At 49.0% G+C, this 281487-nt stretch overlaps 8 protein-coding genes and 2 non-coding genes across 25 annotated transcripts; 8 read left to right on the forward strand and 2 right to left on the reverse strand.

Annotated features, from left to right (window-relative positions):
- Window positions 1–255: 255 nt before the first annotated feature.
- On the forward strand, window positions 256–34593 carry DNMT3B (DNA methyltransferase 3 beta). Of its 9 annotated transcripts, none has more exons than XM_019972248.2 (22): window positions 256–572; window positions 12389–12569; window positions 13300–13361; window positions 14810–14917; window positions 15806–15931; window positions 16583–16792; window positions 17797–17955; window positions 19667–19774; window positions 20568–20712; window positions 22329–22454; window positions 22586–22630; window positions 23761–23840; window positions 24136–24248; window positions 24636–24819; window positions 25260–25344; window positions 26243–26388; window positions 26714–26804; window positions 27122–27270; window positions 28285–28370; window positions 30819–30888; window positions 31579–31697; window positions 33022–34593. In XM_019972248.2, exons 2-22 carry the CDS (start codon window positions 12395–12397, stop codon window positions 33161–33163), a joined length of 2529 nt encoding a protein of 842 aa, XP_019827807.2. In that variant the 5' UTR covers window positions 256–572; window positions 12389–12394; the 3' UTR covers window positions 33164–34593. The 9 variants fall into 9 exon arrangements, 8 of the variants coding, with proteins under 8 accessions (XP_019827807.2, XP_019827808.2, XP_019827809.2 ...); XM_019972249.2 differs by having other exon boundaries at window positions 12389–12560; XM_019972250.2 differs by having other exon boundaries at window positions 12389–12551.
- Window positions 34594–40168: 5575 nt separating this feature from the next.
- On the forward strand, window positions 40169–68338 carry MAPRE1 (microtubule associated protein RP/EB family member 1). 2 transcript variants are annotated; one of them, XM_070801501.1, is made up of 7 exons: window positions 40169–40252; window positions 44917–45040; window positions 55016–55161; window positions 56831–57038; window positions 59573–59694; window positions 64486–64638; window positions 66636–68338. In XM_070801501.1, the coding sequence occupies exons 2-7, from the start codon at window positions 44920–44922 to the stop codon at window positions 66690–66692; spliced, it is 807 nt and encodes a 268-aa protein (XP_070657602.1). In that variant the 5' UTR covers window positions 40169–40252; window positions 44917–44919; the 3' UTR covers window positions 66693–68338. The 2 variants fall into 2 exon arrangements, with proteins under 2 accessions (XP_070657602.1, XP_070657601.1); XM_070801500.1 differs by having other exon boundaries at window positions 40178–40286.
- A 149-nt stretch (window positions 68339–68487) lies between these two features.
- EFCAB8 (EF-hand calcium binding domain 8) lies at window positions 68488–126615 on the forward strand. Of its 2 annotated transcripts, XM_070801499.1 has the most exons (28): window positions 68488–69119; window positions 69592–75115; window positions 78989–79040; window positions 81582–81750; window positions 86954–87072; window positions 88605–88708; window positions 89179–89314; window positions 92575–92680; window positions 92912–92996; window positions 93557–93681; window positions 95619–95692; window positions 97783–97913; window positions 102080–102147; window positions 102469–102620; window positions 104497–104634; window positions 105988–106101; window positions 107246–107473; window positions 108679–108749; window positions 109786–109990; window positions 110828–111040; window positions 112003–112137; window positions 115278–115499; window positions 116043–116180; window positions 118588–118756; window positions 122631–122763; window positions 124328–124532; window positions 124616–124714; window positions 125940–126615. In XM_070801499.1, exons 2-28 carry the CDS (start codon window positions 75027–75029, stop codon window positions 126234–126236), a joined length of 3777 nt encoding a protein of 1258 aa, XP_070657600.1. In that variant the 5' UTR covers window positions 68488–69119; window positions 69592–75026; the 3' UTR covers window positions 126237–126615. The 2 variants fall into 2 exon arrangements, with proteins under 2 accessions (XP_070657600.1, XP_070657599.1); XM_070801498.1 differs by having other exon boundaries at window positions 68488–75115.
- Window positions 126616–134336: 7721 nt separating this feature from the next.
- On the reverse strand, window positions 134337–155460 carry SUN5 (Sad1 and UNC84 domain containing 5). Its single transcript, XM_019972839.2, has 13 exons — window positions 155266–155460; window positions 153439–153497; window positions 153176–153244; window positions 152140–152206; window positions 149936–149997; window positions 148458–148507; window positions 147169–147203; window positions 146256–146364; window positions 138315–138393; window positions 137280–137395; window positions 136604–136771; window positions 136013–136099; window positions 134337–134963 (listed from the first exon to the last, which is right to left on the reverse strand). The coding sequence occupies exons 1-13, from the start codon at window positions 155349–155351 to the stop codon at window positions 134832–134834; spliced, it is 1119 nt and encodes a 372-aa protein (XP_019828398.2). The 5' UTR covers window positions 155352–155460; the 3' UTR covers window positions 134337–134831.
- A 5148-nt stretch (window positions 155461–160608) lies between these two features.
- On the forward strand, window positions 160609–160715 carry LOC139186691 (U6 spliceosomal RNA). Its single transcript, XR_011570363.1, has one exon. It is a non-coding gene; the product is annotated as a U6 spliceosomal RNA (small nuclear RNA).
- Window positions 160716–162002: 1287 nt separating this feature from the next.
- On the forward strand, window positions 162003–181539 carry BPIFB2 (BPI fold containing family B member 2). The gene is made up of 16 exons (XM_070801502.1): window positions 162003–162143; window positions 162914–163060; window positions 166309–166402; window positions 168581–168685; window positions 169980–170126; window positions 171538–171598; window positions 173275–173335; window positions 176176–176267; window positions 176537–176722; window positions 176978–177031; window positions 177583–177753; window positions 178239–178306; window positions 178469–178514; window positions 178806–178869; window positions 179233–179309; window positions 181243–181539. The coding sequence occupies exons 2-16, from the start codon at window positions 162949–162951 to the stop codon at window positions 181282–181284; spliced, it is 1380 nt and encodes a 459-aa protein (XP_070657603.1). The 5' UTR covers window positions 162003–162143; window positions 162914–162948; the 3' UTR covers window positions 181285–181539.
- A 6820-nt stretch (window positions 181540–188359) lies between these two features.
- BPIFB6 (BPI fold containing family B member 6) lies at window positions 188360–205427 on the forward strand. 6 transcript variants are annotated; one of them, XM_070801504.1, is made up of 16 exons: window positions 188360–188994; window positions 189697–189804; window positions 192133–192232; window positions 193269–193373; window positions 193821–193970; window positions 194118–194181; window positions 194584–194644; window positions 195442–195533; window positions 196455–196628; window positions 197752–197805; window positions 198162–198335; window positions 199074–199141; window positions 202771–202816; window positions 203408–203471; window positions 203866–203942; window positions 205221–205427. In XM_070801504.1, the coding sequence occupies exons 2-16, from the start codon at window positions 189705–189707 to the stop codon at window positions 205251–205253; spliced, it is 1362 nt and encodes a 453-aa protein (XP_070657605.1). In that variant the 5' UTR covers window positions 188360–188994; window positions 189697–189704; the 3' UTR covers window positions 205254–205427. The 6 variants fall into 6 exon arrangements, 4 of the variants coding, with proteins under 4 accessions (XP_070657605.1, XP_070657604.1, XP_070657606.1 ...); XM_070801503.1 differs by lacking the exon at window positions 188360–188994 and having other exon boundaries at window positions 189239–189804; XR_011570187.1 differs by lacking the exons at window positions 188360–188994; window positions 199074–199141 and having other exon boundaries at window positions 189239–189804.
- Window positions 205428–214217: 8790 nt separating this feature from the next.
- On the forward strand, window positions 214218–230563 carry BPIFB3 (BPI fold containing family B member 3). The gene is made up of 15 exons (XM_019972840.2): window positions 214218–214329; window positions 215063–215219; window positions 215659–215763; window positions 216211–216351; window positions 217770–217833; window positions 219852–219912; window positions 220667–220758; window positions 220894–221073; window positions 222405–222458; window positions 224051–224221; window positions 225072–225139; window positions 226779–226821; window positions 227608–227671; window positions 228276–228352; window positions 230310–230563. Exons 1-15 carry the CDS (start codon window positions 214218–214220, stop codon window positions 230337–230339), a joined length of 1419 nt encoding a protein of 472 aa, XP_019828399.2. The 3' UTR covers window positions 230340–230563.
- A 5991-nt stretch (window positions 230564–236554) lies between these two features.
- Window positions 236555–236627, reverse strand: TRNAG-CCC (transfer RNA glycine (anticodon CCC)). The gene has a single exon. It is a non-coding gene; the product is annotated as a tRNA-Gly (tRNA).
- Window positions 236628–239711: 3084 nt separating this feature from the next.
- BPIFB4 (BPI fold containing family B member 4) lies at window positions 239712–266622 on the forward strand. The gene is made up of 16 exons (XM_019972814.2): window positions 239712–239830; window positions 240804–240866; window positions 241275–241794; window positions 242759–242863; window positions 243611–243754; window positions 244958–245021; window positions 245485–245545; window positions 246559–246650; window positions 248444–248647; window positions 249939–249992; window positions 252586–252756; window positions 255047–255114; window positions 257134–257176; window positions 259858–259921; window positions 262322–262398; window positions 266292–266622. The coding sequence occupies exons 1-16, from the start codon at window positions 239725–239727 to the stop codon at window positions 266313–266315; spliced, it is 1860 nt and encodes a 619-aa protein (XP_019828373.2). The 5' UTR covers window positions 239712–239724; the 3' UTR covers window positions 266316–266622.
- The last annotated feature ends 14865 nt before the right edge of the window (window positions 266623–281487 follow it).

Consider the following 281487-nt stretch of genomic DNA (forward strand, 5'->3'; position numbering starts at 1 on the left):
CCGGGTGGAGATTTAACCGACCAGTGTGTGTGTGGGGGTGGGGGGGCGAGAGGCGGCGCCTGTGGAGGAGGGGCGGAGGGGAGGCTCCGGAGCGATTTCAAATTTCCCTCGTCCCCGCCCCCCGCCCCTCGCGCTCGAGGCCCTGCTCTGAGTGGCTGCGGCAGGGGCGCCCCCGGGCGGGGGCGGGGCGAGTGCCGGGCCGGGGTTACAAGGGGACTCGGCACCGCCCCCTCCCCACCCACTCCAGCTGCCAGGTCCTGCCCGCGCCGCTTCCTCGCAGCAGCCGCACCCCCTCCCTAGCCCGGCTGCCGCAGCCTGCGTGGACGCCCCGAGCGCCCCCCGACGGACGCCACCGGCTCACTGGCAGGCAGGCAGGCAGGCAGGCAGGCGAGCGGGCGGCCGCGCCCGGCCGGCAGCGCGGGGGTTAAGTGACCCAAGTAAACGTAGCTCGGCGATCGGCGCCGGAGATTCGCGAGCCGAGCGCCCCGCGCGGCCGCCCGCCGGCCTCCCGCCCGCCTGTCCGAACCCGCGGCTCGACCCGCGGAGCCGCGCCCGAGCCAGGCTCTCGGCAGGTGAGCGCCCCGTGGCCCCCGGGGAGGCTTGCCAGCCCGAGGGCTCCGTGGGCTGGTGGGGGAAGGGACCGTGGAGGGGTCCAGCCACCGCAGGGAGGGAATCCCGTTCCGGGACGTCCTGGGGAGGCGGCTCCCGTACGGCTGGAGACCGGGCATGGTTGGGGAGGAGAAGTCCCTGATCTTACTGCGGGGAAATGGGCAATGAGGATAAAATTGGCGACGGGGAAGGCATGTGTATTACAGGGATACGAGTGAAAGGGATACTTGAGGTGTTCAGGAGACCCAGAGGAGGAGAGAGGATCGTCCCCAGGGAGGGTGCTGGACGGCCTTACTGGGGTCTAGAGCCGAGGGGAGGAGGTCTCCTACTGGAGAGAACTGGAGTTAGTGAAGCAGGGGTATTTTTACCTGGCCTCGGCTAGAGAGAGAGAGTCTACTTGGGAAGGGGAACGGTACAGAAGAGAGTTCTGTCGAGGAGACGAGCGTCCGTCCTTTACGACTTGGACCCTGGGGGTTCAGCCGAGGGACTTTTTTTTTTTTTTTTTCTTCTCTCCCAGGGACGGGGGAGAGGTAGTGGATGGGCGCGGGAGAACAGGTGGACCGGTATGTGAGCGCTTCCCAGGGGCGTGTGCCAGAGGGGCGGGCTCGCGGGGTCCTCCCTAGGGGACCTACGGAGACCGAGGTGCGGCGGGGTTGCGGGGATGCCCTAAGGAGAGGCTGCCTTCACGCTTGTGCACACCTGGCCGGGGAGGAGCCGGCCCGGTGCGGCGCCTCCCTGCCCAGCCACGCTGCCTGCCCTGGGGCCTCACTTTCCATTTTTCCCCCTCTTCCAAGGGTCAGGCTGGTCCCACTTCGCAAACTTGCAAACTGAGGCCTGAAAACCTCCAGCACTACCTCGGTGCCCAGTGGGATTGTTTGCCGCGGGTGGGTGGGTTTTGAGTCCCACTTTCAAGAAGAGAAAGTGGAAGTTAGGGAAGAGCCGGCAGAGGTAGCAAGTTAGCAACAGAGTTGCTCTTCGGCTGGGGTTTTCCTGCTGGAGTCACTCACCTGTGGCAGGGAAGGGCTGCAGGAGTTCTGGGCTCAGAACTCAGGTTGTCCACGCTGCCTCCTTCACTTACCTCCCGGGCGGAAAGAGGCTGACTGGGCCCTAATGCTTCCCCACTCCAAGTTGAGAGGCGTATGAATTAAAGAGAATTAAGGACAAGGTTATGATGTGTGACTTTCTACCTCCTGATTTCTGCATGCTGTGAGTTTTGGCGAACTGGTGGCAGTTGTTTTAGGGAGCCAGATCCCTGCTGGCGCCCACATTTCCAGGATCCAGGACACTGACCTGCCTCTGTTCTCCACCAGGACTGCTGTGACTTCTTGCACCCCAGCCACTGGAATCCCCAGGTGCAGACTTGGTTTTTCCAGCTTTGAGATGATGCTACCTATTTTATAGGGCTGGCATACAGTAATCTCCCAATAAAGTCTTGCCACTCCTTATCTATCATGTGGGATAAGTAGGCTGCTTCCTTTAAGGGGGATGCATAGATCTTTGGCGTGTGTTTAAGTCTATCCATGTTAATCTGTGGCCCTCTGTGCCTTATTACATGTGTGAAATAGGAACCGTCATACTAATAACTCCAAGTTGGGTAAGAAGGAAACCAGTTTTACACAATTTAAACTCTAACCCTCTGTGTTCCTCAGATGATGCGATAATTCCTATCACATTAGGCTTGGGTTAGGAGTCAATACGTTAGTGCTTGGTATAGCAGGTAGTGAATGGTATTGTATTAACCATTAGCCCCTCTTTTTAGGGTGGCCATTAATGAGAATTGGGGAGGATGCAGGCCAACTCTGCCATCCCCTCCTTTCCTCCCACCAAGGTACTCCTCTCAACTATGGAAGGTTTTCCAAATCATTGTCCTCGATTTGGGAGTTGGCAGGAAAGTGTGCCTTTGTTCCTTTTTGAAAGGAGCAGGTTTTTGTTTTATGGATTGTGGTCATTTTTACACCCCCACCCAAGTTTGGGACCTGCCTTGAGGGTGCAGAACTAAGGGAGAGCCTTTACTTTTCTCTGTTAGGGTGGAGAAGGCTGAGACAAAGGGGCTGGGGTTAGGGCTGGCTCCATCCTGCTCCTTAAAGCCATAAGCATTACCTCCAACCCCTGCAGTTTGCAGGGAGGGTAGGAGGGTATTTGGGAGCTGCAGGGGGTGAAGGGGAGGAGCCAGGGAGGTGGGGCTGCCAGAGGTTGCTTCCTCTCCTTCCTTTCCTCCTGCCACGTGGGGCCTGCAACCCAGAGGGGCCTGTCTCCCTTTCTCATACTACAGCCCCAAGCTCCTTGATGGAGGGTTTGGGTAAGTTCTTCCCAGAAAAACTTCCCCGGAACTAACTCCTTTGTCTCAGACCAGCTCTCCTGCCTGCTGTCCCTCCAGGCTCAGATACTTTTCCATTTCACCCAAGATGATCCACGCTAAATCTGAAAGGCCGCTTGGTCTGACACCATGGCAAGTGCTTCTACCCCAACCCTCCAGAAAAGTACAGGTGCACTCTTGGTGTTGAGTTTTAAAATCATGAATTTAGGGTGTTTTTAGTTTAGTTTTTTTTTTTTTTTTCAGTTTCATGGCAGATCAGGGCTGCAGGAGTACAGAATTCCTCATGTCAGCACCCTCTTTGTAAAACGATGGGCTCATGTTCTCACAGGGTCAAAAATTTGCCGCTGATGGAACTCGGAGAGATGCAGGTACTTCGGTAGCCTGATGATTAGTGCTTTACAGAACTTTCACATCTGCCGCTAAAAGGGAAAAAGCCGAGTCCAGGTGTTCAGATGTATCTGGCTGTGGATGGAGGGAAGTGGCCTGGTAAATGCAGAGGGAGCCTGCCCGTGGAGCCCCTGTGCTGATTAATACCTGTATGTAAAGTGAGTGAAGATGTACATACCCCAGTAGAGTTGGTAGGAGGATGAAATGGAATCCTTTTAGGACTTAGGCATTTTCAAAATAAGTTAGGTGGGGGCCCTGAGATATTGTAAAAAGTCTGGTATGTTGTAGGTCATGTTAGTCACTGGAATCAACATACTCATGCAGCCTGGGCTGCCAAATCAAATCAGGATTTATATCCAACTCACTACATTTATAAGCTAGTGACCTGAGCCTCAGTTGCTCCATCTGTAAAATGGGGATGCGTTGTTGGCCAGTTAAGGGAATGTTGAAGTCAGTTGAGATCCTATTAAAAAGTGCACATAATGAGGATTTAATAAATGTCACATTGTGTAGTCAATATTGAGATGATGGCTAATGGTCATTATTTACTTGCTGAGAGAAACAGTTGGCATTCCTGAGGAAATAAGCAAAAAGTGAGGAGGATCTGTTTTGTGTAGGGAATTAGAATATTTTATCAAAAGGATTTCCATTGTGTTTGATACAAATGAAAATCAAATTTGCCATGTTCAGATGCAAAGAAAAAACAGATCACGGCCTGTAATCTCACAGGCCCAAGGTAATCAATGTTTTACTTTCATTTGGGGGCCCTTTCAGTTTCTTCTAGAAGTGGAGAAAGCGTAGAGAGGAGCAGCAGTCCATCCTAAGCAAAAAGACAAGAAGCCAGGGCAAGTGCAGTGTGGTAAGGAAAGGCCCTCCGTTGGCGAGGTTTCCCAGTGCACTGGTCATCTGGGGCCAGCTCCCCACGTGGATGGGAGGACCTTTTACAGAACCATTGGCCTCTGCTCATTGCCCAGCTCAGCCTGACCACGTTTTTCTAAATAACTTCACCTGCAGAGGTTTTTCTCTTTTCAGAGTAATTTTTTCTCCTTCATAAATATATATATATAAATTTTATTTTTGGTTCTGGGTCCTTGCTGTGTGGGCTTTTCTCTATTGTGGCAAGCAGGCAGTCTTCTCTAGTTGGTGGTGTGTGGGTTTCTCATTTCAGTGGCTCTAGAGAGAGTACGGACTTTAGTAGTAGCAGTAGGGCTTCTGTCTCAATGGCCTTTGATAGTCTATGAAATTTGTGGGTAGAGCATTAGTCATTGAGAAATTATGAGCAGGAAATTAGAAATGCCTTGTTAAGAATTGATGGGTGGGAGAGGTCGTGGGGAAATGTTCTTAACCAATTAATTTCCTCTCGGGGACAGATGATGCTGACCAGGTGTGTATGAGGAGCTGGTACTGGAGGAGAAGGGCTCAGTGTCACTGAGGGTTCCTACCCTAAAGTTGAGGAAATAAATTTCCTTGAGCTATTACACCCCTTGTTTTTTGTACTCTGTACAACTCATCAGATGCGGCACCTCCTGGCCTGGTCAATTTGTCCTTAGTTCTGCTTTCTGGTGTCCTCAGCTTTTATGCTTTGAAGGGTTCCTGTCTTAAGAATTTCACTTGTAATGGTGTCTTCATCTTGTTTTTGGACACATCCTTTATCCTCTTGTTTTAATTTTAGTGTGTAGAGCTCCATCCAATATTTCTAAGTGTCTTTTTTTTTTTTTTTACTGTTTTTGTTTTTCATATTTTAGTTTTGAACTGTACCTCTGTATTCAGAAGGATTTAAAACTGGAGGCTTACTGTGTGGGACATGGACTGGAACTTGTCTCTGGGTCTCCCAAAATCTGAAGGTAGCTCTCTGATATTGGTATGTCTTATTCCCCATTCCCTGGAGCAGAGGGATCGTCCAATGCCCTGCCCAGTGGTACAGGTCTGGCAGCTAGAAAAGGGACTGGGGAGTTTATCAGTCTGGCATTAATTTTTCCCCTGAGTCAGGTCTCTTGTGTTGCAGCCTGGGTGGAGAAGTCATTACCTACCTATTTCTTTATCCTTTCCTGTACTTCCACCTTCTGAGGTTAATGGGGCTTCCTAAGCAGCATTTATTTCCAGTTGCAAATGGGCCTGCTGGGGCCAGAGCCAGGGCCTTCCACTGCCCTTCAGCTCCTGGAGAAGGGATGGTGCCTTCCTGGTGGATGTTCCCAGCGGCCAGCATGGTGCTGGGGTGTGTGAATGTGTGCTGGGTGACACCAAAGCAGGCCTTGGACAAACCTGGGTGTCCTGTGGCTGAAGCACTGGAAGCGGAGGAGATACTGCAGGTGAGTGGAAGGAAGCCTCACCTGGGACACAGATGTGCAGTATTAGGCGGGATGCCTGGATGGGCAGGTGCTGTCCTCAGGGATTTTCTAGGTTACCAGGGAGGCAGCAATAGGATATGGACAGTTCTGAGCAAATGTGCATACAGGTACGGGTGAAATCGAGAAAATCAATGAAACTTTAAGGTTGGCAGGCGTGTCCAAGGAGATATGAGCATTTATTGTTAATGTATCATGATTAAAAGAGGTGTCAAGGGCTAAATACGAAAAAGAGAAGTGAAACCAGAAACATCCCATGTATATAGGGGACATATATAGAAGAGGTAGAGTTGGGTCATACTAGTCATTGTATGTCTGACTTTCCTTATGGAGAAAATTGAGCGTTCTACCTTATACCATTCAAAAAACTTCAGATTGACTAAACTTAAATGATCATTTTCAAAAGTGACATTTTAAAGTTGACTTTTTGATTGTAAAAGTCACATGGGGATAGATATGGTTGTCTATTCTTCCACAAGCTACCTTGCTGAGAAGTTAAAAAATGCTGGAGGAACATGGCTTAATATACACAGTAACCTATTAAACGCGATTGTATTGTTAGGTGGACTTTTTCACTTTACATGGTTTCATCTAGAACCAGCTGCCCTATTCTTTGCCTCTCAGTGGTCTCCCCAGTGTGGCTGCATGTAATTTAGACAGTCTCCCATTGATCATTTGTTGGTAGCTTTTACTTTGACAATGAAGGCAGTGCCAGTCTTGCCCACAGGTTTTGGGAAGAACTTTGCACTGAGTGGATTCCTAGCAGTAGAATTCCTGTATAACAGGATATGGACACTTGGCACTTGAGGTCATACTGTCAGATTGCCATCTTCAATACTGAATCAGTATCCCCACAGCATTGGTATATAGATGGGCTGAGGTTTTAGGCAATGGCAGTAGCAACAGGTGCAGGCTGCTGCGAGGGGCAGAGCTGAGGGAGTGACTTTGAGAATAGCGGTCTCCTTTCTCCATTCCCGCTGGGAAGAGGGCAGAGGACACTTTGGCTGGATTTTGCCTAGGGGAACAAGGCCGCAGGAGTGGGTATAGCAGCTCCCAAATCCTCAGCCTTAGGATGCCCCACATGGCATTCTGGGTGACCCATGGGTTCCCTGTCTTAATCTGCATGACCTTCCTAGGGCTTCTCAAATAACTTTTAGGCAGAAGGGACTAGTTGCTTGCAACTTGTTTCCATAGGGTAAAAAGTTTGACTCCAAACTCCAGTTGAAGCTCTCATTTCAGATCTTTCTGTAAGTTCCTAGGTTTTCCTGTAAATTATCTAGAAGGTAATGGTATATAATTTTATTGCAGTCTATTGACAAATATCCAGATGTACCAATGTTTCTCTATAATTTTGCTATTAATGAGCAATGTTGCAAGGAACATCTTCATAGCCAGCTTCTCTCATACTTGCCCAGACTGACTACTGGAACATCTTCATAGCCAGCTTTTCTCATACTTGCCCAGACTGACTACTGGAGTCAGTCCTTACTAAGATTCTGATAAATGTGCCCAGGACGAACTATTATCGCACAATGACAGTGGTGCATGTAGCCATGACCCAGAGGCACTGAAAAATTCTCCAAACTTGAGTCATCATGGACGAAGGGATGCATCCCTTTGTGAGCCTAAGCTGGGAAATCTGGCACGACAGCACACAAGACTGTGTAATCTCCAGGTTTTAAGGTTTTGCCATCTGCTTTGGGATCTGTAGCACCAACCACCTAGGGAATTAGATGAGGTCACTTATTGCCTAGGCTGTATGACTGAGGCTTGAGAAGGACAAGGAGGACATTTTCTTCCCGTTTCCCTGTGAACCTGATCTTTTTTATGGAATTCACTGGAGATTCCTGATCAGGCATAGGGAACTGGGACCCTGTGCTCTGTCCCCAGCCAGGGGGACAGCTGTTTCGTCCTCCTTGACTTTGTCTGTACTGTGTCCACTGCCTCCCTTCTCTTCACTCACCCGGGTGAGCTGTCCCTCCCCGGCCGTAAACTTTTTAAACCGTTTAAACTTAAAAACTGTGCTTACTGCATTGTTTTATGATGTCTTTAAGATCTGCCCCCTGGACTAAGGCCTCAGTCTCCATCACTCAGTCACTCTGGGAACCTCATCAAGGAAACTGCTTATCTGTTTCCTCTGAGCTTGTTTCCCCATCTACAGAATGGGGATCATAAGAGTGACTAACTCTTCTGTGGTACATGCTGAGTGCTCTAGCTCAGCCATTTTGGGAAACAGCTAAGAATACTTGAGCAGTTCAAGGGGAGGAGTCAGGAGTCGATTCCCCTCCCACAGGCCAAGGAGGAACTTTTTAAATAGGGGAGGTGGGAATGTCTTTCACCCTCTCCCTCTTTTGCTTTACAAATCTCTAAACCCTGGGTGGACAGAGTCGGTCAGGGATGCCCAAGGTCCTCCCCTGCTAACCTTGCCATCAGGCCCACCATCACCCCCTTCCTGCACTGGAAGTTTAATTAATGCAATTAACATTTACAGGGTGCCAGGAAATAGTTCTGCTGCTGGTACCAGCCTGGAGGAAATGAATGACGTTACTTCTCAGGTTTATAGCTGGGTTGCGGGGAGTCCCTGGGCCGCCTCCTCCCTGAGTCTAATTGGGGGTGCCACCCACCCTTCTGTCTGCCACATTGCATTTGGACACGTCTGACCTGGTTCAGTCAGGACACAAGCATCCTGCACTAATGAGGCAGGGTCTTGCAGGGGGAACCTTGCCTGTGAGCCCACCCAGCACCGCTGACCATCCCGAAGTCACGTGCTGGACCCCAGCCTCTGGGAAAGGGTCAGAGTTCACCTGCATCTCGAGGTTGGACCACCACCTCCTGTGAAGGTTAACAGCTGGTGTAAGTCCCTCAGCCATACAGCTCCCGAAGCTCCTGGAACGAATGGTGCATTGTTCATAACTCATCTCAGGCACAACAGTTCCAGGCACGTGCCCTGGATTGCCTGGGCATGAGTTTGGCACTGCCACTTTGCTGGGTGACTTAATTCATTTGAGCCTGTTGAGAGCAGGTTGATGAGAGGACTTGCCTCGGGTTGGGGTGGGGGTTAAGAGGTGTCAGTTCTGGCTTTAGCAGACAGGAGGGGCCTGGGACATGCTAACAGCCAAGTGGCAAGTGTTCTGGAGCTGGTATGTCAGCCCCTCTGGGAAAATCCCTGGGGAAGATGCCACTGCTCAGGATTGGGATCGCTCTAGATAAAGGAGCTGGCTTGTGCTGGGGGCCACATTATCTGGGAAATGCCAATTTTGACTCATTAGAAACCAAACAACTTAATGAGGGAGATGTATTATCTACCATTACAAACCAATCCCTAGTGCTAAGATCTTCCTGTTGCCAAAAGCAGGTAGTTAAAATTCACGCCTTCTTGTTTAAGTTCCCTGGGAGCATTCTTTTAAGTGAGTACAAACTATGTTGCCTAACCTCAGTTTGCTCATCTGTTATACAGGGATAACATTAATGGTATGTAAGGATTAAGTGAATTCATACAGGTAAAGCACAAGGGTGCCTGGCATATGGTAGTAAATACTGAGAAAAGTGATCAAGATGTGTGGATCTTCATGAGGAAGCCTTTGAGAGAAGCCCTCCTTGTTTTGACCTGTGGTTTCTGAAATCTGAATACGTGATAGGGCTTCTAAGTTGAGGGCCTAACAGTAGCACATGCCTGCAGCTGTTTGGGTCATGTGTATAATGTGGAGGAAATATAATGTGTGTAAAATGTCGAGGAACCGAGCTGGGCATCTTTAAATCTTGCCAGTTCTGGACTCTGGTGTGTGTGTGTTGTAACTAGTGAAGTGAAAGTGAAAGTTGCACAGCCGTATCTGACTCTTTGTGACCCCATGGATTATACAGTCCATGGAATTCTCAGTCAGAATACTGGCGTGGGTAGTTGGCTCCCTATTCCAGGAGATCTTCCCAACCCAGGGATTGAACCCAGGTCTCCCGCATTGCAGGTGGATTCTTTAGCAGCTGAGCCACCAGGGAAGCCCAAGAATACTGGAGTGGGCAGCCTAGCCCTTCTCCAGCTGATCTTCCCAACCCAGGAATCTGTCATTGCAAATTCTGGGTGGTGAAAACTACAGGGAAGGAACTTGTAATGAAATCACATTGAATGATGCCACTGGAAGTAAGACTATTTTACCTACCTAGCTCACCCCAGGGCACCCAGGTAGTTGGTCATACAGCAGGTTGGTTTCCTTCCCTGAAATCTTCCTCCAGTCCCTGTGGGCAGAATTTTTCTAGGGGCAGAATTTTTCCTGACTGTTGAGATCTGGCTTTGGGAAGGAGCTCTGCTCACATCCCTCTAGCAGGCTGGCAGACAAGTTGGCACTGCTGAGGCCCCAGGGAAGCCTGAGGTGGTTAGTCATAGTTAATCATTGTCTGCTTTGGGCTGCAGGCTCCAAATGGGTCTGTCTAGGAGAGAGATTCCTTTTGACCCAGGTGGGGACTGTCTGAGGGAACTCTGAGCCCCGCATAAGAGGGAAGGAAGCCTTGTCCCTTGATTTCAGCCTCTGACCTGCTACCCCCTCCTGACTGTCTTCAGTCTACCCCTCTCCCCTCCCCAGAGCTCCCGTGGAACCTCCTGGTGTCATGTACCCCATGGCCAAGTCTCCCACCCTCTGCCAGGCCATCCAGGTTACCTAGTTCACTAGTCTGGCCTGAGGCAAAACACTGGAAATTAATGATTACTCTGAACCACACTCCAGCAGTTTTCCTGAGATACTGGCCACTTGGACTCACAGGAACTGGCCGTGGGGTCAGATAACCTGTTCTTCCGGGTCAGGGCTTGAGAGTAAAAGGGCTAGAGAAGCCGCTAATTAGGCTGGGTTAGGCATTCCTTCTTTTCCTTGGGGCTGGTGAGATTCCTTAATACGTATTGAGAGAAAATACACTGGGAGCTGTGAACCTGCACACTCTGGACCACGTGGCTTAGTTAAATGCTCTGTATCAGTGTATGCATTTGTGACCCAGGCAGTATTTTTTTTTTTTTCCTCCTTTTCATCGAACTGCTCAGAATCCAGCTTGCAGAATCTTGGTCAAACCCTGGGCTCCACAGTGAAATAACTAACCACTGGACTGCCAGGGAATTCCAAGGCAGTGTTTCTTTAACTTGCATATTGATTACCCAGGGATCCTGTGCAAATGTTGATCCTGATTTAGTAAGTGCCTGAGAATTCTGCAGCATGATTCCATGGTCCCTCTGCCTTGTGGGGAGCATCAGAGGTCTACTTATCACACACCCACACCTGGGGGATGGACTGATGCCCAGGGTGGAATTAAGAATCCATAGGACATTGCATACCTGCCGGGATTGGGGGTTTGGGGGGGTGGGGGGGGTGCGATGAGAAGTTAATCACTGAACCCCACAGCGCCCCCTGGTGGGTGTGCTGGCAGCATCCCCACTGCAGCTCACAGCCCTGTAACCTAGATGACGCTTCTAGAAGGTACCCTGGGAGGCTTGCTTGGGTCATTGGGTACTATGTGGTGAGTCCGTCTCCCATGATAGGGAACACGGACCAGGAGTGCTCAGCGCCCATAGGCAGCTTCTAGAAGGTACCCTGGGAGGCTTGCTTGGGTCATTGGGTACTATGTGGTGAGTCTGTCTCCCATGATAGGGAACACGGACCAGGAGTGCTCAGCGCCCATAGGCAGCTGTTTGCTGGGGAAACTTCACAAGCAGGGTTCCTGTGGCACCAAATACTTAACCTCCATTTGGGGCTTCACCCTTCCTCTTACATGTGAGGTTTTTATTTTTGATGTTGAAGATTGACCAGGTCTGTGGGTTAGTTTTCCTGTTCTATAAAATGGGCCCACATCACATTAAGAGGAATAAATGAGAGTAAGGTACATGTTCTTGAGGCCAATGTTGCAGGCAGTAGGGCCATGTCAAAGGTCACACAGCCCTCCAATGCATGCCTGAAGACCCTGGCTGGAGCTGGTCTTAGCTTAATAGCCTAGTGATGATGCAGTTACCAGGGTGGGCAGGGATGGGGAGGCAAAGGCCCAGAGGTGGGGTGGGGTTGGAGCAGATGAGGAACATGTCCCTGGTTAACCCGTCCCAGTCCTTCCCCCTGTGTCTCCTCCATTCGTTCCCTTCTTGGGAACTTGGGACTCTGAGCCCCAGCTGGTAAGGGAGGAGGAGAGTGAGCGACAGGCCTGCAGACCAATGGGCCCCCGAGGTTGTGATGGGGCGGGGCTTGTGCTGCCATGGAGAAGAGAGAAGCTGTTCTGTGGGGGAGGAGGGGACGGTGGGAAGAGGACCTGGAGATTGAGGGGAAGGGAGAGAGCAAACAAAGGGGTCAGGAGGGAAAATAATGCACTGACTTCCCGAGGCCCTGCAGAGACTGGGCAGGGAGAGCGCGCCAGGGGCAGAGGGGACCAAGGCTGGCGGCAGGCAGGCCGGCCTTAGATGGCATTGTTTGAAGTGGCCGGCTAATTGCACAGAGCAGCCTGAGCCTCAGACCACGGCCCAGCCCCCTCCTCTGTCCTGGGTGCTGGCTTCTGAGCCTTCGGGTCGAGTGGCCACATGGAACCAAGTCCTGAGCCTCCGAGTTTGGTGAGGGGGGCAGGCTATGGGGGGCGGCCTGGGTGGGGTCCTGAGAACCACTCCCAGGCCCTCTCTTGGCCTGAGGACTTGGTGACATTGGCAGAGGTTTGGGGGCACACTCCCCCCAGCCACCCTTGCATCTCTGCTACCCTCCTCACTCTGGCCTTCCTACAGGAAACAATGAAGGGAGACACCAGGCAACTCAATGGAGAGGAGGACGCCAGCAGGAGGGAAGACTCCGTCCTCACCAACGGGGGCTGCAGCGACCAGTCTTCTGACTCCAAGGACGCACCCTCACCCCCGATCCTGGAGGCTATCAGCACCCCTGAGATCCGAGGTGGCAGAGGTGGCAGAGGTGGCGTGGCCCGTGGGGAGGAGGGGTGAGGAGGGTGGTCACGGTGGACCACAGCTGGGACACAGGCCCCTGAGCAGGCTCAAGGCAGCTGTGGGAGTCTGGGCTCTGACGACCCCTGCCCCAGCCTCAGGGAAGGGAAGAGCTGCTCCCTTTATCCTGGCACCTCCGCTGGGACAGAGTAGGTGACCCCAAGCCAATGAGCCCTTCTGTTCCAGACAAGGGGGTGGGCACAGCATAGGTACACTTCTGAGGGGACACCCTCTCCCCTTGCAGCTGGGCCTGTCATTTTTCTGGGAAGAAATAGAGGCAGTGAGTATATCAGGCTTGCTGCCAGTCCCACCCTCTCTCTTCCCCTCTCCTCTGCTGCTCACATCACCTGGGACCCTCCCTGCTGAGATTTTCTGGCCCAGCTGGTTTGGAAACCCCTGTATTGTCTCATCCTGCTGTCAAGAGAACTCTTCAAGTTACACCTTCCCATAGAACTTTCTAGAGGCTGAAAGTGTTCTCTTTCTGCATTGTTCACATGACCGTGAGGAGCCACACATGAGTACTTAATGTGGCTGCGATGGCAGGCACTGGGTTGCTCCTTTAGTGGAGTTAGTGGCCACTGATTTGGGCAGCATAGGAAGGAACTGTTCAAGGGCTAGGATTTAACCCCTGAGGATGTCAGTGGGTTTAGGGAGACCAGGAGAGCCCCTTCTTCGCAACAGACTCCGGTTCCTCCTTCCAGGCCGCAGATCAAGCTCACGACTGTCCAAGAGGGAGGTCTCCAGCCTGCTAAGTTATACTCAGGTACTGGTTCTGTGGTCACATTTCTGGGATTCAGGGGAACTCTATGGTTTGCATATTAAGTAGGGGACCTGAGGCCCACTTAAACTGATGGCCAGCAAATACTTGCTGAATGAGGAATTTGAACACTGCTAGGTACACAGAAGACTTAGAACAACCTCACTTAGAATGGCATTTGCTGCTCTCACATGCTGAGTTTTTGAAATGAATGTTTTTCTCAATCTGGATGATCAATTGAACTGATAAATTTCTACTGTAACAAGATTTTTTTTTTTGTCCCTGAAAGGAATCCAGCTTGCTCATGGTATGTTTTGAATTGGATCTATTTTAGAATTTAACATCTATTCATGAGGAAAATAAATGTATGATTTTATTGCTTGTAATATACCTGTGTCTGGTTTGATAGTAAGACTGTGTGGCCCTGTGGCCTCAAGGATTTTTTTTTTCCTTTTGGAAAGAACTTGCCTGCCTTATTAGGGGATTTTTAACAATCATTGAAGTATCTTTTACCAGTGTTGCAATGTCAGGGTTTCTACTTGATTAGTTTTTTTCCAACTTGTAGCTTTTCCGTGTTTTTTTTACTCATGACGCTATTTATGTCTTCTGTTTTCCTATGAATCATATTAGAGTTTTGTTAATTCAGGTCATTATCAGGCACTGGGGACAAAGTCACGGTTGAAAGTTGTAGACAATGAAAACTCCCCCTCATACGGCTTGTCTTGTCCTTATGGAGGACCACAGGTGCGCACCCAGATAATAAGGATCAGGAGCTGAGGGGACCGGGTAGGGACAGCACTGGAACAGGCTCAGAACAGCTGTTCTGATCTCTTGGAACCTCCTCTGTGCCTTGCGTTGGCAAGCATGCATTACTTGATTCTTACTATAACTCTGTTGTGCTATAAGGGAAGAACCATTGTGCCAGTTTTAAAGAGAGGAATGGACCCACTCAAGACCTTAGTTGGCAAGGGAAAAGTCAGGTTCTTAACACGCTGGCCAGACATCGGACCACTCCCCACCTCTCTGGCTCTCGTGCTGAGTTTTGTTGAGTTCAGTGTGCAGCATGGGATGTGTATTCGACACAGGACTCGTGCCATTTCTTCTGGGTCACTGTATCAGGAAGCATCTTCCTCAAGCCTGTTTCCCCCAGATGCTGTTAATTGTGGAAATTGACCAGGTCTCCCTGCTGGGCATGGCAAGTTAGTCTAACCATGAAATCATGATTTTGAATGCAGGAGAAACCCCAGTGGAATTAGAAAACCAAAGAAAAGGTGTCAATGCAAAGGGCATCTGAAGCCTTTTGTGCTCATACCTGTAAAATCTTTTGAACAATATGAGGTTGCAGATCTTTTAAAGTCACTCAGACCAATATTGTTTTCAATATGACTGACTCTTCATTTTTAAACTATCTTGGTTATATGACATCTAAAATTAATAATTTTTCATTTATAAAGGACCTGACGGGTGATGGAGATGGCGAGGGAGAAGACGGGGATGGCTCCGACACTCCAGTGATGCCAAAGCTCTTCCGAGAAACCAGGACTCGGTCTGAAAGCCCAGCTGTAAGTGTCTACCCCTGAGCTGAGGCACTTCAAGCACACCACGTGCCTGCATTAAAAGCCTTGTCTAGGATCTCCCTGGAGGAACTTTGAACAAATGTCCTGAAATTGGAAAATGACAGCAAACCTCATTAATTATGATTGAGATGGTTTTCACGTGGCAGTTCTCTACTTTTCTGGGGAGCATTCTAAGAAGTGCCCAGGGGTACAGTTTACAGGTGGCTGACTCCAGGCCAGCCAGTTACCTTTGGGACCAAGTTGCTTCTGTAGGTGGATTCTATGACTAAAATGTCTGGAAATGAGAAGGCAGTTATTGCTCACGGTCACCCAGCCTGCTGTTAGGAAGCAGACTGACACTTGGTGACCGTGGCATATGCCACTGATAATCCTATCCAGCACATGATGTCTATCATCCTGTTTTCACAGATGACAGAAAATGCCAGTAGTTTACCCATGGTTAAGCATTAACTTCTTGCGTGCAGGATTTGAACACGGTCTGCAACACTCAAGTTCATGCCATTTTGAGAAGAAAGCCTAAGGGAGTTCTCATCTATCTTGAAGAATGCAACAATTGTAATAATGCTTGCAGGAAAGAAGTCTTTGGGAATAAATGTGGATTTTGTCAGTTCAGTTTGCAGGTGCCAGTTTCAGCTGTACCAGGCCAAGTAGGACCTGCTGTGGATTGTCAGGCAGCCCTGCCAGCCACACTGCCCCCTTATTCCACTCGCACTAGGGAATTCAGGGGTGGGAAGTTAGACCAGAGTGACTCAACCACCGCCTTCACTCCTGTTGGCCTGAGGCGGCCTCTCAAGCGTTGATCTCTGGGCCCTCGGGCTGAGCCTCCAGCCTCCATTCACCAAAGGCCTTGTGCTTGTCCTCTCCTGCTTCCAGGTCCGAACCCGAAATAACAGCAGTACCTCCACCCGGGAGAGGCACAGGCCCTCCCTACGTTCCACCCGAGGCCGGCAGGGCCGCAACCACGTGGATGAATCCCCCGTGGCGTTCTCAACTACCAGGGTTGGTTCCCCGGATGCTCAGATCCCTACCCCCCGCCCAGTCTCTTAACTGGAAGCTCTGCCCCTCTCACCACACCAAGTGGCTGCTCTTTATATAACCTGCTTCCTTTCTTCACCCTCCTCTCCCTTTCAGGTTCCTGCCTTTCCTTTCTCTCCTGGGAGCTAGCTAAGCTCTTCCTAAGCCTGATGACTTCTCTCCTGGCCTAAACCCTAGACGGAACCCTGGTGGGAAGTGCAAGAATTCCCTGTGGACTGGGTCCTTACACTTCCTCAGAATAAGCTCAAACCACTGATTTCAGAACTGTCTTGTCTCCTTAGTATCTTCAGTGACTCTTCTAGAGCCAACCCCATGGGTTACAGCAACTCTCAACTCCTACGGCAAGGCTAGGCACCAGGAAGCCCTCTCTGCGCATCACTTGTTATCCTGTCTTGGTCCTTAATTCTGTCCTTGTTCTTCCGGAAGTTGTTTCTTTCCCCACTTAAGGGACACTCACTTGTTCCTGGAAAACTATCCCTGTTGGTCTCTCTTCCATTACCTTATGTCTCTGCTTCACTTCTGCTTGACTGAGAAGCAGTGGGTGCCCCTCTGCCTCTGGTCGCCGCCCCCCGCCCCGGTCTGCTGTGGCCCATGCTATGCGTCCTGTGTTCACAGTCCCTGAGGCGAAGGACGGGATCCTCTGCAGGCACGCCATGGCCGTCCCCCGCCAGCCCCTACCTCACCATCGACCTCACAGACGAGGATGTGGTGCCGCAGAGCAGCAGCACGCCCTACGCCCGCCTGGGCCAGGACAGCCAGCAGGAGAGCATGGAGTCCTCGCAGCTGGACGCAGACGGCAGAGATGCAGACAGCACTGAGTATCAGGTACCGCTGGGAAGGGCTGAATACAGCGAAAAGTTACCCAGAGGTGACTTAAGACTTTTGGTCACTTACATCACAATAATTGATTCATTCTCCAAGTGCGTTTTCCATTTGTCAAGTGTCCCTTCCTGTATCCTTATCTCAACATTGACTCAGGCACCAGATTAGTTTCCCTCCTAAGTTTTTCTGAACATTTTGTACTTAGAAATGTATATACATAGATAATCCATAATTCTATTCATCATGTGTGTATATACACGCAGTTTTTGATAATTCTATTCATCATCTGTATATACACGCAGTTTTTGATTGGCTTCTTTAACTGAGGAACTGAAGTTGCCCCACTTTCGTGTCTACCCCATCAGGTTTTGTTCATCACCAACCAGTTGAGCTTGTTGGCTTCACTCAGGCTTTGCTACATATGTATTGCTCTATGTACACATACCGTGTAGAAATCTGTTTTCCGAGTACATGACTTCAGAGTAAATCTTATGCATTTTAATAGCTTGCATGATTCCCTTTTACAGCAAGCTTTTTACGTGCAAATGGCCAAATTTTTTTTTTTTTTACATTCTAACGACTTGTACTATCCCATTTGATGGCCTGTGGGAATATCCAGGATTTTTACTCGATTCTTCCCATGAGTTTTCAGTTTTTTGTTTTTGTTTTTTTTTGACTTGGCAGCTTAACATGTTTCCCAGATACTTGGTCAGATATTACAGGTGACATACTGTAGATCCAACCTATAAAAGCTCATGTTCTTATCATGCAACCAAACCTGCCTATCCTCTGCTCCTTATTTCAAGCAATTCTCCTGAGTTTTCAACCAGGAAGTGTGTTGGCGGGGGTAGGGAATTTCCTGAGGAACTCTGCCTGCACTTGCAGGAAGCCCTGTGCTGGACTCTTAAGGCAATGGCCATCAGGGTTGGTGGGACAGGGAAGGTTTTTCCTCCGTCCAACCAGTCTGTCTCATTGCGATTTTGTTCATGTGGTTTTTCTTCTTGCAGGATGGGAAGGAGTTTGGAATAGGAGATCTTGTGTGGGGAAAGATCAAGGGTTTCTCCTGGTGGCCTGCCATGGTGGTGTCCTGGAAGGCCACCTCCAAGCGGCAGGCAATGTCTGGCATGCGGTGGGTCCAGTGGTTTGGTGATGGCAAGTTCTCCGAGGTGAGTCCAGGATGAGATGGGCCTTACTTAATGGGCTTATGGACAGAGCCAGGGTTTCCTTCCCTTACTTTTACAGTTGCCCTTTAACATAACAGCCTGCTCTCTGCGATGGATGTGGCTCAGTGACTCCGTGTGTCCAGGGGCTCATACCGGCCCAGAGCTCTGATCCATGGTGACTTGGCCTCCAGTTTATTTCTCTGTGGCAGAGTCACCAGTATAGGTTCTGAGGGGTAAGAGTGGCCACCTGGGAAAATACTCTCAAAGTATTCCATTTGAGAAGCCTGAAAGAAGAAGAGAGGGGTCTCTGACTTATCATTTAGCCCTGGGGGCCAGGACATCCCTGGCTGGGCTTAGAGATGAATCCAGGGTTGCTTGGTGACAGTTATGAAAGTTCTTTGGAGATTTCAGCATTTCTTGATTTTGATATTAGCCATTTAAAGCTCATCTTTCTTATTGAGAATCTGTGTTGGGGGTGAATCAGGTTGATTTGATTCTTCCACCTTTGAAGACATCTTCTTAGACTCCAGGTTTTGATTAGAATGCAAGGAACAATACTTTTCCTGTGATGTTGTATTTAGCTCATCCAGAGCTAAAGTGTGTCCAGAGGTTAGGTGAGGAACATCCAGTGTGTTCAGAGGTTAGGTGAGGAACAAGTTGGCAGGTTGGCAGGGATGGAGGCAGGTTTGAGAATGAAGAACCAGCTAGTAAGTTGAGACTCTGATTTTCTCATTGGATCTTTCCCATTAGCAACAATGTTCTCAAAGGGTAACAATAGTATATGACCTGGAGTCTCCGGGATAGGGAGAGTTCACATGTAGAGGTCCTCCCTGGCCAGCAGGGGGCGCCAAAGGACAAATATCTGGGGCCTGTGCGCCCCCAGAAGCATCTAATTATAAGAAAGTGGGCAATGACTTGTGTGAAATGAAATGAAAAGAAACATGGAGGGTTTGTAATTTCTTTGGCGAGTGACATAAAATGTGCTTAGCATAACCGTATCTGATTCTAGTAAGATGCTGTTGTCTTAGCATTACAGGGTGTGATTGCAATATGGGGCCTGGTGCTTAGGCTGTAGGCTGTATTGAAACAGTTTGGCCTTGCGATGGCACCTGCATTTCCATGTACAACTGTTGAACCGCAGTTTCTTTTCATCAGTGGGGATGACACCCTTATGGGTGATCAGGCTTAGAAATGTAAATAGAGGTGATCATGAGTGCCATCACTGGGGAGAATGAGACATTACATGTCACTTGAGCTCTGAAACCTGAATGCCCAGTTTCATCTCATTGGCGGCCTGAATGGTTCATGCATGACCTGGGGACGTGGGAATGAGACTTTTACATCGTTAGCCCCAGTGTAATTCATGTATCAACAAATCATAATTACTAAAAAGAGCTTAACTCTGTGCCATGTACTATTCTCTAATCCCATCCCTTAGCTTACTTAATAAATGGCTGAAATAAATAGTAAATAGTAGTCATAGCTATTTGTTATGCTTAGGAAGGAGGTAAGAACATGTACCAAACCCTTTGAAAGTTGGAGCATCCATGGAAAATTGTAAAACTGAGCTGCAAGGGGGCCACACCAGGGACTATTTAGGTCATTTGCTCTTAAAATATCTGTGAACTTGATCCTCAGAGATAAACTCATTAGAAACCCAGGGTACCCCGGATACAGGCTGTGGGTGGAGGTTGATGATAACTTTCTCTTCTAGATTCCAGCAGATAAGTTGGTGGCATTGGGATTGTTCAGCCAGCACTTTAACTTGGCGACCTTCAATAAGCTGGTCTCTTACAGGAAGGCCATGTACCATGCTCTGGAGGTAACTTGGCAGTGGGTGGCTGAAGGAACATACAGAAAGCCAATTCAATCCACAGTGTGGCCAAGAATGACTCAGAGGGGACCTGGGCAACCAGAGGGAGGAGGTTAAAAGATAGCGGTCTAATAGGCTATGCTGAGAAGGGAAGGAAGGGGTTTGAGACTGTCCATAATTTCCCAGTGCCCCGCTGATGTCTGTCTGAATTGCCCTCTGAATGAGGAAGGAGGACCCCTGGGAAGTAGGAGGCAGTATCAGCATTAGTGAGCAGCGATATTAGCATTAGTGAGCAAGCTTTTGCAGAGCTTGTGGTTCAAAAGGCCAAGACTATGCAGCTGCTGAGGTCAGCTGCTTCCTCCCCTTGTCCACGGGACCCGTCAGGCTCTGTCCGTCCTCTACCTTCAGTTGGGTTTGCAGTGATTAGTGTCATCTGTCCAGCATGTGTGAGACCAAGCACTAGGCTTAGTTAGACATTAAGCCTTCACCGCCACACCTTCATTAATAACTTGGAGCTTTGTCAGAGCCCATGAGACAATGCTGACTGATCTGACCTGACCACTCCAGTTCTCTACAGGGAAGAGATCACATTTGGTGCCTCTGTGGGGAGACTGAACGCTCCTTCGTGGCCTGTCCCTGCTCCTCCCTCCCTGTCACATACCACAGCTCAGGACAGCTGTCTGGCTATGAAAGGGCCCAGTGCGAAGGGCAATGAGGCCCCAGCAAGGGGAGTCCCTGGGTGGGGCAAGCCAGGCAAATACCCATCCCGCCTATTTATCAGATTCTATCTCTGTCTCGGCAGAAAGCCAGGATCCGGGCTGGCAAGATGTTCCCCAGCAGCCCTGGAGACTCACTGGAGGATCAGCTGAAGCCCATGTTGGAGTGGGCCCATGGAGGCTTTAAGCCCACTGGGGTCGAGGGTCTCAAACCTAACAACAAGCAACCAGGTATGAATGATGCCCTGTGGCACACCCATGCCACACTGCTGGTGAGAGCACCCTTGGGTGGTGCAGCCATGCCTGCTGCCTCTCACCTCACCCCGGCTTTCCAGCAGTCAGTTTTCCCTGGCTGACTAGTTAGTTTTTTCCCAAAAAACAGCCCAAACATTTCTAGTTTCACTGGCCGCTTTTCCTGCTAAACGGTCAAGTACAGATAATTGAGATTGAATCTGTTTCAGAACAGATCAGTAAACAGTCAAGGCGGAATGTACACTAGCACCTTATTTATTTATTTTTTTTAAGGGGAAGAAATTAAGCCCTTAATATTGGAGAAAACTAGGAAAGTGTTAAAAAAAATCCCTCAAAACAACCAAAATCTAGGTCACCTCCATTTAGAAAGGGGCACCATTCATCCTCAAGTTGACCAATATTGCAGTTCCTCCGTGTTTAGACAGCTGCTTTTCTGTTTCTCTCCAGAAATCCAGAATGTCTTCTCATCCTTCCATTTAACGCAGTGTTTTCTGTTCTGTTTTGTCCCTCCCCCGCAAAAAGTGGTTAATAAATCGAAGGTTCGTCGTACAGGCAGTAGGAACTTAGAAGCCAGGAAACACGGTATTCATTCACCATCTTTTGACTATGCCCTCTTTTCTCTGCACTTTCTTTCAATCTGTTGCACATAAAGTACCCCGAAAAGAATCAAATCTGTTGAAAAGTCACCCTGAACTCTCACCTTCCCCTTCCCTCCAGCCCTCACGACTGCCTTCCAGGTGACTGGGGTTGGGTGTGCACATCCTTCCAGCTCTTCCTGTACACTGGTTGGATTTCTACTTTCCCTTCATTTCTCAATATTTATGGTATAAGCACTGTAAAATGTCATTTTTTCACTAAAGTGTCCTTATTAATGGCTGTGTAATTTTCTCTCCCAGGGACAGAGTCAAATTAAACCATGTCCCTTAATAGATTATTCTGTGTAGATTGAATAAAAATAGAATTTATAGAAATAAAAACAGTAGCCACCTAACATAATTCAGTATTTATTGGCAGCCACATCAAAAAGCTTAAATTAATATTGATCATACACTTAATCTGTTCCCAGCATTTAGTACAAAAAATGATAGTCCTCTTTTCAATATCTTGCTTTAAGTGTCTTAGAACATCTCAATTGGGACACTAAGTGTTCATTACAAACAGTTGATTGGTGTTTTCACCAATGTCCAGCTTGTTCCCAATGGATTAGTTAATGGGATCTATCAAAAGTTTTAAAATGTGCATCGGAATTAAATTAAAACACAGTCCCTCAGTCACAATGGTGAGAGATTGCTGTTCTCAGTAGCTTCCTGTGGCTTTCAGCTTATCAGAGATCTCAGGCAGAGTTGGTGGCATCTGTAGACTGAGCTGGATCTGGTGGATGCATTTTGCATCTATAGCTGTTTAAGGCCCTGTACGTGGGTCAGGCACGTGAGTTTCAGATAACGTCGTCCTCATCCAAGTTGTCCAAAGAGGGGCCATGTGACACCCAGCGGGTCACAGCCAGATGCAGCTGGCACCCAGGCCTAGCACACAGGGTCCTGTGCTCCCAGCACCCTCCTCCCACCCAGCCGCGGCTGCCTTCTCACCTTTCACAGAGAATAAGACGCGGAGACGCACAGCTGACGACTCAGCCACCTCTGACTACTGCCCCCCACCCAAGCGCCTCAAGACAAATTGTTACAACAACGGCAAGGACCGAGGAGAGGAGGACCAGAGTCGAGGTGACTGTGGGGTGGGGAGGGGAGGCTAGGGACCCATGCATCCTCAGTTGGCTGTGGGCAGGTAGGGAGGAACACCCAGCACAAGGCTCTCTGACCTTATCTTTTCTCATCACCTTGTCTTTTCTTAACAGAACAAATGGCTTCGGATGTTGCCAGCAACAAAGGCAATCTGGAAGGTAACGCCCTCTCCCTTGCTGGCTTCCCTTCCTCAGTAGTGCTCCCAGCTAGTGCTCCAGTGCTGCTGGTCTGCCCTGCCCTGCAGAGGTTAACCCCGAACTCTGCCTTGACCTCAGGGTGAGGTGTGGACACCTACCTTACTCAGGTGCTACTTAGAATGAGTCACCTGATTTTCACTGAGGGTGATTCCTAAGGTCAGTGGGCACGAAGGATGCTTGGGGACAGGAAGGAAATGACACTTGGGCCAGGAGAGTCACAAACCTGAAACCACGATCTGTGGCCTCTTTAGCCCCCTGAACAAGCACTGCAACTGGCTCAGAGGTGGAAGACTGTCATTCTCAAACCAGCTCTGGTTCCTTTGCCCTGGCTGGGAACCCAGTACACTTCTAATGGATCTCGGGATGTGTGATGAAGGCTGTCTGTTGCATCCTCAGCCCCATGTCTTTAGTCAAAATATGAAGTGGTTAGTCACTTCAGGGTCGGAAAATGGCACAGCTGCTGACCCAGGGAGCCCACGTTTGGAGCAGACCCTGACAATCCTCAGGACATGGACCCATGATCTTCCCCAGCCCTCAAGACTCCTTCAGCCATCTGTCTGCTTCCTGGATGGGCGTGGGGTGAGGGTCCTTGGTATTCGATAGGCCCGGCCCACTTGGTCAGATCTGTAAGACCCGCTGATGGGACGTGAGGCTGGATAGCCTAATAGGAAAAGGACCCCGGCTCTTGAAATCACAGATTATAGTCTGTGTGTAGGATTGGTCACAGTCAAGTCCTATCCTAGGACGACGGGCAAGTTGGCATGACCACAACCCTCAGAAGTGCCAGTCTGTGTAGAGTCTTGAAAGATTTTCATACCAGACTCTCCAAGCATATGCCTCTGCTGGTGCAGCTACTTGTTGCCCCCCTGCACACCTAGGTCCCCCCACCCCCCACCTGCCCCAAGCCCCGCGTTCTTCCTTCTGGGCCAATCCTTTGCCTGTCTTGTGGGACCTTCTGCTTGGAGCTGTTGATTTAACCGTCTCCTTGTGGGATCGAGGATGGTTCCAGAGACAAATCGTTGCATAATCCTAGCATGGAGTAAAGCGCAGTGAGACCCAAGGCTTTAGCAGCGGCCTTGTCTTTCTTACAGATAGCTGTTTGTCCTGTGGTAGGAAAAACCCCGTGTCCTTCCATCCTCTCTTTGAGGGTGGGCTCTGCCAGACATGCCGGGTAAGTCCAATCCCCACCCTGAACTTTCCCGCCCCCTGCCTGCTCCGTGACGTCCCGTACTTCCTCAAAAAAAGCCTCCCGAGTGTAGGCAGCAGGAAAGGTTCTAGGGGGGCTAATCACCCTACCCTTCCCTCCCAAGGGTGCTGGCCTGCAGACCCAGGCCAGTGGTCCCTGTAAAGAGCACCAGGCCACCAGCGACCTGCTGTGTGGCTGTGTCCGAGGGCCGACGAGCCCGCTGGACTTGGCTGGCTGTGCCCGGCCTCCGGCTTCACAGGCGTCTCTCTCTGGCTGCCAGGACCGCTTCCTCGAGCTCTTCTACATGTACGACGACGACGGCTACCAGTCGTACTGCACCGTGTGCTGCGAGGGCCGCGAGCTGCTCCTGTGCAGCAACACGAGCTGCTGCCGGTGAGCCGCAGGGCTCCCCGGACGGGTTCCAGGCCTGGGCACTGGCGCCTCGCTGACTGGGAACCAGGGCCCGGAGCCAGAATTATTCTGCGGGGGCCTGTCCTTGAAGTGCTTATACATCCCTACAGTAGCACTAGGATGTACGGACAAGCTCGGGGCATGAGAGAGGAGAATCCATCACCCCCAGAGCTCAGCCAATTCTGGGCATGGCATGGGTCCCCAAGGAAGAGGTCGGTGTTCCCCAAACACAGGCCTTCCCGCCCTTGGGGAGGGGCAGCTAGGGGCCTGAGAAGGTTTCAGCCAGCACGAGCCATCTCCATGGGGAGGGTTGGGTCACAGGAGAGCCATCGGATGACAGGCACCCTCCTCCCCCGCTGCCTGGCACAGGTGCTTCTGCGTGGAGTGTCTGGAGGTGCTGGTGGGCGCGGGCACGGCGGCAGAGGCCAAGCTGCAGGAGCCCTGGAGTTGCTACATGTGTCTCCCGCAGCGTTGCCACGGCATCCTGCGGCGCCGCAAGGACTGGAGTGTGCGTCTGCAGGCCTTCTTCACCAGCGACCCCGGGCTCGAATATGTAAGCCTGGCATCCGCCCCAGTCTGTCAAACAAAGCTCCGCTGTCCAAAGGAGCATCTGTCTCAGGCTGGAGACCCAGGCGGCTCTGGGGTTCTTCCCTCCCCTCCTTCTTGGCTTGGGTTTTCAAGGGCCTGCTGAAGAAATAAGATGGAACTGACCCAGTCTTAGTTTTAGTAGAACTGCAGGGGGGAGGGAAGCCTTTGACTTACTCTCAGGTCTGGCTGAAAGTGGCTTTTCCTGGGCTGCTTGCTGTTGTTTATGGAGGAACACGTCTGGAGTAGTGTCAAAGTCTCGTTGTTCCATGTCCTCAGGGTAGAAGGGTCATGCTCAGGGCATCCCAGCTCAGAAAGGTTAAAACACATGGCTTGTTGCCCCTCAGGAAGGCCAGCCCCACCTCCGCACCTCCACCTCTATGATCTCTATTTTTATTAACCTGGCAGGAAGCCCCCAAGTTATACCCTGCGATTCCTGCAAACCGAAGGCGGCCTATTCGAGTCTTGTCACTGTTTGATGGAATTGCAACAGGTGAGTTTAGAGCTCACCTAGGGATGCTTACCTGCTTCAGGTATCTGATTTCAATGTTAGGAAAGACCCCTGGGGTTACCCATTGCTCACCTGTTCTGAGAAATCCATTGGTTCCTTGTTTCTCTCCTTGAATCCATCATTTCACATAACTGGTCCTCCTCCTTTAAAGGCATGGATTTTATTTTTTATGTGTAGGAATCTTGGGAAATTATTTGCTGTTTCATATCATAGATATATTGGAGATTAATTCTGAACTCATCACAGTTCCTTCCCATTTCCCCCAGGTTTCCCATGTATAGAATTAGCATAGCCAACATGTGTTGCCTCTGGGGGCTTTGCCTGATTCATTCCTCAGAAGTGCCCTATAATATATTGTTAGGAATATTTCCCTTTTACCAGAGTAGGAAGCAGTGAGAATCAGTTGCTGTGTATTTAGCATCACTTGTATTAATATTTACTTTTGTTCACCAGTGTCCACCTGCCTAAAATACTGATAGCTTTAAAAGACTCCAGGTCATCACCAGTGGCTTGTTTTCCCCTCCCTTTGGGGAAAGTAGGTTCTAAAAAACTATTTGTGTTTGTACAATGGCTTATTCTCACTGTAGCTTGCCAGAAATGTATTTGATTGTCCTGGAGCGGATGGTGCTCAGCATTGGCTATGCACTAGTAAGTTTTGATACATAACGGCCAGTGGACACAGCAGAGAGTCTGGGGAGCCCAGTTTCATTGCTGACAGCATGGCTTCCCTTGAGGACTGCCATGATCTTTATGTCTCTGGTCTGAGTTCTAAAGATTGTCTGGAGATGGCTTCTAGACAATCACTGGAAGGATGGGCCCTGGGCAGGACAATCCTGATAGATTTTCTCTTCCCCTTGACAACCGCCCCCGCCTCCCATAGGGTACTTGGTCCTCAAAGAACTGGGCATCAAAGTGGAGAAATACGTGGCCTCCGAAGTGTGTGAAGAGTCCATTGCCGTTGGCACCGTTAAGCACGAGGGCAACATCAAATACGTGAATGACGTCAGGAATATCACAAAGAAAAACGTGAGGGCAACACCCACTTCTTCTTCTCCCTGAACCCCATACATCCTTACAACCAACTGGTCACCTACCTGCCCAGGGTTGTGGCAGAAGAACAGCTTTGGTTACATCCATCTGTAGTGTTAAGCTCACAACTTGAAAATCCTTCATATGTAAAGCAATCTCAGAGAAGCTTGAGCTTTTGGATTTCTTGGGTCAAAAGTGAAGCTGGGAAATTTAAATGACCAAGCAAGACTTGGAAGTGAGTTTTCTTCTAGCTAGTTACCTGGAATCCAGGCTGTTCATCTCTCCATCCCCAGCCCCAGCCCTGACTGTTTTTCTCCTGCAGATTGAAGAATGGGGCCCATTTGACTTGGTGATTGGTGGAAGCCCATGCAATGATCTCTCCAATGTGAACCCTGCCAGAAAAGGCCTGTATGGTGAGCATCCCTTCTCACATAGACCCCAAGAGACCCTATGTCCCCTGACTGCTGGCCAGGAAGAGTGCCCTGAGAAGGAGCTGTTAGCTTCTGGCCAACTGTACTTGCTGGCTCTGTTCATCCCTCATTGTGACTCCTCATTTTCCAGAGATAAAAATGAATCTCGCATGGCTGATGCCTGGCTTTCTAGATGGTGGCAGGGAGAGGGGACAGTAAGTCATCAGCATAGCTAGTCCTTGGGAATATGTTGGTCTCAATATGGAAGAGTGGGCTGAAGGGTTTGAACCTGGCTTTGCCATTGTCTTTCGTGGGCTCAGAGGGCACAGGCCGGCTCTTCTTTGAGTTCTACCACCTGCTGAATTACACTCGCCCCAAGGAGGGTGAAGACCGGCCTTTCTTCTGGATGTTTGAGAATGTGGTGGCCATGAAGGTTGGCGACAAGCGGGACATCTCTCGGTTTTTGGAGGTGAGGACGTCTGGAGTCTTGATTCTCAGGGTAACACAAATGGGAAGGCTTGCTGGCACTGGGGTGAGGGTTATTTCCAGAGTTGGAATTGATGGTTTCCCGTGGAGGGCATGGCTAGTTGTGAGAGTATGTGGGAAATGTTTGATCTCTCACCTCACTCTAAACCCACTGAAGTTGAGATGATGAGACTAGCATACTTTTGGAGGCACCATGAGAGCGGACCAGACACTTTTTACTTGAATTTTTCTCACCCTTATGCTCAGAACTTCTGCTTTAGGGACCATAAGAAAGATCATTACCTACTGCTTAGTATGCATCAAGCATGGTAGTAAATACTATGTATTTACATGTATGTATGTATGTATATAAGCTTCCCAAGTTGTGCTGGTGGTAAAGAATCTGCCTGCCAATGCAGGTTTTGATCCCTGGGTCAGGAAGATCTTGAGGAAATGGCAACCCACTCCAGTATTCTTGCCTGGAAAATTCCACGCACAGAGGAGCCTGGCAAGCTACAGTCCATGGGGCCACAAAGAGTAGGACATGACTGAGCACAGATACACACACACACATAGACTTACTTCCCCCCGACTTTAAAGCCTCTGTTCTACTAGGGAGGTTCTGGAACTGGTTGGTCCATTCCTCATGCCTTGTGAACGTTGGCTGACCAGTGACAGAAGTCAGATTTTGCCAGCACTGCATTTGCATAACCAGGACCTCATCCATTTTGCTGGGTTTCAGTTTTGAGCTTCCTTTACCCCCGTACCCAGGGCTTCTGTAATGATTTGACATGCCCAGGGAATACCGCCTCTTAAGCAGCAAGTCTGATCTGGTCTCTTTCCCCACCATTAACAGAGAGACACAGGCTTGGTCCTTCAGACAGATTCTTGCGGGGAATTGGTCAGTCCCTCGCCTGGCAGGAGTCATACCTCCCGCACAGTCAGGGACAGCCATGTCCCCAGTGCCACCTGCATTCTGCCCTGAGCTCCCAGCAGCTGCCCTGTTCTCTCCCCACAGTGTAACCCAGTGATGATTGATGCCATCAAAGTGTCTGCTGCTCACAGAGCCCGATACTTCTGGGGCAACCTGCCCGGGATGAACAGGTAACAAGGGGCTCCTGGTGGGACCGGTAACAGCCGAGTTAAATATAATGGTGTGAGCCATAACCACCAACTCTTAGGACTCTTAGGAGAGGGGCACATTGGAACCTTGTATAAAGAGCTGCTCTGCTGAGAAAGGCCTCACCTTCTGCTTCAGACCAACCCTTAGTGTTATGGTTGAAGCTTGTTAGGCTGTATAGCAACTGCCTGAGACTCAGGCCAGGATTCCACAATATACTTTACTCCTGCTCTGCCCACAGACCTGGTGCTTAAACCTGGTACTATGTGCTGGAGCAGGCTTTGTCACAGCCAGGGACATTGACGCTTCTCCACCTCCCTGTTGTGGTCCATTGGGAAATGAACTTTCCCAGTCTCCTTACCTCCAGGATGAAGTGGTGATCCCTGGACCAGGCCTGAGGTGACCAATCAGGTGGCAGAGCTGAGATAACCGTCAGTAGCCCAAAGCCTGTCTTTGGATTTTCTTAACTGAGTTCTTTACCCAACTTTTCATTAGTCCTGTCATGGTGAAAGCCAAGAAAACAAGTGGTATTACTGATGATTAATTACCTCTTTCATGTGGCTTCAGGGAGAACAACCTGCTAATTAAGATACCAAATGTGATGATAATAGGACTTGCAAATAAGTTAGCTTCAAAAAAAGATTCTTTAAAAGGAAGTGTTGGAATTATAACTTTCAGGCATTTAGCAAAGTGTGGACAGAGGTGAGAAGGTACTGGAATAGTTTGGAATTTTTATTGGGTATCTGACATTTTCGTTTGGCTGATCTGCCTGTCAGATGGAGCAGTGTCCACATCTGGACCTGCTTCTTCGCTCTCGCCCTGCCGGACGCTGCACTCCCTGCTGCCAGCTGTGCTGTGACAATGCCAGTCTTGGCTCTAACAGAGCTGACCCTGCCAGTGGGGTAGGCACAGGAAAGACAGAAATTCAGGGTCAGGGCTGGAGAGGGCACTGGAAAAGTTGATGGGGAGGCTCCTTATTCCAGCAGGACCAGAAGAGAAGGAGCAGAGGCATGAAGTTCAGAGGGAAAAGGTCAGGGGTCATAGTCACAGGGTGTTCACAGAGCAGCTCCAAAAACAGTATTTTAGGAGTCAGGGAGAGGAGCGCGAAATAGGCCAAATTACATGAGGCCTGTGGCCATGGCAACAGTTAAATGTACTCTGGCTCAGGGAGTTCAGGTGAGTTTTTCGTGCATGAGATGTGTTTCTGGTTCTCTGGGATTTTTGGTGGAAGAATAGACATTATGAGATGAGAACAGAAGTGGGGAGGCAGCTCAGATGTGGTTCAGAGGAGGACAACTCTGTGCTTGTGTTGGTACCAAGAGGTAGCATCCACATGCACTGAAAACAATGAGCGTGGTGGCTCCAGGAAGGTGTCCTGTGGAATTGCAAAGAGGGATCAGATTCTAGATACTGGGATTTGCAGAACTTTGTCTGAGTTGGGATGAGAAGTGAGCTGCTACAGTCGGGATCTTAGGATCAGTGACTCAACATCAACCATAGGTCACAGACCAAATCTAGCCCTTAGACTAAACACCTTGGTTTTTAAGATTTCAGTCCTAGAATCAACAGAATGTAGGGCAGGGCTGTGAACCCTTAGTCCATGAAAGAGTTGGGAATGGAGAGAGGGTGAGGTCAGTGTGGTATTTTGTGTTCAGTGGCTCCTCTTGTGGGCACCGTGTCCAATCTGACATCTGATTTCATTTTGGCCTCTGAGTTCCTTACCCAGGGATGCTGTGGTGGTCATCAACCCTGTACATTCAGACCTCTTCCTAGTTTTCTGCTTTGGACCTGCTTAACCACTTCAGTATCTAAAGTTCTATCCATCCTCTTTGTCAAGCATCTGTTTGCCTCTCTCTGCATTTGCAGGTTTCAATGGTGAAAGTTACAAGGGGAATTGTAGCCCTTAATGTGAACCACTTAACTACTGTCCTTAACTGGACCCCACTGTTAAAGCCTCCTGAGGCTGCGTTCCAGCAGTAAGCCACCAAATCATGGATTTGATGTACTACTTGTATTGAGTAGACCCACAAAGACTTAATCCAGGCTCCTGAGGCTCAGAGATGGCAGAATTTGCTCAGGGTCACTCATTCAGCCAGTGAGCAGTGGGGCTAAGACTGAAGTGTCTCCTGACCACTCTAATCATGTGCTTCACCATCCTGCTCTCCTCAGTGAAGGAGCTTTGACTACTGTTAGCATTTGGGTAGGGGGACCATTCACTGCTGCACCTGGGGCTTCCTGCCCCAAGCAGCTAGCCTGTCCCTGACTTGACCCCCAGGCTTATGCTCACGCCTGGGCCCTTTTTATCATATTTCTGTAGCAAGTTCATGGCTAGAGCACATTTTGCAGCTTGGGCTCTCACTCCCAGCCTGGGAGGCACCGAGCCAAGGCCTTTTTCCGGGCAGTAGGAAGTAATGGGTTTTGGATGTTCCCAGGCCTGTGATAGCATCCAAGAATGATAAGCTCGAGCTGCAGGACTGCCTGGAGTTCAATAGGACAGCAAAGGTAAGCGGCGCGCTGCCTGGCCCACCACTTGGTGACCTTCCAATGGGACTGAACCTTGGTGTCCTCACCCCACACGACTCCCTGGTGCTGGGCTTCCTTCCCCACACAGTTGTTCTATCCCATCTTCAAATACAGAGGAGGAGGGGTTCTTGATAAAGAAAGTGAGAGAGGGCAACTAGACTTTCCCATTGTGAATGCACACTCCATGGAGACTCCCAAGTGAGAAATGAGTACACTTTTGCAAGAAAAAAAAAAAAATCTGCTATTAAGTCATAAATAATTTATTAATATCTCCAGAAACTTAATTTTCAAAGCTTCCATTAAGCTAAGTTCCATTCAATCCCTGCTTGACCATCCTCTATAATCTGGGGGAACTTTTCCTTTTGCTTAATCTTGCTTCAGCAATAACTGTTTCCTTGATGCCCATCTGATCTCATTCATGGACACTTTTGTTTATCTCTTGTTCTCTCTGAGGCTGGTCCTTCCTGCTCATTAACTTCTTGGCTTTTGTGGGAAGCACAGAGTGTGTCCTTCCGTCTCTCCTTTTCTCGTTCGCTATCTGAGCCTGGCCCTGCCACCCTCTCTCCCACACCTGCCCTCCCTCCTCCTCCACCTTCCTTAGGTGCTTCTGAGCCTTGACCCAGAACCGTTCATTCTGTGCTCACTCCATGATGTCATTTTGTTCTCCAGTTAAAGAAAGTACAGACAATAACCACCAAGTCGAACTCGATCAGACAGGGGAAAAACCAACTTTTCCCTGTTGTCATGAATGGCAAAGAAGATGTTTTGTGGTGCACTGAGCTAGAAAGGTGAGCAAGGCTGTTCGTGGAAAGGGGAATCAAGCAGACAGAGAGAAAGGGGGTAGAAACCATGGTTAAGGCCAGCAGCATGTTCCACATAGTCTCACTGACCTTCTACGTTAGCAGGGCTGGGAGTAACCTTTCCAGTTGGTGCTTATTTCCTAGCAGAAATGGCAAAAGGGCCGGTGGTGAGGAATCTGAAACCTGAGGCCATGAGACAGCACATCTGTCTCACCTGGCTGTGTTTCCCTGGCATTTGCCTGCCCTGACATGCTGGGACCCTAGGATGTGTGAGGATCCAGCTAAAGTAAACTCTACCGGCAAGCCGTTCCTTCTTTCTCAGGATTCCTCCTGCTGAGTTGCTTGTTCCAAAACTCCTTAGCCAAAGTCTGTCCTGCCCCTTATCCATTTATTTGGCTAAGTCTGGATTTTATCTATTTTGAAGAACCAACTCTTTGATTTAATTTCTCCTGTTCTGCATTTAACTTTTTTTTTTCTTGTTTTATTTTGTTATTGTGATGAGACTGTAGTAAGGGGTTGTGAACATTCCTCTTTACATTTTTGGCAGTGTCTTAGGGTTATTTTGATAGAGTATTTTCCACTCCAGATAGTTTAGTTCTAAAGCTGGATGTATTTCTTGGTTTAATTCGTAGTATGGACTGTAAACCTGGGAAAGAGTGAGGGCCAGTGTATCTGTAGCCTCTTTCCAGACCTGTACCTCTTCTCCTGTGGTAGAATGCCACTCAGGAGGCTGTTGGTATATTTCGTTGCCATCTGCCATTTAAGTCCAGCTTGGGCCTTGATCCAGCAATTTGCTTTGAAGAGGGAAAGAAAATGCAGGATGCTTCAGTTTACTCATGGTCAATTACCTGAGCATCTGATGATTAGACAAAAGATCTGCTTTGTGAGTGTCCCTATTCCTTAGTATGGCAATGGCTTAACTTTCTAGCCTTTTGTGATGTGAAGATAGGTACTTGTCTGCTGACTGGCTGGCCATCTTGGCATTCATTCAGTCATTCATACAAGAAAAGTCCAGCGAGCATCATGTGGCAGCAGTACAGTGCAAGCGTGGGGCCGTGCACAAGACAAGTACCCTCAAAAGAGGGACTGTGCCCTCATGACAGGCATCTGTGAGCCGAAGAACTGGTGGACTTGACCTCTGGGGGTCAAGAGGGGGCTCACGGGAAAGCCTGGCGGAAGGGACGGGTCAAAGGGCAGGAAGAGCAGAGCTACATGGGCTGCCTCGGCCAGGAGTCTCCCAGAGGCGCTAAGCATGCTGGTGGGAGCGCATCTGACTCCTTGTCTTTTCACTCTGGTACCCTCCCCGACCCAGGATCTTCGGCTTCCCTGTACACTACACAGACGTCTCCAACATGGGCCGTGTGGCCCGTCAGAAGCTGCTTGGGAGGTCCTGGAGCGTGCCTGTCATCCGACACCTCTTCGCCCCCCTGAAGGACTACTTTGCCTGTGAATAGTCCCCTAGGCACCAGGGCGTGTGGGCAGAGCCACAACCCAGGAGGTGCAGCCGGGCTCTGCCCTTGCCAGCCCAGCTGTGCTTGCGGGGTCTCGCCGAGCACCTCGTTGGGAGCAGAGCTGCCTGTCCCCTCCCTGGGGACCCCGAGGTGCCACCTCCTTGTGCACAACACAGACCCGGCCGCTCGGAGCGGCCAAACACGGTGCTCGTTTTATCTTCTCCTGAAACTTTAAAACTTTAAAACTTGAAATAGGTAGTAAGATGGCTTTTTTTTCCCCCTTCCTTTCTGGGTTTACAGCTCAGAGAAACGATGGCTAAGATACCAAAACCACAGTGCCGACAGCTCTCCAAGACTCAGGTTAATGCTGAAAAATCACCCAAGACAGTTATTGCAAGACTTTAATTTTTTAAAATGTCTGCGGCTCCTTGTTTCCAGGAGTGTGCAGCGGTAGACAGGTAGCTAAGGGACCTTTGAAGGGCCCAGTATGGTTTTTTTCTAGTGCTAGATAAGAGGACATGATGTCCATGTCTGTCTTGAGTTCTTCCCTGGCACGTCGTCGTCCCCACCCGCCCCACCCTGCCCCCACCTCAGTGTAAAGGGCTGGGATCTCTGGCCCATTTAGAGTATTTTCCACAAGGATGATGATTTCAGCAGGGATGACATCATCATCACATTCAGGGCTATGTTTTTCCCATAAATCTGAGGGCAGGGCTACCCTTAGCTAAATCCCTCCCAGTGACTGCAATAGAACCCTCTGGAAACTCAGGAAGGGGTGGGCTGGGTTATAAGCTGCCATATATTGGTATAGACAGGTATGGTTTCTCACTGTCTTCCCCCTTTATACCCATGTGAGAGGAGAGGAGGAGGAAGCTTACATGAGACCCTCCCCCACCCTACCCCACACCCCTCCAGGCTACTCTGCAGGCACAGGTCCCCAGTGTAACACCCCATCTTCTCAGCCAGGGGCAGAAGCACAGTCCTCGCACTTTCCCCTTCTCTAAGAGACTGCAGGGGGAAAACTGCAATAAAAGCTCAACCCTCCCTCCCTCCTGAGATTTTAAAGTCCTTTTTTATTCCATGATGAATCAATAAATCTTTTTTTTTTTTAGGGGGAGTGGGAGGTCAGACAAGCTGCATTTCAGAAATGCTGTCGTAATGGTTTTTAACACCTTTTACTCTTACTGGTGCTATTTTGTAGAATAAAGAACAATGTTGACAGGTTTTGTGGGAGGTTTTTTTATATACTTTTTTTTTTAATCTCAGACTTCTATTTTTGTTTAAACATTTTCATAATTTTTTTTGTAACTGGAGCCACAAGTATGGGGAAAAATTGTGCCTTGTTTCAACAGTTTTGCTAATTTTTAGGCTGAAAGATGACAGATGCCTAGAGTTTACCTTATGTTGAATTAAAATCAGTATTTCTCTAACAATCTGGTGTCCCTTTTGTTCTTTTGCAGATCAAATGGGTGGGGTATGTGGGGGAAAGTGGAAAGGTGGATGGTTGAAATAACCCCCCTTCAGTAACCCACCAGTGTGGAAGTTTGCCTCAGTATCGTCCGACTCATTTGCCACCCTATGGACGATAGCCCACCAGGCTTCTCTGTCATGGGATCCTCCAGGCGAAAATACTGGAGTGCTTGCCATTTCTTTCTCCAGGGGATCTTCCCAACCCGGGGGAATGTCTTTTGCATTGAAGGTGGATTCTGAGCCACCTGGGAAGCCCTTTTAAGTACCACAGGTGACCCCCAAGTCTAGTACCATGTTCCCCAAACTCCAATGTATCAGCATCCCCTGTAAGGCTTGTTCAGTGGAGAACAAGCCCTACTGCTAGAGTTTTTGATACATTAACTCTAAAGTGGAGCCTGAGAATTCCTTGATGCCCTTCCAACGACCAATCTGTGATAGTGAATGGATTTCTAAACCTTGTTTCCCCAAATAAATAACAAGTTCATTGAAAGCCTTGATGTCTGGATCAGTCATGTCCAGGTCATTTCTCAAAGCTATTGCAAGCTGGTTGAGATGAGTCAAAAATCCCATGGCTGACCGTCCAGTTCCTTGTCCCTTTGTAGGCTTCTCCTGCACTTTGTTCCACCACTCCTAAGTTGTCATGTCATAACTGAGCCATGGTCAGTGAGGGGACTTGGCTCCAGTGAGGGGAGACTCCTTGGGAAAGACCCAGGATCAATTTTTGACAGCTGCCTGTGGCCCCCCAGTTCTTTGGGTGGACTGTGTTTCTAGCCCTTGGTAAGTTTAATGTTGCAACTCCGTTCAGTAATTCACCTGGGTCCACCCAGCCATGTGGCCCAAAGCCCAGAGTCCATCATGTCATAATTCTGTGTCACTACCTCTAGCCTTTGGTCAGTGAAACGGTGCTGATGAAGAATCTAGTAGCTTTCCAGAGGTTAAGATTGGTCATCTGGTTCCTTTAGGGAGAAGGCAATGGCAATCCACTCCAGTACTCTTGCCCAGCGAATCCCATGGACAGAGGAGCCTCTTAGGCTGCAGTCCCTGGGGTCACTAGGAGTTGGACACGACTGAGCGACTTCACTTTCACTTTTCACTTTGATGCATTGGAGAAGGAAATGGCAACCCATTCCAGTGTTCTTGCCTGGAGAATCCCAGGGACGGGGGAGCCTGGTGGGCTTCCATCTATGGGGTCGCACAGAGTCTGACACGACTGAAGCGACTTAGCAGCAGCAGCAGCAGGCTAGAATAGAACAGCCCAGGTGCAAGTCACCATGGTGAGACATTGGCAATTAGCAAGCCAATCCTGCTGGTGCTCTGCTCAGGTGTTCAGGCCCCAGGGGCCTTGGCTGCCTTATTAAGCCATCTCGTATACAGTGCTGCACCAAGTGCCAGGACAGGATGAAGCGAAATAAACAGCCTCGGCCTCGAAACCCCAAGAGAGGAGATGGACTAGCCATCCAGGTGAGGGGCCCTTGGGTCTTGTGGCCTGCTTGGGAGCAGCCTTAAGGGGAGACCTTGGAGGGTCTGTGGGGGCAGTTCTCTGTTTTCTCAAGATGGGGGCCAGGTGGAGAATGTGATGGACATTCTGATCTTGGCAAAGTAGTTGGGGTTTGTACCTCAAGCAGACCTTTTCTGAAACTATCTTCTGGCTGCCTGGGGCTGTATCTGGGGGCTCACATGTATCACCTTGGAACTTTTCAAAAGTGAGGATCATAAATCCTACCTGCTTCCTAGGGCTGCTGTGAATGTTTAAGGCTCTAACCTGGGTAACTTGTTTTGCCTGGTGCCTGGCACACAGTGAGCCCTCACATGTACTGAATGGCATTGTGATAACAAAACCCTTATAGTGATGGTAACATCCAATATTAATGTGTTAATAAAATCTGAAAAAAGGACAGGTAATTTTCATCTAAGTGTTGCAAAAGAGCTGAGCAACAGCAGTATTTGGTGCTGAAATTGTGTCCATCACCCCATCCACAACATGTTGGGGTCCCCGTGCTCCTTGTTAGGGAGAGTAAGTGTGGGTGGCTTTGGAGTCTGGCACCCCAGAGATCTGTGAAAGGGATTTTCCCTGGTGGTGCTTGACTGACCTCTGAACAGTTCCATGGTTATTTGGTGGGGGATCAGCACTGGACAGAGGGAATCCCCCAGCCTACCTCAGTCAATTGGCTCTTGAGTGATTTTCTGTTCCAGGCTTGTGCTTGGCTGGTCCTTAATTCCTTCCTGCACCCAGACGGGATGCCTCTCCTTGCTTTATCTCCTAGCTTGTGACCTTGAATGTGCTCCGTAGCCACTCTGAGCCTCCGTTTATGCAGCTGTAAGGCAAGGATAATAACTTCATAAGGCTGATGTGTGGATCACTCATGCAGAGTGCTTGTGGGTAGTGAGTGCTGAGTACACAACAGCTGCTTTATTGTTTACTGTTTAGAGTCCTCCCAGCAACCCTGAAGTGAGGCAGTGGTTACAGTGATCCCAGGTAAAAGAACTGAGACTCAGATGTGGGTATCCAAGGCCACACAGCCAGTGCAAAGAAGTTGTGAATTGAAATCTGTTTTGTGAATCCATTGGTCTCCCCTGCATCTGTGTATGTGTGTATGAGTGTGTGTCTGGATTCTGAAGTTACCTGCTGCCCTTTGCAGCCTATGATAAAATTGACCTTTTTGCTTCCTTCTCTTACTTTTTTTCAACTTACCTTCCTTCTCTCCTTTCTGCCTTCTATCCCTTCTTCTGTTTAACTTTATTACTGGATTTGGTGGCTGCTTAACTGGGTCTTTGTGCATGTTGTTCTCTCCCCAGAACAGCCTTCTCCCTTTTGCCTGGTCCTTCAGTTCTCACCTCTTCCAGGAAGACTTCTTTGCCCCCATTCTAGGCAGCACTAAGAGACATTCTCTAATCTGTCCTTCCCTGTGGACTGATAGGAGAATATCTCAGCACAAAGTACTCTGTATTATTTCTTATTTTTGTACCCATCTCTTTCATGAGCTTGTGAGGTGCTTAAGGCAGATGAGCCCTCCTAACACCAGTTTTTAGTTGAATAAGCTTGTCATACATTTGGAAAACTCAGGTTTGAAGTCATAGTTTTTTATTTGTTTTTGAGGAGGAGACTTACAGTTTAGAGATTATTGCATATATTAAAAGTCACTTAAAAGCACATAGTAAAATCTCCCAACTTTGTCCTACTGGATGGAAATTCTTTTTTCTTTTTACCCTCTGGTCTTTCACAGTTAGAGCTTAATGTGACTCAGACAACCTTGGCTTAACCCCCTTCTCAGAGAGGAGGGTGGAGCCTAAGTAGGTCACATGGCCCTTTCTCATCTCTTTGGGGCACTGTTGCCTGGGAGGGCAGATGAGTTTTATTTCTCAGGCTCTAGCTCAGAGACCTATGATGTCCTGTGTCTCCAGAACCAGGTTCGAATGGTAGTCCGACACCTGAGGCCCTTCTTGACTTGACTTTCATTTCCCACACCCCTTCCTCCCCGACCCCAAATGGCTTTCAGGTACTGCTGACAGCATATCAGTTGACAGAAGTTGAATATTGACATCAACTGAAAGGGACTTTGAAACCATTAACATTGATTGAGCACATACTATGTGCTGGGAGTGGTCTAAGAACATTACATACATCTCATTTGATTCTAACCCCTAGCAGAGTCAGGATTTGAACCTAGACCTGGTGGCTTTGCTACTTACAAAATTTACTGAAAGCGTTGGAGACTTAACATCCTTGTGTATAAGTTGGGGGTAATTAACACAAATGCCCAAATCACTATGACTATTCAATTATCCATATAGTGCTGCTATTACTACTATTACTATAATCATTTGTTACAGGGTTCTTTGCTGCATCCTTTTGTTTGTCTTTCTACCCTCTCGCTAGGTTAACATCCTATATTTTAGGGCAAGTATCATCTCTAGGAAGCCTTCCCACACTGTTTAGGTGAGGTCAGGTTTTCTCCTGCTGTATACTCTTGGAGCGGTACTTACCAGCAAGACAACCCAGCAGTACTGGTGGTTAAAATATTGAAATGCCTCCAGACCAGTTGATAAAGAGCTCCTGTCCCAGCTCCCTAACCCATTCTTCCCTGAACATCTCCCCCTGCGTCAGCAACTACTTGGATGAGACCCAGCCCAGAAGAGGCCTCTAGGCCCCTTCTCCTTGCAATGCAGGTGCTATCTTTCCTGCCACAGCCCATTCCTGTCTAACGAAGTCTGGTTTGTAATTAAACATGCTCATTGTGCTTAGTGGTGTCTGACTCTTTGCGACCCTCGGGACCGTAGTCTGCCAGGCTCCTCTGTCCATCGCATTTTCCAGACAAGAATACAGGGGTAGATTACCATTTCCTCCTCCAGGGGATCTTCCCAACCTAGGGATCAAACCAGTGTCTCTTATGTCTCCTGCATTGCAGGCTGGTTCTTTACCGCTGAGCCAGCAGGGAAGCCCTTGTAATTAAACAGTGATGTGTAATTAGTTATGTGCTTTGCCTTCCCTGACAGATTGGAAACTTTAAGAGCTCAGAGGGTATGTCTGTTTCTTGGTCACTGCCGAATCCCTAGGGTTTGATTAATCAGGGAAAAGAAATACTTGCTGAACACATGAATCAGTGATATTTTGACAAGAAAACCAGCTCAAAACTTGGATCAATCTTTGTGATGCAGGGCAACTGATCTCTCTGACCCTCAGTTTTCTCTTCCATAAAGTGGGTGTAACTCATTCTTTGAACAAGTCTCTGCTGCTGCTGCTAAGTCGCATCAGTCGTGTCCGACTCTGTGCGACCCCATAGACGGCAGCCCATCAGACTTCCCCGTCTCCGGGATTCTCCAGGCAAGAACACTGGAGTGGGTTGCCATTTCCTTCTCCAATGCATGAAACTGAAAAGTGCAAGTGAAGTCGCTCAGTCGGGTACGACTCTTAGCGACCCCATGGACTGTAGCCTACCAGGATCCTCCGTCCATGGGATTTCCCAGGCAAGAGTACTGGAGTGGGATTCCAGGCAACAGTACTGAAGTGGGGTGCCATTGATTATCAGGCTCTTGGACACCGTGGGAACAGGATTGAGAAGATTCTTGCTTCCGTGGAATTTATGGAAAAGCAGACAATAAAGGCATAAACAATTAAACGAGATTACTATACTAAGAAAAAAACGGATGATGAGATTTACAGGGTCATTCTAGAAAAAAAAGTCGCAGAATATGTCTCTACTGTGACTTTTAAGTCCTTCCTCAAAGCGCCTATCGATTTATTTTTTTATCTAATAATCCATTTTTTTATAGAAATTCATTGTAAAACCAATTTTTTGGCTACTGGGGTGGAGAATTTGTAACTGGATCCCGCCTTCTAGGCGGGGTCACATCTGCCCGAGGTGGGATCTCATTGGTTGCGGCAGACCTCGCGCAGTTGCATTGCCCCGGCAGCCGGCGCCCCGCCCCTAGGGCACTCCAGCCGTCGATCAAGCTTCGGGCTCCGCCCCCAGCGCGCCGCTTCGTCCCTCTCTATAAAAGGAGCCGGCGGGCGATGACGAGCCTTTACGTCGGCGCGTAAGGGGGGGTGCGTGTGAGGTCATCGCGCGGGCGGGCGGGCGGGGTCAGGCGGTTTGAACGAGACGAAGACGGAACCGGAGCCGGGTACGGGTAGCGGACGCGGTCCAACCGAGAGCCGGTGAGCCGGCCAGCGGGCACGGGGCGGTGGCTGGGGGGCGGCTGGGCGGGCCTCGAGCCGAGCCGAGCGCCAGTGGGCCTCGCGGGCAGTGCTCGGGCCGCTCCCCACGGCGGTGCGGTTCGGGCCGGGTGGGGGAAGGGCGGGGCCATGACCCGGCGCGCGCGGGCTGGGGGGCGCGCGCTCTTCGCTCCGCCGGGGGGGGGGGGGTGGGGGAGCGGGGGCGGGGCGTCGGGCCGGAAGTGGGGGCTGCCCCTCGGCGGCGTGGGGGCTTATGGGCCGCGGCCTAGGCGTGGAACCAGGACAGGAGGCAGGAGGTTCCGGGGTGGTTGGGCCGGGTAGGGGGCGTGTGTGGAGTTGGAGTGGGCCTGCTGGAAGTTCTGAGGACCCCCCCACTGTAGGAGACGGGGCCGCCTGATGATTTAAGAGTCCAGGTTTTGGAGTCCAATCTGTATTGAATTCCCTGCTGTGCGACCTTGGGCAGGTGCTTTAACCTCTCTGGGCCTCAGTTTCCTCATCTGTAGAACGCGAGAGAAAGATAGTACTACAAAGGGCTTGTCCCCGAGTATGGCGAAAAGCAAGCCAACTCCCTGGACTTCTTCCTTTCTTCATCAGTATTTGTTGAGCGTCCACGGAGCGCTAGGCACTGTGTTAAGCACTGGCCATACACCCAGGAGCAGGAGGGCAAAGGCCTGCTTTTTAGTAGTCTACGTTGTGGTGGGGAGACCGAAAATGAAAAAATACATGGAAATGAGAAAATTAATATATGGAAAAGAATTTCGTATGATCACTGGCGGGACAGTGTAATAGGGTTATATAAACAGTGCTTTTTCAGTACGTGGTTTCACAGCTGACCTGGGGTGCTGCAGGGCAGAGCTGGGCTTCTACTCCATTTTGGGATTGAAACTCCTGAAGTTCATTGAAGGAAGATGCACCAGGCCTGCCATCCACCTCTCTGATGGGGTATCTGTAAGAGTAGTGGTAATAGCAGCTCTTTGCTAATTGGGCACTTGCTATGTGCCAGGTGTTGTGTGGTTTTATGTCATTTAATATTGCACTTGTCTCTTAACAGATTTTATCTTCATTTTACAAATTAGGGGACCGAGACTCTGAGAGGTTATTTGCTTTATGGTGTCCAGCAAGTGGCTGAACTCAAGTCTGTGACTCTTTGAGTCCAGGCCCTTAATCTCTGTATTACGCTGCTTCCCTGAGGTCCAGATCTAGACAGTGTGTTTCCAGTGTGCCCTTTATGATGGTGTATATATGTATACAGTTTTTGTGGTTAAGAAATGTATAGCGGTTTATGACACATAGGGAAGCTTAGGACATGCTGTGTTTTTCACTTAGAGTCTTAGTTAATCCTCACTGCCTCCTCGGGATGAGCAGATGAGCTATTTGTGATCCGGAAAGGTGAGGTATTTACCTAGGGCCACATTGCTTTTTTGGGGGGGGGTCCCCTCCACCCATTCCATAGTGCTCAGTATGGTACCTTGAAAGTGATAAGTGCTCATCAACCAGCCTTGAATTGGAGTGGGTTTGGGAGCCTTTAGGAGAGGCTATATATGGAGAGGTAAGGGGAGGCTTTTTTAAGGAAGTTTAAATGTGGATCAAGGAAGGGTGAGGTTTATATGGTGATCATGGGGTCTTTCTTCCATTGAGGCCAAGCAGAGGAATCCTTATGGAGGAAGAGAATGAGCTGTCGCTAGCTGTAGCTGAGGCTCTGAGAGCTGGTCTCTTTTGACTGCCTGGAAGAGCAAATTAAATAGTTGAGTCAGTGGATGTTTATTGCACATCCACAGGGTGCCTAGCCCCATGTATTCAGTGGCTGCAGAGTTTGCGGAGCACATGGGGCCAGGTATTAATGTGCTGCTAATGAAAGAGTTTTAAATTTATGATGAGGAAAGGCCATTAAGGTTTTCTGAGCTGAGGTGTGGTCAGGAGACACACGTGGCTTTACCAGCTGCTTACATTTTATGGCAGCATGATACACACAGTACCGGATGGATGTATGTATGAATATCGCCAAAATAGATTACAGGTGCTCACCCTGGGGCTGTGGTGGTTTTTGTTTGCATGTGTTTCTCTTTGATACCACACAGTCTGCATTTCATTTCTTCCTTTAGGGATTTTAAACACAGAAGTCACTTGGTCTGATTTTTGATTCAGAAAATTCTCCTTGGGTGTTGCATAAAAACAGTTTGAGACAGAGACTAATTTGATGTCTGTTGCAGTGGATGGAGGTGAGAGATGGTAGTGACAGGTCTCAGGTGCTGTTTTTGGCACTGGAGATAGGATAAATGAGACAAGGTCTCTCTCCTGGACTTGTTTGTTTAATACCAAACCATTTTTTGTGCCTTACCTCATTTAAACGTCACCTCAAATAGGGGGCATTCACTCATAAGATGAATGAGGTGTATTGAAGTTAAGTAACTTGCCCAAGTTCATACAACTGAGTGAGAGCCTCATGTTCAAACCCAGGCTTCAAATACTCAGCCCTTTGCATAGAGCAAATTTCCTACTGGTTCAGATCCCATCTGGGAATGATTCAGAAATGAAGAGATAATGACAGTTGTAGAGGTTTGAGTGAAATGCTGTGGGAACATAGGGATTAATTTCCCAGTGGAGTCAGGAACTAAATTGTGTTGACTTCTAGTATAACATGGTTTTATCATCTGAGTTTAGGTAAGAGAGTTGATAATTTGCTTTCTGAGACACATTTTTCTCTGCTTGACACTGTCCTGCCAGCCTGAAGACAGGTAGCCTTTCCTGAGCCCACTGTGTGATATGCTGTGCCAAGTCCTCAGGGGAGGGGGATGTGGGGTGTGAGGGCACAAGCCTGAGACATCAGATAAAGAGGAGCTTGTGTGGTAGATCTCCATCATTTCCGGCCCTCACATTCTGTAGCTGTTTGACTTGTGAGGTGTGCTGGAGACGCAAGGGAAGACTAGCTAGTCCCTTGGTGGAGGAATGAAGTGCTCAGAGTCCCATGGTGGTTCCAAATTTCCTGAGTTTTTCTTCCCCCATTGATCATATTGATGTCACATGAAATGAGGAAAATTACAAGTGTTGGTCATTGTGAAATTTAGTATTTTCTAGCAGAAGTCCCCAACCTCCAGGATTTAATGCCTGATGATCTGAGGTGGAGCTGATATAATAATACTAGAAATAAAGTGCGCAATAACATAATGCACTTTGAATCATTTGAAAACCATCCTGCCTGCCTCCTCCCCCCTTTCCCCAGTCTGTCCATGGAAAGACTGCCATCCACAGAACCAGTCCCTGGTGTCAAAAAGGTTGGGGACTGCTGTTGCGTAGTCATGAGTCCTCATGGTAATTGCCCAGGAATCTCATTTAGGTCTGGATCCACCTGCCCTTATCTCATACTGAATCTTCTCTTCCCATTATCTGTTCACCAGCAGTCGGTGACCTTTTTCAAACTTAAATGGTGATTCTCCCCCATTTAAATCCCAGGAAGGGATTCTTGAACAGTTAAGAGATAACATCTGAATTCATCATGCCTGCAGAGTCCTAACAGGATCTGGCTTCTTCACTTTTCCCACAGTCGGTGACCTTTTTCAAACTTAAATGGTGATTCTCCCCCATTTAAATCCCAGGAAGGGATTCTTGAACAGTTAAGAGATAACATCTGAATTCATCATGCCTGCAGAGTCCTAACAGGATCTGGCTTCTTCACTTTTCCCACTTCTGTTGCTCCTTACCCTCCTGCTTGCGGGGCTGTAGCCACTCTGCTTAAGCTTCTCACTTAGCTTAGCCAAGTGTCTGCTAAGCTCCTGGTGCTTAGTAGGCCTACAGATGGCCTCCTGTCCTCAGTAGGTTCAGCAGAGAATTTTACTAAGGACTCTTCTCTGTGAGGTCATTTGCCACCACCTCAGTAGTACTTAGGTTGTAGAAAAGGTTACTTTTTCTATTGTAAAAGTGGACATAGTCTTTAAGAAAATTCGGAGAACTTCGTAGTGGAAACTATAAAGAGAAATTAATAAAAAGCCCACCATCTGAAGAAAACTGGTGTAAACATTTTGATACATTAATGGATAAATGAATTGATGTTTTCTAAGCACATTTTTATCGGAGAAGGCAATGGCACCCCTCTCCAGTACTCTTGCCTGGAAAATCCCATGGACGGAGGAGCCTGGTAGGCTGCTGTCCATGGGGTTGCTAAGAGTCGGACACGACTGAGCGACTTCACTTTCACTTTTCAGTTTCATGCATTGGAGAAGGAAATGGCAACCCACTCCAGTGTTCTTGCCTGGAGAATCCCAGGGACAGGGGAGCCTGGTAGGCTGCCGTCTATAGGGTCACACAGAGTCGGACACGACTGAAGTGACTTAGCATAGCATAGCATAGCAAGCACATTTTTATACCAGTCACATTAAAATGGGGCCTGAATTTTAGGCTGGCTGGTGTTGAGCCGTTCATTTCAGGTTATGTTTACTCCTGGAAATCTAGGCTTGTGGCTGGAACCCTAGGTCTTTGATTTGGTATCTTGGGGAAGAATGGGGGTGAGGCTTCCAAGTTGAGTGTCCCCATACTTCTGCTCTGGTGACTCCAGGAAATGCTTGCGCTTTCTTGCTGCCCAGTAATGCGATCCCTTCTCTTTTCTCACGTGCTGTAGAAGATGGCAGTGAACGTGTACTCAACGTCGGTCACCAGTGATAACCTCAGTCGACATGACATGCTGGCCTGGATCAATGAGTCTCTGCAGTTGAATCTGACAAAGATCGAACAGTTGTGCTCAGGTAAGAGTTCAGTAGACCCCTTTCCCCAAGTAAGCCTGTGGGTCCTTCAGGGATGCACAGGTCGGTCCATGTCTGATTGCAAAAGCCACAGGTTCGGGTTCTGTGTTAGGGCTGCTCTGTTTGTTTCAGCCTTGCCTTGGTTCCACTTGTGAGTGGGACTGTGCTTGAAAGGAGCCTGCTCTCTTCTGGCCTGTATGTCCACCGTTGCCCGCTATAGCGGCTCCATTCTGAGGCCTGCAGCTTACTTAGCCTCAGCTGCTCCGTCTGCACTCTTTGCATCCAGATTTGAAGTGACTTATATTTGAGGACAATAATTGTAATTGTTCTAGTTCTGTATTAGTTTATCAGTGGCATTTCTTACTTCCACATAACTCAAGACCAAAGTCAGGCCGGTTTGCTATTTCAGCCACAACTTTATTGAACTACTGTTTGTTAAGAATATGACAGAGAAGTGCTGATTTAAAACGAGAACATACATTATGTGTTAGGCTTATTAAAATGGATTTACCCCAGATAGGAGGTGGGGTCAAGAATATGACAGTAGAAGGATGAGCTGTATATCCTGCTGCTACTTGAATTCTTATCTTGATCTTTGGGTAGAGAATTAGAACCTTCAGCTTCTCCTAGTAATCATAACAACAGTTATTTAATTGAACACTTGTGTGCCAGGGTTATGTAAATGCTTTCAAATATCTTTTTATCACTGTACCTCTGTGAGGTGGCCTCTTGATGAAAGTGAAAGAGGAGAGTGAAAAAGTTGGCTTAAAGCTCAACATTCAGAAAACTAAGATCATGGCATCTGATCCCATCACCTCATGGCAAATAGATGGGGAAACAGTGACAGACTTTATTTTTGGGGGCTCCAAAATCACTGCAGATGGTGACTGCAGCCATGAAATTAAAAGACGCTTACTCCTTGGAAGGAAAGTTATGACCAACCTAGACAACCCATTAAAAAGCAGAGGCATTACTTTTCCAACAAAGGTCTGTCTAGTCAAGGCTATGGTTTTTCCAGCAGTCATGTATGGATGTGAGAGTTGGACTATAAAGAAAGCTGAGTGCTGAAGAATTGATGCTTTTGAACTGCGGTGTTGGAGAATACTCTTGGGAGTCCCTTGGACTGCAAGGAGATCCAACCAGTCCATCCTAAAGGAAATCAGTCCTGAATATTCATTGGAAGGACTGATGTTGAAGCTGAAACTCCAATACTTTGGCCACCTGATGCGAAGAGCTGACTTATTTGCAAAGACCGTGATGCTGGGAAAGATTGAAGGTGGAAGGAGAAGGGGGCGACAGAGGATGAGATGGTTGGATGGCATCACCGACTCAATGGACATGAGTTTGAGTAAACTCCGGGAGTTGCTGATAAACAGGGAGGCCTGGTGTGCTGAAGTCCGTGGGTTGCAGAGTTGGACATGACTGAGTGACTGGACTGAACTGAACTGTGAGGTGGGGATGTTTATTAACCTTTTTTTTACAGATGAGAAAATGGGCTTAGAGAAATTGAATAATAAGTATAGGTTTAAACAACCCAGAATAGAATTGAGGCTTGAACCATATTTGAAATCAAGAGCCCATGTCCTTCAGCCTCTGTACCATACTTGTTCTTCAGACTTTTCTTTGACCAACTAGTGCCATTCAGATCTCCTTAAAATTATTGCTTTCATTTATATGAAAATTTTCTAAATGAATTCAGCTTCTGTACTTCCTTATTTTGTAGCTGAGTCTTGGTCTTAGTTTCATTTGCTGGTCTTGTTACTTCCTCTGTGAGATTTAATCCCAGTTCTATAGATGGTCAGAGAGGCTCGTTGTGAAGTCGTACAGTGAGGGGGGGCCCAGGAGTCACGCCTACTAAGCGTCAGTTTCTCTGTGAGTCGTAGGTGCCGTTGGATCTGTGCTGCTTTTCCTCTAGTTTCATTTCACCACCACATCCCCTTTTGTTGGAGGCTTTTAGAGCACTCGTTTGCCCCGTGATTAATGACTAATGGGGGGGGATGAGGTCATCTTAACTTTGTTTGGAGCCAGCTTTTTAACCAGCAATTTCTCCCTGAAATTTGTCTTTTTCTATAAATACAGTTCAAGATGTATTTCACTTAATTAAAAAATGAGATCTCTTTTCATGTGTAGGTAAGACTGTACGTGTGCTCATCTGGCTCCAGGTTTCTCTCATTCAGTCAGGGAGCTGTCGTTGGTAGTCAGGGCACGAAGAGACCCCAGTCTGCCCTAAGCGTGTGACTTTTGATGGGACCCTGATGTTCTGGTTCTTCATCTGTAAACTGGGATAAGTGAAGCGAAGTGAAGTTGCTCAGTTATGTCTGACTTTGCGACCCCGTGGACTGTAGCCTACCAGGCTCCTGAATCCACGGAATTCTCCAGGCAAGAATACTGGAGTGGGTTGCCATTTCCTTCTCCAGGGGATCTTCCTGACCCAGGGATCGAACCTGAGTCTCCTGCATTGCAGACAGACGCTTTACCATTTGAGCCACCAGGGAAGCTCTTAAGATCTGGTTCACCTGTTGGGCTGTTGTGAGACTCACCTGTAAAAATAGCTCTCAGATACTGATTCTGTGCCAGCCCCTGGATGTGAGGCTGGGTTTCTCAAGGGACAGGACACATTGCTGTTTTTCAGAGGAGCCTGCATGGGGCACAGCTTATGCATTATAGAGCCTGATTTTGCATCCAGATCTTTCTGGCCACATAGCCTGTACTCTTTCTGCTGTGTACATGCTTTATCTTTTTATTTTATTTTTTTGACTGCACTGGGTCTTCATTGCTGCCTGTGGGCTTTCTCTCGTTGCAGTGAGTGGGGGCTACTGTAGTTGGGATGCACAGGCTTCTCATTGCCATGGCTTCTCTTGTTGCAGATCATGGGCTCAGTAGTTGTGGCACATGGGCTTTGTTGCCCTTGGCATGTGGGATCTTCCTGGAGCAGGGATTGAACCCATGTCCCCTGTGTTGGCAGGTGGATTCTTAACCACTGGACCACCAGGGAAGTTCATCCATGCTATATCTTTTGAAAAGAAGCATTTGGAAGAGAGTTGAACAAATTAAAATATATTACCAATTATAGCGATATTGTTTCATTTAAAATCTGTAAAGAGTTTGAATTTTGCCTGCTGCCTGCCATTTTTCTTATTATAAAGTGCTTTTTCCCAGTGGAACATTCAGAATACTTTGTGAATATGTAAACAAACTTCTGTTCACAGCTTGTTCCCCCCTTGAGAGTGGTGTGGGGCTTTTCTGAGTATGTAGAGGTTGCATTGTGTGCATGTTGGTGTTTAGGAAATGGGGTCTCAGCTTCCAAACAGGATGAACTGTAGACACTGTGTCCCTGAAGAAGGTCTGCTTCCAGGGGATTGGAGTCAGAGAGAAAGCCAGGCTCCTCAGATCCTTGTGTTTACTGAGGCCTCAGGAGAATCCCAGGGACCTTTATCACTGGTGCCTGGTCCCTCCTGATCTTACCTTCGTTAAGCAGAGAGGCAGGCACACCAGAATTCTCTGACCGTGCACAAGCTTTGAGAGGTAGGAATAGGTTTTCCGCTCGAGAGGGCAAAGCCCTGAGGTTCTACACTATTCATGTGCTGGCTGCCTGCAAAGTGGCTGAGTTTATCAGCATTGTGTGCTCCCTGCGTCCAACGGTGAAAGGAACCTCTGCTTGGCTCTTGTAGTGAGATAAGGTGCGGAGGACTTCAGTGATAGGGTTGGCTGGTTGTTTCAAGGTTCATTATGTTCTGTAGTCTCTGTTTTGGAGAGTTAGTCATCAAGTATTTTGGAAAGATAGTTATCAAGAAAAAAGACCCTGGTCACAGAGAGTGATTGCGATGAGGGATTGCTTGTGTCAAAAGGGGGATGCAGGAAAGGAAAGAATAAAAAAAGATTTCCCTGGTAGACTAGTGGTTAGGATTTGGGGTTTTCACTGTTGTGGCCTGGGTTTAATCCCCAGTTGGGAAACTAAGATCTCACCAGCGTGATGGCAAGGCCAAAAAAAAAAACAAACTGGAGTTGGGAGAGGGGGTGAAGAATGCTGGTTGCTTTCCATTCCATTCCTCTCTCCCTTCGGTTCCAGTCCCTGACCAGGCCCCTCTGCACTTTTCTAAGGGCCCAGCATGGTGCTCTGAGTGTGAATGTCCTCAGAGCTCCCATCTTTGCCTTCTCTTGTCCAGGCCAGCCAGCTTCACAGTTCCTGTGCTCTGCTGAATGGGAGAGGTGTTCAGATGCTCCCAGGCAAATGCTAGATTTCCTTTCTTCTTAGCTTATTGTGGGGCCGTGGTGCCTTTAGTTTATATAAAACAGCTGTCAGTCTTTTTCTGGAGCCGTTCTGAGAGGGAGACCTGCCCCTGACCAGGCCTCTCCCATTTTGTTTTCTCAAGTTGACTCCCTTTTCCATTTTGGACCTGAATTCGGCCATTCTTCCAATGTCTCAGGCCTGAGAAGCATCCTTTGAGGCTAACTCACAGAGTTCTGGGTCTTCTGCAGGGTCTTTTGGCTGTAGCCTTTCTCAGTTTGCAGGCTGCTGCCACAGTGGCCTCTGCACTGGGCCCTACACACCTCTCTGCTTGTCCCATGGTTGTCTACGGCCTTTTGAAGAGACCATTTTTATTGAGTCACTCCTCTGCTCACGAAAGTAGCTCTTTAAATTTTTTTTTGCTTAATTAATTCTTCAAATACCTCTTTGTGTTAATTGAAGCAGAAGACAAACTTATTTTCTTCTGAGTATAAGTAATTAGGTCTTCTTTATAGAAATGTATTAAAAAAGAAAGCTAGCTTAAAGCACAACATTAAAAAACTAACATCTTTGCATCCTGTCCCATTACTTCATGGCAGCTAGAAGGGGAGAGATTGGAAGAGTAACAGATTTTATTTTCTTGGGCTTCAAAATCACTGCAGATAGTGACTGCAGCCACGAGAATAAAAGATGTTTGCTCCTTGGAAGGAAAGCTACAACAAACCTATACAGCATATTAAAGAGCAGAGACATCACTTTGCCGATAAAGGTTCATAGAGTCAAAGCTTTGGTTTTCCCAGGAGTAACGTACGGTATGAGCGTTGGACTGAAAGAACACTGAATGGCGAAGAATTGGTGTTTTGGGAAATGTGCTGGAGAAGACTCTTGATCTGTTGAAGTGCAAAGAGATCCAACCAGTCAATCCTAAAGGAAATCAACCTTGAATACTCATTGGTAGGACTGATGCTGAAGCTGAAGCTCCAATACTTTGGCCACGTGATATGAAGAGCTGACTCATTGGACAAGACCCTGATGCTGGGAAAGATGGAAGGCAAAAAAGAAGTGGGTGGCCGAGGATGAGATGTTTAGATAGCATCACTGACTCAATGGACATGAATTTGAGCTGGGTGACAATGAAGGACAGGGAAGCCTGGTGTGCTGCAGTCCACGGGGTTGCATAGAGTCGGATGCGACTTAGCACTGAACAGCAACATAGAAACATTAAGAATAAAACTGTAATCTGTTGTACTGTCACAAGTGATAATCACTGTTATCTTGTAATTGTATTTTGAAGGTAAGGTCTGTCATCCCCATGTTATAGAGAAACTGAGAGAAGTTAACTGACTTGTCCAAGGTTACTCATTTTAGCTGTATTTTCAGTATTTTCCATAATTTTAAAATGTAATTGACATACGTTTTGAATAACCAAGTCTCAAAATGGTTTAGAATTCAAAAGAAACAAAAAGATAAACAGTGGAAAGCCTTCCTGTGAAAAGAGCAGAAGTGACCAGTGTTGTCAGCTGGGTGGCCTCCAGGGAGAGTGTGTAGGAGCAGAAACGTCCATCTGCCCATGTTCTGTGCGTGTGCTTCTCTTTCCCCCATTCTACACGCCCGGGGGCGCTCGAGCACGTCGGGCGTTCTGGAGAGCGTCCACTGCCCGTGCAGCATGCGCCGCTTTGTCCTTCTGTGGCTCTGTAGCACCGTCATTTCTTTGAATCAGTCCCTTGTTAATGGACATTTCATTTATTTCCAGTCTGTTGCTGTTACAGACTGTTGTAGTAAGTATCAAATACAAGCACACAGTGTTGTACAGTTTTCTTTCTTTTAAAATTAAAATAGGGTAGTTTTTCTCATGTTCAGATGTCTTCAGACCGACTTTTAATGTCTGCATTAATGACGCCTCACAGTCTTCTATTTTCAGATTGTTTTGGTTATTTTTTTGATGCCTGGACAGGGACTATTTCCAAATTGTATTCAACCTTTAAAATGACTTAAGCCTCACCTACTTCCAAAGCCTGAACACTTTTGCATTTAATGGAGCGTGTTTCCTGTGTGTAAAACTTTGAGAGTTCTTAATGTGGAGTTTTCTGATAGGAGGGCATCTGTCTTACGTAGAATTCTCTTTTTTGTTTTAATCTGTTTTTCCCCTCACTCTTAGTTATGGTGATGCTCTTGGTCAGAGTCTCACACCTAAACTCATTTTTTAAAAAAATTTATTTTAATTGGAGGATAATTACAATATTGTGGTGGTTTTTGCCATACATCAACATGAATCATTTTTTAAAAATTAATAAATTTTTGACTGTGCTGGGTCTTCATTACTGCTTGTGGGCTTTCTCTAGTCGAAGCGAGAGGGGGACGACTCTCTAGTTGCCATGCACAGGCTTGTCATTGCGGTGGCTCCTCTTGTTGCAGAGTGTGGGCTCTAGGGCGCACAGGCTTCAGTAGTTGTGGTACCTCTCCACATATGGAATCTTCTGGACTGGGGATCAAACCCTTGTCCCCTAATTTGGCAGATGGACTTGCCAACCACTGGACCACCAAGGAAGTCCTGGCCTGTATAGATTGTTGACTTCAGCTTTCATCTAATTCTCCAAGGGGCCCTGGCCCAAGATGGCTGAGAGCCTGTGCACTTGAGATAGTGCAGGCGTTGGGCGCAGGGCTGCACTGTGCCCTGTGTGTTCTCTGCTTGTAGCACAGATCTCCGTAGGACGGCGCTGTGGTAGTCAGCGGAGACCTGGTGGTTGATGTCATGACACATCTGGTCCCACCCTAAGGCTGTCTGCATCTTCCAGCCACAGGTTACGTGAACCTGCTCTCCTGCCCCAAAGCACTGGGATAGCGGTCATCTAAGAGCAGTCCTCTTCTGCACCTTGTGTTGCCAGGCTTTGTTATTAAGGCCGAGACTGGAAGGAAAGCCCCTTTGAACCTCTTCTGTACCCACTTGAGACATCTACAGGCCAGGAGTGTTGAGCCCTTTTGTAAATAACCACCTGACAGACTTCTTCCTTTTAAGCATTTATCTTCTTATTTTGTGTGCTTATAATAAAAGTAATTTTCATTGTATATAATAATATTTTAAAAAATAATATGTTCCATACCACCTCCCAGAGATGGCCACTGTTCAGTCATATTTGATCTCCAAAACAGTAACCTTGTATGGTGTAATACAGTGTGCTTTCTCCCAGTTTTTTTCTATACGTATAAAGATGAACGTTTTTACATATATGAAGACATGTTATAGATAACGTTTTTGTATCTTACGTTTTCTTTTAACATTAAGTCTTGAGCTCTTCTCCCAACCCCCGCCAAAAAATGTGCTTTGATTGCTTGCGTAATACTCTCTTAGGCAGTGTTGTGCGAATTTATGTAACTGATTGCTCCTGCTCTTGGACATACAGGTTGCTTCCATTTTTTCCTCTCCTGAATGAAGTTATACAACTTTCATGTGTAAGTCTTTGCTAGATGTATTTTTAATGTGTGTTACTTTATTAAATTTACTTTTTTTCCCCTTTCTTCTAAGTTTACTTTTTTTCCTTTTTCTTGGCTGTACTGTGAGTCCTAGCTACTGGACTGCCAGGGAATTCCCCTTGCTATATTTAAAAAAAAGAAATGATTCCCTTAGATCCCTTAGGTTGGATCCCCGTGTGTTTATTAGGTGTTTACATTTTTGTGTGTGTGAATTGTCCAATTGATTTGTCTATTTTTATTGAAGTCCTTGTGTTTTTCTTTGTATATTATCTCTGTTTCAGCCAGCTAGAGTGTAGCAGCATGGTATATACCTCTTTCTTCCCTGAGCCAGGAAATGCTTTAGTCTGGAGTAGGGTGTTCTAAGAAAGTGCATAATGACATAGGAAAGAGCAGTGGACAGGGAGTCAGAATACCTGGAATCTGGCTCTAAGCTTGGTCTCTGGCCTCTGTGGTCGTGAGCCGCAGTTTTTGGTCGTCAGGTTTTAAATTTATAATGGCTCTAAGGATTCTTCTAGCTCTAAAATAAAAACTGAAAGTTCTTCAGGCAGGTTTTTAAGAGCAGATGACTGATGCTTTTAAGTGGTTTTGAATGGAAAGTCTCATGAATGGCTTGAGAAAACTGTGTATTTAGTAAATGTACTTTATTTTGCTGGTTCAGAAAAAATATCTTTCATGTGTGAAGCAGTGCTGTAGGTATAGATGCTTCATAGATTATGTCCTTGTGTATATGTGTGTTTTAAGTTGGTATGTATGTATCAGGATCCAAACCAGATCTATATATTGCAGTTGGTAAATTATTGCAGTCAACAGAAAGTGGACTTTCAAATCTCCCTTAAAATGCAGCAATCATCACTCTTCGTGCTATTAACTTGTTAAAGAGACTGGGTCGTTGTCTTACGAAATTGAGGAAGCTATTAGTGCCTCTATTTTAAAAAGCATAAATATTGCTAATTCACTGCCTGGTACATAGAATTCGCATAGTATATTTTTGTTGGATGAGTAAATAAATCAAGCCACTTTAGGAATCAGGCTTTCACTTTCTAGTGCTCCTTTCTACTAAGAATGTCACTCTGATCACTGAAGTGCTTCTGCTCTCTTTGCTGCTGCTGCTAAGTCGCTTCAGTCGTGTCCGACTCTGTGCGACCCCATAGATGGAAGCCCACCAGGCTCCCCCATCCCTGGGATTCTCCAGGCAAGAACACTGGAGTGGGTTGCCATTTCCTTCTCCAATGCATGAAAGTGATAAGTGAAAGTGAAGTCACTCAGTCATGTCTGACTCTTAGCAACCCCATGGACAGCAGCCTACCAGGCTCCTCCGTCCATGGGATTTTCCAGGCAAGAGTACTGGAGTGGGGTGCCAGTGCCTTCTCCAGCTCTCTTTGCATCTTCCCAAAAATAACGATAATGGCACTCTTTATGCCAGATCTGGCAGGAAGCCAGTTTGGCCTGATGTAAAATAAGTTGAATATGCTTATTAAGGCTGCCTCATTCTGCAGAACACCTATTGCGTAGTCGCTGGATTTCTCGTCTCCTTTTCCTGAAAAGACAGTAAGTGTACATGGAGCCTGCCCTCTATTAGGAGAGTGCATTTTAGTAGGCATTAGAGAAATGGCATTCCTAAATTTTAAGTGCCAAGAAAACACTTTTGGGGGTAGTGATGGATAAAAATGAATAAGTGGAGGAAGGAATGAAATTGGGGAGCAAATGGGATGAAATATATGCAATAATTTCTTATAGTGGCCTTTAAAATTGAAAAAATTTAAATGGAAAAACTCAAAGATTCCTTCTATTCAATTTTGTTTATAAACTGATAGGTTAATTAAGTTTATTTAGAGATGTAAAAAGCCCAGGGAGGCAGACATCTTAGAAAAAATATGTTTTTAACCTAAGTCAGAGGATGGATCTTTGATCAGAGGACGGATCTTTGCCATATTGGGGAACTCCTCCTCCTGCTGGCATTCATTTTTCTTTTAGTTGTCATTTTATTGTCATTTCTGTTTCCTACAAAGAATAGTCTTAAAATTTCATAGGACCATTCCTTTTCTCTTCATCATGGGATTTCAGGTTGCAGGTATGTTGTAGAACTTAAGTAGAACCACAGTTCTGTTACTGATTTCAAAGTCAAGTGGAAATGATGCTTTGGGATTTTGTAGGTACACTTCCACAACTTTTCAAATTGTACGTGGGTTAAGCGAGTTGGTAACTTTTTACCCTGTTTCTTTAATAGCTAGTGCGTTTAATGTTCCAGTGTGTGTTTTCTTCTTCTTTTACTCACTCAGGGGCTGCCTACTGTCAGTTTATGGACATGTTGTTCCCTGGCTCCATTGCCTTGAAGAAAGTGAAATTCCAAGCCAAACTAGAACATGAATACATCCAGAACTTCAAAATACTACAAGCAGGTTTTAAGAGGATGGGTGTTGACAAAGTAAGTAAGCTTTATTCTTTCATTTAGGGTATTTCTTAACTCGTCATGATTACCAAGGCTACCAGTGCTGGCCCATGACTTTGGATGTTTTTGTTTTTCTTTTCCCAATTTGTATAGTTATCTTTTCTCGAGTTAACAGTTTACGGGGAGCAATGTGTCCCTCTGTTGTCCTGTCCCTGGTTCCCGTGTGGTCGTCTTTCTTCATTGTGAAGTTGGCGGCTGTCTGGAAAACCAGTCTGTAAATCTGTACCCATTTTTTTTTAACTGTAATATATTAATCTGAGATCTAATTCTTTTAATCTCTGAATTTGCTTCTGTAAAACATACCATATGGTAGAATAAGTAGTTCTAATAGAGAAGATTCTAGAACTGCTTGACTTTTTTAGTGAAGTATAAAACCAAAGTATAAATTACAATATTTTTATAGCTAGTAGGTGCTGGAAAGTTCCCTCTTGCCCTCAAGGTTATGTGAAGCTATAAGAAACAGAGTCCACCAAGCTTCATTGGGAAAAAAACCTCTGTTTTAGTAGATAATACGTTATTGCAGTTAAGCAGTCCCCCCCCCCCCATCAAAAAGGCTTAATCTTTAAGCCATTTTGAGGGCGGGGAACATTTTTCAGTAAAGCTTGTAATCACCCCCTAATTATCTTGCTTCTATATCTGATTTTTTATTTACTTTGAAATCAGTCTTAATTTAATATTGTCTCTGCAATATATAAAATGTGCATTAGTATTGTAAGGATATCATTTAGTTGTCAGGCATGGTTTAAACTAGGTTTGTCTTATTATACACAGTAGTTTTTCTTTTTCTTTTTATGGAATTAATGTTTTGAATAAGGCAGATTCCTAGAGTATATAAAAGTAGAATAGTGCAGGGATCCCCCGTGTACTTCGTGATCATCAACTCAGGGGTGGTCTTATTTCATATTATCTCTACTCCACCCCCTGTAGTCCTGGATTATTTTGAAGTAAGTTCCAGATTTAGCTTTATTTGTTAATGTTTCATACCAAGAAATTTTTTAAAGTTTGCTTGTTCAGAGGGGTGGATAGTTCAGATTGTAACTGGAATCCTTGAGGAGTTAAAAGATAGTTATGCTCTGACCATTTAAAGTAATACCTGATAGCACAATAAAAATCTTAGAGGGTCCTTTAAAGTGTGTTTTAATAGGATTGCAATTACTTGAAAAACATGCCATTTTGTAGAAGTCTATCCCAGGATTGATTCTGTACCTTGACCTATTTTTAAGGTAATTTTTTTTTAACACAGTTCATCGAGAATACTTGTTATTTTGTGGTCTGGACTTGGTACCTTGTGTCGGGCACTGTGGCCATGCAAGTTCCATGGGAGGTTTACTTTTTACAGTGAAATGACGTATCTTAAAATGTGTTTGGATGTGTGTGTGACTTCTGTATGATACTTGTTTCTTTTGCGTTTCTGATTTCTTTTGATGGAATTGAACTGTGGGGATTGGCTGTTGTTAAGTTCTCTGTGGAAGGTAAATTGAATGAAACTTGCTCTACAACCTTCCAGGGGCTTACTGAACATTTAGTTCTTGCCTCTTTGTCTCCTTTTAGCAGAGCTTTATACTGATTTTGGTGAATGTGAACACCTTTGATGCCTGCCAGAAACCTCTTGCTTTGAACTAAAGAATCTTATAATTTTCTGCAGATAATTCCTGTGGACAAATTAGTAAAAGGAAAGTTTCAGGACAATTTTGAATTTGTTCAGTGGTTCAAGAAGTTTTTTGATGCAAACTATGATGGAAAAGAGTATGACCCTGTGGCTGCCAGACAAGGTCAAGAAACTGCAATGGCCCCCTCCCTTGTTGCTCCCGCTCTGAACAAACCGAAGAAACCTCTCAGCTCTAGCAGTGCAGGTAAAAAACAAACCAACTGCGCCCCCCCCACCCCCCCCCCCCCCCCCCGCACAAATAATGCCATTTCCAAATAATGGTAGTCTAGGTATTCATTCATTCATTCAGTAGCCATAGGCTTAGGGATCTGAAGTAGCATAATCCCAGCCTTATGGCAGGAGCATGGATTGTGACATCAGGGCCCAGCGTTTGCTCTTAGATCTCTGGAGCCTCTATTAGCGCTTCATCTCTGCCCTGTTTCTTCCTCTGTAAGAGGGGAATTGCAGTACTGGCCCCAGAGAGCTGGTCTTGAAGCCTGAATGAGTTACTGTTTGCAGTTTTGCCAACACTCGTTAGTTGTATGGAATAGAAATCCCTCAGGTTAGCTCACATAAAGGAGAGTTAGTTGGAACACAAGGACATTTCATCTTAGAGCCCTGGAATGGGAATTTGCAACCGGACCTGAACTCTCAGAAACTGAAAGAGCTTTCCAGGTCCCTCGGGGGCTGCTCTTGGTTCTGCATTGTCCTTCTGTCTGCAGACCAGCTGCTTGTGCTTATTCACGGCTTCCCTGCCCTCCCTAGAACCTCAGCTGCTAAGTTCTGTGATGCCAGCAGAATCCAGGAGGCAGGGGCAGGCTGTTTATAAGAGACTATCTTTTGAAGTCCTGGCCTAGTGGGTTTTCCTAAATGTGTTTGTAGTGATATACTCACAGAATGTGTGTGTACCTTGTGAGCGGTGGGTGTTCTACAGATGCTAACTCCTCCTTTCCAGAAGGTGGCAAGAACATTAATTAAAGTTGGATAGTACCTTGAGGGAGGGGCTGATCTATCTGGTAGGTAGAAAGGGATGTTGAGTGCTTTGTAATTTTTATAGCTTTATTGAGCTCTTGATTGACTTAAATACAGTTCATGCATTTAAAGTTTTCAAGTGTACAATTGAATGGTTTTTAGTGCATACATAGGTAATGTTATTCTATTGCCATAATCAGTTTTAGAACATTATCATTACCCCCCAAAAGAAACCTCACGTGCTCCCGGTAGCAGTCACTTCCCATTTCTCCCCAAAACTCCTCCCTCCCTGATAGTCCTGGGCAACTGCTGATCCTCTGTGGATTTACCTATTCTGAATATTTCTGAATGGAATGATAGAATATGTGGCCTTTTATGTCTGATTTCTTTCATTTAGCATAATGTTTTCAAGGTTCATCCATGTTGTATCATGTATCAGGACTCCTTTTTATGGTTAAATAATATTCCATCGTGTGGTTGTAGCACATTTTATTTATTCATCAGTTGATGATGATTTGAGTTCTTTCTGTTTTTAAGCTATTATGAACAGGGCTGCTATGACCATTCATATGCAAGTTTCTGTGTGGGCGTATATTTTCATTTCTCTTGGGTGTGTATCCAAGAGTACATACTCTTGGAGCAGAATTTTTGGGTCATGTGATAACTCTGTGTTTAACGTTTGACAGAACTACCTGACTGTTTTGCAGAGTGGCTGAAACATTTATTTTCCCAAGCAGAGTATATGAGGGTTCAGATTTCTCCAGATATTGAGTACTTTGATTCTTTGGCTTTTTAGAATGGGGAATTGCATAGATAACCCTGTGCATTTCACATTTCAGATGCTGCTAACAGGCATGTGGAGACTTGGATTGAGTATTTAGTCTTCAGTTTAAACATATGCTAGAGATCCTCCAGCGGAAATGCCTGTTACTCTGGGTGGCTTTAAGGTCATATGGTTGTTGAATAGTTCAGAATGTTAGGAAGATGAGATATTTCTAAGCCTGGCATAATATATAAACTTTGCAAAATACTCGCTGAATGCATAACTAAAGTCATGAATGATAAATTTGCCTTGAGGTAGCCCATTCCAGATTATTCTTTATTATTTTAACTTGCCAATAGGTTGGCCCCGTTACTGTTTTCCTCGTCTTTGCTTTGGTCATTCTTACTGAGAGAAGTCTGTCTATCCTAGTCACTGTGCTGCTTTTCTCTCCTGACCCTCTAAACAAGGAAACAGGAAGGGGTTTGGAAGCCATTAGTGGTCAGAGCAGTCTCTACCCACTCGCTCATCTTCCTAATCCAAGGAGTGTCAGGTTCTGAGTTGGGAGACACCTTACTTTCCAGATGGGGTGTCATGGGTGCCCCACAGCTGGGGCTGTGGGCTCTTTCCCTCTGCTCCATGAAGCTGCCTGTCTGTGCATTTAGTTAGAGCTGGGTTCAGGTAGTTCATCTGTTTGTACCAGGTTGACTTTGCCTCTTTCAGATGATAGTCCCGTCCACCCCAGCGGAAAAAAGACCACACCAAAAGACTTATTGCCAGCACGAAAGATCATGGCTAAAATTGGTACTTCCCTGTGTTGCCAGGATGCAGAATCACTTTGGGTGATCATGGGGTGTAATCTTGCATGCTGGGCTCTCTGCGGTAGGCCTCTTCACTGCATAACTGTGGAGAGCAGTTGGTCACAGCCTTCTCTTGTTGTCTGGTGGGTTCTTTTTGTTTTGAAATTTCTCCTCTTAAAAAAAAAGCCAACTCTGTCCCCCTCTCAGCTCCACAGAGGCCCATTACAACACACAGAACTACTGCAACCCCTAAAGCTGGCCCGGGTGTGGTGCGGAAGAATCCCGGTGTAGGGAATGGAGATGACGAAGCAGCTGAATTGATGCAGCAGGTAGGCATCTCCTGTGTCCACAACAGGAACCCTTTGGGGGAAGGGGCGCTTGCTGCCCTGACTGGGGAGCTTTGTCTGTGTTCTTGTGGGAAGACCTGCCTTGTCTGTGTATCACAACAGTCCTCGTGACATGTGTCAGGGCTTTGGGACCTGTGTGGGGACTGTGAGCATGGACATGAAGATGGAAGAGCGGGGTGGGCAGCTGTTTCTAAGCTCCATTGTTTCTATTAGAAACCAGTATCTGTTTGGAAATGCACGCATAAGGTAGAACCCTGTTCAAAGTCTCTGGAACACTGTCAGGGTTCCTGGGATTCAGAGACTGTCTCTTGAATTTTGGCTCTAACAGGAGATAATGGAGAGCTCCTTTCTAAATAATAATTAAAAAAAAGTATTCTACAGTGTCCCTGCTGACATCCTGGCTCACTGGAGAATCGAATGGAGAGTGCAGCTGATGTGCAAAGCCTATGGCTTTTCTCTTCTTAATAGGTAGATGATTTGAAACGTCTTGTTTTGAACCAGTTAAGTATCTGAAAATAATTGGTAGAGGTCTCCATAGATCAGAACAAATTTTCGATTTTTAGACATTTTCTCACTAATTCTTATAGTTGTTTTGTTTGCTTTTGGATGTTCCTTGTAATTAATTCCAGATTTAAAAATCAAGGATGCTCTGTAATTCCTGTGAGTTTAGGAATGAACCTTTTCACTTTCCTGAAAGCCAAGTCCTAAAGCTTGGGGGAAACAGCCTCACTTTAATCCAGAACCTTTTGTGGCCCAGACCAAACTCTGAGGAAGTCAGGACCTAAAAGCCTGTCCCCAAGACCACATTCACTGTTATTTTTCGTTCTCTGATCTGCATATGCCCCACGGTGTAGGTGCCTCGGGAGGGTGGGAGGTGACCGGGTCAGCATCCCCGTGGTTGTGGCGGCCTCAAGCGCCCTGTGGGCACTGTGGCTGTGAGTGCAGAAGTCCTGGAGGTTGAGGAGGTGTCCCTGGAACTGCTGGTTTCCAGGCACAGGTGTACACAGAAAGTGGTCTCAGAAATAGAGTAAAGAGGTGTCAGTACTGAGACTTGGCAGCCAGCATAGGGTTGGCCTCACGGTCTCCAGAAGAAGATGCGATGGATTCCATGGGACTGCTGCCCAGCTGGTGTTCTAGGTGAGGGAGCACTGGATTTGAGGGGGCTGTAGATTTGCGGCTGGTCCTGGCTCCACTTCTAACTTGGGGCGAGTCAGTTAACCTCTGAACTCGCTGCCTCATATGCGGCGGGGCAGATACTTTACTCTCAGTGGTTGGATGGATTTCACAAGCTGACGTTTTGCCAAGTGCCTGGAAGGGTTTGGGATAAATGGGGTAAGTGGGGGTGGATGAAAGACAGTTGTGATTATTATGGAAGTTCTTGTCTGTGGTCTTGATAGAGTGAAAAAGGTTTTGAAATATGTTTTCAAAGTTCACAGGAGTCAGATTTTTTTTTTGGTGAAATATACAACTGTTAACAGCAAAAACAAAACCAGCACTTTTAGAGTGCAGGCGCCAGTGCTGGATTAAGCGTTTTGCTTTCACTTTTGCAGCAGCTCCGTGAGGGGTTCCAGAGAAGGACAGCAGTGCAGCTCACACCAGCCTGCCCAGCCCTGCCTCAGAAATAACGTGTGTGGCCAGCACAGGGCTTTGATTTTTACCATTCTTATTTTCAATGTGAAGGATTTTAGGTTCTTTGCAGGTTGCACACCCTGTTACTAACTCCCATGGCTCGTATACATGATCTCTCTGACCCTGAGAGTATTAAAAGTGGTGCACTTGATGAAGGGATGGAGGTCTGGGAGACAGGACCATATTGGTCATGAAAAGTGGAGCCTCACGGGCTTGGTGGGCAGTGTGTTCTACACAAAGTACCTTTTGGTGTTCATAGCCTTGGGATAGCTTCAGTGATTCCATATTCGTTTTTTTAAATGTAATTTTTATTTTTGACTGCACTGGGTCTTCAGTATTGTGCGTGGGTTTTCGCTAGTTGCGGAGAGCTGGGGCTGTTCTCTAGTTGAGGTGCACAGGCTTCCTGTTGCAGTTGGCTTCTCTTTTGTGGAGCACAAACTCTAGAACATAGGCTTTAGTGCTTATGGCACATGGGCTTAGTCGCTCCAAGCCATGTGGGGTCTTCTCAGACCAGGGATTGAACTGGTGTCCCCTGCACTGCAACCACTGGAACACCAGGGAAGCCCGATTCCACATTCTTACGTCATTTGGGAGAAATGTACTGTTCCAAAGCAACACTATTGAGTAGAAATAAAATGTAAACTGGAAATGTGAGATATACGTATATAGAACTGAAAGTTTTCTGGTAGTCACACTGAAAAAAATTGTAATAAGAGACAGGTTAATTCTAATAACACACATTACTCAATATATTTAAAGTATTAGCATTCTGATGTGATCATTATAAATAGTTATCAGTGAGATGTTTTACATTTGAACACTGTACTGGGTCTTTGAAATCCAGTGTGTATTTGATAGCTACAGCCTGTCTCAATTGCACTGGCTACATTTCAAGTGCTCAGAACACCACCTGTGGCTCATAGCTACCGTATCGGCCAGTGCCAGGTCGAAAACATTCTCCTTGGGCTTCCTGGGTTCCAGCTATTACTTCGCTGTAAGAGAATTGTATGCTTGTGGATTGTTTCTTGTGGATTCATGGTTGTTGAGGGATGTCAGGGAGGGCTGCTGCCTTGGCCTGTGGGTGGGGCCTGTCGGGCTGGTTTCTGGCGCCCTGGGTGATGTATAGGTGGAAGGAGGTTTCAGTGGGCTTACGAGGGAGGCGCCGGTGTAACGTGCGTGTACGAGTGGGCTCCAGGCTGCCGCGCCGCGCCAAGTGCTTCCCTTTCCTTCTCGTGATTACGGGCCTCTTCTCACTCATGGACCTTGGGCCGAAGATCCAAGCAGCTTTCACTGCTGGGGATAGTCACCTCTGATCCTTTAGTCCCCTTCTCCCCCTCCACTTCGGGAGTAACTGATAGTTTAAGGAAACGCTACAAACAGCATTTAAAGCAGGGGTGGGGAGAGTGGAGGTGGATGAATTATTTTGTTTTGCAGGCGACTAGGTGGTGTTAGTACTTTATTGAAACTTTCAACTATTTTTATTCATTTATTTTTAAATTATTTGTTTTTGGTTTTGCTGGGTCTGTGTTGCTCTGTGGGCTTTTCGCTCGTTTCAGAAGCAAGGGCTACTCTCTTGTTGGGCGTGTGGGCTCCTCAGTGCAGTGGCTTCTCTTGCTGCAGAGCACAGGCTTACTTGCTCTGCAGCATGTAGGATCTTCCTGGATCAGGGATCGAACCTGTGTCTCTTGCGTTGGCAGGCCATTCTTTACTGCTGAGCCAGCAGGGAGGCCCCACAGTTATTTTTTAAAGTGATTCCTGTGGTTGCTAAATTCCTTTAGTGAGAGTGTCTAGAACCTTGTTTCTAGAGCCTTGATTCTGGATCGGTCTGTTCAGGCCTTTGATGGCAAACATTGAAATTAAGTCTTTGACAAAATGGTCCTGGTGGTTCCAGTCACCTGCTCCTCATCTCTGATGCCTCTCAACTGCAGGTTGTGAGGGAGCAGGACTTGATCCCTTTGGTTGGGCCTGGCTTCTTTATCAGGCTGTGGGGAAGCTGGATGAGCTGTTTTAGTAACTAGACGTTCAGAAGGTGGACTAGGTTCCTGTAGTGCCTCTGGCTCTCAGAATTCCACTACCCACATTGTTCTCAGCAGCTGCACCTTTGATTCCCTGGCTGGGCTTTCCATGGGGCCCTAGCCTGTAAGGCCTGAGAAGATATATTGTACCATTTGCCATGTAATTTGCATTCAGTGAGAGTCATGGTTGAGTATTCTGGAATGAAGACACACTGGACTGTGAGAGTTGTTATGGTATTGTTATTATTATGTTATGATAACATAATAAAAGTTATGACTTTTATTATTCTTGGCTGAACAGAGTCCTGACCCATTCACTGAGATTTGTTTTGTCATTGCCTCTTTGTGGAAATTAGAGTCCCTCAGTGAGGCTCCTGGAAGATCCTGTGGCATGAGTGGTGAGCTGATGATATGCTCAGGGAGCTAGGGGTGGAATATGGTGGGGTGTGCCCCTCTCCTCTGCCCTTGTCTCTCCCTTTTGAGACTGTCTTGAGGGAGAGAGTGACGCAGGGACCCTCTCATCAGAGGATGCTTTTCTTTTAGTCATGGATCACACCCTAGCCCCAACATACTGGGGGGAAAAATAACTATTGAGTTTCTATGCCCAGGTGCCCCTCAGTGCTAGCTATCTTTGGCCAGTATTAGTTGTTTTTAAATAGTCTTGCCCTCCTGCTCATCATTTCTATCCTGCTCTCTTGGACCAGACCCTGCCTTACCGTTGACTTCAGCTTGCAGAAAGACCTGGATTAACTGACCAAGTGTCCTGGTATGGACTCAGTATATAATTGGCAGCCACTCTGCTGGGCCAGGTTGTGGATTCTTTTTCTATATTTGTCTCAGCAGCCATGCCTTTTTCTCTTTGATCTTATCTTAGTCTCTGAGAAATACCTACATGTTTCCTCATGTAGCCTGTCCTTTTGCAGGGATTGTTACAGTCAGAGTGCCATGAATCAGCCCATGGTATTGATCTGGAGCTGAAGAAAATTGACATCAAATTAAAATGGGAGTTTTGTCCTTGTTAGGGAATTTGATGAAAGACCACACATCTCCTTCCGGGTTGGAGGTTTAATCTGATGTGTTGTTGGTGTATGAATTCCAGGTGTCTGACCCTTTCTAATGTTTTGTGCAGGTCAATGTATTGAAGCTGACTGTGGAAGACTTGGAGAAGGAGAGAGACTTCTATTTTGGAAAGCTGAGGAACATTGAGTTGATTTGCCAGGAGAACGAGGGGGAGAACAACCCTGTGCTGCAGAGGATTGTGGACATTCTCTACGCCACAGACGTATGTGCTGACTTGGGGATGTTTTCTTGCCATTTTGCCACCTAAGAGAAAATACATTTTATGTGGTGGTTTTTGGCAAGCTCAGTACTGATGCTTGTTGTGTTTCAGCATAGCATTCATTTAAAGACTTCATCATTGACCCTCAAGAGTCAGCCAGAGGGGGGCACTTCAGCTTCTGCTTTGAGGTCTGAAGGGACAGTGAGGTGGCGGGCTGCCCTGCTTCTGTAGCTTGTGGCCACTGGTAGGTCACGAGTGCCACCAAGTGCTCTTAATCCTGCCATCCCCGCCTCCACCCCACTCAGCGTGGACCCCTTGGTCCGAGTTGCTGCCTCTTTTTCCTATGCCCCAGGTGTGCCCTGGAGGGTTAGGCACACGGCCCTGTTTGAGGTCTGCTGCCCACAGCTGTGAGAGGTGCCTTTTTCCTCCCACGCTGGAGTGTGCCCGCTTCCCATTTCTCCACACTCTCTTGTGGTCAGATCTCTTGGGAGTCATGTGTATTCGGCAGCTGAATAGGGAAAACTCATTTTCCCTGGATTTAGGATTTGACATTTTGCTCTGTCCACTGTTTAATGGCTATAATTATTAATAATTCTGCCATGCCCAGCAGGGTCTTGAGGGTCAAGCTATAGTATGTGTCTTGCCTAAGTGTTTCACAGTATGTGGCCATATACAAATATAAGGTAACATTAATGTTATTAGCACTATCCTCTAAACGTATTAAGTGAATTTGGGGGTGTTAAGACTGATGACTGAAAAGTTGATAATTTGTTCAATAAACCTGTGTTTCAGGCTTGCTATATACCAGATAATGCAGACAGAGTTAATGAAGATACAGGTGTCTTTGGGTTTAGTCCGAGTATTGTTTTAGTGGAGTCATATGTTGAGTAAATTTAGCCATAGAGGTTTAGTTTAAACAATAGATGGTGGGTGAAGGGGGAGTCTAAGTGTTTTAAGAAGGCAATGGCATCCCACTCCACTACTCTTGGCTGGCAAATCCCATGGACAGAGGAGCCTGGTAGGCTGCAGTCCATGGGGTCCCTAGGAGATGGACACGACTGAGCAACTTTACTTTCACTTTTCACTTTCATGCATTGGAGAAGGAAATGGCAACCCACTCCAGTGTTCTTGCCTGGAGAATCCCATGGATGGGGGAACCTGGTGGGCTGCCGTCTATGGGGTCGCACAGAGTCGGACACGACTGAAGCGACTTAGCAGCAGCAGCAGCAGCCATTAGCTCATACCAGATGTCTGGAGTGTGTGTGAGGTGGGAGCCACACATCCGAGGTTTCCCATGCCTCTCATGTTTGGTCAGCCTAGTTAGTTGTGGGTAAACAGACCACCCACAGCACCTGCAGTAGCATGCAGGTTCCTTCTTGTTCAGTCACTCAGTCGTGTCCGACTCTTTGCGACCCCATGGACTGCAGCACACCAGGCTTCCCTGTCTTTCATCATCTCCTGGAGCTTGCTCAGATTCATGTCCATTGTGTCAGTGATGCCATCCACCATCTCATCCTCTGTCGTCCCCTTCTCCTAAAGGGGATGCAGGTACCTAAGTGCAGTCAAAAGAAGGCACGAAGGAAAAGCTGGCAATGTGGACAGGTTATTGAGAGGAGATGATCTGGTACTATTACGGTGACTTCAGGGATTTTTGAGGGTCAGTTTTCTTAAATAGCTTTATTGAGGTTCGGTTGGTTTAACGACAACTTGATGTATGACATCATTGCCATCATCAAGACAGTGGACACATCCATCACCCTGAACAGCGTGCGGGTGAGTTTGTGCTCAGTTTTGTCCTTCTGTGCGATGTGGTTCCACTGCCTAACTAATAGAAAAGCAGTCACTTGGTCTTGTGCCATTCAATGCCAAGTGTGTGGTAGAGACAGGAAGAACCGTTGACTTTGAGAGGCTTTAAATATGAGGAAAGGGAACCCACAGTAGAAACTGGTCTTTCATTCAGCGTTGAATAATAGCTTTCCCCTCCCATCTTCCCATTTCAGGAAGGCTTCGTGATACCTGATGAAGGGGGCCCACAGGAGGAACAGGAAGAGTATTAATAGCCTGGACCAGCCGAGCAACATCTGAATTCTTCACTCCAAATCATGTGCTTAACTGTAAAATACTCCCTTTTATTATTCTTAGAGGACTCACTGGTTTCTTTTCATAAGCAAAAGTACCTCTTCTAAAAGTGCACTTTGCAGAAGTTTCACTCCTTTTCCAATAAGTTTGAGTTAGGAGCGTTTACCTTGTAGCAGAGCAGTATTAACATCTAGTTGTTCACCCAGGGAACAAAGAGGCTGACCATGGGCTCGCTTTGTGGATGCTGGTAGCACTGATAGCTGGAGAAGGTGGAGACCTCAGTAGAGAAATGTAAAGACTGATTTGAATTTTAAGTTAATGTGAAATCTTGGCAGAGAACGTTTTAATAAATAAATGCCTTAAGAGTATTTAAAAGATGCTTCCATATTTCAAAATATAAAATGTGTGTTTGACATTGTGTCTGGGAAGGAAGGGCTGGAACCTGGAGCCTTTGGGACCTGCTGTTCCCAGCCTTCGCAGGACTGCTTGATCCTCATAAGCCCAGACGTTGGCCCAAAAGCAAAATTTGAAAAGTTATTTTGTAAGCCATTTTGATGACCTTGACCAATAGCATGCCTGTTAAGAAGCAAGAGGCATTGTTGCCTGGATGAATAGAGGGTGTGTTTCAGGCCTGAGAGGTCTGAGTCAAAGAGCTTGATTTTCATTGAGCATTTCTCTGGTGATTTTCCAGTTATCCCTGATAATTCTGTGTACTGTGCGTGTTTTTTTTTTTTTTTGAAATGAGGTGTGTCCAGTTTTTAAACCTAACAACTGCTTTTGGGGACTTGCCCACATCTCTGGGATTTGAATGGGGGCTGTGTCCCGTTTTACTGTCTTTTAAGTTTACATGTAACATGTTCCTCTTCTCTGCTCCCCTTGCCCACTGGGGACTCCTCTTTGGCTCCTTAAAATTTGCTGCTTAGAGTGGAAGTTCAGCAGGCAGGTGATCATACTGCAAGTTCTTTTTGGACCTCTGGCAAAGGGAGTGATCAGTGAAGGCCACCACTCCCTTGGGATCTGCAAGGCTGGGTGTTTTCGGTACCTGCTGTCCACAGCCCTCCACTGTTATCGGAATACTTTGCCAGTGCACTAATCTCTTTGGAGATAAAAATGTTAGTGTGTTACTAAATGTTAATTTTCTTTTGCAGAAAATATAGTACCATGTCTGAATTAATTATTAATATTTAAAATATTTCATTCCTTAGCTCCCTCATTTGCTTTGCTCACAGCCGACTCATTTCCTTTGTTTGGCAGAATTCTGCAACGTGTGTGTCACCCACTACTGAGATTGTTCAGCCCCTGATGTATTTGTATTGATTTGTTTCTGGTGGTAGCTTGTCCTGAAATGTGTGTAGCAAGCAGGTATTTTATGATAAAATTGTTGTGTAGTGCATGCTCTGTGTGGAATTCAGAGGAAAACCCAGATTCAGTGATTAACAATGCCAAAAAATGCAAGTAGCTAGCCGCTGTTCAAACAGCAGTGGTGCTGTTTCTCTTTTGTGGCCTTTTCGACTTCTGTTGCCCTAAAATTCCATTTTGTTGGGAACCCATTTTCCACCTGGTCTTTCTTGACAGGGTTTTTTTCTACTTTTAAACAGTTTCTAAATAAAATTCTGTATTTCAAGAGTGTCATGTCTTCTGAAATTTGTCTTGCCCTGGGTATATTCTTTTAGGTTCAAATGATAAGGTAGCCATGCATCTTCCTTAAATTAGGGCTGATCTTTTGAAATCCTTCACTGTTTTTTTCAGACGTGCTTATTTCTAAGGCCGTTTCTTTTTTCTCCATTCAAACAGTATGCTTCTAAGCCTCCTGACATTTCCTCACTTTTGTGTTACTGTGGGAGGGCTTTCAGAAGTGCAGGGCTTGGCCTCAATGCCATGGAGCTACTTCAGGCTGTTTCCTTCAGAGAAAATCTACAGGACAAGCTTGGTGGATACCATGGGGCAGTACTGTTTTATTTTTTCCCCTGAAAGTGTGTTTCAAAGTCAGTAAACACAGCCAATCTGTAACAATCCGAAATCATCTTTAAAAATTCTATACTCTAAGAAATGAGTTCAGAAGGTGAGGTGCTGCTATTTTCAGTATGAAATAAAAGTTAAATGGGCAGAAGGTAGTTTTCAGTATGATTTTTAGGGTACCGACCACAGTTATGGATGATTTGTAAACCAAACTTCATGATTTTCACTAGAATTACTTCCATGTTACTTCCTGTAGAAGTTAACAGTATGATGCCTTCACTGAAATGTTACACACCTTCAGAAGGGATTGGATACCATGTGTGTTGATAATCTATAAGAAGATACGTCCAGGAGTGCATGGAGTTTGTGAATAAAATGTTGAGTATTGTCAGCTGAGAAGTTACCTTGGAAAGAGTGAAGCTGATACTGTGTGTACTTCTGACCTAGTAAGTCCATGGGCCTGGGTATTTCGGCTGAGGCGTGTAGCATTGAAATGGGTCTCATTTAGGTTAGGTCATGGGTGCTGTGGTCTTGGATAAGCTGCTTGGTTTGCTTGGCAAGGCCTGTGCTGTGTGCGGGATGGGTAAACAGATGGCTGGGTTTGGATTTAGGACTCACTCGTGCTGGTGGTCCTCAGACTGACGGGTTTCAGAAATCACCTGTGAAACTTGACTGACATAAAATTTCTGATGTCCAATTGGCAGAGATTCTGAGTTAGGCGATTAGAAATCTGCATTTTACTATGTGCCTCAGATGACCTGGTTTAATGTAGTCTTCAGAGCTAATTTTGGTCGTAACCCTTATCTCTGCGAGCGCAAATGTAGCTGGCAGGGGGTGTCAGGTTAGAGTTCTTGTAGATTGCTTCTAGCTTTGTGACTTTTACGTTATTAATAATTGATCGCTTGTTCTGACTTGCAGAACAAGGATGACAATGGTGACTGCAGCGCCTCCCTCACCTGGTGCTTGCTGGCATCAGAATGAGCTGAGAACCAGAAAAGGTAACCACAGCGTTAGAAAGCACTGCTTGGTTCTTCAGATCCAGTTTGAAGCTTATGGATCAGAAAAGCTTAGGCCAGGGGTTTTGTATCCTGAGAATTCAGGCAGGCGATTCTTAGATAGGCTTTGAGTATTTTGTAAAATTATATGTAACAAGTACTAATTTTTTTTTTCAGCTTGGGCGATTGATGAGTGCAGCTCCTTTCTTTTGGGACTATCATTTTCATCCCTTTTTCCCCCCAAGTGAAATAATGGTCTAAACACACCTTTCACCTTCTTCTTTTGAATGAAGATTCGGTGATTCAGTAATTCAGATTCATTGATTTAAAGATAAGTGTTTTCTTTAGGATATAATAAGGTGTTGGAAAGGAAGCCGTTTCCTTTTGCTATAACCAAGATAAGTCTAGGGAAATTTTTCTTTAAGGATTGTTTTATGAGATTTGGTATGAAGAACTCCTTTTCTGATGGTTACCCATAGTTCAGCATAGTCTACAAACAAAACCTCAGCTTTAGGCCTGATCAGCTTGATCAGATTAGCTTGCTGGTATGTGGGTGACCCAAATCTGACTGCTGTCAGCAGAGTGGAAGTGATTGCTTTGAGCCAAGCTGAGCCTGAGCCTGAGCCTGTCTGTGGTCAGTGTTCCTGAATCACCAGTCATTTTGCTGGTCTGGCACTGTTGCCATTGATTTAAAATCAGGCCTATATTGTAGTTTTGAATTCATACATTCCAGTTACAACGTTTTAAAACCTGATGAGTTCATGTGTATTTCTGACACTTGCTGCTCTTTTGTCAGTTTTCACGTCTGAGACTTGAGTACGCAGAGTCCTTTTCTGAAGGAAAGCCCACAGAAGTATTCTGTGCTTTTACACTGAACTTGACTGTTACCGCACATGCCTTCAGCCAGATTGTTAAGTAGCTAAAATTTGTGAAGGTCTGTTTCCCTTTTCTGAATTGGAAAGCAGTGTTACCTTAGCCTAGCGCACAGCTTTCTGTTGAGGTTGTGGTCAGGTTGCTTCACTAAATTCATTATCTAGATAAGCAGGTCTAACCTTAGAGTTGGAATTCTGGGCCCTTATTCCAGGACTATGTATATATACATAAAGAAATTTAAAAAATTAAAATAACCTATATTTCTTTTGAATTGGAGGCTCCGAGGTTCTGAAATGTAAAATGAACGTAGCCTTCACAAACATGTTTCTGGGGGTAGGATGAGAAAAAAAAAAAGAGACAGATCTTTATCTTGTGATCATAGGAAGAGCAAAGCAAGTTAGCCATCAAAGCCTAGAACTTCAGAAATGGTATTGAGAGACTTAGAATTACAGAGTGATGTGTTAGCTGTTTGATACTCTGTAAGACATCTTACCTTAAAAATTCAAAAAAAATTTTTCCCTTCTTCCTGGACGACTGAATATTTTTCAGTCTGTAGGAATTGGTGAGGATAGGGTGGATGCAGGTATGAAGGAGAGGAGAAAGAGCAGTTTACTGTATTTGCTGATGTCTTTAATTTTCATTTCTAGTGGGAGAATGAGATTTGGGAAGCCGCTAGTGAGGTTCAGTCCACCAGGCTAGGTCTTAACAAAGCTGTCTTTATGGCTCTTACTAGTTTCCAGCAGGGACAAAGATGGGTTTCTAAGACAACCTTCATGGATGATTCACAAACTGTAGTGTAGACTATTATAAAATTAAGCCAGGCTCAAGCATGCAAGTGGGGGGACTGAATATATAAAGGGAATATGTGACTGGAGCCCTTTTCTGACCTTTATCAAGAGGAACGAAGGAGAAGTGCTGTGATCAGGAGGCCAAGGGCCAGGAGTTGAGACCAGTGTCCTCCTCCAGGCCCTGCATGGTCTGCGGAGCTTTTCTTTGCCTCAGTTAGGAGATGAGTGAGGATTTTTTCCCTGGGATCCCTTCTGAGCCAGGAAAAATTACTTGGATCTGTAGAAGCCAGCAGGATACCAGAGCCAGCAAGAGTGGGAGAGTGCCCAGTTCCAGCAACTGTTGCCTCTGGAGGCCAGGTTTCATCAGTTAAACAATTTTGGTTCAAAAAAAAAGCACAATGTTTTTCAGCATCGGTGACATTTTGTGTGTGAAATTTTGAAAAAACTCGCACTGACAATGAAATGGTTTGTAAAGTGTACATCCTTTTGTGTTTTAATAAAAGTTTTCGACCCTGAAAGAAGAGATTTTGACAGGTGAAATAAAAAGTGGCTCAACACGTGAGTTTGGCTCTCTGCTGCCCCCGCCCTCCCCCCATAGGCTGCAAGCTGCAGGGAGAGCTTTGCTAATATGGCCTTTCCTGGCCCGCCATTTAGTGCAGGAATAGAAATGTATTGCTCCCACCAGATCTGTCATGGTTTATCCTTGTCTAATCTTGAGTGACCTTCAGATTTCTTTCCTCTCTTGCTTGCTTCACAGTTACTTTGTCACATTCTTATTTTACATTTCTCCTGATCGGGCTCATTTATATATTTTGGAGTAGTTCTAATGATTTTAAGATCCAGCGTACCTCAGGGTCATCTGGGTTTTTTGCATTCTAAAGGTTTCTCACCTGATATTGCCTTTTTTTTTTTTTTTGTATTTTATGTGTTTTTCTACAAAATAATGTGAGTTAAATATGTGTAATTATATATGACTGCTGTTTTTACTTTGAAATTTAAACGCTACCAAGAAGAATGGAATAAACTTTTTTTTACAGGTAGCTGTAGGCGAATCCCAGCTTGCCCCTGTGTGTGCCCCTCCCTCCCTACTAATTTTAAAGGCGGAGAGAAGAAACAAATACGTTGAACGAAATAAAGTTATTTTAAAACAAATTCCCCGAACATCTGTAGCTCTCTTGACTCAATTTTTGTTTTTCATTCTTTTTTGGAAGGAAGTGGGTAAGTAGATACTAAAACACCCCAAGAAGCTACTGTTTTCTTGAATCATGCATGGTATTTTGAAATCTTTGGTATTTGAACTGTGAATTCTCTCTGGCGGTGGGGTGTGGTGGGAAGAGCATTGTTTTAAGTGACATGTGAGCTGAGTTGTTGGTCTCAACTGAAGGTGTAATCTTAACATTCATTAATCTGGGTCCCCTGCAGTTCCCAGCAGTTACTGGCTTCTGTCTTGTTTATTTGATTTTGAAAAGGAAAAAGCCTCTCCTTAGCATCAAGTTGCACCTTAAAATTTTTGGTACATTTTATAAAGCTGAGGATACAAGTTTTCACTTTTGTTAACTTTATTAAGGAATAAATTAAAAAAAAAAGTATGTTAGGATACAACTTTTTAAAATTAAAAAAAATTTGGGGGGCCACACTGTGAATCATGAGGGATCGTAGTTCCCTGACCTGGGATTGAACCTGAGCCCCCTGCATTGGAAATGTGGAGTCTGAACCACTGGACCCCCAGGGAGGTCCCAGGATACAATTCTCGACATTTTAAAAACCGCAGTGGTAAAGCTGAAGAGAGCAGAGTTGGTACCACTTCTGAGCAGAGCGGGGCCACCTTCCCTGGATGAGTCAGCCATGTCCTTGAGTGCCCTTGAAGCCTTCCAGCAGCACCCATCCCAACTCCACTGTTAGGGAGCAGAGTAGGGTCTCCTTGGCATTGGCAAGTGATGCCCGAACTTGTAGGCATTGAGTAGGACTTTGCACTTTCTCCAGGATTGTTTTGTACAGAGGTTTTGTCTAGGAGATTTTTTTTTCCTTCAACACCTTTCCTCCTGCTTCTGTTTTTAAATGAGTTATTGATTATCATGATTTTTTTCTTTTTAGGTGGGGGTTTTCTGAAGTTTTTCTTACCTAAAAAATGGAATACATCTTAATTTCCCTGTTCGGATGTTTCTTGTTTGGGAAGGAAAATGATATTTATTGTGAATGAATCTAGCGTGTTTTAGACTTATGTAAAAAATGTGGATAAACATGGACAGCTGTAAGTAGAAATGATAACATTGGATTGGAAAATAAAAGCTTCAAGTCAAAGAAACAGTGGGGAACAGTCAACTGTAGCATCATCAGCTTTGTTTCTTTTTTTTTTTTTAATTTTAAATAAACCCTTCTAGTTTATTAATACCTAGTTTAATAAAACTGGTTTAAAAGACCTGCATCTTTTATGACATTTCATTGAGCCACTCTACTTCTCATGTTTTACAATATGATGAAATCTTTTGTCTTCACTGTTGATGAAATGGGAGCAGGAATTTTTTTCTGTCTGTGGGTGGTCTCTATGTGGTGAAGATCTGGGGAGGGGGGTCTTGGCTTAGTGGTCAGTTAACATTTTGGTAACATCTAGGTGATCATGAAATGTGACTCAGTGTGGAATCCATGTCCCTGGTTGAATTCTCCCCCAAGAGATTTACCTTTGACCAACTGACGCTGCTGAATTGTGCCAGGGTTAAGACTGAACAGTGCTGCCTCAAGTCCAGGCCTGCCATGAAGTCTGGGTTTATAAGACCCTCGTGTTACACACAGTTCTCTTGTCACCTTCCTCTGTTTTGGAGCTCAGGATTTCCCTGGTGGTCCAGTGGTTAAGAATCCTCCATGCAGTGCAGGGGACAGAGGTTCAGTCCCTGGTTGGGGAACTAAGATCCCACCTGCCACAGAACAACTCAACCCACGAGCCTCAACTCCTGGAGCCCTTGAGCTACGGTAACTGGAGCCCTCGAGCCACGACTAGAGTTGGTACGCTGCAACAAAAGACCCACCAGTGGCAGTGACGATCCCGCATCTGCAGCTGAGACCCAGTGCAGCCAGATGAAGACCTGGAGCTTGTGCAGCTCATGTTAGAGGGCTGCAGTGACGATCCTGCATGCTGCAGCTGAGACCCAGTGCAGCCAGATGAAGACCTGGAGCTTGTGCAGCTCATGTTACAGGGCTGCAGTGACGATCCCGCATGCTGCAGCTGAGACCCAGTGCAGCCAGATGAAGACCTGGAGCTTGTGCAGCTCATGTTAGGGGCTGCTGTGCCTTCTCCTGTCCCCCAACTGTGGGGCCAGTTGGCCTTCTGCATTTATCATTAGACTTGCTGGCATTTTCCATGGTTTCCATGGCAGGTGGGTTCTCCGTGCTGCCTTTGTCCTGTGGATTGTCCTCCACTCATATTTGTTCTGGCTCCAAGTACTGGAGCTCCTCCTGTCGGCTGTCTGCTCTCGTTCAACTTCATCAATAACAAGAATGTCTCAGATTGGATGAAAAATGGCCGCGTGGTAACGGTTTGTGGGATGGATTCTGATGTTCCATTTTGTGTTCTCTGTGTGGAATTCTATCTCATTTTCCTGGTTCTAAGTGTGGCCAACTGGCCCCGCAGTCTGTGGAGGCCCTCGGAGTTCCACAGCGACTTCACAGAGGAGCCACTCTGGACTTGGGGGTGGCTGCCAAGATGTCTCAGTCGAGGAGGAAGTTGAAAGCCAATAAGTCTCCGTTAAATACAACGAGCAGTATTAACTGGGGAGAGCAGATTGGGTCAGGGTGAGTGAGAGTCTGGGGTTAGTCTCTAAAACACTGGACCCCTGGGCCCTAAGATCCAGGATTCAGTCGTTCAGTTGTGTCCAGCTCTGTCACCCTATGGACTGCAGCACACCAGGCTTCCCTGTCCTTCATCTCCCGGAGCTTGCCCAAACTCCTGACCATCCAGTCGGTGATGCCATCCAACCATCTCATCCTCTGTTGTTCCCTTTTCCTGCCTTCAATCTTTGCCAGCATCAGGGTCTTTTCTGATGAGTCAGTTCTGAGACTCAAGGCCAGACAGGAGAGCTGAGCCTCTTTCAGCTGCACTTGGTCTTCAGTCACATGCTGCTACAGATGCTTACAAACGGCAAACCAGTTATTCTCCGATTGCCCGCCTGCTCCCCTAGTGGCAGTTCTAAGCTCCCACTCTTGTTTCCAGGTTTGTAGCACCCCACCCAGCGCCCCCAACCCCAGCCTCCTTCCTCTCATCTGCTCTCATCCTACATGGGTATTTAACTCTCCCGCTGAATCCTCTTTTCCTGCCAGTACTTCTCTCTGCTTCTTGTGCTTTGCTCTTGGGTATCATTAATTGTCCTCCACCAGTATTTTTTCCCTTTTGTGGTCTCAGTCCTTGAACACAAACAGCTCCGCTCTTCTGGTTAAACTCATATTTCTCTCATAAGACTTATAGTTTTGAAATAATAAAATTGTAAGTAGTTTTAAGAATAGTATAAAGAACTCCCCTTTGCCCAGTTCTAATAAGCAGGAAACAACATCAATATCACCTAAAAATGTAAAGGCATGTTTAAATTTCACTGATGGTCCTAATGGCCCTGAGACCTTTTGCTTCCCGAGTCTAGGATCCAGTTCAGATCACACATTGCCTTTAGTTGTTACCTCTCTGCAGCCACCTTTGATGTCCTTTAATCTTTGTCCTTCATGACACTAAGATTTTTAAGAGTGAAGCCCACTTACTTAGTAGAACGTCCTTCAATTTGGGATTGTCAGGTTATGGGTTTGTAGTGCAGAAGCAGTGGTCCAGAGTCCAGCACACCGTGAGGCATGGCCTTGGGCTCCCTCATGAGTGATGTTGACTTTAGTTACTTGTTAACCCAGACTTTAAAGCAAAAGAGAAACCCATGCTTGCCTTTTTAATATAAACGGGATGATACATGCGCCTTCTCTTACTGCAGACTTTTTGTATTCCTTTATTCCTGGCCCACCTTTTTTGCCACACTGGACCCCTACTCTCCATGATGCTGATAGTTTTGTGTGTACTAACAGTACAGGAGCCCCTTAGACCCAGGCCAGGAAGGCCCCTGTTCTGAGCCAGGCAACCTACTCTGTCCCCTGTCTGACCATGTCCCTTTGTACTAGATGAGGGAGGTCCCAGGGGCTAAGAGGATGGCTGGTCAGCCCTGCTGGTGCACTGCCCCTCTTCCCGCACTGCTCTCAATATTGGAATTACCTGCCCAAATCCCTTTGAACCTGATTCCAGAGTCTGGGGGCCTATTCCTTAGTGCATCATTAAAACCTTTTTAAAAAATTCTTTTTATTTTTTGGCTGTTCCTTGCAGCATATGAGATCTTAGTTCTCCAACCAGGGATGGAACCTGCATCCCCTGCAGTTGGATGTGCGGAGTCCTAACCGTTGGACCACCAGGGAAGTCGCTCAGTGCATGCCTTGAGGGCAGCCCTGCCTAGGCTTGCGGTGGCCACGGAGCCGTGGAGGCATGGGATGTGTGGGTGTACGGGTGACGGTGGCCATCCACATGCCAGCATTTACAAGCTCCCCCCCCCCCCCCCCCCACCAGCAGGAATGAGAGGGCAGCAGGACAGAGGGCTTGGAGGCCTTCCAGGTCGTTATGAAAAGTATTTGTGGAGGCACGTGAATAGAATGTTTTATTTAACAGTATATTGATCTATGAACATTTTAAGTAACTAGACTTGCTGTGTGGACCAGTATTCTTTTGCCCTTGGCCCCGTAACTTAGGGGAGACCTCTTTACAGATGTGTGTATGTGTACACGCACATTCTGTGTATCAGCACGCACCTATTCATCATCCTTTTGTAAATATTGGCCTCATTCTGTGCACTCTTCTTTTGAGTGTCTCCTGGAAACTCCCCCTGGTCGTCTGCTGAAGGTCTGGTTCATCCTTTGGCTCCTTGGGTGGCGTCCTGAGTGCAGGCGCACTGACTTACTCAGCATTCGTCTACTGAGAGGCGTCCGCCGTACCTGATGCTGTGAACGACGCTGCCGCCAGCATTCCTGTGAGCTTTCACAGATGACTAAATTGTACCCACCATTCACTCTTTAATCTTCAAGATTACCATGAATCTTTTCTGAATTAAAAAATAAAGAGAAACGCATGGTTTTATACTGTAGACATTCTCTTTGATCTCACCTGCCAGAAATAGCTGCCATTACCTCTGGAGTATATTTTTCCAGGCTCGCTCTCTAGGCATGTGCCAACACCTCCATGGAATATTCTTAACAGAAATGGACTCATGAATACACCTCTGCAGCTTTCTCACTGGTGACCTTGCATCGCCGTGTTCAGTGTCCTTCCTTATCACCGTGGCTCACTCTGGAGCATCCCAGACTTGAGTTGACTCACCCTGCCTTTTGTGTGTTTTTCCTGCTCTCTCTATCCCCTCAGTGTAGCCATTTTTCAGTCCCCATATTTCTAGGAACTTGCTTTTTATTTCTAATCATATAGCCCAGCATCACGTGCATTAAACCACTTCCCCTCATTATTTCCTTTCCTGGAAATGTTTCTGGCATTTCCCTCAGTTACTTGGTTCCTGGCTTCCAAGTCTCCTTTCCTTTGGCTCTTCTCTCCCCTTCGGTCCTTATATCTGGGCTGTCACCGAGACACGGTTTAGGTTAGGACGCCATTGGACGGTCATCTAGTCTTCTTCCTTCTCACTCCCCACATCTTATGCTGGTGAGTTTTCATAACTGCCCTTTGTCCTGTTCAGACTTCCTGGTGAAGGTATTTAAGATTCTGCTTCCATTTTTCTCCTCCTTCCTCTTGCACTATTCCTCCCCTCCCACCCAGGAGGACTTTGTCTAGCCAAACTGACTCATTTGCTGTGTCCCCCGAGCCTGTCTGGGACTCATCTCTTTCCTGGCTATTCCCCTGCCGTCCTGAAGTGCCCCCTTGATTCCTGCTGGTGGTACTTGCTGATGGGGTGGATGGATGCTCCTAATAACCCTAACACAACACTGTCTACCACCCTCTGTGGAGGTCCATTGACCCAGGCGGTGTGCCCTTTGTATTCTCAGAGCAGAGCTCTATGGAACAGACCTCTTCCACGCACTCGCACCTGCCCCCATGCTGCGTGCAGGGAGTCCTGTCAGCTCCCTAAAGAAGTCCTGCCTCCAAGGACATCGAGGGCTGGGCATGGGGGTGCCCGTCGTGGAGAGTCAGGGGCTCTTCTTGCCCCACCTTTGATGAATGGAAACCTTTGACCCTCTGGAGACGTGCTTTCCTCGGACATTATTGCCCTAATCTGTGGATTACAGTTGGACCCCCCGCATGACCTTCTAAGCCTTTTCTACTTCTGTAAAATGGGTGACTCCCTTTAGGAAGCTGCTGGCATGAAGCCAGGAGTATAGTAACCTGAGAAGCCTCAGGTCATCAGGAAGACAGCTCTCCCATCAGCGGAAAGAAGGCTTGCAGGTATAAGCTCTGGAAAAGCTCTGTGTTGGAGGAGCCCCAATGGGACGTGGGGTGCTTGTCAAATGCGAGTTGGGGGTCCACAGGCCTGGGGCAGCCACCTTCTCCCTTGACCTTAACTTCTTTTCCATCCTCCTGTGATTCAGCTAGGTCAGCCTCCGCATGGTCCTTACAAAGATCAGAGTTAAAGCCACTATGATTCCCTATTCTAGGTCAAGAGCTGTGTCTTCTGAGGACTTAAGAGACAAGCCTCTGCCTCGAAAGGTAAGCAAATCATCAGAGTTGGTAATGGGAGGGGTATTCCAGAGCTGCCAGATAGCATCCACATCTGTTGATTATCAGGTTATCAGCCTCCGCACCAGGGGTTGCAAGCTTAGATATTTACAAAATGTTGATAAGTCTAAGCTGCAGTAGGCTGGTTTTGCCTTTTGAAGCACTTTATGGGCCAAATGCAATAAATCTGAGGTCACCGATCTGTAGTATCTACTTGGACTCTACTTAATTTTGTCCAGCCACGTTGCGATAACGGTGGGGTGGGCTGTACAGAGTATTATCAAGTCAGATGAGTATGCAGTGTCCATTGTGTGCGTGGGGCTGGGAAAAGACAACTAGTGTAGATTAAATGAAGATAAATTTAAAATGCCCCGGCCTTCCAAGAGCCCACTTTGGTACTTCGCTGGGGGTATAGTGGTTAAGAATCCGCCTTTCAGTGCAGGGGATGTGGGTTGGTTGGATCCCTGGTCGGGGAACTAAGATCCCATATGTCATGGGGTAACTAAACCTGTGTGTCACAACTACTGAGCCCATGCACCCAAGGGCTGGTGCTCCACAACTAGAGAGGCCCCTGTGCTCCCAAACAAAGAGGCCGTGTGCAGCAGGGAAGACCCAGTGCAGCCAAAAATAAATAAATAAAGAGCTCACTGTGAGATGGAGAGATATAACAGTTCTCATGGATTGTGTGATACAATGTGGTGGGGCTTCACGTGTGTTCAGATGTCATTTTGTCTCACTACAACCCTGCAAGGTGGGTATTAGGGAGAGAGAGTCTCTCTGTGGCTCAGAGAAGTGAGGTAATAAGCCCACACTAAATGAGCCTGGGAGCCAGGCAGAATCCTAGTCCAGAGATCTGGGACTCTACCGTCATGTTTCCCACCATGCCTTGCTGCTACATGTATGGACAGGCACGCACAGGAGTCATGTATGCACGGCAGATAGGAACAAAGAATTTGGGAGCACAGAGGTGGCGGTGATGACTCTCACCTGAAAGTCACTGAGGAGCTCCTCGGAGGAGGTGCATTTGAGCCAGACTTTGAAGAATGGGTGTGACTTCACCTCTGGAATTGATGGTCTGTGTCGCAGATAGGGAAAGACGCGAGTAGATGTGGAATGTTAGCTGTGATTGTGGGGCGGTGGAGAGCAGTTGGTGTGCCTGGACCGGGGTGTGTGCAATGAAACTAGAAGCAGGTCAGAGCTGCATGGCAAAGGGCTTTGAGTGCCATGCTCAGGAGTTGATGGGGATGATGGGAGTAATCTGGAAAGCGTCAGCTGGGGTCAAGTCATGATCAGACTTGCCTTCCAGAAAGAAGATTGGCTCCAGTGTTGGGCAGTGGATTGGAAGGGAAGAACAAACCCTGGTCCCAGTTGGGGAAGGGCACAGCACTTGTCCCAGCAGAAGGCTAGGGCTTAAGTTGGGGCAGGGGTCGGGGAGGGGAAGGTTTAGATGTAGGAACTGGATTACAGTAAGAGGCAATATGAAGGTCAGTAAGAATGCAAGGGAGGCAGAGGGAGGGGCCAAAGTTGGTGCTGGGATGTCTAATCTGGCGGCTGCATGGCTGGTGAGAGAATTAACCAGCTCGTCTGCTGGGCTCCATGAAGGCAGGTCTCCACTCTGTTCACTGGTGTGTTCACAGTGTCTGGGACTCAACAAATGTGCATAGACCCTGAGTGAATGAGGGCAAGTTCACAGTTGGATATGCAGGTGGATGAGCTCTGTGGTTGGTGCACTTGGCATAGTGAGAGTGAGTAATCCAACCTCTGCTTGTCTTTGACTTTCTGGACCGATGTCTCCTTGACTGCCCAGCACCCAGAGCAGTGTATTTCAGTGGGCAACACTCAACAGTTATCACATAGTCCACACCTGGAGTCTTCTGGGAGAGGCAGCCTTTGATAACCTGAGCCTCCAGTAACCTGAAACAATGTGCTAAGTGTCAAAATGAGTCTCGTGTAGGGGCTGCAGAGCAGAAGTGTTGTGGAGGGCTGGGGAAGGCTAGGTAGGGGATGTGGAAGGTGAGCAGGAGGAGGAAGAAGCTGAGAGTCCCTGATGGCAGGGACTGCGTGAGCTGGGCTGTGTGTGCAGGTGATCTGATCTGACCTGGCGTGTCTGGTCTGGTCAGGACAAGATCGTGATAGCTGTGGAAGATGGAGCTGGACTCCTTGGGGTCTTGAATTCCGACCACTGAAGATGTGGAACTATATAGTTACCAAACTGAAGCACCTTATAAATTAGAGTCCTGTGATGTGTGAGGTGGGATCTTGGCTGTGGGCACTAACCTCTAAGCCTCAATCACAGCACATCTGTAAAAGAGGAGCAACAGTTAACTCCCCAGAGTCAGGGGATGCAGTCAGACCTTCCTTGGACTTCTTAGGGCTAAAAGTGGCTCAGACCTACTTGTTTGCATCAGTAAGTAACACACCATAACACTACGTACCCCACAGATGTTCTCTTTCAATAGATGTGCTTAAAGCTGTTTGGCTCTGGAAGTCACCCCTCTCAGAGCCTGGTTCTTGTCATCATCTGCGTTCCAGGTGTCCTTTGCAGGTGGACCCAGGAAGAGCAAAGAGGGTCTCAGCTCCCCAGCACCATCCATCTCTGTTAGCCAGACGTCTGACTTCCAGTATGAATCTCAGCTGTTCACTGAGGCACACCTGGCTGAGATGGAGAAGACATTTCAAAGTGAGGTCAACTCAACTGGAGGTGAGGCTATGTCATGGGCCCAGCCTTTGGCCTCTGCATAGGGTGGGACCCAGGACCCAGCCTGGGCAGAGGGTGCAGGCTGCATAAGCATTTTTGCATCCTGTATGTCCTTTAAAACTTTTCATCATTATGCTCTGTGAGTATTGTAAGCCCAGTAGAGGCTATTTGGGACCGAGGGAAAAAATACCCCTGATCTAGACACTTAGGTAACCACTGTCAGCATTTCAGCATGTTTGCACTGAACAATTTCATATGCATGACTTCCTGTCTATTGCTGTGTAACGGTATTTCTACAGAATTCATGGCTTAAATCAGCCCACGTTTACTATCTCACCATTTCAGTGGGTCAGGTATCTGGGCAGAGTTTAGCTGGCTCCTCTGCTCAGGGTCTCACTAGGCTGTGATCAAGGAGTCAGCTGGGGCTGCAGTATCAACTAGGCTTGATTGGGAAGGATTCACTTCTTTTTTTAAAAAAAATATTTATTTATTTATTAGGCTATACTGGGTCTTAGTTGCGGCATTTGGGATCTTTAGCTGAGGTGTGTGAACTCTCAGCTGCAGCACCTGAGATCTTTAGTTGGGACATGTGGGATCTAGTTCTCTGACCAGGGATCGAACCCAGGCCCCCTGCCTTGGGAGGTATGGAGTCTTAGCCACTGAACCATCAGGGAAGTCCTTGTGAAAGATCCACTTCTAAGTTTATGCAGGTTGTTGGCTGAATTCAGTTTCTTGAAGCTACAGGACGAAGGGCTCTCATTTTGTCCTGGCTATTGGAGGGCAACTGTCTTCAGCTCTTAGAGCTGCCCGGTTCCTGGCCCTCTGGGACTCACCAACAAGGCTGACTTCAACACTCAAGCCAGGCAGGGAGGTAGAAAATCAGCATGAGGTGCGCTGCCATCACATAGTCCTGCTCACACAGTCGCATACAGCCTGTCACCTTTGCCGTCTTCCGTTGGTCAGAAGCATAGGTTCCACCACACTCAGCGGGGTGTGAATGCTAGGAGGTCTGGGTCACCTTCAGTCTCTTTGCCCCAGATGACTACGTGTGTTTTCACATGTCTGTAACCGTACTTTAATTTCACACCCTCCTTTTTCTCTTAATGTTAATTTCTTAAGGGTTTTTTTTTTCATATGTTATGTGATCTGCTGAACCATCATTAGCAGTGAATGCAAGGGCTCCACTGGTTGACTAAGCCATTTCCCTAAATGAAACATTTAGTTTTTTTTTAAACATTTGTTTATTTGTTGTGGCTCTTGGCGTCTCTGTTGCCTCATACGGGATCTTTCCTGGCGGTGCATGGACCCTCTAGTGGTGTGCACTAGAGGGTCCGTGGAGCACACAGATCCTGGAGTACACAGTCTCAGCAGTTGCAGTGCATGGGCTTATGACATATGGGATATTAGTTCCCTGACCAGGCACTGAACCCATGTCCCCTGCATTGCAAGAAGGATTCTTAACTACTGGACCACCAGGGAAGTCCCCAACTTTTAGATTTTTACCAAGTTTAAATAACATTGTGAAGAACATCCTTTGTACATAAGTTTTTGTTGTTGTTTTTTTTTCTTTTCAGAGCTTGAATTTTCCCCTTGGGAAAATACACATAAAGCTTACTTATTATTCCTACTGGAGTTCTTTAAGGCATCTTTATTTCTATCCAGTAGACTCGGAGCACCAATGCTGGGGCCATGGCTACTTGCCCCGTCAGTTTGAGTTTGACAGCCACACTGTGATGTGGGCAGGAAGGGTAACAAATGGCCTGTTTATAAAGAGCAGAGTGAGGCTGGGGAGGGACCGTTTGTGTCTGACCTGAAGCTGAGATGCTTCCTCCTCTGAGCTCTTTGGGTGTTGGTGTTTGGCGGCCAGGAGGCGCCACCCCTGTCTTGGAGGACCCGACAATCACAGTTTTGGCCACAGGTTTTATTGCATTTTGTTTTGAACAGGTGATATATTCACACAGGTAAAAATTTAAAAAGTGCCATCACCTCTCCCTCTTTTTGAAGTAGACCACTAATTTTTTTTTTTTAACAATAACAATAACAGTAAAAATAACAGTATTTTTACAATGCTGATCCTAGGGAATGTATTAAGGGTAGCCAGGCTTCCCTGGTGGCTCAGATGGTAAAGAATCTGCCTGCAATGCAGGAGACCTGTGTTCGATCCCTGGGTCAGGAAGATCCCCTGGAGAAGGAAATGGCAACCCACTCCAGTATTCTTGTCTGGACAGAAGAGCCTGGCAGGCTACATACAATCCATAGGGTCGCAAAGAGTTGGACACGACTGAGCGACTCTCACTCCCTCCCTCCCTCCCTCCCTCCCTCCCCAGGGACATGATATTTTCACTTTTGTGCTCCAAGAGCTATTTTTAAAAATTGTGTATTTATATGGCTGTGTCAGGTCTTAGTTGCGTCATGCAGGATCTTTCCTGGCGGCACACAGACTCTCTCAAGTGGTGTCACATGGGCTTCAGAGCACGCGGCCTTCAGGAGTTGCAGCATGTGGGCCTCGTTGCTCCTCGGCTGGTGGAATCTTAGTTCCCCAACCAAGGATTGAACCCGTGTCCCCTGTGTTGCAAGGTAGATTCTTGACCACTGGACCACAAGAGCTATTAATGAACCATTCGTTCATTATACGTGTGAGCTTGGGTGAGTGTTTCTTTTTAGCAGCAATGTGCAGGGGACCTGACTGGTTCCCACAGTGTACCCATCCTTTCCAGGACACCTTTGTGTCTAGTCTCTTCCTATACTCAACAGTTTTTTTCAGTTCAGTTCAGTCGCTCAGTCATGTCCCACTCTTTGCGACCCCATGAACCGCAGCACGCCAGGCCTGCCTGTCCATCACCAACTCCCAGAGTCCACCCAAACCCATGTCCATTGAGTCGGTGATGCCATCCAACCATCTCATCCTCTGTCGTCCCCTTCTCCTCCTGCCCTCACTCTTTCCCAGCATCAGGGTCTTTTCAAATGAGTCAGCTCTTCGCATCAGGTGGCCAAAGTATTGGAGTTTCAGCTTCAACATCAGTCCTTCCAATGAACACCCAGGACTGATCTCCTTTAGAATGGACTGGTTGGATCTCCTTACAGTCCAAGGGACTCTCAAGAGTCTTCTCCAACACCACGGTTCAAAAGCGTCAATTCTTTGGCACTCAGTCCAATTCTTCTATTATAGTCTTCTATTATAATTCTTCTATTCTTCTTTATAGTCCAACTCTCACATCCATACATGACCACTGCAAACACCATAGCCTTGACCAGACGGACCTTTGTTAACAAAGTAATGTCTTGCTTTTTAATATGCTGTCTAGATTGGTCATAACCTTCCTTCCAAGGAGTAAGTGTCTTTTAATTTCATGGCTGCAATCACCATCTGCAGTGATTTTGGAGCCCAGAAAAATAAAGGCTGACACTGTTTCCACTGTTTCCCCATCTATTTCCCATGAAGTGATGGGACCAGATGCCATGATCTTAGTTTTCTGAATGTTAGCTGTTTTTAAGGAGAAGAATATGAAAATAATACGGCAGTGAACAATATATATAGGTTCTTAAACAGCAGTGAAAGGACTCTCCCTGTAGTGCTGTCGAGAGGAGTTTGTTCATTAATTCTGCACAAAGGCATTTTGACTGCCAGCTCTTCCCCGAGGGGACGGCTCTGAGCTCATGGGCTGACGTCTGTCTGATACACAGAGGGACCGTTACGTGTCACTCAAACGTGTAAAGCTCTTGGCAATCACTTCAGATGAGCAGGCTGGATCTTTCTTTAAGCACGGCACCTTTCGTTCAGCCTTTCATTTGTTCCTCAATCTAGCCTTAAGCGATGACAGTTGTCACTGTAGCACAGAGCTGGTTGTTTCATGAGGAGCACGGAGCAGGGTGAGAGCGTGACCCCAGATTGCTGGGAATGGCTCGGTGCCACCACTCACCAGCTATGTGACCTTGGGCTCACAGCCCACCTCTTTGTGTCACAGTTTCCTCATGCCCTGGCCCCCAGCCCCCACCCCCCACCCCCCGCCACCATCAGCCAGTCAGTGTGAATAAACTCAGATGATACTGGTACTCAGTCGTCATCATCACATCCCCCAGGGCTGAAGGAAACACTCAGGGAACAAACATCTGCTTCACGTAAGGACTCGGTCATGGAGGGATCAGGCTTAGCCCTGTACTCCCTGAGCTCACGGCCAGGGTGGTAATGAGGAAGGTCAGGGGGCAGCAGAACCAGGCAGGGTGGTGTGCCACCTCCTTAGAGAGTCTCTGGGAAAAGGCTTCCCTGTGGAGGAACCAGGCAGCACAAAGGCCTTGAGGTGACATGATGGCTGCAGCAGAGAATGAAAGGGACAGTGGTGGGAGGTGAGGTCCTAGAGAAGAGCCTTCAGGCCTAGGTGAGAGTTCCACCTCGGCCTGAAGTGCTTTTTTAAGTGCTTTTTAGAAGCACTTAAATAAATGTTTCTATTTATTTTTTTGGCTGCAGTGTGTCTTAGCTGTGGCACTGGGTATCTTTACTTGCGGTATGTGGGATCTAGTTCCCGGACCAGTGATCAAATCGAGGCCCCCTGCACTGGGAGCTGGACCAGCAGGGAGCACCCCATAGAGTGCGCTTTTTAAAGACCGTGATTATTTTTTAAAAACCTAGACAGGAGTAATTGACCCATCTGCAGACAGATTTCCTTGTAGCCACAAAACCCAGCAGGGGAAAAGGATTTGGTTCTTGTCCTTCTGTTCCTTGCTCCTCTCCCCTTTCCATCTTTCTCTCCAGCCCAACGTTGCATTTTAATTGCCTCTAAAAGATGCACATCTCTTCTCCCTCTATAGCTTTGGATTTATTTATGTCTCTTTGTTGCCATTGTTGAAGTTTTTCTCCTTTCCTATTTATTTATTTATGAGTTTTCATCAGTTTTCTTTGTCTCAGTGCCTGGTCTGTCTTATTTGCTCAGAAATGGGATCTGATCTTGGATCTGATCTTTTTTAGTACCCGTCCCCCCTCACTGCCCTGGGGCCACCACAGTGCTCTCATGCAGCAGGTGTGGGGCCAGGATTTGTGGGTGATTGAATGTTGAACAGATAGGATGGAAAAGATGACCCAGCAGCGTGACCCTCTGTGTGCCCAACCCCCTGCCCCCCAACACCCAGAAGTCCAGGAACACTGTGGCTGGTGATGGGGCCAGGGGACTTGCAATGAAGAGGATGGTGTTCTCCCTTCTCTTTCTTGAAGCCCTGGACATGAAAACTTTCATTAAGGCTGTGAAGAAGATTCTGAGCAATATGTCAGAAGAGATGCTGGAGGCGCTGTTTTTGAAGGTGGACTTGAACTGTAACGGCTTCATCACCTGGGTGAGGAGGGCGCCCCTGCTGCCTCAGAGAGCTGGGGGAGGCTGGGAGGCATGGGCCGTGGCTGGTCAGAGGGGCACAAGGAGGGCTGAGGATCTGGGGGGCAGATTCTGGGGGACTTTCTGGGTAGAGGGAACACTTGGAGTCTTCAAGGGGGCCCTGTTGAGACTCCTGAGAGCTGGACTCGTTGCAGCTTGTTCCCCTCGGGGGGACAGGAGAGTGTGTAACAAAGGCTGGTGACCCCTGCATGAGGCCGGCTATGCCCCCAGTGGTGAGCAGCAGAGGCCTCCAGCTGTCATGTAACGCTCCTGCACACCGGCCTCCCATTTGGCTAAGGGGGTTCCCGCCAGTGCCACAACCATCTCCTGGCCCTTGATGCTCACTCATTTAACAGTGCCTGTTAAATCACAAAATGTCAGAGTTTTAGAGCATATTTATAATAACGCTACTTCCTGCCCCAATTTTAAATGTTCTACAATGAGCATATACAACATTTAACAATGCAGAACACAGTAAAGTACAGAAAAAATCAGTCTGATGTATTGATGTAACCATGCTGACAACGCCAACTGGCATTTGTAGCCGATATAGACCTAAGCAGTCTAAATATCATTATACTCAAACCTCGCAGGAACCCTACGGGGTAGGTGCTGGTAACGTACCTCTATTTGACAGACTGGGAAACTGAGGCAAGAGAAGAATAAACTGGCCCGAGCTTACAGAGTTACTTTAGCTGAGTCAGTCTTCAGACCTAGGGATTTTCCTCCAAGAGTCCATGTGTAGTCAGCTCTGTCACACCTCCCCCCAAGCATGGATGTGCATTCTGTTTTTATATGCGGTTTTTGCTTTCATTTCTTTTTTTAAATTTACTTTTAATTGGAAGATAATTGCTTTTCAACGTTGTGTTGGTTTCTGCCACACAACAATGTGGATCAGTCATGAGTATACATATGTCCCTTCCTTCTTGAACCTCCACTGCCCATTTCTCTTAACATTCTATAACAAACATGTTTCTAGCACTCTGTCATCTACACCATGATCTTTCTTCATAGCTCCCTGTCTCTTGTTATGGCTTCACCTGGTGGTCCGCTCTGGCCTTGGCCGTATTTTCATGAGGCTGCTCAATAGAGCCTAGAGGTGCCCTTGTGGCTTACGGGTGCCTCTCTGCTATTGACTTGATATATGAGCTGGGGCAACGCATCTATACTTATGTGGGCCTCAGTCTTATTATCTGTACAGTGGGAGGAATGAAGGGACTCCGAGGAGATGCCAGCTGTGGAGCGAGGTGAGGATCATTTGCTTACAGAATGAGATAAGGTGGGAGGTACTGTTGTGCCGTCTTCACTTACATGTGCAAATAGGCCCTCTGCACAGTGTAGATCCAAGAACAGCACCAGTGCTTGGTGGCCTCCCTCCACCAGAGCCTCCAGGGGCTCCCAGAGACCCTTGGAAGGGGCTGGGGAGAAGGGGAAGGCCCTGGAAGCCGGTGCTTGGTTTGGCCGACACCCACCTGCTGGCGCTTCTTCCCGAGGCAGCAGGAGTACGTGGACTACGTGATGCGCGAGTTCCAGGGGAAGGAGAAAATGATGAGGGGCCAGTACCGCCTACGCTTCCACCTTCCCATGAGGATCATCCCCCTGTAAGGAGCCTCTCCCTGGGCTGAAGGGTGTGTCTGGACAAGGCTGGGGCCGGCCTGCACCCGCGCCCCTTCCTGAGCCCCCTCTCCATCTCTAAGCACTAGAGTTGTGGCTGGATACACTTTTATTTTGCAGTTTTCATCACAAGCCCACTCTACTTGCCTTCCGTGGGCCGTTTTTCCCTTAAAAGAACATCTATTCCCTATCTTGTCTGGCCCGTCCCATCATGAGGGAGCTGACTCGCTATTTCACGGGTTAAACTTCTGACTCTGGGGTCCCCGCGTCACCCCAGCATCATTCGTGGGTCTCTTTCCTTTCTGCCCACCGTTGTTAGTGGTGACAGTCCCCTGGGGGAGAGGCAGAGTCCGCATCTCAAGGAGCGAGCTTCTCGGGGTACCGGTGTGGGAAGCTTGTCTGTCCTCTGGGCATTTTTCCGCTTTGGCCTGGGCTCCCCTCTCATCACCTTCCCCAGGAATCATGGGTGTGAGATCGTGAAAGTGGAGTTCTTAGTCCAGCGGCTCAAGAAGATTGGCCATTTCCTGACTGTCACCAAGGACGGCATCCTGCAGTTCTGGTCGGAATCCTTCATGCTGACCAGCTCCTTCAGGGTGAGCGGGGCCCACACGGGTGGTTGAAAAGCCTCTGCCTTCACGCCCAGCAGGCTCCTCCTCTGGGCCTGTGGGCTAGGCATCCGTGCTTGCTCTTGGGGGCAGGTCTGGCTTTCCTGTGGGGCCATGAGCCTCACACTTCTCTTCTGAGACTAGGATTCCACCTGGATGTCCACTGCACTTGTATGCCCAACAGACACCCTAAACCCACTTGGTCCAAATTGACTGTAATTGTAGCCTACCTTGTCCACCAAACTTCCTTGTCCTGTACCCCCAAGGCAGTGAATGGCATCACCATCCACCAAGGTTCTTGTGATCAACCTCCTGTCCCTGTCCCACCCACTCCACCACCAAGTCCTGCTGGTTCAAATCTTCTGCTTGGACCAGGGAGGAAGTCACAGTGACTATGAACATGGGCCTTGGAGCCCAACTGCCAGGCATAGATGCTGCCTGACTGCAGCATCTCTCAGCCGTGTGACCCCGGAAGTGACTACAGCGCCCTCCATGTAGCAGTTTCCCCATCTGTCAAGTAGGCTTAGTAATAGTACCCCTACACACAGGGCTGCCAGGAGAATTTCATGACATAACCCATGCCTGGTGCTTGGAGTAGGGCAAGGTACATAGTAAGCACCCGACCAACATAAGCTGACATTGTCATCATCACGGTCGTCTGAGCCGTCGGCTCCCAGCCCAGTGCGGTGAATGATAAAACGCTCAGGAACACCCGTTGTGGACTTGGCGTTGCTGGGCAAGTCCAGCCTCCTCCAGCAGATGAGGAAGGCTGCTCTTCAGGGGAGGCTGAGTGAGCATGCTGTGTGCCTGCAGAGCGTTTCCTAGTTGCATCAGGGGTCACGTCATCCTTTGGGCTGGGAGGATTCTGGGGCATCCCCCATCCCTGGTGGCTGATGGAGGGACCTGAGGCCTGGAGTTCCAGGAACTCGCTCAGCTGCTCCTGGTAATTCGTCCCTGTGTTCCTGAGGCTGGGGTTTCTGGCACATTCCACCCTCTTTTTCTCTTGTGTGCTTATTGGGGGAACACATTATAGCCTGAGATTCTGCTTGTGGCTCCTACTTGGTCACCTCGGCACTCCCAAGGGCCATAGCCTGGGAGGGCCAAAGAGGACAGAGGGAGGCTCCTGTAGAGGGCCGCAGATGTGGGCCTCCTTCCCTGAGGGGCTGCTTGGGCAAGTGGATGTTGGCAAGAGTGAGCCGTCAAGCACCGGCCTCACACACTCACTGTAGGTCCACAGTCGTCCAGCCTGAAAGCCCCAGAGTCTGGGCTTCACTTACCAGCTGTGCAAGCTTGGGCAAGTCTCTGAGACTTCCCAGGGGTCCGTTTCTAGTCTGAACACCAGCATGTGTGTGTGTGTGGTGGGGGCGGTAGAGGGGGTGATGGACGTTACCATCACCTCCATTGTGTGTGGGTGAGACCCTAGCCTGGTGCCAGAGAGGGGCTTCTGGGGCCCTGGTCCAGTGTCCTCACCACCTCTGCTGTCAGTGCAGGCCCCTGCTCTTGGTGCTCTGGGTTCTGATGGGACAGTTCAGAGCCTGCGTGGCATTATTCAGGGAGTAAAATGCAAGTTCCTCCTCTTCCCTGGACAGTGCAGCTCATTTCTGCTGACCCATCTTTGCACGGGTGTCCCCCGCCGGGAATGCCAGCTCAGGTTCTGTCTGTGTAAGAGTTGTGCGAGGCTGGCACCAGGGCGGGAGGCACCCCTGCCTGGCCCAGCTACCCCTGATGCCAGGCAGCACTCAGATGCTTTGTTTGTCATGGTTCCATTCATTCCTCACAACCTGACAGGTCGGTTTCTCGTTAATAAGCCAGGTGACACTGGCAGATGGTAAACAAGATTCAGGCAAAACAAACAGAATGAATACCAATGTTAGGTGTCAATTATATCTCAGTAAAAATCGGAGAAAAAAGATTCAGGCATAGAGGGGCAGGTGTGGAAAAGTCAGTTTCCCTGTCTCTCTCCGACTCTAATTCTGTTCACTGGAGGCAACTGCTGTGACCAGTTTGGGGGTGCTCCTCCATGGACAGCCTGTACACACACCCCACCTTTCTTTCTAAATACACAAATGGTAGCACATTAGAATGCTGCTTTTCACCTCACTTTTTCACTTAATAATAGATCTTGGTAACTATTCTGCCTTGTATGTACACAGCTCCCTCGCTCCTAATGTCTGGGCAGCAGTTGGTGTGTGGGTTTATGTAGGGCGTCCTTTCCAGGCAACGTCTGGTCTGTTGCTGTCATAGCTGGGCAGCAGTGCCCGTTCCTGCTTACGCTTCTCTGTGAATACCTGCAAACACATCCTTAGATGCCTCTTGGAAATGGATCCCAGGATCACAAACTGCACAATTAAAACTTGGATGAGCTTGTCAAACTGCTCTAAAAAGGGGTTGTGAGGCTAAGTGTTCTGTAAGCCCAATTTGTTTTTTTGTTGTTGTTCAGTGCTCAGTCATGTCCGACTCTTGTGACCCTATGGACTGCAGCATGCCAGGCTTCTCTGTCCTTCACTATCTCCCTGAGTTTGCTCAGACTCATGTTCACTGAGTTGGTGATGCCATCCAACCATCTTATCCTCTGTTATCCCCTTCTCCTCCTGCCTTCAGTCTCTCCCAGCATCAGGGTCTTTTCCAACAAGTTGGCTCTTTACATCAGATGGCCAAAGTATTGGAGCTTTAGATTCAGCATCAGTCATACCAATAAATGCTGCTGCTGCTGCTGCTAAGTTGCTTCAGTTGTGTCCAACTCTGTGCGACCCCATAGACGGCAGCCACCAGGCTCCCCCATATTCAGGGTTAATTTCTTTTAGGATGACTGATTGGATCTCCTTGTAGTTCAAGGGACTCTCAGGAGTCTTCTCCAACACCACAGTTCAAAAGCATCAATTCTTCGGCACTCAACCTTCTTTATGGGCCAACTCTCACATCCATACATGACTACTGGAAAAACCATAGCTTTGACTAGACGGACCTTTATCAGCGCAGTGATGTCTCTGCTTTTTAATACACTACCTAGGTTTGTCATAGCTTTTCTTCCAAGGAGCAAGCATTTTACAGACATGGAAATTGGTTTTTAAATTGGAAGCTTATCCAAGGCCCACTATTGTAGTTCGTGGTAAGGCTGGGCTCCTTACCAGGTCTGTGCCTGGCTCTGGGGCCTCGGGGGACAGGAGAGGGTTTGTGGGGACCCTGTGCTCCTGTGCTGTCCCGGGCGAGCCGCCCCGGACCAGGTGTCCTCTGTCCCCCTCTGGCAGCTTTACCAGATCCAGCCGTCCCACAGCCAGCAGATGTGGGTCATCGACATGGTGTGTCTGCACAACATGAACCTGGTGGCCGTGGCGTCCACGGACCAGAAGATAGGTGAGTCCCCGCCACCCCACAGGCCCGCCCCCGGCCGCTGGCAGCCATGCATTGGCACTGGGAGAGATCTGTCGCTCAGCCAACCATGAGCTGGACTGGAGTCCCTGGGAGGATTGCTGGGTGGTGACTAGTGAGGCTGCTCACTGTCACCAGAGATGACCACCCCCCGCCTCTGGCCTAGGACACAGGTTTGGGTTCCCATGCGGGCCTACTCCTCTGTCTCTTCCCCAGAGTTCTTTGATATCAGTAGCCACAAATGTGCCCGGGTCTTCACCTTCACTGATCTGGACAGCTGCGTCCTGACCATGAACTACTGGTGAGTCTCCTGGGAGAGCGCTGCAGGGTCTCGGCAGCAGCCGCATCACTCAGTGGGGCTGGGGTCTCCAGAAAACCTCTCTGGAAGTGGCTCTGGAGTGACCCCACCCTCTGCGCCTGTGTCCTCTTTCCCCCAAGCCGCTCCTCTGTCAGGCCTCTCTTCGCGGTCACTCAGACCGCAGAGTCGTCATCGGCTCCTCTTCCTTTCCCTCTCACACTGGGTCAGCCATCAAACTGGCCTGTCCTGCTGTGGCCTAAGGGCTCTGAGCACATCATGGTCCATCGGTAGCGTGACCTGGCAAAGAGAAGCCGAAGGAGCAGGGAGCCATTTATTTTGCTTTTTTAAAAATGTGTTGATTTCTCTTGGACCTGGTTCCCTGATGGTTTGGATCCGGGTGGATGGACCCATGTTTGTCGGCTGTTGGGGTCCAGGCTGGAAAGCTGTGTGGGCTCTGCCCTCACTTCTGAGGTGGAGGAGGGCCTCGGGAGCCAGGGAGAGGTGGGCGGTGCTGCCTGACGTGCCCAGCTGCTCCATGGTCTTCTCTGTCTCCCCGTTTCCAGGTCGGACTACCACAGGGCTGTGTTCTGCTATGGGGACACCAAAGGCAATGTCATCATCTTCACCTCTGACGATGTGACCACCGGGCTCTTCAACCCCCGAGTCCTCCCCAGGACCTCCAAATGGGGTAGGGAGACGTGGGGAGTCAGAGGAGACGGTCCTGTCTTGGGAGCTCCTCCCCGTCCCATCCCTGGGGAGGTGGCACACCAGTGTGCTCAGCTCAGAACCACTATAGGGGTAGGAGATGGGTGACCGCGGGGCAGGGACAGGGCTGAGGAGATGGGCAGTCCCTCTGAAGGTGGGAAATTGTGCCTGTGAGGGCTGGTTCGGGGGCCGAAACAGGGAGTCTTCAGAACCCTTCTCATCCTAGGGAGAAAAAACCTGTGGCAGCTGAGTGACCCCTCTGGGCTCTGGGACAAGGGCATGCTTCCTTCATTGTGTGAGCAGAGTTCTGCTCCCCATGGCTGGGAGCTGCCTGTAGGTGGGGAGTAGGGTGGAGCTGAGGGGCTGCCCTGAAGGTGGGCTCTGCAGGGCCTGGAGGAAAGCCCAGCTCCACAGCATGAATCAGCACGTGACCTTCACCGAGCCCTCGGGGGCTGAGCACGTCACCTCCTACAGTTTACCTGTGCCAGGAGGGGCTGATGTTGTCACAGTCTGTTAAGGGAGGAGCAGGGGAGGGTAAAGGGGGTGAAGGCTTGCACAGGCCCCACAGTGACGACTGAGATCCCAGGCAGGCAGTCTGCCCCAGAGCTGGCACCTGAACCTCTTGCTGGGCTGTATCTCAAGCTGACTAAATGCTGGAGGGTTCTGTTTGGGGATGCTCTGCCAAGCGGCAAGGGATCCCACGGCCTCGGAGCCTGGGGCTGTCCGGGCTTGTCTGAGCTGGACCCTGCCCAGGATCGAGGCTTCGACCCGCAGTGGCAGTCCTCCAGGCCGCTCCACGTCCATCTAGAGGAGGCGGAGGCCACTAGGGGCCCCAGCCCCCAGGAATACTGGCTCCCCTCCATCCAGGATTCCAGAGCGGCCTCTTGGGCTTCCGGAGTTTCTGAGCGGGACTCTCCTCTCTCCAGGGGCTCCCAGGCCTTGGTGACACCTCCTGCCTAGCTTGTTGGGCAGCATTCACTACCAGCCAGGCAGGAGACGGGTCCTGCCCTGGACGCAGAAGGGGTCTGGCACCCCATGTGCCTGCCTCATCAGCCTCTACCCCTGGTGCCCACCCTGTCCTGAGCCAGCCCACCCTGGTCACTATGCCACCCTGCAGATTGGCACAGGAGGCTGTGGTGGTCTTTGAGCTGAGTGGTGGACAGGAAATTGGAAGGGAGGCAGATGAGGCTGGAGTGTTGGATGGGAGTCCTTCCACGCCACATGCTGCCTGAGGGCCGGGGACAAACAAGAAGGGGCATCCGGCAGTGCGCGGACTTGGGAGGGGCTGCACAGACCAGCTCTGTGTGACCTGGACCCCGTGGCTGAACCTCTCTGTGCCTCGGTTCCCTTATTCAAATGGGGATGAGCACATTCAGTTCATGGATTTGCTAGAGGTGGAAGGAGAGAAAGTGGGGGCAGGGCTATGCTCACCATGCAGGCTCCAGACATGCTTGCTTTACGACGCATGCATGCAACTTCTTCTTGGAACTTGTATTTGCCAGACAAGATGGGGCATGTAGTTTGAAGCAGAATGACAAACTCCCAAATGACTGTTTTCAGAATGAATAAGAGCCCAGGATCTCAGTTCATTCTCCGCTCCTGCAGAGTCCGAGCTCTCTAATGGAGACTCAACAGGGGAGAGTTGAGTCTCTAAAATCTGGCTCCAGCTCTGCCAGGGGCTGACAGGGGGACTCTGAGCAGCAGTGTTTATTGGCTCAGGTCTGTTTCCTGGGTGCCAAGTTCAGTGTCTGCACTGAACTTGCCAGGACACAGGGAAGCTTGAGCGAGCATTTGTATGGGAAAGCCTTTTGAGATGCATGGGAGTTGCAAACCAGCCCAAGGGGTCTTGCTCTTGAGGTCTTGTTTGTCCTGCAAATGGGAAGACCTGGTGACCTGGGCCTTGATTTTCTCCCCTATCAGATAACTGGATCAACGTTTCTACCCGGAGGCTTCTAAGTGAGAAGTCCCCTATGTATAGAAGTTACCGGCTGAAGGTAAGGGGGCTCTTTCCTTGGCTGTTTCCATGGTAACTAGCTGTACACATGTACCACTCAGAAATAAATACAGCAGGTGGATCTGCCCTTGGGTCTGTGGCGTTGGGCACTGGTCCCCGAGGAAGGGGGTGGAGGCACCTGCTGGATCCTGCCAGCTCTTTCTGCAGAATCCCCAGGCGAGGCTGGTCTCTCTCAACACCTTCCTTGCGGCCCCTCCTGGGTGGCTTCTCACCATTGCCCAATTCCTTTCTCCATATGGTGCTTTCTGCATTCAGCAACTTAAAGAATCATGAGCTAGAAATACAGTCAGGTCACTCCTTTGCTCAAAATCCCAGGAGCTGTCCTGTTTGAACAAAGTCTCAAGTGCACCCCACGACCATCAGGACGGGAAGGGCTCTGGCCCCTGGCTTGTTTCTGGTCTTGCTTTCTACCTTGCTTCTCCTCACTCTGCCACAGAAATGCCAGCAAACTGCTGTTCTCTGAGTGCGAAGCCCGTGGCACTGCAGGGCCTTGGCACGTGCCATTCCTTTAGGCTACTGTGTTCTCCCCCCACTTACTGTACGCACCCCTCTGTTTGCTTTGGGTCCTAAGCAGCCAGCTTAGCACAGCCCTGCTTGCCATCCACCTCTGCCTTCATCCCTGCACTGCAGTGCTGATAGCAGTGGTTCCCAACCTGGCATGAGGGAATGGTTTCATAGAAGACAGTTTTTCCATTGACTGGGGTGGGGGATGGTGTCAGGGTGATTGAAGTGCATTTCATTTATTGTGCACCTTATTTCTATTATTATTGCATCAGCTCCACCTCAGATCATCAGGCATTAGGTCCTGGAGGTCGGGTACCCCCTGGCATATAGGACTGTGGCGCCTGTCACAATGACTGTTTTTCTCCCATGCCTCTGAGCTGTTCTCTGACATGAGCTGGCTTTCCTACAATTCAGCTCAATCCTAACACTGTCTACCCAAAGATAGCCTCAGACCCTGCAGGTTAAGGGTCCCACGTGACTGCCCTCCACTTCCGATGCCAAGTGCAAGTTCAGGCTGTCACCTGTGATTCTGACCCACCAGCATAAGTGAGGTTCCCATGACTGCCCTCCTTGGGTTCGATTAATTTGCCAGAGTAGCTCATAGAACTTCGAGAAACGTTTTACTTCACTAGATCACCGTTGTTTTTGTTTTAAATAAAAAGATGTAATTTAGGAACAGCCAGGTGGCAGAGATGCAGAAGGCACGGCAGAAGTGGGGGTGGAGCTCCCATCCCTGTCTGGGTCCCCACTCTCCCTGTACGCGTTCTCCAGCCCAGAAGCTTTCTGAATCCCATCCTTTTGGGTTTCTATGGTGGCTTCGTTACGCAGGCATGACTGCTCGCTTCGTCAGCCACTGGTAATCAAATCATCCTCCAGCCTTGACCGTGACAGGCACTTGGTGAAACAGCGCATGTGAGACCCAGCTCAGTGCCTGACGACCCCTCCAGTCACCTTGTCCATTCTTGTCCTGGAGAGGAAAATCTCCTGACTGGAAGGCCAAGCGTAGGGCCAGACCTCAGAGTGCATCCAGCCAGGCCATGCCCTTGGCCTGTGGGTTGCAGCCTTTTTTCCACCCAAGTTGCACCAGATAACATCCTCGTGTTCTGCATACCTCGTCCTGACAAACACAAGGCGGGTGTAGGGGAGCGCTGGCTCCCTGTCGACTAGGGATGAGGGTGGATGACAGGGACTGTGGACTAGGCAGACTTGGACCCATCCTGCCTCCCACCTTGGGATGGGGCCACAGAGAATGGTATTAGTATGCACTTGACCTAGCCTGTCCTCTGATCTATAAATAAGAGTTCACGTGACAGGAGATTTCAGTGCTTCTCACCTGTTCCATTGACAACTGGTGGCCATACTGTCCTGATCGCATTACCTGGGCTAGAACTGCGGGGCCGGAGCACTTTGCCAGAGCCTTGATCACTAGCACTAGACTCAGGATCTCCTGGCCCTTCCAGCTCCTGATCTCTGCCACTTTCTGGGAGCTGGGCCTGGACGAGGTGGGGCTGGGCCTGGACGACTGTGCTTGGGTTGGGTGTCCCACCACCATCGCTCTCTTTCCAGGCTCTCCACCTCAACTGGTGTCAACAGGTCAAGTTCATCCCCCAGCTGAACCTGGTGGCCTCCTGTTCAGCCATTGACAAGTCCTCTCTGGTGCTGACAGTGTTGCCATCCAAAGTCCCAGACAGCCTCAAGTAAGGGGCACCCATCTCCAGGTGGAGGTGGTGGGTCTGGAGAGGGTGGGTGGTGACACTGACTCTGGGATGCCAGCTTCAGTTCAACCACACGTGGCCGTCCCTGCTGAGAGGTGGCCTGCCTCTAGGACAGTGGCATCTCCTGTGGGCAGTACAGAGGCCTGTGGATCAGGCTGGGTACAAAGAATCACTGTATGTCCTAAGAGCCAACAGTGGGCTGTGGTGGCTGGAATATGGGCTCTGGAGTCTGTTTTTCATTTTTTAAATTTGAGATTGTCAGTTTTGAAAATTGACATATAATATTATATTAAGTTTCAGGTGTGCAATAGAATGATTTGATACTCATATATAATTTGTGAGGGCTTCCCTGGTGGCTCAGTCAGTAAAGAATCCACCTGCAATGTGGGAGACCTGGGTTCGACTCCTGGGTTGGGAAGATCCCCTGGAGGAGGGCATGGCAACCCACTCCAGTACTCTTGCCTGGAGAATCCCATGGACAGAGGAGCCTGGCGGGCAACGCTCCATGGGGTCCCAAAGAATCGCACATGACTGAGTGACTAAACACATGTATTGTGAAATGATCACAGTAAGTCTAGTTAACATCTATCACCACACACAGTTACACGTTCCTTTTTTCCTTTCCTGCGATGAGAACTTTTATGGAGTCTGGTTTTAATCATTCTGGCATTGCCACCAGCAGCAAAAATGTAAGGTCTCTTTTATCCACCAATCTATACACAAAATTCAGCACAAAGGCTGGCACGTAGTATGATACAGTCAGAAAAACGTTTTCTGAGTGAAGGGATGAATGTGGGTTGCTTTACTTCTGTGAACCTCAGTTTCCTCCTGTTCCCAAAGGGGACGATAATAGCCCTTCACTTACCTCAAGGCTTACGTGAGCGAGCACCGCATGTGGTCTGTGTTCGGTAGTTGGCCACACTAATTCTTTGGAGATGGTTCTAATATATTTCCTTCATGTTTAATTCCTTTACCCCGGAGGGAATATTTTCTTCTGTTGTCTTTTTTTTTTTTGAAAATCAACTGTTAGGAATTCCCTCGTGGTCCAGTGGTTGCTGCTGCTGCTGCTGCTAAGTCGCTTCAGTCGTGTCCGACTCTGTGCGACCCCATAGACGGCGGCCCACCAGGCTCCCCCGTCCCTGGGATTCTCCAGGCAAGAACACTGGAGTGGGTTGCCATTTCCTTCTCCAATGCATGAAACTGAAAAGTGAAAGTGAAGTCGCTCAGTCGTGTCCGACTCTTAGCGAGCCCATGGACTGCAGCCTACCAGGCTCCTCCATCCATGGGATTTTCCAGGCAAGAGTACTGGAGTGGGGTGCCATTGCCTTCTCCACGATTTCGCTACTGAGGGCCCAGGTTTCATCCATGATTGAACAGCTAAGATCCCACAAACTGCGTTGTGCAGCCAAGAAAATAAAATCAGCTGTTAGTCATACAGGTATATGTATATACGTAAAGAAGATTCAAACATAAATGAATCTGGAATCTTGTGGGGCCCCCTCCTCTCCCCGCTCCCTTATCCAGTCCTCAAGTCCTGGAACTAACTCTAGGCTGGAGGAGGGGAGCATATGCCTGAGGTGGTGGGGAGGCTTCTGTCTTGCTTTTGTGCTTTGAGTGGAGTGGTGTGGTGGCATTTTGCTTGGAGCTGGTTTGTCGGTTTGGTTCCTCTGATTTGGTGGGAGTATTACCTCATGTTGGTGATATGTCTTTCATTCAGCTTCTTGTTTTATTGGGTCTCAGTGGCAGGAGGCTGTCATGGGGATTACTGCGTTGTGGCCACGAGGGCCTCGGTGGCTGGCCCTGCTGCCTTCCCACTCTAGCCACACTGGCCCCCTCGTGGTTCAAGCATGTTCCTGCCCCCAGGCCTGCATTGGTCCTGTCTGCCTGGTTTTTTTTTTTTGTTTGTTTGTTTTGTTTTTGAAACATTTTTCCTTTTATGAAAGATTTTAAACAAATAGAAGTAGAGAAATAGTATAATGCTTTCTAAGTTTGATCCCTAGGTTGAGAAGATTCCCCTTAAGAAGGGAATGGCTACCCACTCCAGTATTCTTGCCTGGAAAATCTCATAGACAGAGGAGCCTGGTGGTCTACAGTCCATGGGGTTGCAAAGAGTTGGACACAACTGAGCAACTAACACTTTAATATTCCTAGTACTATCCAAGTTAATCTTTACCCAAGTGTCTCAAAAACATCTTTTTATTATTATTTGGAATTAGATATGGGCAAGGTTTCTAGGATGGTTCTGGGCAGAGGAATGGTGTGGTCTGACATGCAGAGCATCATTCTGGCTGCTCTGTTGCAAGTGCTGGTCGTGGTGGTATAAGTCGCTAAGTCGTGTCCAACTCTTGTGAACACGTAGACTGCAGCCTGCCAGGCTCCTCTGTTCATGGGATTCTCTAGGCAAGAATACTGGAGTGGGTTGCTGTCTCCTTCTCCAGGGGATCTTCCTGACCCAGGAATTAACCCGGGTCTCCTTCATTGCAGGCAGATTCTTTACCCACTGAGCTAAGAGGGAAGCTGTATATGGGCAGGAGGGGAAGTAAGGACACCAGTAGGGATGCCATTGTATTAATTCAGGGCACACACGATGGTGGCCTGGAGTCCGCCAGGAGTGGACATCGAGATTTATTTTAGGGGTGGGTTGCAGAATATATAGTTATACACATGTGCACATACCCCGTTTCTTCATGTGTGAGTGCAGTACACACCCTGGCCAGCAGGTGACACCATTGACTGCTCTTGTTCAGTCTCTCAGTTGAGTTCAGTGCTGCGAGCCCACGGACTGCAGCACGCCAGGCTTCCCTGCCCATCACCAACTCCCGGAACTTGCTCAAACTCATGTCCATTGAGTCCATGATGCCTTCCAATCATCTCATCCTCTGTCATCCTCTTCTCCTCCTGCCTTTAATCTTTCCCAGCATCAGGGTTTTTTTCCAGTGAATTAGGTGATGCCCTCTTGGGGCATGGCCTCTGCAGGTGGGGCCGGCACTGTCAACCCAAATTCTGCCTCTGGAGTGGCCTTGTGGACTTCTTCCCTGAGTCATACCCTGACCTTCCAATCTCTTCTCCACACAGAAGTCTCCTGCAGACCTGGTCTCCTCCAGCGGTCTGTTTATTTCCCTGCAGGACTTGCCATGATGTGTACATGCCCATTTCCTTGTCTCTCTATTCTTTACTCTCTCAGGTGGTTTTCCTCTAGAAGGGAAGCTCCAGTGAAGGCAGGAGCATCCTGTCTGCTCATCCTGGAAGGGCATAGGAACTGGGAAACCTTCCTTGAATAGATGGGTGAATCAGCCTGAAATAATTTCTAGTAACATTTTGTGACAGTTCTTCCAGAATATTTCTTTGCATACATTCAGTGTGGAGAGAGATATATCTGGTTTGACAACACAGATATTTCATATGCTTTTCTTGAACTTTTGAGTTTTAGAGGAATCCTTCTGGCTGTGGAGTGGGGAGCACAGGGAAGTGGCAGAAAGGCAGGAGATTAAGAGCCCCCCACCCCAGGAGGCTGATACAGAAGTGAAGGGGGCCTGGGCCCTGGTGGGATGTGGGCAAAGAGGATTTGGGGCTCGGCTGAATAATGGGAATTCAGGAGAGGGAGCCTCTACGGTGATAACCAGGCTTAGGCCCCCGGGTAGTGGCAGAGGAGCAGTTCAGGGCCAAGTTTGGTTGAGAACATGCTGGAGTTGAGTTCATTTACTTATGGCTGTGCTGGGTCTTCGTTGCTATGTGCGGGCTTTCTCTAGTTGCTGTGAGTGGGAGCTGCTCTTCACTGCAGTGCGGGAGCATCTCATTGTAGGGGCTTCTCTTATTGCAGAGTACAAGCTGGAGGTGCACGGGCCTCAGTAGTTGCAGCGCACGGGCTTAGTTGTTCCACAGCATGTGGGATCTTCCTGGACTGGGGATCCACCCATACCCCCTGCGTTGTCAGGATGATTCTTATCCACTGTGCCACCAGTAAAGGCCTAGAGTTGAGTTTTGAAGGGAGAGTTTGAATAGAAAGAGTTGGTGGGGCAGGATGTGTGGACATGAGGGAATAGCACGCGCAAAGGCACAGAGCTTCTAGGGCTCTGGGGCCTGTGAGGCCATTGGGCTTGACTTTCTCCCTGACCCTCCCGGAACCCCTGCCTCCTTTGCTGTTGTAGGGTGTCCGTGCTGAATTTGAGAAAAGGGATTCTTTGCTTCGATTACTGCCCAGACAGGAACGTCCTGGGTAAGTAACCTTTGTATCACGTGGAAGGTGCTGGTCTGGCAGAACGAGGGTGAGGGCTGCTGAGGGGGTGCGACCTATTAGAGTTGAGGGGGAGGCCTCGTGGCATCTGGCATCTGGCCTCTGGCCGCTCCGGTGCCCGCTCATGGGCACCTGGGGTGGAGTGGTGACACGGGCTTGCTTGGCTCGGTGGTGGAGGGGATGGGGTGGGGAGGGCAGGTATGGGTCGTAACAGCAGCTGTCATCTGGCTGGAGTCTGAGGCCTGTCCAGGACAAGGTCCCAGCACAAGCCCCTAGTGGCTGATACCCGGTTTTCAACTCCAGTGACTGGTGGCTATGACCCCCTCATCCGCCTGTGGAACCCCTTCTTCTCAAGAAAGCCCGTGTGGATGATGAAGGGGCATCAGACTTCGGTGACACACATCGTTGTGAACAGCAAGGACAGCAGCATCCTCCTCAGCGTCTCCAAGGACAAGGTGTCACCCTGGGGGAGCCCAGCCTGACGCCCCCCGGCCCATAAGTTCCCGTTTCCCAAAGATGCTGGCCCACTGATAATGAGCTGGCTCAGCCAGCCAGGGGGCTGCCAGTTGGAGAGGCTCAGGGAATGGTGGGACCTCCCTGCCCATGGTCCCACCCCTGCCCAAAGGCCTAGAGGGGGGTACCCCAGGTGGCACCATGGGTCTCTGACCACCTCACCCCCCACCACAATAGAAGCCTGAGCCCAGCTCTGAGCAGCCCACTAGAGCTGCTTTCCACGTGGCCCAGCCTGGCTACGTGGTTTGTGGTCCTGGGCGGGGCCTTCGCTTAACTGGGTCTCAGTCTCCTCATCCAGAGAATGGCTGTTGAGTGGTTTAGAGGAGGGCAGGTGGTAAAGGAGCAGTGGCCGGACTGACACATAGTAGGTATACAACACAGGTGAGCCTTTCCCCTCCCCCAGACCCAGACTTGCTGCCCTCAGCTCTCCCAGTGACCTCTCTTGCCTGCCCTGGCTGGACCTTTCTCAAATGCCCCAGCTCCTCTGCTCAGGTCCGTTACTCTGCTCCTCTGAGCTATGGGTTCAGGATCTCTCCCCACCTACTGGGGACTGCACGTCAACAGTCCCAGGTGTCTTCCTGCAGGGGACAAGTTTGTGTCTTCTGGGACTCGGTAGATCAGGAGCAGGCAGGGCCCTTGGGTCACCAGGACATGCTCCCCAGCACACCCCACACTTCTTATTGTCTGGAATGCTGCTGGCAGCACCAGGAGCTGGGCATCATCCCCTCTGATGGAGACTCTGAGACTGGAGGGGTGGGGAGACAGAAACAGACGCTCATGGTCAGCGATGAGTGGAGCCAGGATGTGGATGGGTCTGTGGATTCAAGCCCCTGCCCTGTCCGGTTTGCTGCCGATGCCCCCGGGTGAGGAGTGTCCCGCAGGGACTTCCACGGGCCCTCTGGGGACACTTCCTTAACCTGGGAGGAAGCCAGGGGAACAGGCTGGCCTTTTGGGCAACTAAGTTGGCAGTTCTGTCTGTGCCCTGCCTGGCTTTACTGGAGGGATGCCGGGGTGGGAGCTGCGTGTCTAGGGGGCATGGGCTGCCTGGTGAGGTCTCCATCCTCAGCTGATGAGCAGCAGGTGCTCAAGCAGGGTAGACGTCTGGGGAGGAGGATACTGGGAGTGGTGTGTATGGCTCAGTTGCCTCATGTGACCATAAACAAAGACTGATGCTGAAGCTGAAACTCCAATACTTTGGCCACCTGATGCCAAGAACCGACTCATTTGAAGAGACCCTGATGCTGGGAATGATTGAAGGCAGGAAGAGAAGGGGACGACAGAGGATGAGATGGTTCGATGGCATCACTGACTCAATGGACATGAGTTTGAGTAAACTTCGGGAGTTGGTGGTGGACAGGGAAGCCTGGTATGCTGCAGTCCATGGGGTTGCAAAGAGTCAGACACGACTGAGCAACTGAACTGAGTGACTGAACTGAACCTGAACTGAACGATGTCTCTGGGCTTCCCAGGTGGAGCTAGTGGTAAAGAACCTGCCTGCCAATGCAGAAGATGTAAGGGATGTGGGTTTGATCCCTAGATAGGGAAGGTCCCACAGAGGAAGGCATGGCAATCCACTCCAGTATTCTTGCCTGGGAAATCCAATGGACAGAGGAGCCTGGCAGGCTACAGTCCATGGGGTCGCACAGAGTCAGACATGACTGAGCGACCAAGCATACACGCACGGTGTCTCTGTCATGGGCTTGTGGTCTGTGGCAGTGACAGCATGGTGGCTGTGCTCCCAGGAGCACCCCCAGGCCTCGGGCCAGCCGCATCCCTGAGAACCCACTCTTGACCTCTCTGCTGATTTCCCACCCCCAGAATATTCGCGTGTGGGACATGCAAGACTACCAGTGTCTTCAGTCCTTCTGCGGGAAGCATTTTGCCCTGGGACATTGCCCCATCACCAGCATCTACTTCCACAAAGAGGACAACTCGCTCATCTGCAGCACCTATTCAGTGAGTGCTGTGCGGGAGGGAGGCGGGCCATGGCTGCACGAGGAGGGGAGGGGCCATGGTCTGCTGACCCACGGGACACCGAGGGGTGGTCACATCCTGTCCTGACCGAGACTGCTTTATGCCATGAGGACAAAGCTGCTGGGCTCTGTGGCCTGGCCCTCAAAGTGCTATCCCCTGCGAATTCCTGGAGGACTGCTTCTAGGCCCCCAGTGGTCACCCTCTATGTTGCTCTTGCTGCTCTCTTGACCTTTGCCTCCTCCAGTCCTTCCTTCTGGAAGCCTGCCTTGACCCCCAGGCTAGGTTAGAAGCCTTCACTCCAAGCTCCTTTGCCTGGCCTGGATCACAGCCCTTATGACTCTGTCCTGTCATGGTTACATGACTGTCTTTCCTGCCAAATCATGAACCCCAGGAGGGCAGGGCCCACACCCACACCCGAGCAGTCCCTGTGAAGGAGAGAACCTGGGGGGACCTGCCGTGAAGCCTGCCTGTGAGCCGTGACGCAGCTGGTGCCCGTGTGAGGTCTGCCCTGAACCCCTCAGGGTGGGACAGCCTGGGAGAAGCACAAAGGGCTGACTGTCCATGGTGCCGGTGCGGGGAGGGGGGCAGCGATGTGACAAGATGGAAGTTAGGGGGCTATAGGGATGCTTGGCAGCCAGTAGAAGAGGTTCGATCCAGAAAGGGAGACGAGGGTGTCACCTGTGGTTGAGAGGAAGTGGTAGCCCTACATGGCTCTTCTTCCCTCTGTTGGCCAGCTGACACACTCAGTGTCCTTGTGCCATTGGCTGACTCTCCCAGATGGCAGGTGTCCTGAGAAGGGAGTTGGTGGGTTCCTTCCCCTCTGCTGAGTGTCAGGACGGCTGTCAGCGCTTGTTGAATTCAACAGACCTTTGAATTTCATTTCAAAGCAGAGAGTATATTAATTAGGCACTGGCCCATCCCTCAAGGAACTCATGGGGGAGTAGCATAACAGATAATTTTAATAGAAAATGCTGTGCATTATATGTAGATGTGTGCTGGGTGCCTCATGGAGCACAGAGAAAGGATCCCGAGCCTGGCTGGAGGCTAAGGCAGTCAGGGAAGGCTTCCTGGAGGAGGGAACACCAGATCGAGGCCTTATGCTTTTCAGAAGTTATAAAAGGGACTTGGATTTGTGCTTTGGGGTTGTAGGAGCTCTAGGGTTTGGAAGCTCTGATCTCAGGAAGTGGGGGCATGGATTTGGGGTGAGCTGTCAGTAAGCCTGCATGCGGTTGAGGATGTCTTGGTGTCTTGGTTTACTGGAAGTTTCTCCCTGGGGCCAGTCACTGACAGCGGGCCCTTCTGACTGTCCAACTGTCTGCACCTCCTCCCCTACAGATTGGAATCCTGAAAGGGTACCTGGAGACGCAGGGGCCTGGGAGAGCAGAGGAGAAGACCACGACTTACAGCACGCCCCTGTGTGCCGTCCTCTACAGCAAGGTTTTCAAGCAGGTCAGTGGGCAGCAGCTTATCTCTAGGGCTGGCAGCAGGCACAGGGGGCGGCGTGGGGCAGGACTCTCAGAGCTTGGGTGGTGGTACGGGCAGCGGGAGGTTGGCGAGCAGCTGTCTTGCACAAGGGTTGCCCTGGGGGAGACCGGAGCTCCACCAAGTGGCCACTGGGTCACCAAACTCCTCTGAGCCTGTGTGCCCCTGGCTACCACCCCAGGTCAGCTCTGGGCAGCCTTCTTTCCGCTGTGTGTGATGGAACACGGGGTGTGGGCTGCTCTTTGAGGATCCTGGGGTGGGTGTTGCCCCTGGAGGTCATTTCCAGGGAAACCGTGGTTCAGCTTTGTTATGGAAGGGGAGGGAGGCCCAGGCTGTGGTCCTGAGCAGAGACCTCTGCATTGGGCAGAGCAACTAGGCATGTAGATTCTGAAGTGTGGGGACAGCAGGGGCTCCTGGGCCCTCTGCCCCCTCTTACTGGTACCCATTTCCTGGCTGGGGCTCTGGGTAGGGCGGCTCTGTCTGCTGCAACGTGGCCTTGGCGGTGGGAGGCCAGCACTTACCTCTTTGGGTTTCCCTCTCGTTCTGGCTCCTGGCACCACCACTCCTCATACCTTAGGGCTCCTCAATGCCCTTAACCAGTTTTAAAAAAACCCCCCTTATCTAGCTTTTCTAGATGTTCTCAATGGGAAGGTTAGTCTGAAGGAACATCCCCTGTTGCTGTTTCATCGTCACAGTCGTGATGTTGCTTCAGGTGGGGTGACCTATCTTTAACCAACATTTCCCTGCTTAGGGGACCATTAGTGTATTTCTTGTTGTTTTTTTCCTATCCTCCATGTTAATGCTTTTTCGGTAAGTGTCTTTTCTGGATTCAGTATGATTTTCTCTGGAAAGATTCTGATAAATTCCATTTCAGAGTTAAAGGGGATTTCACCAAAGCGGTTCCTTCTAAAAGAACTGTGCCAGTTTGCACAGGGCAGAGGAAGGCCTGTTTTCGAGAGTGGGTTGTCCTGCAGCAGGAGGGCCCAGAGTGTCTGTCTTCTCGGTACACTGAGTGGTGGCTGGGCTATCAGCAGTCATGCCAGCTGGCGGCTGCCCTTGGGAGTGGGGGCCTTCCCCTCCCCAGGAGCCCCGGCTGTGTGCTCCCCCACAGGTGGTGAGCGGCTGTCTGAGCGGCATGGTGAGTGTGTGGGAGGTCGTGACGGGCAGGAGGCTGATGGAGTTCTCAGTGACGGGTGACCAGCAAGTGGAGCTGACCGCCATGTCCCTGGATGAGTCAGAGGGGTGCCTGCTCACGGGTCTGCGTGATGGCACCGTGAAGATGTGGAACTACAGCGTTGGCGAATGCCTGCTGACCTTCCCCAAAGCGGACCAGTTAGAGGTCAGTCTGGCCCATCATCTGGGGCCTGGGGGCCCCTCACAGCTCCTGTGACCCCAGCACGTGCTATTTTTCACGTCTCCCTGAAAGGCTGTGCACACAGACTCCCTGGCTTTTGCCTCCCTGAGCCTTTGTGCATAAAATGAAGCTAGTTGAGACTTCCCTGAAGGTCTAGTGGTTAAGACTTCACCTTCCATTGCAGGGGGTGGAGGTTTGATCCTTGGTTGGGGAGCCAAGATCCCACATGCCTTGAGGCCAAAGAAAACCAACACATAAAACAAAAGCAATATGGTAACAAATTCAATAAAGACAAAAAATGGTCCACATAAAAAAAATCTTAATCAATAAAATGAAGATAGATAATAGGGCCTGTCCTCCACAAATGTTCTTCAGATGTCAGCTACTCTTGCTCTTTTAGTGTGTTAGCACTTCTCATCTTATATCTTGGGAGGATTTTCCCAGGTGGCTCCGGTGGTAAGGAATCCACCTGCCAATGCAGGAGACTCAGGAGGTCCTGAGTTAGTGGGTTTGGTCCCTGGGTCAGGAAGATCCCCTGAAATAGAAAATGGCAAACTGCTCCAGTATTTTTGCTTGGGGAATTTCACGGACAGAGGAGCCTGGTGGGCTGCAGTCCATAGCATCGCAAAGAGACACGACTGAGCGAGTGAGCACACAGGCGCCCTACATCTTAGGGCTTTAGGTGGCATTGTTGGCAGTGGGGTCCTGTGATTCAGAGCCACCCATACCCCTGTTTGGGAAATGCCTGCCAGGGTTGTGAGGAAGATCTGTGGCTGTGGCAAAGTGCAAAGCCAGCAGTTCCTCTTTGGGACTTGAGCCTGTTACAAACTTGTGACACAGTTCTTTAAGAAACTCAGAAGGAGCACTTGGCCAAGAAGCCAGGGATTAGGGACTGGTCCAGATCCTATGACTCAGTTGTGTGACCTTAGCCAGGCTTGACCTTGGCTTCCCTCCTGTCCCCTGTGAGATGGACATGGACACTTACCCAATCTGCCACCTCCAGGTCCATCACATGGATAATGGGATGTGAGAGCACTCTGAAAAAAAATATAGTGGTTTCACCGCTAGGGGAAGTCTCATTATCATGGAGAGTTTGGATTTCCTGCTTGGTATGGTTAGGAAGACATTTGGGGCCTGGGGCCATTTTCTCTGAGGTGCCTTAGTGTTCTGTTTCCTTTCCTCTTCAATAGATTAGTGGGATTGTCCACATGAACAAAGTGTTCTACACGACTGGATGGAGTAAGAGAATCACTTATTACACGTGAGTAGCCAGGGTGCAGGGCTTCCCTGATTTGGCTCAGACAGTAAAGAATCTGCCTGCAACGTAGGAGACCTGAGTTCAATCCCTTGGATGGGAAGATCCTCTGGAGAAGGAAATGGCAACCCACTCCAGTATTCTCGCCTGGAGAATTCCATGGACAGAGGAGCCTGGCGGGCTACAGTCCACAGGGTTGCAAAGAGTCGGACATGCCTGAGCGCGGAAATCACTGCCAGCGGCCAGGGCGCACGTGGCGGGTGACGGCAGCTGGCCCTTCTCTCTTTACTTAAGATGGGCTCCTCCATCCCTAACGTTGCTGGCGGCTGGAACACCAAGCAGGAAATTAGTGCAGGGTGAGGTTTACTGCTTCGTCCTCTCATCTGTCCACTTATTCATCACTCCATGAGGCCAACAGGCTTTGTACTAGGTGCTGGGAATGGATATAAGCAAGAACATGAAGTCTCCATCCTCCTGGAACTCAGACACTAATCAAATAACTTAATTTATAATGATAGTCTGTTCAGTGCTATGAAAAAAACAATACAGGTTTCTATGGGGAGGGGACAAAATCTGATCTAGTGTCAGGGGCCATCAGAAAAGGGTCATCTGAGGTGTCATGAGTGGAGTGGGATCTGAAGAGTGAGCAGGAGAGGTCTTAGAGAAGCAGTGAGGGGCTGGGGACAGGAGCGACATTATAGGCAGAGGAATAGCAAGTGCAGGGGCCCGTCCTCTTCAGAGAGCCTTTCTAGGGTCATGATTTCCCCTTCTTTCAGCCTGAGGTCTTGCTCAGGTGTCTGAAGGGGGCGAATCTGTAAGATTAGTGTATGTGAAGCCCCTAGGACCAGGCCTTTACAGCAGGCACATAGCAGATGCTCAGTTAATGCAGTCAGCCGGGCAGAACTCCAACTCTGCTCTACGCCTCCTCTGGAGGGGTCCTCCTCTGGGTCAGAGCTTGGAATCCCAGAGGCTTGGATGTTCTTCTCCCAGGATACCAATAAGGCTGAGCGCTCCACCCTCCTGCCTCCGGGCACGTGTGCAGGTTCCACAAGATCAAGCCGGTGCTCTTATGCCACCACTGGCAGACCTTCCACACGGAGGATGTCCTGAGCATGGCCAAGTACCAGAACCAGTTCATCGCCACCTCCTCCTACAACGGGGACATCCTGTTCTGGAACGTCGGCACCTTCAGGCCCATCCTCAATTTCAACGCCTCTCAGAGCCCCTTGCCCTTGCTGCCCAAGAGGGTACAGTCAGCAGAAGCATGCTTTCTTCTTCGTGCTCCCTTAGCTGTGGGCCAGAACCATGTAGGGCTGGGGAGTGGGTCAGGGACACCCTGGGAGGTGGAAGGGAGTGATGGTGACTTGTTCTGAAGGAGTTTGGGAGCTAGGGAGGTAGGTGGTAGTTCTTATAATTATTCTCATTTGACACATGAGGAAACAGGCACAGAGACGTTAAGTATCTCTCCTGAGGTCACACAGCCATCAAGTAATAGATCCAAATCCAGGCTGTCTGACTCCAGAGCCTTGTGGCTCTAATCCTAGTCTCCCGAGGAGATTACTGTCTCTTTGAAGGTGGCTCACATTGACCCATCGCTACTACAGATTACTGCTCTGGGCTCACTGGGCTCTTGGTAGGACTTGGGAAGCCCCCACAGTCTCTGAATGACTGTATCTTTGTGGATTAAAGCTGGAAGGGGCCTTCGGGGTCACCCTGTCCAGTAGTTTTCCAAACTTGTGGAGAGAGGCTTAGAGGCTATTACAGCAGCTTCTCCAGGACACTTCAGCTTTTTGTCTATTTTACACTTTGGAGTTTCCCTTCAGACTAAAAACTACTTCAAAAATACTTGGGAAGCACTGTCCACTTACAGTTGGGGAGACCGAGTCCTTCCTGGACGCTGTCCCCTGCCTGTGGGTGCCCCGGGGACAGGCTTCTAAGCTTTGGTTCAATGCCGTCAAGGTACAGGGTTTCTGGGAAGCAAGCCCAACGCACCCGGAGGGCCCCGTGGTGTTGGCATTGGGCAGGGAGGCCTCCCTTCCAACCGGGACGCTGCAATGCCTCATGGGACTCCCTCCCACGCACAGGTGAAGGATGTGAACGACTGTGTGTTCGATAGCCACAGGCCCAGCAAGCCCTGCATCGAGCAGGAGAAGTGGGCTTACAAACTGCACCTACAGCCCCCAGGCCTTCGCACGAGGGCCATGGTCGATGCCAACCTGCGACGGAACCTGATGTCGGCGCCTCCAGTGATGAGACACCCCAGAGACAAGGAGCCGGCCAAGCCGGTGCCCCTGAAGGTGGCCGCCCCATGTCCCCACCACCCGAGGAGGCGCCTTGGCCAGGCCTGGGTGGGGTCCCTTCCGATTAGGCCCATTGCTGCCTCGGGCCTGGGCCCAGTCTCTTCCAGGAGCACGGCCAGTACAGACCTAGTGTCTGCAGGCTCGAGGGTCAAGGGTACAGCTGAAGTTCAAGCCTTTCTCTGTCCTTGGGCTCCCATCACCCAGGCAAAGATGAGCCACCATGCCTCCTGCCCCAGAGAACGAGCTGTGGGGGTCTGAAGCCCAGAGGCAGCCACCACTTCCCTCCTCCTCTGAGTCCTGGCCTCTGCCCCAGGTTAACCTCCCCAGGCTTGTCTGACAGCCCTGTTCTGGAGCGGGGGAGTTGGAAGGAAGAGCAGGGGGTATCTACTGTCTCCTGCTGACTCAGCGTGCATTGGCCTCTGACCCTCAGCCATGAAGACCGTTATCTCCAGTGAGAGGCTTGAGGGACCAGTCAGATTGTCTCAGCACCTGCAGTCTAATTCCCATTCTGGAGAGCTGGGCCTCAGTGAGAAACCCCACCTTCCCCAGACACAGAGAGCTTGTGAGGCACAGGGCAGTCTGAACCTCAACCCACATAATCTGCTGGATACATGCACACCTGTCACTCTGAGGCTCTCAGACCATCCTTGAAGTGTCAGGGTTGTATAACTACATACACAGCCCTTGATCCTCACCTCTAGCCAGAGTGTCTTTCCCAGGATGAAGGAGGGGGCTTCCCCAGAAGCCAACTGTGCTCTCTGCCCTGAAAGCAGAAGCTGCCGGTAACTTAAACCTGAGATTCTCCAGCGTTGGAGTGTCTTTATGCCCAGGATCCTTTGAACACCCAGCTGTATCTTTTGGGGGGAGGTGTCCACTCTTTCAGCATTTGCCTCTGTCTCTGTTCCCCAGAGATTGTCTCAAGCTGAACTGGGAGGCCCATTTTTTTTTTTTTTTTCCAGAAACCTCTCAGTGCTAGCAGCCTCAGTCAGTCAAGATTATCCCTTGACAGACACTCAACTCTCAAAGAGGCTGAAAGGAAAAAAGCAGACTTCCAGAAGAAGCTGTTGCTGCAGTCCAATGCATCGGTGGAGAAGGTTGGCCATGTTCAGGCAGGGGCTGGGTTGTGAGCCAGGGGCTGGACAGTTGGGATGCAGACTGGAGATGTGGCACCTGGGGGTCTGGGAGCCCAGCCTCGTTCTCCCAGGACCTGGAGAAGCCTGTTGGACGTGATGGCAGTGCTCAGGATCTTGGCTACAGGGCTGCCATTTTGGGGGTGTCCCCAGTGTGTGGGGCTGTCTAGGGAGGGGAGCAGTGTTCCTTCCTGGACTGGGAGGTAGGAGATGAGGCATGTTCAGAACCCACTGGTGAAGTGCCCTCCTGAATTTTGCGTGATGCGTGAGTGGGGATTGGGTTATCTCTGTTCTTCCTCCTCCTGTACCTTCCCCCTTTCTGAGCTTGGACACGTCTCCCTCTGCTGTCACCCCTGGGTAAGGTGACCTCTAAGGCCCCTTCCAGGTTTAATCTGAAATAATAGGGTAATTCTATATGGGTCCCCTAGGCTCCTACCATGAGCCCAATGAGAATATAATTAATAGCTGTAGGTTGCAGCAGGGCTGCTCCATGGCCCAGTTTCTGGGACTCAAGAACAGGGGAGCAGTGTCCTGTGGGACGGGTCCTGTGGAATGGAGCAGAGAGCTACCAGTGGCTGGACCTTCTCTCCTTCAGGTTCTGAATGTGCTTTCCTCTGTTTTTAAAAACATGGCTTAAAAAAACCCTCCAAAACTTAAAAAAGTAGTATTGGTTAAAAAAATAGAAATATGTGTAAAGCAAAAAATAAAAGGTCCATGTTTCTCACTGTGTACTCCGTCTCATCCCCCAACAGTGGTCGCAATCACTATGAAAAGGTTGGTTTAGCTTTGTCTTTTTTTTTTTTAGGGGAGTGATGTTAAATTATATAGCTACGTGCATTTGCTTTTAAAATTTAACTATACTATATTATGGATATGTTTTCTCCCTAGTGATTTTCAGCTTATTCCTTTGTTAGGTTAAAAAATTATTTTCTTAAATCTACATTTCTTTAATAGTACATGAGTCTGCCTTTGTCCTCACACTAAGCCAGTCCTAGACATCAGCCTTGTCTTCATTTCTGCCAGTCTGGTAGGTGGAAAATATTGTCTTTTGATATTTCTTTGGTTATTTGTGATGTTGAGCTTTTTGTATTTTTGTTAGACAGTTGCATTTCTTCAGTGGAATAAATGCATATTCATATCCTTTTCCATTCTTTTTTGTGTTAATTTCTTGGAGCTGTCTATATGTTCTGGAAATGAATCCTTTGCCTGTTGTGTCTTGGAGATATTTTCACCTCATCAGCCTTCAGGGTGTCACATTGAGGTTTTAACTTTTTTTTTAATTAGTTAATTAGTTTTATTTTTGGTTGCTCTGGGTCTCCATTGCTGTGCACAGGCCTTTCTCTAGATGCAGTAAGCAGAGGCTACTCTTGGGTGAGGTGCACAGGCTTCTCACTGCGTAGGCTTCTCTTGTTGCATAGCGTGGGCTCTAGGGCACGCAGCTTCAGTGGTTCCAACTCCTGGGGACTAGAGCGCGGGCTGAGTGGTTGTGGCATGTGGCTGAGTTGCTTCACGGCATGTAAAATCTTCCCGGACTAGGGACAGAACCCTGGCATCTCACTGTACAAATATATCAAGGGGAACGAGTTTGTTTTCTGCATCATTCTGAGTTGAGTACAGGTCTTTAGAAAAATCTTGTTTGAGCCTTCAGTTCAGTTCAGTTGCTCAGTCGTGTCCGACTCTTTGTGACCCCATGAATCGCAGCACACCAGGCCTCCCTGTCCATTACCAACTCCCGGAGTTCACCCAGACTCACGTCCATCGAGTCAGTGATGCCATCCAGCCATCTCATCCTCTGTCGTCCCCTTCTCCTCCTGCCTCCAATCCCTCCCAGCATCAGAGTCTTTTCCAATGAGTCAACTCTTTGCATGAGGTGGCCAAAGTACTGGAGTTTCAGCTTTAGCATCATTCCTTGCAAAGAAATCCCAGGGCTGATCTCCTTCAGAATGGACTGGTTGGATCTCCTTGCAGTCCAAGGGACTCTCAACAGTCTTCTCCAACACCACAGTTCAAAAGCATCAATTCTTCGGCACTCAGCCTTCTTCACAGTCCAACTCTCACATCCATACATGACCACAGGAAAAACCATAGCCTTGACTAGACGAACTTTTGTTGGCAAAGTAATGTCTTTGCTTTTGAATATGCTATCTTGTTGGTCATAATTTTCCTTCCAAGGAGAAAGCATCTTTTAATTTCATGGCTGCAGTCACCATCTGCAGTGATTTTGGAGCCCCAAAAAATAAAGTCTGACACTGTTTCCACTGTTTCCCCATCTATTTCCCATGAAGTGATGGGACCGGATGCCATGATCTTCGTTTTCTGAATGTTGAGCTTTAAGCCAACTTTTTCACTCCCCACTTTCACTTTCATCAAGAGGCTTTTTAGTTCCTCTTCACTTTCTGCCATGGAGAAGGCAATGGCACCCCACTCCAGTACTCTTGCCTGGAGAATCCCAGGGACGGGGAAGCCTGGTGGGCTGCCGTCTATGGGGTCGCACAGAGTCGGACACGACTAAAGCAACTTAGCAGCAGCAGCAGCAGCACTTTCTGCCATAAGGGTGGTGTCATCTGCATATCTGAGGTTATTGATATTTCTCCCGGCAATCTTGATTCCAGCTTGTGTTCCTTCCAGTCCAGCATTTCTCATGATGTACTCTGCATATAAGTTAAATGAGCAGGGTGACAACATACAGCCTTGATGTACTCCTTTTCCTATTTGGAACCAGTCTGTTGTTCCATGTCCAGTTCTAACTGTTGCTTCCTGACCTGCATATAAATTTCTCAAGAGGCAGGTCAGGTGGTCTGGTATTCCTGTCTTTATTCGGTAGCCGTTCATTGATCTATTATGATGTGTCAGGCAGTGTCATATGGGATAAAGTCATGAACAAAAAAGATACAAATCCCAGTCCTTGGGGAGCTCATAGTCTGGCCAAACGTTCCTAGTCACCAACTGGGTAGGTAAGGTGGTATTCCATCACTGTTCTCACTGGGCGTCTAGGAAACTGGGGGACCAGGTGGGTGTGGCTCCTTGCCCAGGCGTCTCAGCACTGTGCCACAGGGGAGCTCTGGCTCCCAGCACCCCTGAGCGGGTTCGCCTCTCTCGCACAGATAATCTTCTTACAGACCAGGCCTCGCCTGCCACACTCGGCTGCCTTGCTGAGCAGCTGCATGGACGGTTACATCTATGCCTGGTCCATCCATGGGAGCGGAGGCCTGCTGGGCAAGTTCCCTGTGGACTCTGTAGACGAGGGGGACGTGGTTGTGGGTGCCATGGCCACGGATCAAAATGACTGGATTCTTGTCACAGGGGATTGCAAAGGGTGCATCAAGGTGAGGAAGAACTGGCCCTGGGATCGAGGGGCTGGCCTGAGCCATGCTCTGGCCTCCTCTTTGCCATCGGTGGTCCTCGCCCCATCCCTATGTCCTCTGGGCACTCGATTCACTTGTAACACAGTGGGTGGTGGGGTGGGTTCCCTCAGAGTCCTCTCCTGCCCTCGTGGGCCCAGGGAAGTGAAGGAGGGCTTGGTCAGGGGGTCGCCCGCCCAGAAGACTTCCTGTGGGTCCTGTGCTTTAGAATTCTCTTCCTGCTGCTCCCTCACCCCCAGCTGTGCATCTGATCTGTGATCAGCTGTCTCAGGAGCTGATTTTGTGCTTTGTGGTGATGTGGGGTGTGAATGTCCCATCACTGGGTCTGTCACACTCTCCCTGTATGCTAGCTAAAGGTCTGGCCTAGAAGATGCCGTGGTCCCCTTGGCGGTGTGGGTAAGAACCAGCCCCCTGCGGTGAAGAGAAATGGTCTGGGGGGGACCCTCAGAGTGAGTCGGTGTTGGGGGTCAGGGAGTGCTGGGCTACTAATCCATGCTTTGTGTCTAGATCTGGGACATCAAGGATTACTGTGCACATTCTGACAAGCAGACAAACCATCCTAGTGAGATCAACAAGTTTCGGTTCTTAATTTCTGAACGGATTCAGGTCAGCCTCCCAAACTACAGTCCCCCGGAGGAGAAGAAGGTAGGATGATTACTGGGCAATTGCTGAGAAAAGTGCCTCTGAGCCCCGCCAATGAGTTGGGACCATGGTTCCCACACTGAGATTCGGAATCTTCCATGTTTTCTGTCGAAGGTTGTCTGATTGATGTGGAAAAGGTTTTCTGCTCACCAGAAGTCACTATTAACCAGTGAAACATAAGTATGCACACACCAAACACACTCACGTGCACACACATGTATACACGTACACACATATGCATACCTTCCATGGGCTTTGATCTTTGCAATGAAGGCCCTGAGGTCATAAATTCCTTTAAAAAGTAATGCAAATATTTATGTATTTTCTTGAGTAGGTAATGCATTTGCGTGTGTGCTAAGTCGCTTCAGTCGTGTCCCAGTCTTTGTGACTCTATGGACGTAGCCTGCCAGGTTTCTCTGTCCTTGGGATTTTTTAGGCAAGAATACTGGAGTGGGTTGCCATGCCCTCCTGCAGGGGATCTTCTCAACCCAGGGATCGAACCCACGTGTCTTTTGTCTCCTGGCGGGTTCTTTACCAATAAGGCCATGTTGGGAAGCCCAGATAATGCATCTACGTAGTTCAGAAATCACTGGCTATTTCCCCGATGACTAGTGAATTTGAGCACCTTTTCCTTAGTTGTCAGGAAAATGCAAATTAAAGCCCAAAGGTGGTATCACTGCTTATCTACCAGAATGACTAAAACTGAAATGACAGGCAATGCCAAATATTGGCAAGAATATAGGTCAACTGGTGATAACCCATCTAAAATTGCTTATTTTGATGGTTGTAACTCTGAATATATGAAAAGCCACTGAAGCCAGCACTTTAAATAGGTACGTTGTGTGTGAATTGTATTTCAATAAAACTGTGTTTAAAAGCTATAGAAACAATAGGACAAATATTCTTTTTTGGTTTTGTTTTTTTTTAACGAATCTTTGTTTGTAATTGTTTATCTACACATCTGGTAATTTATCCCAAGGAAGTAGTATGTAAAAGGACGTCAATCTAAGGCCTTTAATGCTACTGCCGTACTGCATTCCAGAAAGTTTATGTAGGTTTTCACTTTATTAGTTTGTTTTGCTTTATCCTTGACAGCATAAAGTTTTTATCATTAACAGTATTTATCTGAGTGAGCGCCCCCTGATAGATAGAGAAGGCATTCAATAAATAAATGTTTAAAGTGAAAAAAAAAAAACTTTTACTGATTTTTAGATATAAACAGTTTCTTTTGATTTTATGAAAATATCTTTGCTTATATTGACATCTGTCCTTATTTTATTGGCTATATATATTTTGTGAATTACCTCTTCATGTCCTTGGTCCAGTTTTCTTTTGTGGTGACCATCTTTTATAAATGATGTACAATCATCTTAAAACATATTAAAAGACATTAACTCATTGCCTGTCATATGTATTACAAGCATCCCCTCCCCCCAGGTTGTCATTTGCCTTTTAATTTATGATGAGTTTTAAATTACAACGTATTTTTTGGTGGTCAATTTTTCTTCCCATTGTGATATTTCCTGTCGCTTATCACTTCCTAATCAGAGATAATAGTCATTCTTTCTCTTCAATATTTTATGGTTTCATTAAAAAGGATTCTTCAACCCTTCTAGTGTTTACTTATAAGATATAAGACAATGATTTAAGTTTCACTACTTAGTTTATCAGGAATTCCAACACTGTTGATTGAATCCTGTTCTCTATTACCACCAATTTCCTACCATTCTTGTTATCAACGTTTTAAATATATATTTGGGTTGGTTTCTGAGATATTGTCTTCCATTGTCTAGTTTTTATTACTGTGATGTAACATACTCGAGTATGATAAAACATGTCCTCCTTCATTAATTTTGTTTTATTTGAAAATAGTCTTGGATATTTACACTCATTTTCCAATTAAGTAGGATTTTATTCTTTCATAGTACATTGTGATATATCACTCCATTTCTCACCCTATTCCATGCCTGATGCCCAACTAAATATCTTGAAAAAAAGACCTGGGTTCTTGTCTAACCCCATCACTTTCTAGCTGTGTGGTTCTGGGCTGATTACTGAATGTTTCTGACTCTCACTTCTCTCCTCTCTGCAGTGGTGAGACTCATACACATCCCATAAGGTTATTCTGATGTGCAAACGAAATAATCTGTACACAGGAAGCGGGCAAGCAATACAACAATATGCATTTTTTTTTTTTAAATGATTTTACTGAAGGGACCAGTGAGGGCCAGAGAAGTGCTTGGATTTACATAAGGTCACCAGAAAGTTCATGTGGGGGTGTATCTAGAACTAGAACTGTGGCCCATGTCCCAGCTCCTTCCAGAAGCCTCTGCTACCTCCAGCCCTGGGTGCCCTCTGCTGAGCCAGCGTCTTGGGAGTTTAATTAATTCTCTTTCACTGTCCCCTGTAGGTGGAGGCCGGCCAGACCATTTCCCTGATTCCACCCCAGCTTCTGATTAGCTGGAAGGCCCATTTGGATAGTGTGGCAGACATCCTATATGTGGACAGCCTCCAGCTGGTTATAAGTGCTGGCCAGGACCGGGACGTCAAGGCTTGGAAACTCTCTGGTGACGCCATTGGTACGGACGGTCCTGCTGAAGCTCAGTCATGCCCCATGGCCCTTCCTGGCCCTGACCCTGTTAGAACACAAGCTGGCATAAACCTCATATCCCATGGGGTGGAAGTTTCAGACCACAGCAGCTGTCTTTCCTCAAACAGTATCACAAGGTGTGAGTCTGTCCAATTGTCCATTCAGCAGTCTGTCCATCCGCTCATTCTCTCATCTGCTCAACACTATTTGCCTTTGCATATCAGATCATATATCTGATAAGGTACAGTCCATTCTCTTTTTAAAAATAAACTTAATTCTTGAGGTATAACATATGTAATGAAAAGCCCACAAACCAAAAGTATTCTCAGCTTAGTGAATTTTCAGGAGGTAAACGTATAGCCGTATAACCATCATTGTATCAAGAAACAGAACATCACCAGGACTCAGGGCTTCCCTCACCTCCTGACCCACTGTCTCTACCAACACCTTTCCAAAAGTAACCACTGTTCTGGTTCCTAAATCCAAAGCTTATATTAGTCTTGCTTTGAACTTTGTCTAAATGGAATCATTTGATAGTTTCTCCTTTGTGTCTGGCTTCTTTCTCTCAAACACCATATGTTTGTGCCATTCAGCCATTCGTTGACTGTAGCAGCTCATTCATTCTTCCTGCTGAGTGGTATTCTGTTGTTGATACCGTACTTTATCTATCTGTGCTATTGTTGGTGGGCATTAGGACTATTGTAGGCTATTAAACGGAGAAGGCAATGGCACCCCACTCCAGTACTCTTGCCTGGAAAATCCCATGGACGGAGGAGCCTGGTGGGCTGCAGTCCATGGGGTCGCTAAGAGTCGGACACGACTGAGCGACTTCACTTTCACTTTTCACTTTCATGCATTGGAGAAGGAAATGGCAACCCACTCCAGTGTTCTTGCCTGGAGAATCCCGGGGACAGGGGAGCCTGGTGGGCTGCCATCTATGGGGTCGCACAGAGTCGGACACGACTGAAGCGACTTAGCAGTAGCAGCAGCAGGCTATTAAAAACAAACACTGCTGTGAACACCCTCATACAGGTTTTTTTTTGAACAAGTGTATGCATTTCTGTTAGATATGTATTTATAATGGAATTGCTGAACCACAGAGTATACACATTCAGTGTCAGTAGATGCTTTAAACTATCTTTCAAAGTGCTCACCAGTTTTCACTCTTTCACCAGCTGCATACAGCGGCTCTTACTGAGTCATAACTTTGTGACTGCTTGATATCGTCATTGCATTAAATTTTAGCCATTTTGGTGAATATGTAGTGGCATTTTATTGTGGTTTTAATTTGAATCCCTGATGAGTAGAGGTTGAATATCTATTTATGTATTTATTGATCATATGTTTATTGATCAATTGTATATTTTATAGTTGTCCCATGTCTCTCATTCTCTCTTCTGTTCTTTACATTTTTTTTTTTCCTGTCTCTGCATTCCATTTTGGATATTTTCTACTGACCTGCCTTCCAGTTCGTTAATCTTGTCTCCTATGTGCAGTCTGCTATTAAATCCATCCAGATACTGTATTTTTTAGTTCTACAACACTCATTTGATTTATTCTACAAATGTCGATTCATGGTTGAAATTCTGCTTCTTTTCCTCCATTCTATTCATATTTTCCTTTATTTTATTTAACATTTTTACAACAGTTGTTTTAAAGTATTTACCTATTAACTCCAATGTCTGAATTATCTGTGAGTCTGATTCTAATGCCTATTTCTTCTTTTGATTATTGGTTATATTTTCCTGCATTTTCACATGTCATGTATAGAAAAACTCCATGAAACCAAACCAAACAAAAACCCAACCCAAATCAAGCTGAACTTTCCTGAACTTTGTAGAAAAGAAACTGCAAAGACTGAAGCCGATATGATTTTCCTCCAGCGCGTTGCTCTTTCCTCTGCATAGCGCTTCTCGTCTCAGTGCGGTTAGGAAGTGAGCTGGGTTGGGGCTGGATTGTAGCTCCAGGAGCCCTAGTTTACTTCTGGGTTCAGCTGATTCCAGGGTAAAGCCTGTTGTGTTTGCTGTTGGCTTCTTCCTCCAGTGAGACTCTTGACTCCTAGTGAGCTCATTCTGTCTTTCTAGCCCAACCCTCAGAACTTAAGCAATTGCAGGCCCTGATCTTCTTTCCACGTGGCGACCGCTCATTTGTCCTATGATCTCTAAGTCTGTTTTTGTTTGTTTCATTTGTCTGTTTCGTTTTTTAGATTATATAACTAAGATCATGAGGCATTTGTCTTTCTTTAACTTGTTTTACTTAACACAGTACTTTCCAGAGCCACCAGTGTTGTCACAAATGGCAAGATTTCTCTTTTTTTATGACTGAGTCATATTCTCTAAGCTCTCCTGTAGGGAAAACAACCATGCCTTTGGGACTCCACTAGACTTAATCTGTCATGCCAGCCAGATTGGCTCTTAGAAACTCTGCTGGTTTCCCTATCTTTGGGTATCTTTCTTCTGCTAAACGGAGCCTGATTCTCACTCACCATGTGTCCATACTCAGAAAATTGCTCCCAGAGAAAAAAGCAGTTCCCAATTTTAGTTCTTCTGGGAAGGACTCTTTCCTTTCTGTAATTTGGTTTGTCTAGTCTTCTCTGCTTCTATAGCTCTCCAGTGATTTTTTTAAATACAGTTTTTAGAAGTTCCTTTCCATTTACAGTTATTACAAAATATTGGCTGAATTCCCTGTGTTGGGCAGCGTACATCCTTGAGCCTGTCTTACACCTATAGTTTGTACCTCCCCGCTGGTAATCACTAGTTTGTTCTCTGTATCTGTGAGTCTGCTTATTTTTTATTATATTCATCAATTGGTTCTATTTTTTAGATTCCACTTATAAGTGATATAATGTTTGTCTTTGACTGATTTATTTCACTTAGCATATAGCCTTCAAGGTTCATTCTTGTTGCCACAAATGGTGAAATTTTGTTTTTTCTTTATGACTGAGTAGCTTTCAGTCATAAAGTAGCTTTTTACATATCAATTATATGTATTGATATACATACCACATCTTCTTAGGTTGCTTCCGTATCTTGGCAATTATAAATAAAGCTGCTATGAACATTGGGCTGTATCTTTTTGATTTTTTTTTTTGCATGTATACCCAGGAGTGGAGTTGTTGGATTGTATGGTAGTCCTATTTTTAGTTATGGAGAACCCCCTATGCTGTTTTTCACAGCGGCCGCACTCATTTACATTCCCACAAATAGTGTACAGGGTTCCTTTTGTTCCAGATCCTCGCCAACATTCATTATCTGTGTTCTTTTTGATGATCGCCATTCTCATTGGTGTGAGGTGATATCTTATTCTTCTCCAGTGATTTGTAAAAATATGACTTTGTAACACATCTGCTTTGGTTTTCTTAATTAAAAAGAATTCTGCAGCATGAAAATGGCCTACAACTCACTATGCCCTGCCCAGAAGTAGGACTCATATTTCTCTATTCTTACTACCTACTTTCTACCCCAGCCCTGATCCTCCACAGACCCATTCCTAATCTCACATCTGATAGGTGGCTGATAGATGCCTGTAGTCTTGCACCATTGCCATTTTATGTGTGAGCCACTTAAAGCCCGTCTGAGGACTATTCAGTCATTGCCAAAGAACCTTCTCCATCTTAGCCTATATGTGAGGCAGGATGCTTTAGGCCTGAACTCCAAGTATACCCTAGGGTTAGGGTCTGACTCTTCCAGATATTTGCCAAGTAGCTAGCATAATGCCTGGGATATGTTGGGCATAGTTAGGTGTAGGCCAGGAACAAGGGATTGCTGGCTGCCTCTTGAGGGTGGATGGTGAGGGACAGAGTGTTTAGAGGAGGGAGTGGCTGGCCAGTCCTTGCTACTGAACTGGGTCTGGTTAAATCACAGGGACGTTTGGCTTGAGTGTTTGGAAAAGGCTGCAGGATACCCCAATGATGACTGATGGCGAACTAAATGAAAGATTAAAGAAAGAGGGTGACTTCTTCGACCCCAATGAGAAGACCTTCCATCTAGAGCTGCAGTGAGTTATCACAATGGTCACTAGTCACTGGTCAACTGGTTAACTCTGGTCTGGATCCCAGGAGCCCCCCCTTGTAGGGTAGTGCTGGGCATATGCAGGCAGGGCCTTCAGAATGTCACAGGTATGGGAATTGCAGGTGACTTGACTCTACAGGTGGTGGCTGTGGCCTCAGAGCCCGAGGCTCCGTACTAGCCCAGATCAGCTGTAAGACTGAGCAGTGAAAACCAGAAAATATAAAACCCAAGTCCTTAGATGGGGACCCTGCTCCAGAATCAGGGCCCCTGCTGGGACAGCCCAGGATTCTGGTCTTGACATATGTGTTATTTCTCTGAGTTGGGGGAGGCAGGTTGCTTGCTACCTGTTCTTTCCTCTACAGGTTCCTCCTCCACCTGTGCTCTATCCCTATTCCTGACCAAGTCTCAGATAAATTTTTTGTTGTTCAGTTGCTAAGTCATGTCCAACTCTTTGCGACCCCATGAACTGCAGCACACCAGGCTTCCCAGTTCTTCACTATCTTCCAGAGTTTGCTCAAACTCATGTCCATTGAGTCAGTGGTGCTATCCAACCATCTCATCCTCTGTTGTCCCCTTCTCCTCCTGCCTTCCATCTTTCCCAGCATCAGGGTCTTTTCCAATGAGTCAGCGCTTTGCATCAAGTGGCCAAAATATTGGAGCTTGAGCTTCAGTATTAGTCCTTCAATGAATATTCAGGACTGATTTCCTTTAGGATTGACTGGTTTGATCTCCTTGCATCCCAGGGACTCTCAAGAGTCTTCTCCAGCACCACAGTTTGAAAGCATCAATTCTTTGGCACTCAGTCTTCTGAGAGATGGTCCAACTCTCACATCTGTACATGACTACTGGAAAAACCATAGCTTTGGTTGGGTCATTCAAAAAATATTTATTGACTGCCAGGTTGTGCTAGGTTCTGGACATCCAAAACTATCCAGACATAGGTCCTGCCTCAGAGAACTCCCAGTCCACTGAGGGAGATGAATATGTAACCCATGGCTACAGTTCTATGTGGTAAACAATAGGACTATTAAGACAGGCTTGGCTCAGAGGATAATCACCTGACTGGGTGGAGCAAGTAAGGAAGGCTTCATAGAAGAGAGATTTTGGAGTTGGGTTTTGTCATGTAGGTAAGAGTTTGTCAGGCACCATAGAGTCCTCGTGGCTCCTATGCTCCTGTCAAGGCTTAGGCTTTTACAGTCCTGTCAGGATATATCAACAAGACAGAGGCAAGGTTCCCCTTGCAGGGAGAGGAAGTTTAGGTGTTCTACAAGGGGAGGCCCAGGGGAAGTCTGGATGGGGTGTCAGGCCTCCATAGAAGAGTATGTCGGGTGGTGGGAGGTGTCGTAGGACTTGTTGGAGGCCAGGATAAGCAGGGCTTTGTTAGTGTTAATTGAACACTTGCCCATTGATGGGCCCTGGGCTGTACAGCCTCAGGGGAGGGATGAGAAGGTTGGAGAGGATCCAGCCCAGAAAGGAGAAACCTGCCTGGGGAGGGATGTCCCACCACGTGGTACAGAGGGCATCTTGTGAAGGAAAGCCCCTCACATCAGGGAGGAGCGAGATCTTGCTGAGGCCCTGATGTACCAGCGGCGGGAACAGGTAGTCCTCTTGGATCTGCTGAATGGGAAGGCAGACACGGAGGCTAAAGCCTGGGCCAGGCTGCAAAAGATAACCCCGATGTCCCCATGGACTGGAAAGCGCTCCCCGGAAGACATTGAGGATACCTGGTGCAAGTGGGAATCCAAGGGCAAGCAGGTGAGGCTGGCGGGGCACTGAGTGGGTAGGGAAGCCCTCAACCCTCAGCCCCGAGCCCTCGCCCTTGCCTGGGACCCCTGCAGGAGAGCAAAGTGCTGGGAGCAGCATACAAGCCCAAGGAGCGGTTGCGGAGCCCTGGACTCCTGTTCACCAACGTGCAGTATGGCTGCATGAAGCACCAGGTGAGTCAGGGTGGGGTTAGCTCCCTGAGATGCTGGGCCTAGGGGCTGGGGCTCCCACCTCCATCATGCCCACATGGCCCTCCAGTGGGAGTGAGGGGCGCACCTTTCCTTAGCAGGATTCTGGGCCATAGGCAGCTCTGGGATGAAGCTGGTCTGGCTGGTTTGTTTGCCAAGGCCCTGCTTGAGGCCATGGACACAGTTTTTGTCCTTGAGGACAAACCTCATCAAGCCTATGGGAGGAGGTTGTTTGTGGACTTGGAATCTGTTGCTCGCCTTCAAAGCATTTTTCCCAGAGTCTGCTTGTTTGCTGGGCTTCCCTTGTAGCTTAGTTGGTAAAGAATCTGCCTGCAGTGCAGGAGACCCCAGTTCAATCCCTGGGTCAGGAAGATCCCCTGGAGAAGGAAATGGCAACCCACTCCAGCATTCTCGCCTGGAAAATCCCATGGACAGAGGAGCCTGGTGGGCTGCAGTCCATGGGGTCGCAATGGGTGCCATTCTGGAGTAGACACAGGGCCTCATGGTGCTAGGCACACAGTCAGCAAGAGACAGAGGGAGTGGAACAGGCCTGTCCTTGGGGAGAGAAAGGGACCAGGGACTTCGGACAGACCAGCCTAGAGTCCCATCCTGCCTCTTGCTTGGGCAGATCCCAGCCTCTCTCAACCTCTTCCTCCTCCTCGGGGGAGCTCCCATCCTCTGGGATGTGGACTCAAAGGCAAACCCCTGGCCCCAGGCTGGGGAGGGGCCAGTGCCAAAAAGGAACTTGGCTTCCTTGCCCTTTCCTGGAGATGGGCCTCCCAGCACAGCGTTGCGAGTGCTGCTGGGAGAGGTGGGGGCATGTCTGGAGAGTTCCTTGCATTCGAGCCCCACTCAGGGTCCAGCTCGAGGCCTCATTGTGAGATGGGGATGGTCCAGCACTGACCTCACAGGACTGTTGGCAGCACCAAGAGAAGGGCTGGGGGCTGGGCCTGGTGCCCAGTGGGCTCACTGCTCGGCCAAGTGTGGTCATCACTAATGTTGCTGTTCAGTCGCTAAGTCACGTCCTATTCTTTGTGGCCCCAATGACTGCAGCATTCCAGGCCTCCCTGTCCCTCCCAGGTCATCAGCAACAGGCGTGCAACTCTGGGGATGGCTCCTCTCTCAAAGGAAGCCCCCAGAGTCCATCCTCCCTGGGAACCTGCTCTTGGCCCCTGCTGTTCTCCACGCTCCCCTGCTCTGTTCCCTGCAGATCTCACCTCAGATCTACCAGAGCCTGCACTTCAGTGAGCTGGCGTCCACCCAGAACCCTGCCTTCAAGACGCAAAAAGTCCTGGACCAGCAGAGCTGGCTCACCCTCCTGGTGACCCAGCGCATCCGGAAGGACCTGGGTCCCTACAGGGACACCGTGCCTGAGCACCCGGCCAGCTCGCCCACCACCACGGCCTCCTCGCCTTCCTCACCCTCACTGTCAGCCTCGGGCTCCGGGCTCCTGGCGTCTGGCCTGGCCCCTTCCTCATGGTCCCAGCCCTCCCGATCCTTTTTGTAGCCCCCATCCACTCCTGCACCCTGTCCTCCCCCGTGGACCTGTCCCAGGTATCCGGGCACGTCCTGCAGAGGCTGGTGTCTTCCCTGCCCCACGGCCCCTCCCTCAGGCTGCTCTCCAGGCCTCTGAAGGCCCACCTTCCATCCTCCCACATTAGGCTCTGAGGTGGCCCATCCTCTCTCCAGTTCGCCAGCAGGGCCACCAGGCTCATGAGGTCCTGTCTGTCCCTGGCTTACCCTCTGCCAGGCCCAGAGGGTACAGACCTCGCCCTGGCTCTCCCCACTCTGCCATCTGGTGAAGCCAACCTTCTTCGCCAGAGTCCTGGAGAAGAAAAATAAATGTTCTCAGATGTTGAAGCCCCACCAGCCTTGGGATTGGGCTGTGTGTCCCTCACACCTTAGGCACCAGGCTGTGTCTCTGATTTGGGGTTGTGCTCCCCTAGGCAAGGGGATGTGGGGAGGAGAGTCCCTCCTCTCAGGACACCTGGTGTGGCTGGCTGGCAAGTAACAGGCCAAAGCAGGGGCAGGCGCTTCACAAGCCCTGGAGGTGCTGTGGTGGGTAGTGTGAGTGAGCGGAGAGGGGGAAGCAGCGGAGGAGAGGAGAGGAGGTCAGCCAGGCGGGTGGGACCTTGAAGACCAGGAAAACACATCTGGAGTGACTCTGAGTGAGACGGGAGCCATTGCAGGGGCTGGAGCCAGAGTGCGACATGATGGGATTGAAGCGGAGCCGAGAGGAGGCTGTTCTGAGCAGCGATGGCGGAGCTGGTCAGAGGGTGAGGGGGATGGTCAGGAGGTGAAGGTGGGGGGTGCCGATGTGCAGAGCAGACTGTGGGGGTGAGAGTGTCTTGCCCGACTTGGCTGGTTTTTGTCCTGAGGCCTGTACACAGCAAGTCCTACTGAACTCCCAGGAAGGTAGTCATCTTCTCCCCATTTTACAGAAGGGAACAGAGGCTCAGAGAGGGGAAGTAACTTGCCCGGGGTCATCCAGCATGGAAGCCAGAGTGGGATCCGCGCCCAGGCCAGGCTGACGCTTAAGCCCAGCTTCCCTCTCCTGGGTGCCTTTGCCCTACACTGGCTGGGTGACCATCTGCCAGGACTAAATCTCTCCCAGTCCCGTCTGGAAAGCTAGGCAGATCCTCCTGGTGATTTAAAAGATTAAAATAAAAGACACTGTTCTCAGTGGGTGGCACTGGATAGATAGTTTAGGGCTGAAGATCTCTCAGAGTGGAGGAGGAAAGAGATACCTCTAAAGCCTGGTGAGAGAATCCAGAAAATCCAGGTCTCTCAATCCTAGTCTCTCAACGCTATCCCACCTGGCTTGCATACCTCCTGGGACAAGGGCCTCAGTCCTTGCAGAGTTGGGGACTGTTAGAACATCCTTCCTTGGGTGGCATCCACGTTTACTTCCTGCTCTGGCCCAGTTCTGTCCAGGAAGGTGATGAGGAGGGAGGCAGTGGGGATGCCAGACCGTGTGCCCCCAGCTTCTTACAGGGGCCACAGGAGAGACCTAGTGCCCACTACGGACCCCTATCACCAGCCCTTCCTTTCCTGGACACCCCGTCAGCAGTGACTGCAGAGCCAGATAGCCAGGCTGGAATTCCTGCCCTGCAACTCTTGAGCTGCGTGACCACATGCAGGCCACATCCCTCTCGTTTCCCAAAGTTGTGCCTCTTTCGAGGGGCTGCCAGGAGAAGAGGGCAGGGGGCGGTACAGTGAGTTCCCATCTACAGGTCCAGCAGGGCAAGCCCTCCATGAAGGGTGCTTATTAGGGTGATTTTTATTTCTCCCCTCCCTTGCGAAGCCCAGGTCTCAGGTATCCTAGGATGTTGCCTGATGTGTCTGTGCTCTTTTGAAGGGTCACCTGAGACCTTCCTTCCTGTCACAGAGGGACCTTCTGGAGGGCATGTCCTCACTTGGCCACATGGTGGGTTGGTAGCATTGATGGGAGACAAACTGGCAGGTTAAGAAGGGAGAGGGCGCCGGGAGGTCTGCTGTTCTGAGCTCTGGCGGTGAACGAGGCCTCCCTTTCCTCCCCTTTCTGACTCCAGAACCACTGCCAAAGCTGAGGGACTCAAAGGACTTGGGGCTGAGTGTTGGGGACAGACCCCTCCTGGAGCCCAGCCCCAGGGAACTGCCCCAGGGCCAGTGTCTGAGAACTGAACAGAGCAGGAGGCTCTTTACCAGCGTGAGAGGCAGGACCAGGTGGTGTCCACACACCCAGGATGGAGGGGATTCTAGGACCCCAGAGTCTGGGCCAGCCTTCCAGGCTACCTAGAGCTTCCCATAAGCCTGTAGGCCCCATGATGGGGAAGAGGGGTGGATAGGGGCACTCCAGTTTATGCTCCCTGACCTTGACCATGACACATGGTAACCAGCAGTCTCAATCCCTCCTCTGTAGAGATGAATCATCCCCAGAGCCCTGGGAGGGTGAAAGTGGCCTGAGAAACCACTGTGACCACTGTAGGGCTTCCCACTGCCCAAGCTGTGTGCTTCCTCAGAGCTGGCTCTGGTTTGGAGAAGTAAAGGCTGTATTATTTCCTCCACTTTGTGTGAAGGGCTCATAGCCATCATCACAATTGACAAGGGCCTTCCATGCCAGGATCTGGGGGCCTCAGTTCACTCTGACCTCTGGGAGGAGGTGAGGACTAGCGTCTCCTAGGCGCATATGGGGAAATTGAGGCCAAGAGGGAAACTTTGTCCAGGTCGCAGGGTGAGGGAGCTCAGGACAGGGGCAGGGCCTAGGATTTTGCCTCATCACTGGTTCAGGCAGCTCTGAGTCTTGCAGAAGGGAGGCCCTGCCCATCAGCCCCAGGCCTACCTGGCCTGGCATTCAGGGATTAATAAGGATTAATGAAAATCCTGGGGCTTGAGCTAGGCTTACCAGAGGCGCCACTCCGGGGACCGTGGGGGATGACTTGGCGCTCTGTACCTCCGGTTCTGTCTTGGTCACTGCAGAGAGTTAACTCCCACCCTGGCTGGCCGCCTGCTCCTCTGCTCCTGTCTAGTGGGTGGGCCGGGTGGTGGGAGGGCGGCAAGCCTTGTGCATTGTGGGCCTGGAATGGGGGTGGGCCGCGAGACCCCTTTGTTCTCCTGCAGGATGCTGCCCCAGAGCCAAGCCCCTTCTGATTAGAGCAGGCCTATGTTGTGGACCTTGGATTGCTCTGGGTCCCTCTAGGGGTCCATCATGACAAATAGATGGGGAAAAAATGGAAACAGTGACAGACTTTATTTTCTTGGGCTCCAAAATCACTGTGAATGGTGACCGCAGCCATGAAAGTAAAAGACGTTTGCTCCTTGGAAGAAAAGCTATGACAAACTTAGCATATTAAAAAGCAGAGACATCACTTTGCTGACAAAGCTCTGTCTAGTCAAAGCTATGGTTTTTCCAGTAGTCACGTATGGATGTGAGAGTTGGACCATAAAGAAGGCTGAGTGCTGAAGAACTGATGCTTTCGAATTGCGATGTTGGAGAAGACTCTTGAGAGCCCCTTGCACTGCAAGGAGATCCAACCAGTCAATCCTAAAGGAAATCAACCCTGAATATTCATTGGAAGGACTGACACTGAATCTGAAGGTCCAATTTGGCCACCTAATGTGAAGAGCTGACTCATTGGAAAAGACCCTGATGTTGGGAAAGATTGAGGGCAGGAGAATAAGGGGACAACAGAGGATGAGATGGTTGGATGGCATCACCAATTCAATGCACGTGAGTTTGAGCAAACCCCGGGAGATTGTGAGGGACAGAGGAGCCTGGCATGCTGCAGCCGATGTGGTTGCAAAGTGTCAGACATGACTTGGCGACTGAACAACAAGGGGCCCGTCTCCTTGTCTGTGCAGTGGGGTTGTTCAAAGGCTCTGGGGACTGCAATGCCCAACCAGGGTCTAGTGATTTTGAAGGACGGGTGCTGTGGGGCATGGAAGGGACACTTCTGGGGCAGGTGAAGGGAGGACAGTGGTGAGTAAGGAGGACCTGAATAAAGCAAAAGGCTGAGCTGCCTGCAGTGAGGGGTCCTGGTGAAGAGCAGCCCCACCCCCTCCCCGTGGATGAGAGCCCCCTGGCTGTGCCCTTCCCTGCAGTCTGTGCACCTACTCAGCAGCCTGGAGTGGGCGGGACGGGCAGGCTGCTCTCTGGGGCACAGTGGGGACAGACCCTGGAATCCTGCCCTCCCTTCGGCTTCCATAATCAGTCCACCTGAACCGACTGGAATTTGAAATGATGTGAGAGGGCTTGGGTGGGTGAGCAAGCACTTTGGGCCAGGAAGGTCTGGGTTGGTGTTGCAGCTCCGCCATGGCCCCTTCCGTCACCTTAGGAAATGACTCCACCTCTCGGTGCCTCAGTTGCCCTGTCTGTAGGGAGGCTTGGTCCCTGTGGTGAGGAGGAGGTGGGAAGATGAGTGTGAGCGCACCTGTGCATTATGGAATGTTTGTGGACGATACGCTTGTCCGTCTAGAAAACTCAAGAGGGAGAGGACCATGGCGGAGTGAGGTTGCATGATTTTCTTCCACAGCAGCTGTGACCATAGAGAATGTCCCTGAGGGTAAAGATCCCATTTACAATCAGCCTAAAACTGATTAAAATATCTGGAACTAAAATCTGACCAGAAAGGCAGAGAATTCATATGAAGAAAGCAATGGCACTTCATTAAAGGTGTTGAAGTAGGATCCCATGTTCCGGAAGGAGAAGAGCTGACGTGTGGCCAAGACACTTAGTTTTCATCCACGAATTCATAAAACCAGTGCAAGTTTAGCTGTTAAAAAAATGCAACTTGACAAAGCTGATTCTAAAGTTTGCCTTGACAGACTTCCCTGGTTGTCCAGTGGTTAGGACTATCTTCCAACGGAGGGGATGTGGGTTCGATCCCTGGCCAGAGAACTAAGATCTCACATGCTGAGAGGCAACCAAGCCTGCATCCCATAACTACTGAGTCCACGTGCATCAACTAGAGAGAAGTCTGCAGGCTGCAACTAAGACCTATTGCTGCCAAAAAAAGAAAAAAATGCTTGCCTTGAAAGAGAAGTGTATGAAAAGCAGAAATAAAGAGAATGGTACTCAATATAGCTCCTGGAGGAGGAAATGGCAACCCAGTCCAATATTCTTGCCAGGATAATCCTATGGACAGAGGAGGGGACAGTCCATGGGGTTGCAGAGTCAGACACAACTTAGCCACTGAGCATGCGCGCACACACTCAGTATAGCACATACCAACACACATTCCAAAGCTGGAGTAACTTGAAGAGTACGGTTTCGTACAGGACAAAGCAGGGAACCCAATGAAGTGATGAAGCCCAGAGGCTCTGCACTGACTCTGTTTCCAAGCTACAGATGGAAGATGGATCATTTAATACAGTATTGTGGTTTCTAGGAAGCAATTTAGTTTTAAAATTAAACTAGATCTCTACCTTACACCAGGCATAAAAATAAATTTCAGATGCATTATAAAGCTTTTACACATTTAAATCTTATATGTGTGCACCAAAGAGCTCATATCTATATCTACAGTATGTAGGTATGTATATACATCATATATAAATTATAAAATTACTAGAAGGAAGTATAGGAATATATTGTTGTAATCTTGGAACTGGGCAGAACCTTCCTAGCAACACATACATCTTAGAAGCTACAAAGGAAAAGGCTGATTTGACTTTGTACATAACATTTTCTAAAAAAATAAAATACTTTGAATAAAGTTAAAAGACAAAATTTTGGAAGAAAGTTGTAGGATGACTGGAAGAGTGAGATTGGGAGAGGCATTTGGGGGAGGGAGTGGGGTGTCTCCGGATTCACTTTTCCTCAAACCTCAATATGGTGCGTTAATAACATTCTTACTAATAACAAGAGTAATTTTCATAGAAACTGTGGGATAATACCAGGTTGGATATGTGTGGCTCCCAGGTCCACTGAGTGCTGGGAGGGACAGGGAGTGTCAGGATGCTGTGATCCCTTGAAGCCCCCTCTGACCATGGAGACCATCAAAGGACAAGCCCTGGGGCCATGTGCTGGAGGGTGACCAGGGGCTGGTGAGTCCCCAGGGGCTGGTGAGGAGCCTGGCTGATGGCCAGAGGGGCAGCTTCTGCAGCAGGACAGAGGCTTGTCCAAGGTGATCTCTCAGGAGACAACTATGTTTCCGATTTACCTACATTTCTAATGCCCAGTTGAGCCCTTGCCAGCCTCTCCACCTGCCTGTCTCTGGCTTTATGAAGTCCCTCCCTTGAAGACTTCCTGTGCCCTTTCCAACTGGACCAGCCTGCCCCCATCTCGGACAGCATCACCTTGTCCCCAAGGACTGGGCCTCTTATCACCTGCCTGGGGCCAGAGGTTGACAGTGGTCATTTACCCATCATTCACCCAGCACCTACTGTGTGCTATACTCTGTGCTGAGAGCTCCGTGGGAGGTCCATGGCGTTTTTTCCACGGATACTCACAGTAGACACTGGCTTTAGCACTTCTGTCAGCTCTTAAGTAAATACCAGAACAGGTGGGATTCAGCTATGGCAAAGATTACACACATAAACTATGAGTGACTGGTTAGGGAACAGAAACAAAAAGCAATTTACATCTGCCTTTCTAATAGTATACTGAGATGACCTGCTATCAGAATTTATAGAATTTCCTTACAATGTTTTCAAAGTATCCCAGAGTCTCTCCTTTACGGGATTTAAAATATCTTATAACTTTTTTCAATTTTCAAAATCATAGTAATATATATAATATAATATTAATATATAATATATTGATGATATAATATATGATAATATATTATATATAATATTATAATATATACAAATATATACATAATATATATATAAAATGTAAAGTTTATCATCTTAACCTTTTCAAAGTGTATAGTTCACTGGTATTAAATATATTCATAACATTGTTACAACCATCGCTAACATCCATCTTCATAGCTCTTTCCATGTAAAACTGAAGCTGTGTACCCATTTAACACCGACTCCCCATTCTCCCATACCTCAACTGGTGGCAACCCATCTACTTTCTGCCTCCATGCATTTGACAGAATAAGTATCTCATACAAGTAGAATCATAGCACATTTGTCTTTTTGTGACTGGCTTATTTCATTTAGCATCATGTTCTCAAGGTTCATCCATGTTGCGGCATATTGCAGAACTTTTTCCTTTCAAAGACTGAATAGTATTCCATTGTATGTATAGAACACATCTGGTCTATTTCATTTATTCTGTTGATGAAAACTTGTGTTGCTTCCTGCTGTTACGAATAATGCTGCTATGAATATGAGTGTACAAATACCTCTTTGAGACCCTGCTTTTAATTCTTTTTGGTAAATATCCAGAGTGGGATTGTTCAGTCAAATGGTGTTTCTATTTTAAATCTATTTTTTTTTTTTGTAAAATGCCTTACTATTTTCCACAGTGGCTCTACATGAAGTCCCACTGACAGTACACAAGTTCCAATTTCTCTATATCCTCATCCACACTTTTTATTTTTTTTATAATAGCCTAATGGGTGTGAAGTAGTAGATCTCATTATAGATTTTTTAAAAGTCTTTTTAAAAAGGTGTTTATTTTTGGCTGCATTGGGTCTTAGTTATGGCACACGGGATATTCCCTTGTGGAGCTCAGGCTTCTCTCTAGTTGTGGCACGTGGGCTCCAGAGCGTGTGGGCTCTGTATTTTGAGGAATGTGGGCTTAGTTGCCCTATGGTGTGTGGGACCTTAGTTCCCTGACCAGGGATTGAACCCATGTTCCCTGCATGGCAGGTGGATCCTTAACCACGGGACCACAGAGGAAATCCCTCATTGTAGCTTTGACTTGCATTTCCCTAATGATGAGTGATGTTGAATAAGTTGTCAATGTACTTATTGACCATTCATATATCTTTTTCAGAGAAATGTCTGTTCGGATGCTTTGCCCATTTTTGAATTGAGTTTTTTTTTGTGTGCGTGTGGTTGAATTTTAGGAGTTCTCCATATATTCTGAATATTAATCTCTTATCAGATATATGATTTGCAAATACTCTCTCCCATCCTGTGGGTTGCCTTTTTTACTTTGTTGATATTGTCTTTCAATGCACACAATGGACTAGAAATGTTCACACCTGGAAAAACAGAGGTCCAGAGAGGATGTGTGTTTTGTCTAATGTTACACTGAATCATCTGTGTGATGTTGAAACACTCTGTGATGGTCACAGGAAGGATTTCTCATCTCCCACCTCATCTGATACAACAGCCATGATCCTGTCTATTGAAGACGGGGAAACTGAAAGGGCTGGGTCTTGCCCAGGGTCACACTCGGGTCAGTGGCAGAGTTTGACTTGAAACCAGAAGATAAGTCACGTACGGGTGTCAGACAGCTTGGAGTTGAATCCTGGTGCTGCTATTTGCTAACTGTGACTTCTGGCAGTCAGTTTTTTTGCCTGGAGACTTCACTGTCCCCATGTGTGAAATGGGGCCTCATGGGGCTGTTGTGAGGGTACCTGGGTACCCAGGATGGGACTGATAATTGCTACACTGAATTTCAGACATCAAGCCCTAGGCCACTCTCACTTTTGGGGGCCAAAAGACACTTGGAATTGGACGTGAAGAATAAACTTTAATCTCTCTTGGGGTGGGGGCTCTAGTTAGGCTGCTCTCTGGGTAGAGTCACAGAGCCATGCACACGTACTCGGTACAGGCAGGTGAAGCGTGGGTTCCCCCAGTTGCTGGATATCTTCACCTTGACGGCCCCAAATGTCCTGGGAGGCTGGTTCTGAAGAAGAGCCACAGACAGGGGCCATCTCACTCATAGCCCCTGTCCAGAGGAATGTTTGGCAGTGGAAGGAAACCCTCCAATTCCTTAGCTGGGGAAACTGAGGCTCTGAGAGGGGAATGTTTCAAAACCACATGGCAGGTCACTCAGGGGCTGGGATGCAAGGGGCTGAGGCCGGAAGATAGCTCGACGGTGATGGGGAACGCATCCCAGCCTTGGGGCCCTGGCACATGTGTGCTCTGGCACCCTGGGCAAACCACACCCTCTCTGGGCTTCAGTTTCCGGTCTATAAGAGGAAGAGGGGTAATGTCTGCTTCCCAGGGTTGCCATGAGCACTGAAGTAAGATCTTGGGGCCAGATGGCTTACCAGCCTTGGGCATACAGTAGGTGGTATGTAAATGCCCTCCCCTTTCTCCCCATAACCCAGAGGGGATGGAGCCCAGTGGCCTCTGAGATCTCACTGGATGGTCTCAACCTCCCAGGAAATTACACCAGGGGAAACTGAGGCCCAGAGAGGAAGAGAATGGTCTGTGACCACATAGAACTTATGGTTGGGTCAGGATTTGGGCCAGGGTCAGTCGGATTTCCAAGCCTGAACATTTTCTCGAGTCTCAGGGCCATTCCAGTAGCCACCTTCTGGTCATGCTTCTGTCTCCAACTCCCTCCCCTCCAGGCCTCAGCTTCCCCACCTGTAGTTGGACCAGGTGTTGATCATGTGGTTTCCCAGTATGGAGACATTAAGTTCAAAGCCAGTGACCCTGGCCTGACGGCCCTACCAGCTCACCACCTGCTGTCCATGGGAGGAACCACAGCAGGAGGGCTCCTCAGTGGCTCAGGGAAATGGAGGTAGATGAGTCTCCTCAGGGTTCCACTCTAGGCCCTAGGCAGTGGCTCCATCACTCTGGCCTCAGTTTCCTCATCTGTCAAGTCAGTTAGTGACACCTGTGCGCCACCTCGGGCTGCTGGGGCATGAAGTGGGGTCCCCTGTAAAGCCCTGCCCACAGTGTGTGTTCAGTAGGTGCCCAGCATGGGCAGGGTTTCTCAGGTACCTGGAGCTGGAACGTCTGAATGATATTTTCTGGCTGAAACTGAAATGCCCCCAGGAACACCTCCTCCTTGGGGGAGCCTTCCATGCCCTGGAGAATCAGAACCAAGAATAAAGCATCAGGTACAGGCAGGAACTCCAGGAGGTGCTGCCTTCTCCAGTCGAGACTTGCACACCTGTCAGGATGGGGAGCTGTCTACTTCTTTGGGCACTGTTCCGTTGCAGCACAGGTAAAGGATAGGAAAAAGCATTGCACTGGAAGCCAGAAGGTTAAGGGTCCACTTCTAACACTGCCGTTGACTCTAGGGTTTGATGTATCCCTGCCCTTTCTCTGAACCTGTTTCCTTTTCAGTAAAATGGGGGCTCAATTATCTTTGAAGACTCAATTGGCTCTGAAAAACTTGGGTTGTGATAGAGTGCCGTTTACCCCCTAATCTCAGAAGGCTGTGATCTGACCCTGACCCTGACTATCCCCAGCCTTAACATCCAGCCCCTCTAGGCTTCGTAGATTGTATGGTTTATCACAGCGCTGCGAAAGCTGCCATTACGAGCTGTCCCCTCAGCTAAGCATTGCTGCCAGCTGGGGCGTGCTCACGTAGATGACGAAGTCCTTGGGGGCGGTGTCCAGGCTGCCTGACAGTGAGATGGTCTTCGGGATGTGCTGCAGGGTCAGGTTGGACAGGTAGACCTTCTGGGCCAGTCGGATGGTCACCTGGCCGCGGTCACCCGAGAAGGCCCAGCAGTTGCCAGGTGTCACGTTGGGCTGGAAGCGGCAGATGTAGTGAAGGTAGATGGTTAAAGAACAGATTCCTTATCCCAGCTTGGCTTCCCTAGACCTTCTCAGCCTTCCTGGACAAGCCCAGTCCTTCCTGTCTACAAAGCTCGGTTCGAGTACCACCAACTCCATCCAGGAAGCCTCCCTGACAGCAGGCAGCAAGGATGACCCCTCCCCTCAGCCCAGCGCAGTCAGGGTTCCCTGAGATGCAAGACTTGAGGGTTGGGGGAGGGGCCTCTTTCAGTGCCAGAGCAGGCTGTCCCTGCCCCTGGGCCTGTCCCCTACTCCTGCATAGCACCCCAACTTCTCCCCAGACTACCACCCCCACCCCATCAGTTGTGCCTTTTTTCTGCCTCGGTTCCTCCCTTTCTCTCGTTCCTACTCTGCCCCAGGCCCCCACCCTCTGCACTCTCACCCCAACCTCTGCCTTCAGCTCCTGCCCCCAGGCCCCTGGCCACACCCCTGCCACTCTCCCCCGTCCCGCCATTCCTCCTGCCTCGAGGATCACGTCCGGGGGCTGTGCATAGTTCCACAGCCGGATCCAGTTCCAGTAGGAGCAGGCCTTGTCGTGGTTGTACGTGGCTGACGTCTGCTCAAAGTCGATGGAGGCCCCTGTGTGGGAGGTGATGGCAGCGGAGGGGTTGGGGCGGGGGATGGGGGGAGGGGGAAGAGTCTCAGCTGAGCAGCCCTGGCATCTGCCTGGTGGAGGGAGTCTCACTAGGTGCCAGGGGAACACTTCAGAAGAGTCAGTGGTCCTCTCTGGACCTCAGCGTTGTCCTCTGGGATATGGGAGTAACAAAAGTAATAATAATAGTAGTAATGAGAGCATCCATTTCATGGAGTTGTTGTGAGGTTGAAAGGAGTTAATACAGTAAACTTTTTCCAGCAGTGCCTGGTGCAATGCAGGCGCTCACTCACTTATGTCAGCCTAGTTATTATAACCCAGTTAGTATCACCGGGGCCCTTATTATAGCCATTCTCAGACTTCAGGTCTGAGAGCTTAGACCGAAGCCCTCTGACACTGAGTCTCCTTGGGCCTAGGGATGCTGGGGTGAGCTGGTGCTGCCTACACCAGGCAGCCCGCCTGCCTGCCCACCTCACCCCCTCCCATGCAGCCCCTCACAGGGGCACCTTTCATATCAGTTCCTGTGGTTTGATACGAAAAACACTTCATCCTCCTTACCAGACCTCAACCCAGCATGCTCCTCCCTACCCCTCTATTGCAGCCACTGCTTAATTTTTCACAGGCGTGATTCCTAACTGTAATTAGGCCTGTGGCCAGTCTCCCCTGCACAGACAGGGACAACTCTGTGGACCCCTACATTTGGAGGGGGACGGGTGGATGACGGCCTCCCCTTCCCACCTCAGCCTCTGTGGGAGAAAATGGAAAACCGTAACAAGAGCACCAGCCAGGCGGGTGAGGTTAGCAGGATATGCCCCCGACCAGAGCTGAAATCTACCCTCTGAAGAGTTTCTCAGGAAACTTGGGCTGGGCTGGTTGGTGAGGCAAGGTAGGTGGGAAGTCACTCACCTATTGACTTCAGGGCAAAGTCCGGCTTCTCAATGTAATCTCCTTGGATCATCTTTATTATTTTCTGGGTCATTTTTTGCTGCGAAGGCAGAAAACCCAAGCTGTGCAGTGATGTGTTCTTACAGATCACGGTCCACAGCTCTGTTCACACCAGGTGATGAGTGGCCTCAGGACACCTTTTCGTCCCTGCCTGCTGGCCACTGCCTGGTCCACGCACAGGGCTGTCACATGCTGTGCTGTGAGGAGGTCCAGAGCCGCCCCCGTCCCATCCATGGGGTTTCCTCGGTGTTTTCACACCCTCTGGGATGCACTGTCATACATGCAGGACCAGGAGTCTCAGTCAAGTCCAGGGCAGGGGGCGTGGAGTCAGACAGACCTTTCCTGCTAACGATCCCTAGGCTAGTTACTGCCCCCGTGCACACCCCTGCCCCCGAATCTTGACTTTCTCATTTTATGAAGTGAACATGTTAGTCACTCAGTCCTGTCTGACTCTTTGTGCCCCCATATAGCCCGGCTAAACCCCTCTGTCCTTGGGATTTTACAGGCAAGAATACTGGAGTGAGTTGCCATTCCCTCTTCCAGGGGATCTTCCCGACTCAGGGATCGAACCCCGGTCTCCTGCATTGCAGGCAGATTCTTTACAGTGTGAGCCACCAGAGAAGCTGGAACAATAATCACATCCACCCCCTACTCTTGTTAGGATTAGAGCTAAGACTCATAAAGCTGTGACTATATGTCAGGACTGTCTTCAGTATGTTCATACTTATCCCCTCTCAGCAACCCTAGGAGGTATGTACTATTATTGCCCCCATTTTAAAGAGGAGAATATTGAGGCACAAAAAGGTAACTTGTCCAAGGTCACATAGCTAGTGAGAGGCAGACCCAGAAACTCTGGTTCCAGAGTTCAGGTTCTTAACCTCTACATTGCCAGATAAAGATCGCAAAGCGTTGAGCACAGTTGGTGCTCAATAAATCACTGGCCACTATTTGATTAGATTTTTCACAAGAGTGTTGCTCAGTCACTAAGTTGCATCTAACTCTTTGTAACCACATGAACTGCAGCATGCCAGGCTCCTCTGTCCTTCACTATCTCCTGGAGTTTGCTCTAATTCTTGTCCATTGATTCGACGTTGCTACCTACTACCCCCATTCTCCTTTTGCTTTCAATCTTTCCCAGCATCAGGGTCTTTTCCATGAGTTGGTTCTTTGCATCAGGTGGCCAAAGTATTGGAGTTTCAGCTTCAGCATCAATCCTTCCAATGAATATTCAGGTTTGATTTCCTTTAGGATTGACTGGTTGGATCTCCTTGCAGTCTAAGGGACTCTCAAGAGTTCTCCAATACCACAATTCGAAAGCATCAGTTCTCCAGAGCTTATCTTTCTTTATGGTCCAACTCTCATATTCGTACATGACTACTGTAAAAACCATAGCTTTGACTAGATGGACCTTTGTCAGCAAAGTGATGACTCTGCTTTTTAATATGTTGTCTCGGTTTGTTATGGCCTTTCCTGGTGGCTCAGAGGGTAAAGGATCTGCCTGCAATGCGGGAGATGGGTTTGATCCCTGGGTTGGAAATATTCCCTGGAGGAGGGCTTGGCAACCCACTCCAGTATTCTTGCCTGGAAAATCCCCATGGACAGAGGAGCCTGGCGGGCTATAGTCCATAGGACACGACTGAGTAACTAACACTTACACTTTCATTTTAGGTATGTCACAGCTTTCCTGCCAAGGAGCTAGTTGCAGTCACTGCTTGCAGTGATTTTGGAGCCCAAGAAAATAAAAGCTGTGCCTGCTTCCACTTTTTCCCCTTCTATTTCCCATAAGGTGATAGGACCAGATGCTGTGATCTTAGTTTTTTGAATGCTGAGTTTCAAGCCAGTTTTTTCACTCTTCTCTTTTCACCCTCTTCAAATTCTCTTTAGTTCGTCTTCACTTTTTGCCATTACAGTGGTATCATCTGCATTTCTGAGGCTGCTGATATTTCTGCCGGCAATCTTGATCCAGCTTGGGATTCATCTAGCCTGGCATTGCACATGATATATTCGGCATATAAGTTAAATAAGCAGGGTGACAATATACAGCCTTGTTATACTCCTTTCCCAATTTTTAACCAGTCAGTTGTTCCATGTCCAGTTCTAACTGTTGCTTCTTTATCTCTGTAGAGGTTTCTCAGGAAACAAGTAAGGTGGTCTGGTATTCCCATCTCTTTAGTAATTTTCCAGTTTCTGATCCACATAGTCAAAGGCTTTAGCATAGTCAATGAAGCGGAAATAGATATTTTTCTGGAATTCCCTTGCTTTCTCTATGACCTAATGAACGTTGGTAATTTGATCTTGGTTCCTATGCCTTCACGGAGTTCAGTTCAGTTCAGTCACTCAGTCGTGTCTGGCTCTTTGTGACCCCATGGACTGCAGCACACCAGGCTTCCCTGTCCATCACCAACTCCCAGAGCTTACTCAAACTCATGTCCATCGAGTCAGTGATGCCATCCAACCATCTCATCCTCTGCCGTCCCCTTCTCCTCCCGCCTTCAATCTTTCCCAGCATCAGGGTCTTTTCCAACGAGTCAGTTCTTTGCATCAGGTGGCCAAAGTATTGGAGTTTCAACTTCAGCATCAGTCCTTCCAATGAATATTCAGGACTGATTTCCTTTAGGATTGACTGGTTGGATTTCCTTGTAGTCCAGGGGACTCTCAAGAGTCTTCTCCAGCATCACAATTTGAAAATATTGATTCTTTGGTGCTAAGCCTTCTTTATGGTCCAACTCTCACATCCATACATGAATCCTGGAAAAACCATAGCTTTAACTAGACGGACCTTTGTTGGCAAAGTAATGATTCTGCTTTTTAATATGCTGTCTAGGTTGGTCATAACCTTTCTTCCAAGGAGCAAACGTCTTTTAATTTCATGGCTGTAGTCACAATTTGCAGTGATTTTGGAGCCCAAGAAAATAAAGTTTCACAGAGTAGCAGATTGTATTTTCTTAAAATGATTGCAGACCGGCCTCTCGTTCCTTGCTCCTCCTTCTGTGTGACTTTGACACCCTTCTCATGGACACATGGGACTTCAGTTCCCTCCCTATCCATCTGGGTGAGCCTGTGACTGATGGGAGTGATGCTATATGACCTGTGGGCTCAGTCCTAAAAGGTGAACCATCTGCTTCTGGGGGGACGTTCACTTTCTGAAGCCAGTTGCCGTGTTGTAAGGAAGGCCATGCCATACAAAGGGACCACCTATGGGCACTTTAGTCAACAGCCCTCAGTTCCCAGCTGACAGCCAGCATCAACCTCCACACAAGTGAATAAAGATTCCTCTAGGTGATTCCAGACCCAGATATTGGGTCATCTCCAGCCTTCGTGCCTTCCCAGCTGAGGCCCCTGACGTCATGAAGCAGTGACAAACCATCTCCACTGCATCCTGTCTGAATTCTTGATTCACAGAATCTTTGGACATAATAAAATGGTTGTTCTGCACTACTAAGTTTTAGGATGGTAACTGGGTAACTAGCATAGTAGATAGAGTGTTGCTGCTGCTGCTGCTGCTAAGTCGCTTCAGTCATGTCCGACTCTGTGGGACCCCATAGTTGGAAGCCCACCAGGCTCCCCCGTCCTTGGGATTCTCCAGGCAAGAACACTGGAGTGGGTTGCCGTTTCCTTCTCCAATGCAGGAAAGTGAAAAGTGAAAGGGAAGTCGCTCAGTCGTGTCCGACTCCTAGCAACCCCATGGACTGCAGCCTACCAGGCTCCTCCATCCATGGGATTTTCCAGGCAAGAGTACTGGAGTGGGGTGCCATTGCCTTCTCCAGATAGAGTGTTACAGGGCAGTAATTATACTCTATTTGTTGATGTGGAAACAGACTCAGAGAGGTAAGAACTGAGCTCCTAAAGCTAAGAAAAGACTAAGAAAAGCTAAGAAAATTCTACATATAAGTGATATCATATGATATTTATCTTTCTTAAAGAACATTTCTTAAATGTGTTCTTAAAGAACATGTTTCCACATTGAAAGGGTTTCCACATTGAAAGCCAAGTGTGGCTAACTCATAGGTACATTATTATGACATTTTAGATGTAAGGTGAGATGATGTAGGGCTTCTAGGTTAGATGTAATAAGTTACCGAGAACCGATGGTCCCACTAAAAACAAGTAGAAAAAGCCAGATGGTTTGCTAAATCATGTTTTAATACCATTATTGAGCTATGAAAGAAACAGGACCAGATGGACTAAAATTCTAGACAGGGGACAACCAATCTGAAATATGCTGACATTCTTAATCTCTGCGGCATTTGATGATTCTGTGCATGGGTTGAGGATCTGGGGGCAGGGGCTGCTACTGACAAAAGAGAAAGCAGCGAAGTTGTTAGCATTTACGTAGAGCAGGTAGAACGGAATTGGACACTTAAGGAGCCTTGGCCATGGCTTATTTCCCTCATTAGATGTTAACTGGAATCCAAGACTATGCAAGAAGCTAAAGAGCTGCTTTAAAAGCTTCTGAAAAGCAGAATAAAATCTCCCAGTCTCACAGCGCTTAATAAGCAAAGTCCCTCCGAGGAAGGAGACGCCAAAACAAAGCAAGCAAGAGATTAAAGACTCCGCACAGTGATTCTCCTTATTATTTGTCAGAATCACTGAAGGACTTGTTGAAACACAGAAAAGTTGGTTCCCATCCTTAGAGTATGTGATTCAGTAGGTCTGGGTGGGGTCCGTTAATTTGAATTTCTCACATTTTTCCAGGTAATGCTGATGCTGCTGAAATGGAGGCCACACTTTGAGAACTGCTGTCCTAGAGGAAATGCTGAGTCAGTACTGAGTAGCTACATCTGCTCTTCACTCGAGGGCACTAAACCAATTACGATCACAATGAGAGACTGAGAATCCAAGCTTGCCCCCGGCAGAGAAGACTGCCAATGGGGTCAGAGATTTTGTACCCAAAATTGGAAATTCAAAGTCCAGAAATAAATCCATATGTCCACAGTCAATTAATCTTTGACAAAGGAGGCAAGGATATACAATAGAGAAAAGAGGTCTCTTCAGCAAGTGATTTTGGAAAAGCTGGAAGCCTCATTAAATCAATGAAATTAGAACACACTTTCACACCACACAAAAATAAAGTCAAGATGGTTTAGACTTAAATCTAAGGCATGACACCATAAAACTCTTAGGAGAGAACATAGGCAAAACATTCTTTGACATAAACCATACCAATCATTTCCTTAGATCAGTCTCCCAAGGCAATAGAAATAAAAGCGAAAAAAAAAAAAAAAAAACACAAAAAAACAAAACCCCACAAAACCCAAAAGAAAATCCCCTCAAAGCAAATAGAACCTAATCAAGTTTATGAGCTTCTGTACATCAAAAGAAACCACATACAAAACGAAAGAACAACCTACAGGTTGGGAGAAAATATTTGTAAATAATATGACCGAGAAGGTCTTACTTTCCAAAATATGCAAATAGCACATACAAGTCAACAACAAAAAACAACCCAGTTGGAAAATGAGCAGAAGGCCTAAAGAGGCATTTCTTCAAAGAGGACATACAGATGACCAACAGATTCATGAAATTATGCTCAGCATCACTAATTATTAGAGAAATGCAAATCAAAACTACAATGAGGTACCACCTCACACCAGTCAGAATGACCATCATCAAAAAGTAAACAGTCTATAAACAACAAATGCTGGAGAAGGTGTGAAGAAAAGGGGGTCTTCTTACACATTCATGGGAATGTAAACTGGTGCAACTTTTATGGAAAAAAAGTTCCTCAAAAAACTAAAAATAGAGTTGCCATAGGATCCCATACAATCCCAATCCTGGGCATATATCTGGCAAAACTATAATTCAAAAAGAAACATGCACTCCAACATTCGTTGAAGCACTATTTATAATAGCCAAGACATGGAATCAAGCTAAATGTCCGTTGGCAGATAAATGGATAAATAAATGTGGTAAGTACATACAATGGAATACTACTCAGCCATAAAAGGATGAAACTATGCCATTTGCAGCAACATGGATGGGCGTAGAGATTATCATACTAAGTGAAGTCAGAAGGACAAATACCATATAATGTCATTTATATGTTGAATCTAAAGTATGACACAAATGAATTCATCTACAAACAGAAGCAGACTCAGACATAAAGAACAGACTGTGGTTGCTAACTGGGTGGGGGAGTTGGGGAAGGAGTTTGGGATTAGTGAACGCAAACCATTATGTATAAAATGGATAAACAATGAGTTCCTACTGTAAAGCACAGGAAACTATATTCAATATTTTCTGACAAACATACTGGGAAAGTTTGAAAAGAGTGTATACATGTGCAACTGAGTCACTTTCTTGTAGAGTAGAAATTAACACAACATTGTACATCAACTATACCTCAATAACAAATTGAAAACTCAAGAGGCCTCAAACATATGTTCAGTCTTTCCCATCAAGACATTTATCAATTTTTGAAATTGCATGGGCAGGAGGCTAGAAGGCTAAGCCAAAAACCTTTGAATAAATCCTATAAAAATTACAATCTAGGTCTGAACCAGTTTAATGCATGTTTGCATAGAAGTGATCAGTATACTTCATCTTCCTTACAAAGAAAAGAGAGAACTCTACCTAGTTGAAATTATAATTTCAACAGGAACATCTAGTTTTTTTGGTAAAAGATTGTCCAGAAAACACTAAAAATTTACCAGATATGAAAAGACAAAACCATAAGATTGATACACCAAAGAAAAAGCAGGCAATAGGAGATCATAGATGATCCAAGTATTAGATTTAGCAGACAAGGATTTAAAAATAACTGTGACCAATATGTTAAATATAATAAAGGAAAAGATGAACAATATAGATGAAATGTTGGAGAATTCCACCATAGAATTAAAATCTATGAAAAATAATAAAATGTATATTCTAGAACTAGACTATGCAATATATGAAATTAAGAACTTAATGGAAATGTTTAGAAGTAGATTGGATAGAGCAGACTATAGGATTATTAGTGAACCTGAAGAAACATGAAGAGAAAGCATCAAAACTTAAGCACATAGAGAAAAAGAATGAAAAAACAAGCAAACAAGGAAAAAATACAAGAAGAATATGGAAAACACTCCAGAAATTAGGATAGTTATAATTGGTGTCTCAGGAGAGGTGATAGATAATGGGTTAAAAACAATGTTTTAAGGAATAATAGCTAATAATTTTCTGAAACTACTGAAAAAGATCAACTCATAGAGTCAGTAAGTTCAGGAATCCCCCAGCAGGTTAAATATAGAACACTGGAGGTAAAAAGAATATCCTACAAACTTAGGGATGGAAACAGACCACACTCAAATGACAAATAATAAGAGTGATATTAGACTTCTCTACAGCAACATTATCGGAGGAGGCAAAGGCACCCACTCCAGTGCTCTTGCCTGGAAAATCCCATGGACAGAGGAGCCTGCTGGGCTGCAGTCCATGGGGTCGCTAAGAGTCGGACACGACTGAGCGACTTCACTTTCACTTTTCACTTTCCTGCATTGGAGAAGGAAATGGCAACCCACTCCAGTGTTCTTGCCTGGAGAATCCCGGGGACGGGGGAGCCTGGTGGGCTGCCATCTATGGGGTCGCACAGAGTCGGACACGACTGAAGTGACTTAGCAGCAGTAGCAGCATCAAAGCAACAGCTTAGACTAGAACACAAGAGTGGAATTCTTTCAAAATCCTCAGGGGAAATTTTTCCTATCTATAATTCTATACCCAACCAAACTATCAACAAGTGCAAGGGTAGAATAGAGATGTTTTCAAACATACATGTTCTAAAAAAAACTTAATACATACCTCTTATTTTATTCTTTCCCAGGAAGTTATTTGGGCATATGTTCCACTAAAACTTGGAATATGAGAAGCTGGACATCAAACAGAGAGGTCAGGTGTTTCGGGGCAGAATGGCTAGCAACTCACCTCATCGGACATGGCTTCCATCTCTTGGAGCTTGGCAATGAGCTGGTTCAAGTGGCCTCGGAGGTCCTGGATTTCCCCAGTATGATGCCGCACCTTCTCTTGGTACATCCTTATGGGGAAGGAATGAGAACAGAGAGCAACTGATTTGTGATGCTGCTACTATCACAGTCAGCTTCTACCTCTGCCAGTCAGCACACAGAGAGCTAGCTTCTCATCTTCCCACTCTCATGGGCCCATCCCTGGACCTGCCCCCCAAATTCCTATCTCTAAGAATTTAGAGCAGTGAGCATTACTCATGCCCTTACTTCTGCTTGGACTGTCTGACTATCCCTAAACCCAACTCATTCCTTCTGAATATTGGAGTATTTTTTTTCATTTAAGGATGCTGCCATGGGTGTATCTTGGTTAAAATTTCTTCTCAGCTACCATTTGCTGGGGCTTTCCCAAGTGGCTCAGTGGTAAAGAATCCAGCTGCCAAGCAGGAGACACGAGTTCTTTCCCTGGATGGGGAAGATCCCCTGGAGAAGGAAATGGCAACTCACTCCAGTGTTCTTGCTTGGGAAATCCAATGGACAGGGCAGGTTATAGTCCCCATGAGGTTACAAAGAGCTGGACAGGACTTATGACTAAACAACAGTAACAACCAAAACCATCTGCTGAACACTATGGGTCAGGAACTATTCATGACATTTTCTTTAATATCCATGATTACCAAGAACAAGCTGGGTGTTATGCTTTATTTCATAAAGGAGAAGAAGTGAAGTGACTTGTATAAGTTTAGCCAGGTAGGAGGTATGGGAGCTGGGATTTAAGCCCAAATTGTTCTGGCAGACCCCATATTCTTAGCCAGTAGATCTTGGCTATAGCTCTGGTTTTTAGGTAACATTAGGACTATTTAGCAGATTCTTCTTACCTCAAGCTCTGCAGTGGACTATCTATGCTGTCTTCCTGGTGGGATATTGAGGAAAGCAAGGGATCTCCTTCAGATGGCCTAATCTGGGCCCAGTAGAATTTCATCAATCCATCCTCCCACAATCATAAATCCAGCCATTCATCCACTTTCCTATTTTTTCCCACCTGCCATCCATTCAAAATCCAATTTACCCTCCTTTTTGCTCATTCATCTGCATACACTTCCATCAAACCTCCCACCCATCTACCATCCTATTCATCCCCCTTTCCCATCAGTCTGCTCCTTCATTTATCCAATCTTTCTTATCCATCCACCTTACCTTATCCATCGACCCTTTCATCAGTCCATGCATGCATGCATCCATCTACCCTCCTGTCTATCCACTGTCCCACTCAGCTATCCATTCATCTATCTATCCATCCATCCATTTACTCACCCTTATCCCATCTGCCCTCCCATCCATCCACTCTCTCATCTGTACCTTCTTCCATTCATTCATCCATCTATCCCACTATCCATTTCCCACATCCTTACATCCATCACTTCCATCCCGCCTCCAATCACACCCCATCTGGCCATCTAAATGTCCAGAATTGATCATGTTCACCTTGTACCAGGTGTTGAGGTGGACATTGCTGGAGTGAATCAGATCTGACTCTGTCTTCAAGGACTCTCAATACAGTTGGGAAAGCAATTATGATTACAGAAAATTGTGGAAGAATAGAGGGGAATGTGACCACCTCTGCTTAGGTATTTCTGGAGGAGAGGGAAGCATATGACGGAGTTCATTCATAAGGGGAGAAGAAGAGAGGGAAGGACAGGTTCATCAGATCTCTTCTCTCGAGGCCTTCTGACTCTGCTGTCCTCAGACAGGGAGCTCTGGCCACTGATTTCTCCTCCTTCTTCTCCAGGAACCACAAAGTAAAGGTCTCATCTCATTTGAGCAAAAGAACTAACTGCCTTGAGTAGAGAGAGAAATGTGTTCTTTGGCCACACCATCCCATTGTAGGTGGGGGCCTTGATAAAGGAAAGATGGGTCACCTCTGTGAAACAGTGACAGGAGAGGATCCTGGAGGAGGAACTATGCATCTGGTCCTTGAAAGTCACATTTTGACGGGAGAGATGGTTCCAGGTGGGGAACAAGACAAAGGCAGAGATTTGTATCTGGAATGAGTCAGCAACTGAGTAGGGTCCAGAAGTGGTAAGAGGGAAAGGAACTTATGAAGGTGACATTGACCGGTTAGGGTGAGGCCAGTCAAGGGTGGGGCCTGAAGAGAGTACGCACTTACCTGCCAGATGTCCATTTTGGACGGTAAGTGCACAGAAAACATCCAAAATCCTGTGGGAGTCGGGGAACAAGAATGAGCATTTAGGATGAAAGCTTAAGAGCTTACATCTTAGGCTTTGGAGTTAAGACTTCTAGATTCAAATCTAAGCCTTGCCACTTCCTAGCACTGTGCAGTTTTGGGAGAAGTTACTTAATCCCTCTATGCATTAGTTTACTCCTCTGTAAAATGGGAATAACAGTAAAATCCACTTTATGATCCAATGATATCATATATGCATATCAGCTCACATAAACCAAGTAATCTATGTTTCCTCTTCCTCTCCAGTCTTAATCCTACTGGGGATAATTGGCAAAAAGAAGGAAAAGGGGTGGTCCCCCTTGCATTTTATGATTTCTGTGCTGTCTGAAATCTCATTATTCAGGTCATTATTAAATACCTTTAAAATATATTTGTTGTTTTTAAATAGAACAGAATAGAACTTCAAAGAAAAGAATGGAACTTCCTCAATCTGATAAAAGTTGTTTATGAGCCACAGCTAACATCATGCTTAATGGTGAAATACTGGAGGTTTTCTTCCTAAGATCAGGAGTAAGACAAGGTGTCTGCTCTTAAAATTTCTTTTCTTTTTTCTTTTTTGATCCTATGAAGCTTGCAGGATCTTAGTTTCCCTGACCAGGGATTGAACCCAGGCCCTGGCAGCAAAAGCACCGAGTCCTAACCACTGGACCACCAAAGAATTCCCTGCTCTTGCTATTTCTATTTAACATTATTTTGGGATTTGAGCCAGGTCAATTAGTTAAGAAAAAGAAATAAAAGGCAGATGACATGATGTTGCATATAGAAATCTTAAAGTATTCAAGACTGGGTGTCTTGCCCAGTGTTAGCAGTAACACATGAGTTCAGCAAGGTTGCAGGATACAAGATCAGTACACAAAAGTCAGTTGTACAATTGACCTTTGGCATTATTTAAAAAAGTCTTATCTGTTGGATTATGTTGTCCAGGAATTTCTAATTTCTTAGGAAATTCTCTTCCTTCTCTTTCCCTCAACCCCCACCTGGTGGTGTATTTAAGTAGAAGGAGGAGATTTCTTTGTTTGAGAAAGCAAAGCTGTAATGTGAGAGGTGGTGGTGTTGGCTGGAAGGAAGCCACAAAAACTGAGAGAGAAAGAGAGAGGGAGAAAGAGGGAGGGAGGGAGAGGGAAAAGAAGAAGAGGAAGAATAAGAATATTATATAATACAGTTTGGGGAGAACCTTACAGTTTTCAAAGTTTTTCTTAGCTTTCAAACATTTTCCTTGGACATCATTTTATCCTCACAGCAACACTCATTAGGCAGATGAGGATACTGGGGTCCCCAGAGGGACAGTGTCGGGCACAGTGTCACATAGCTGGTGCCACAGCTCTTTCCCTCCCCAGGATGGGCACGAGCCCAGGGTTAGGTACCTCCACCTGGAATGGGACAGGGCCCTGGACACGTACCAAAAGCACAGAGGATCAGAACGCCTGCTTTTTCTATCAGCTTGTGGATGAACAGCTTGTATCTGCAAGACAGAGAAGTGATGGTCAAGGTGAGGCAGGGCTTTGCACAGGCTGGACAGCCTCAGCCTGGCCCTTGCCCTGAACGCACCCCGAGAAGCACATTCCTATCTGGGCCATGACACTCTCTCCAAGATGCTGGCCATATTCTGTGGCTCCACAGCATCTCTGAGGAAAGAAAGCCCTTAGCCCAGTATCTCTGGCCATCAGAGATCAACTCATAGCGTTCACCCACATCCTCCTCACTCTCTCCCTCCATTTACGTACTGTTTGCCCCTTTCCAGCTTCTCCCCCAGTAAATGCATCCTTCAGAGCTTAGTTTAAATGTGCCCTCTGCCTACAAGCTCCAGGCTCAACACCCCCAGCTTTGTTGCTGTTGTTACAGTCGCTAAGTTGTGTCTAACTCTTTGCGACCCCATGACCTGCAGCATGCCAGGCTTCTCTGCCCTTCACTACCTCCTTGAGTTTGCTCAACTCATGTCCATCGAGTCGGTGATGCCATCCAACCATCTCATCCTCTGTCACCCCCCTTCTCCTCCTGCCTTCAATCTTTCCCAGCATCAGGGTCTTTTCCAAGGAGTCAGCACTTCGCATCAGGTGGCCAAAGTATTGGAGTTTCAGCTTCAGCATCAGTCCTTCCAATGAATATTCAGGGATGATTTCCTTGCTGTCCAAGGAACTCTCAAGAGTCTTCTCTAGCACCACAGTCTGAAAGCATCAATTCTTTGATGCGCAGGCTTTTTCACGGTCCAACTCTCACATCCATTCGTGACTTTGACTAGATGGACCTTTGTTGGCAAAGTGACATCTCTGCTTTTTTAGTATACTGTCGAGGTTTGCCATAGCTATTCTTACAAGAAACAAGGGCCTTTTAATTTCATGGCTGCAGTCACCATCGGCACTGATTTTGGAGACCAAGAAAATGAATTCTCTCACTGTTTCCACTGTTTCCCCATCTATTTGCCATGAAGTGATAGGACCAGATGCCATGATCTTCGTTTTTGAATGTTGAGTTTGAAAGCCAGCTTTTTCACTCCCTTCTTTCACCTTCATTAAGAGGCTCTTTAGTTCCTCTTCACTTTCTGCCGTTAAAGTGGTATCATCTGCACATCTGAAACTGTTGATATTTCTCCCAGCAATCTTGATTTCAGCTTGTGATTCATCCAGCCTGGCATTTCGCATGATGTATTCTGCATGGAAGTTAAATAAGCAGGAATACAGTCTTGATGTATTCCTTTCCCAATTTTGAACCTGTCTGTTGTTCCATGTCCAGTTCTAACTGTTGCTTTTTGTCCTCCATACAGGTTTCTCAGGAGCAGGGAATGTGGTCTGGTATTCCTATCTCATTAAGAATATTCCACAATTTGGTGTCTGCTTCTCCACACATGGGAGCTCATGTATGGTGGAGCCAAGGCTGGGCCCAGAGAAGACATTATAGAGATGTTTCAGACTTCCCTGGAGGTCCAGTGCGAGGGACACAGGTTTGATCCCTAGTCCAGGAAGATTCCGCATGCTGCAGGGCAACTAAGCCCTTGCACCACAGCTACTGAAAGCCATGAGCCCTAAAACCCAAGTTCTGCAACAAAATAAGCCAGTGCAACGAGAAGCTCATGAACCCCAACTACAGAGTAGCCCACCCTCGCCACAATTAGAGAAAGCCCACACACAGAGCAAAGACACAGCATGGCCAGAAATAAGAAATGCTTAGAATGTAAGCTTTAAAAGCACAAATGAGGTGGAAACTCTGCAGGAATTCAGAGGCATTTTGCAGGGGCAGAAAATGAAAAGGGAAAGAATGGAGCAGACATTTCAGGCAGGAAGAACAGCCTGTGCAAACCTATGCAGGTGGAAAGAGGTATAGTGGGTCCAGGGAGTGAGAATCCTAGCCATGCTGGCCCAATGGATCTATTGCAGAAAGCAGAAAAAGGGGAGCTGGGAAAGGAAGGGTGAGGCAAGATTTCAGAGGGCTATAGGCTGAGGTGCTGGACTGACAGGGAGCCACAGTGGATTCTGGGGTGAGGGGTCTGATATAAACCAGATTTGATATAGATTATCTGAGGAGAGGTCTAAGCCAGTGATGGAGTTGCCATGGTCACCAGCACACAGTTCCAGTCCCCATAACCTTCCCGCTTCCTGCCCCAGCTCACCTGCAAGTGTTGAACAGAACCCGGTGAGCCCGAGTCCTTAGGAAGCAGGCCAGGCAGGTGATCCAGGCTGTGGAGGAGACAGGAGAGCAGTGAGCAGCTGTATCCTCCTTCTTATTCTATGACAATTCACAGGGAGAGACCCTGTTGCTGGGAGACCCTCTCAATTTGCTAGTTGAGCCCAGGACAGTTCTTTGAGCTACTTATAGGTAAGCATCAGCTTGGACTGAGTACTAGAACTACAAAACCACTAGTGACTGGCAGGTACTGAATACTTAAAAGTGACTCAGGAGCAAGAAAAGTTTGAGATGTCCCTGCCAATGTCTATTCCCAGACACTGAAAGCCTCTCAGTAGAAGACCGCTTGTCTGGTTCATTCCTGAGTGCCTACTATTGCAGTGCATGAAGCTAGGCAAAAAATACGGGCTCAGAATGGGTGCGTAGGTGGGAGGAGGCATGGATACATGGAAGAATGGTTAAGAGAATGGCTTGGAAAAGAGGTGATTAGAAAGATGGATGAGAGGATGGGAGAATGAGAGGGGGAATGGAAGGGTGCATGGGTTGATGACTGAATGGATATGAATGGTAACAAAAGTATGGGTGTATTGATGGATGACTCAGTGAAGGGCTTGGATGGATGGATGAACTAATAGGGTGTATGGATATTCCAACAGATGGATAACAGACAGATGGTTGGATAAATGACTGAGTGGATGAATAGTGGAGGTGTGGCAGGAGGAACACAGAAGACTGATCTTTAGGGTGTGGTCAGAACCATGTCCTCAAAGTGAGGGTGAGTTGCATGGAACCATTCGCATGAGTTCAGGGGCCAGGCCGGTGGCAGAGTTGGGGAGGGCTGGCAGTTAGCTGCTCCTCCAAGCAGATCTCCCTCCCAGCCAACCCTCATTCCTCGCTGGAATGACACCCCTGACGCCTCTGAAGGGAAGACCTCCAGAGCTCCACCTGCAGCCCAGCTTGAGGCTGGGCCCTCTTCCCAGGCCCACGCTGATGGCCAAGGCGGCTCTTCAGTGTATACGTACACACACATTCCAGCATGCACTGGGTCAGGCCTGGGGCATTGATGCGGACAGGCAACAGGAAGGCATCACCTGCAGAAAGCACAGGGCTGTCATGTCACTGCCAGCCTCTGGGACAAGGTGCTTGCAGACACTGCAGGAGCATCCCTACCCCCTGCCCCCTGCCCCTTGCTGGGGGACCCTGGGTTGCCCACTTGACATCTCTGAGCTTCAGCCGCTCACTGCCCACAAAGACCCCAGGGCTCCCCTCTGCCCTCCCTTCTCACTTGCGTTTGACAAAGGCGCCTCTGTCATCCTGCAGATGTTCCGGCCTCGTTGGATGATCCTGGCAACGACAGGATTCACAATTGTATTTTACAGTTCACAAGGAGCATGGCGTCCCCATGTTCCAGATGGAGAAACTGAACTGCTGAAAAGTTTGCTCAAGACCACAAGGCTGAGAATCAGGGATAGACTGAGGTGTGGCTGACCCTCAGTGCACGCCTCTTCAGAGGAAAGGACTCAGTTTGCTGTGGCAGTCACGGTTGGTTGTCATCCAAAAGCCACTCCTTCCTCTTACTGGCAGAAGACTGATTTTGGTCCCTTGTCCCTTTCTCCCCCAAGTGATTTAGATGGATCTGGTTGGTTTCTGACTGTTTCTGTCTCCGTCCCCTTGCTGTTGGTTCAAGGATGGGAAAGTCTGCAGGGGTGAGCTGTAGGGTAGATAAAGGGGTCTGGGACTTGGGGAGAAGATTTTCTCATTGCTAAACTGAGACCCACAAGAGGCAACACCCTCCTCTCTGTTCGCATATGGCCATGCTTCTGTGCTACACCAGGGATGGTGGTAGCCACCTTGTGACCGTGAGATGAGGCCAAAAGGTAGAGCAAAAAAGATGGCAGGAACCTGGGGAGTGGCTGGCACTGCAGAACCTCAGAGTTAACATTCTCTGGAGCCATCCATATCTTGGGATCTTTTGGCATGTAAGATAAATTTTCTTTAATTAAAAAAATTTTTTAAATTGAAGTATAGTTGTACAATATTTTATGTTACAGGTATATGATATAGTGATTAATAACTTTAAACGTTATATTCCATTTATAGTTATTATAAAACATTAGCTATATTCCCTGCCATGTACATTTTTCTTTATTTCTAAGGTATGGTCTCTAATAGCCCATTTGGTAAAGAACCTGACTGGAATGCAGGAGACCCTGGTTTGATCCCTGGGTCAGGAAGATCCGCTAGAGAAGGGATAGGCTACCCGCTCCAGTATTCTTGGGCTTCCCTTGTGGCTCAGCTGGTAAAGAATTCTCCTGTAATGTGGGAGACCTGGGCTCGACCCCGGGGTTGGGAAGATCGCCTGGAGAAGGGAAAGGCTACCTACTCCAGTATTCTGGCCTGGAGAACACCATGGACTACAGTCCACGGGGTCACAAAGAGTCAGACATGACTAAGTGACTGTCACGTCATGTCCATGTCAATGGTTTCTAAACTTTTATACTCCCAACATTTTATATATGTGTGTATATATATGTATATATATTTCTCCATGTGGACGAATATATTATTTACCCTATCAAATGTATAGGCTTTATTCACACCTTCCTGAGGAATATAAATTAAAAGAGGATGAGCTAAAGAAAATACATACTGAAGTTATAATAGCATTCTCCTTACCCCGTATGGTTATTCTGTATGCCCTCCTCTAGGGATAGACAGCTGTTCTGGGGCCCAGAGTTAGGCACTGTTTTGAGTTGGAACTGCTACCACCCGCAAGCAGAGGCCTCCTACAGATAAACACGGCAGAGAGGCGTGCTTTCTCGTTTACGATCTGTCTCCCTCACGTGAGCTCCACGGGGGCAGGGAGCACGGCCATCTGGTGCAACACCACCGTCCCAGCACTCTGCCCAGTGCTGGCACACAGCAGGTGCTCAATAAACACGGGCTCAATGGACGACCGCTCCTCCGCTCCCTGGCTGAAAGCCACTGTCGTCTCTCTGACTTCAGGTGCTGCGTCTGTAGGCGCAGCTGCTAACGCCAGCTGGCTTCCAAGAAAGGGCTGAGGCGCGGTGTTTCGTAAGGGCTGTGCAGAGGGAGGGGCTGCCGTTCTCACCTCCTGGGCCTGACCTCCCTGGAGACGTGGGCCACATTTTCGGGTTGGTCACACGAGTCCTCAGGGCTCCTTGAGGACCGGGGCATCGATGTCCTTCTCTAGGACAGGGGATTGACGGTGGGGATCTCTGGGAGTCTGTGAGGGGGAAGTGGCTGCTGCTGCTGCTCCCACCTAGTGTGCCCTGAAAGGTGCCGTGTGGAAGCTTTCCTGGGTCAAGTGGAACTGTTGGCACTGTGACCTCACAGAGCAGGTGCAGGTGGTCTTCCCAGTCTCCAGTTTGGCTCTGGAACTTCCCCCTCAGAGGAACTCATTCTGTCCAACTTTCCACTTTTAAGATGGCCTTGAAGGGCCATGCCAGGCACTCAGGGGCTGGACAGGGGCAAGACTTGGGGCTCCAAGATCCAGGCCATGCTTTTTCTTGCTCTCAGACCCTTTCTGCCCCAGGCTTCCTTACCTTCTTAGGCTATATACGGATTTATTCTGTAATGCCAAGCTTCTCACTGGTGGATGTTTGACATAATACAAAACAATGTTTGTGTGTTGTTGTCTTAGTAAAGTTCTACATTTTACCGGTGAAAAATAAAAGCATGCAGAGTGGGAATGTCTGGTTATGGTTTTTCTACTTGGATTGTGGAACTAAAATGAATTCACTTTTGCCCCCTGGTGGCAGTTGGCTTTCCTGGTGGCCTAGACGGTAAAGCGTCTGCCTGCAACGCACGAGACCTGGGTTCGATCCCTGGGTCGGGAAGATGCCCTGGTGAAGGGAATGGCAACCCACTCCAGTACTCTTGCCTGTAAAATCCCATGGACAGAGGAGCCTGGTAGGTTATAGTCTATGGGGTCGCAAAGAGTTGGACACGACTGAGTGACTTCACATGGACATGGCAGTTGCTCAAATTGCAGGCTCAGTACTTGTAAACAGAGTAACTGTCCTCTAAAGAGGCTCATGTGCTAAAACCTGAACGTGAAGATATGTTAGGTAATGTAAGAGTTCAGTTCTGTCACTCAGTTGCGTCTGGCTCTTTGCGACCCCTATGGACTGTAGCACGCCAGGCTTCCCTGTCCATCACCAACTCCCGGAGGTTGCTCAAACTCATATCCATCGAGTTGGTGATGCCATCCAACCATCTCGTCCTCTGTCGTCGCTTTCTCCTCCTGCCTTCAATCTTTCCCAGTATCAGGCTGTTTTCCAATGAGTCAGCTCTTCACATCAGATAACGTAACAAAGGGGAACTAACACTTGCAAATGAGATTGAGGTTGCTAATCAGCTGACCTTGAAATCAGAGAATATGCTAGATTATCCAGGTGGGCCCAGGTGGGCCCTTAATGATAGAGGTCCTTAAAAGTGTAAGAAGGAGGCAGACCAGGAGAGAGATGGCAGCATAATGATCCTAATTTATTGGTTCTGAAGATGGAAGAAGGGATCATGAGCCAAGGAATGAAGGCCAGGAAGTGGATTCTCTTCTATAGTTTCTAGAAGGGAACAAAGTCCTGCCAGTACCTTGATTTTAGCCCAGGGAGATCCATCTTGGACTTCCGACATCCAAAGTGGTTAAGATAATAAATTTGTGTTTGCCAGTCACTAAGTTGGTGGTAATTTGTTATAGCAGTGATAGGAAGCTAAGACAGTGCCCAGAAGAATATTCAGTGAAGGAGCGGCTCTGAAATGCTGCCAGTCATTATTACAGGGGCCATTCAATGGTACATTCTTTATCCATTGAACAAGTTTTTATGAAACACCAGTATTTATTAAGCACAGGTGTGAGCAGAACCAGCTTTTATCCCTGGGGTGGAGGGCGATGTGGCTGCAGACCAGCCTCCATGTAGTGGGTGCTCACAGAGTGGCACTGCAGGGAGGAGGGGCTGGTGAGAACCCCCCTCCTTTGCGTCTACTGGCCGTCACCCAATGCCCCCTGGTGCTTGAAATGTGGAGGAAGAGGAAGTGTTCATGAGGAGAGCAAACACTGAGAGTGGCTTTGGTCAATATTTGTGCCATTGTCCGCTGAATCTGATCTCTGGCTCAGCTCCTGTGAGGACCAGGAGGGCTGGTCTTATGCATTAGTGGGTAAGTGGGGGCCAGGAGAAGGATGTTAGGGAGCATGCAGCCAGCTCCTCTCATTCCTTTGTGCCTCAAGAATGAGGCGGGGGAGCATGGGCTCAAAGGCAGGACTGGTCCAGGGGAACTCTGGCCTCTGAGGGAAGGGCCTGATAGTTTCTACATTTCCTGTCTGCTCTGTGGACCCTAGGGGAGGACCCAGTACAGGTAGGCCTGGCCTCTGGGCCTGAAATAAGGGCTGGTGTGGAGTCAGTGGGAACCATGGAGAACTCGGAGTTGGGGAAGGCCCTGGGCCCTTTGTGCCTATACCCCAGGAGAGCCATGCAGAGGAACGGAGGAGACTTCCCTGTAGTTCTGCCATCACCTCCTGTGCACACATGCATGGACACACAAACACATATGCACACCCCTAATGTCAGGACACAGACCACCAGATCCACCTACACATACATGTTCAGCCTCACAGACACACTCACTATACTAAGTCTACTTAAACATATTGGACACAGAACTCCCCACACCTGCACTCATGTAGGTTCATATTAACAGGCAAGTGACACCACAAACCAAGATGGCAACACCCTCGCTTCATGTGCACACCCACACACAAACACACACTTGCCTCTGACATCAGTAATTATGACCTAGTGCAGTGTGTATGCATGACTACACACACAAACACGCACACATATAAGCACACATATACCCCTGAGACACGCACATATAGACAAACCCCTTCAGGAGCACTCAGGTCTTTGGGGCCCGTACAGCCAAGGTGGATGCTGTAGTTTGTAATGTGGACGCTGCTGACGGGCTCAGTCCTCCATGAGTGGGATGCACCTTTGGAGAGAAGCTGAGTGTTAAGTAGCAGGACTGGGTCCTCCACACCCTCTTCTCTGCTGCCTTTTGAGTTTTGGCTCCATGTATGATGAGGGGGAAGTATGTGACCAGGAACGGGGCTCAGCTGATGATGGGGATGGGACTCAGATCGCCTCCTGCTCCTACTAGAAGAGCCGTGTTTCCACGTGGAGGTACAGGCGGGAGGTCAGCCATCCTCCTGACCTACGTCTTTGCTTCTGTTTGTATCTTTTTATTGAAACGTAGTTGGCTTACCATGTTGTGACAATTTCTGCCGTACAGCAAACTTACTCAGTTATACACATATGTGTGTGCTCCTGAAATATGTGTGTGTGTTAGTTGCTCAATTGTGTCTGACTCTTTGTGACCCCATGGTCTGTAGCCTGCCAGGCTCCTCTGTCCCATGGGATTTCCCAGGCAAGAATACTGGAGTGGGTTTTCATTTCCTCCTCCAGGGGATTGTCTTGACCCAGGGATCAAACCTGGGTCTCCTGCACTGCAGGCAGATTCTTCACTGTCTGAGCCATCAGGAAAGCCTCAATATAAACATTCTTTTTTTTATTGGAATATAACTGCTTTATGATGTGATGTTAGTTTCCACTGTATGATGAAGTGAATCAGCTATATATATGCATATATCCCTTCCCTCTTGGAACTGCCTCCCACCCCACCACCTCAGCTCCCCCCCACCCCCAGATCATCACAGAACTTTATAGCAGCTTCCCACTCAATCTGTCATACAGAGTGAAGTAAGTTAGAAAAAGAAAAACAAATATCATATATTAATGCATATATGTGGAATCTAGAAAAATGGTACAGATGAATCTGTTTCCAAGGCAGGAATAGAGACACAGATGTAGAGAACGAACGTGTGGACATAACGGGGAGGGGAGAATCGGAGATTGGGACTGACATATTATACATTCTTTGTAAATATTCTTTCCCATTATGGTTTATCACAGGATGGGGAAGGTGGTTCCCGGTGCTGTACATTAGAACCTTGTTGCTTGTCCATTCTAAATGTACTAGTTTGCATCTACCAACCCCAAACTCCCAGTCCCTCCTTCCCTCCCTACTGCCTTGGCAACCACAAGTCTGTTCCCTCTGTGAGTCTGTTTCTGCTTCATAGATAAATTTATTTATTTTATTTTATTATTTTTTTAAATTTTATTTTATTTTTAAACTTTACAATATTGTTTTGCCAAACATCGAAATGAATCTGCCACAGGTATACATGTGTTCCCCATCCTGAACCCTCCTCTCTCCTCCCTCCCCATACCATCCCTCTGGGTTGTCCCAGTGCACCAGCCCCAAGCATCCAGTACCGTGCATCGAACCTGGACTGGTGAGTCGTTCTATATATGATATTATATGTATTTCAATGCCATTCTCCCAAATCATCCCACCCTCTCCCTCTCCCACAGAGTCCAAAAGACTGTTCTATACATCAGTGTCTCTTTTGCTGGCTCATATACAGGGTTATTGTTACCATCTTTCTAAATTCCATATATATGCGTTAGTATACTGTATTGGTGTTTTTCTTTCTGGCTTACTTCACTCTGTATAATAGGCTCCAGTTTCATCCACCTCATTAGAACTGATTCAAATGTATTCTTTTTAATGTCTGAGTAATACTCCATTGTGTATATGTACCACAGCTTTCTTATCCATTCATCTGCTGATGGACATCTAGGTTGCTTCCATGTCCTGGCTATTATAAACAGTGCTGCAATGAACATTGGGGTACACGTGTCTCTTTCAATTCTGGTTTCCTCAGTGTGTATGCCCAGCAGTGGGATTGCTGGATCATAAGGCAGTTCTATTTCCAGTTTTTTAAGGAATCTCCACACTGTTCTCCATAGTGGCTGTACTAGTTTGCATTCCCACAAACAGTGTAAAAGGGTTTCCTTTTCTCCACACCCTCTCCAGCATTTATTGCTTGTAGACTTTTGGATCGCAGACATTCTGACTGGCGTGAAATGGTACCTCATAGTGGTTTTGATTTGCATTTCTCTGATAATGAGTGATGTTGAGCATCTTTTCATGTGTTTGTTAGCCATCTGTATGTCTTCTTTGGAGAAATGTCTATTTAGTTCTTTGGCCCATTTTTTGATTGGGTCATTTATTTTTCTGGAATTGTGCTGTAGGAGTTGCTTGTATATTTTTGAGATTAGTTGTTTGTCAGTTGCTTCATTTGCTATTATTTTCTCCCATTCTGAAGGCTGTCTTTTCACCTTGCTTATAGTTTCCTTTGTTGTGCAGAAGCTTTTAAGTTTAATTAAGTCCCATTTGTTTATTTTTGCTTTTAACTCTCACTGTTTGCATATGACATGATCCTTTACATAGAAAACCCTAAAGACTCTACCAGAAAATTACTAGAACTAATCAATGATTATAGTAAAGTTGCAGGATATAAAATCAACACACAGTGCTTGCTTCGGCAGCACATACACTAAAATTGGAATGATACAGAGAAGATTAACATGGCCCCTGCGCAAGGATGACAGGCAAATTCGTGAAGCGTTCCATATTTTTAAAATAAAATAAAATAAAAAGTCAACGCTCTACATAATGAAAACAGAAACTCCACCTTAAATACTTTAAACTACTAATAATGGGTACTACTGCCCCTGGTGATTCTCCCTTGTTTGCAAGAAACTTCTGAATTTCCCTTCCCTCAGTCTTGCATGTTGCTGGGAAATAAATTTTGCTTTGCTGCAAATGATGTGTACATGAAAAAAAAAAATAAAATAAAATCAACACACAGAAATCCCTTGCATTCCTATACACTAATAATGAGAAAACAGAAAGAGAAATTAAGGAAACAATTCCATTCACCATTGCAATGGAAAGAATAAAATACTTAGGAATATATTTACCTAAAGAAACTAAAGACATATATATAGAAAACTATAAAACACTGGTGAAAGAAATCAAAGAGGACACTAATAGATGGAGAAATATACCATGTTCATGGATTGGAAGAATCAATATAGTGAAAATGAGTATACTACCCAAAGCAATTTATAGATTCAATGCAATCCCTATCAAGCTACCAATGGTATTCTTCACAGAGCTAGAACAAATAATTTCACAATTTGTATGGAAATACAAAAAACCTCGAATAGCCAAAGCTATCTTGAGAAATAAGAATGGAACTGGAGGAATCAACCTACCTGACTTCAGGCCCTACTACAAAGCCACAGTTATCAAGACAGTATGGTACTGGCACAAAGACAGAAATATAGATCAATGGAACAAAATAGAAAGCCCAGAGATAAATCCATGCACATATGGACACCTTATCTTTGACAAAGGAGGCAAGAATATACAATGGATTAAAGACAATCTCTTTAACAAGTGGTGCTGGGAAAACTGGTCAACCACTTGTGAAAGAATGAAACTAGAGCACTTTCTAACACCATACACAAAAATAAACTAAAAATGGATTAAAGATCTAAACGTAAGACCAGAAACTATAAAACTCCTAGAGGAGAACATAGGCAAAACACTCTCCGACATACATCACAGCAGGATCCTCTATGACCCACCTCCCAGAATATTGGAAATAAAAGTTTATTTATTTTAGATTCCACCTATAAGTGATTATCTCCTTGATTCTGGGCACCTCCTTCCTCCTGGGCCTGCCTCCTGGGGCAGACATCCTTCTATAAGTCTGCTGGTCTTTGAGGTTCCAAAGCTGCCCAGCCCCAGGGTCTAACAGCGGCTGGCAGCAAGCTTGCTACGTGGCAACCCCCCTGCACACGTAGGGTGAGATACTTTGGCAAAGGTCGTGTTTGCAGGGAAAACACTTGCAACCACAAGCAAACCTGCCCCTCCCTGGGTCGTTCCCTGGTGGACCCTGTGCACTGGGGAGCCTCATAAAGCAGTTTCCACATCTGCTTGGGGCTGCAGAGGGCTTGGCTGGGGCTGAGAGTCTATCTGCCCTGGGAACCGCCTGAGGTAGGAACAGAGATGGGGCTGGTGCTCTTCCAGGGAGGAGCCTCGATTTTTCCATCTGTTCAATGGGGATGCTACTTCCAAAAGCCTTTTGCAGAAGGGTCCATCCCTTATCTTGCTATGGGACCCTGGACAAGTGCCACCTCATTGGGCCTTAGTTGTCTATCTGAGCAGCAGCCCCCCACCCTGGTCCCACCTGACTCCTCCTCCCTAAGTCCGCTGAGCTGGGCTGAGTGGGGAGGGGCTGGGGACCGTGTGAGAGGCCTACGCTTAGGACATTTCTTCACCTGGCACAGGATAAGAGGAGGATGGGAAGCACCCCGGATCCTTCCCTGGAGGCTTCGGACACAAGGCTAGGCTGGATCCCTGGCATTAGGCAACACAGCGCTGGCCTTGGGGCACTGGGCCTAGGCTCCCTCCTGGGGACGGGACGCTGCCCTCAGTCTCCCCATCTGGGCATCCCCCCATCCTCCTCTGGCACAACTTGGGTCCTGCACCTGCTCCCAATTTGCTGCGTGGTCCTAGGCAAGGCCATGTCTTCTCTGGGGCTTGGGACCATGTCCAGACCAGATGCCACCACGGTTGCTGAAGAAGCAGGCTGGGATGGGGATTCTTCTCAGAGCAGAGATGCAAAACCTAATGTGCTGGGGTGAGGGGTCATGGGCAGGGCTGGGATCGCTGCTCACGGTTTGCGACCTCCAGGTTGGGATGGGGTTAGCCACCCCGGGTGGGGCCATTCTGGACCAGTTCCCTGATGCTTGTCCCCACTCCAGCCCACAGATCCTGGGGGGAAGGGGCCAGGGCCACCATGCCTGGGGCGTGTGGGCTGGGCCTGCTGCTGGCACTGATGCTGCTGCCCGTGGTCAGTGCCTCCAGGCCGGGCACCGTGTTCAGACTCAACAAGGAAGTGCTGAGCTATGGTAAGAGGTGTGCTGTCAGGCTGTTGGCCATGTGTGTGTGCGAGAGGGTGAGCTTGGGCGTCCATGCCTGTAGGTGTGTGTACAATCCTAAATGTACCTGTGTATCTATGAACTCAAACCCCATGGGGACCTGGATTTCTCTTCTGCCATTGTGTCCCTGGGCCCCAGAAAGCGCTGCTCAACAAATGTTTATTCAGTGGCTGCATGAGCGGAGGTACATGCCATGCCCGCGTGCACGTGGCTGCCGTGCCCAAGCGATGTGAGGATGGGTCAGTTTGAATGGCTCCTTTTGCTTATATGTGTCTGGTATGAGTTTGAAAATCCATGGAGATATGATGTGCCCACCTGCATACTTGAGGGTCGGGAGGGTGCCTAGCCACTGGCACATGCACAAGGCCACGGCACACGCCTCGGGGTGTGTAGCTCTGTGGGCCTGCATCCTGGGATGTGTGTGGGGGGCTGTGTGCACACGTGTGCTGGGGAGACGCACACCTAGCATTGCACTCGGGAACGTCCAGGAGCTGGGCCCTCCCTGCTGGGCTCCCAGGGAGAAGCAGCAGCCGCTCTCTGGGCCCTTCTTGGCAAGGCGTCTACCCCATGTCTCTGTTCCCTCCTTCCAAGTCCCATGTGATCCTGGAGAGGGGGCCAAAATAAGGACATCCAGGCCAGGGTGAGACAAAAACTGCCCTGCAACTGCCCCTGGGGAGGCTTTTGGGATCCCACCAAGGTTGGTGAGAGGTCACAGGTGAAAGATCAGAAGCTCTTTACCCCAAGGCCAGACCACACTCGGATAACAACATGAGGAACTCAGGTCAGACAGTGAAGGGGACTTTCAAGGATTCTGGAACACAAATGGTTGTGGAGGCAGGTAGCTCAGGGAAGCAGCAGGGTATCCCCTGGGGCGCATGAAGCTTTCCAGAACATTGTATCCGGACAGATGGGCAGACAGTGAAAGTGGTCAGTGATCCGTGTCAGAGTGTCATGAGGATGACCGCAGGCCCGCTCCCCTCCCCGTGCTGTGTGAGCCTCCTTTGTCCCCAGACAGCCCTCCCAGCTGCAGCTGCCTGTTCGTTCTCGGTGGAAACAAATAGCCAAGAACACACTGCTATACACCTCCTGCATGGCAAAGCTGGAGGCTTTTTCATAATACTGCGACATCCTCCCCATCCCCTCTTGCAAGCCCCAGGGTTCAAGCCCACATCAGGGCAGCACTGTGGACGGAGTCCAGAAGCCCGGGTGTGAGTCCAGTTCAGCCGCAGTCAGGCTGGAGAGGGGCCTCGGGAGCACCTTTATGCTCCAGGGTCTGTGGAAACCGAGGCCTCGAGGGACACAGGGGCTCCCCAGGTCCTCTGCCAATTCAGAGGGAAGTTCAGACTGGGCTCCTCCTCTGATGCATCCTTGCTGCACCCCAACCTCTCCTTTTAATTCTACTCAGGTTTGACTGTTGAATTAGCACCTCTGTCAGCCCAGCAGCCCAGGTGTGGGAGAAAGTCCAGGGCCTTGAGGGCTGGGTATCTTGACCCAGATCCAGCTTCTTCTTGCCTGGGTCCTCAACCTCTTGGTAAACTGGGTATAATATCGCACTGACATCACAGAATTTTGAGGAAAGCGAAAGCACTCAGAACAATGCCTGGGACAAAGGGAGCATGATAGGAGTGCTAGCCATTATAATTACAAATAGCCACGTGAGCTAATATTTATTGTGAACTGAGTGGGTCTTTCCAAGGACCCCATGTGACAGGCATCGTTTTTTTTTTTTTTTTTTTTGAGTGTGTGATTTGAACAAGGAAAGTTTAATCTATATTGAGAGCGAACTGGAGTAACAGGGAGTTGGCTAGTAAGAGTTAAGAAGAATTTAAAGAACACAAGCTGTTGTTGTTCAGTCGCTCAGTCGTGTCAGACTCTTGGCAACTCCATGGACTGCAGCATGCCAGACTTCCCTGTCCTTCACCATCTCCCAGAGCTTGCTCACACTCATGTCCCTTGAGTCAGTGAACAAAGAACACAAGAGTAATAGATATAAGGGAATACCAGTACCCCTAAGGCTGAGATGAAGGTCCAAGAAGAACCATCCCATCATGAGGGCAGAGATCCAGAGATCTTAATGGAGATGGCAGAGCATTGGCTCCCTGTTGTTGCAAGGGTCACAGGGGTGTTTCACTGGGGATGCACTCTCTAGAAAAGACCCTGATGCTGGGAAAGATTGAAGGCAAAAAGAGAAGGCGGCAGCAGAAGATGAAATGGTTGGATGACCTCACCAACTCAATGGACATGAATCTGAGCAAGCTCCGGGAGATAGTGAAGGACGGGGTAGCCTGGTGTGCTGCAGACCATGGGGTCGCAAAGAGTCGGACACGACTAAGCGATTGAACCACAACAGCAATCCTTCAGGGACTTGGAAGTAGCAATTCATAGTGTGATGTCAAACCCTGGAACTTGCTAGGTGCCAAGGAAAACTTGCTGGCTGCCAATGGAGTTAAGAAACTGTCCTCTTCAGGAGTCTAGTGCACTTCCGTGTGTGTCTTGGGCCAATATAGCTCTTGACTGGTGCCTGAGATAAAAGCTCAGCAGCCGGTTCCCTAGATACTCAGTGTTATGGGCTCCCAGTAGGTACCTGGTAGGGCTAAAGAAAGGATATGGGGAGCGGTGACCTAGGCTGGCAACAGATCCATGGTGACTCCAGCATACATCACAGTTGCCCAAGTCAAGCTCTGGAGAAAGTGCAGGGGGCGGGGAAGTGCCAGATCCTGAGAAAGCTGACAGCTACCGTTCTAAGCATTGTAGATTGATTTGCAGGGAAACTGAGGCACGGGGAAGCCGCACAGGTAGTGAGTAGCAGAGGTGGACTTGCACCTAGATTTTGAGGGGCTCCTGAGCCCTCAGCCTGCAAGAGAGACTGCTTCCACCCTCTCCCCGCAGGGCTGGGAACTGCTCCTTCTGCCTGGGGCCTTGTAGAAGCTCCCAAGGAGGTGGAAACTGATCAAGGCCTTGCAAAAGGGCAAAGGGTGTTACTGTTTTTGAGGAGAGAGTAGATACGTGGGATTTGGAAGGGCAAAGAGGAAAGACATGTCTGGTAGGGCCTGGTGGGGTTGTGCCCCCCAGGTGGCCCCCTGTGCGCCTGTGGACAAGCCCGCCCCTTCCAATCTCTGAGTTCTCCTCGCCCAAGGTGTGGGGCAGATGGTGGGCAGTGCGGTCTCTCTTGGCGGCTCCTGAGGACGGCCTGACCTCACCCTGCTCTGGCCCCTCAGCGGCTGAAGCCGGGAAAGCCCCGCTCCAGAATGCCCTGCAGGTCACAGTGCCGCTTTTCCTGGACGAGAGTGGAGGGGTCTTCCAGCCCACCAGGTGAGTGCTTCCCCCCCACCAGCTAGATGAGTGTTTCCCTCACCAAATTAGATACTCCCACCTGCCAGGTGAGTGGGCACAAGAGGCTGCAGGAGCTGGGACCAGCCAAGGGGGTCTGATGCCTTTTAATTAGTAGATTTCTATGTACAGAGCCTAAGACTCTGGCTCCTAGGTCCCCAGGGCTGACAGGGCCTTGGATACTTCTTCCAAAAGTCTAACACTGAATCTAGACACAAATGTGAGTCTAATATACCCCTCTCCATAAAGCAGAGACTCAAAGGCAGAGGCAGGTGGGAGCACCTCAGACTCAGACGCTTTTAGGAACTGGGCTAACTGTCCCCACCCAGTGGGAAACAGACTCACTATAGCCAAGACTCTGGACTTCCAAGAAAATCCACATGTATATCATGTATATATACTATACATGTATAGGAACTCATAATGTATGTACATACGTATATTCTTACAAAAAGCCATGTACATTTTTTGACTGTTGCTAGCAGCAGTTTATTTCTTCATCACCGTCATCATCGTCATCAACAACAAACAGGTACTTTCTTCCTTCTGTGTATGTTGCGTTGTGAAAATGGGTGCTACGCTCTCTGTCTATGTACAAAGTGTATAAATGTGGTATGCTGATACAAAGTTGAGCCATTAAAAAGAGCTTAATAACAACTTCTTGGAGATAGTTAAACCTGATCTGGGGTGTTGAGAGAATTGATGAAGAGATTTATTTAGTTTTGCTTTTTTTCTTCTGATTTTATTTTTACATTTGTTATTATTTTTAATTCATTTTTAAAAATTGGAGTATAGTGGCGTCACAGTGTTGTGTCAATTTCTGCTGAACAACAAAGTGGATCAGCTGTATGTATACATATATCCCCTCCCTCTTGAACCTCCCTCTCCACCCCCCATCCTCCCCAGTGAAGAGATTTAGAAACAACACACAAACTCAAATATTTAGTAAAGGATTTATTTGGGAAGGAGTGAAAGCTAAACGTGCCATGCCATGGGCTGCTGAAGGGTTCTCTCAGTTGCTCCCGGTGGACTTTCCTTCTGCTCCGATCTTTAAATAGTGCTAAGCATGGCAGGCTCCATCGCTCTGTGCATTGTCACAGGAGAGCCCAGAACCATACCTGTGTATATAAAAATCAACCAAGTTTTGAATGACGGCAACTCTTTTTAAAAATGTTTAAAACTTGCAAACACTGGGCGGGTGAAAATGCAGCCGGTGGGGAAGCCCCCAGTTTGAGACCCTGGGGTAGGGCTGGGCTGATGATGTCGGGCCCAGGAGCATCAGTGTCCCGAGGTCGAGGATTCCTAAATGATTTGCAGTCTGGCCACACAGAGGCTCAATCACGCGATTGTTGGAAAACAGCGCCAGGAGTCCTTGTTTGTAGATGTGGGAACACATCCAGAATGGTTATCAAGTGAAAAGAAGCAGGCTCTAGGTCAGCTTGTGTCCCAAGGAGAGTCATGGAAAGATGTCACCCAAGTGCTAACAGAGAGTGCTTTGATGTGACTTTTAACATTTGCCTGGAGAATTCCACGGACAGAGGATGCTGGTGGGCTACAGTCCATGGGTCGCAAAGAGTCGGACACAACCGAGTGACTAACACATTCACTTTAACACTTCTACCACTTTGTAGTGCCCCACCTCCCACAACTAGCTACTGTGCTGGAGAGAGAGAGAAAAAAAGAAGACTTTTATTCAGGAAAAAAGAAATCATAGGTTAGCTGGACAGTGCTGAGCAATCGGAACAAGCAGCTTTGAAAGGAGTTGAGTTTTCCATTGCTAAAGTGCTACAAGCCAAAGCTGCTGACTAGAGGGGGATTTCTGCCTTCTGTGGATCCCATAGTTTTTTCTTTCCCTACCTTCCCAGTTTTCCAGATCTCCATCAGAAACTAAAATCCCTCCAAGACCTGAGTAATCATCATCTCACTTAATTCATGCCTAATGCTGGGGTGCCCTTTGCATCTTTTCCCTACTGGCAGGTTGGTTAACCTTGCTTGCATGCCCCCTATGATGGTGAACTCACTACCTCTTCCTCATCCCATAGTTTTAGTTGTCAGAGGTCCTTTATAAATACCAACAGTGTGGATAGGCTCCGCGCACACCCAGAGCTGATGCCATGGTTTAACGGGGACTGCCCTGTCACTTTGACTCCTACCCTGCAGGATTCAGATTCGGAATGTCGATGTGTCCCACCTCCAGCTGACATTTGTTGCCGATTTCGGAATACGCTTGTTGGCAGCCACCAATTTTACTTTCAAGATCTTCCGGTGAGTCAGTCTCCTTGTTGGGAGTGGAAGGATTTTCAAGGACTCTCTGAAGGTAAAACGGAGGAAGGGGATTTAGCAAATTCCAAGATCCCAACGCAGACCTTCTAACTCTGTTCAGCACTCTCTCTCTCCAATGCCTTCTCTCCCATCCTCCATGGGGGGCGGGGAGTGAGACAGTGAGAGAATTTCTGAGAATCCAGACCCTGCTCAACAGTTATGCAAATGGAGAGAGTCATTTCACTTCTCTGACCCTGTTTCGTCCTTTATAAAAAACCAAAGCATAAGAAAACAAGCATGTCTATGGAGGTTTGAGGGCTTCCCAGGTGGCACTAGCAGTAAAGAACCTGCCTGCCAGTGCAGGAGATATAAGAGACACAGGTTCGATCCCTGGGTTGGGAAGATCCCCTGGAGAAGGAAATGGCAACCCACTCCAGTATCCCTGCCTGGAGAATCCCATGGACAGAGGAGCCTGGTGGGTTACAGTCCATAGGGTCGCAAAGAGTCAGACACGACAGAAGCGACTTAGCAAGCAATGGAGGTTTGAGTGGATGGATTCACTGCTATGATTAAAATTATATTATCCCTTTCATGTGCAAGGCACCTGGTGCTCAATAAAATACTAGACTTGTTTCTGTGCATCAGTCACTATATATGCATTTAATTTTCAAACTGGGGGCTGAGTGTTCTTATTTTAACTCCTCTCTCCTGATACTACCGGTTTATGAGTGCTAGTGGGCCAGCCTTCAAGTAGGATGTTTTCACATGATTGTTTTCTAGAAAATTCAGCATAGCAGCCTTGTGAGATAGGAGCCACCAATCTGATGTCCATTTTTACAGAAGAAGAATCTAAGGCTCAGTATGGGAATGACTGGCCCAGGGTCTCACATAAGAGGGTACAGGGAGCCAGAGCTCATGGCCATCTGATGCTATGTCTGTGACCCTGAGTGGAGTTTGGCGGTGTGCCCAGCCTGCCCCGGGGGGGACCATCTCATGCTGAGTAGGGTCCCCACCTGTGTTAAGGGGTCAGCATCATACCTATTTTATGGCTGAAGGCACTGAAGTTCAGAGAAGGGAAAGGACATGCCCAAGGTCACACAGTGAGTGTGTGGCCAGAGCCCGTGGTTCCACCACTGCTCCGAACCATGTGACAACGCACACTGGCCATTAACGTCCTATTTGGAGAGGGACTCTGGGCTGGCAGGTGCAGACCCCTGAGTGGGGGAGGGGGTCTTGCATCTGTCACTGTAGGCTTGCTAGGCAGTGCCACCTGGACTCAGGACTGGTGTCCCCACAGTGACCCGGAGCCCCTGCACCTGCTGCTCCCCATAGCACTGCTGGCTGACACCTCCGTGGAGCAGGGCTCCATCGGGACCCCCGTGGTCAGCATCTCCAGCTGCTTTTCCATCTTCGACAAAGCCATCGTGTTTGATGGCCGCAACAGGTGGGTGCTGGAGGCTGGGCTGCTGGAACCCAGACACGGAGGCTGTGGTGCTGTTTCTTGAACTTCCTACTTCATCCAATCCCGATGATGGATCCGAGGGCCGGCCCTGCCCCTGCCCTGCCCCGTTGCCACCAGCATCATACCTATTTAATGGCTGAAGACACTTAAGTTCAGATAAGGGAAGGGACATGCCCAAGGTCACACAGCGAGTGTGTGGCCAGAGCCCGTGGCTCCACCTCTGCTCCGCACCATGTGACTATGCACACTGGCCATTAACGTCCTATTTGGAGAGGGACTCTGGGCTGGCAGCCACATTTGGGACCCCCAGAGGGTCTGAGGAGTCTGAGGCCCAGGGAGGGGCTGGGACCCGCCAAGCTCTCCCCGTGAGTCAGGTGGCTGCTCCTGTTTTGGCATCTAAGGCTGACGGCCACTCCACCTCCCGAGCACCAGTGTGTGCTGGACACGTTCTGGGCCCTTTCTGTGAGTCATCTCACAGTCCTATCAGGTCGGTGGAGGCATTTCCCTCATTTTGCAAGAGAGCAAGTGGAGGCACAGAGTGGTTAAGTGACTTGCCTGAGGTCACCCAGCTAGCACATGGGTTCAAACTTGGCAGCCTGATTGACCCCACTGCTACGAGTTCCTCTGCCATGGGGGCTCACTTCGAGGTGGTTGAATATTTTAGCATCTTAAAAGGGAGCAACATTTACCCAAAGACTGGACGTTTTCCTCAGACAAGGCTTGGGTATAAATCTATTCCCACTTGGGCCCCCTGCTTAGCCTGTGTAACTCATGATCCCCCACGGTCCCTCACAGTCCTTGTGGGCAGGGGCTGCTCATGGTTTATTGATGGGAAAACAGAAGCCCAGAGTTTGATGCCGCTGAGAACATTGGTGCCTTTCTCCTGCCTCCCCAAGAGGCCATTCAGCAAGGCTGGGCCATGCCTCATGTCAGCGTGTTAGGGAACCAAGGAACGGTGACTTCTCATGGATCCCCATTCTGAAACACTGACTCAGCCCCCCGGCTCAGTGAGGAAGGGATTGTAGTAGGTTGCCACAGAGAAATGGGGCCCATGCAGGGAGCAGACCTGGGTCCCGCCAGCCACAGCCCCACCTCACTGGGCTCAGTGGCCCTGAAGCCAGCTGGATGTAGTCAAGTCCAGCCTTCACAACACCCTCCATCTCCCCACTCCACTTGGCCTCATTCTTGGCCACTTCCAAATCTTGGGACCAATGGCCCCTTCTTGGTGGCTCGGTGTCTTCCACTGTGGGGTCAGTCATGCTGGTTCCATGCCTGGCATGTGGCAGGGTGTGGCGTGGGCACAGACTTTTCTCTGGCACCCTTGGCTTTGGGGAGAGACAGGCCCCTATGGTGCTGACCTGGGCTCAGGGGCCCTTTCTGGTCTCCTCCTCAGCACAGCCCCCGCGATGCTGGCCCCGCTGCAGAGTCACATCACAGCTGTGCTGAAGAGCAAGGTAAAGGACCTGCCAGAGCCTGCAGGATGCGGGGGGCAGCAGCGAGTGAAGAGGGGGGTCGCAGGCAGGGATTGTTAGTGCTCCTCCTGTGGCTCCTCTACTTTCCCCAGAAGGGTGGGGAGGAGGCGGGGCTGACGGTCTAGTGCAATGACCTGGCGGTTGTGGGGCTGCAGGGGAGGGAGGCTCCTCCACTCAGACCACCCCAGTGCCATGTGGAGTGGAGTGCTTTCAGGGCCACGTAGCTTCTGAAAAGAGAACACAATGGGAGTGGATGAGGGCCTGGGCACCAGGGGTGGATGTGATCCTGGTCCCCTCCTTCCCAGCTGGGACCTTGGACAAGTCGCCTGGCCCCCGTCTGCCACTCCTTCCACATCTGTAAGGAGAGAGAACCACTGTCCCTATCCAGCCCCTGGTGGGCAGGCTGTGGGGCTGAGTGCATTACCACCTGTGCAGTTTACAGCAGTTTGGGGAGAGTGAGCATTGCTGTGAAGGCTGCTATGTTAGCTCCTGTCATTGTCTGCGGGTGGCCGACTTGGTGAGCAACGGTGTCCCAGGGGCCAGGGCCCTACTCTCCCTCCCTGCCCCTTCCCACCCACCCTACCTCCAGTAGTGGCAGTAATGGAGACCAAGTCAACCCACTGTGTGCCATTTCACACCCTCAAGAGGCAGGCCTCAGGACCCCCACGCTACAGATGAGAACACTGAGGCCGGAAGGCAGAAGCCAGTATATTCCTCTCTGCTCCAGTAGTCAAGCGTGGATGTGAGGGCTGGGCCATATAAAAGGCTGAGCACTGAAAAATTGATGCTTTTCAACTGTGGTGTTGGAGAAGACTCTTGAGAGTCCCTTGGACTACAAGGAGATCAAACCAGTCAATCCTGAAGGAAATCAGTCCTGAATATTCTTTGGAAGGACTGATGCTGAAGCTGAAGCTTCAATACTTTGGCCACCTGGTGTGAAGAACTGACTCATTGGAAAAGACCCTGATGCTGGGAAAGATTGAAAGCAGGAGGAGAAGGGGATGACAGAGGATGAAATGGTTGGATGGCATCACTGACTTGATGGACATGAGTTTGAGCAAGCTCCAGGAGTTGGTGATGGACAGGGAAGGCTGGCGTGTTGCAGTCCATAGGGTTGCAAAGAGTCGGACACAACTGAGCGACTGAACTGAACTGAACTGCCTCTTGGCCTCGCCTCACCAAGTCCTCCCTGGATCAGCTATGACCACCCCCGGCCTTGCAGTCTCTTCTCTGCCCCACCTTCTGTCACAGTGGCCCCAGCTTAATCCACTTCTGGTGGCCCACTGGGCTGGGAGGACTCCAGCCTCCCTGACCTGGCTTGCTGACCGCAGCCTGCGTCCTCTGCAGGGAGCATCGTCCCATCAGCTGGGCCTCTGGGCCGGTATGCAGCAGGCTGCCTGCCTCCGTTTCCTGGGCCTGGTTGTGGCCACTCCCGCTGGACCCCACAGCCCTGCTCTTTCCTCAGTGCCCACAGGCCCAGCGTCCCCTCTGAGTCCCCAGGGCCCAGAGGAGGTGCTGGAAGAGGCCCACTGGCTGGTGGTGGAAGGAAGGGCTCCCAGGCCTTGGTGTCCAGGTTGGGAGAGTCTTCCAGCCAGGGCCTCTAGACCCTCCCAGCCTCACCCTCTCCAACCTTGAGAGCCGCCTCTGTCTTTCTGCAGCTGTGCCTGAGAATCTCCAACCTGGTGCAAGGCCTCAATGTCCACCTGGGCACTTTAATTGGTAAGACCTGGGAGCCTGGGGAGGGGGCTGGGGCCTCTGAAATCCTCTGGGATCCCCATGACCCTTCAAAGACCCCTCCTTTGCATCAGAGGTGACCTCTGGGAGATCAATCATAGGATGTCTGGACAATTATTGGTGGAATTTGGAAGTCTCCAAATTGTAGAACCAGGTCTTTGAATATTTTGTGTATGTGTGTGTGTGTATATGTGTGTGTGTGTGTGCACGTGCACACATGCGCGTGCCGTAAGTCACTTCCATGGTGTCCGACTCTTTACGACCCATGGACTGTAGCCCACCAGGCTCCTCTGTCCATGGAATTTTCCAGGCAAGAATACTGATGTGAGTTGCCATTTCATTCTCCAGAAACAAGCCCCTGACAGGTCTTCAATTTACAATATGTAACTAAAAGCGACAGAAGTAGGTCAGCTTCATCTTTTTAGTGGTATTTATCAGTATTGAAGAACCATTGGTAATTACTCACCCATTCCCAGACTGATCATAGAATGCACCCTCTTGTGACTCGGGAGGAAATCTGTGAGCAGTGAGCCCCGAGTAAATCCAGGGCATCCTTTCTTTTTTCACAAACCCGTTTTTAAAGCTGCTTCTGTTTGAAGTGCACCTTCTTGTACCTGAGGACTTTCTTTGCCTGGGACTCTGGAGTTTCTCCTGTGTTGCCATCACTGACTTTTCGAAATCCAGAGCTGTCTGTCAATGGCAGCTGCCCTAGGCCATTGGTTGGTTCTGCCTTTGAGTTGGGGGTTGTATCTAACTCCTTACAGAGCCTGGGACAGGTGTGCAGGGCAACGTACTGGCGTTAAGCCAGGAAGGATGTTGGGCAGGGTCCACGTTTATCTGTAGTGACTTCTTCAGTGAATGTTTTTATATCAGGGTAGCTCTTTGGTTTTCTTGGGCAAATTTTACGCGGCTGCGTCGTTATCTCCAGTTTGTAGATGGAAAATCAGAAGCTCTGAGTTTAAAGTCTCAGCATGGTACCAGCACCCTGTGTGAATCAGCTCACCTGGAGTTTCTCCTCCTCACACGTCCACCTATTGTCCTGTCCACACTTCACAGCCCAGCTAGAAGTCTGGGGAACATTTCTTGAAATCCTCCACTCTCCTCATGACCCCAACCCCAATATTACCTTAACAGGAGGTACTGAGAGGCCAAGGAAAATGGACTTGGAATCAAAGGATATGAGTATGAATTCTGGCTCACTTGCTGTGTGACCTTAGGGAAGTCACTCCATCTCTCTGGGCTTAATCATTCCATCCAAAAATAAGAATCAAAATTTCTACTTTTCCAATGTGTTGCTATCATACAAGACAGCACAGGTTAGGTGCCTGGTATGCAATAAACTCAATAAGCCTTAGTCTCTCCCTTCTCCCTTCAGAGGGACTGTCTTCATCAAGATGCCTTGGACCCGGGTTCATACCAAAGATCAGCTCTCGCCCTGGTCTTTGCTTCCATCTTGCCTTGGTCAGGGGATGTTTGTGCCTGGAATGACCCTTCTCCTTTCTGATTTAGGGTCTTTAGTCTTCTGCCGATTGGGAAAGTAGAAACCCAAACTGTTAGAATGGTGTCTTAGAATCAGCAGGTTGTGAGTAGCTGACTCTTGGGTTTGCATTTTGCAACTTAAATTTGCTTACTCATGGGCCTTTTCATGCCTCTTTTCTTGGTCTGGGTCTGGCTAAATGAGGTGTGCGGGCATGTGTGTGCTCAGTCACTTCAGTCATGTCTGACTCTTCGTGACCCCATGGACCCCATGGCAGAGGAGCCTGCTAGGTTCCTCTGTCCATGGGATTCTTCAGGCGGGAATACTGGAGAGCTGCTCTCTCCATTCATCTCATCCTCTCCCTCTTCGCCTCCACCTTGTCCATAAGTCTGTTCTCTATGTCTGTGCCTCCACTGCTGCTCTGCAAACAGGTTCATCAGTAACATCCTTCCAGATCCCACACACATGTGTTAATATACGATATTCACTTTTCTTTCTGACTTACTTCATTCTGAATAATAGGCTCTAGGTTCATCCACCTCATTAGAACCGACTCAAATGCATTCCTTTTTATGGCTGAGTAGTGTTCCATTGTCGGAGAAGGCAATGGCACCCCACTCCAGTACTCTTGCCTGGAAAATCCCATGGATGGAGAAGCCTGGTGGGCTACAGTCCATGGGGTCGCCAAGAGTCGGACACAACTGAGCTACTTCACTTTCACTTTTCACTTTCATGCATTGGAGAAGGAAATGGCAACCCACTCCAGTGTTCTTGCCTGGAGAATCCCAGGGATGGGGGAGCCTGGTGGGCTGCCGTCTATGGGGTCGCACAGAGTTGGACACGACTGAAGTGACTTAGCAGCAGCAGTATTCCATTGTATATATGCACAACTTCTTAATCCATTCATCTGTTGACGGATATACACTAACATATGTAAACAGATAGCCAATGAGAATTTGCTGTATGACTCAGAGAACCCAAACTGGGGCTCTAACCTAGAGGAGTGGGAATGGGTGGGACTTGGGAGGGAGATTCAAGAGGGAGGGAGCATATGTATACCTATGGTTAATTCATGTTGATGTATGATAGAAATCAAACCAATATTGTAAAGCAATCATCATTCAATTAAACATAAATAAATATTAAAAAATAGAATACTAAAGTGGGTAGCCATTCCCTTCTCCAGGGCATCTTCCCAACCTAGGGATCAAACCTATATCTCTTACATCTCCTGCGTTTGCAGGTGGGTTCTTTACCAATAGTGCCACCTGGGAAGCCCAGCTAAATGAGGCATTGGTGGATAATGCTGAGTATGCCATCTTTTATTCTGCACCCTGGTTTCCTTCAGGCCTCAGCCCTGTGGGTCCAGAATCCCAGGTCCGCTACTCCATGATTGACACCCCTACCATCACCAACGACTACATTTCCTTGGATATCAACGTAAGTGCCTCCTGCTCCACTCAGAGCTGGGGCCTTGTTACCTCTGGAGTCCTTGGTGTTCTGCAAGATTCCTAAAGCAGCAGGAGAGTTGAGGGGAGAGGAGCTGGGATGGCATTCCAGGAGGGAGCGTGGCATGTAGGCAAAGGGTGAGGCTGACAGCATGCATGGCATCTTGGGGGTGGGTGCACCTCACAGCCCAGGATCTGCCATGGAGCCGCCTGCCTACTGAGGCTCCGCTTCTGTTCTCTTCCTCACCCTCAACTCGACAGGCTGTTCTCTTCCTGCTGGGCAGACCCATCGTCCTGCCTGTGGATACTACCCCCTTCGTGCTGCCACAGCACATGGGCACCAAGGGTGCCATGGCAACCGTGGGCCTCTCCCAGGACCTGTTTGACTCTGTCATCATGCTGCTGCAGAAGGCTGGTGCGCTCAACCTGGACGTCACAGCACAGCTGGTGAGAGCTGGTCCTTCCGCCCTGGGCACGTGGGGCAGGAGTGCCCTGTTGCCCAGCTTGGGGAGACCCTGCTGAGGCCAAATCCTGAGTGGGTGGGGCAGTTGAAGCTTTGGGGCCACAGGGTGGCTATTGTAAGGGTTAGACAGAGGGGTAGGGTGGGGATTAGACAGAGGAGTTGGGATGGAGAGACAAGAGGCGGTCTGGCTTGGGGAGTGACTGTTCTAAAACCTGTCGTGTGTTGGGAGTTGATTTCAGAATTCGAGTAACAACCCGCTGAACACCTCTGTGCTGGGCCAGTTCATCCCCGAGGTGGGTGATGTTTCTGGTCATTCCAGGGGCTGAGACCTGGGATCGCGGTGGGAGGTTCTCTGGGCTCTAGCGTCTCGGCTGGCTCATATCTGTTCCTAGTGGGGTTCAGCATCTGCCTTTCCATCTGCACATCCTCTGTCTTGGGGTGGCCCCCCTTCGGCCCAGGCATCACACCATTTCCTCCTCTCCATGAAGCAGGCAAGAAGTGCCTACACTGTCTCCTCTGCTTCCTTCCCCCGATCCATCCAAGTCCAAGCTCGGGGCTACCTCCCATGGGAGGACTAGACCCCTTGTCTGGTCCGGGAGCCTCCTTGTGCTCCCATGTCCTTGAGCTACCCTCCTGGCACAGATCACAGGTTGTGACTGTCTTCATGTGGCCACCCATCAGCTGGGTGTCCCCGAGGGCGGGAGTCAGGGGTGGACCCACTTCTATGGTCTGGGCACTTACAGCACAGCGGTAGCTTGATCAGGATCTAAGGAATGATGAGCGAAGAGCCCACCCAGTCTTTGCCCCCATGTGCCCTCCTCCCTCTCGCCCCTCTGCTCCCCAGGTGGCCCGTCAATTCCCCGAGCCCATGCCCCTGCTGCTCAAGGTGAGGCTGGGTGCCACGCCCACAGTCACGTTCCGCACCAACAACGCCACGCTGCAGCTGCAGCCCTTTGTGGAAGTCCTGGCCCCGACCTCCAACTCGGCTTTCCAGTACCTCTTCTCCCTCAATGTGGTGAGTGAGGTGGGCTGGATGGCGCTGGCCAGGAGATGGGCGACTCTCACGGAGGCCTCACTTCCTCCCACACGCTTCGCTTTTTATCCACACTGGTGTCCTTGCTGTTCCGTCAATGTGCCAAGACTTTCCTGCCTCAGGACCTTTGCACATGCTGTACCCTGTGCCTAGGACACACTTCCCCTTACTCTTGGCAAGTCTAGCTTCTCCTCACCGTTCAGATCCCAGCTTGAATGCTGCAGTCTTCCTCCAGGCAGGCTGCTAGATCCCCCATCCCTCCACATGCCACTCTGCCTTTGTGACACCCAGCACTCTCTGAAAGGATCTTATCTGATTTCTTTGGTTGTTGTTCACCTCCCCAGCGGCCTGTGTTCCACAAACACCTGAATGGATGGGTGTGGGTGGGAGACTGGGATATCCGGTGGCCAGCTGAGAGCTCCCACATGGTTCTGTGCCCTTTGACCCTGCTCTCCCCATGTGCCCAGGCAGTGAACCTGAGCCTCCAGCTTTCTGTGTCCAAGGTGAGGCTTCGGGGGACCACATCTGTGCTGGGGTAAGTGAGGCCTCTTGGACCCAGCAGCCTCAGTATGCTCCTCTGAGCAATGGGCCTGCAATGGCCTGTCACAGTGTCAGTCAGGGGAGCTTGGGACGCAGCTGGTGTGTTAAACAGGTGAGAGGCCCCATTCCCACCCCTCCTCTCTGGCTTCCCTTTCAGGAATGTCCAGCTCACCGTTGCCTCCTCCAATCTGGGCTTCATTGATGTGAGTATGGGGCTGGGGTCTCCAGAGACCCCCTCGCTGGGTGGGGCAGGCCCTGAGCCCGGGGAAGGGGAGTGTGTGCCCATGTTTCTCAGGCCAGCAGTTCCTGGGGGCCTGACGCTGACACGATCCTGGGAGCAGCTGGGCTCTGCCTGAAGTCCGGACTAGGGTGACTTGCCCTCATCCCTCCTGCTAAACCTCTGTTGGTTGATCTGTCTCTGTGTTCACGTGTCTCTCCTGGCCCCTTACCGGGACGGGCCCGTGGTCCCCATCTCCCTGGCTTCATGGCTGCAGACCAACCATGTCCAGACACTCATGGGCGAAGTGTTTGAGAAGCCCTTGCTGGACCACCTCAATGGTGAGCTCTGCCCTTGCCCCATGTGCCCCTCTGGCCCCTTCCACCCGCATGCTGCTCCAGGCTCTATCTCGGCCCCTTCCTACATCCCAGGCTCAGAGGCTAAGAGGGTGGCTTTGAGAGTCCTGCTGCCTGTGTGTACATCTTAGCTTGGCTGTTTAGCAGCCGTGTGATCTTAGTTAAGTTCTGTTTCCTCCCCTAACCTCAGTTTTCCCTTCTATAAAGTGGGTATAGTAATAGCAGTTCCCACCTCCTGAGTATCTGTGGACCTCAGTGTCATGATGCATGTGAAGACCTCAGCGCAGGGCTGTCTTCAGGTGGCACTTCGTTACCGGCTGACCTTGATTCCTCTTTTCTCTCCTGCAGCTCTCTTGGGCATGGGGATTGCCCTCCCCCACGTGGTCAATCTCCAGTATGTCAACCCTGAGATTTTTATCCAGGAGGTGAGAGCCTTTCAGTGTGACCAGAGGGGCCTCCTTCATCTTTGGAGGGAGGTTGGGCTTGGGGAGGTTGGGGGTCACTCCCTCTCTTCCTACTAGAGCACACAGTGGGGTCCAGGGTCAGCCAGGCCTAGGAATGCCCCCCGGCCCAGACCATACCATGAATCAGCAGCAATGAGATGGAAAATTCTAAATGTAAGGAGACATTGGAGCAAAGGTTTCACTCACCCTCATTAAATATCACACCAGGTCACACTCAGTGGATTCAGACCAACTGTGCTGTGACTCTGTGCCCTGGGATAGGCACAACCCCTCTGGAGTCTGGGGAAGGATGAGAGAGGGAGTCTTTCCAGGGTTGTACACAAACCTCCACAGGCCAGATGGTACGAGGGGATCCTGACCCTTCTAAAATGATCCAATGTTGGGATCAGACATTGTGGGCCCAGGGTGACATCCTACCATTTCTTTCTGCTTCACCTGAGCTACAAAAGGGCAACATTCTTCCTAATTCATTAAATAAGACGTGCATGGGGCAGAAAATGTAACCAAGGTCCTTCAAGCCCAACATCTGTGTCATTTACACTCCCTAAGAGGGACTGGCTAAGGGCTTTCAGGGAGGATGGCCTCCTTGCTTGAGAACTATGGTCCCAAGGCAATTGGCAGGTAATAACTTGCTCCCCAAGAAATAACCATCAGCACACAGGGGAGCAGGGCTTTTAGTAGGAATTTCCCCCAAGACTTCCTTTATCAGGCAAGGTCAGTGGCTGACTCACCTTGGCATTCCCAAATCCAGCCACTTGGGACTGAAGTCAAAGGTCCCTAGACCAGCACTGCCCAATAGAACTTCCTACAAGGATAGAGGTCTGCACCATCCAAGGCAGTGGCCACTGTCCGCCACTGGGTACAGGTGACTTTTGGACCCTTAACATATGACCAGTGTAACTGAGAAGGTGAATTCTAAATCTTACTTAATTTTACTTAATGTAAGTGTACAGTAGTCTCACCTATCTGGAGGGAGACACATTCCAAGATGCCCAGTGGATGCCTGAAACTGCGGATAGATAGTACTAATGGGTGGGAATCACACACAGCGTAGATCCACTGGGCCAAGGGATGACTCACATCCAGGATGGGATGAGTAGGATGGCATGGGATTTCATTATGTGACTCAGAATGGCATGGAATTTAAAGCCTATGAATTATTTATTTCTAGAATTTTCCATTTGATATTTTTGGACCATAGTTATACTTGGGTAAATGAAACCGTGGATAAGAGGGGGTAACTGTAATTAGTCAGGTGTTAATGGCTACCCTATTGGACCATGTACAAGTTACACAAAGACAAGGACTGGTTCTGGTTATTTTTCTGCTGGGTTCCCAACACCTGGCACAGGGCTTGGGTCGTAGTAGAGGCTCAATGAAGATTGAAGAAAGAAAGAGAAAGAGGAAGAGGAAGGAAGAAAAAAGAAGGGAGGGAGGGCAAAGGAAGGAAGGAAGGAAAAGATCAGTAGGCCCCCAGGAAGTTTCTGCAGTGCAGTGTAGACAGTAGGGGACATTTGGTCGGGGGGGGGGGGGGGATATGCCTGATTTTGCTAGAGAGGCTTGGACTTGGAGAAGATACTCAGTGGTCTGAACTCCAGGTCGTAAAACAGAGGTGGTCCTGACCACGTATGAAGCCTGAATCAAGCTCAGCTCCACACTGAGTGCTCTGCCTGTGTGATCTGGCTGCATCCATCTATCAGTAGCAGCCTTGCAAAGTGGATGCTTTACCGTCCACGAGAGTCAGCAGGAAACCGAGGCTGGAGAGGCAGTGGCTGCGCTCGGGACACGCAGCAAGAGCGGCAGAGCCTGAGCTAGAGCCAGGCTGCTGGGCAACTGGGGCCCTACCACCCCCGAGCGGCTTCTCACCTGGCCCATGGCTGTGTCTGTCTTTCAGGGCTATGTCGTGGTGTCCAGTGGACTCTTGTACCAGCGCTGATGTGGGACCACTGGGAGAGCTGCTCTGGGGACACTTTGGCCTCAAGCCTCTTGGGAAACTGAGTCAAAGCCACACTTTCATCACCACACTTAGTCATCACCAGCAAGTTGGTTGGCCCAGCCGGGCTGCTACATCCCATGCTGCCCCCTTCCCTCCATACCCCCTTCCTTCCTTCATCCCGTCCTTATGGGGAGCAGATAGCTCCTCCAGGCTGTATAGATCTTGCATTAAACACCTTCTCTTGAGCTGCAACTACCAGCCAGGCTCGGCAAACTCTTTGCATACTGCAGGCCAGTTCCCTACATGCAGGGCCTGGTCCTGTCTGTCCCTGGAGCCCCCAAAGCTGGCCTGGGAAAGAGAGAGGATGTGGCCATGTCCCTGCTGACCATATCTGTTGACAGCATCACCTCCTAGCCCAGGGGAGCAACATGGACGAGCTGAAGTTGCGAATGCCACAATGGCACTTCAGGCGTGTGCCCTCACCTGGCGGCATTTCTTCTCTCAGAATCACATCCCATCCTTCTCCTAGAACCTCATGAGCCCTGAGAGTTCTGTGGGCAGAGCATGCAGTCCCATCTCACAGAGGCAGAGATTAGGCCCAGCGAGGATGGGAGTGTGCCCCGAGTCTCCGAGCTGGGGGATGGCAGATGCCCAGGACTGCCACTTTCCTAGGATTCAGACCTAGATGCCCAGTCCTCTCTTCCATCACCAGCATTCCCACCTGGGGTTGGACTTTAGGTCATGAGCCTCAGGTGACAGACACTCACTGTCTTCTCCAACAGCTTCTCCATCTCGGTTTATGCGGCTCACAGGCGAGTTTTTGTTCAAGGGAGGCAGGATCTGCTTCCTGGGCCTGTGTCAGACACTGACCATGTCTTATTCCTTTTTGCTGTGAAACCTCTTCAACCCCAGTGGGTCACAGGTGACAAGATGACTTAGGGGAGGCTGAGGGGTGCAAACGCTGGCAGGATGAAGCCATGTGATTTTTCTCTTTCTGATAAGCTAATCTTTTAGCCAGAGATCATATTCCTTCCTTCCCAGATACACTGGATTCAGGTTATGTTTATGTTTCTCTGGGGAGTAAGGGTGTCCAGATTTCCAGCATCAGTAAGCAAAGCCCTTGGGACAGCGGTACACTAACCTTCCCCCTGTAATGGTTGTAAGTTCAACCCTAAAGGCCCTGAGTGACAGGCCGAGGGGCCTGGAACAAGCCCGGAGTGTTAGTGGGAGGAGGTGGGGGTGGTCCTGAAAGCTGGAAAGGGCCAAGCTATAAAATTCCACCTCATGATTTCGCCCAGGACAGTGAAAGGTTGTTGTTGAATCATGCGAATACACCGGGATTCTTGGCCCCCGGAGGAGAAGAATTCAATCCGGGGCCAGAGACGAGGCTTGATCGCTCAGAGCTTTTATGTAATGAAGTTTTATTAAAGTATAAAGGAGATAGAGAAAGCTTCTGACATAGGCATCAGAAGGGGGCAGAAAGAGTACCCGCTTGCTAGTGTTAACAATGAAGTTATATACTCCAAAGAATGTCTGGAGGTTGTAAAGACCTCATCAGACCTACTCCCATAATTTACATTTTAAGATAATAGAAGGTTGAATCCAAAGACTGTCCTTAGGCAGGATACATTATTGTTATATAACCCTAAGGAATGTGGAGAAAAAAAAAGTTTGTCCTTTCTTCCTCCTTGAGAATTCCAGACCCCTCTCTCCTTGGGGACCCCTAGACTCCTTATCAACCTGCCTAGGAACTGACTCTATCAACAGCATGGCTTTTATTTCATCTGGTTGTCTGGTGAATTAATTCATGAATCCTACTTTAGCAGGTATTTACACAGGCTCAGCCCAAGGCTAGGTGGTATGGAATATGGGAGAGACAAAAATTTTGAGACACAGACTCAGCCCATAAATTTAACACCTAGAAAAAGATCAATATGTGAGATCTATTCATTAAGCCATCAGTCCAGAGGTCCAGCTATTATTCCTTTCTTCCTCCTGTTCTTCCTTCCTTCCACCCACCCATCTGTCCATCCATCCATCCATCCTGTCATCCACACATCTACCCATTTATCCAGTGATGTGGTCTAGACCTTATTTGTACCCATGATGCTCCTGGTTCAATAATATACATTCTTTTAAGACGAGGGGGATGAAACAGCTGAGTCAAGCTCTCTGCCCAGAAGGAAGCCGTGGTCTGTCTGAAGAGAACCGGCCTAGTCCCTGAGGGACCCCATTCAGCCTTTCAGTAAGGAGCCCGCTGGGCCCTGGCTACTGGGGGACACAGATGAGCACGGCAACCTGGGTCCAATCAGAAGGTAGAAACCGCATAATATCTAAAACAGGGGACTCTCACTCTGAAGGGCTATTAACTATGGTAGAAGAGTAACTGCAAGCTGAAGGAAACTATGCAGTCCGCTGGGGCTGAGAGAGAGTGCCCGGAAGGAAAGACTTGGAAGGGCTCAGACCTCGATGGGGAGGGTGCTGTTCAGTGTACTGGGTAGCAGAGGGGTTCGCTACCAGGTCGGAGCTGGCCTGGGGTTGCTGGGCAAACAATGGCAACGAAGACCTCGAGGAATTCCCTGGCGGTTCTGTGGTTAGGACTCCATGCTCTCACTACCAAGGACCTGGGTTCAATCCCTCGTCGGGGAACTAAGATCCCACAAGCTGTGGCGTGGTCACAAAGACCTCCAGAGCCCCCTGGGGCAAGCCGCACGGGGGAGGGGAGGGTGTGCGAGGAGAGGTAGTGGTTGTGAGTTGCAGACGTGGCAGCCACACACAGAGCAGCTGCCTGAGGGCTGTGGGCACTGTCATAGGCCAGTGGCCCTCAGAGTGAGTGGACAGCGGGAGGGTGCGGGTTTGGGGAGGGCCTTAGCTTATTTGGAAAGGGCTGCAGAAAAGCTGCCCCCAGGCTGAGTCAGAGGGGTCGAGTCTGGGCGGGTGGCTGAGACGAGCTTTGCTGGATGGTCTCCTCCCCACACGGCTCACCTCAACCCCACCGGAAATCACAGGAAGCCCCTTCCTCTCTCATGCCTCCCCGACATGTGCTCTCCGGTTAGCTTCATGCTAAAGGAGACGTGCTGAAAAGAATTCAGAATTGAGTCCTGTATACAGACCTGTACTGAAGCGTGCGTTCTCAGGTCTGGCTCCTTCACGAACCTTCTCGAGGCCCACCTTTCACCTCGACCCTGCACCTTGCACACTTTCCCTCTAGGCCTCGGGCTCTATGCTCTGCCTGGGCCACCTTAACCTGCCCTGGTTTACCCTGCCCATCAGCTCACAGGCGGTCTCCCTGGCCATGAGCAAACCCCTCTGCCCTGGTGACTCTGATGCCCTTCAGTTTCTGACGACCGTGGCTAGTGTCTGCGGCTTCTCTCCCCACCACCCCTCTCTGACCTTTCCAGAGCCCTGCATACAGCAAGTGCGTAATAAGCATGTGGTGAGTGAGATGCTTGTACTGTGTTTATGCCGGAGCTCTGGCCCAGGCTTACCCAGCCCTGAGCTTGGGAAGCCGCGTGGAGTCCAGTCCCTGTAGGCTGGGTGTCTGAACTGGGAGTCACCCTTGCTGATCTTCAGGATTGGCCTGGTCTCCAGTATCTGAGGGGTGTGGGTGGTGGGGGGAGGTGGGAGAGGAAGGGGCTTCTTCCCTGGAGGAAGAAGCCGCAGCTGGTCCTGGAAGGATGGCAGGATTTGGAGCTTTGGTAGGGACCAGGCAGGGCGATGCAGGGGCATGGGGCAGGGAAAGGAGGTCAGCAGGTAGGCAGTGCTCCCTTGGGTATGCCTTAGCATGTCTGGCCTGGGCTCTGGAGCTCCTGGCTCTGCCATCACTTGCTGTAACTTGGGCAGGTGGCTTGATCTCTCTGAGCCTCTGTTTCTGTCTGTAAAATGGAAAAAATTGTCAGAGTGCCCACCTCATAGGGTAGTCCTCAGGATTAAGTGGACTGCTGCTGCTGCTAAGTTGCTTCAGTCATGTCCGACTCTGTGTGACCCCATAGACAGCAGCCCACCAGGCTCCCTGATCCCTGGGATTCTCCAGGCAAGAACGCTGGAGTGGGTTGCCATTTCCTTCTCCAATGCATGAAAGTGGAAAGTGAAAGTGAAGTTGCTCAGTCATGTCCGACTCTTCGAGACCCCATGGACTGCAGCCTACCGGGCTCCTCCACCCATGGGATTTTCCAGGCAAGAGTACTGGAGTAGGGTGCCATTGCCTTAAGTGGACTAGTGCATATCAAACACTCAGCACTCTGTCTGGCACAGGTCAGGTGCACAATAAAGGGGCCCTCTTGTTACTATTACTATCACCATCATGAGAGCTGAGTCAGAGGTGCTTCCAGAGGCTCTAGCTACAGGTTGGCTGAACCAGGCTTCCCCGGGGACACTGAAGCCATGTGATGACCCAGGGCCCCAGGAAAGATTCAGTGTGTCCCTGAAGGAATTTATTTTTAGGGATATTGCCTCCTCTCTGGCCACTTTGAACTTAGAGAAAGAGGGGATGGCATGACTGTCCTTTTCCCTCTGAGCAATGCTTTCGTTATTTGTGCCCCCACATTATAAAGAGGATAAAACTGTGGCCTAGGGAGGCTGAGGGTGCTACCCAAGGACACACAACTTGTGAGCGCAGAGGCTGGGACTGAGGCCCCGATCCCCAAACCCATGCAAAGGGGTTTCTTCAGCCTCCCCCACCCCAACCATCCCATGTCTTTCCTGCCTCCACCTTCTCCCTAATACCCAGGACCACCCTGGGGGAGGCAGGGAGGGCTGGGTGATCAGAGGCACACCCGAGTGGATTTACATGCAAGGAGGAGGCGGAGCCTGCTGGTGCCTCTGTCTGTAGAGGGTGGATCTGCAGGGATAAAGTGATGCTATCTGTAGTTTGGCTCCTCCAGCGCAGGGCCCACATCAGGATGGAGACTGGCTATGCTGACCTGGGTCCTTCTCTCCCTCACTCCAATCTGGTTTGGCCCGCGGACTTCAGGCAGGCCTTCACCCCTCTCTGGCCTCAGCAGCCCTCTGTGCACAATGGGCACAGAAGCTTCCTCGATCTTCCACACCTGTGAGCTCCCTTTAGGTTGGAGGACGAAAACCCCATTTCTCCAGCAGCCCCCTGGGACTCTTTATCACCTTCAAGGTGCCCCCAGCCATGCCCCTCAAGGGTCTTGCCAGGAGCAGAGCAGAGGCTGGGCACCCTGAGGCCCCAGGTCTAACGCCAGCTCTGTGGCCAGCTAGTCTTGTGGCCCTGGGGTCAACTTGCCTTCATTGCCTTCCAGATTTGGAGAAAGCCTTCATGCCAGCATTTACCACCTCCTGGCATCTCCTCCAAGAGGGTCTCCCTTGAAGACACACCACTGGGCCATAGCTCTTTGCCCCCTGTGAGTGTCAGGGGGCCCAGTCATGATGGTCTAGCCCGCATGTCCCAGGTCTTTGCACCCACTGATTCCTTGCCTGAAACACCTTCCCCTGCCTTGCAGCACTGGCTCTGCTTGCCCCTCAGGTATCAGCTCCAACACCCTCTGCTTCAGGGCTCTTCTGTTGTGGAATAACCCCCTCTTTTCTCCCTGTCCCACCCTCCAGTTCACTGGCTTCCACCACCCTCAGCTCCCCAGGACTGACCTGGCTCTGTGCTGTCCACTTGCAGATGGCCTGTCCCCCTGGGCTCCAGGAGCCCCCTTAGGATAGGAAACGCAGCTCCTTTGCTTGGTGTGGCATCTCTCACCCCCGCACAGGCCTGGCACACAGTGGGTCCTAGGTAAACATGAACGGAATGAGTGCCAACAGTGTGTCCAGCCTTGTGGGAGGCACTGAGTATCGGGGAGGGGCAGTGTGAGCCCCGACAGCCTCTCTGGCGACCGCATCCCCTCCCCAGCGCCCGCCCTGGGGCAGCCATCCATGTCCTCTGTGCTATTTATGTTGGAACAGGCTGAATCGTCACGTGAGCACTGGGGCTCCTGTTCTCTGGGCCTCTAGATAATTATCTGGGCCTTATTAAACCCTTAATTATCCAAGCAGCTAATCAGGCTCCCAAATATAAGGGCTTCCTCATCCCAGGGTGGGGAGCCAGGGGCCAGTCATCAGCAGGACATCCCCAGGCAAGGTAAGGATAGGCTCTACCTGTGGGCCTCTCCCCAGACAGTGTTTTTTTCAGCCCTGTCATTTTACAGATGAAAACACTGAGGCTCAGGGAGGGCAAGAGACTTGCCTGAGGTCACACAGTAACCGGGTAGCAGGACCAGGGCTTGGATCTGTGTCCTGACTCCCACCCAGTGCTCTGAACCTGACAGGAAGCCACCAGACATTCATAAACCTCAGATGCTGTAGGACCTGGGCAAGATCAAGGAGACAGCAGATCTGGGGTGCCTCTTTGGGTTCCATCTGAGGCCAGTGGGAGACAAGGGAGGCTCTGCTTTGCAGGAGCTCAGAGCTGAGCTGAGGCAGCAGGGGGTGGGGGGACAGTTATGGTAGGGGGCACCTGGGAGCATTTGGCAAGTAGAAAGCGAGGAAGGACTCCAGATGGAGGAAATAGTGTGAGTAGAAGATGGGGCTGGGCAGCAGGAAACACTCATCTTGGGGGGATAGATCAGATACATACATGCTCAGGTTCCAACTACGTCTTCAAGACTGGAGGGAGCTGGAGGTTGGGGGAGGCTTCCTGGTGGAGGAGGCAGGGGCTGAAATTAGGACTTGAGGGATAAGCAAGGAGGAGGCAGGTGTTGTTTGAGGGAGGGACGGCTTAGGCAAAAGCACAACACAGCCAGAAACAAAACCCTGGCATTGACCCTTTGCCCCAGAAACACACTGTGTTCCTCAGTGAGTGATAGTCGCTCAGTCGTGTCCAACTCTGTGTGACCCCATGGACTGTAGCCCACCAGGCTCCTCTGTCGTGGAATTCTCCAGGCAAGAATACTGGAGAGGGTGTTCCTCAAGCCACTTATTATTCTAAGAGGGCAAAAATCCCTGCTCTGAGTGGCCTTGACACCTGACATCAGTTCTGGTCTGGGAATGGGGGGACTGGGGTGGCACTCAGTCTTGAGGCTCAGTCTCCCCACCTTGGGGGTAGGGCAGGGCTAGAGAAGACCTTTACCCAGCCCCTTCAAGCTCTGCTGCCAGGTGCTGAACTCCATAGTCACCCACAGGATGAACTTCAGTGATCTGGCACTAGGCTTGTTCACAGGGGTAGAAGAAACACCATGATTGATTATTTTCAAGCTCAGATAGATATCTAAAAATTGAATGGGACAAGAGACAAATAGAACACGGTTTCACTTAGCAAATGTTGATTGTAGGCTCGATGGTCTCCTTGTTTTTTTTTATGTACTGGCATCCTTTAGGCCTCAGCCTAAACATCTCCTCCTTAGAGAGTCCTTCCCTGATGCCCACCCCCACTCCCTAATCCCTCATACACATTGTATCCCATTCGATTGATTCTCTCTAAGATTCAGGACAAGCAGGACTGTCTCTGCTGTGTGTACCCTGTAGCCCGGCCTGCTTGACACGTAGTGGGGACTCAGTAAATGTGAGTTGAATGAACGACTGTTTATGGGTCAGTGACTGAGCTGGCTGTCCCATAAAGGCTCATAAAGGCTGGAGTCCATTGGGAACTCTTCCTCTTTGGTGACACAGACCAGCCTCAGTAGCTGCCCCACCTTGATTCTTTTCAGCCACAGCTCAAACCTGAAATAAACACTCTGCCTCTGGTTGGAAGAATTTCAGGTCTTGGTAAGTAGTCTACAGGAAGAAAGGTTGTCTGGGAGCCCAGAGATGGGAAGGGGGTTTCCTGGGAGTTTTGAAGGATCTGAGGTCAGAGGTCATCATTTGATTCTCTACTCACTGACTGTGAGATCTTGGCGCTGGTTCAAACTATGCCTTGATTTCCCTATTGGTGAGGCATTGTCTCCAGGGGCCTTAAGGGGCTGTGAACTGAGATTCCTGGAAGGGAGGCTGAGCTGGGGGAGGTGGGGGATGCCCCGGGCTGTCGGAGGGCTAGGGAAGCAGAGGGTTCCCCCATTCCCACGCTGCACTGCATGGGGAGTTCCTGGATCAGGACCAGGAGGGAATTCCTTCTGCGGCCCCAGCACTGCTCTCTGAGCCACACCTGAAAACGTGAAAAATTGCAGCTAAACCTCCCACCAACCCCATCAGGCAGGCTGATCAGAATGCATCAGGCCCACAGATGAGGAAGCTGAGGCTTAGAGAGGGAAGTGACCTGCTCGGGGTGACTCCAGAAGGCCTGGTGTTTCATCCGGACACCCTTGGGCCCTTTGGGAGGAGGCAGGCATGAGGTTCTCTGAACTGGCTGGAGTCCAAAGGCTCCTAGACTTCCGAGATCACCCAGGGGGCTCCGTCTGCTCTGGAGCATGAGAGGCTCCCGGGAGAACCAGGGCTTGTTGAGCTGCACCCAATTCAGGCCCTACGGCACAGGCGGGGCCATGCTGTGGATCCTGTGTCTGGCGCTCTGCAGCCTGCTGACTCCCACGCGAGCAGACCCTGGGGCACTGCTGCGGCTGGGCATGGACGTCCTGAATCGCGGTGAGCTGGCGCTGGATGTTGGCAGAGGGTGTGGGAGGTGTGTGACTGGGGTTAGGTAGCGACTGCTCGTGTTTACATAGACTTGAGTGCTCTGTGATCCTCAAAGTAAACTTATAGGCAATGTGTTATTCTCCCATTTTACAGAGAGGAGAGGAAACTGAGACCCAGAGAAAATAGGGTGACCTTCCCAAGGTCCCCCAATAAGTTGAAGGCAGAGCTTTAAATTCTGCCTCCTGTAGCCTCTCCTTGGCCCTGATGGCAGGGGTTGGTGTCCACAAGCGGGTCATCGGGGTGACAGACATGAGCCAAATCCCAGCTCTGCCAACAGTTTACTCTGTGGCCTCAAGCAAGTCAGTCACCCTCTCTGTGCTGCCAGTGTGCTCCTCAGAGAATGTAAAATGAAAAGAAATGCAAATTAGCGGGACTTCCCTGGTGGTCCAGAGGCCACTCCGAGCTCCCCATGCCGGCAGCCTGGGTTCCATCCCTGGTCAGGGACCTAGATCCCACGGGCTACAGCTCAGAGTTTGCCTGCTGTAACTAGATATCCTGCACACTGCAGCTGAGAGTCAGTGCAGCCAAATAAATAAAAACTATACTTAAAAAAATGTAAAATGGTAAACTGTCCTTTGGGGGCAGGATCAAATGAAATTGTGATACAAACTCCCCGTGGCTCAGATGGTAAAGAATCTGCCTACAGTCCATGGGGTCGCAGAGAGTCGGACACGACTCAGAAACTAACACACTTCAGATGAAATTGAGATGAAAAGGCTCTGAGGGTTCTTTACTCAAATGTATTTTCCACCCCCAGCTCTGTGACCCTCAGGGAAGTCACATCCAGGCCCAAAGAGCTAACGATTTCATCAGCTCAGGATTTGTCCCCCTCTGGGAACTAGCCTGTGACTATTATAGGGTGTTTCTGGCACAGTATCATTTGGGGTGGGGGCCCCCAGGCTTGGGGAATCAGAATGTCTTGGCTTCAGGCACAGTATCTCGACTTTAACAAGCTCCAAGTTGAATTCCCTAACCACCCCGGTTTGAGAGTGTCTGGGCTACAGCATAAAGTCGGCCCTCTCACTCGCGGTTCAAGGCCTCCATGATGTGCCCTGGAAACTGCTCCAGAGTCTAGTCCTGCCCTCCCCACTCCAGCCACCCCGTGTTCCTCTCTCCTCCCTCGCCACGCCACCTCCTTCCCCTCTCTCCGCCTCTGCCCTTGGTGCATCCTCTGCCCTGAGCCACCTCCTTTACCCCGAGCCACCTCCTTTACCCCTTTGTTTCCTGGTGAAAATCCTATTCTTCCTTCAAGGACCAATTGACAGCTCACCTCCTCCTGGAAACCTTCCCCAGCTCTTTCTTTACCGGCCCAAACCTGTCATGTGGTTCCTCTAGCTGCGTGTACTTTTTATGGCTCTCATTACTTTTATTTACAATATATTTCTTTCTTGCCTTTTTTAAAAAAAATTTTGACTGCACTCCACGGCATGTGGGACTTCAGTTCCCTGACCAAGAATTGAATCTGCGCTCCCTGCGATGGAACGTGGAGTCATAACCACAGTACTGGCAGTACTGGCTCTCATCACCTTTTCTTCTTTTAATGATGAATTTTTATGTGGTACTCAAAAATACAGCTATTTTACAATGTCTAATTCCAAAATACACATTTTGTTGAACACAAGCATGTTTCTGTTGGGTATGTAATTAGTAGAGGAATTTCACAGTTATAGAATATGTGTATCTTCAGCTTTCATAGATTCTGCCAAAATATTTTCCAGTAGAATTCACTGTATTGTTTATTGTATTTTTAATTGGAGTATACAATGTTATGCTAGTTTCTACTGTACAACAACATGAATCAGCTATGAGTATACCTATATGCACCCCCCCACCCTTGGACCTCTCTCCCACGCCCTCTCCCCATCCCACCTGTCTAAGTCATCTCAGAGCATGGAGCTGAGCTCCCAGTGTTATATAGCAGCTTCCCACTGAACAAAGTGAAAGTTAGTTGCACAGACATGTCCAGCTCTTTGCGACCCCATGGACTGTGGCCTGCCAGGCTCCTCTGTCCATGGCATTCTCCGGGGGAGAGTTCCCACTAGCTCTCTGTTTTACCATAGTAGCATCTGTATGTCAATGCTGCACTCCCAATTCGTCCCACCCTCTCCTTCCTCTCATCACTCTTTACTGTTATTGTTGGTGACTCTGTCTCCCCCGTGAGGCTGGAAGAGGGCAGGGTCTGCACACGACTTGTTTCTGGGATGCCTGAGAGAATGGTGAGGGAAGGAAGCAGTAAAGAGCCCAGGCGAGGGTCTATCTGACTCTTCTCCTTTCCAGAGGTCCAGAATGCCATGGATGAGAGTCATATCCTGGAGAAGATGGCAGCTGAGGCAGGCCAAAATCGCCCAGGGATGAAGCCTATCAAGGGCATCACTGAGTGAGCAGGGGAGGAGCTTCAGGGGCCGGGGGAAGGGGGTGGTGGTTAGGGCAGAGGGTGGTGGGTAATGCTATGCCCAGGACCTGAGTGAAAGAGTTGATACAGGACATGGGGCCTCTTTCTGGCTTTGCTGCTGGCTTGCTGTGTGACCTTGGGCAGGTCACTGCTCTTGCCTGGACCTCAGTCCCCTCAGTCACCCACTAGGGACAATTCTAGTCCTGTTGTGAGCAGGGCCATTGGGAGGAGGAAGTGAAGTTGAAAAGTCAAACTCCAGCAGTAGCTTGCTGAATGTAGGTGAAATTGAATGAAAAATCCTCCAGTGGCTGAATGGAAACGATCATCTAAGGATAGGTGCAAACTAGTTTCGTTGCTTGCATCATACGGGATTGATTAGTAGGGGCTGTCTGGAATGATGTACTGGGGAGGGTTCTGAGACACTTTCTGGACTTAGCAGGAAAATAGCAGTGTGATTGATTAGCAATGTCTGCCAAGAGCTCTGGGTGGGCAGGGGAAGTAAATGTGCCACAACTTTGTTATCCCGGATCTTGACTGGTGGTTCTCAGCCAGGAGTGATTTTGCCTCCAGGGGGCATCTGGCTATGTCTGGAGACATTTTTGATTGTCCCACCTTGTAGAGTGGGGGAGGGGGGTGCATCTAGTCCCTGTGGTGAGCAGAAGCCAAGATTTCTATGAAACATCCTACAATGCACAGGACAGCCCACAGCACAGGATGGTCTTGCCCCAAATGTCCGTAGCGTCAGTGATGAGAAACTCAGATCTAAGCAAACCTCCTCTTTTTGTCAGTGGGGAAACAGAGGCCTACATCAGGGAAGGCAGCAGCCCAGGGTCACAAATTAAGCCACATGTCATCTCACCCACAATGAGAGCTTTCTGTGTACAGACTGGTTCAGAGATAGGTTTATCCCTATGACATGGGGCGGGGGATTTACCCAAGGCCTCCCAGCAAAGTGGTGGAGGAGTGCGTTGAGGGATCTCACCTGTCCAGTTCTCACTGCTCAAATGTGTGCCCCTCCCAGTCTGAAAGTGAAGGATGTGCTGGTGCCTGTCATCACAATGAACTTTATGCCCAGGGTGGGCATCTTCCAGTGTGTGTCCACGGGCATGACCATCACCGGCAAGAGGTGAGTATGGCACGGATGTGAGAGGGAAAGGACAATGGCCTCTTTGTCTCACTCTTATATGCCCATTGATTGAGTACCTACTGTGTACCATGCTGTGGTCTGAGATAATGCAAATTTGGTTCCTACCTTTGATGGGAACCAGACCTGAGCACAGATGATCACAGATTGATAGATTGGCCTGGGACAGAAGAAATATTGACAGGGTGTAGGGGCTGGGGATTAGAAAAGGCTTTGGGGAGATGATGACAGCAGAGCAGAGTTTTGAAGGATGTGTAGGAGTTCACCAAAGCAAGAGAGGAGAGGAAAGGCTGGTTGTGTGAACTTGGGCAGGTCCCATCCCTCTTTCTGTCCCATGGCATGGTCTCCCACCCTTTCACCCTCTCAGAGAGGCTGAGATTCTGGCCACAGTGGCAGCGGTGCCCTGATGCCTGCCTGCCCCCCCTCCAGCTTCATGGGTGGGAACATGGAGATCATCGTGGTCCTGAACATCACAGCCACTAACCGGCTTCTGCAGGACGAGGAGACGGGCCTCCCCATGTTCAAGAGCGAGGGCTGTGAGATCATCCTGGTCAGCGTGAAGACAAACCTGCCTAGCAAGTGAGGTTCTCTGTGGTTGGGGAGGAAGGCTCTGTCCACCTTGCCAGCCCGACCCAGCATCCCACTTCCTGAGCCACTGAACTCCTTAGCCATGTCCTGTGTCTAACTTCCTGCCATCTATGCCTCTGCCCCATCCTCTGTGTCCAGCATGCTGCCCAAAATGGTCAACAAGTTCCTGGACAGCACCCTACACAAAGTTCTTCCTGGTCTGGTGAGTGCCCAGAGTGAGCCTCCGCCCCTCATCCCCGGCACTGCTTAGACCAGGGCTGGCAAGCGCGTTTCATCTTGGCTGTTCGATCGACTGTTGGTGGCTGAGGAGGCTCCTGAGGCTGTGGCTGGCTCAGTGAGAGGAAGTACTGTGATCAGCTAGTGATGTCTTCCATAAGCAGAGGAGGAGAAAACAGCAGCTGGTATCACACAGCTTGCCAACCCTGCTGAGTGTACCAGTCCCTGGGGCTCTGCCATTGACTTTCTGTATGACTTGTGGCTTTGGTTCCCCTCCAGTCTCTATCCCACCAGGGCCCTTGAGACTCCCCATGGAGTAACATTCAGCTGTGAGAATGGGGCCCTCCACTCAGGGCCCCCTTCAGCCCAGCGCTTTCTCTTCTTCCAGATGTGCCCTGCCATTGATGCAGTCCTGGTGTATGTGAACAAGAAGTGGGCCAGCCTGAACGGTATGTAGCCCTAGCCATGCCTTGCTCCCACATGGGGTCAGCAGGATGGCTAGAATTTTTGGATGTCCCACTCCCCATTCAAGTACCTGCTCCTGGCCCGGCCTTGGGACTACAGGAGGTCTGAGGTCATGGAGTCCACTCCTCCCCGTAATGCCCAGATGGGGAGCCTTAGGCCCTGAGGGGCTCTGGTGTCCTTACCTCTCAGCCCTCCACCCAGTGTTCCATCTATTACCCTCCCAGACTCCAAGGACAGCAGCCTTTGTTCACAATAGCTCATCCACAAACCTTGTACCACGAAGAGCAATTCCAGTAGTAACCCCACCCTTCCCTTTGCTAAGGGAACCTTTATCACTGTGGGGTCCACAGGGCTCCCCAAGACCAGGAGGAGAAACCCCAATGGCTGAGACTGAGGAAAACTGGTTCATGTGCCCAGCAGAGTGGCCTGGGACATTATTTCACTCCTCCAATTCTCAATCTGTGCATCTGTAAAATAGAACCAATAATCCTGACCCCACCAATCTGTTGTAAGAACTGAGCTGGACAACCCTTGGTAAATGCTCAAGCTCTGTATCTGCAGGGTGATATGAGGTTGCATGATTTTCTAGATCAGGCACCATTGCCTCCATTCTGCAGATGAAACTACTGAGGCCCAGAGATGCTAAGCAGTTTGCCTGTGTCACAGAGAGGGCCGGGGTCCTGGCATCCAGGCCAGGTTCAGGTGGCAGCTGGCTGGTGCTGGCTTCTCCAGGCTGTCCTTGGGCTGGTGTCTCTCTGAGTGAATCTTCATCTTTGCACAGCCCCCATGCCTGTGGGCCAGATGGGCACTGTCCAATATGTCCTGACGTCTGTACCGACCACAACACCCAGCTACATTCAAGTGGACTTCAGTGTAAGCACCAAAGGGCATCAGCCGGCAGAGGTCGCACTGGCTTGAGTGGTGGGGGCTGCTTCTGCCAAGGCCGGTGGATGGGCTGGGGTTGCGGAGGGTGGAAAGGGCCTCTTTCTCTTTCTGCTCTCAGTACGAACCCCAAATCCTGAGCTAATTTCTGGATGGCCAACTCCACACCCACACCCCTGAGGCTCCCTGCTTCTCCCAGTGAGTGGCTTGCCCACTGTCATTGTATAGAAGAGAGCACCCAGCTTAGCAGGCAGGCAGGATTTGGCTAGGGCCTCACCCAGGACTCCAGAACCCTGGTGACCAGGTGACTGCATCTCCCAGGAATGGAAAGAAGAATCCCAAGTGGTCATCTCCCTGTGAAGTCTTCCTCCAGTGGGACTCTTACAGGCTGCATGTTGTCTTCCGTTTACCTCGTTCTCTTGAGGTTAAAATAGTAAACGAGGGCTCTAATCAGTTAGAGTCAGATTAACTGATGTTACTTACACAATCCTATGAGGAGCTGCCAGTGGTTCAGTGATTGACTCCATTATCCTTGTGGGTCTCAGTCTACCCATCTGCATGCTGGGAGAGTTGAGCCACTGCACGCTGCTCTGGCTCAACCATCTCATGACTTGCTGACTTGGGCACCACAGACTTCCCTGTTGGCTCAGATGGTAAAGAGTCTGCCTGCAGTGCAGGAGACCTGGGTTCGATCCCCGGGTCAGGAAGATCCCCTGGAGAAGGAAACCCACTCCAGCATCCTTGCCTGGAAAATCCCATGGATAGAGGAGCTTGGTGGGCTACAGTCCATGGGGTCACAAAGAGTCAAATGACTAAGTAATTAACACTAGGCTGGTTTGAGCACCATTTGTTTGGAGGACTGAGACTTGCCCATGGTCAAGGCTGAGGGTCTCTCCCCTGGCTGTCCCATAGCCTGTGGTGCAGCAGCAAAAGGGCAACACCATCCAGCTTGCGGATGCCGGAGGGGCTGAGTTCCCTGAGGACTATGCTGAAGGTTCCTCACAGCTGCTGCTCTCGGCCGCCTTCCTCACAGCAGAGCTTGCTCTTCTGCAGAAGTCCTTTAATGTAAAAGTCAAGGATATGATGGTGAGCTGCCCAGTGGCCACACCCCCAATATCTGCATCTGCCCCCTGTAATGACAGTCCCTGCCAGACTGAGAATTATCCTGGGGTTGTGAGTAATGCTAGGACTGGGAGGGGCCAGGACGGATTTCTGTCATCATTTCACCCCACCATCCGCCATCTCTCTGTCCATGTAGCCACTGTGTATTCATCTATCCATTCAACTGTCCACACACCAGGTATTTATCCACCAACCTACAACTCTTCTGCATTGTCCATCCATCTACCTGCTTTTTTTCCAGTCTGTCTTGTTACTATGTAGTCATGTCCTAGACTCTATCCTTTTAGCTAGAATCCACCCAACCCTCCATACCATCCATACCTAGAACAGGGGCTGATACTACTGAATGAATGAATCTATGTATCTGCCGTTTACCGCCTAAACACCCAGATACCCACCCATCTACTCATCCAGTTCTCCATTATCCATTCTCCTACTCATTTACTGATCCAGCCAGCCAGCCATCAATCCATCCATTCATTCATTCATCCCCACTGATCCCTTTATTCATCCTTGCATCCATGCACCCCCCATCCATTTGTGGACCTTTCTATTCATCCCTCCACCCATCAATCCATTCATCATCCATTCTCCCATCCATTTATCAGATGATTCCACCATTTTCCCACCCACCCATCCTCCCTTCTCCATTATTCCTTTCATGCCTCCATGCAGCCATCCACCTGCTATCTATTATTCATTCTCCTACACAAACACCTATCCATCAATCCACCCATCCATTCACCCACTTATATGTTTATACTTTTTCTCCATCCACCTATCCATCTATGAATCCCTTCACCCACATCCTCTGATCCATTGCATCTACCCATTCTCCCATCTCTCTGTCTACTTTTTCATCAAACAAAATTTTCTTAGTGCATGATCTTGTACTCAGAGCTATGGGCATTGGAATGTGTGAGCCACAGTCTGGGCTCTCCAGGCGCTCATTATCTACTTAATCAAAGAGTGATAACTATTTTGATGAAGGACCTCAGAGGGCATGCCTTTTTAAGTCAGAGGAGAGGTTTGTTAGGATGACTCAGGGAAGCCTTCAGTAATCCTAACCTTGACTATTATTTTGTAGATCGGTGAGCTGCCCCCCCAAACCACTGTGACACTGGCTGGCTTCATCCCTAAAGTAAGTGCCCCAGCTATCCATAATCACCACAATCACCTGCCCTGTTCTCCATCCAGGCAAATGGATTTTCAATACCATGTCTCCCTTGTCCAGTGTGGAATCATCCCAACTTCTCCGTAAAGTAGTCTTTGGGCCCCCACAGGAACACCCAGGTTTTGTGCATTGTACTTTCTATGTCCAATATAGAAATAGTCAGATTTTCTGTTTTGTTTCCTTTATTTCCTGATAGACATATTCCAGCCTTTGCATATAGTACTTCCAAGGCAGAAATCACCTATTTCATGTCAGACTCCTAGTTTCAATGGAAACCACCAGTCTGAGGATTGGCCCTGAGGGGAGTTTCCTGGTTTCTGTAGGTGGCTGAAGCCTATCCCAAGCCGAAACCCCTGGTGACCCAGATCAGGATAAACAAGCCCCCCAAGGTCACCATGAAGACAGGCAAGAGCCTGCTGCACCTCCACGGCACCCTGGAGATGTTTGTTGCACGGCGGCGGGGCAAGCCGCCTGTATCCCTCTTTGTCCTGGAAACTGTGAGTGGACTTTTTCCCAGCTAAGCCCAACTCATGGATATTTGAAGCTGGAGGGTGGGCTTTTAGCTCATAGTCAAGTAATGGATTGAAGGGCTCTTAGTTAATCTTGATTATTTGGTCATAACCTTCTGGGCACTGTCACCTACTGTCTGATTTTGGGCTCTGCAATTGAACCTCCAAATGACTAGAAAGATATTTCTTTCTCTTCCCTCCTTTCCTCCCTCTCTTTCCTGTTCAACTTCCCACCCTCCGACATTCATTAGCATCTATAAGGGCAGTGAAGTCTCACTCAGGGAATTATAGGAACCTAAAGAGATTGCAAATCTATTTTGAGGAAATCACAGAGGACTTCCTAGAGAAGGTGATGCCTGAGCTATGTTTTGAAAGTTGAACAGGATCTGGCCAGGGAAAGGGTTGAGGTTGGTGATGGAGGGTACTCCAGATAGAGTAACAGGATGTGGCCTGGAGCAATAACATGGTATGTTCAGGGACCCACAATCATGCCGGGATTTCTGATAGTGCTGTCGTGGGCTGGGTACAGGGAGGATGAGGATCCTGGGCTAGGGGAATGGGGAGACTGCTGGCTTCAGGTCCTGAGGGTGGGGTGGGCAGAGAGGAAGACACTTGCTCTGTCTTGGCAGTGGTGGTGGTTCTGGGAAGGTCGTAGAGCCCTTGGTTTTACCAGCCCTGATGGGGGACCCACTGCCTTCTTCCTGCTTTCCCCCCACTCTGTGTCAGCACTTCAACCTGAAAATCCAGTACTCAGTTCATGAGGACCGGCTGCAGATGACCACCTCTCTGGACAGGTAGGAGTCTGCTGCCCAGGTTGGCATCCCTGTACCCCTGCCTAGGCACCACCAAGACCACTTGGTTTCCTGCTCCAGGGCCTTCCTCTGACCCAGCCAGCACAGCCCACACTGCCAGGCTTCTCTGGTCTCTATGCCTGCTAGAACTCTCAATGGCTCCCCATTGTGTGCATGATCTTTTGTCAAATCTTAGCCTGGCCTTCAAGGCCCTTCTCAAATTCTCCCACCACCGCTCCCACTATTCCACTAGGCTCTTGCACAGTGAGTCTGATCATGTGATCATGTTCCCTTTTTCATGAACAGGCTTTTACCCATGTCATCCAAATGCCACCTGCTAGTCAGTGCCCACCTCAAATATGACCTTCTCTAGGAACACCTTCTTTATACTGATAACAGTCAACAATTATAGAGCTCTATCTATGTGTGAGGTCTAGTTTTGTATTCAATTGCTGAATAATTTTTGTATTTGTCATAATTTCTTGTCTGATGTGTTGGGTGCCAAGATTCTACTGGTTGTAAGAGACAATTCTGACTTTAACTCACTTAAGCCCAAAAGGGACTTTTGAGTCATATAATTAAAATCTCTAGCAGTAGTTCTCACCTTTCAGGCATGGCTGGATCTAGGTGCACAAAAATTCTCAAAGTTTATCCCTCTCTTCCCTTGGTTTTTGCTGTCTACTTTGTTGGACATTCTCAGGCAGCCGCTCCCCAAAATTGGTGGCAAAGTGACCCCAATAAGAAGAGAGACCTCTTATTTAACAGTTCTAACAAAATCTCAAAGGCTGTTTTCATTGGTCTAGTGTGGATCACATGACCAACTCTAAGCTAATCACTATGACTCTTTATTGCAAAATTCAGACTGAAATTGAAGAAAGTAGGGAAAACAACTAGACCATTTAGGTATGACCTACCACTCCAGTGTTCTTGCCTGGAGAATCCCAGGGACGTGGAAGCCTGGTGGGCTGCCGTTTATGGGGTCGCACAGAGTCAGACACGACTGAAGCGACTTAGCAGCAGCAAATCAAACCTATTATGATTATACAGTGGATGTGAGAAATAGATTTAGGGGACTAGATCTGATAGACAAAGTGCCTGAAAAACTATGGATGGAGGTTCATGACATTGTACAGCAGACAGTGATCAAGACCATCCCCAAGAAAAGGAAACGCAAAAAGGCAAAATGGTTGTCTGAGGAGGCCTTACAAACAACTGAGAAAAGAAGAGAAGTGAAAGGCAAAGGAAAAAAGGAAAGATATACCCACCTGAATGCAGAGTTCCAAAGAATAGCAAGGAGAGATAAGAAAGCCTTCCTCAGTGATCAATGAAAAGAAATAGAGGAAAACAATAGAATGGGAAAGACTAGAGATCTTGTCAAGAAAATAAGAGATACCAAGGGAACATTTCATGCAAAGATGGGCTCAGTAAAGGAACAGAAATGGTATGGACCTAACAGAAGCAGAAGATATTAAGAAGAGGTGGCAAGAATACACAGAAGAACTGTACAAAAAAGATCTTCATGACCCAGATAACCATGATGGTGTGATCACTCAACTAGAGCAAGACATCCTGAAATGTGAAGTCAAGTGGGCCTCAGGAAGCATCACTATGAACAAAGCTAGTGGAGGTGATGGAATTCCAGTTGAGCTATTTCAAATCCTAAAAGAGGATGCTGTGAAAGTGCTGCACTCAATATGCCAGCAAATTTGGAAAACTCAGCAGTGGCCACAGTACTGGAAAAGGTCAGTTTTCATTCCAATCCCAAAGAAAGGCAATGCCAAAGAATGTTCAAACTACCGCACAATTGCACTCATCTCACGTGCTAGCAAAATAATGCTCAAAATTCTCCAAGCCAGGCTTCAACAGTACATGAACTGTGAACTTCCAGATGTTAAAGCTGGATTTAGAAAAGGCAGAGGAACCAGAGATCAAATTGCCAACATCCACTGGATCATTCAAAAGGCAAGAGAGTTCCAGAAAAACATCTACTTCTGCTTTATTGACTAAGCCTTTGACTGTGTGATCACAACAAACTATGGAAAATTCTTAAAGAGACAGGAATACCAGACCACCTGACCTGCTTCTTGAGAAATCTGCATGCAGGTCAAGAAGCAACAATTAGAACTGGACATGGAACAACAGACTGCTTCCAGATTGGGAGCGGAGTACATCAAGGCTGTATATTGTCACCCTACTTATTTAACTTATATGCAGAGTACATCATGTGAAATGCTGGGCTGGATGAAGCACAAGCTGGAATCAAGATTTCCAGGAGAAATTTCAATAACCTCCTGGCAGATGACACCACCCTTATGGCAGAAAGTGAAGAACTAAAGAGCCTCTTCATGAAAGTGAAAGAGAGGAGAGTGAAAAGTTGGCTTAAAACTCAGCATTCAAAAAACTAAGATCATGGCACCTGGTCCCATCCCTTCATGGCAAATAGATGGGGAAACAATGGAAACAGTGTGAGAATTAATTTTCTTGGGCTCCAAAATCACTGCAAATGGTGACTGTAGCCATGAAATTAAAAGACGCTTGCTCCTTAGAAGAAAAGCTACGACAAACCTACACAGCATATTAAAAAGCAGAGACATTACTTTGCCAATAGAGGTCCATCTGGTCAAAGCTATGGTTTTTCCAGTAGTCATGTATGGATGTGAGGGTTGGACTATAAAGAAAGCTGAGCACCGAAGAATTGCTGCCTTTGAACTGTGGTGTTGGAGAAGACTCTTGAGAGTCCTGTGGACTGCAAGGAGATCCAACCAATCAATCCTAAAGGAAATTAGTCCTGAATATTCATTGGAAGGACTGATGCTGAAGCTCCAATACTTTGGCCACCTGATGCGAAGAACTAACTCATTGGAAAAGACCCTGATGCTGGGAAAGATTGAAGGCAGGAGGAGAAGGGGATGGCAGAGGATGAGATGGTTGGATGGCATCACTGACTCAATGGACATGAGTTTGAGCAAGCTCCGGGAGTTGGTGAAGGACAGGGAAGCCTTGTGTGCTGCAGTCCATGGGGTCGCAAAGAGTCAGACATGACTGAGCAACTGAACTGAACTGAACTTATGACTCTAGAGAGCGAATGCTCTGATTGGCCAGGTCTGGGTGATGTGCTCACCCCACTGTAATGCCTTGGATAGAGAGGCTCAGGAAATGGAAACTCTGTTACTGGAGTAAAGAATAGATGTTGGGAAGATAGAACCAGCAGATGATGGTCATATGGCCTGTTCTGGTGCCAAGATGCATTAGTGCCACCAGAAGCTGTGCAGAGGAGGGACCCTGTGAAGGACCCCAGCTCTGTGTGCTGCAGAAGTCTGCAACGGGTTAACTGAGCTGCAAACCTCTGCATATCTGGCCTTGGGCAGGTGCAACAGACAGAGCTTGGGTCCCAAAGAGAGGAGTCAGGACCAATGAGAGAAGTCAGTGGTTTGAGCTGTGGGAAACAACATGGGCTGTAAGAAAAAGTGGTGAGTGCCCCATCACAGGTAGCATGTAAACAGACTTAGGAGTGCCTAGTGTGAAGGCTATAAGGGGACTTCCCCATCAGAGAGGAGCCGGGGGTGTTTGAGATGTCTTTTCTCCAGTGCTCTGAATGCCCTTCCTCCTCCCTGGTTCCCTCTCTTCTGCAGATTACTGAGCATGTCCCGGAAGTCCTCATCAATTGGCCCCTTCAAGGTAAGTATCCCAAGTACTTCTGCCTGGTCTGGCTTAAAAGCAAAAAACTGGGCCTATTCACCTTGGGATTTCAGGGTAGAGCTCTGAAATGGAGGCAGAGTGAATAGAGTAGGTCATTGTGGGGTTTGGGGCTCCTGACTGACCGTGTGACCTTGGGAAAATTGCTTTGCTTCTCTGAGTCTTTGTTCTCTTTTCTGGATAGAATCTGGACATCTCCCTAGATTGATTTTAAAAGCATTGTTGTGCATAGCAGCAACCTGAGCTTGTTTGCCCAGCCCAGGTGCTATTTTTATTAGTTTCTGTAGTCTCAGGGCCCAACACAGAACCTGATGTAGTTAGGAGTAGTGTGTGCTCAGTCGCTCAGTCGTTATCTGATTCTTTGCGACCCCATGGACTGAACAGGAGCTAAGCAGAAATGAAGGGCATCAGTCTACAGTGTAACAGTCAGACGCAGTTTTGATGTGATTTGATGTCTCTAAAATTCGTTCCTGTGGTCCTTGGACTCAGCTGGACTAAGAGCTGAAAAAAAAATCTGTTGAATTAATGGAACGATGGGATGAGGGTATCTTCTCTTTCTCTCTCTCTCGCCAGGAGAAGAAATTGACTGGCTTCATCACTGATTTTCTCCAAGAAGCCTACATCCCAGTCATCAATGGTGAGGGTTTTGCTGGTGCCAAGAAGCACTCTGAGCAGGAAAGGATGTCACAAGGGTGGTCTCAAAGGCCCTCCACTGGTCCCAAATGAGGAAACCTAAAAGGGAGTAGATAGTCAATACTGAATCTTTGAGGCTAAAGTCATGTTAATATCACTTGCCTGGGGACAAGGGCCACTTCAACAACTTGGACTCTGACCTTTGACCCGATACCTGAAGTCAGATCTTGACTCTGCCCTGGGATGCAAGTCGGTGGTGATCCCGCTGATGGTGTCTAGGCCTGTGCAGCTGGCAGACATCATGAATCAATCACTGCACTATTTCCCACTATGCTGCTCCAGGCAGCCACTTACTTGCAGAGCAGGTAGGCTGAAATAACTCTTCCTGTATTTCTCAGATGTACTCCAAGTCGGGTTCCCACTTCCTGACCTTCTGGACATGAACTACAACCTGGCAGAGCTGGACATAACTGAGGTGAGGAAAGGAGGTGGGGAAGGCCAGTTCAGCCAAAGTTTCTGGCCAATGAGCAAGAGCCTGCCATTCTCAACTTGGAGGGCATTGGACTAAGGAGGCAGCGGCCATCAGTACAGTCTTGCCAATCCCCTGAGCAAGACCCTGCCCCTCAGAATCTGGAGGCTGCCCTTAGCCAGGGATCCCCTGAAGGAAACATGAATTCTGCTACTGTCCTCCTCTGCCACCTTGGACGAATTGCTTCCTCTTTCTCGGTGCTTCTATTTTTCTGTCATCTCAAATAGAGAGAATAATATAGTATCCACTCTGGAGAGCTGTTGTGATGATTTATGGAGATAATTCACTTAAATGCATACAGTAAGTGCTCCATAAATATTAGCTTTGCCTTGCACACCAAGCACTGCACTTGGAGCATTAAATGGACCTTTTTCTCATTTGATCTCTCTACTCTGGGAGGTAGGGGTGCTTCTCCTCACTTGATTGTTGAGAAACTCAAGGTTCAGAGAGGTGAAGGGTCTTAAGGCCAGTCTTCCTTTTTTAAGCATTTCTTTATTTATTTTTGGCTGTGCTGGGTCTTCATTGCTGCACAGGATTTTCTCTAATTGCGGCGAGCAGAGGCTACTCTCTAATTGCAGTGCACAGGCTTCTCACTGAAGTGTCTTCTCTGGTTGCAGAGCACAGGCTCTAGAGTACACAAGCTTCAGTAGTTATGTCTCCTGGGCTCTAGAGCAAAGGCTCAGTAGTTGTGGCACATGGGCTTAGCTTCCCTGTGGCATGTGGGATCTACCTGGACCAGAGATCGAACCTGTGTCTCCTGTATTGACAGGCAGATTTTTTTTTTTTAAGCACTGAGCCACCAGGGGTGCCCCATCCTTCGTCCTTTTTTTTTTTTTTTAAATTAGAGGCTAATTACTTTACAATATTGTATTGGTTTTGCCATACATCAACATGAATCCACCACGGGTGCACACGTGTTCCCAATCTTGAACCCCGCTCCCACCTCCCTCCCCATACCGTCCCTCTGGGTCATTCCAGTGCACCAGATCCAAGTATCCTGTATCCTGTATCAAACCTGGACTGGTGATTCGTTTCTTATATGATATTATACATGTTTCAATGACATTCTCCCAAATCACCGCCCCCCCACACACAGAGTCCATCCTTCGTTCTTAAACACCGAGCTGATTTCATTCCTGACCACGCCCCGGTCCATCCCCGTCTGTGTCTGGGTGGCCCCTCATTGTTCCCCACACCTGCTCCTGGCCCTTTTTCTCCTGCCAGAATGCCCTGGTGCTGAACTTGAAGCTGGACTGACTGGGACAGGATTTGCCTGCCAGCTGCCTGCACACCGTCCACTAGTTACACCCAGCAGAGGAGCCTGATTGGAACTGGGTGGGCCTGGCCCCCTTCCACTGGGGCTGATGAGGAGTGAGCAGGGCAGGACGGGGCTGGGGACTTGGCAATAAACAGGAGAAAGGCCCTAACGAACATTTGATGTTTAGACCTCTTTATTTGTAGAAAATTGATGTGTGTTTTTTCTTCCTCTTCAATGGGTTTTGGGATCTAAGAGCAGCTTGGGTCTGAGGGGCAGGCTTGAGCATATATTGAGTACCTGCTGAATGCCATGCTCAGAGCTTTACTTGTACCATCTCATTTAATCTATGCAGTAACCCTATAAGGGGAGGGTGACCATCCCCACTGTGTGTGTGTGTGTGTGCTCAATCACTCAGTCATGTCTGGCTCTTTGTGATCCCATGGACTATAGCCCACCAAGCTCCTCTGTTCATGGGATTTCCCAGACAAAAATACTGGAGTGGGCTGCCATTCCCTTCTCCAGGGGATCTTCTCGACCAGGGATTGAACCTGGGTCTCCTGCATTGCAGGCAAATTCTTTACCATCTGGGCCACCTACTGACGCTGTTCTTCAAACTGACCCTTCTTTAAAGTGAATGTATTTTTATATATAACAAAGTTAAAAACACAATCTAAAATAAGTGCATTCTAAGTGGATTCTCAAAATCAGTATCATTTACTAGAATGTTGAAAAAAAAAAACAAAACCCCAAAACCTGTAACTTTGAAAAAAAAAAAGGTACTTCAGAGCCCCTCTGATTGGCTGTTGCTCCAGCCCTGGGAATTATTGAGATGGTGGTCCCACGTACGTGTCCATGGTCCATGCGTTGCTGTTTGCATCTGTCAGAAGGTCTCTGTCTCCATGGGTGGGTCTGTGTACCAGCCTGGCCCAGAGCCATGTCACAGAGGAAAGAGGGCCCCTCCCTTGCCTTGGCCTGGGTGCCTGGGCTGTCCCCTTTTCCCTCAGAGTCGACCTTAATCTCAACACCCATCATCTCCTGGCTCTGGGACAATGGTGGCCTTGAGACTGGCTGGCACATACAGACGCCTGGGTAATCTGTGGGTGGCTGATGCCTGATCCTAGGCGTGCCTGGGCTCCTCCACTCCCCTAATCCTGTCCTTAGATGTTCACACAGTACACTCACTGCTCCCCTCCCCAGCCCAGTGCACAGATGGAGAAACCAAGGCAGAAAGGCTGAGTCAAGAGGACCAGGTTCTTGCCTTGGCACAACCAGGGGCACACTACGTGGCCTTGGACAAACCATAGCTCCTCCCCGGACCTCAGTTTTCCCATCTGGGAAATAGGAAAGGGGTTGAGTACTTTGACCTCTAATCTCATTGCGACCTTCTTTGAATGATCAGTTACCCTGGATTTACTCTGAGCAGAAAATGAGGGCTGGGCTGGCAAGGGGAGCCCTGTGCTGTGACCCCAGCTTCTAGAGAGGCAATAATGGGGGTTTTCTGCCCATGGGCACTGCTCAACTTCCAAGACTCCCAACCCTGGATGAGGAAGTGGAGGCTCAGAGAGATGAAGCCAGCGCCCAAGGGCACACTTGCATGTGGGGACGGGCTTGAACCCTGTCTGCCTGAGTCCAAGTCTCATTGCTTCTTCACACCACGTTCAGCAACAAGATGCATCACCATTATTTAAAGAACTGGGGCCCAGAGAGGGTATGTGGTCAGCTCAAGGTCACAGAGCAAGGAGGGAGGACAGCCAGCTCTTTGATCCTGGACTCATGATTATCGACCCCCAAAGCCTGCCACGCAGCCCCCTGGGGGAACTGAAGACCACCCACCAATGCCCCAGATTTGTGTCCACACCAGTCACCACCCAGCCTGCCTTCTCCCTTCCAAGCCCACTCTCAGCTGCAGTAACTTCAAGAAGGCCTCCCAGGGATCTTGCCATCATCTGAATTTCTCAGGCACCTTTGGCAGCCTTTCCTTAATGCTCTAAGGCCTATTTCCTGGACACCTGTACCCACAGCCAGACCAGTCAGGTGAGAGTGGACAATTTTAATTAACATCAGACCTTTTGCAGGTTGGGGAAACTATGGCTCTGAGATGGTAATGATCAGAGTCAGGAATTGGATCCAGGAATTCTGGCTACAGGGGCTTCCCTCTAGGTCCTAATGCCCAGGGGTACTCTTTGCCATTCAGCCCCTCCCCTGCTCTAGTGCCTTCCACGGCTCCACATCACTGAGGGTTCTCCAAAGGGCTACACGTCAGATTGAAGTTAAACATGCCAGTTCCTGAGCCCTCCACCCCAGACCTATTGAGTCAGGGCTGCAGTGTTAGGCCTGGAGATATGCATTTTCATTAATCTTTACCACCGACAGGCGCAATCCCTGACTGGGTCTTGGTGCTTGAGGTGGCTTGCAGGTGCCTAGGGAGCTGGGTGGGGGTGGGCGGAGGTTGTAGGGGTATCCACTGGGGTGGGATCTGGAAGGAATTGGGGAAGATAAGGCAGATCAGAAAGTAGGTAGCCTTTTCTTCCCTTGAGAAGGGCTGGCCTGGGCCGTGGTTAAGAGGATGAGTGTCCCTAACAAAACATTGTAAATCTACTGTGTTAAAATTAAAGGGGGAGGGGGATGGTGAGTATCAGAGTCAGACAGGTCGGCTGGACTCTTGTGTGACCTTGGGCCGGTGGCTTCTCCTTGGAGAGAGAGCCCTGGCTCCTTGAGGGTAAGACAGGAGCTATGATATGCTGACCTTCCTGGTCATCATGATGACTGGACCGATTTGTACACATCAGTGCCTTGCAGACAATAACTGCTCAATGAAAGCTAGGTGCTAGCTTTCCCTCCTCCTCCCTCTAATGGAGTCTTAAGAATACTGGCAGTACCCAGTGTGCAAGAATATGAGCAGTAGCACTGGGAGAGCCCTGTAAAAAAACTTAAGAAAATTCACTGTGGACATGTGCTACTTCATTTTGTTGCTGTTTAATCACTGAGTCAGGTACGACTCTTTCGCGACCCCGTGGACTGTAGCCCCACAGGCTCCACTGTCCATGGGATTTCCCAGTCAAGAATACCGAAGTGGGTTGCCACTTCCTTCCCCAGGGAATCTTCCCAATCCAGGGATCAAATCTGCATCTCCTGCATTGGTAGATGGATTCTTTACCACCGAGCCACCAGGGAAGCCCCACAGGCACTACTAGGACCCAGCAATCCCTCTCCTAGTTGGCCACACAAGAGAAATGAACAATAAATGCACGTCCACAAAAAGACTTAACAAGAATGCTCAGAGCAGCTTTTGACCCGAAGGCCTGGGTGCCTCTAGACAGGAGTATGGATAAGCAATCTGGGTGTGGTCACATAATGAAATAGCATAAGGCAAAGAGGAAAAAATCATTGCCTCTCACAACATGACTGGACTGCATAGACACAGGTGTGAAGGAGCTATACACAAAAGAGTGCACTTGCGCAATCCCATTTATAGTACCCTCAAGAGCAGACTGAGCTCATCATTGTGTTAGAGGTCAGCACTGAGGGACAAAACAGGGCTTCTGAAATAAAAGAATTTTGTAAAAGTTCATCAAGCTGTACACTTAGGGTTTGGACTTTATATTTCAAGAAAAGATTTATTTATTTATTTAAAAGTGGTGTGGTTGGGTAACCTGGCTCAGTGTCTAAAGTCATAGGATGAATATTGTATGGCTAGGGGTTCAGGGGTTATGAGGTGAATCAGGCCAGATTGAGTCTCAGGGCCCCATGCAAGAGACAGACCCACGAGTACCCAGAAACATGGTTACAACCCTGCATGTCATGGATTCTGACAGAGGAGATTCCAGGAGGCTGTGGGGTCACAGCCAGCTTGGGAGTCAGGAGGGCTTGCTACAGGAGGGAATGCCTGAGCCCGGACCTGCTGAAGAACTGCAAACAAAAGCCAAAGTCTGTAAGTCTGTACAGTAACCTGCAGGGCCGCGTCACCTGATTGACCCCGTGGCCCCCACACCCCTCCAACTGCACAGCCCTCTTTGTGTTCCTAGAACATACCACCTCAGGCCTTTGAACTTGCCCTTCCCTCCATCCATGGGGTTCTTCCCTCTGTCTAAGAGGAGAGTTGAAAAACTGGCTTAAAACTCAACATTCAGAAAACTAAGATCATGGCGTCCAGTCCCATCACCTCATGGCAAACAGATGGGGAAACAATGGAAACAGTGTGAGACTTTATTTTTTGGGATTCCAAAATCATTATAGATGGTGACTGCAGCCATGAAATTAAAAGACACTTGCTCCTTGGAAGAAAAGCTATGACCAACCTAGAAAGCATGTTAAAAAGCAGAGACATTACTTTGCCAACAAAGGTCCATCTGGTCAAAGCTATGGTTTTTCCAGCAGTCATGTATGGATGTGAGAGTTGGACTATAAAGAAAGCTGAGTGCTGAAGAATTGATGCTTTTCAACTGTGGTGTTGGAGAAGACTCTTGACAGTCCCTTGGACTGCAAGGAGATCCAACCAGTCAATCCTAAAGGAAATCAGTCCTGAATATTCATTGGAAGAACTGAGGCTGAAGCTGAAACTCCAATACTTTGACCACCTGATGTGAAGAACTGACTCATTGGAAAAGACCCTGATGCTGGGAAAGATTGAAGGCAGGAGGAGAAGGGATGAGTTGGTTGGATGGCATCACCGACTCTATGGACATGAGTTTGAGCAAGCTCCAGGAGTTGGGTGATGTACAGGGAAACCTGGCGTTCTGCAGTCCATGGGGGTCACAAAGAGTTGGACAAAATTGAATGACTGAACTGAACTTCCCTCCGTCTGGTGGGCTCTTCCGCAGGTAACCATCTGGCTCACTCCTTCTCCTCCTGCAGGTCAAAAGTCACACTTGTTCAAATATGAAAAGTGAAAGTGAAGTCACTCAGTCATGTCCGACTCTGCGACCCTGTGGACAGTACCTGCCAGGCACCTCCATCCATGGGATTTTCCAGGCAAGATTATAGGAGTGGGTTGCTATTTCCTTCTCCAGGGGGTCTTCCCAACCCAGGGATCAAACCTGGGTCTCCTGCATTGCAGGCAGACTCTACCATCTGAGCCACAAGGGAAGCTCTTGGGGATCTTCCCAATCCAGGGATCAAACCCAGGTCTCCTGCACTGTAGGTGGATTTTTTACCAGCTGAGTCACACATGAGGCCTCCCCGACCACCATACTGGAACTGGACCCCCTTCCCTTATTTATTTTTATCATCAGCCTCTGACTTACTTCATCATGTGCTTATCTGTTCTCCCCAGAGGTATGCTGATCAGTACAATGGCCAACAGCCAACAGCCATACAAGGAGATTGATTGAACACTTGAAAGGTGGCGAATCCAAATTTGGTGTGCAGACTTAGTATGAGAAAACAAGTGTAGGGTGTCTATTGAGAATTTATATTGATTGAATGTTAAATGATAATATTTTGGACATACTGGGTTAAATAAGCTATACAAATTTTTAAGTTATTTTTTCCATTTTGGGTTTTGAAAGTTCTCAAATCTACAGAGGAGGGACTTCCCTGTTGGCTTAGATGGTAAATTGTCTGCCTACAAGGAGGGAGACCCGGGTTCAATCCCTGGGTCAGAAAGATCTCCTGGAGAAGGAAATGGCGACCCACTCCAGTATTCTTGCCTGGAGAATCCCATGGATGGAGGAGCCTGGTAGGCTACAGTCCATGGGGTCACAAAGAGTTGGACATGACTGAGTGACTTCACTCATTCACTCACAGAGGAGCTGAAAGTATAGCAATAGTAAATAGCCATATATGCTTCATGGACAATTTAAACTATACTATTAAAATTCACTTAAAAAAATGTGGCTATTGGAAGCTAGAACATGGAAGCAACCTGGATGTCCATTGACAGATGAATGGATAAAGAAGTTGTGGTACATATACACAATGGAATATTACTCAGCCATAAAAAGGAATGCATTTGAGTTAGTTCTAAGGAGGTGGGTGAACCTAGAACCTATTATACAGAGTGAAGCAAGTCAGAAAGAGAAAGAAAAATTTCGTATTCTAATGCATACATATTGATTCTAGAAAAATGGTACTGAAGAATTTATTTACAGGGCAGCAAAAGGAGAAACAGACATAGAGAATAGACGTAGGGACATGGGGAGAGGGGAGGAGAGGGTGAGATATATAGAAAGAATAACATGGAAACTTACATTACCATACGTAAAATAGATAGCCAATGGGAATTTGTTGTATGGCTCAGGAAACTCAAACAGGGGCTCTGTATCAATCTAGAGGGGTGGGATGGGGAGGGAGATGGGAGGGAGGTTCAAAAAGGAGGGGATATATGTATACCTATGGCTGATTTATGTTGAGGTTTGACAGAAAACAACAGAATTCTATAAAGCAATTATCCTTCAATAAAAAATAAAAAATGTGGCTACTGGAAAAAATGTTCATTGCACTGTATTTCTATTGGTCATCAGGGGAGGTGGTTTGTTTCTTTTGTTTACAGGTCTTATCCCCAGCACCTAGCAGACAGCAGGTGCTGCACAAGTGCCTGCACAAGAAATAATGAATGGATGGATGAATTTCTCTCTATCGTCACCTGCACCAGACTTAGGAGGGGAATACTGCTGTGGAACCCCAGCAGACACTGGGTCTTGGCAGATAGGGGTGGAGTTAGTGGCCCTCCCCAGGACTACACAGAGTTCCTCTCTCCAGGACCCATGGCTGTCTCCATGCCAGACCTGGGGTCGGGGTGGGCAGAGGGACAGAAGACCCTGCAGCTTTAATCTCCTTCCTTCTCTCCCTGGGTCTCAGGTGGGGTAGGTGGGGAGGCAGGGTGGATTCTGTGCCATCAGGGCACATGTGGCCATTAGGGAACCCTGAAGGGAGATCCCATAGGTGGGCTGAATGCCCTACTCCACCCCCAGGTCTAGGAGGAGGTGGCTGCCTTTGCAGCCCCCAGGCTTTCATTCCCGCCCCTGGGCACTGACCCCAGTCCTCCCCTTTCACTCTACCCCCAGAAGGAAGGCTTAGCCCAGGCCCGCAGGGAAAACCACAATTTGCTTCTGACATGACACATTGACGGGTTTCTGGCGGCTGCGCCCCCTTTGTGTCCCCAGAGGCACTGTGGGCATATAAAGGCAGCCCCCGGGCCTGAGTGGGTGGAGGAGCTAACAGGAGGCCAGGAGCCCCCGTCTATTCCTTGTGGAGCTGCAGGAGAGGGTAAGACAGCCTGCGGAGCCCCAACTTTATCCAGATCCCCAGTTGTTGGCCCTGTAACCATCCTGCTGTCCCATCTGAATAATGGGCCCAGAAAGAATTCTCCCTAGGAGAACACTGTGGGTACCTAGAAGATGATGGGAGAAAAAGTCCATTTTGCAGATGGGAAAACAGGGACTCCATGAGGGGGCAAAGGCAGGGATTCATGGGCTGAGGGCAAAATTTTCCTAGGCTCAAGAGATGCCCATTTTTCTCTGAACCACTAATTCTGACTGATTTCCCGTTGTGGGAATATTTCCTTCTATGAGAGAGTCAAGGTTACAGGGAGCCACTCTGGGACCAGTCCTGCTGATACCAGCTGGTCCCTACAGAGCCCTTATGCACCTCTGTGCGAGAGGAAAAGGTGTCCTCTTGGGGAGACAGAGCCTACGCCAGAGCAAAGAGTTGGCGAATACAGTGGGGCTGGATTTCCATCTACTCTTGGCCCCTCAGCCAGCACCTGCTCCAACACACAATTATGCACTGAGACTCTAGAAACAGTCCCTGCCCCCAGGGAACTCACAGAAATGGCACATGAGAACATAAACACGATGCATGGTCGCAAACTGCCTTCAAGTATACATTCTGGGTGGTGTTTGGTGACAGACAGGCTTCTTTAGACAAAGTGAAGGAGGGCGGCCTCTCCAAGTAGGTGACATTTATTCAGAACCTGAAAAGTGAGGAGTTAGTCCAGAGGAAGAACATCCCTAACAGAAAGAATAGCATGTGCAAAGGCCCTGAGGTGGAAGGAGCTTGTCAAGGTTAAGACAGAGAAGGTAAAGAGGCAGGTAGAGTCCTTGTGAGTAACAGTAAGGAGCCTGGGTTTTATACCCAGGGCAGTGGGGAACCACTGAAGAGTTTAAACAGGGGTGATGATGGGTATGTAACTGGGCTGGCAGGTGTTGAACTTCATACAGAAAAATCCCAACCTATGAAACTAACGTTAGCTATGCTGTCACTTCCTATCTTGTTCCTTTCAACATCAGTCCAGGATAGACGCAGGGTTTACTGTTACCATTCAGTCGCTAAATCGTGTCCGACTCTGTAACCCCAAGGACTGCAGCGTGTCAGGCTCCTCTGTCCTTCGCTATCTCCTGGAGTTTACTCAAACTCATGTTCATTGAGTCAGTGATGCCATCAACCATTTATCTCCCCCTTCTCCTCCTGCCCTCATTCTTTCCCTTCATCAGAGTCTTTTCCAGTGAGTCAGCTTTTCGCATCAGGTGGCCAAAATATTGGAGCTTCAGTAACAGTCCTTCCAATGAATATTCAGGGTTGATTTCCTTTAGGATTGATTGGTTTGATTTCCTTGCAGTCCAAGAGGTAAGGGAGGCAGGAGAGAAACGGGACTTGTCAAATCTATCTGCTGAACGTCTCCAATCAGCCACACCTTCTGAAACGGCCCCCTGAGCCAATGGGAAAGTGGTCCAGGAAACGGAGATCCTGTCCTGCTGTTCTGGAAAGGAAGGCCCTCTACGGCTTTCTCTGAGAGCCCGGTCCAGGCTCCCTGGGACCACAGACGCCTAAGACTTTAAATTCAGATGTGTTAGCTGCTGCTCAAATTGGAGGGAGAGGGCTTTCCTGGGAGTGAAACTGGACTTGAGCGTTGCCAGGCGGGTGGGAGGGCCCCAGGCTGGTGAAGGGGCACAGGGAAGAGAAGCCCTGGGCACAAGGATGGCCCCAGGTTTCTGCTTCCATTCTTGGTAGGTGTGACACTGACAATGTTGGGCATGTGGTCCCCGCTTCTCCTCTGGGGTCTGGTGACTCCGTGCCAGGGGCTGCTTGAGACGGTGGGCACCCTCGCTAGGATCGACAAGGACGAACTCGGCAAAGGTGAGCCCAAGGTGGGCAGGGTGTGAGGATCCAGCCGCAGTATAAACTGTCTCATAGATAGACTTACATGCTTATGCTTCAGGGGGTAGACGAGAACAGGGTTTGATTCCCAACTGTGTAGAGTTCAGGGGCTTAATGTTTGGTGTGCAGGCTCCAATGAGTAGTTCACTCTCTTCTGAGAGGGGAACTGGACTGGATGAGCAAGTAGGGTTTGAGTCTCCCTCAGGGATGGGGGTGGGCAGGGTTGAGGAGGTCCGGGGGTGGGTGCTGGCTGAACCAGCATCTCTGCCCCCCCATTTCTGGGGTAGCGGAATTCTACTAAGCATTTGGGGCCTCAGGGGCTCAACGGCCCAGAGTGACCATGGCTGTGAAGAGGAAATGCTTCCTGGAAGCTCCCCTCATTGTCCCAACCTCCACGAGGCGGTGCTTTCCATCTTGCCCTTCTCACAATCCACATAGAGTCAGGCCAGTCGTGCCCAGGAGGGGTTGCCTCCTCCCTTTTGCTCAAGCTCTGGTGGCTGGGTGCTCCCTCCTTTACTTTTGTTCCCCCCTTTCAATCTACCGGGTGGTCCAGTGTCCAGGAGTCCTAGTCATACTGTTGGCCCCAAATCCGATTTGCTGTGTGACTTTGCCCCTCTCTGGGCCCTAGTTTTCTCATCTGTAATATGAAACTTCCTTCCCCCTCCCCTCCCCTTGGTTCCCCCCCCCCCAACCCCCCCTGCCCTCTTTGCAGCCATCCAGAACTCACTGGTCGGTGGGCCCATTCTACAGAACGTGCTGGGAACAGTCACGTCTGTGAACCAGGGCCTCCTGGGCTCCGGGGGCCTGCTCGGAGGAGGTGGCTTGCTGAGCTATGGAGGGGTTTTTGGCGTTGTTGAGGAGCTTTCTGGGTGAGTCTCACAATGTGGCCACGTGACTGTCTACCTCCTGCGTGCTGTTCAGGTAGCCTGGTCTTTTCTTTGCTTCAGGGAATAGAGAAGAGGTTGACTTTTTTAATTTGTTGGAAGGCAGTGGGAATATCATGGGGAGCCTTAGAGAGGGAGTCCTAGAAACTGAGTCAGAAAATAAGGGGTCTACTGAATGTCAGGCAGCACGTCCCTGTGGTTGAGGGTTCCAGCTGTGGGATCAGTTTCAATAACTGTGTGAGTGTGTGATCTGGGGCAAGTTTCTCAGTCTCTCTAGGCTAATCCAAGTATCTTCAGGGCTCCCTCCTTCCTCCTCTTTAAGTGTCTGCTCCAAAGACCTCTGTCCTGACCAGCGTGGTCTGGGTGGGTCCAGGCACTAAGGGACTGGTGCGGGGGGATGTCAGTGGCCCTGTCCTCCCCGCAGACTGAAGGTGGAGGAAGTCACACTGCCAAAGGTGTCTGTGAAGCTGCTGCCAGGGTTTGGGGTGCAGCTGAACCTGCACACCAAGGTGGGCCTGCACGGCTCTGGGTGAGTGTGCCCCTGGGCCTCTACCCTGCGGCTCCACACCCCACCCCACTGGGCACCCCCTACCCTATTGTCTCTGCAGGCTCACCCCCTCAACCCCTATTTCCTCCCACCCTACTTCCTTCCCAGGGACTTCTGCTTTCCTATTCCCTCCCTGGATCCTACCTCACTACCCGTCTCCAGGGATCTCCATCCCATGGACGTCCAGGGACTTCCGTCTCTCTCCCTGAGAGAGGTCACTGGTGGGGGTGAGGGAGGGGGCGCATGGGCGTGAGGAAGGACAGGGAGGCTGGGGAGAGAGGAGGGGTGGGGACTAGACCCCTCGCAAGGCTACCCCATCCGCTGCCCATCAGAGCCCTGGTCTGCTGCCCCGGGATGGGCGCGGCCGAGGCGGCCCTGGCGGGTGGGGCCTCGGCTGCCTGGTCACGCCCCCAGTTTCTGGTCTCGCAGCCCCCTCGGGAGCGTCCTGCAGCTGGCTGCTGAGGTGAACGTGTCGTCGCGGGTGGCGCTGGGCGTGAGCGCGCGGGGTACGCCCATCCTTATCCTCAAGCGCTGCAGCACGCTCCTGGGACACATCAGCCTGCTCACGGGGTGAGTCCGCGGGCTGGAGCCCTAGTTGGGCGGCTCCCCTGATGGGACTCCTCGGGGTCTCCTTGACCAGCTGGGCGGGGCTTGAGTTCACCCTGCCTCTGCCCCTCTCACCGCATCAGCCCATTGCACGGACTTGTAGACTGAGGCCTACCACGGACAAGGACTCTGGTCCAGCCCCCAGCTTGCAACTCCCGCTCCTGAGCGTCCCACTTCTCCAGCCCCTGAGAGCCTGCCTCCCTTCTTCCAGATAGAACAAGGGCCGATGGGGGTCCCTCCATCTGCGGGGAACTGAGTGTCTGCTTGTAGCATGTCAGAGACCCAGCTCAGCCTCTGACTTGCTGTGTGACCCCAGGGGATCCCCGTCCCTTGTCTGGGCTTCCGTGTCCCTATCTGTATAATGAGCACCTAAATTTATTGATCCCAAAGTCTCTGGCACCGTTATAACCATCTCTTACTCCAGGTGTTTAGGACACAGTGACCCTTCCACCCACGGGGCAACTGAAGCCCAAAGAGAGCTTGGGATTTGCCCAAGGTCACACACCCACATTGCAGCAAGTGTAGAGATAAACTGGTCTCTGGACTCAGGTCCGAGGCTTTCTTGCAGCACTCTGCACCTGCCCCTACTGTCGTCTGCTGTCTGCCCCCACCCTTTCCAACTTTGAGTCAGCCTCTGTTAGTCTCTCCATTCCAGACCAAATCTCACAGCCACACCCCACCTTTGCTGGGTGGCCCCTGCCCAGTGATGGGTGATGAGACAGCTCTGTGTTAGTTTCCAAGAATAGGGTGAACCAGGGTTGGTTCTGTCTGCAGAAGAGCCTTAAAAAGGGGCTTCCAGGCAGGCTCTTGGGCTCCTTAAATCCCAGTGGCTCCATCCTGCTCCTCTGGGCTAGAGGTGGCATGGAGGGGCTGGAGCTCAGGAGGGTGCTGGTGTCCTGTGCTTGCGGTTCTGTGGTTGTCACCCTCCCTCTGTACCCCCATAGTCTCCAAACAGACCTAAGTCTGTCTGCATGCACATCCTCAGGCCACCCCCTCAGACATTCATTCAACAAATACTTACTGAACCCTCAGCCTAAGCCAGGTGCTGTTGTTGACCCAAATGTCACTTGTCTATACTTATTGGGGGAAATGAAGGGAACAGACTTTTATTGAGCACTAGACACGTGTGCGCTCCCATTTGATCTCAGTGGCAGCAGCTCTCTCTAAAGCAGGCACTGTATGGATGGGGAAACTGAAATCCTTCTCTGGGCCCGTGGTGAGGCAGAGCCAAGATTTAAACCCAGATCCCTAAGTCCCAATCAAGCCCACCAGGAGAGGAGATGGGTGATGTTCTGAGTCCCAAGTGCCCACGCTGCCCCGTCATCCGAGTTGGCGCTGTCCCTGTGTGGTGGCCACACCTTCACGCATCTCATTCTGCCCAGGTTGCTACCTGCACCACTCTTTGGGGTTGTGGAACAGACACTCTTCAAGGTGCTGCCAGAATTGGTGAGTGTGGGGCCACAGACCAGGCACACCCCTTCCCCTGGGCTGTGCCCCTCCTCCCCGGCTTTGAGTTAATCTGGGCGCCAGGCAGGATTAGGCTGGTCTTCCCTTCCACGCCCATCAGGTAATCCCATCCTGGCCTGCCCATGGGTGTCCCAGGTGCCGCCTGCCAGTCTGTAGGTGGGCTGGCACAGTCTGTCCCCAGACCTCTGAACCCTAAATTTACAGCTTCCGGTGACCTGCTCTCCAGTCCAAGTCTCTTTCTTACCCCCTGCTTTGTCTTTGCCACCTGTATTGTTATTGACTTTATATTTTCCTATAAACTAGATTTGAATTAAAATTGGGTCACTCAATGATTTTAAAAAAAGCCCTGTGCTTAGCAAACACGTCTAAGAAGATCACATATATGTATATTAAGACATGTGTGTGTGTGTGTTCAGTCATTCAGTCAGGTCCGACTCTTTGTGATTCCATGGACTATAGCCTGCCAGGCTCCTATGTCCATGGAATTTTCCAGGCAAGAATGCTGGAGTGGGTTGCCATTTCCTCCTCCAGGGGATCTTCCCACCCCAGGGATTGAACCCACATCTCCTGCATTGCAGGCAGATTCTTTACTGCTGAGCCACCAGGAAAGCCCATATATTGACATCATGTGACATTAAACACAATATGATGAAACTGCTCCAGGATGCTCCTGCCTGCCCCTGCCATCCCTTGAACCACACTTAAGCTGGTCTGGCCAAAGCTCCATTTTGTTAAGGATGGAGAGGGGAGCGGCTTGCTGACAGCCAGCAAAGAGTAGTCAGGCTTTCTGGTCGCCAATCCTGGCTGGACCTCTCTTATGAGTCCTTGTTAAGAACAGCTGTGGAGGTGGCAAGGGTATCGGAGACTGACGTTGACAAAACTGCCCTGGGCTTCAAGAATCCAATCAGAAAAGCAGCTCAGGGGGAGAAGAGACGCTCCCAGCAGCCCAGGCCCATCTCAAGTCGATTTCAACAAGGGAAGTAGCTACATTTAAGTCACAGCCAGTAACTGGGGGTCTCTGGACAATTGGCTGCAAGACAGGATTTATGTGACTCAAAGAGGTTTTAAAAATAAGAGTTAATTACTGACACTTAGAGACTGGAGGCTTCTCTCAGCAATCTGATTTCTGGCTTCTCTTGTGCCGTCAGCCATCCTGGCTGCCCGTACCTCCTTCCTGCAGTCGGCACACAGCTGGTCTCCAAGGGGCTGCTCACCCTCTCCCATCACAGCCCCTCTGGTCTCCTCTCCTTTCTGTGATGTGCCTGACCCCAGAAGCCCTGGAGTTAGGGATTCCATGTTTAAATGAAAAGACAGCCTTCTCTTGTCTTTCTGAGAACAGCTGTGATCTTGGATAGGTCGCCTGTCTCCTCTGGCCCCAGCTGTAGAATGAAGGGGCTGAGTGAGAGAAGGGGCTGGGCTGGGCCACCTTTGGGGTTCTTGCTTTGGTGGACTCGGATTCCGTGATAAGATTCTGGAATCCAAACTGCTTGCTCCCTGTTGTCACAGCCCAGGGGTTTTCCGGGAAACTCAGGATGGTGTTATAGTAGATGCCTCGGGCCAGGCCTGACTCTGCGTGGAGGGTAGGAGGTGCCATTCTGTGGGATCCAGATTGTAGGTCTCCAGGCATCCACCTGGATGGCAGGAGGAGCCTGAGACCTTGGAGAAAATAGCCATTTGTTTCCTCTGGGGAAGGCCTTGTCCCCACGCCCCAGCGAGCCTCTGGAATGTGTCCCCATGTCCCCCCAGCATCCTCCAAGGTGTTCTGAGGGGGCCCATGTAGCTGGCCCTCTGCACCACCCACTCTGCCCTCTGACACTTCAAGCTCCAGCCCATCCATGCCTCCCACCTGTGTGCCCCCCTATCCATCTCCATCGTCTGCCCTGTTTGGGGCCCTTGGGACCCCAAAGCAAATAATTTAAAGAAAATGCAGTCATTCCCTGCACCAGGCTTGGGCCCACTCTTATGCTCCTGTTAACCCCCATCTCCTCTGGACACAGCTGTGCCCCGTGGTGGACAGTGTGCTGGGTGTGGTGAATGAGCTCCTGGGGGCCGTGCTGGGTAAGTTGGGGTCTGCCCTACTCCTCCTCTGCACCTGCTCTTACCACTCCACCCCATACCAGTGAAGAGGACGGGGGAGAATTCTGGGCCCTTTCACGTCTTCCTCAGACTGACGAGGCCGCCATGATGAGGAGGCCTAATGGTGGAGTTCTGGGCTGAGGCCGGTTCAACGGGGTGAGGACACGTGGAGCCATCCAGGTCTCCATCTATCGGGGCTTCAGGCCACTCGCTGATCACCAGTGGGGTGTCTGGCACTGTCAGAAGTGTGAGGCAGATATTATTATTATCTGGACAGACAAGATGACTGAGGTCCAGAGCTTACATAAGGAACCCAGGGCCCCTCAGCCACAGTGGCCCCCGGCCTCTCTGAGCCTTATGGAGACATGGATGCCTTTTGTATTCACAAATGGGCCTTGAAAAAAGTATAAAAATGCTTAACTAGGATTAGGATAGAAAACCTGGGGGCAGATGTATCTCTGTATGTGGTGTTATACGAGAGAGGCAGGGCAACGACGTGGTTAGTGGCACCAGTGCTGGAAAACAGGAACCTTGGCTTTGCTATTCTGTGGCTTGTGTGGCTTGGGGCTAGTGACTTCCTCTGTTAAAGCCTCAGTTTCCATATCTGTAAAATGGGGATGACAGTAGCACCCAGGTGAATACTCAGTAGAGTGCTAGGCATTCAGCAGGCGCTCAGTAAATAGAAGTAGGGCCTGGGCTCATGGGGGCCTTTCTTCTTCCTCCCCTCCTCATCCAGGCCTGGTGCCTCTCGGGGCTCTTGGGTCCGTGGAATTCACTCTGGCCACACTGCCTCTCATCTCCAACCAGTACATAGAGCTGGATGTCAATGTAAGTGCCCACCAAGGCCCTGCCCACCACTGGGGGTGGGTGAGGTCCCAGTGGAGGCCAGGAAGGGGATGCTGACTCAGAGCCAGGTGAGTGAGCTGCCCTGAGATCCTGCCGCACTGTCTCTCACCTCTGCAGCCCATCGTGAAGAGCGTAGCTGGTGACGTCATTGACTTCCCCAAGCCCCGCAACCCCGTCAAGGTGCCGCCCAAGGAGGACCACACATCCCAGGTGACCGTGCCTCTGTTCCTCTTTAACACCGTGTTTGGGCTCCTTCAGACCAGCGGTGCCCTTGACCTGGACATCACCTCCGAGCTGGTAAGTGTGGCAACCTGCCCTGCTGGGTCTTAGCGATGCTAGTTGTAACCTAGCTGAACCTCATCACTGTTCAGCCCTGATGAGCCTTCTTCTTATAATCAGAGAGACTTGGACAGTTTTATAGCAGGTACATGTCCATGCTTGTCCTTGTAGACAAGTATGACATTACTTACTAATTGATAATGGCCTCTACTTGGCTAAACCTGAGTGGGACTTCTGAGTCTTTCTCAACATGACACTCAGGAAGTTACTTTGAATTGGTCAAAATTGGTGTGTGAAATGTAGCCAGTTTTCTATCCCTGCACCAGATGAGCTCTTGTAGTCAATGCTCAATTTTTACTAAAGTGTGAATGGCTAACATTCCTACTACTTTCTCAAGAGCATATTTGAGTTGAAGAGAAGAAAACTCAGTTTGGACTATACCAAAGGTATACAGAGCCCAAACACTGTTAAAGAGGTACAGAGGTGTGGTCACCTGGGATGTGTGGTCCTCCTTGGGCGGCACCCTGATGGAGTTTTGGGGCTTAGGGAAGTCAATGATGTCACCGACTATGCTCTTCATGACATTTGGACACTGGACATTTATTCTGAAGTTTCAGAGATGTCTGTTTCCCTTCTGGCCCCTCTCACACCCTCACAGATGTCTGGAAGCCCCAGCCCAGAAGCCTTACCCAGTGGCATTCTTGGTCTCAGCCCTGTCCAAAGTAAACTCTGAGCCACCTGGGCCCCTCATCTGCGGCTCAGCCTAAGGGAGCAGGGGTTGATCATTGACTTCCTATATGTGGGGTCCAAAGAGCACGCTGAAGGCCTGTGGGTGGTTGGAATAGGGCCTTGAGCTGGGAGCCAGATGTGACCAGATTTTCCAATTTTTTAAAGTTAGAAACTGCAAATTTATATGAAATGTCCTAATTTGTAAATGATAGAAACAAATTTATAGTATTTGAGAATATTTTGGGGTAAAAAGCAAAAATATGTGGGGTCAGATTCCTGGGCTTTCAAATTGGGAGGGAAGTTTAAAAGGTCAAAGCCTGGTGCCACCATTTACCAGCTTATAAGCCTGGACAGGAACCTCAGGTTTTTCATCTGTAAAATGGGAGTAATCATAGCACCTACTTCCTGGAGCAGTTATAAAGGTGGAATGAGTGAAGGCTCAGAAAGCCCTTAGCATGAGTCTGGCATGTAGTAAGCACTCATCATTGGTTACTAGAAGGAACATGAGTGTCTGTGGAGACGCATGTATGTAGCTGGGTGGGAGGAAGCTACTGTTTGTGCTGAGGGATCCCTATCTCGGCTCTGTGTTTATCCCCCTTCCCATTTGGTCTCCGGTCCAGGTTCCCAGCAATGTCCCACTGACAACTACAGATCTGGCAGCTTTGGTCCCTGAGGTGAGTGACCCTCTCATGGACTTTATTCATGGTAGGTCTTTCCTGATGACCCTGAATGGACTCCAGAATCTTTCTCAATACAGCTCTACAGATAGTCACAATTGAATGTTGAGTTCAAATTCACACTGAAGTGTGATTGACTAACACCATATCCTTTCCTGATAGTAGATTTTGCTTAGAGAGGAAAGGACCAGGGTTTAACTGCACCAGAAGTCAACGGGGCATTTGTCCTCGGTCTGTTGCTTCTCTGTCAAGCAGAGGACAGGAGTTTCTTTCCAAATGACTTTAGCCCTCTCCCTCCAACTGCCTTCAGTTCAGTTCAGTTGCTCAGTTGTGTCCAGCTCTTTGCGACCTCATGAGCCGCAGCACGCCAAGCCTCCCTGTCCATCACCAACTCCTGGAGTCTGCCCAAACCTATGGCCGTTGTGTCAGTGATGCCATCCAACCATCTCATCCTCTGTCGTCCCCTTCTCCCGCCTTCAATCTTTCCCAGCATCAGGGTCTTTTCAAATGAGTCAGTTCTCTTTATCAGGTGGCCAAAGTATTGGAGTTTCAGCTTCAGCATCAGTTCCTCCAATGAACACCCAGGACTGATCTCCTTTAGGATGGGCTGGTTGGATCTCCTTGTAGTCCAAGGGAATCTCAACAGTCTTCTCCAACACCGCAGTTCAAAAGCATCAATTCTTCGGCCAACTGCCTTACTTCATCTTAGTCTCAGTGTTCTTGTCCCCAGAGAGAAGACTCAGGGCAGTGACCTTGGAAAAGTAAGAGAAAGGAGAAGATTCAGGGAGATTTGACTAGTGGGCATCAGTCAGTACGTGGCTACAGGGCCTGGCCCTCAGCTTTACCATTCCTCCAACTGGGGCTGAACGGCTTCTTTCCAGCTGTGGGAATCTGAATTATTTAGCAGCCCTGTGCCAGGTGCTGGGCATGTGCAAGGGGCAGACAGTGAAAAGTAGATAAAAGTCTCTGTGTTCCAGGAGCTGCCATTGTGATGGGAGGGACAGACATTGAACAAATGAATAAGCAGAATATATACAATGTCAGAAGGTGGAGGAGGGTACCTTGCAAAGGCCTCACTGGGGAGGTGATATGTGAGCTGAAGGCTGACAGAGGGGAGGGAGGGAACGGTGAAGGTGTCTGGAGAAGACATTTCTGGCAGAGGGAACAGCGAGTGCAAAGGCCCTGAGGTAGGAGTGTGCCTGGCAGCTTGGAGGAACAGCAGAGTGGTCAGTGAGTCTAAGAGAGAAGAGAATAGGGGCCAGTGGTGGGAGGCTAGACACGAGGGCAGAAGATGGATCATGTGGGACTGTGGGCATAGGAAGGTTTTTTGTTTTCTTTTCTTTTTTATGTTGTCTAATGAAGTGTGTCCTGGGGGCGATTTTGACTCTGATTGGGCTGTTCCATAATGTCAGCCTCCAGGGGGCCGAGACCAGACCTATCTGGTTCAGGCTGTTAGCACAGCTCCCAGCTCAGTACCGGTACCCACTAGGTGCCCAGTGAGTGTCTGTTGACTGACTGACCGGCTGATTCTATTAGTGGGGCATCTAAGATGCCCCCATGCCCCCTGCTCTGCCCTTGCTTCTGTCTAGGCCCTGCGGAAGCTGCCTCCAGGCCAGCAGCTCCTGCTCTCCTTGCGGGTGAAGGAAGCGCCCACAGTCACGCTTCAGAACCACAAGGCCACGGTCTCCATCTCAGCTACCATCCATGTGCTGTCCTACTTCCCTCAGGGGGCCCATGAAGCCTTGTTCCAGCTGAATGGGGTGAGCGGCTGAGGGGTGGGAGCAGGCACTGGGGTTCTGAGTAGGCCTGACCCGCTCCAGGCTGTGGATCTCAGGGTGGGGGATCCCATAGGGCACCATGCAGGAAGCCCTCACCCACTGTCAACCTGACTGTTCGGACTCCTGCCTGCTCCCTCATCACACGTGTCCTGGGTGCTTCCGCAGGATCTCAGGAATTGGCCCCGCCCCCTAGCCACCCTGTGCTCAGATACCTCTTGGATGGCCCTCCAGCTCTCCCCAGCCCCCCACCTCCATTCTGCTCCCCTCCACCCCACCTCTGCTAATTTCCCCAACCATACATCTGGGCAGAGGCAGTCCCTACCCTGCTCACTCTGCCCTGGCCCCACACGGCCAGATACCATTCCTTGCCGCGTCCCCCACCCCCGGCCTCACTCTCCTGCTTTCCCAGCCTTGTGCCCTAAGCCAGTTACTCAGGGCTGCCAGGTTCCCCCACCTTGCCCTTGTTTGTGCAGAGACCACCACGTTTCTCCCCTTCCTTTGGCTAACTCCTTGTCTTCCAGGATTCAGCACAGGGGTCACCTCGTGGGCGATGCCTTCCCTCACCCACTGCAGGCAGGATTGAGGGTCTGTCCAAGCTCCTGCCACCCCAGGACTCCCTCACATCCAACACTGACAGCCCTTAGTACCCTGGTTTCTGAGCACCAGAACCTTCACGTGACTTCCTTGTAGCCCAGCATGGACACTAACACATCAGCAAGGGGTAGTGGAGGAAATGAATGGTGGAGAGTCACCTGTTGGCCAAGGCAGACCTACCTGTCTTCAGGCTCCTTTTGCCGAATTGGTATAATTTCTGCCTGCTCTTCTCACGTAGGTGATGACTTTAAATGCCCAGCTGGCTCCCTCGGCTACCAAGCTGCACATCTCGCTATCCCTGGAACGGTAACGTGGGGTCCTGGGTGTTGTCTCTATGAACAAGAATTAGGGGGACTTCACTAGTGGTCCAGTGGTTAAGACTTCACCTTTCAATGCAGGGGATGTGGGTTTGATACCCTGTTTGAGTCACTAAGATCCCACATGCCTCACGGCCCAAAAGCCAGAACGTAAAACAGAAGCAGTGTTGTAACAAATTCAATAAAGACTTAAAAAAAGAATTAGGGACTAGCAGAAACCCCATTATTTATTGAGAGGCAACTGAATTGCAGGTGTTTGTTTTGCCAGAGTCTTCCTTGCCTCTGGAACCTACTGGGAAAGGGTGGTCTTGGCCCATTTTATAGATGAGGCAACTAGGGCTCAGAGAATCGCCTCCAGAGAGGGCATCTTCCACTGCACCTGCTCAAAACCTGGCCCTGGAGATAAACCTGCTGCAGAGGAGTCCAGACTTCTGAGTTATCAGCTCTAGAGGCAGGCCATGGAGATACCTGTCCTTGAATGTGGTCAGATGCTTTGTTATTCACGTGGACTAGCTATATGGACGAAGGAGCCTGCTGGGCTGCAGTCCATGGGGTCGCTAAGAGTCGGACACGACTGAGCGACTTCACTTTCACTTTTCACTTTCATGCATTGGAGAAGGAATTGGCAACCCACTCCAGTGTTCTTGCCTGGACAATCCCAGGGACAGGGGAGCCTGGTAGGCTGCCGTCTATGGGGTCACACAGAGTCAGACACGACTGAAGCGACTTAGCAGCAGCAGCAGCAGCAGCAGCTATTTCTCTAGTTTCTACCCGCCTCTGGTAACTAGGCCTCATGATAATCATACTAACCGAGATAGTGAGGTTGATGACAATCCTCCCTTACGCATGCACAGCACTTGACAGTTTGCAAAGCCCAGCCTCCAAAAGTGCATTGTCCCTGGAAGCCAGTCCTCTGTCTAGGCCTCCGTTCTCCAGGCCCAGCACTCTCACCTTGGCCTGGGGCCTGGGGCCTCTCTGTCCCACCCCTGGATGCAGGATGCAGGAGTATTCCCAGGGGACTCTGAGATCTGCCTGCCCTGGGCCATAGGCAGCTGGTGCTCACCTGATCCCTGCCGGCCCCTCAGGCTGCATCTGCCCCCCTCCCACTCCCCCTCCCCACAAGGCTCCACCGCCACTCCATTTCTATACTTGACAAAGACCTCACCCACTGCCAGGGTTCACCTCCCCTTCCTGGTGGCTGTTGAAGCCTCAGCTCTGCAGGAGAAGAGATGTGTGTCCGGGCTCTGGCCCTGGACCTTTATGTGGGCCAGCTGTGATCCACTGGTGGTTTATTGCCGTTAGTGAGCAGCTGTGGGGTGCAGAGCACCCTGTATCCAGGGCTCAGTCTATGGGAGGGCTACTTCTCAGAGAGCGTCAGTCAAATAAGTGGGAGTCAGATCAAGGTTCCAGGGCCGTGGAGTTGGAGGTAGCAGTCATGACATTTCAGAAGGAGGTTAGCTCCCTCCAAGCCCATTTTACAGGTGGGTAAACTGAGACCCCAAGTCAAGGCTGAATGGAGGCAGAGTGGGGCCTGTAACCCTGTTTCCTGATCCTGGAGAGCTAGGGATGGGGCAGGCTGAGGTTTGGTGAGTGCTGGGGCCCCTCAACATCTCTCTTCTCTCTGCCAGGCTCAGCGTCCAGCTGGTGTCCTCCTCTGCTCACACCTTCGATGTAAGTTCTGGGAGGCTGGGCAGTTTGGCGGTGGTGAGGGTCTACAGGTGGGGTGGAAAGGAAGCAGGATGAGTCAGGCTATATGACTGAGCTGGCCCCAGTCTGGGCTCTGCCCCCAAAAGACGGAGTGGACAAACATCCCGGCCCGTGTGTGTCTCTGTGTGTTCATGCACACATGTGCACTCACTTGTCAAACAGTCATTGTCTTAGGAAAGTGAATCTCATGATCTTTCAGTCTTGGAACCTTATAAAGTTGTAAATGTGTAGAACCTCACAAGGGCTCACAATTCTGGAACTTCACACAAGTAATAAGGTCCTTGAGCTCAGAAGGTTCTAACATTTCAGAGACTCACAGAGCCCTTAGTTTCCTGCTTCTTACAAAGTCCCGAGGTTCTAGAATTTCATGATGGTTTCAGATTCTAGATCATTCTAAGTGTTTCTCAACTCCTAGGAATCTAAGGTCAGACCACACAGAATTACTGGAGCTGGGCTCATTTCCTCCCTCTTTCTCAGACACAGGCCCCCACCAGGCCCCCCAGATCCTTCCTCCAGGAGAGCAGCCCTTTCAAGCTCACGGGGCCCAGAGTGAAGCCTGCCTAAATCAGAGTCCCCTTGGAGTCACTCTTGAACTGCCCACCCCAGCAGTTCCTGTGCCCAGTAGGAGCTATGTCGTCAGGCTTGTGGGGAGGCTGGGGCAGCTGGACCTCTGGAGTTTTCTTCCCGGGAAGGGTGGTACTGCTCCCTGCAAAGTCACCCCTTCCAGCCTCTCTACATGCTCTGTTGCAGGCGTCCCGTTTAGAAGAATGGCTCAGCAGTGTGGTCCGGCTAGCTTACGTGCCAAAGCTCAATGGTAAGCGAAGCCTTAAGTGTCTTCTTGGACACGGAGTGTCTGAACTCAGGATTGCCAAATCCATTGCCTCTCTCCATTGCTCTTTTGTTAAAAAATTGAAGTATAGTTAATTTATAATGTTGTGTTAGTTTCAAGTGTACAGCAAAGTGATTTGATCATTCTCTACTGTTCTTAATAGACACTGAGATTGGAGAGGGCTTGATCCCCCTTTCTAAGATACAGAAACTAGGATTGTTTCCAATCAAGCAATATGGATTGCTCCTGCATCATGCCCAACTCTGAGTGTCAAGAGCTATCTGATGTGGCTCGTGTCTTCAGGCTCACAATCCAGATGGAAATAGTTGTATAAACAAATGAATAGAATATAAATGACCCAGATTGTGCAAGAGACTGAGAGAACCTCAAGGAGGCTCTGCTGAGGGAACCCCTTAAGACAATAGAGAAAAGGGGCATTTTTGTTTGGGTTTAGTAGGATGAGTAGGAGTTTCACGGGAACCTGAGTCTCAAAGAAGAGAATTGGCTAGCTCAAAGTGGTGGAATAGGGTCAGCAGGTCCCACCTTGGCCCCTCACGTATCTTTGCTTTCAACCACATCCTTTTCACAGTGAACCTAGATGTTGGGATCCCCCTGCCTAAGGTTCTCAATGTCAATTTTGCCAATGCGGCCCTGGCAATCATAGAGGTGAGTTTCCCATGGTGGGGAGGGTAAGCCTTGATGGGCCTAAAGCTTGTCTCTGGAGAGGGGACTGCTCTGCCTTTGACAAGGTCTGTCGCTGCCCATTTTCTAGGTTGCTCAGGGATTATAAACTACCTAACTTGGGAATGGCAAATACATGACATACATTCTAGCGCTCCTTCCTTACTTGCCCAAGGCGGATGTTGGCAAGCAGTCACAGAGCTCTTGTTGAATTCAGACACAGGACTGGCCTGTGGGATGGGATCTCAGGTTTCCTCACAGAATCACAGTTCCCCTGGCCCAGGGGTAGCAAGTACACACCTTCTGTTTCTCCCCTGCGCTGTGCCTGTGGCAGCCTTCTCTGATAGATCAGGGCGTTTTTTCCTGCTGAGTATGGACATGGTTTCCTGCGCTGTGCCTGTGGCAGCCTTCTCTGATAGATCAGGGCGTTTTTTCCTGCTGAGTATGGACATGGTTTCCTGCGCTGTGCCTGTGGCAGCCTTCTCTGATAGATCAGGGCGTTTTTTCCTGCTGAGTATGGACATGGTCCCCTGCGCTGTGCCTGTGGCAGCCTTCTCTGATAGATCAGGGCGTTTTTTCCTGCTGAGTATGGACATGGTCTCCTGCGCTGTGCCTGTGGCAGCCTTCTCTGATAGATCAGGGCGTTTCTTCCTGCTGAGTATGGACATGGTCTCCTGCGCTGTGCCTGTGGCAGCCTTCTCTGATAGATCAGGGCGTTTTTTCCTGCTGAGTATGGACATGGTCCCCTGCGCTGTGCCTGTGGCAGCCTTCTCTGATAGATCAGGGCGTTTTTTCCTGCTGAGTATGGACATGGTCCCCTGCGCTGTGCCTGTGGCAGCCTTCTCTGATAGATCAGGGCGTTTTTTCCTGCTGAGTATGGACATGGTCTCCTGCGCTGTGCCTGTGGCAGCCTTCTCTGATAGATCAGGGCGTTTCTTCCTGCTGAGTATGGACATGGTCTCCTGCGCTGTGCCTGTGGCAGCCTTCTCTGATGGATCAGGGCGTTTTTTCCTGCTGAGTATGGACATGGTCTCCTGCGCTGTGCCTGTGGCAGCCTTCTCTGATAGATCAGGGCGTTTTTTCCTGCTGAGTATGGACATGGTCTCCTGCGCTGTGCCTGTGGCAGCCTTCTCTGATAGATCAGGGCGTTTCTTCCTGTTGAGTATGGACATGGTCTCCTGCGCTGTGCCTGTGGCAGCCTTCTCTGATAGATCAGGGCGTTTTTTCCTGCTGAGTATGGACATGGTCTCCTGCGCTGTGCCTGTGGCAGCCTTCTCTGATAGATCAGGGCGTTTCTTCCTGCTGAGTATGGACATGGTCTCCTGCGCTGTGCCTGTGGCAGCCTTCTCTGATAGATCAGGGCGTTTTTTCCTGCTGAGTATGGACATGGTCTCCTGCGCTGTGCCTGTGGCAGCCTTCTCTGATAGATCAGGGCGTTTTTTCCTGCTGAGTATGGACATGGTCTCCTGCGCTGTGCCTGTGGCAGCCTTCTCTGATAGATCAGGGCGTTTTTTCCTGCTGAGTATGGGCATGGTCTCACGATCCTCTTCAGTCCAGTACGCCTTTGAGTCTTGGAACAGCTCTGGGAGGTGGGCAGATCAGGGAATCCTGGACCTACTTCTCAGATAAGGACCAAGGCTGTAGGAGGCCCAGTTTCTGGTCCAAGGTCACACAATAAATTCACAGGAAAAATGACATTTGAACTAAAGTCTCTAAAATCAGTGACCTCTCCCACACTGAAGGTCATTTATTCATCGTTCATTCATTTGTTCACTCGTTCACTTAGTAAGTGCAAGTTGTGTTCCCAATACAGCGCTCACCCCAGGGCACGGGGCTGGTGTTGGGGGTGGGGGACGCAGAGTGGCTGCAGGGGTGGGAGGTGTAGCGGGATGTTGGGCACAAGGGCTCAGAGGACCTAACCTAGAGCCATTGCTCTTTGCAGAATGCCGTGGTGCTGACCGTGCCATCCTGAGGCTGACAGAGGGCTGCCATCCCTCTGTGTTGACTGCCAGAATCCTGCCCACCTGCCCATCTGCCTCAGTTTCCCTCCCAGGCTCTAGCCTGTGTCTGTGACAGTATAAGTGTCCCTTATCCACCCAGGGCCCCCCAGGTGCTCCGGCCCTGCAGCCCTGTCCCCAGTCTGGAGTGGGGACTGCAGGGCTAGCCACAAGACTCTGCTTTGGAGAAAGATCTAGGGCCTCCTTGGCATGTCCTGAGCTTTCAATAAATGACTCGTCTCAGCACCTCCTGGCTGGTTTGTTCTCCAGTCACACCGGGGCTGCCTTGGCCTCTGCCTCTGGTGCTCTCCCCAGCTTCAAGCAGGGCTCCTGGGAGGTGAAGGGACCTGGGACCTAGTCATTGTAGCTTCATGTCCCAAACATAACTGGTTGACCTTGGCAACCTCCGTGTCTTGTCCTGCCTTCCTCCGCCTCTGTGTGGCGCTCTCTGTGTCGCCCTCCCCACTTCCTTCCCCTCTATTTCTTTTCTTTTCTTCTTATTTTTTTATTGGCCATGCCACGCGTGGCATGTGGAATCTTAGTTCCCTGATCAGGGATCGAACTCGTGCCCCCTCCCTGTATTGGGAGCATGGAGTCTTATCCATTGGACCACCAGGAAGTCCCATCCTCTCTGTATTTTTCTAAACGCCTCCATCTTTCACCCTGTCTCTCTGAGCCTGTCTGAGTTTGTGTCTGTCTGTTTCAGTCTCTCTGATTTTGGGACAGTTCTCAGAAATGATGTCCGAGTTGAATTTTGAAGGCTGAGTAAGAGTTTTCCAGGGAGTACTCCAGGAGGCAGAGATGGGTGAGACTCCTGGAAGGTGTTGCCCTGGAGGGGTCACTTAACAGCTGCACACCTGCCATTGACACACCTCAGGACAGACTTCAGGACAAAGTACGCTGAATACTCATAGTGTGGGTGGAGAAACTGACTCCAGAGAGGAGCCTGGCTGGCCGAGGCTGCACAGGAGCAGAGCTGGGATGGGAAACTGGGGATCCTGATTCTCTTGCCGGGACTCCTCTCCGCTGCTCAAGATGGGCCTCCTTGGTTCTGGAGAATGGCCCCAAGTCGGTACAAATGGGTGGACCTGAGTGAAAAGGTGCCAGTTAAGTTTTGGGAACTGGATTAGTGGATCTAGGGGGTGCAGTGGGGAACCAAGGAGAGTTGGAACCCGTCTAGAGGTTTATGCACCAATGGGAATGACCATCCTCTCATCCATCTACCCATCCATCCATCCATTCATCCACCGACCCATTCACCCTTCCATCTATATTTATCCACCACTCACCCATCCATCCACCCACCCATCTACCCACCCATCTATTCACACATCTATTCATCCTCCAGTCCGTCCATCCTTCCACTGTTCTACCCTTTCTTCCTCCCGGTTCCCTTCTTTTCTCTTTACCTCCCCTCCACCCACCTGCAGTTACTGGTTTGGACTACCTGCCGGACCCAGTGCTGAGTGGCATGTGGGATTTATGCTTGTCTCCTTTCTCACCTCCAGTGTCTCCTGACTCCCATCCAGGACAATACAGTGATTATATGAGTAGCTTGAATTTTTGCTGCCTGTGTTCAAATCCCAGGGCTTCCTAGGTGGTGCTAGTGGTAAAGAACCCATCTGCCAATGCAGAGACATAAGAGACATGGGTTCCATCTCTGGGTCGAGCAGATACCCTGGAAGAGGGCGTGTCAACCCACTCCAGTATTCTTGCCTGGAGAATCCCATGGAATGAGGCGCCTGGTGGTCTATAGTCCACAGAGTCACAAAGAGTCGGACACGACTGAGGTGACTTAGCACACACGCACACAGGTTCACATCCCATCCCAGCTGCCATGTGGCCTCAGGCAAGTCATTGACTCTCTCTGACTCTCAACTTCTTCATCAGTAACTTGGGGATGACGGTTAATTTGGTTTTGAGGGTTAACCAGCACTCAGGATGTTGACTCACCCATCAGTTCCTGTTAGCTCATGTTACTGCCACATTATTCTACCTTCTCATCCTGCCTTCATCTGCTCCTGCCTCTCCACCCAGACCCCAGCACACCTTCCTCCTCTCTCACGGGGACTGCGCCTCCTGTCCTGTTCTTCACACTCTCCTCTCTTCCATCCTGTCCTCCTTCAGCCCTTCCTTTACCTCGTCTGACCATCTCTCACCTCCGCTGACAGACTTTCCATGGCTGGATTCTCTGGGCCAGCAGAAAACCATCCAGGCTCCGAGGTTTGGCGTCAAGGCTGCCTGTGGCCTCAGCCTATCCTCCTGGAGCATGAAGAGGAAGCAGAGCCAGTTCTGTGCCTCGGGCTCCTCGTCTGTGAAATGGGAATCATGTCTGTAGGACTCACTCATGGGTCGTTTGAGGATGAAATGAGATAGTCCTCCCAGTATACAGAGAAGAGTGCCTCCAGCCTCACAGACCCTAGGCAGGCTCTGTTATTGTATCCACCGTCCTGGATTGTCCCTGCCTCACCTTGTTCTCCCACTTGACCAAGAGCTCCCCAAGGTCAAGGTGAGGGAAGGTCTTTGTTCACCCTGGTGAGTCCTGTGGTTGCACAGAGTAGCAATGAAAACAGCTAACCTCTACCGAGCGCTTACTGTATACCAGCCTCTGTGTTAGATGCTGAGGACCCTTTGCTCAGTTAGGTTTCATAGTGACCCTAAACAATGGGTGTTATCGCCCTATTTTAAAAATGAGCAAACAGGCTCAGAGAAATGGAAATGGACAGCTCCTAAGTGGCAGAGACAGGGTTTGAACCAGATCCTTCTTCCCCTTAATCCAAAGCCTGGGCTTTTCATGACTGTGCTATAAAAATAATACTTGCTGTGTTTATTGTATGCTTCCTAACTGCAGACACTGTCTTAAGGACTTTTGATACTTTTGTCATGATCTCCTTGAATCAACCCTTCTTTCTCAGAACTGTTTTTACGTTCACTCTAGAGCTGTCACCCTGTTTATTTAACTTATATGCAGAGTACATCATAAGAAACGCTGGACTGGAAGAAACACAAACTGGAATCAAGATTGTGGGGAGAAATATCAATAACCTCAGTTATGCAGATGACACCACCCTTATGGCAGAAAGTGAAGAGGAACTAAAAAGCCTCTTGATGAAAGTGAAAGAGGAGAGTGAAAAAGTTGGCTTAAAGCTCAACATTCAGAAAACAAAGATCATGGCATCCGGTCCCATCACTTCATGGGAAATAGATGGGGAAACAGTGGAGACAGTGTCAGACTTTATTTTTCTGGGCTCCAAAATCACTGCAGACGGTGACTGCAGCCATGAAATTAAAAGACGCTTACTCCTTGGAAGGAAAGTTATGACCAACCTAGATAGCATATTCAAAAGCAGAGACATTACTTTGCCAACAAAGGTTCGTCTAGTCAAGGCTATGGTTTTTCCTGTGGTCATGTATGGATGTGAGAGTTGGACTGTGAAGAAGGCTGAGCTCTGAAGAATTGATGCTTTTGAACTGTGGTGTTGGAGAAGACTGTTGAGAGTCCCTTGGACTGCAAGGAGGTCCAACCAGTCCATTCTGAAGGAAATCAGCCCTGGGATTTCTTTGGAAGGAACCATGCTAAAGCTGAAACTCCAGTACTTTGGCCACCTCATGCGAAGAGTTGACTCATTGGAAAACACTCTGATGCTGGGAGGGATTGGGGGCAGGAGGAGAAGGGGACGACAGAGGGTGAGATGGCTGGATGGCATCACTGACTCGATGGACGTGAGTCTGAGTGAACTCCGGGAGTTGGTGATGGACGGGGAGGCCTGGCGTGCTGCGATTCATGGGGTCGCAAAGAGTCGGACACGACTGAGCGACTGATCTGATCTGATCTGATCTAGAGTTGAGGAAACTGAGGCCCAGAGAAGTTAAGAGACTTGCCCAAGGCCACACAGCCAGGAAGTGATGAGGGTCAGCACTTGAGCCCAGGCCCCTGACTCCAGAGCCCAGGTTCTGAACTGCCACATTTAGGCTGGGCAATGAAACCAGCCAGATGTGCAGGAAGTCCCTCGGTCAGCAGCGAACCGACAGTTCATAAGGGGGACAAGGGTTGAGTTGGAGGGATTGGTAGTGAGGTTGGGTCTGTTTCCTGGTCCCAACTCCCCACTTCATGAAGCCCCCACAAGGCCCCCTGCAGGCTGAGTCACCTTCAGGATGAATCGCCTCCCAGGGCCTGGTCCCACCAGCTCCAGACAAAGGTGCCCTTTGGCTGCTAAGCCCAGGTGATCTCCTCGGCGCCAGAGCTACACTAATCCTCTCGGGGCCTGGGGGGAAGGCTGGCCTCATGACCACCAGGACCTGGCTGGTCTCCGGGCTGAAGACAGCATTGACCTCCATGTGTGCACTGCCCTCTACAGTTCACAGTAGGCGTTGATCCTTGCTCTCTGGCGGGAGGGACGGGCAGGTGGAGAAAGGCGCGGTTGCCCTCTTTGCCCCACAAAGCTCCAGGCATGTTCCAGACATTTCCTCCGCAATCCTGGAAACCCTGCTGAAGAAGTGTGGTATTCTGCCCATTTCTCAGATGCCCAAACTGAGGGCCCAGAGAAGAAGGGATTGTCCGGAGCTGAGAGGCCAAATGGGATGTGGGAACACAGGCGTGTGTGGTTCTTGGGGTCCCTGCCCGGAACCCTCCTAGCCCTTACAGGTGATCAGTTGGTCCAGGGCCTGGGTTCAGGCACCCGCTCACACCCCTGTGGGTTTTACCAACTTTCTGCCTTGTGGCGCCAACAGGGACCCAGGATGATGAGAGTAAAAATACCACCTACTGAGCACCTACTGGGTGCTGGGCCTTGTTCTCACCACTTTGCAAGATTAAACTCAACCTTTACAACATTCTTTTGAGGCCAAGTCACTCTGGTCACCATCTTGACACCAAAGAAACAGGCTTGGAGAAAACAGACAGCAGAATTCAAACCGAGCCTCTGGCTCCGAAGTCTGTTTTCCACTAAAGCACCCGCTGCAGATGGGAAAGTGAGTCCCAGAGAGGCGCTGGCTCAGGGTCCAGTGGTGCCACTGGCGAGGTTGGCAGGACGCCTGCCTTCAGAGGCCCCACAGCCCTCAGACAGCAGGGAGGGAGCATCTCCCTGCAGAGTTCAGGGGAACGCCTGTTTATGCTCAGCCTGGCTTGAGAGCAGACTTCGGTGGGGGAGAGAAATGCCCCCTCACCCAGGAGAGCTCCTCAGGTGGGCTTCATGGGGAAGGAGGAGATGTCATCAATTAAGCACTGAGGTAGGGGGTCTTCCCTGGTGGTCCAGTGGTTAAGACTCCGCACTTTGAATGCAGGGGCATGGGTTCGCCCCTGGTCAGACAACTAAGACCCCATGTGCCATGGGGTGTGGCTAGTACGTAAAAAAAGAAACACGAAGGTAGGACCTAGGCCTGGGCTGGGGGCGGGAAGCAAGGAGGACTCAGATTGCTCCCCAGGTAGTGTGCAGTGATTGAAAGCATTTGTTCATTCATTCATTCATTTGCTACACTGGCATCTGTGCCTGTGCTGGGCTGGCAGTGGGGCACAGGCCTGGTTTGCCCAGAGCAAGGCCATCTCAGTGGGGTGGCAGAGGGCCTTGGGCGTCCAGAGGGAGCATCCGAGTTGGGGGTTGTCACAGCATTCTAGAGCAGCTGGCATTTCTGCACTGTGTGACTAGCAGAATCTGGGGAAGGGTGTTCTTTGGCAGAGAGGGCACGTGCAGAGGCCGGGAGACAGGGAGGCTGCGGGCGGTGGTGGTGAGAGGAATGGGTGCCACTCGGTGTGGAAGGCAGATCCACCTTCAGTGCCAAGGGAGAGGTCTGGTCTGTGTCCTAGCAGGTCTTGGAGCGGGCAGTGGCTGCCTCTGAGGGGTGGGAGCAGGCGCTGACTGAGAAGGAACAGGAGGGAAAATTCTGGGGTGATGAAAATATGTTAAGATAGGGGTGCAAGCGACATACTGTATAACATTGTCACTATTTAAATAAACACTTAATATTTATGAATTTCACTGTATGTAAATTCTACATCTAAAGAAGAGGATCGTTATGGCATGCATGTTAAAGTGTTTAGAGGAAAATATATTGTTAACTGCAACTTTCTTTGAAATACATTTAAAAAATATTTATTTATTTTTACTTATTTGGCTGCACCGGGTCTTAGTCGTGGCATGCGGGATCTTTAGACGTGGCATGCGAACTCTTAGCTGTGGCATGTGGGATCCAGTTCCCTGACCAGGGATCGAACCCAGGGCCCCTGCATTGGGAGTGCAGAGTCTTGGCCACTGGACCACCAGAGAAATCCTTGAAATGCGTTTTTTTTTTTTTTTTTTAAGATGGATTAATGGATGAATAGATACATAGTAAAGTAAGTATGCTATGCTAAGTCGCTTCAGTCATGTCTGACTCTGTGCGACCCCATAGACAGCAGCCCACCAGGCTCCCCCGTCCCTGGGATTCTCCAGGCAAGAACACTGGAGTGGGTTGCCATTTCCTTCTCCAGTGCATGAAAGTGAAAAGTGAAAGTGAAGTCGCTCAGTCGTGTCCGACTCTTAGAGACTCCATGGACTGCAGCCTACCAGGCTCCTCTGTCCATGGGACTTTCCAGGCAAGAGTACAAGAAAATACTAATGGTCGATGTAGCCGGTGGGTAGAATCTGACAAGTATATGGGTGCTCACTGCACAATCTTTTCAACTTCACTGGATGTGTGGACATTTCATAATGAAATGTTGGGAGAAAAACTTCTGCAGATCAACAGAAGCCAGTCTGCTTGTTCTCTTCACACTTGCCCCAAGTTTGAAGAGTCAGGTCCAAGTTTATCTCCTTGAATCCTCAAATCAGTCCTGTGAGGCAGGTATTCTACCTACTTAACAGATGGAAATATGTGATGAGAGGCAGAAAACAGAGGAGTGGCTGACCTAAGGTCACACAGCGAGTTCTGGGTCGAGTGAAGCTGAACCAGGGTCAGCTTGATGCTGAGTCTGGGTATGGTTCTCTGCCCTGGCCAGCTGGAGTGGGCAGTGCCTGCTTTCGAGCTGAAAACTAGATGCCTCTGGGGGTGCTTCCACTTCCCCCATCTGGGGTCCTTGCTAGGGTCTCTAGGAATGTGCCCAGAGCAGGGGCCGATAAACCCCAGCTCATGTGACACCATCCGGAGTTGCAAGTTCTCAGAATTAGCTACAAACGACCAGGGGCTGATAAACCCCAGCTCCTGTGACACCATGTGGAGTTGAACAAGTTCTCAGAATTAGCCACAAACCGCAAACCCTTGTGGTTTTGAGTCTCAGTGCCCAATGTGAGGAGCAAATCTAGATTCCGGTCTCTCATAATTACATGGTGTTTCCCTCCCTGGGTCAGGGAGCAGACTCTGGCTGCTATATAAGGCCAGCCTGCAACCAGATTCAGCTGAAGCAGAGGGCCCAGTGAACGGGACCTCTCAAGACCGAGCTGCAGGGACCTCCCGGGGGGTAAGGAGGTGCCCCCTTCCCTCTTCAGAGTCTGGGCAGGGGGAGCCCGAGGTCTGGGGAGGCAATGAAGTGTGTCCCAGACTGGATACCTGCCTGGGTGACCCTTTTCTGAACCTCAGTGATCTTGTCTGCAGCATGGGCATAGGAGACCTCTCAGGGATCAACAGAAGGGCCTGAGTCCCTTGAATGACATGGGTGAGCAGAGCTGCACTCATCTTCCCCAGGAATGTTGGGGTTGGGTACCTGGGACCTTTGCTACCTCCCTGATACTCGTTAGCTGTTTGCTGATGCCAGAAATCCCTCCTTTGATGCCCATCTTTTTAACTGAAGGTGGTGATCCCTCTTTGAACAGAGAATTCTCTGGGCAGGGGGTTAGAATGAGGTGAGGAAGCCAGGGGGAAAAAATTCTTAAATATATGATACCATAATATTCTACTATGAATGAGTTCCCATGAAATTCTTCCTCGGGGAGCAGGGAAAGAATGGAGGGGCTGTGTGAACTTCAGGGGATGTAGGAGACAGGAGAAAGGGAAGAAGGTGCATATGTGTAGGGGGTTGAGGCCAACAACTTCATAGTTTGGCCTGGAAGGAACCATGTCCTGCTCTGATTCTCTGAGGCTGGTGAATGGGTAGACTGGTTTGGTGGAGTAATAGAAGTTTATTAGACATGAAGGCAGCAAAATAAAATTTCCTAGGGGTTGACCTGCTCATCCCCAAATGCATGCTTCACCCCTCCAATCTCATAATACTTCACATCCACTTCTTAGGGGTGTGAAATAATAGTCCCCCCAAAATAGCTACTGTTTATTGAGTGTCTGCTATGTACCAGATATGATGTGCTGGTGACTGCATGTATGTGCGTGCTAAGTCACTTCAGTTGTCTCTTTGCGACCCTATGGACTGCAGCCCATCAGGCTCCTCTGTCCATGGGATTCTCCAGGCAAGAATACTGGAGTGGGTTGCCATGCCCTCCTCCAGGGGATCTTTCCAACCCATGGGTCGAACCCACACCTCTTATATATACTGCATTGGCAGGTGGGTTCTTTACCCCTGGCACCACCTGGGAAGCCATGATGGTGACTAGGAAGCTGTAATTCAAAAGGTCAAATCTTTTTTCTAAGGATTAGAATCCAGAGAGGTCTGATCTAGAGCCCTTCATCTTAATGACATGATGATGGAACAGTCTCCTCCAAAGAGATAGGAAGGGGTATTTGCTAGCTGGCTGGATGCATGCAAGTGTGGCTAGGTGAATGTGCTGACAGGTGGATGGACTGATGGAAGGATGTATGGGTGATGGATGTATGAAAGGAAGGAAGGAAGAAAGGATAGGTGGATGGATATAAGATCAGCTTGCTGGTTGGTTGGGTCATGTATAGATGATGGATAGATGGGAAGAAGGATGGATAGATGGATGGATGGATGAATAAGAGGGGGAATGGATGGTTGATGAGTGGGTGAATGGATGGGTGGATGGGGGAATGGAAGGATGGATGGATGGGTGGTTGGGTAAACAGATGAGTAGATTTCTCTAGAAATCTCTGGAGAAATTTCCCCAGAGTCTGTCTTCTACTAATTTGCTATTTTGATTGGAATCCCCAATAGAGTATTTTTTCTCTGTTCCTGAAGCTCCATTTGTAAATTTTCATCTGGGGAGATATTAATGAAACATCTATGTTATGGAACAGTTCAGTTAATGATATGTCCAGATTGACTGCAATTTGAAAAGCTCAGAAGGTGGCATCAGGAACTCTGGGCCTGCCTTATTCTATGCCCTTGGGTGATTTCCCCTGTTTCTGGGCCTCAGGGTCTTGATGTGACTCTTGGTGGGTTGTGAAGGGGTGGTGGTAACTCCAGCTGCTGGGCAGGGTGGTAACACCCAGCCATGGCCCTATGACCCGCTGTCTCCTTAGCAGAGAAGCAGTGCCAGCATGTGGACGGCGTGGTGTGTGGCTGCTCTGTCAGTGGCGGCTGTGTGTGGTGTCCGCCAAGATACAAACACCGTCCTCAGGGTTACCAAAGACGTGCTGAGCAACGGTGAGTCCAGTCCTGCAGAGAGTGAATGGTGGCAGGCGGCGGGTAGGGAAGTCCAGCCAACTCTGAAATTCCCAAGCACTCTCTTGTTCACTGGCAGGTTCTACATCAGAAGGATGGGTGGCTTCTCTCTGGGCCTTAGTTTCATCTTTTCTGTGAGCTCCCACTTCCTCAGCACTTGCTAGGGGCCAGGCACCATGCTGGGGAGTGTATGCTTGAGGCAGTAGAAAGCAGCGATTAAGAACTTGCGTCTTGGAGTCAGCCTTCCTAGAGTTCAGATATTGGCTATATGACCTTAAGTCCATGACTTGAGTTCTCTGAGCCTCAGTTTTCTCATCTGTGAAGAGGGTGTCATTATGGTCCCCATCCTGGAGGACTGATACAAGAATCTGATGAGATGAATGACCTTTTGAAAACTTAGCACAGTTCCTGGTTCATAGAAAACACTCAAAAGTGGGAGCTGTCGTTGATCCTGCCTTCAGTTCTTGGGGGTCTCTCTTTTGTCATCTGGCAAATGAGGACATGTCCCCTGCCCTCATTCCTGTCTAAAGCTGTCATAGAATGAAAAAAATGGGGTCATTTCCTCAGTGTCACGGGCCTCAGTTTCTTTATCCATCAAATGGGGACAATAATTCTGGCCTTGACTGTTTTCCAGGAATAAATTTGAATAATGCACGAAGAAGTAGGGTTTTTTTGTTGTTGTTGTTGTTTTTTACACTGTAAAGTGTGGAGTGCTTGGAAGGAAGGATCATGAAGAAAATCTACCCAGGTTTGGCTGAACAATGTTGAAATCTGGTTAATATGTGAGAGGTCAAAGCCAGCAGCTAATGAGTTCACGGGGATGTCAGGGCTGGTCAGGAGGAGCCTTACCATTCGACCTCAGGAGTTTACCAGTGGGAAAGGGGACTAGGGAATGAGCAGTGCTGGGGACCGGAGGGGGAACGAGCCTCTGAATGAGACCTTTGCTTCTCCGCAGCCATCTCGGGCACCTTGCAGCAAAGTGATGCTCTTCGCTCAGCCCTGAGAGAGGTGCCCATGGGTAAAGCTGGTGGTGATGGTGGTGGGCCTCTCCTGGGGGGTCTGCTTGGTGGAAGTGGAGGTGGTGGGGGAGGTGGTCTTCTGGGGGGCCTGCTTGGTGGCGGGGGTGGAGGGGGTGGTGACCTGTTGGGCGGAGTTGGAGGAGGCTTATTGGGTGGCGGCAGCAGCAGTGGTGGGGGGCTCCTGGGTGGCGGTGATGGGGGGCTTTTTGGTGGTGGGAGTAGCAGTGGTGATGGTGGGCTGCTGGGTGGTGGAGGCCACGGTGGTGGGGGGCTGCTGGGCGGTGGAGGCCACGGTGGTGGAGGGCTCTTGGGTGGCAGTGGTGGTGGTCTCTTGGGTGGCAGTGGTGGTCTTTTGGGTGGTGGCCGACATCATTACGATGACTACAGACGCGCTGAATTCCCCCGAGGTGTCGGTGGTGTTCCCTACAATGACTTTCACGTCCGAGAACCGCCCCCAAAGTATACCAATGGCCACCAGCTGGGCGGTAATTACAAGTATGGTCACGTCGAGGCCAATGACAACACTGCTCAGTTGGGGGGCAAATACCGATATGGTGAGATCCTTGAGTCCGATGGAAGCGTCAGGGACCTCCGAAGCAGCAACTACCGCAATGCTGAGAATGCACACGGCAGCCACAGGGACCGTGGGCAGTACAGGTCTGCTGAAGGCGCAGCGCCCGTGGGCAGACTTCACCGGCGAGAGTTGAGGCCTGGAGATATCCCGCCTGGTGTAGCCACTGGGGCACTGGGCCCAGGCGGTGTGCTGGGCACGGGGGGCATGCTGGCAGCTGACGGCATCCTAGCAGGCCAAGGTGGCCTGCTCGGCGGAGGTGGTCTCCTTGGAGACGGAGGACTTCTTGGAGGAGGGGGCGTCCTGGGCGTACTTGGCGAGGGCGGCATCATCAGCACCGTGCAGGGCATCACCGGGTAAGGAGAGGCTGGGGTCTCCCTGTCAAGCTCCCTAATGAACTCTGAACAAGAATAATCACCCCCAGGGGCCTGGAGTTGGAATAAGGATGGTCTTCGGTGTCTCATACACTTTAGGACCTGGCCTCAGGACTGGACGTCTTGAGTCTTGTATGATTTGGGATCTTGCTGTTAAAAGTCCTGAGTTTGAGTCCCAGCTCAGCCTTTTAGATTAGCCTGTGACTTTGGGCCATTCTTTTCCTCTCTCTGAGTCTCATTTTCCTCCTCTGTAGAATGGTCATAGTAATATAGTCGAGGTGGAAAAGACCCAAGATTGCGCATACATATTATAATTTCAACTATGCTCAGCCTCCTCCTCATATTCACTATTTAATTTGACCAATATTTAGAGTACCAACTACATGCAGGGTGCTCTATTGTCCCCAGGGGCACGACCTCATGGTGAGCCAAGACAAGACACATCTCTTGTCCTGATGGAGCTTGCAGGCTGGTGGGTTATATGGCATCAATGAAGAAGCCTGGAAACAATTATACACTTACAGTGCTAAGAAGTTCATGAAGAAGTGAGGAGGTGTATAGTGGAGAGATCAGGGGAGGCTTCCCGGAGGAAGAAAACCTAGAGCTGAAATCTAAAGAATGTGTGGGAAGAAACCAGGCAAAGCCGGGCAGGGACAGGCAGAAGGAGTAGCATTTTTACATGAAAAAAAAAAAAAAAAAAAGATCCAAGCAAATACATGGAAATATAAACAATAGACCTCCAGGCAGTGGGAGATTGGGTCATGGCATATTTTTTGCCTTTAATTTTTCTGTGTTTTCCAAACTCTATCCACGAATCATAGGTCTTTCTAGAGCTGAGAAGAATGAATGGGGCGCAGAGGAGGCGGGTACAGGGAGGACGGTCCCTGGGAGTGGGGTGCCGGGCACTGGAGATGGCAGCCCTCTCACTGCTCTTGGTCCCCCGCAGGTTACGCATTGTGGAGTTGACTCTCCCTCGGGTGTCTGTGCGGCTCCTGCCTGGCGTGGGCGTCTACCTGAGCTTGTACACCCGCGTGGCCATCAACGGGAAGAGGTGTGTGCCCTTGGTTCCAGAGGGGTCCCTGACACCCTACATCCTGGCTGGGAGATCTGGGGCAGGTTATTTCTCCTTTTTGTCCATAATGTGGGGACTAAAAGACCTGAGGTGTCATCAGCACGCACGTGGCTTATACCTTTGGGCTCAGGTCATCTCCTGAGCAGAAGGCAGTGAAGGCAGCCTATGCAGAGGTTAAGATCCTAGGAGGTTGGAGTCTGGGGGCCCCTTGGGTTCAAATCCTGACTCTCTTTTAACCCGTGTGAAGTCAGGCCAGTTCTCCTAATATCACTGAGCCATAATGTCTTCGCCTGCAATGGGCACAATAAGACTTATCCTTTCCCAGGTGGCTGCAGCCACTGTGACAGATGGTCTCCCTGAATAGTGTCTGCCAAGTAGTTGGTGCTCATTAGAGGACCTCAGGTGGTGGACCTTTGCACTGATTTATCCCCATGGGAGGAAGTCATACCTACAAAGCAGTATGATGGGGTGGTCGCCTTGGAAACCAAAATTTGGACATAGGTTCATTTATTGGCCTCTGTTCCCAGCCTTTGAAGCTCTCATAAGTGGGGATAGATTTGTTCACAGATGACTTGAGGGTCCAGGGAAGCCTTCTGGTTTGGGACCCCAGACGTGAACCAGCAGCATAGTAGATGGCAGGAACCGCCAGGGCAAAGGCCAAGGCGCAATGCGGTGGTTGGACGTTGACTCACTGTCTCCCTGGTACCATGGTCTCCTCTCCTCTAGTCTTATTGGGTTCCTGGACATCGCAGTGGAGGTGAACATCACGGCCAAAGTCCGGCTGACCATGGACCGCACGGGTTACCCAAGGCTGGTCGTTGAGCGATGTGATACCCTCCTGGGAGGTATCAAAGTCAGGCTGCTGCGAGGGTGAGTACCAGTGGGCTGTGGAGTGCCTTGACAGATGGTAGAGTGATCTGTCTTTGGCCAATCATAGTTTAGAGCAGAGGCTCTGGAAGCAGCCTGGGGTTCAAACCTCTTCAGCTTCACTATTGCTTGCTGTGTGACCTTGGATAGCTCTGTTGCTCTCTCTGAGCTCCACTTTTTTTATCTGTGAAATGGGGGTCATTTTTTCCCCTTTGGAATTAAGATGGTGAGTGTAAAACACCTAGTGAAAATCTGGCACATTTTAAGAGTTTATGTTACTTGAATAACATGGGTATTGTGTTCAATGGTGCTCCAACTCACAGTGAAATTTCCCGGTTGATGCTGTTCCTGTGATCTTAATCAGATGTTGAGTTTTTTCTATTACACTCTACTCACAAACTGGCAGAGTGCACACCTTGTGTCCAGAGGGGTTTTCAAGTGTCTGGATATTGGCTGGTACGCTGCCCCCTGATGATGGTCTCTGATGAGGGCACATCAGGGCTACTCAGAACTGAGTTCCTTTCTTTTCATTCCCTGGCCCTCATCTTGAGAGATCCTTGTTCTTGGTCTCTCTGAAGCCCCCTAATCCTTCCTCTCCTGTCTCATCAGTTTCTTTCTTATCCAGCCCTCATGTTATCTAGACTGTGGGATCAGAGAAATTCACTGATGAAGGGACAGGCAAATTTGCATTTGAGCCCCAAATTTCCTATTCATGTGGGCTTCTCTGAGCCTTTCTGCTCCAGGGTGGGTGGAGGCAGAAAAAAATCAGCCCCTGGTGTTCTGGTGAGATGAGGAGGGGGAAGGATACCCAGAAACTTCACAGATTTTTAATTCACATTTTCACAAGGAAAAATATCTGGTGGTACATTGTTCAAAATATAAAATGATAAAAAGGCATGGCCCCCTGCCTCTCCATCTCCCATCTTCCCCCTTCCCAGAGAGCTCTCCTTGGTTATTTGTTTCTTGATTCTCCATCCAATTTTTTTAAACAAATGAAGCAAGCATGAATGTAAATTTCATCCCCCTCTGTCATTTTAACACAAGTGAGCACATACTGGAAACACTGCTTTGTACTTTTCTCTCATCATTGGTCTCTTGGGAGAATTTTCTGTGCCAAACACAAAGAGTTTCCTTTTGCTTACCTTTACATGGTTGTGTAATATTCCACCGTTTGGTTGAACTGTCATTGATTTGCTCTCTCTTCAGGCTACTCCCCAACCTTGTGGACAACTTAGTAAACCGAGTCCTGGCCAATGTCCTCCCTGACTTGGTAAGAACCCATCCCGGGACCAGGAGCAGGAAGCACAAACTTTCCCCAGAGTGAGGGCCCCGTGCAGCCTCCATTCCTGGAGGCACACAGGTGACCCAGAAGGAGAGAGGGACCCAGGGGGCTGGGACTCGTCCCTGGGGGTCTGAAAAGGGCCCTAAGGAATGCGGAGGGACAGATTGGTGAGGGGATAAAGAGGTGAGGCTTGAGATATATACAGTCCTTGGTTGGAAACCCAGCTCCAGCACTTCCAAGCTGGGTGGCAGTCACATCACCTCTCTGAGCCTCAGTTTTCTCATCTGTAAAATGGGGATCATGAGAAAGCCTTCCCCACAGGGCTGCAGGGAGGACAGGGCCACGCACAGAAAAGCAGTCAGTACAGTCGCTATTATCATTGTTCTCACTTGTGTACCATCCCCCACGCCCTGCGCGGTCACCAGGATTCCATGCCCTTTCTCCCCTGCAGCTCTGCCCCATCGTGGACGTGGTGCTGGGCCTTGTGAACGACCAGCTGGGTCTCGTGGACTGTAAGTCCTTCCTTTGTTGCTTCATTCAATCAGCATCTTCTAGCACCTGATCTGGGCCCAGCCCTCTGAAGGGACCGGGGACACAGCAACGTCTGGGAGGAGGGCCCTGTGTGGTGCATGCTGTGCTGTGTGTCTGACGCCAGGGGAGAGGGGCTGCCTGGCCCTTCCTCTTGTCCCTGGACACCCCACCCCCCCGGCAAGCCCCAGAGGGAGGAGCTTCCTGCTTGGACCCCCAGGCGCTGCGGCTCTGGATGGTGTTGGGACGCTGGGTTTCCAGCCCCCAGGCAGCGTGTGGACTTGGAGAGGCTCTTCCCAGTTCCCTCATCTCTAAAATCAGGGAGTTGGTCTTAACCCCTAGAGAGACTGGAGTGACTATCACTAGGTTAGGGAGTGACAGATGCCGTGGAGACCGTCCAGGTCTTCAGATTCAGTATGTGACACTCACCCTTGAGCCAGGATTTCAGAGTAAACATTCCTGAAGGCAAGTCTGCCCCATGCGGTTGTCCAGGTTGTGCACTCCATGATTCCAGGGTCCTCCATCCAGATAGATCACAGCATAATGGTAGCACCTGTTGGGCGGTGCACAGTCTCTACCACCGTACAGGGTTGGAAGAGCCCAGAAGTTAGGGCCGTTTATCACAAGCAGTCAGAGAAATGCCAAACTCAATTAAGCGCCACGTTGTGGAGCCCCATAATTTCTTCCCAGTATAGCACTTCACAGTTTACAAAGCTTATCAGTATGTAGAATCTCATTGCCCACCCCCAACCACCAATATTGTCTGAGGAGTTCTATTAAGCTTATTTTACAGGGGAGGAAATGGAGATTCAGAGAGGTGCAGTGTCTTGACCAAGATCACACAGCAAGGAAGAGGCAGAGCTGGGGTTTGAACCCAGAATGCTTGCTCTTTCCATGGTGTCTGGAGCCAGAACCTTGCTGCCCACTCCCCTCAGGTCACAAAGAAGGTGTCTGGGTGGGTGGGGGGAGCTTCCTGTGACCCCACCTTTGCCTGCAGCTCTGATTCCTCTGGGGATACTGGGAAGTGTCCAGTACACCTTCTCCAGCCTCCCGCTCGTGACTGGGGAATTCCTGGAGCTGGACCTCAACGTAAGTGCCTGGGCTCGGGTGGGGGAGGTGGCCTTCTCCATACAGGCCGAGGTGTGAGTGAGGACCCCACCTCCCCTGATCCCTCACCCCCCGGAGCCCCCCCACCCCACCCCCCACCATCAGGGCTGCTGCTGAATGCCTGGGAGGCAGCATTTGAGCAAGACCTTTTCCTGCTTGGATGAGGACCTTCAAGAAGCTGTGTTGGGAAATTCAGTCACAGCCAACACTCACCTAGTGCTTGCTGTGTGCCAGGCACATTCCTGGAACTTTATGTAGATTAACCCCGAAGCAGGCACTCTTACTGAGGAAAGGAAGACACAGAGAGGTTAAGCCACCTGCCAAAGGTCACACAGCTAATAAATGTGAACCCGGGCTTTGAAGCAGGCAGTCTGGCTTCTAGCTGTGGGTGCTGCTGCTATGCGCTTGGGTTTGTTGGAGGAGGGAATCTGGCTATTTGTGTGCTGGTAAACATTAACACCTGATTCTTCATGGTTGTTTAAAAAAGTCCTAATTTGTAATGTTTGCTGATTTCCATGGTGTAAGTACCCCTACCCTGACCAATTTCAGGCTACTAACATGACTCACTAAACACAGGGTTGGAAAGACATGCCTGGAATTGGCTCTTATGAGCTGATGCGAACTAGCTCAAGCACACCACTCAATCAGGCCCGTAACTGTGCACGCGCATGCACACACACACACACACACTTACCCTGGGCTGCACACACACAAGTGCCTTCCACTTCCTGCATCAGACACAGAGCATGCACACCCATGCCCTCAAAGACACAGCACACCTGTGCACACATATATGTGCACACGGAGTATATCCACAGGCACAGAGGATTCAGGAGATGTTTATCAGTTAGCTGCTGTGTGCCAGACTCTGGACTGGGACTGGTGGTAAACATAACAAGATCCCTGACTTGAGGGAGGTGACCATCTACTGGAGTGGATGGGCCATCTAAGAATCACTCAAACGATTAGAGACCTTGAGCTCTGCAAAAGGGATTCCTGGTCTATCAGAGCCTAAAGCAGGGGATATGATTTACCCAGGGAGGTCACAGAGGACTCCCTGGAGGAGGTGATACTTGAGCTGAGACCAGCCAAAGGAGTGGGACAGAACAAAAGAAGAGAGTGTGGGAGGAAACGGCAGGCAGGAAGCACCTACAGATGGTAGGGGGGCTGAGGTGGAGGTACAGATAGACAAGACCCTGGTGGCTGCATCGAGGAAGGGGGTGAGAGAGGCAGAGTGACTCCAGATGAGGCAGACCGCACAACAGCTTTTATGCTATGGAGAGTAGTCTGGCCTTTAAAGAGTAGATACTCTGGTGTATATGGTACAGGTGCATCAACTTGCTGCATTGCTAGTGGAGGGCTCTCATTCTTCTGTTTCAAATATATGGCACTGAACCATGGCTTAATTATAACTGGTCATAGAGCAGGAACTGCAAGAGATGCTTGTTGTTCAGTCACTAAGTCGTGTCCGACTCTGTGACCCCATGGACCGCACAGCACATGAGGTTCCTCTGTCTTCCACTATCTCCTGAAGTTTGCTCAAATTCATGTCCGTCCAGTTGGTGATGCTCACTAACCATCTCATCAAGAGATGCTATTCCATCACAAATTGAATTTTTGGGACCATACATGAAAGTCACTCAGACCCAGTGGGTTTAACCAAGGAAGGCTGCCTGTAGGCAAATGCAGGGATTCATTTCAGCCTTCAGCCCCTCTCCTCCACTCTTCTCTCTGCACCCCTCCCCCTGTGACCTCTTTCTTCTCTACTTCCCCAGACTTTGGTTGGAGAAGCTGGAGGAGACCTCATCGACTACCCACTGGGGCGGCCAGCTTTGTCTCCCAGGCAGAAAATGCCAGAATTGCCCCCCATGGGTGACAACACCAACTCCCAACTGGCCATTTCTGCCAACTTTCTGGGCTCGGTTCTGACTCTCCTGCAGAAGCAAGGGGCCCTAGATATTGACATCACCGATGGCATGGTGAGTGAGTCATGGCCCCCAGGAAGGGGCGGCTGGGCAGTGCACAGCCCACTGTTGATTCTCTCTAGTGCCCAGTGTCCTGGGAAATGGCTTGAAAGCAAAGACTATGGACAGTTCACCCCTTAACTCATGACACTAAACAACATTGAAACGTTGCTCCCTATCCAACTCTACATAATTTTATTCCAAACCTTAAAAAAAAGCATAATATAAATCCATATGTCTGTATCTCAGTACAAGTGTTTTGAATCCTTTTGCTTGGTAAACATTGATAGTGCATAACTAAGAGACATAAGAATTAAATATCACCTTTAGGTATGTTCCAGAGTCATTTTCTCTCCAAATCTTTTCTTTTAAAACATTTCAAGCCTTCATCAAAGCTGCAAAATAATACAATTAATGTCATAATATCCTTCACCTAGATTCACCAGTTAATATTTTGCCACATTTGCTTCATATCCATCCATCCACCTATCTTTATCTGTCTGTCAATCTATCTATCTGTCTATCTACGTATCCTGTATCTGCTGTTGAACAGCTTGAGTGTTTGGAGTTATCACATTTTGTTCCATAAAATTCAGTGTGTATCTCTTAAGAACAAGAGTTTCTCAAAATAACCCCGTCATGTGCCTTATGTCAACCTTGACTCTACCAAGAGGAAAGTCTCCGTTTGGTGCCAGTATGATGTGACCCTCTCTTAAACTTTTGGGTGTCCTCTTTTAACTCAGGGAGAACAGAACTCCCCCCTCTACAGACAATGGTATCCACGCACAGTGAGGTCATTGTTTTGTTTTTATTGCATTTAGTTTTACAGATGCCATCACCTTCTGTCAAGTGGTACTGGCTTTCCATTTCTTAGTATTTGATACTTTTTAAAAGTTAGTCATTTAAGGAAGATATTAGCTAAATAATAGCACAGGTAGTTCGGGGATATGGCGGCATCATGCACTTGATGGACACTGGGTTTCACACCTGGACCCGCTGATGTCCATCTTGTTTTCATAAAGACTCACATTTTTAGAGGAGAAAGGTTCAGATCTTGCCTCCTGCCCTGAGAAGTCCTGTCTGTGGAAGCTTCAGCGGCTGCCCCATCCACTTAACCCCCAAATGGCTACCTCACTCTGCATGGTAGCCCTTATTGGACCTGTGGGGCCTCCCCAGAGGCCTTGAAGGGAGAGGACATGCCCCCACTGGTTGTCTGAGAGGGGCAGAGGTTTAATCACTGTGGTGGCAACTCCTGTCTGTCTCCATAGCCTCGGGGACCCACACAACCCTTCTTCTTTCCCTGCAGTTTGAAGAGCTTCCTCCACTCACCACGTCCACACTGGGAGCCCTGATTCCCAAGGTACGTATGGGTGGTGCCTCCCCTCGCCTTCAGCCCCACGTTCCCTTTCACTGTCCCAGGAGCTGGGCAGGAAGGGAAGACACTCAGCACTAGGGTGGGTGTTCCAACCTTCTCCCTGCGCCTTGAAAGTACAGTGAGAAAGGCTTGGAGACCAGACCCCCGGGGGTGTGTGGGCGCAGAGGCTGAAGTGGAAAGCATCTGAGCTCTAGCCGTGGACAGGCCTGCCCAGATCTAATCCCAGCCTGGTCACTTCCTTGCTGTGTGTCTTTGGGCAAGAGTCTTAATATCTCTGAGCCTTAGTTTCCTCTTCAGTCAAAGGAGGATGCTAATAGCTATTACACAGGTTCATCCAGGAGGGTAAAGGAGATGATGCACATAAAGATACTGATACCGAGCTTGGGGGTGGGGGTTGGAGAGCATGGAGGCCTAGAGGGAAAGAGCCACATCTTTGGAGCAGACAGACATGAATTTTATTCCAGCTCAGCACATCCCAGCCATACTTCCTTAGGCAAATGACTTCTCTCTGAGCCTCGGTTTTTTCACCTGGAAAAACGGGCAAAAATGCCGACCCGACAAGGTGACCGCAGCTCTGGGATTTGAATCTAGGCCTGGAGTAGGCATTTGATAAATGTTAACTATGATCGTTCTTGTTAACTTATTATTATTATTTTTTAAAAAGAGCAGATGCAAATGCAGTCTTGGATCAGCTGCCATACCCAGTTGGAACAAAGGCTTTTCTGATCCCAGTTCTCTTCCTAGCTCTGGTTCCAGGCCTGCTACCCTGCACCTGGCAGCAAAGAGCTTCTTACATGGTGTTATACAGTTGCCAGGGATTTCTGTAATTGACAGCCATTTTAGACATTTTTCATCTCCTGTCTACCTGTCCCATCCTGTTCTGGGTGGAATTCAAAGGAAAGGAAACTGCGCTCAACAAATGGTCACTATCGCCCTCGTGTGGTTGAAAGCTGAATGGCAGGGCACCATTAATGGCACAAACCGTGGCATTGCCAGGAGGCAGGCGGGCCCCTCAATCAACTGGACCTTCATTTATTGGACCACTTCTTACGTGCACTGCACTTTATGGTTCGTGAAAGTTGTTAAGAATCCACAGTTTCATGTGGTTTTAATCCTCCCCCCATCCATGGGACCAGAAGGGACGAGAAACCCAGTTTACAGCTGGGGAAACCAGCTCAGAGAGGCCACACCATGTGGCGGCAGCCCAGCTGAGCTCAGTGAAGCAAAGACTCAGGCCATCCTATGGCGCTGGGCCTGTAGCAGGGAGGGAATGAGGCTAGACACGGAGGAATGTCTCCTGGAGTTACCAGGAGACGCTTGACCAGAGCCAGGATAGGTATCCTGAGCTTTCTGCTGCTGCGGAGAGAATTCAGGGTAACCTCTCAGGGTTCCTGTGAATGGAGAGTTGTGAATTCTTGGAGATTCTGCATGTTGGGGTGGAGGTGGTTGGGACACCAGGCCCCTCTGTGGAAATATCCTGAAAACCCTTTTGTGAAAAGCCAATGCGCCTAATTATCAATTTGTTGAGAGGCAATTTGCCCAAAGATGAATCCACTGAGTGGTCAATTGGTTATATTTATTAGATTAGCTGTTAGATCAAGAGTTTTCCAGTAGAGTTTCACCTTGAATGTGGTCAGGAAAATGAACGCCTTCTTAGGATCAGGACATATCCTGCTGCACTGGATATAGAAAAGCTGATGTTTAGATTGGTTTATTTTTAAAGTAACTTTGGGACTTTTTCCATATATTTATGTTCACTTAACATATTTAAGAAAAATGTTCCTTAAACTTTTTTGGTAAAGCAGTTATTTAGTAAATATGAGGGCTGGTCTTTTGATGACTGGTCCCTTTAGCCAATTTGAAGGAATCAGTGAGCAGCGAACAGGCTCTGATCCCTCCCACCGTGTGTCTCCAGAGGCCCCAGCAAATCCAGGTGGGTGGGGCAGGCTGTGCCTTGCTCTGGGAATTTCACTGCGAGGCACCTGGAATTGTAGACTTTCTCATTCTAGGTGGGGCATCCGGAGTCAGTAGGAAGCGAGAGAGGCCCTGGGCTCCCGAGTCACACAGACCTGGCCTAGAATCTCAGCTCTCCTGTTGGCTTTGGACAATTTACTTGATGTTCCCCCTCTGAGCCTCAGTTTTCTCATCTGTAAAACGGAGAAGAAAAGCAACGTATGGAGTTGTGATGAGTCAATGAAATCATGAATGTCCAGCACCAAGCTCAGTGTCCCTCTCCCAATCCCACCTCCCCAGCCCCCCAGGACCCTACCTCCCTAAGGACCAGGTTTAGAGCATTTCCACAGTATCTGTGTCAGGTATTGGGTTTGAAGCTTTGCTGGCATTACATTGAATTCTCACGATATCTCTTTGTGAGAGGCTTGGAGAAGACAGCCCCTGGCCAAACCCCACAGTGGATGGAGGCTTTGCATGTGGTTTGTAGGACTCAAGCAATATTGCAGATTCTGAAGGGATCCAGTGTGGGACCCTCTGCTGTGTGCTTAGAGGTTGGCTGATGACCCCCTGAGTCCCCCCTCCACCGTGGATGGCCCTGCTCACCCCACCTGGTGTCTGTCCACAGGTGTTCCAGCAGTACCCCGAGTCCCGCCCCCTCACCATCAGGATCCAGGTGCCAAACCCACCTTTGGTGACGCTGCAGAAGGACCAGGCGCTGGTGAAGGTGTTTGCCACCTCTGAGGTCATGGTCTCCCAGCCCAATGATGTCGAGACCACCATCTGCCTCATCGATGTGGTAAGTGGGGGTGGGCGGTCTCCGGGAGTCTGCAGACACCTTCCCATGGTTCCCACCACAGTGACTATGAGTTGGATTTGGGGGCCAGATGACCTGATTCAAATCCAAGCTTTAAGGGCACTTATAGCTGTGTGACCTTTGGCTTGATTTTTTTCCCCCATGGCAGTAGCAGCAGGGCGTTAATGAGATGCTCAGAGAAGTACCAGAAACACCAGAAGGAAGCCACAAGTGCTGGCTGGTATTATTCCCACAGGTTGTGTACCACACCCTATGGCAAAGCAGTCCTCAGTCAGTCATTCAGCAATATTTATTGAGCACCTATGGAGAAGGAAATGTCAATCCACTCCAGTACTATTGCCTGGAAAATCCCATGGACAGAGGAGCCTGGTAGGCTACAGTCCATGGGGTCGCAAAGAGTCGGACACGACTGAGCGACTTCACTTACTATGTGTTATGTTTTCTACTAGAGGCTGAAGAAAGGGGAACACGACGGATGGTTCTGGCTTTCTTGCCCCTGGTACCCACGAGGGAAAAGATACAAATACAACAGCTTCCAAAATTATTTCATAGAGGAGAATCCTCTTAAAATGATGTTACTCCTTTGATCGAAATTTAAACACTGCCCATCCTCTATCGTTCATAAAGTCCTTCCTGAGCATCCTCTGGTCACCTTTTAGCTCCTCGGTGTTCCTCCAACATGCCAGGCACAGTCCCACCTGGAGCCTTTGCACATGCTGTTGCCTCTGTCTTGAATGCTCTTCTCCCAGACATCTGTGTGGTTCACAGCCTGGCTTCCATCTGATCTAACGTCACCTCCTCCGAGAGGTCTTCCCAGACCACCTGTCTCAAATGCTCCCACCACTCCCATCTCTCTCTCTGTCTCCCTTGCTTTATGTTGCTCATAGCCTTAATGTGATATTATTAAATGAATTCATTGGTTAGTTTATTACTGGGCAGAGACACAGACCATTTTATTCACTGTCGGATCCCCAGGGCCAGGCGCAGAATCTGGTACACAGCAGGTGTTTGGTAGATATTTGTGGAAGGAATGTGCTCAGTTGTGTTGAGTGCTATTTCCCCCTCCTTGGTGAAAGTTTCAGGCTCAGGCACTTAGGGTTCTGTCCTGTCTGCTGTATCTTCCCAGTCTCTCCTCCCAGGGCTGGAGACGTGGTGAGCCACCTCTAGTCTGGGAGGTGGGTGTTCTCAGCTGGAGCACACATGGAATCCACACTGGGCATTGTCAGATGAGAAATTGAAAGGGCTGATTCTCTCCCAGGAGTGGAGATGGCTGCCCCTCATCCAGTCCCCTGTTGATTTGTCCCTACCTTGTGGGAATTTTTTTTCATCAATAGCCCACACATTTGATCCAGCTCAGAACCCTGCCATGACCCCACTGCCCGCTGGATCAGCCCTGATTCCTCTCCAGCCTATGTTGCCCTGCCTGGTCTGGCCCCACCCCAACTCCAGCCTCCAGGAGTCCCCTCCCTCCTCACACTCTGGTTTTCTCTCTGTCCCTCTGCCAACCCCTTTCCTGCCCTAGCTCTAATGCACACGCCCTTCTCACTGCCTGGATCATTCTCACACCCTCTTTTCCATCTGGCCAATTCGTACGTACCCTTCAGGCCTCAGCTCAAGTGCCATTTCCCCAGGAGGATTTCCCATACCTGGATAGGTCTCTGCCATATAATCCAGTGCTCCTGCTTCTTCTCCATCATCCTAATTATTGTTTTTACTAATAGCATCACCTGAAATTGCTGGGAGCTTCCCTTTCCTCACAAGACAAAATTGTTTTATTTTATTTTGGGGGGAGGGGAGGGCCAAGAAGCAAAGAGGGATCTTCTGACAACAAGGCTTCTGCTTAGAGAAGGGGATGAGTCTGGACCTTTTATGCTCTCTATTGGCGGGGGCAGGGGGGGGGCAGTTATGACTGACAGTGATGATATCCAATTGCATTTACAACAACTGTTCTGAAGCAGGTCTCTTAGGCTGCAGGCCATGCCCGCCTCCTCTGAGACAGCTCAGAGAAACTCAGTAAACATCCCCGACTCCTGTGCCAATCATTGGCTTCCTATGACTGTTGTCTTTTTGAAGAATGTTCCTCCAGCCTTTGCTGTGACTTACTTGTGAACAACAGTTAATGCAGGCAATTTATGATTCCCAACTCCTTCCCTCCAGAGGTGGGGAAAATCCATTACATTGGGTGTTATTGGGGGTCTCACAGGGAGCCCCCAGCGAGCAATGACCGCTGTATGATGGCAGTGACATTCCATTCACCTTCCCTTTCCTCCAGGACACAGAACTCTTGGCCATGTTTTCCGTGGAGAATGATAAGCTTATGATTGACGCCAAGCTGGACAAGTAAGAGGGTTTGCTGCTGAGGGTTCTCGCTTCTCATAAAGACTTCTTTGGCATTCTTATGTCTGGTGCCAACTCACAGGGAGGGCTTAGAGGTCTCTGGACTTGGCTGCTGGGTAAATCCAAGGGACGGCACAGGGGAAAATGGGCCGTAACTGCCAAAACCACTGGCGTGAGCAGGGCAAGGAGGGTGGAGCCGAGAGCCTCGCGGAAGGACCTGCTGCCAACAACAGCATGGGCAGTAACGATACTGCAGCTGCCACTGCACCAGCTGCTGGTGGTTAGCCGGGCTCTGTGCTGGCTGCTTCTGTGTCTAATGCCATTCAGCCTTGCAGAAGCAGGGCTATTATCTTCCCATTTTAAAGAGGAGAAAACTAAGACTCAGAGAGGTGGATTTATTTACTCAAGGAAGGCACAATATGAGAACAGAGCGTTTGCGGGGGGCGGCTGTGAGCCAACCCACGTCTGTCTGATTTGGAGCTGTGTCGAATGGTTACAAGCACCAGCTGTGGAGCCAGCAGTATGGGTTCAGATCCTTCCATGACCCCCGACTGGCTGTGTGATGTAAGCCAAGTGACCTTGCCTCTCTGAAACTCAGTTTTCTCATCTTAAAATGGGCATCGTTGTCTCCACCTTATAGGACTCATGATAATAGCTGTTATTTATTGGATGCTTTCTATGTGCCAGGCATTGAGCTAAGCCTTCAAGGTGTCTTCATTCATTTAATTCTTGACATCAGCCTATGGCTGCAAGGGTTATTATCATTGTTATTATTGTCTTCAAGGGTCCCACTTCAAGACAGATGAGAGTGTATGTAACACTTGCAGCGTGTGCCTAGTTCATTGTAAGGTTTTTGTCTTTTACAACAAATATTTATCAACCTCAACAGTGAGAGCTACTCCTACTGTGATGCTAATTGGAGCCATTCAGGAGTATCTAACGAGGTCTGAGACTGAGGCCTGGAAGGGGAGCAGGGGGCAGCCGTGGGGAGAGCTGGGGGTTCCAGTCAGCGAGAGCAGAGCCGGCAAACTTCCAGGGGCAGGAAAGAGCTTGGGTGTCCTGGATGGAGCAGTCGTGGAGGAAGGAGGGATAGGAGGAGAAGTTGAGAAGGAGTCCTACGTTCTGAAGCAGAGTCTTCTCTCCTGAGAAGCCTCTATTGTTCCACATTGGTTTCTCTCCCACCTAGAGGCTAGTGGCTCCAATGTCTCTTTGCCCATGAGCAGATCTGGTCCAGCCTCTCTCAGGTGGGACTGCTGCTTTGCATGTGAGATTCAGGTGCAGTGAGACTGAAGCCCTCACAATGCAGAGAAAGACCTTGAACCCAGGCTCGGGCCTCCCTGCTCAGAACAGCACAGCAACCATGAGTGCTGCTCAGGGCATGAGTCCGGGGCTCCCTCTCCCAGCTCTGTGGCCTTGGCCGGTTTCGTGGGAGCCTTTGGTTCCTCCTTCGTGGAATTCCTAAAGGATCTTGCCAGGTAGTGATGATGCTCATGCGGGCATAGCACCCACCGGGTACCAGGGGTGATTCTATGGGATTTACTTGAATTACCCTATTTAGTGCTTATAGACACCCACTCTGCAGAGGAGGAAACTGAAGCATGGGGAACTTAAGTACTTTGCCAAGGACACATAGCTGTGATACGAGCCTTATGCACATGTCATCGTGTCTGGCACATAGTTAATACTCTGTAATGGAGACCAGCCCTACTCATATTAACTCCCCCAGATCCAGAGGGGCTCCCTGAGGATGTTGGTGGACGGTCTCCTTACACTAAAATGTGAGCCTCTTATGATTCTCGGCAATTGCTACTTCTTTCTTTCTTTATTTGGCTGCACTGGGTCTTTGTTGCCGTCCACCGAGAACTCTTGGTTGCAGCATACAGACTCCTAGCTGAGGCATGTGGGATCTAGTTCCCTGACCAGGGACTGAAACCGGGCCCCCTGCATCAGGAGCTCAGAGTCTCTGAGTCACCAGGGAAGTCCCAATAGCTCCTTCTAACGAGCTGTTTTCTTCATCTGCAGGACCAGCCTCAACCTCAGAACCTCAAACGTGGGCAATTTTGATGTAAGTACCAAGCTCAGGCCCCAGAGTCAAGTCTGGGAATGGCACCCTGTGAGGCTGGCTGGGGACTGGGATGTCGGTGAATTCCAAAGCATTGATAGGCTGTCAGGCCTTGTTTTACAGATGGGAAAACTTGAGGCCCACAAAGCAAGTGAGGGGCATGGTCCTGATTCACAGCTCCTTCTACCATGCCTGTGGTGTCCCATTCTAACTGCCCCCATGGGGATCACTTGGCCCAAATCCTCCACCCCAGGGTGGGTGGCAGTTGGGGCAGCCATGACCTTTGGGACCTCTTCCTTCATGGATTGGGGGATTCAGCTTTGCCACTAACTCTTGTGTGACCTTAGCTATACCTACCCACTCAGCCTATTTCCTTGTCTGTAAGGCAAACAGGTTTGAACTTCTTTTGAAACCTCCACATTCTAGAATTCTGCCTTTCTAAAGATCCATGAATCTGAGACACTTATATTCTAGAATTTGTTTTTTTTTTCTTGTTTTTTTTTTAAATTAAATTTATTTTATTTTATTTTTCAACTTTACAATATTGTATTGGTTTTGCCATATATCAACATGAATCCGCCACAGGTATACACGTGTTCCCCATCCTGAACCCTCCTCCCTCCCCATACCATCCCTCTGGGTCGTCCCAGTGCACCAGCTCCAAGCATCCAGTATCATGCATCGAACCTGGACTGGCGACTTGTTTCATACATGATATTATACATGTTTCAATGCCATTCTCCCAAATCATCCCACCCTCTCCCTCTTCCACAGAGTCCAAAAGACTGTTCTATACATCAGTGTCTCTTTTGCTGTCTCGTATACAGAGTTATTGTTACCATCTTTCTAAATTCCATATATATGTGTTAGTATACTGTATTGGTGTTTTTCTTTCTGGCTTACTTCACTCTGTATAATAGGCTCCAGTTTCATCCACCTCATTAGAACTGATTCAAATGTATTCTTTTTAATGGCTGAGAATTTGGTCCTGTTTCATCAGTTTTTTCATTCTTGTGTCCCCCACTCCACCTAAGACTTTGAAAATGCCCATTTGGCGTCGCAAAGAGTTGGACACGACTGAGTGACTGAACTGAACCGACTGATTTTATAAATTGACAATGAAATTGATGCTTGCTTTCTGGGGCAAGTTTGGGTGAGATTTCCACTTATGCAGAGACAGTCATGGAGCTTTTCTTGTCCAAACAACTCATAGGATTGGTATCATCAGCTTCATTTTATAGATGGAGAGATTGGTACCCAGATAGGGGCAGTGACGTGCTTTACAGCTGGTTGGGGCAGAGCTCAGACTAGAATGGAAATCTCTGGATGCCAAATGGAAAAAGACACCAATACTTAATTGGATATTTAATAAATATTTCTGGAGCAATAGAAATTGACATCAGGCACTACCTTAACCTTTTATTTACTTATTTATTTTGAAATCAAGCCTTTCTCCATTGATTCTCAAATCAAACTTATGATGTGGGTGCAATTATTGGCCCACTTTCCAAATAAGAGAGTCAAACACAGAGAAGTTAAGCGACCCTCCCAAGGTCACAGAGCTGGTAAGAGGCAGTGTGTTAGTCATTCAGTCATGTCCAACTCTTTATGACCCCATGGACTGTAGCCCTCCAGGCTCATCTGTCCATGGGGATTCTCCAGGCAAGAATACTGGAGTGGGTAGCCATTCCCTTCTCCAGGGGATCTTCCTGACCCAGGGATTGAACCCGGGTCTCCTGAACTACAGGCAGACTCAACAGAGCCACCAGGTAAGAGGCAGTGCTGGGACTTGAGTCCCATGCTCTGTCACCATGGTATCACGTGGCACCATGCCGTGGCAGGTATTCTACACGGAAGAGCTTATGTTTGGTTTGGACAAGTACTCCCTGAGGTAAAGATTGCCCACTCACATTTTCAGATGTAGAAAGCAAGGTTTAGAGAAGTGAAGAGCAGTTCTATGTGAAAAAGGGCTTCCCTGGTGACTCAGAGGTGAAGTATGTGCCTGCAGAGCAGGAACCATGGGTTCAATCCCTGGGTCAGGAAGATTCCCTGGAGCAGGGCATGGCAACTCACTCCAGTATTCATGCCTGGAGAATGGATGGAGGAGCCTGGCGAGCTGCAGTCCATGGGCTTGCAAAGAGCTGGGCACAACTATAGCATGCACACACGCTATATGAAAAGGCTCAAGGCCAAGCGTTTTACATGATCTGCTCCTAATCCTCACTGCTTCCTTGCAAGCCGGACTTGCTGGCCCATTTTACAGCTGAGGAAACTGGGGGTCAGAGAGGTGAGGGAAGCTGCCTGGAAGTCCATGGAAGCTGAGCTGGGGTGGGGACCTGAAGTGCTGGTCACAAAGTGCAAGGGCCTTCCAAGCCACCAAAGGCCCCGTGCTCTTTGCCCTTTGGGAGGACCTGATCTCCCTCAGTCTCTGCCTCACCATGAGCCTTGGGCCAGCACTTGCTGGGAATTGGACCTCAGCCTGCGCATCTGTACAAGGAGCAGGTGGACAGATGTGCCTTGGGGTTGGTGGTGCTGGAATCACAGGGGCTCTGGCTGCAGCTCCCGGATTCTTCTAGAGATGCTCTTCGGCTTCCTCTCCAGCCACAGGGCTGGGGTTCGGGGTGGGGGCTCAAAGATCCCTTCAGACCTGAGCGAATCTCTGCCTTTTCATTCTTCCTCTGCAGGTTGGCCTCTTGGAGGTGCTGGTCGGGAAGATTTTTGACCTGGCATTCATGCCTGCAATGAATGGTGAGAGAGGGTGCCCCAGGGTGCGTGGTCTGCGGATCAGGGGGTTACTGGTTTGTTGGGCATATTTGATGCACAGCTGTTCCACCTCAATAGCATTCCCGAGACCTTCACTCTAAGCTTATTTATCTCAGCCTCTAAATGCAAATATTGCCCCAAGATTCCATCAACTTATTTGCTGCTTTTGTTGTATTCTTTCCCTGCCCCGCCTTATTTGACTGATTTCTCTGATTATTTATGTGAACTTCTGATTATATGTGAAAATTATGTGTGTGTACATTTTAGAAAGTCCAGAGAGGTTAGAAAACAAAATCTCACCTCCCAGAGGCGATTAATCCCAATATCTGGGTATACTTCCTTCTAAACTCCTCTTTTTTTGGTTTTTAAAATTTTTATATTTATTTTCATTTGGTTTCTTTTCAGTTGTGGTAAGATATATATATATATACATATATATATATATATATATATATATAACATAAATTTGCCTTCCTAACCATTTTTAACTTAATTCACATGGCTGTGTTCCTGACTTATTTTTTCTGACTTATCTTTAATTGTGTATTTATTTTTACTTGCACAGCGACCACATGTGTATTTTATTAATGTAAAAAGTTCGATCAGTACAGACAGAACTAAAGTTGCTGTTACCAATATTCCCAGCCTCCTAACCCCCTAGACAGTTTACATAGTCAGTGAGAGGATTTTCTTGCCCAAATTTATAAATAGATCAAACAGCCTGGTGCCTCATCTCTGTGGTTCCTTGTTGAGCCCTGGGGCCTCTGGAGGTTGCGTCAGCTGCTCCATCAAGAACCACAGCCCTCAAGCTGTTATCAACCAGGGTTCTTGGCCCCCTTAATCAATAGAAATTGATCAGGGGCCAGACAAGAAATGCAAGCAAGGCTTTACTGGGGTCCCTGCTGCAGCAAGGGGGGAGCAAGAACAAACAACAGGTTCCCTTGCTTACTGTCTCCCTGAGTGGAGCAAGCTTGTTTCTTATATGTGGTGAGGGTAAGGGTGGTCCAGTGGTCAAGCTGGAGGGGTGACCTAAGTGGTTTGTCCACCCCTTAGGTGGTATCGTGTGTACAGGGCATGTGCAGTACCATGCTTGTGTTTCCAACCTCCTCTTCTTCGGTCCAGGCTCTTCAAAAGAGGCAGTTAGGTTTTCGGTTTATTTGTATCTTTTGTCCAGAATTTGCCCCAACTCTTATTTTTAGTCCCATACAGTTTCTTTGTATTTTCTTGCTTGAGGAGAGGTGTGTCCAGGTGCAAGAATTGCAGCAAAGGGCCCCAGGTCCCAGCTTGTCTCATTGCTGCTGGACCCCAACCTCTCTCTCCCCACTTCTGCATCCTGGAAGATGGAATGAAGAGGGGTGGCATCAACTGTACCAGCTCAGTTCATTTGGAGAACTCTTGATGTCAATCAGACATTTTTTCAGGGGACTGTCACCAGAGGAGACTGAATCAGAACCACAGAAAAGCGCTGGTCACCAGGCCCATGCTCATTCCCTGGTAGGAGAGGATGATGTCAGGAGATGGATGGGGCTGGGCTGACCTGGGAGCCAATAGATGGAGAGGCTCTCCTGGGCTTCACCACTAGGAGGTGCTGTGAACTTGACAGCAATTCCCTCAATCCCACTATACTGCGATTTACCATTCTCAAAAGTGAGAGGTTGGGTTAGATCTATGATTCCCAAAAAGGGTTCTGTAGAAAATCAGTCCCACAAGATACTCTGAGAAAAGGGTTCCGTGACCAAGCAAGTTTGGGAAATACTGCATAGGTTCCTCGGGGGTAGATTCACAATGTCCTTAGTCCTCTGAAAAATCCTGCTGGAGTCAGAGGACTAAGTCCTGTGTTTCCCACCTGCTTCACCCCCTTTCCTGGCTCCCTTCCTTCTTTCTTTCTAGAATGTTAATCAGCAGGTCTGCTTAGGCTCTGATGATCTAGACCTCCACGGAGGTCACTTGTTGGGTCCCATGTATTTCCTTCCGTGCCTTCATTCAGCAAACCTCTGTCTCCTCCTCTGTGCTCCACCCAGGTCTGGGTGATGCTGGGGACACAGTCCTTGCCGGAAGAAACTCACAATCTGGTGGTGGTGACAGATGTGAAGACAGGGCATTAGTATGCTGTGGTTTCCGAAATGCAGTTGTTCGGAAAGAGTGGCAGGAGCACAGGGTTGCTCAGGCTGGTGGGTAGGAGACCTCACAGAGGTGGCATCAAAACAGAATTTCGGGGAATGCTCAGAACTCAGCAGGCAGGCAACGCTGAGGCTGCGTGCTCCCAGCACAAGGACGGGCAAGGACAAAGTCCTGGAGGCATGAAAGACGTAATACTGGAGGCTTCGGGAAGGTTGCTGCCTCTTGGCCACGCTGATTGTACCTGATCATTTTTTTCCCCCACAGCTGTGCTGGGCTCCGGTGTCCCTCTTCCCAAAATCCTCAACATCGACTTCAGCAATGCAGACATTGACATCTTGGAGGTAAGGGGAGATTAGAGCTCTGTTCTGCCTTCCTCTGCAAACCCAGGAATTGGGAGGAAGAAGAGAAGGGAAGGGAAGGGCAGGACAATAGCAGCCTCTACCTTCAAAGGATGGGGCTGAGGGAATAAGAAACAAAGCTGCTAGGAGCCTTAAATGAAGCTCTCATCACTGCCCCCATCTCACAGATGGGAATACTGAGGCTCAGAGCAGTAAAGGGCTTGCCCAAAGTGAAAGTGTGACATAGTTCATCAGAAATTTTTTTATTGAGCACCTAATATGTGCCAGACAATGCCCAAGGGGCTGAGGAAACAGTAGTGAACAAAACCCCTGGCCCTTGCAAAGCTTCAACCAGTGGGTAGATGGGCCTTTGGGAAAATATTCCTGAATAATTGTTAATTGGAATCATGGCAGGTGCTATGGAGGGGATCTTGTTACCACTTCCAAAATACACATAAGTTCAATATCTGAAATTTAAAAAATACAAAAAAGATGAAACAAACACATGTTTATCTTCCTAGATATATTTGCAACCCAGAAATTATCTCTTAGAACATTTTGTTATTTTTCATTCCAATCTCTCTGGAATTTTATTTTTAAACATGGCTTGACCAGGGGGTCGGTCAGTAGAGCACTGGAGTTGAAGAATAAGGGTCCTGGCATCCACTGGCCTGGGTTTAAATCCTGACTTTGTCAGTTTCCAGCTGGGTGGCCCTGGGCCTCAGTTATCTCCTCTATACAAAGGGGCTAATCATAGTGTGTATCTACCGGGCTGCATTTAGGATAAAAGAGGTTCTGCACATAAGGGGCCTTGTACAGCCCCTGGTGCAGAGTCAGCATTCTATATGTGTCTGTCATTATCAGCATCACTGTAATAAAGAAGGTGCAGTGTACATCCTGGTGCACAAACTGGTTCTGACTCCAGGATTCAGTTCTTTAGAACATGATCCCTGAACATGATCCCAGATTGACGAAGTCCTTTTCAAAAGGTAGCACCTATTTGCATAGCCACCAGCTGTGTGCCGAGAGCCCAGCTCCTCACACTCATGCCAGGCTTGGGCCTCCTCAGCCCAGGGGACAGCCCACCCCACCCCCCCCACCTTTGGGGAAGAGTCAAGAGAGGTGGCAGTGACCTTGAATGGGCAATGTGGGTCAGACGCCGGCTCTGGGCCATCCTTGGGGGCACCAGTCGTGGTCCCTTCTCTTGAGCGCCTGCAGGACCTCAGCACTACTCTGAGCCTCAGTTTCCTCATCTGAAAATGGGGAACACCACCACCCACTTCACGGAGTTGACAGTGAGAGATTAAATGAGATACAGCATTTCAGCGTTAACAGTCATCATTCACTTGTTGAAAATGGGTTAGGAAATGTGAACAGCATTGGCAGAAATTTATTGTCCCCATCGTCACCACAGTCATCATTTCTACCATTTACTGAGCACATGTGGTGCGCCCTGCACTGTCTTATATGCATTTGGGCCTTTCCAGGGCTCCGGTCAATGTTGGCCTCACATCGTAGGTGAAGGACCTGCGTATCAGAGAGGGTAGGCCACTTGCCCAAGGTCACTCAGCTAGTGAGAGGCAGGATTTGCACTGAAGTAACAGAGATAGCTCAGACCAGGGGTTTTCACCCGAGATTGTATTGCAGCCCACCTCCCCAACCTGAAGGGAATTTTAAAATGTGTAGGGATGAATTTTCTTTCCTAAATAATCATGCTTGAGCATTTTATATCAAAATAATTGGGTTGGCCAAAAAGTTCACTTGGGTTTTTCCGTAACATCTTATGGAATAACCCAAACTAATGTTTTGGCTGACTCGATACATATTATTTTGTTATAAATTACTTATCTTTTATTTCTTCTGTATATTCCAGTAAAAGAATTATACTGGCTTTTAAAATATATGTATCAGTAAATTATGTAATCTATGAGATTCATTTCAGAGTAAAGGAAGTAATGAAGTCCTATAATCAAATGAAAAATGGGTGTTGGGTCTGAAAGGTGAAAAATCACTGGTTTAAAGAAAGATTCAGAAAAAAAGAGAAAGACTCAGAGGCTCTTGTAGGCTCTCTGTTGTTCAGTGGCTCAATTGTGTCCGACTCTTTTTGACCCCATGGACTGCAGCACACCAGGCTTCCCTGTCCTTCACCATCTCCCAGAGCTTGCTTAAACTCATGTCCATTGAGCTGGTAATGCCATCCAACCATCTCATCCTCTGTCATTCCCTTCTCCTCCTGCCCTCAATCTTTCCCATCATCAGGGTCTTTTCTCAAGAGTCAGCTCTTTGTATCAGGTGTCCAAAATATTGGAGCTTCAGCTTGAACATCAGTCCTTCCGATGAATATTCAGGATTGATTTCCTTTAGGATGGACTGGTTTGATCTCCTTGCAGTCCAAGGGACTCTCAAGAGTCTTATAGGCCCTCTGTAAATGGTAGCTATTCTTCCTTCTTCTTATTAGGAAAGGAAAGTAAAAGTGAAATCCCTCAGTTGTGTCCGACTCTTTGCGACCCCATAGACTGTAGCCTACCAGGCTCCTCTGTCCATGGGATTTTCCAGGCAATAGTACTGGAGTGGATTGCCATTTCCTTCTCCAGAGGATCTTCCCAACCCAGGGTTCGAACCTGGGTCTCCCGCATTGTAGATAGACGCTTTACTGTCTGAGCCACCAGGGAAGTCCTTCTTCTTATTACTACTACTAAATGGGTCTAGCCATTTATTTTAACTTTTTATTTTAAAATAATTTTAGACTTATAGAAAAGTTGCAAAAATAGTACAGAGAGAGTTCCAGAACACTCTTCACCTATCTTCCTCCAGTGTCAGCATCTGCTGTAGTCCAAGTACAACGATCACAGTCAGGAAGTTAACATTAGTACAGATCCACAGGCCTCACCTGCCAGCTTTCCCACGAATGTCCTTCGTCTGGTTCAGGATCCGGGCTTCCACTTCACAGTTGGTGGTCACACCTCCTTAGTGCCCTTCAATCTGGGACGGTTCCTCAATTTTCCTTGTGTTTTGTGACCTTGACATTTCTGATGAGCTGGGCTGGATTTGTGGGATGTCTCTCAATTTGGATTTGACTGATAGTTTCTCATAATTAGATGAGGTTATGCATTTTTGGCAAGAATGCTGCCAAACAATGCTGTGCCCTTGTCAGGGTACCAAGTCAGGGCCCGTGACGTCAGCATCTCCTTCCCGGAAGTGTTCAGCTTTGCTCTTGTGGTTAAGGTGGATCCTGCCAGGTTTCTCCACCAAGTTGCTACGTTCTCCCTTTATAACTAATCAATATTGCATGGGGCCTAAACTTCAACACTATGCAAATATTCTGTTTCTCACCACACTTTTTCCACTACTTTTGTCGTTCATTAATGATTTTTGCCTTCAACAGTATTACTGTGCTGTTTGCCTGAATGGTGATTTTTTTTATCTCTACAATTCCTTTCACACTTACTAGTTGGGGTTCTGCTGTAAAGAAAAGTTACCCCTTCTCCCTCATTTATTTATTAACTCAATTACTTATACCAGTATGGACACATGGGTATTCATTTGTGCTATGAATTAAGTCTGTTGCTTTTATTATTGTTGTAGATCTTTTTAATTATGAAAACTGGAGTTTGGAAGAGTTTGGAGAGGGGCTCAGGCCTGCTTCTCTTTATTTGGAAAAGAAGGAAATGAGGGGTAGGGTGGGAAGTGTCTTGCCCAAGATCCCCTGCTCACAGCAAGCTAATGGACACAGCCAGGGTGATTCTCAGGCCCCTTTGACCCCAGCTGTCTCCACTGTTCAGAGTTACTGCTGCCGAGAAATGCGACTGGCCTGACCCTAAGGCAGGCGGCTGTCTGCTGAGCTGTAGCCAGAAGCCACCCCATTCACTAACCAGCTCTGTGTTCTGCCCTCTAAGGACCTTCTGGTGCTGAGCACCTGAATGACAGAGGCAGAGATGCTGCTACAGCCTGGGGAGAAGCTGGAACCAGTCCTGGAAAGCCTTGGCCTGACACGGTCCCCAGCTCCAAGTCTCTTCAGCTCCTCAACAGGTCCCTCTCCATCCCTCCAACCATCTTCTCACATGCCACTGCCGTGAGAAAGGGTCCAGCCACTGCCCGCATTGACGAACAATCCCATCCATGGTCAGCCCCCGGCAGGGGCATAGAGTTCTCCTAGAAGACAGAGGCCTCTCAGACTCCACGCCAGACCCCAAGCTGAGAACTCTATGCTTTCAATAAAAGATTCCTCTTTCCCTGCAGTTGGGGCGAGTCTCCCCAAAGGACCCTCCCTCAGGGTCTGGGTGTTTCTTTCCTTGTTCGAGACTTCACGGGGGGCATCTGGCAGATGTAGCTACAGCCTCATGAAAGATGGTTCAGTCCATTACTGAAAAATGCCTGACACCTCTGAGGACCCTGTGGATGGGCAGGGGGGGACCTTAATTCAGTTCTCACTGCCTTCTTCAGCTCTCAGCTTGGCTGATCTCTCATTCCTCAATTCTCCCACCCCAACTCCACAGCGCACGGGGAGGGTCAGCACTCAGAAGTAGCAAGTTCAAAGTCATTAGACTGACTGCACACTGCTGGAGGGCTGCCCTCTGGCCTAACTCCCATTTGCCAAGATGACAAAGGTCTCCACTCCTTTCTCAGCTTTCACCTGCCCTCTCCCCTCCCCATCTTCTCTGTGTTCCCAGCATGTGATTTACACCCATCCACCACCAGCCGGAAGGGTGGTGGATGGGTGTATCTCAGGTCCCAGGGGAGAGATGAAAGAGGCAAAAATAAGATATCCTCCTGCCTCATCCTCCTGAGAGATGTTTATGGCGTGCTTGCTACCTGCTGAGCCTGGCACTGAGACTTTGGGATTTGATCTCATTTAACCTCATGAGAGCACCATGAGGTAGATATCAGGATAGTTCCTATTTTGCAGGTGGGGAAACTGAGGCATCAAGAATTGCAATGACTTGCCCAAGGTTGCACAGCTGCAAAATGACAGAGCTGGGGTTTAAACCTGATGATTTAACTGCAAGGCTCAAGCCCTCTCCACTTACCACACTGTCTCTGTTCATAAGCTGCAGGTGGGAAGCCCTGGGCTGAATTTGTCCCCACATCTGCACAGTCCCCAGAGCAAAGAAAGCATAAGGAGGGAGTCAAGCACCAGCACTTCCAGGCTTCCACCAGGAAGCATCGCTTTCACTCACACTTCATTGGCCAAAGCAGGTCACATGATCTAGCTTGACTTCAAGGGGTAGGGAAGTATGATCAGGAGGAAGGGGAAACCAGGTATATGCGTGAGCATGGTAAGGTCTTCTATGTCTAACCACAGGTCTTATCTGTGGTTAGAGCTGAGGGGCAGTGAGGCTCCTGTTGCCATAGAGATTCTGCAGAAATACTAGGCATCTCATGTCTTCAGGTCCAAGCTGAGGAGGCACGGATGCAGCAGCAGCCCACAAAATGAGCAAGGAAGCTCCCAGATGGGTTCTTTACAAACAAGCTCTTTTTCTAGAAATAAAGCCTAATGACTGTATGTCCGTTGAAACTTAGACTCTGGCCATGTACGGTCTGCTCAGAGCAACTGCTCCCCAAGCCCCATCCCAAAGCTCCTTCTCTGCCAGACAGTGAGGAAAACGGCCAATCTCTTCATGTTGAAAACAATCAGACAGCATTCTACAGAGAGGTTTCCCTGCCACAGGACAGCTTTATACATCACCAGCCTCAATTCTGGCATCAGGAGGTCATTAAAGAGCAAGACTTTTGGAGTCAGGAGAATGGGGTTCACATTCCATCACTGTCACTGGTTGACTTAGTGAGGCCCTTTAGCCTTCTAATCTTGAGTTTTCTTATCAGTGGGCTTCGCTGGTGGCTCAGATGATAAATAATCTGCCTGTAATGAGGGAGACCCGGGTTCGATCCCTGGGTTGGGAAGATCCCCTGGAGAAGGGAATGGCAACCCACTCCAGTATTCTTGCCTCAAGAATTCCATGGATGGAGGAGCCTGGCAGGCTACTGTCCATGGGGTTGCAAAGAGTCAGCTGTGACTGAGTGACTAGCACTTTGTTATATGTAAAATGGATAATAATAATAATACCTTAAAATGAGTGTGAGGCTATTTAAATGAGATCATTTTTTGTTTTCTGAGGTGCTTATTAGCACCAAGGCTGGCACACAGTAAGTGTTTAATTTCTGCTTGCTGTGGTTAGAATTTCTAGAGTGTGAGCCTTTGGGACCCTCTTGCCTCTGTTGACCTAGAACTAAAAGACTGCCAGTTATTTCTTCAGCAAAGATGAACTTATTCAGGACAAGCAGAAAAGTGTAACTTGGGGTCTGCAACCATGGTGACCTGTGTGCATGTCCCCCCATGGCAAGAGAAGGAGAACACTTTTATAGAGGGGGAAAGGAAGTTTCGAGGGCTGTAGTAAACAAAGGGTCCATGGTTTTTCATTGGCTGAGTCCTTGCCAGGAGAGAAGAGGAGTCTTTCTTCTTCCTATTGTCATGGGATGTGAGAATTCCCCATTCTGGCCTCCCAACTCTACTGAAGTTTCTGTTTAATTTGTGCACCTCTGATCAGCTAAACTGAGAACAAGGAAGGGTACTTGGCATTGCTAGCAAGAGATGCCTAAGGGATCCTTCCTAGAGGAAGGCAGGAGTTTTTCCTCCAAACAGCTCCATTAGAGCCACAGAGGACATTTAGAGCAGTTTTAGCAGTTATTTGATGCCAGCTTATTGCCTTGAGGGGCAAAAAAGTATTGAAGTCCTTTTTAAGTCCTTTTGTATCTTCCTCCCAGTGATTTTTAAAAAGAACTTTCCCTCCATGTCTTATTTTCTCTTTCACTTAAATGTCAGAGAGTTAAATTATTTAGTTTATATTTATTATTTAGTCTATTGTAACCCAATGTATTAGGTTTATTCCTGACTGCATCATTCATTCATTCACTAAGTGGCTACCAATTCTGCCTTCCTGGAGCTTCAGTCTTACTCCACAAGACAGATCTTTAACAATAAATTCTAAGAAAACAAGAATAAGTAAATTAACAAACAAAAAGGCTATTTTGAGATGGTCTTGAGGGTTAAAAAGATAAACATGGATACATATCAAGGAGGGAAGAGAGAGGGTGAGGCACCTTTGGGTGGTCAGAGAAGGCCTGTCTGAGGAGGAAGCATCATCAGAGACCCCTCTAGGGACCTTCACAATCTATTACCTTCCCCAGGATCCAGGGTCTCTTTCTCTCCTGGTCTCTTGGAAACACCCAAACCTTAGCTCCTGGGAGGTGGGCTCAGAAAGAAGTAGGGTGGAACTTCCTGTCCAGCCTGCCTTGGGAAGGGTTAGAGGGGAGGAAGTCCCACCTTAAAGGGCGGTGCCTCAAGAGGGTGACCAGAAGTTGGTTCCCAGGCCAGTGGCTAAGGCTGCTCTGTTCCTACTTCCAGTGTTAGAACCACCTCCTATAAATCCTTATGAATTCATCCATTGTTTCTAGTTCTACCTCCACCTTGGTTCCCCTCCCATCATCTTTCCTATGAACCCCTGCTCCGGCCTCCTCACTGGTCTCCCTCCTTCCAATCTTGCACCATTCTCCACTCAGCCGCCAGAGGGTTGGGTCTTTTAAATTGCACGACCAATCACCTACCTTCTCTGCTTCAAGCTCATCTATGGACTTTTTGTGGTACCCAGAGTGAAATACAGACCCCTCACCACTGCTCACAAGGCCCTGCAGGGTCTGCCCCCAACCCCCTTCTCCAGCCCCACAGCTGGTCCTGTGCAGGTGAAGGGGCAGTGAAGCCGTCCATATGTCCCTCACATCTTTCTCAGACATTAGAATACCCACATCCTTCAACAAGTTTGTTTTTCTGCTGTTTAATTTTTGAAAGAATTGAACTGTTTTTAGGCGGGTACATCTGGGGGTCATAAGCAACTCATTTCATTTCCTATTGGCTATGATTTCTCAGAAGTCAAAGGATATGCTCAGACATTCTTTCAAAGTGAGAAGATGGAAAGGTTTGGAAGACTAGGGAAGGAAAAGGAGATAAGGTTGGATCAGATGAGAATTTGGGCAGAGAAGCTTGGGGTGGATGGTCCAAATGATAATGGGTGGTCTAGAACACTGGGACTTCTGGGTCAGTGACAGGTATATAACAGAGGAGTGAGGCTTGGTGGGCTTAGCCCTGCTGACTCAAGAGATGATCTTCAACACCTGGCCTGACTGTTCAGGCCTCAGATCACATTGCCCCTTCCTTCTGCTCACAGTAGATGGACCAAACCATCAATGCATCCTGAGTTGACAATGGCAAAAGCCAAATAAACTGTTATTTTAAATTTAAAATTAAAATTTAAATTTATTTTAAATTTAAAATTTAAGAGGCTTTATTAAGCATCTTCACCAGTTTGGGATGATTCTGAGGGTTCCCTGATAAACCGAGGATGCTCCTCAAAATTACGGGGATTCCAGCTTTATGCATGGGAGTGAGAGGGCTTCCTGAAGCACTGGGGAGCAGCCAGAAGATTTCATGGCAGGACATGCAATGAGACTTCTCAGGTAACTCCATGAGGTGTCCCGCTCAAAGAGCTTGCTTCATAGATGTTTCTGCTACTAATCTTGAGTAACAAACTACATCAAAACTTTGTGTCATAAAGCACAATTTTAGTTGTTGTTGTTGTACAGTTGCTAAGTTGTGTCCAGCTCTTTGTGACCCCATGAACTGCAGCACCAGGCTTCCCTGTCCTTCACTATCTCTCTGTTGCTTGTTCGAACTCATGACCATTTAGCTAGTGATGCCATCCAACCATCTCATTCTGTTACCCCCTTCTCTTCTTGCCCTCAATCTTTCCCAGCACCAGGGTCTTTTCCAGTGAGTTGGCTCTTCGAATCAGGTGGCCAAAGTATTGGAGCTTCAGCTTTAACATCAGTCCTTCCAATGAATATTCAGGGTTGATTGCCTTTAGGATGGACTGGTTTGATCTCCTTGCTGTCCAAGGGACTCTCAAGAGTCTTCTCCAGCACCATGGTTCGAAAGCTTCAATTCTTCAGCACTCAGCCTTCTTTATGGTCCAGCTCTCACATCCATATATGACTACTGGAAAAACCATAGCTTTGACTACAAGTCAGCAAAGTGATATTAGAGTTTTAGTTACCACATAAATTCTGTGGATCAGGGCAGCTCATCTCTGTTCCAAGGTGTGAGCCCTCAACTGGGAATAATGGCTGGGTGACTTGATATCTGGGGGATGGACTCACCTGAAGTGTTCTTCATTCACCTGTCTGGCAGTTGACAGTGGCTGTTGGCCAGAACACCTGCATGTGGACAGCCTGTCCCCGTTCCGGATTCAAAGGCACAGAATGGAAACTGAGTAATGTTTTTATTATCCAGTTTTGGAAGTCACATGGTGGCATTTCTGTTCGACTCATTTAGTCAAATCACTCACAAGAGCCCTTCCAGTTTCATCAAAATGTCACAGTGTCACAGAGCCTTGAAAGTGGCCCTACCACCTCTGAAATTCACTGGCTCTCTTCCATTGCACCGCAGTGAGCAGAGGCACAGAAGTAAGGAAGCCCAGAGGGTTTGGAGAAGAGAAAAAGGTCTGATAGAAGCAGGTAAGCAGCAGGAGATGGGGGCGTGGAAGGCTGGCCAAAGAGTTTGGCAGGTGGGGAGCTGTAGAAGGTTCTTGAGGAAGGGGAGGAACCTGGTGCTGGTGTTGGACATGCCGAAGCGGACAAGGCAGGCCACAGTAGGAAAGGCTGGAGCCTCAATCAGGGGCTTGGAGAAAGAGAGGAGGCCACTCGGAGAGGCCTGGTCACCTGGATATTGGCATTTCTTTTTCCCAGGACTTCCCTCTGTGAAGAGGATGTCCACCCAATCTGATCTCCTGAGGTTTCCCAATACTGAGCCCCGAGGTCTAAGCTTAGGCACAGAACGCCAACCGGTGCTCTCAGTCACCACCTCCTTCCTGCCAGGCCCTGAGGCTCCCTGACTGGATGTAGGCGCTCCACCAGTGTTGTCCAGTCTCCCTCTCAAATGATTAAACTTCCCATTTTGAAGATGATTTCTGGAGTAGAGTCAGTGTCTGTGATTCAATGTCACAGTCAACTTAAAAACCCAGGTGTGGGTGCAGGTGCTCAAGAAATGCAACCCCACCCCTCTGGCAGATTTTAAGAGATGCTACTTTGGATCTGGGGAAACTGAGGCCCAGAGAGGCAAAGGGACTAGCCCAGGGCCACACGCTGGGAGTAGCGTGGCAGGGTTGGGACCACGTCTTCTGAGTCCATGTCAAAGCTATTTCTCTATCATCACTGCAGCTCAAATCCTGGTGAGCACAGAATACCCCGCAGTGTGTACAGATGCAGGCTCCCGGGCCTCCCACTCCCCAGAGCTTCTGACTCAGTAGCTTCGGGATGGGAGACTGGAGTCTGAATATAACACGCTTCAGACAGGCTGCCAGAAAGACTTTGAGGAATATTGCTTTCGTTTACCATCCCCATTGGGCAGTCAGGGACACTGAGGTGGGAAAGAGCAAGCAGGTGCCAGGGTTAGGCTTGGACTCGGTTGGGCTTGACCTCTTTGTAGGGTGTTCCAAGAGATCCCCCCCCCAAGGCATTAAGTCTGTCCCTCTCTCCTGCATCAAGGAATGAACCAAATATGATAGAGTTGGCCAGCCTTCAACTCCCAGCCCCAGTCACTTTCCAGGCAAGAGGTGACTCTGCAAAGAGCAAATACAGAAGCTGGCATGGCCTGGGCTCGATAAGAACAAACCAGGCAGTTGCCTTAGGTATCTGTGGGGTCAGTGATAAAGAGCCTTTGCTCTGAGCCCTGAGCTGACCTCACGCCCCACCCTACCTCCAACCTGAATGCTGCCATCTCTGCTGTTAGCTGACCATTTATCTTCCTCTGGGGAATTCTGCATCTTTCTCCTAGTTGCTCAGACTGCACCATTGTCAGAGCTCTCTCTTCTTCCTTTACTTGCCTTCTTCCTCCATCTCAGTCTTGCTCCACCCACCCCCTCCAAGTTGCTGGGATGATTCAAACTGTTCTGTTGTCCCTATGCAAGTTCAGTCTTTGTTCCCTGGTTTCTGGACCAAGAAAAGTCTCCCAGCTCCTGACACTACCATAACAGGAGAGAAAGGGGCAGGGCACAACTTTGAAAGACATAGCCTGAGGGCACAACATAAACTGATTAGAAGCAAATGGGACGAAGATGGCAGCCAAGATTAGACCTTGATCCTGAATCAGCACGTGAAATGACACACTCGGAGGTTTTGGCTGGGCTCGAGTGCCAGCACGTGGGTTCAAGTCCCATGACAGTTACAAGGCACTGTTAAGACCAAGGAGTGGGCTGTGGCCCAAATCCTGGAAATCTCCGCCCCTTCTCCAAAATAGTTGGAATAGTCCTCCCACTCATTAGCATATGAAATTATCCAGTCTATTAAAAAAACTAACCATGCCACATTTCGCAGCTGCTGCACTCGCCTTCTGTAATGGCTCAATCCACTTCTTATGTACCACTTTGCCAGTCACTGAATTCTTTCTGTGATGAGACATTAAAAACCTGAGCTTTATTAGGTTCTGAAACCGGGTACTGTGGGTTTTGGCTGGGTTTGAGTCCCATCCATGTGGGTTCAAGTCCCAAGCAGGGTTTTGACTGAGTTCAAATGCCAGCACGTGGATTCAAGTCCCAATCTGTGGTAAATGGTTTCCCTACCCTCACTGACTCGATGGATGTGAGTTTGAGTGAACTCTGGGAGATGGTGATGGACAGGGAGGCCTGGCGTGCTACGATTCATGGGGTTGCAAAGAGTTGGACACGACTGAACGACTGAACTGAACTGAGCTGAACCCTATATGGAGCCACACATCTGATCCTTTATATAACAATCATTTTCCAAGCAGTTGCTATATTCCAGGGTGCATACAGCCTCCCCTCCCCACCATCCCTTGAATTTAGGCAGCTCTACTGCTTGGGGAGCCAAGTTGGAGCCTGGAAACCCTTGCCCAGGCTGAGTCCTGGCCAAGACACAGCCCGTGGCCTCTGGGCCCTGTCATTTCTCAGAGTGGGAAATGAGGGCCCCAGGTCCCCTTCCCAGACTTGGGCAGCCTCTCCCACTGGAGGGTTATGTGTGGTAGCTGTGATCTCATTTGACCTTTATCTGGGAACTGTGAGGAGAAGTAGGGATTGGGATTCCCATTTCACAAGGGGAGCACTGAGGCACGGAATGGGTATGACTTGCCAGGACTACCTGGTGAGGAAAAGGCAGTGCTCAATGGCAGCTGAGGCCCCCTGATCATGCCTGTGGGGCTCTTTGTGCAAATCTTAACAACAGTGGATCCAGTTTACTTTGTGCCTAGCATCGTGATGGTGCTTGGCACGGGGATAAAGTCTTGGCATGCAATTCATTCAGGCATCACAACAGCGCTTCACAGAAGATGCAGCCACTGACTCCACTTTACAGATGCAGAGACTGAGACTCAGAGAGAGGACTCGAGGTCACCCAGTGCCGGAAGAGCAGAGCGGAGATTCAAATGCAGGTTGTCCTGACTTTGGTGTGCATGCTTCCAACCTAACCCAAGGAAATGATGGGGTGACATTTAAGCCCACCCCAACATAGGGCCATGCAAAGTGACCAGAGGAGGTGGGGGTAACCCTTTGCACCAAAGGGTTTTCATGCTGAACTGTCTCATCGGTTAGTTTACCGATGAGAATACCTACTAGGATTGAGGTAATCAACCTCAATGAGATCACATCACACTGTAGTCTAATATAGTATAATCAAGTATGTGCTGTGTTGTTGAGAAAGTCAGTTCCTAGGTAGGTTGATAAGAAGTCCGGGATCCCCAAGGAGGAGAGAGGGGTCAGGAGTTCTCAAGAAGGAGAAAAGGACAGACTTTTCTTTTTCCCTTTAAGCCCAGAGTTGATGATTATACAACAAAACAACTCAGCTTAAACTCTGTACTAAGGATTGTGAGTTGAGGTGTATGCACACTCAGTCGTGTCACACTAGCGAGTGGGGCACTCTCCATTCCCCCTTCAGATGTCTATGTCAGGAGCGTTCTCTGTCCCTTTTCATACTTTAATAAAACTCTGCTACACAAAAGCTCTTGAGTGATCAAGCCTGGTCCCTTGTCCTGAGGTTAAATCTCCTTCTTTGGAGATCATGAATCCAACATCATTCACTGTAAGTTATCATTGTGCTTAGTTGCTCAGTCGTGTCCAACTCTTTGCAACCCCATGGACCGCAGCCTGTCAGGCTCCTTTGTCCATAGGATTTTCCAGGCAAGAATGCTGCAGTGAATAGCCATTTCTTTCTCCAAGGATCTTCCTGACCCAGGGAGGGAACCTGGGTCTCCTGCATTGCAGGTGATTCTTTACTGTGGAGCCACCAGGGAATAAGTACGATAGAAAGGCTTAAGCCTAGTTGTGTCCAACTCTTTGCAATGTGACTGTAGCCCACCAGGCTCCTCTGTCCCTGGGGATTCTCCAGGCAAGAATGCTAGAGTGTGTTGCTATGCCCTCCTCCAGGGGATCTTCCCAACCCAGGGATTGAACCCAGGTCTCCTGCATTGCAGGTGGATTCTTTACTGTCTGAGCCACCAGGGATAATCAAGTATAGTATAATCAAGATGAAAAAATGAGTGAGGGTTTCTGGACAGCCCAAATAGAAAACCAGATGAGAGTGGTGCTGCTTGGGTTGAGGAGGGTGGGATTCAGAAGTCCTGCTTCTTGGGCTCCCTCACTCCCAAGATAGTCTAATTAATGAGAATAAAAATGGTAAAATGGTGATAAAACACCACCAAAGAGAGATGTAAAGTCTTATCACAATAGCAACCAAGATCCTCTGAGCACTTGCCTTGTGGTGGGTGCCACATGGCCAAACCCTTTATTTTCTTATTCTTTAATGTCTTTATTCTTGCTCCCATTCTACAGATGAGGAAACAGGTGTAGGTTAGTTAAGCAGTCTGAAAACACACTGATAATAAAAGGAAGACTCAGGATTTAAACCTAGAATCCACAGATGCATGTTCCATGCATCACCATGTTGTGAGTCCTGTGGGTTGCAGCAGAGTTATAAGAAAACTCTCCATAGGTTCATTTATAGGATTTTTATGGGAATCCATTTACTGATTCCAACTTTTCTATGTTTTCATTCCCAGAACCCTCTTTTCAAGAGTGGCTTCCTCCACGAACCTTACCACCTTTCCTTCTTCTAATGTTTCTTTGGAACTTCATTATAAAACATTTTTCTCTTTGCCCCAGTTCCTACTCAAGAGCTTTGCCTTGGAACATCACCTCCAGGGCTTGGAATAAATGGGCTGTGAGTGATCCTGGAATGTCCAGGTAACAAGCCAAGTGGTTTTCAATTTGCTTTCAACAAAAGAGGAGTGTTATTATTGCTCCTAGTCTTAACCTACTTGGAGTTATTGAGAAACATTTTTTGATAATACATCCCCTCATGATTTTTGTCATATACATTGAAAGCTGTTCAAAGAATTGAGCAACACAATTTTAATAAAACTCCTTTCATGCCTCTCTGTTTATTTGCTGAAAAAGTATACAGAATTGTTCATGGCACTTAGCTCTCTGAAGATGCAAATTAAGTCTTTGATGGGTGCTGAACCTTGCTTTCTAGCAATGAGTAAATTAATTCACAAGTAAAACAGCTAATTGCGAAAAAGCCATCCACTTCATTAAAACATCCATTTCTCAATCAATATTACTTTGTGTTAAATTGTCATTTAAAAATTTAACAGATTATAGTATTTTAATCACTCAGTCATGTCCAATTCTGCAACCTTATGGACTGTAACCTGCCAGGCTCTTCTGTCCATGGGATTCTCCAGGCAAGAATACTGGAGTGGGTTGCCATTTCCTCTTATAGAGGATCTTCCCAACCTAGGGATTGAACCCAGGTCTCCTGCACTGCAGGCAGATTCTTTACCACTGAGCCACCAGCGAAGCTCAAAGGGGAGCAGAATATGTGACCCTCAAATAGCCCATTTTGGCATGTAGATTATTTTGAGCTGAAGACAATCAAGCCCACCAGACACTCAAGAAAAACTTTCACCTCTCCCTTAATTATTTTAAATAGGGGGCCTGGCTCAAGGAGAGAGCTATTATCAGAGATAAATTAAAAAAAAATTGTATCTACTATTATTTTTTTAACTAATTATTTATTTGTTTGGCTATGCCAAGTCTTAGTTGCTGCACACAGGATCTTTGATTCTCATTGCAGCAAACAGGATCTATTTTTTCTTAGTTGCAGCATGCAAACTTTTAGTTGTGGCGTGTGGCATTCAGTTCCCTGATTAGGGATCGAACCCGGGCCCACTGCATTGGGAGCACGAAGTCCTAGCCACTAGATCAACCAGGGAAGTCCCACAGAGATAACTTCTATCCGAATGACCTAACTCTATGGCAGGGTATACATCTAACTAGCAAACATCTCCTCTCCTTATTGTCCTGTGAATTACTCTCCTCCACTTTGGGCCCCAGGCCAGTATCCAGTTCCTTAGTTCAGGATGGCACAGAGGTGTCAGCTGCTGCATTTGGCCTTGATTCTCATATTTTTGGGCTTCCCTGGTAGCTCAGCTGGTAAAGAATCTGCCTGCAATGCAGGAGACCCCGGTTTGATTTCTGGGTCGGGAAGATCCGCTGGAGAAGGGATAGATTACCCACTCCAGTATTGGACTTTCCTGGTGGCTCAGCTGGTCAAGAATCCACCGGTAATGAGGGAGACCTGGATTGGGAAGATTCCCTGGAGAAGGGAACAGCTACCCACTCCAGAATCCTGGCCTGGAGAATTCCACTGTATTCCATGGGGTTGCAAAGAGTCAGACATGACTGAGCGACTTTCACCTTTTCTTTCTCATATTTTTATGGAACTCCCATACAGACATAATTAAATTCATTTTTCTTCTGTTAATCTACCTTATTTCAGTTTAATTAATAGACCAATCAAAAGAATCTAGAAGTGTAGAGAAAAATGTTTTCCTCTTCTACAATAATAATCTAAAAGATTATTTTACTTTTTGATGTGGACCATTTTAAAGTCTTTATTTAATTTGTTACAATATTGCTATATTGCTTCTGTTATATATTTTGATTTTTTGGCTGCCAGGCATGTGGAGTCTTGGCTCCCTGACCAGGGATTGAACCAGCACCCCTGCATTGGACCTTCAGGGAAGTCCCTAAAAGATTATTTTAAATATTTAGTGCCTTAAATTCAAGGGAGATTTGAAAAATTTTTTCTCATTGTGGATCATATTGTGGATGAAAGAAGTACGTCTCTCTCCTTGACTATTCGACCTCATCCTCTGTTCTTTTCCCACTTGTCAGCATCAAGACAGCTTTGCTGGCCTCCCAACTATCCCTCGAACACACCAGCACCTTTCCCACCCCAGGACCTTTGCAACTGCTGTCCCTCTGCCCAGATTGTTCATCCTTCTAGATATAACTATAGCTGCTTCTCTTACCCTGTGCTATCTTGTCTAAGTCAGTTTCTCAGTGAGGCCTTCTCTGACTTCTGTGTCTAAAATTTCTCTCCCTTCCTGTCAACCCTTCATGTTCCCTGCCTTGACTTTCTCTTAGCACCAACCTCTTCTTCTTACAAGGACACCACCAGTCTTTTTTTCTCCTTAATTTTTATTGGGGCATTGATTTACAATGCTGTATTACGTTCTGCTGTACAGCAGAGTGAACCAGTTGGATGTATACATATCCACTTTGGTTTTAGATTCTTTTCCCATACAGGTCATCGCAGAGTACTGAATGGAGCACCCTGGCTCCACAAGGATGCCCCTCTTACTGGGTTAGGGCCGATCCTCATGACGTCATTGAACTTAATCATCTCTTTAAAGACCCTGCTTGCAAATACAGTCATGTTCTGAGCACAGGAGCAAAGACATCACCATATCAGTTGAGGGGTGGTGTGGTCACAATTCAGTCCACAGCACGTGGGAAGGTTCACTTTACACCAAGTCCCGCAGCTCTCTGCTTCTCTGTGTGCACTTATCTGTATGCTCTGCTTCAAGGGTGTGAGAAGTACACGGTTTTTAAAAATTCTATGACTCAGTACAAACAAAAAGAATTGTGGAGTTTACTCTTGGTCTGATTAAAAAGCACAGTGTATCTTCCAAGGCTGTAGAGTGATGCCCCACATAAGTCCCCCAGAAATGGAAAGGGAGCCCCCCTCCCCTCCCCAGGTGGTGCATCTGGACTCTGGGCATGAACAGACTGCAGGTGGGGGTGGCAGCTGGCCAGGCTGCTTTGCTCCACTGTCAGCGGATAACCCTCCCAGATGGCCGTCTCCAGCCCCTGATGCGTCTCTTACAGACGGTGCAAACTGCAGCGTCCAAGGTGGAAGGGGCTCAGCCAGGGGGCTGCCTAGCTCCTCTGTGTGCACTCACCCCTGACTCATCCTGGTCACGCTGTCTCACCCCTCAGGCCTGGCATCATTCCACCCTGGTGGGGCTGTTTGTCTTCCTTCTGCTGCATGAGGTGTGAAATGGGCCAAGAGCCTGCAGGCAGCTCGCAGATCAGCCAGTCCTCTCCTGGCAGCCCGCCTAGCCCACGTGTCCTTGTGACCGACTCCAGGCTCCCACAGCAGTGGCACCTGAGAGCGCTGGGGACAGCCTGGATGCCTGGAAGGGATAAGAAAATGGGCTGAGGAGAGGCCCATGGGGGTCAGGGGCCTCGGACTTGCCTTGCCTCTGATTCCTCTCCACCGGGCATGGGGCCAGGGAGACCCCCAGTGAAGAGGAGTGAACAGTAACAGAGACATCCATCCTCGTGGTCACAACAGCCCCTTCAGGGGGTACCACCCTTTGCAGTTCGCAAGTTACTCACCCTGTCCATCAGGGAGGCACCACTAAAGCCAGTACCTAGTGGGAACCTGAGACCCAGCAATGAGAAAGGGATACACTCAAGGTCCTGCTCCTAGCCCAGGGGACCCTCAGATCCTGGTGTAGACGCCAGGGGCAGCCTGTGGGCTCCCAGATTCCCTCAGTGCCCCCTTGGGAGCTGGCATGACTACTATGTCCAGAGAAATTGTAGTTCTTCCCTCAGCTAGAACCAGAATTTCCCAGGTACATCTAGATTCCTTAGAACATTGACAAGTTCCTGGAATTCCCACAGGATTTGTATGGCTTCTTCAGAGACACTGACATTCTTTTTCTTTTCGCCCATGCGTCTTTTCCTAAACTGAAGTATAGTCGATTTACAATGTTGTGTTACTTTCTGGTGAACAGCAAAGTAATTCAGTTTTATATATAAAATATATATTCATTTTCATCTTCTTTTCCATTAAGGCTTATTCCAGGATATTGATATAGCTCCCTGTGCTGTGTTATCCAGTAGGTCCGTGTTGTTTATTTCATACACAGTCCTGTGTATCTGTTAGTCCCCAGCTCCTAGTTTACCCCTCCCCCACTGGTAACCATAAACTTGCTTTCTACGTCCGTGAGTCTGTTTCTGTTTTGTACACAAGTTCATTTGCATCATATTTTACATCCCATATAAAAGTGATACCACATGGTATTCATCTATTTCTGACTGACTTCACTTAGTATGATAATCTCTAGGTCCATCATTCTTCTTTATGGCTGAGTAATATTCCATTGTGGGGGCTGCCCAGGTAGCGCTAGCGGTAAAGAACCTACCTGCTAATACAGGAGATGTAAGAGATGCAGGTTTCAGTTCCTGGTTCAGGAATACTCCCCTGGAGGAGGGCATGGCAACCCGCCCCAATGTACTTGCCTGGAAAATCCCATGGACAGAGGAGCCTGGCGGGCTACAGTCAGTGGTGTTGCAAAGAAGTGGCGCACGTCTTCTTTATCCACTCATCTGTCAGTGGACATTGGGGATGCTTCCATACCTTGGCTATTGTAAATAGTGCTACTGTGAACATTGGAGTATGTGTATCTTTTGTCCACATATATGCCCAGGAGTGGGGTTACTGGATCATATGGCAACTCTATTTTTAGTTTTCTGAGGAACCTCCATACTGTTCTCCATAGTAGCTGCACCAATTTACACTCCCACAAACAGTGTAGGAGGATTTCCTTTCCTCCACACCCTCTCTAGCATTTGTTATTTCTGACATGCTTATGGAACAATAGTATTTCTGAGGAAACAC

This window comes from Bos indicus, chromosome 13 (assembly GCF_029378745.1).
Source record: "Bos indicus isolate NIAB-ARS_2022 breed Sahiwal x Tharparkar chromosome 13, NIAB-ARS_B.indTharparkar_mat_pri_1.0, whole genome shotgun sequence".
NCBI classification, from domain to species: Eukaryota; Metazoa; Chordata; class Mammalia; order Artiodactyla; family Bovidae; genus Bos; species Bos indicus.

Coding starts and splice junctions, on each gene's coding strand:
- DNMT3B (XM_019972248.2), top strand. CDS start 12,395: ATGAAGGGAGACACCAGGCAACTCAATGGAGAGGAGGACGCCAGCAGG. Junction 14,918..15,805: donor CTCGGTCTGAAAGCCCAGCT/GTAAGTGTCTAC, acceptor TCCTGCTTCCAG/GTCCGAACCCGAAATAACAG. Junction 24,820..25,259: donor GCGACCCCGGGCTCGAATAT/GTAAGCCTGGCA, acceptor TTAACCTGGCAG/GAAGCCCCCAAGTTATACCC.
- MAPRE1 (XM_070801501.1), top strand. CDS start 44,920: ATGGCAGTGAACGTGTACTCAACGTCGGTCACCAGTGATAACCTCAGT. Junction 45,041..55,015: donor GATCGAACAGTTGTGCTCAG/GTAAGAGTTCAG, acceptor TTACTCACTCAG/GGGCTGCCTACTGTCAGTTT. Junction 59,695..64,485: donor CAGCTGAATTGATGCAGCAG/GTAGGCATCTCC, acceptor TGTTTTGTGCAG/GTCAATGTATTGAAGCTGAC.
- EFCAB8 (XM_070801498.1), top strand. CDS start 75,027: ATGTCTCAGTCGAGGAGGAAGTTGAAAGCCAATAAGTCTCCGTTAAAT. Junction 92,681..92,911: donor GTCCACGGACCAGAAGATAG/GTGAGTCCCCGC, acceptor TCTCTTCCCCAG/AGTTCTTTGATATCAGTAGC. Junction 118,757..122,630: donor ACTCTCTGGTGACGCCATTG/GTACGGACGGTC, acceptor GTTAAATCACAG/GGACGTTTGGCTTGAGTGTT.
- SUN5 (XM_019972839.2), bottom strand. CDS start 155,351: ATGCCCCGGTCCTCAAGGAGCCCTGAGGACTCGTGTGACCAACCCGAA. Junction 147,204..148,457: donor CCAAAATGGACATCTGGCAG/GTAAGTGCGTAC, acceptor ATATCCCACCAG/GAAGACAGCATAGATAGTCC. Junction 136,100..136,603: donor CCAAGGACTTCGTCATCTAC/GTGAGCACGCCC, acceptor CTGATTCTCCAG/GGCATGGAAGGCTCCCCCAA.
- BPIFB2 (XM_070801502.1), top strand. CDS start 162,949: ATGCCTGGGGCGTGTGGGCTGGGCCTGCTGCTGGCACTGATGCTGCTG. Junction 171,599..173,274: donor CAGCTGTGCTGAAGAGCAAG/GTAAAGGACCTG, acceptor GTCTTTCTGCAG/CTGTGCCTGAGAATCTCCAA. Junction 176,723..176,977: donor TGGACGTCACAGCACAGCTG/GTGAGAGCTGGT, acceptor AGTTGATTTCAG/AATTCGAGTAACAACCCGCT.
- BPIFB6 (XM_070801503.1), top strand. CDS start 189,633: ATGAGAGGCTCCCGGGAGAACCAGGGCTTGTTGAGCTGCACCCAATTC. Junction 202,817..203,407: donor CATCAATTGGCCCCTTCAAG/GTAAGTATCCCA, acceptor CTCTCTCGCCAG/GAGAAGAAATTGACTGGCTT. Junction 203,943..205,220: donor CAGAGCTGGACATAACTGAG/GTGAGGAAAGGA, acceptor TTCTCCTGCCAG/AATGCCCTGGTGCTGAACTT.
- BPIFB3 (XM_019972840.2), top strand. CDS start 214,218: ATGTTGGGCATGTGGTCCCCGCTTCTCCTCTGGGGTCTGGTGACTCCG. Junction 217,834..219,851: donor TCAAGGTGCTGCCAGAATTG/GTGAGTGTGGGG, acceptor CTCTGGACACAG/CTGTGCCCCGTGGTGGACAG. Junction 220,759..220,893: donor ACATAGAGCTGGATGTCAAT/GTAAGTGCCCAC, acceptor TCACCTCTGCAG/CCCATCGTGAAGAGCGTAGC.
- BPIFB4 (XM_019972814.2), top strand. CDS start 239,725: ATGTGGACGGCGTGGTGTGTGGCTGCTCTGTCAGTGGCGGCTGTGTGT. Junction 242,864..243,610: donor GTGGCCATCAACGGGAAGAG/GTGTGTGCCCTT, acceptor CCTCTCCTCTAG/TCTTATTGGGTTCCTGGACA. Junction 248,648..249,938: donor TTGACATCACCGATGGCATG/GTGAGTGAGTCA, acceptor CTTTCCCTGCAG/TTTGAAGAGCTTCCTCCACT.